Consider the following 288,358-nt stretch of genomic DNA (forward strand, 5'->3'; position numbering starts at 1 on the left):
ACGGTGCTAGGGTCGGAGCCCTGGTACCTTGGCTAGGTGGCAGACGGTGGTCTCCGTCAGCAGGAGATGGGAAGATGGCTCGGCAGATCCGAGAAGGACCGGAGAAGGGTTGGAGCCCACCGGTACCAACACCGGAGACCCAACCGGAAACCGTGCACAGAGGAGTTACTCGGACCCTGAAGCCAGGACCGAAACCAGCGGCCTAGCTAATTAACCGATTGAGGGCAGGATTATAGGTCCTGTCCCAAAGTAAAGCAGGCTTTACACGCTACGATATTCCTAGCAATCTCGTTAGCGATCCTGAACAATAAGACACGCCCTTGTCGCTTTAGCGATATCTTTGTATCGCTCATTGGTCGTGACGGAACAGTCACACTAAACAATCGCACTGACGTCATCTCATTGTGTAGCGATATGTTAATATCGCTGTTGGTTGTGTGTTTGGTGTCACACAGCATGTGTTCGAGCGCTTGCACCATCGTTAGAGGCGTATTATCCAAGCTTTGTCTACTCCCTGACCTGGGTTCCTAACGCCCCCACTACGCCCATTCGTGCTTAATGATATTGCCTTATCTACTTGCTACTTGCGTGATTGGTCCGCAAACATATAAATGATTGCATATGCGTAACTGTGGTGTGTTTACTTTTGCTTCTGACAAGGTAGTTGTTTCGCATGTGTGAATATTCTTTTGGTTTTTGTAATAGGTGTTGTAGTAATTTTAGTTTTGCATTTTTCTGTAACATATTTTAACATATATGTGTGTTTTGGTCTTCAGTCCTTAATGGATAGTCTGATTCTTGCCCTTTTTTTGTTTTTTGTTTTTTTTAAACCAAAAAAACTACGCCAAAAACAACAATTTAACGAAAAAAAAAATGTAATTCACCATTAAGATTGTATTTTATGTAATTCACTAATGAATGACATGTTTACATATGAAAACAGGATTAACACAAGGTGAAAAAAATACAGTATGTTATAAAGAAATTTTATACAATTTTTGGTTACGTTCACCAATAAAACACAAACCAAAGGGCACAAACTATATTATATAGACACATATAAAATTATATATTATGTTGCTGTCATGAGCGGAGGAGGGGACGCTGCGCTCACCCACTGCTCGGGTCTGGCTGCTGCTGCTACTGCTCGGTGGTGGCTCGAGCGGTGGGCCGGATCCCGGGGTCTCGAGCGGCGTTCCTCGCCCGTGAGTGAAAGGGGGAATTGGTGTGTGGTTTGGGGGGATATTGTCCGTGAAGCCACCCACGGTTGTGGTGAGGTTGTGACACCACCGTTGCTCTGGACGGGTATCCCGGGAGCGATGACAGGGAGCAGCTTGGATGTTGGTTCTCCCCTCCGTGGGTAGGGGGATTGGTTGTCCCAGGGCCCGGTGAGGGGGGTAGGGATGACAGGCGGGTTACGGGGCCTGGTGAGGTGCAGGGTCGCGGGGGCAGCGCTGTGCCGCACGGCACGGTGGTACTCACTCAGCCAGTAATTCACACAGAGTCTCTGGTCAAACTAACAGCTGGATGGACGGGTCCCACAGGCAGCTGCGGTTGTTCTCCTCCCGGCAGGTTGATGGTGACTGCCTTTCCCTGCACCTGTGTTGTGTTTACGGTTCCAATGGTTTCCCACCGGTAACCCGCTCCCCAGCTTGGATGGATGCTGAGGGAGCCCCTTTTGCCCGCAGTCTCTGGGAACTGTAGCCTTGGCGGTGACTGTGTTTCCCTCTAAGGTGTGAGCTGTTGCCTTCAATCGGGTCTTGGCTGCTGGGAAACCCCGGAGGTTCCCTTCGCTAACGGATTTGACCGGTTTTACGGTGACTCCTAGCCTTGTCGGGGTCCGTAGGCCCTGCCGGATGGTGCTGGCTTCTCTTCACTCCCCGATCCGGTACCAGCGGGCCACCACCCATCCCCGGTCCGTACGGTTCACTCAAATCAGCTTCTCCTGCAAACGGTCACCACTGTCTGCCAACCTTGCTGGGTGCCCGGGCCACACACCCGGACACGGTCAGTCTCCTCTCCTACCACTTCACTCTCTAAAACTCCACTCCAAACTGATCCCTTTTCCCGCCTCCAGGACTGTGAACTCCTCGGTGGGCAGGACCAACCACCTGGCCCACCCCCTGGTGTAGACATCAGCCCCTGGCGGAAGGCAACAAGGATTTATGTTTGACTTCGGTGTGCCTAGCCGGGGTGTGGGGTGTGTTGGTGTAGTACCTGTGACGACCTGGCTTGTCCAGGGCACCACATTGCCATGCAACAGCCCCTTGACCATTAAAATACTCTTTGCATGTATCACAATTTGTATGGATATCATGGCGGAGTCTTCCTGGGATGGGTATATGATTTAATGAATCGAGGTGGGTTTCATTAGTCCTCCACTCACCAGGTTGAATTTCACCTGTCCGAGTGTTGACCGTGTCATCATAGCCTGCTGGTGTGTATTGCAGTGCATCCTTTTTCCGTAGAAAGTTATGCAATACGCATCAGGCTAAGATGACACGGTCAATGGACTCCAATTTTAAATTTATAGCTGTATGAAATACCCTAAAGTTACTTGCCAATATTCCAAAAGCATTTTCCACTACTTGCCTAGCCCGGGATAGGCGGTAATTGAACACTATTTTTTCAGCATTTAAATGCAGTTGCGGATATGGCCTTAACAGATGATTTTGGAGGGGAAACGCCTCATCAGCTAAAAAAACAAAATTTAAATTTTCACAAGTTTGTGCATTAGTGGGCAAACCCAATTGATTCCTGGCCAAACGTCTCCCAAACTCAGTAAAATCTAGTGCACCACCGTCAGACACACGGCCATTAATGCCCACATCTACATAAAGGAAGTCATAACTGACATTAACTACAGCCAACAAAATAATACTATAAAAACTTTATAGTTATAAAAATAAGACCCACTGTTGTGGGGTTGCGTAATGCGAACATATTTATCATCAACTGCCCCTCTGCAATTTGGGAATTGCCATTGGCTCTCGAAATCTTTGGCTATTTCAAGCCATTCTGCTTGAGTAGATGGAAATGGCATAAATTCTCTGAGACACTCAATTATGGCCTGGCAGGTCTCTGGAATAAGACTGCTTAATAATGACCTAGAAATAGCGGCAGAATATTGTAGGTCTGTGAGAGACCATCCGGTGGCTAGATATCGTAATGTTAAGCCAAGTCTTTCATCCACTGTCACTGCTGGACGCATCACTGTGTCCTGTCTCTGAATATAGGGTGTTACACGGTGGAGGAGAAATTGGAAAGATGCCTCAGACATTCGCAGGTAGTTGCGGAAATCCTGAGGGTTACTGTGGCGCCCCTGAGGCTTCCGTCGCCACAGAAGATATTGCACCTCAGCCAGAGGTATGGAGCTGCTGGCACACAGTCGACACTGTCTTCAGCCTTTAAAAGGACCACTTTGGATTCTGCAGCAGGAACATCATCTCATAGAACAAAACTACCCTGTCTCTATACCTGTTTCTATGACTTACACAGTCGCTAACAGGTAATGCTAAATATCTTCAGCCCTTAGAAGGACTAGTATTAGTTGGCTGGAAAAACGCTGTACCGCACACAGTACAGTCTCCCTACACCGGCAGCTCAGGAATAAATGCGTGCACACAAAATGGTGGCTGCCTTATATAGCCCCAATGACACTGTGCGGCCAAGCCAATCACAGTAACACCACAACAAAGATGGCTGCGGCGTTACTGTGAGTGCAAGCAACATCAGATGTGTTTATTGGCTGGAAAAAGGCGCCAGGAAGTCCAGAAATGAAAATTAAAGCACCGAAGCGAATACTATATTAGCCGTCGGATAGCGAATACATCGAATAACTCATTATCCGTCGGATACCGAATAGTGGCGAATACAGTCGCTCATCCCTACTTATAATCTGACTTTAAGTTCATCCATTGGTTTCATAAATTACTCTTTTGAAAGCTGAAACCCTCCCAAATTTGGTTTAGGTTATAAAATAAAGTTGCTGCAAAGCTGAAATATTGATCATTTAATTAACACAGAAAGGTTAGATTTTGGCAAGGCAAAAGTTTTCTCGCCCACAGAAAGTAATGTGAAATTCAAACAAATAATTAACTTCTAATACAAAGATATGTTTCATAACATTGGTTAATGAAGGTGTGGTGCTATTAGAGCCATATTTAATATTTTGTGTGACTTCCATGAGCTTAAAGGACTGCATCCATGCGGTTCAACAATGATTCATACAATTTATTGATGAAGTCATCAGGAATAGCAAAGAGTGCAGTCTTACATGCCTCCCAGATGATGGTTTTGTCTTCCAAGCTTCCTCTTTCATCCTTCCCAAACATGCTCAATGATGTTCATGTCTGGTGACTGGGCTGGCCAGTCCTTGAGCACCTTGATCATTTTTGCAAGGAGGAACCTTGTTGTAGAGATGGATATATGAGATGGAGCACCATCCTGCTGCAGAATTTGACCCCTTTTATGATTGGGAATATAAGAGGTAGCTAATACTTCTTGAAATTTTAGGCTATTGATATTGCCTTCCACCTTGCAAATGTTTTGCACACCCCCATACTGAATGTAACCCCAGACCATGATCTTTCCACCACCAAACTTAACTGTTTTCTGGATCCATACGGGCTCCAGTAGGTCTCCTGCAGTATTTGTGGCGGCTGTGGTGTAATTCAACTGATGATTCATCAGAGAAATCCACCTTTTGCCACTTTTCCAGCGTCCATCTGTTTAGCAAGCTGTGGAATTTGGCAAATGCCACACGTTTTTTTAATTGCCTTTTGTTTTGTGCTGGCTTCTGGGCACTAATTCGACCATGGAGGCCATTTCGAAACAAAATCCTACAAACTGTAATAGTTGACACAGGGACTTGAGGTGACCAGGCCTGTTGGAGCTCTGCTGCAGTGGAAGAGGGGCTGGCTTTGGATTTTCTAACCAACAAACGTTCCTCCTGAGCAGTTGTCTTGCGGGGTCTGCCGGACCTTAGCTTGTCAAAAACATCTCCAGTCTCTTCCAATTTTTTTTTAACTCTTTGTACTTGACGCTGAGACACATTAAAAGGTGCCAGCCACCTCTGCAGTGGATCTGGTCTTCAGCCTCTTGATAATCAAGGCTTTGGTCGCAGGGTGGATTTTTTGTAAGTTGTCAGAGGTCAAGTTGCAGTTCAACTGAAGGTCTGGGGTGCTGGGTTTCTTTTTATACACACCCACTAATTAACCGATTATTTAGTGAGCACAGGTGAGGATGTAAACTACGATTGGGTGCATTATATGACAAGGCGACTAAACTTTTGTCTTTCCAAAATCTGACCTTTCTGTGTTCATTAAATGATCAATATTTCAGCTTTGCAACAACTTTATTTTCATAACCTAAACCAAATTTGGGAGGGTTTTAGCTTTCAAAAGAGTAATTTATGAAACCAATGGATGAATTTAAAATCTGGTTATAAGCTTTTGTCAGGGACTGTACCTGCTTCCCTCTTCTCTGTCGTATGTGTATAACTGGCGGTTGTTCCTGGTGGATTCCCACGTGACAGTTGGCTCTCTTCCCACCTAGGCTGCAGGCTCTACACGTGTTGTGTGGGGCTTCCTGCTCTCCAGCCTAGGGGGCACGCGCGCACACTTCCTCATCTTCTATAAGGAGATATACGCACCGTACAAAGGTGTCCCAAGTCTATTGCTGGGAGGCACCAGCTATTTAAGGCTCCTCACCCTGATAGGAGGGGCAGAGCATTTTGTATGTGTCTTTGTATACTGCTATGTGATTACTGAAGGGCTGGTGTTTTCTGTTCCTGAGTCCAGTATACTAGCAATCCCCTTGGACTCCAGCCTGGTCCTGTGTCCTGTATTTGTGTTACTGCCATGTGATGTATCCTGATTTCCTGCTGTGTGATGTACCCTTATATCTTGCTGTGTGTTGTACCCTGATATCCTGCTGTGTGATGTACTAAAAGCCCTGCTGTGTTACCTGTTTCCTGCTGTGTGATGTACCCGAAGTTTTTCCATGTCCTGTGAATAAAGTTGTGTTTTATGTAACCTGAAGTCTGGATGTACTTCCTGTGCCTGCACTGCTCTGTTGCAGTCCGTGCCTGCTGTATCCGATGTATGATGACCTTTGCTTGATGTCTGGAGCCTTATCCGATGTCCATGACCTATGCCTGAGGTCCTACTCCTGGTGTCTCATGCCTGATGTCTGCTGGTGCTTGCCCTGCTCGTTCCTGTTCACGTCCCTGCTCTGTGTCTCTGCTTCCCCAGTCCGGCTGTCACCCTAACCCTATCCCGGTCGCCTGCCCTGCGAGTGGCACCTAGCGTCCCCCCTTGCAGCGGGCACTTAGTCAAGCCCCTCCCTCTGCTAAAGGGTAAGTCCAGCCTCCCCCTGTGGCCCAGTGGGTCCACTCTACTCTTGGACACTCGCCACCTTCCTGGATCCGCTGGCGGTGAGATCGTGACAATCCCTAACTTCATGGTTACTCCTGACACACTGTCACATTCCTGCCCCTTACCAGTACTACTCTGATACCCCTCTCCCACCAGGAAAGGACAGGGCAGGAGTGTGATGGAAAACAGATAAAGACAGAAAACAAGGGAAATCCAAAACTCTGAAACACACACACACAGGAGTAGACCATGAGAGACTCATGAGCAAGGCAAGAGCAGGAAGGTAACAACAAAAATGCAACAAGGGATAACTCCATAACCACATTGAGCAAAAAGTATAACAACCATCAGATAATGTTGCTCACAACACCTCACCAGACCAGCTAAGAAACTATAGCTGATATAGAAGGAAGTATCTAGCCAGCATACTTAAGGCCCCGTCACACTAAGCAACATCGCTAGCAACATCGCTGCTAACGAACAACTTTTGTGACGTAACAGCGATGTTGCTAGTGATGTCGCTGTGTGTGACATCCAGTAACAACCTGGCCCCTGCTGTGAGGTCGTTGGTTGTTGCTGAATGTCCTGGGCCATTTTTTAGTTGTTGCTGTCCCGCTGTGAAGCACACATCGCTGTGTGTGACAGCGACAGAGCAAGAACTAAATGTGCAGGCAGCAGGAGCCGGCTTCTGCGGAGGCTGGTAACCACAGTAAACATCGGGTAACCAAGAAGCCCTGTCCTTGGTTACCTGATATTTACCTTTGTTACCAGCCTCCGCCGCTCTCACTGTCAGTGCCGGCTCCTGCTCTGTGCACATGTAGCTGCAGGACACAATCGGGTTAATTAACCCGATGTGTGCTGTAGCTAGGAGAGCAGGGAAGCGCTGTGCGCTGCTCCCTGCACATGTAGCTGCAGTACACATCGGGTAATTAACCCCATGTGTACTGTAGCTAGGAGAGCAGGGAGCCAGCGCTAAGCATTGTGCGCTGCTCCCTGCTCTGTGCACATTTAGCTGCAGTACACATCGGGTAATTAACCCGATGTGTGCTGTAGCTAGGAGAGCAGGGAGCCAGCGCTAAGCATTGTGCGCTGCTCCCTGCTCTGTGCACATGGAGCTGCAGCACACATCGGGTAATTAACCCGATGTGTGCTGTAACTAGGAGAGCAGGGAGCCAGCGCTCAGTGTGCGCTGCTCTCTGCACGTGTAGCTCCGTGCGCTGGTAACCAAGGTAAATATCGGGTTGGTTACCCGATATTTACCTTAGTTACCAAGCGCAGCATCTTCCACGCGGCGCTGGGGGCTGCTCACTGGTTGCTGGTGAGCTCACCAGCAACTCGTGTAGCGATTGCTCCAGCGATCCCTGCCAGGTCAGGTTGCTGGTGGGATCGCTGGAGCGTCGCAGTGTGACATCTCACCAGCAACCTCCTAGCAACTTACCAGCGATCCCTATCGTTGTTGGGATCGCTGGTAAGTTGCTTAGTGTGACTGGACCTTTAGGAGGGGAGCAGATGTAAATGGCTCTCCCACAGCATGTGATCAAAGATAGCAGAGATTAACTCTTGCAAGCCTGCCTATGAATTACCATTCTGCAGGCCGACACTCTAGTTTGCCTGCGTTGATCACAGACACTAGAGAAGTTATTGGGCGGAGTGTCAGAATCTGTAGTCTGAACAGAACCTGCCACCATGACAGTCGGCGAAGTTTGTATAAATCTCTGTGTGACATAGCATCAAGATTGGGTGTTGTCTAAATTTTGTAATTTTTCCTGAAGGTATAGAAAACGGAACAGAACTAGTTTGAAGGAATTCAGCAAGATCCATAATTTACGATTTTGTTATTCCCAATTTACATTTCCTTTTTAGCTAATGTACCAAGACATTCACCTTTTCTTTTGTGGTTGTAATAAACTTGTAGGATTCAGACAAGCCTCGTACACAGACTGCTACTGGCTGTGTATTCTTGCCTCCGATGTATCACTATTAAATTGGACCAACATTGGCCGATCCGGAGATGCCTTTTATCTCATCCCAAATTAGCTCTCCCAGGAAAGGGGTTTACACGACAATCTCTCCACAGGGATTTAGATCCAGGCTCATTGCTGGCTACTTTAGAACTCTCTAGCGCTTTGTTTTAATTTATTTCTTTGTGCTTCTTGAAGTATGTTTGAGGTCATTATCCTGCAGGAAATACCCATGACCACTGGGCACTACATTATGACCCAAAATCCTTTGGTAATCTTCAGATTTCATGATGCCCTACACACAGTCAAGGCACCCAGTGCCAAAGGCTGCAAAACAACCCAAAAAAATCTCTGAACCTTCACCATATTTGATTATAGGTACTGTGTTCTTTTCTTTCTAGGCCTCATTCTGTTTTCTGTAAACAGTAGAATGATGTGCTTTACCAAAAAGCTTTATCTTGGTCTCATCTATCCATAAGATGCTTTCCCAGGATTTTGACTTGCATACATTTTGTCTTTCACACCATAGGCGCTCCCAGCCTAGGGGCGCCGACACTCATGCCCGCTAACCTCCTTTGAACCCACAACCTCCCTCCAGGCTCGCAGTCCTCGGGTGTCCTCTGGTGTTCTGTTAATGCCTTCCATCCCTGTGTGTTAGTGGCACCGACGTTCACTTTCTGCTGCTTCCTCCTGCTCCATGCTGCCTGTCCTCTGGCTCCCGACGCCCACTAGCGCCGCATGGCTCTCTCAGGATTACGCTTAGGGCAAAGCCGTGCTGCTCTCCCTTTTCTTAAAGAGCCAGCGTGATCTAACCCGATAGTACCTCTCAGCCGCCCACAGTAAAGCACAGTGTATACAGTATAAGACATCCTGCCCCATTGGGAGGTGCCTGTTCAACGTGTCCACATCGCTAGTCTGCCCATGCTAGTTGTCAGGTCCCTGTTCTCTTAGCCGCACTGTGTTTTGTCCAGTGACTTTATTCTTTTTCTGTCTAGTACTATCAGTGAACCCGCTTGTGTCCTCCAGATCCTGCAAGCATCCTCCCACCTGCCTGTGTCCACCAGAACCAATCTGCACCAGTCCGCACCATCTTCTGCCCCATCTGCTCTGGCTCCTTGTCTTTGTCCTGTGGTGCCAGCTGCCGAGACACTGAGATCTCCCAGGGCTGCCATCTGGTGGTTACCTATCAGTGTTCTGTCTGCTTCCACCTCCTGTGGTTGTAGTGAAGTCTTGGTAGTCACTCAGATCTATTCCTTTGGGTCACTGAACCACATCTTGGCTCAGTAGACCCACTTCCTTCTTGCCAGTTTTGAACAGGCCATGGATTCCGTTGGCTCGAATGCTGCCCAACTTGCTGGAATAGGAGGAGCAGGAGCTTGTCCACCAACGTGAGACACAGACTCGAATGCTGGCCTTTATGACACTGGTGGACACGCACCTGAACATCCTGCAAGCTGCAATCCCGCCTGCCCCCGTTAAGGTCGCAGTACCAGACCCAGTGATCAATTCCACCACTTCTTCCTCACCACTTCACCTCTGATGAAGCCAAAGTAGCCTTACTTAGGTCCCACCTACACTGTGTGCAGAATTATTAGGCAAATGAGTATTTTGATCACATGATACTTTTTATACATGGCTTGAGAGCCAACTACCAATTAAGTAGATCAGGTGATGTGTATCTCTGTAATGTGGAGGGGTGTGGTGTAATGACATCAACACCCTACATAAGGTGTGCTTAATTATTAGGCAACTTCCTTTCCTTTGGCAAAATGGGTCAGAAGAGAGATTTGACGGGCTCTGAAAAGTCCAAAATTGTGAGATGTCTTGCAGAGAGATACAGCAGTCTTGAAATTGCCAAACGTTTGAAGCATGATCACCGAACAATCAAGCGTTTCATGGCAAATAGCCAACAGGGTCGCAAGAAGCGTGTTGGGCAAAAAGAGGCGCAAAATAACTGCCCATGAATTGAGGAAAATCAAGCGTGCAGCTGCCAAGATGCCATTTGCCACCAGTTTGGCCATATTTCAGACCTGCAACGTTACTGGAGTATCAAAAAGCACAAGGTGTGCCATACTCAGGGACATGGTCAAGGTAAGGAAGGCTGAAAAACGACCACCTTTGAACATGAAACATAAGATAAAGCGTGAAGACTGGGCCAACAAATATCTTAAGACTGTTTTTTCAAAGGTTTTATGGACTAATGAAATGAGAGTGACTCTTGATGGGCCAGAGCCTACATCAGTAAAGCGCAAAGAGCTCCACTCCGACTCAGACGCCAGCAAGGTGGAGGTGGGGTACTGGTATGGGCTGGTATCATCAAAGATAAACTTGTGGGACCTTTTCGGGTTGAGGATGGAGTGAAGCTCAACTCCCAGACCTACTGCCAGTTTCTGGAATACAACTTCTTCAAGCAGTGGTACAGGAAGAAGTCGGTATCGTTCAAGAAAAACATGATTTTCGTGCAGGACAGTGCTCAATCACATGCATCCAACTACTCCACAGAGTGGCTGGCCAATAAAGGTCTAAAAGATGAAAAAATAATGACATGGCCCCCTTGTTTGCCTGATCTGAACCCCATAGAGAACCTGCAGTCCCTCATAAAATGTGAGATATACACGGAGGGAAAAACAGTACACCTCTTGGAACAGTGTCTGGGAGGCTGTGGTGACTGCTGCATGCAAAGTTGATCGTATACAGATCAAGCAACTGACAGACTCTATGGATGGTAGGCTGTTGAGTGTCATCATAAAGAAAGGTGGCTATACTGGTCACTAATTTTTGTGGGTTTTGTTTCTGCATGTTAGAAATGTTTATTTCTAAATTTTGTGCAGATATATTGGTTTATATGGTGAAAATAAACAAGTGAGATGGGAATATATTTGTTTTTTATTAAGTTGCCTAATAATTCTGAACAGTAATAGTTACCTGCTCAAACCGATAACCTCCTAAGATAACCAAATCTAAAAAAACCCTCTCCAACTTCCGAAAATATTAAGCTTTGATATTTATGAGTCTTTTGGGTTGATTGAGAACATAGTTGTTGATCAGTAATAAAAAAAATCCTCTAAAATACAACTTCCTAATAATTCTGCACACAGTGTAGTCATTAAGACGATGCTGAAGTTGGTTTCTTATTGGGCCACTTTCTTATTTGGCTATTATTTATTTTCTGTTTAAGGGTTTCTCAACAAAAATAAAACATCCCAAAGTATAAAATACCATGCAGTCATTTGCCCTGTATATTCCTTGTTTCTCCGAAGACACTGTCTTATATTTGTTTGCCCTGAAAAAAGAACTAGGTCTTATTTTCAGGGGGTGTCTTATTCTCGAGGAGACATGGTTTGGGGTAAGTTTACCCCCCCCACAAAAAGCAGAACCCCCCCTTCCCAGGATCAACATACTTACCAGTCCCGGGCGTCTGTGTGGCTCCCAAATCTCCCAGCACGTCGCCCTCCCCTGCATCTGGCCGACACACATACATCAGATCACACACACACACACACACACACACACACACACACACCAGATAGCATACACTCATATAGACAGACAGACAGACACACACACACACACACACACACACACACACACACACATCAGATTCCATATCATTCTCCTCCCTGGGTTCTCTGTGCTGCTCGCCATCCTCCCCTACATCTGGCCGACACACATACATCAGAAGACACTAAAAAATCCGATCGCATACTCACGAAATCGCACATACCGGTATAATCACGTGTACACACTCACCACGTACTTCCGGCCATGTGATGCAGGTCCTGGAAGATCCACGTCCTTACGCGCGCCGAGAAGCAAGCGATATCGCTGGATGTGGGGAGTATGTGTATGCGATCTGTAGTGTGCGTGTGTGTGTGTGTGTGTGTGTGTGTGTGTGTGGGTGTGTGTGTGTTCGTTCCACTGCAGGACCTTGATGCGCTCCCCTGCTCCTGGTTGGCGTCTGGTAAGTATGATCGTGGGGTCTTTTCTCATCTGGGGGTGCCTGCTGTCTATAATGAAGTGTCCTGCAGGATTCTTTAATTTTTTTACCACTGCATGGACACCGCGACTAGGTCTTATTTTCGGGGGATGTCTTATATTTAAGCCTCCTTGAAAAATCCTGCTACGTCTTATTTTTGGGGAAGGTCCTATTTTTGGGGAAACACGGTAATACCATGCAGTCATGTGCCCTGTTGTAAATACACTTAAACACCTAAAAAAATTATGACTGACAAAAAAATGGGCGTCAAAGTTGGCACTGAGGTATGTTATTTAAGGGGTTAAATGGCTTTGGGCCACTGATCTCAAACTACATTTACATACCTAGTGATGCCCCACATCCAATTCATGCTACTCCAGCCTAGCCCAAACGGGTTCTGGTCGTCAAAACTGGCATCAAAGGGGGCAGAAACCCAATTTTCAAATATTTGAATAAATAACAGGTGTTTTTGTGGGAATAAATGGCTTTGGGCCACTGATATCTGACCATAAATACATAGCTAGTAATGCGCCTCATCAAAGTCAAGTCACTTTAGCCTGGCCCAAATGGGTTCTGGGTGTCAAAACTGGCATCAAATTGGGCAATTTGCCAATTTTCACAGATTTGAATAAATAACAGGTGTTTTTAAGGGGTTATATAGCTTTGGACCACTGATATCTCACACTACAGTTACAGAACTAGTGATGCCCTGTATCAAATTTCTGTCACTTCAGCCTGGCCCAAAAGCTCCCCAAAGGCTATGTTCATACAGGACGTCTTTGCAGCATTTTTTTCCTGACCAAAACCTAATCTTGTGGCAGAATGTCTCCTGGGAGCCATCTGCGGTTTTGGTGCGGTTTTTGTGGCATTTTTACAGCATTTTTTTATGTGATGTCAAGACCAGCAAGAGTTTAACAGTACCCGAGTGCTGGGCCAGGGGCGAAGATTGACCTAGTGGGGTGTGCCTACGATGACTTAGTCGCCACGACACAGCCAGAGAACTAAATATTCTTACAGAGAGAAATATAAGAAAAGCTAATCTGCCTCGGAGCAATCCCCAAAGATATAGAATAGATAGCCCCCCACATGAAAAGACTATAGTGATATAGGAAAACAGAATACATAGCTAGAAAACAAATTCAGCAAAGATGAGGTCCAAACTATCTGTATAGAAAAGGATAGGAAAGAGCACTGTCTTCAGCCGTAAAAATCCTAATAAATCTCAGCACGCCTGATATGGAAAAGCCCTGAATCCACACAGGCTCTTCCCCACTAAATCAGTACTCTGGTGTTACTGGGATCCAAAAAACACTAAAATGGATGAGGGACTGAATTTAATAGAAACCATGACAAAACACAAGACATAGCAAAACATGGAGCTAGGTATACAGACACTCCCAGCAGGGAATGATCCAACTCCACCAAGAACTCCACACAGGCAAAATCAGGAATCATTAGTATCAAAACAGAAAAAACTACAAGAAAGTGCAAACAATAAGCAGAGGTACAAAGACCAACTTATCTGAGAGGAGTTGTGATAGAGAGAAGGCCTGGTTGCAGAATGTCCTTAGCACACAGGAGATACATTGAGCACCGGCAAGGAACAGGAGAAAACTACTCAGTTATATAGGCCTACGCTGAATGACCTGATTGCCAGTCCTCCACAGGTGTCTGGCTCCCATTCAACAAGCCAACTGCACTGCCAGCACTGACCACAAGAGGGAACCCCAAACTGGAAAATGTATTCATAACAGTCCAGTGTGAACATATCCATATGTGTCTTTTTGGATAGTGTATGTAAACTTCTGGTTTCAACTGTATTTGTAAAAAGCCCATAATCCTCTTGCAGTTGTGATAATGCCTTAAATGTGTTTTTGAGTAAACTATGATTGTGCTTGTACGCCATGGAGGTTGAATGCATTACTTTTTGTTTTCTTTGGAATAATAGGACCTGCTGATTCCAGGTCTTTCTGTAGGTCTCTGTAGGTGGTCCTTGGATCTTGGACAATTCTTCTGATAATTCTGTTCACTCCTCTGTCAGAAATTTTTCAATGAGTCGGTTGGGACTGGTTTATGGTTCTTTCCACTTCTGGCTTATGGCCACAATAGTAATCACTGGAACTTTCAGTATTTTTGAAAATGTTCAGTAAACATTGCCATTTTGCAATAATAAGGTTGTGAAGTTCTTGAGACAGCTCACTGATTTTACTCATCACGAGAAGTTTCTTGTGTGGTACCTTGGTAATGAAACACCTTTTTATAGGCCATCAGTTGAACAAAAAAAAACAACAAAAATTGTATGAAAAATACCCTGAATAATAATAAATAAAATGCAAGTGCTTAATAACAGGGTACTTATTATATACATTTTTGCAAAAAGGTAAGAAGCCATCCCACCTCATCAAGGTGTACCCATCTGGAATGGTCCCTAACCAGCTAAAGTTAAAAACATTTTCTATACCTGACTTGTGTCATGTCAAAACTCCAATGTGAATAGTGGCAAGTGGTCACCTGGGTCCTAGATTACCGTATTTTTCGGACCATAAGACGCACTTTTTTCCCTCCAAATTTTGGAGGAAAGTGGGGGGTGCGTCTTATGGTCTGAATAGTGTATTATATGTGGATCATATGGGGCTTGAGGGGCAAAGGGACGGCGCTGAGAGTGGACATGGGACATGGGGAGCAGACACCGCGTTATTTACGGTAGTTCCTGCTCTGTAATAGCTGGCACACATGGTCTCTCCGCAGCCGCCGGCATCCAGCAGCTGCTGGGGAGATGTCCACTTGCTATTACAGAGCAGGATCAGCGCTGGCGGCGGTAGCGGGAGCGGTGCTGGCGGCGGTATCAGGAGCAGTGCTGGCGGCGGGAGCGGTGATGGCGGTGTCTAGTGTATTATCACCACTCTGGTGCCGAAATGACTGCCGATGCACGTTACCTGTGCTCAGTACGGTGGACAGCCTCCTCCTCCAGGACAGCACAGCCCTCCCTCCTCCCCACTGGCCCTGCCTCTTCATCACTGTTACCGTACTTCCTGGTTTCTGATGCGGCGACAGGGCCAGGCTTAATGTAAATCATTATCATAGCTGGAGTCTGCTCCGGTAAGAGGTTAACCGTTACAGTACAATAAAGTATAAGTACCCCCTCCCCCTAATAAAGTACCGTACATTATAGTAAAAATCACATTACTGTGCTGAACTAGAACTCCAAGCATGCCATACAGGACATGCTTGGAGTTATAGTTCTGCTTATAGGCAAGAAGATATTGTAATAATAAACAACTTGACATGAATAGAACCCCCATAGCAGTGTCAGCAGCAGATCCCCCATAACAGCGTCAGCAGCAGATCCTCCCATAACAGCGTCAGCAGCAGATCCCCCATAACAGTGTCAGCAACAGATCACCATAGAAGTGTCAGCAGCAGATCCCCTATAACAGCATCAGCAGCAGATCCCCCCCATAACAGTATCATTCGGGATAGTAGTGATGAGGAGTTCTTGGGATTTCCCTGATAATTAGAGGAATTTCTGGACTTAAAGCTCAAAGTCAGAAATAATGGTTGTCAATGCTGCTGTTGAGTTGTTTACAGTTACATTAGTGAAATATTACAGTGTTATTTAGGTTATTAAATATTTTCCCACATTTTTTGCGTCAAAATTTTTTTTCCCTATTTTACAATTCTAAAACCTGGGTGCGTCTTATAGTCCGAAAAATACGGTAAATACACAGCGCAGTGGGAAGCAATTTAATTGTTCAGCCTCAGTAAAGGGGGGGCTGCGCCCCTAACTTAGACTAAAGCAAGAGAACAAACAAAAAACTTTTTTTTTTTTTGTTACAGCCCAGTTTTTTGTTTGTTCTCTTGCTTTAATGCAAGTTAGAGGCGCAGCCCTCCCTTTACGGAGGCTGAACAAATAATTTGCTTCCCACTGCGCTGTGTATTTAATCTGGGACCCAGGTGACCACTTGCCACTATTTACATTGGAGTTTTGACATGACACAAGTCAGGTATAGAAAATGTTTTAACCAACTTAGTTGGTTAGGGACCGTCCCAAATGGGTAGATGGGTTGACGAGGTGGGATAGCTTCTTACCTTTTTGCAAAAATGTATATAATAAGTACCCTGTGATTAAGCACTTGCATTTTATTTATTACTAGCTGTACTACCCGGCTTTGCCCGTGTTAATAACTGCTGTTAACAAAATAGAATGTATTAACATTCCCGGGATAGAATGTATAAATAGAATGTATTAACGCCCGGGATAGTAACTGTCTCTCTGTTTCTTTCCCATTCTCTGTCTGTCTCCCCTTCTGTATATATCTCTCTGTCTCTCTCTCTCTTTGTCTGTCTGTCTCCCTGTCTGTCTCTGACTGTCTGTCTCTTTCTCCGTTTGTCTCAATCTCTTTCCCTGTCTGTCTATCTATCTCTGTCACTTTCCCTGTCTGTCTCTTTCCCTCTCTTTCCCTGTCTGTCTCTTTCCCTGTCAGTCTGTCTCTTTGTTTGTCTCTTGGTGTCTGTCTCTTACCCTGTCTATGTCGGTTTCTTACCCTGTCTGTGTCTGCCTCTTTCCCTGGCTGCATTGTGACACGCACGCCAACATTCCATATAAGGGCGTGGCTGTGCATTCTTCTAAAGTTCTGACTGCACTTTGGCTCCAAGCTCCATTCGCTTTAATGGAGGCAGGTTTTTTGGCGAATAACTGTAAAGCGCGGGGTTAAAATGTCCCCGCAAAACATAGCTTATGACGCTTTCGGGGTCCAGAAGTGTGAGTGTGCAAAATTTTGTGGCTGTAGCTGCGACGGTGCAGATGCAAATCCCGGACATATATATACACACACACACACACACACACAGCTTTATATAGTAGATTATTCAGGATATTTTTCATACAATTTTTCTGTTTTTTTCCTGTCTAGAGGCTGCCATTTACATGCTTGTAATGTTGCATTGGTTACTGATTTTTTTTATTACAGCTCAGTTTTTTGTTTTTCATCAGTTGAACCAGTTGACATATTTCAATAAATAGCAAGATTGCTTTCTAATAAATGATAGATTTCAGCTGGTGTCATGGCTTTTTGCGCCTCTCTTTCTTCATATGTTCAATACTTTTTCCCGGTGTCATTTCTCATTACTACACAACACTAAATTTATGAACAGCTATACTTTGATTTATTTGCATGTGTAGATTGGATGGGTTATTAAATTCACGTCAGCAGCCCCATTAGAAATATATCTACTCAGAAAATATATACATATATTTGTGTGTATCTAATATATAAGGCTGAATGTGTGTATGTGTGTGTGTATGTATGTATGTGTGTATGTCCGGGATTGGCATCTGCACTGTCGCAGCTACAGCCACAAAATATTGCACACTCACACTTCTGGACCCCGAAAGCATCATAGGCTATGCTTTGCGGGGAAAAAGAGACAAAGAGACAGACCGACAGGGAAAGAGACAGACAGGGAAAGAGGGAAAGAGAGAGACAGGTTAAGAGACAGACACAGACGGAGACAGACACAGAGAAACAGACAGACACAGAGAAACAGACAGACAAAGAGACAGACACAGACAAAGAGACAGACACAGACAAAGAGACAGACACAGACAAAGAGACAGAGACAGACAGGGAAAGAGACAGACAGGGAAAGAGACAGACAGGGAAAGAGACAGACAGGGAAAGAGACAGACAGGGAAAGAGACAGACAGGGAAAGAGACAGACAGGGAAAGAGACAGACAGGGAAAGAGACAGATAGGGAAAGAGAGGGAAAAAGACAGACAGGGAAAGTGACAGATAGATAGACAGACAAGGAAAGAGATAGATAGACAGGGAAAGAGATTGAGACAGACGGAGAAAGACAGAGACAGTCAGACAAAGAGATAGATATATACAGAGGGGGATACAGACAGAGAATGGGAAAGAAACAGAGATACAGTTACTATCCCGGGCGTTAATACATTCTATTTATACATTCTATCCCGGGAATGTTAATACATTCTATTTTGTTAACGGCAGTTATTAACCCGGGCGAAGCCGGGTAGTACAGCTAGTATATTTATATAATATACACACACACACACACACACACACACACACACACACACACACTACATATACACCATATTTTTCGTTTATAAGACACACCCCAAATCCAGAGGGGAAAAAAAAAAAAAAAAAAGGTAAGGGGGGGGGGGGTCGGTCATAAAAACCGGTGGTGTCATACTGGCAGTGGGCAGCAGCAGTGGTGGAGCGGGGTCAGAGGAGGCAAAGGCGGCGGTGGAGTTGGGCGACGCTGCAGGCGGTGTGGCGGATGTCCCAGATGCTTGCTGTGGGCGCAGTGAGACAGGCAGGCAACTTCCTAAAACTATCGATGGTGCGGGCTTCAATTAAATGGCACCCGGATTCGGCACGTGCGCAGATGGAGCTCTCAGCGCACACGCCAACTTCGTTAGCCATTTTCCCCAAGTCTGCTGCTGGAAGATGAATGGGCCGGAGGAGGCGTGTGCACAGTGCCGTCTCCGGGCACCATAATTTGAAGTCCGCACCACCAACATTTTCAGGTTGGCACCCGTGGCCCACAGCATTGCTCCTGCTACCACTCTCCACGATCCCTGGTAACCAAAATTTGGATTATAAGACGCATCCCATATTTTCATCCCAATCTGAAAAATATGGTATATGGTGTGTGTGTGTGTGTGTATATATGTGTGTATACACACACACACACACACACACACACACACACACACACCCCCAAAAGTGTTGCCACCCTTTAAATTGTTACAAAATGTGTAATTGCAATAATTTTCTGGGAGAAGTATTCATTTTCCGGAACAATTTTAATGGTGCCAACACTTTTGGTCATCACTGTATATATTATACACATACACACCTTCTGTGTATGTATATACACAATTATACATATTTCTACCTATATATGGAAATTTCTGCATGAAATCTGCTTTTTGTGAAAATACCCTAAGTTTAGTAAGAGAAAAGCCCACCATAAGAGAAAATGTAAGCTTTGACCCATCAAAATATGTATTACAAAATTAATGGAAACATTTTTCTTTAATTAAGAAACAAAACGTGATTGTTACATATTAAAAAGAGCTTTTCAGTTAATAAATTATCACCTATCTAATGGACTGATAACTGATAGGTAGCTTTTGTCTCCATTAGTTCAGCCGACTTTGATTGGAGCAGTAGTCATATATAAACGGTGCTGCTTATTCCAATAGGGGACAAGAAATCCTCGTTCAAGCAATTAGTGGGGACCCTAGAGATCAGGTCCCCATAGGGTGCTTCATTCATGAAATTGCTGTTTCTCCTGCCTCCTTCCTTTTGCTACCTATTCCCCCTCACCATGACAGAAATCCGCTGACTTATACAAGGTGCTTGTTATATTGCTATAAAATGTAAAATTTTGAATGGAAATCTTTAATTATGCTTGGATAGAACACATTTTTTTGTATTGGATATAGAATATAATGCAAATGAAAAAGAAAGGCAAAGCTGGTGACAAGTGACAAAATGAAAGAGATTAAAATCTAATTTTCAAATTTCATCTACATTTACAGGTTCCATATAGCATTCCAGCAATTCTTCATGTAACACAATTTTACTATAGTGCAACAATCAAATAGTAGTCTATGGTTTCAAATAAATAAAATGACACATTAAAATGCTTACAACACAAGTATAATGCAGAATTAAAAGGAATTTATGCCTGTTATGAAACTGGCAGTGCTGAGATATTAGGTCTCCTCATAATTCATTCACTCTTCATATATAACTTAAATTTAATTTTAATGGGGTACTTCCACATAGGAAAGTGAGCAGTCAGCAGTCCAGTGACATTATTGCTGAAGATATTTACAGGCTCACTTGTGCAAGCGGTAGCTATTGCGCATCTGTTAGATGAAAGCTTATCTGCCACCAGGATTTTGCTACCATAGTTGAGAGCAGCATAATGTAAGAGACCCTGATTCCAGTGATGTGTCACGTACCTAGCTGCTTACTGACATTTTGATAAAATCACTGTTATTTCCATGTTGAGCTCTGTATATCCCTGTCCACACTATTGATCAGCAGCTTTCTATATACACTGTAGAAGGCAGAAAGCTGCCAATAAGTGGTGGCAGGATTATACAAAGCAGGCAATATCCTGGACTACCTGGCAGCACGCCAAGTAGTTCTCTAGTGATAACCTCCTATTGATAAAACTGTGATTTTATCAAAACTACACTAAGCAGCGCAATAAGTAAAACATCTGATCGTATCAGGCTCTCTGTCTCTACATACTACTCTTAGATTAGGTGGCAAAAACCTGATTACAGACTCCCTTAAAGCCTCCAATATCTGCAGATGTGAAGTCACTGACCCTGGTTGCGCCATTAAAAGGAACCTGTCACGTCTGAAAATGCTATTTACCTGCAAACAGGGGGTTAATTTGTAAGTAGTGTTACAATGCTGCCTGAACACCTCACTGAAAGTGTGGCTACTGGGACAAAATTTACTTATTTCCTGTTGGGAGCTGCTGGCTTTCAGTCATGGTGGCGTGCATTGAACAGTTAGTCACTGCTCACTATACTTTGAGCGGTAGCTTTAAACACGCCCAAGGACTTTGATTGAAAGCTCGATCAGGACAGCTGTGAGTAGTGACTGTAACTGCTCTGTGCACACCCCTATGACTGAAAGCCAGCATCTTCTGGGAGGAAATAAGTTAATTTTATTCCAGTAACCGCACTTCCAGTAAGGCAGTCCGGCATTATTGTAATTACTTACCTTATATCTGCAGGTAGTGTTTTTTTGAGGTGACAGGTTACCTTTAAGGTAAATGAAGAATTGCTAATTTTCTAGAAGTCTTAAAAGCAACACTGCCAGTTATCCTTAAAACAGTCACTTTAAATTACAATAAATCTGGCAGTAAAAGTCCAGGAGGTTTAGGCTCGACACAATTAATCCAGAAATTCGCACAGCTTGCATGATACTGGTGGCCCCCATAGGAAAGCTTAAAATGATCAGTTTCGGAATTAAATGCCTGTAGAAACAAAAGCACAAAATAAATAAGTAATGAAAACGGTAAACAGACCCACAGAAAAACATTTCTAAACCACGGATGACATAAAAACGTAAAATAATTAGGTCATATGATTATATAGACCCTTTACAGGAATGTAGCATCATAAAGTAACCCTGTTTAAAGAAACACTCCCACAATTTTTGGGGGGTTATTTAATATACAGTAAAGGCTGTTATAAATACTTTGAAGACAAATGATCTAAAAAAAAAATATAAAAAAATAAAATAAATCAGAAATTTGTAGGAAAAATAATCAATCTTCTGGGGACCGTAACGTTTTTCTTTTCCTGGGGTCTGGAGCGATGTGATGCCGACAGACAAATTGAACATCAAGAGGAATCCAGAACTCACATCCTATAGATTTTTGATACGTCTGAATATGGGGACAGTGAAGCCAGCGCTGATTGGGCGCAGGGCTTGCATGATGCATCACAGGAGTCCCGGGAGAGGGAGTGCAAACACTGCTGGAACAGTGCCAGCATCAGAGTTGAGTACAACTGTTTGTTTTTTTAACAAGGGCAAACACTCTGACTCAGAACGGGTTGTCCGAGTAGTAGTAGTAGACAACTCCGTTAAGTTCATGGATGTCTTAAACTGGACTAATCTGTGGGCTATCATTTTTTAAAGAGGTTAATGCGGGGGCGCATGCGCAGCGCTTGATGGAGGCAGAGGTTTCTCAGTGAGCTCCGTTCCCCAGCCACTGCAGCGTCCACCCCCCAGAACCGCACCGGGAACCAAACCGGAGCGCCAAGAAGCAGACACGCTAGAGATGCCCCGGGTAAAGAAGGGGACCCTGAAAGTACAGCAGTCACGCACAATTCCACAACTCTTGGGAGCGCAGGTCAGTCCAGAAACAACTAAGATGGCGCCGGTCACCTCCTCCTCGGCTAGCGTGGCAGCGGGAGCTGACATGAATGACAGCGCGTCTGACCCTGCAATCCGCACAGCTTGTCTCCAGGCCTCAGATGAATTGCTGCAGGCAATTAAATCCATGTTTAAAACGGAGCTGGCAGCAGCGCTGACAACTTTCACCACTCCGATACAAGAGATAGCCCACAGGGCTGCTGCCCTACAGCAGAAAGGAGATGATGCAGCCGAAGCCTTAGAGGAGGACAGATCTTGCATTATGGAGCACAACAACAGATTAGAAATGCTGGAACTAAAATGCGAGGACCTCGAAAAACGCCTGAGAAGGGGGAACATCAGGATCAGAGGAAAGCCAGAATCCTGCAGTAACCTTAAAGAAATGGCCATTGGGCTCTTTAGAGCGCTCCTGCCACAAATAGATCCTTCACAGCTTGACATTATCAGGATTCACAGAGCCCTTAACAGACCGCCACAAGAAGCTATTCCAGGGACATTATCCTTAAACTAAGGCAAGAGGACTCAAGGGACCTTATCCTCTCGGCAGCAACAAACAACCCGTCCCTATCAAGAGTACCAAGCTCTGTATCACTGTTTGCGGACATTAGCCCGGCCACCTTGATGCAACGGAGGGAGCTGAGGGGGGTCACCATGGCCCTAACCAAAGCCAATGTGAAATACAAGTGGGATTTCCCATTCGCTTTCCTGTTTAATTATAAAGGATCCCACTATGTTGTTCGCTCACTGGAAGAGGGCCTGGATGCATTGAAAAGAGTAAACATTTCTACAGTCCCGGATGCTCCGTTGCCACAGAGGAGAAGGCGGGTACAAGAGTGGCAACAAGTCTGTAGAAATCGCGCTCAGCGGGGAGGAAGATAGAGGTCCCCCCATAGAGACTCAAGGAGAGCAAGTATAAATGTTTATCCAGATTAACAATTTTGTAGGTTTTCATATAGGCTTTGCAGGTGGACTTTATGGCTGGGAATGCAGCATGTTGCCCATTCTTGGTGGATTACTCACGGAACATCAGTTATGATAATCTACTACATAACCGTTTCTAGGGTTTTATGTTATATATGTTTCTGCGTTTCTGGCTTTTTGTTTAAAGTTCAGTTACTATCAGGTCACACTTTAACTCATAAGACACACTTCTGAGTGTCGGGGTAACAATGCACTTCATGTCAGGAGTAGGGAGGCATCAGCATATGCAGGTATCACACATGGCATTTAGGGTTCTCGCTCATAATGTAAGAAACTTTAACAGCCCCCAAAAACAAAGAAAGGCCTTGATAAGACTACGCACGCCACAAACCTGACATTCTATTATTACAGGAGACTCATTTCTTCATCTCCTCACAGCCCAAATATCTTCACTCACAATATAGCAAATTCTATATGTTGACTAACACAAAAAAAGAGGGTCCTTGATTTGTATACACAACTCATTTCCGTTCCAGGTCTTAGACTCATTCACGGATGGGGAGGAGCGCTTCGTAGCAGTAAGGGGAACTATATACTCTAAAACAGTATGTTTACTTAGTAGCTACGCGCCACCTACGGCTCAGCTACAAACTCTTAGAGCTATATCTAGATACCTTTCCAATATAGATTATGACTCACTAATCTGGGGTGGCGACATGAATCTAGTACTGAATTTGACCTTAGACAGTTCCTCGCCAAAGAGAATGGAAATCTCAAAAAAGCAGACAGGCGATATCTCAAAAGCAGACAGGCGATCTCTCAACGCGATACTGAAAAAACACATCTTAGCTGACACTTGGAGAGAGAGAATCAAACGGCACCACTCGTGGCTACACATACTTCTTGAACATCCATCGCTCATACTCCAGAATTGACTATATATTTACAAATTATGAAACTATGCCAGCCTTGCTATACTCCAGGCACATACCTTCAGCATGGTTGGACCACGATTGTGTTCTGGCCGCCTTTGGACTCGGGTTTGAATCAGCTAGAGTATATAGATGGCGACTTAATGAGTCTTTACTGGCCAACCAGGGAGTGAGGGAACAAGTGGAGAAAGATCTAGAGTCTTACTTCTCCACGAATCACACGCCAGAGACCTCTGAAGGGAATCTTTGGCTGGTTCACAAAAAATTACTCGCACTCTCATCAAAATAGCCTCAAAAGAAAAAAAAAAAGAGATGGGACAGATGAACAGAGGAAACTAGAAAGTACCTTGATGAAATTGGAATTGGCCAACCAATCACACCCAACTTTACACCTCCTGAAACGGGTAGTAGACACAAAAACTCAGCTACAGACCCTATTAACAACTGCTACTGAACGGGCCTTAAAATGAACGCAAGCTACTTACTATAAATTATCTAACAAAATAGATAAGCTCCTGGCAAGGAAACTAAGAGCAAGAGAAAGAATAAATTCGGTCTACACAATAAATGACACCCATGGGGTCAAACAACATACCCAGATAGAGTATACCATATATTCCATAATTACTACCAAACTCTATATACACAACCATCGTCTCCTATCATAGGCGCAATCGACGAATTTTTAAATTCTATCTCCCTACCATCCTTTATGCCCAACTTTTCTGCCACTCTTCAAACAAAGGTGACGGAGGAGGAACTAGATGAGGTGGTCAAAAAATTAAAACCCCATAAAGCATCAGGCCCTGAAGGACTGTCGGCTGCATACTACAAAAAATTTTCCCACATATTAAAACCCCACTACTTGAACTTATGCAACGCCATTATAGAGGGTAAAACAGTACCTCCAGAATTTTTATTGGCCCACATCACGGTTATCCCAAAACCAAAAAAAGACTGTCTACAGGTAAAGAACTATCGGCCCATTTCACTCTTAAATGTAGATTTGAAGATATTCACATTGATTTTGACAAACAGAATTAATAGAGGTCTGCAGGTTCTCATCCACCCTGACCAGGTGGCTTCATTCCGACCCGACAAGCACCACACAACATACGAAAAAACCTCAACATCATCCAACATGCTAATAAATCCAAATCTCCATTACTCCTTTTAGCCTTAGACATAGGAAAGGCCTTTGACTCACTTATTTGCCCATACCTATTCAGGGTCATGAACAAAATGGGGTTCTCAAATAATTTTATCCGCTCTATTCAAATTTTGTACGATACCCCTAAGGCCTATCTAAAGTTACCCACAACTAATCCACAACCGATCTGTATCAAGAGAGGAACTAGACAAGGGTGCCCACTGTCGCCAGCGCTATTCGCAATAGCTATGGAAACACTCGCAAAAGCCATTAGAGAACGTCCAGAGATAATGGGATACAAGATTGGGGCAGAAACTTATAAGCCAAGCCTGTTTGCAGATGATCTCTTATTAACAGTCACATCCCCCACTCCCCAATCTCATGTCACTCCTACATCGCTTTGAGGCCCTTTCTGGCCTCAGGGTTAATGTAGAGAAACAGAGGCACTCTTCGTAAACACCCCAAACAATACTCAAAACAACGTCCTCTCTAACTTCAAGTTCCAAAAACAAACACATTATATCTCATATTTGGGTATCAACTTAACTAACCACAAATCTTCTCTAGCCAAATGGAATCTCTTCCCTCTAATACAGGAAATGATACAAGATTTTAATAAATGGTCACACCCTACCATCTCATTTTTGGGCAGAACCCATGCTGTTAAAATGACCACACTACCAAGATTTTTTATATCTGTTCCGGGCGCTACCTATATTCTTTCCTCAAAGCATGGTTAAAAAGTTCATCGGGAAATTTCTAAATTTATTTGGAACGGCAAAAAAGAAAAGGATTGCCCAACAAACCTTATTTCGGCACAGGAAATGGGGTGGAATTTCCCTCCCTAACTTTTCTTTATACTACAAAGCAGCCATACTAGCTCAAATAACAACAGCCGAGATGGGTAACAAATCACCTAGATGGGTCACACTCGAAAACACACTGCTAGCACCCTACACACTAAGTGGCCTAATATGGATGACTGGCCCACTGCCCCTTAAATTGGTAGAATTAGCACCATTTTCATATACAATTATTGCACTTTGGAGATCTAACAGGTTTCAATTTAAACTACAGTCGAAGCCTTCCCTCCTATTAAACCTCTTCAATAATCCCATGTTTATTCCAGGGGTGGATTCTAGAGACTTCTGTTGGTGGAAACAAAGAGGGGTCTCCAAGCTAAGACATCTGACTTCTTTATATTCTCTTTACTCTAAGGTTGAATTCATAGAACGGATTGAACCTCCACGGGGTGAAAACTTTAGAATTGAACAGGTTATTCATTTTGTCAGTTCCTTACTGGGAGAGCGAAGGTCTCTAGCCTCGACAGCCTTTAAAAAAGGATGCATCTTCGACCCAGGAGGGAAGGGCACCATTTCTATGATATAACACACAATGAATAGACCCGTTCTTGATCTTAAACTGAAGGTAATGGACCAGTGGGAGGAGGATCTAGGTTTTTCCATGCCCCTGGAACAGTGGAACAAATGTTATGTGGACCTCACTCGGGGAAGCAATCAGGTCTCCCTCTCTGAGACATCCATAAAAATCTTTCATAGGTCCTACTATGTTCCAACTACCCTTAATACAATTCACCCTCAGACCTCAGAACGTTGCTTTCGGGGTTGTGGACAGAAAGGGGACATGCCTCACATCTGGTGGACCTGCCCAATAGTTTCTAATCTATGGAAGGAAGTGGGATCCATTATTCACAATTTATGTGATAGTCAAAACATAAATTCCCTGGAGGTCCTGCTTTTCAATAATAAACCAACCAGGGCAAAAAAACATTGTCATAGATTGATAAGCTTCATCACTTTAGCCACCAAGATACTGTATATATTGCCAGTCAATGGAAATCCCCCACTCTTTCTGTTTCCGCAGTTATACAAAAAGTCCATAACATTATGTTATTCGAAAAAATTGAGGCAATTAGGTCTGACACTGTGGAACTGTTCCATAGGGTGTGGGACCCATGGGTACAGTCTCAAATGCCACCTTCTATAACCAACACCATCTCTATATCCCTGTGACATGCAGTGTACCGTAGTAGATCCACTAGGCACACTATGTATGATGAGTTGCCCGACAAATCGAAGTGTATGGATTTGATGGTAGTGACACCAGTTTTTCTTAAGTTAATTATGATTTGTTATTAGTTCTTTTTTCTTTACTCTGTTCACAGGCGATAGCTCTTCTAAGAAGAAGATCTTAAAAGATTATACTATATGCAGGGTTATACAGAATAATACTTGCATTTCAGGACTTATGATATATAATTTATATATCAGATCTCATTGGCGACACTTTATGACCAAATATGGAGTCAATACGATCGAGGTAAAGAGAACGAAGTGGGGGATAAGTGGAACAATAAATTTGAAGTTAATGGTCTACAAGAAAAAATACTCAAGGGATGGTTAACTGTGAGAAAAGTTGTGGTTAACGAAAAATGGCGAGAGATGCAATTCAAACTAATGCACAATGCTATATACGCCTTTGACCTTCCGTACACAAACTCCCCAGCACACTAAGTAGCTGCCCCAAATGCCACCTCCACAAAGCAAACATGAAACACTGCCTATGAGAATGCCCGGTGATAGCAAAACTTTGGGGGGATACAATCAAACAGATAGACAAGACTTGGGGAATCAAAATCCCAAAAGATCCGATTCTCTGTTTATTCCATGCCACAAGTCGAGAGGTGAGAGAGGGAAGAATAGTTATTCATTCCAAAAGCAGTACACGCGTTAATACTATCAGTTAAAAAATGGATTTTGAGACACTGGCTTACAAAACAAGCACCAGATATTACAGAAGTGTTAGATACCATGAAAATGTTGATACTGATGGATCAATTAGAAGCAGAAGATAGCAAAGAGAAACGCACGTCTAGTTTTTTAAAAAAATGCAAAACATTTATAGAAAAAAAACTACTCTCAAAGAGAGATTTATAATTTAATGCAACGTTTCAAAGATACAGCCTGGTATAGCTGGGGAGAGCTAGATGGCTCATTGGGGAGATTGCGGATAGAGAGGTAAAACAAGGAACCCTTATGTTATGGTTATTTCTATATTAATTTATTATTGTTTTCAATGTACAACTTGAAAATGCCAACATGTTTAGTGTTGCAACAGAAAAAAAAAGATTTAAAATGGATGAGAATTGTTAAAAAGCTAACAGAGAATGTTTTCATTTCTGTAAATATTTTGTTGACAACTCATCCAAAAAATATGTTTAAAAAAAATAAAAAAATAAGGAAATAAGCATATTTACTATCAGTGCATCTGTAAAAGTCTAATCCATTAAAACATAAAATGAATTCACTCAAATGGAAAAAGCTGTAAAGAGAAAAAAAATACGACATTTGCATCTTTTTGGTCACCTCAAAATAAAAAATGCAATAGAAGGCGAATAAAAAGTTGTAAGAGACCCAAGATGGCATCAATAAAAACCTCAGTTTGGAAGTCTACAATCAGGTCTTCACTTCATACAGTTCCATCAAATTCAATAAAATCATTACTATTCTCAGGAAAAAAAAAAAGCTTCTTATTTTTTTTACACCGCAAAAACACTGCACAAGTGTTTGGTAACACTTTTATCCTACTGACCAGAAAAATCAGGTGACCAGATCAATTTTATTCCAATTTTATTCCAGCCACTAAAAAAAAAAAAGGGCTGGAATTTCAGGATCATCATTCATTAAATCAATCATTATCACTTGTTTTATTTTTCTCTTTTTTCAGTATTTGTATGGTACGTTGTATGCTGTTGAAAACTACAACTTTCTCGTAGAAAACAAGAGCTCATACAGCTGTGTTGATGGAAAAATTAATACGTTATGGCTCTTAAAAGGATAGCAAAAAATAAAAGAGCACCAATTAAAAATTAAATTGGTGGGAGGGGAACATACAGTGATGAAAATAAGTATTTCATACACTGCCGAGTTTTCAAGTTGTCCCACCTACTAAGAATAGAGCGATCTGTAATTTTTATGGTAGGAACACGTCAACTGTGACAGATAAAATCCCCCCCAAATATCCAGAAAATCGTATATGATTTTTAAATAATTAATTAGCATTTTATTGCATGAAATAAGTATTTGATCACCTACAGTACAAACCAGCAAGATTTCTGGCTTTCACAGATCTGCTACTTTTTCTTTAAAAAACCCTTCTGCTCTGCACTCATTACCTGTATTAATTTCACCCGTTTGAACTCGTTACCTGTATAAAAGACACCTGTCCACATACTCAGTTACAAACCAAACTCTCCACCATGGCCAAGACCAAAGAACTGTCTAAGGACACCAGGGACAAAATTGTATACAGCTATAGTACAAAATGCAAGAAGCTTGGTGAGAAGGCAACAACTGTTGGCACAATTATAAGAAAATGGAACAAAGACAAGATGACTGTCAATCTTACTCAGTCTGGAGCTCCATTGCAAGATCTCGCCTCGTGTGGGGTAAAAGATGATTCTGAGAAAGGTCAGGAATCAACCCAGAACTACACGAGAGGACCTGGACAATGACCTGAATAGAGCTTGGACCACAGTCTCAAAGATTACACAGTAACTATGCTGTCATGGATTAAAATCCTGCAGGGCACGCCAGCACATGTCCAGGCCTGTTTGAAGTTTTCCAATGATCATCTAGATGATCCAGAGGAGGCATGTGGTCAGATGAGACCAAAATAGACCTTTATGGTATTAACTCTACTTGCCGTGTTTGGAGGAAAAAGATGACCACAACCTCAAGAACACCATCCCAACCGTGAAGCATAAGGGTGAAAACATCATACTTTAGGGGTGCTTTTCTGCAAAGGGGACAGGACAGCTGCACTCTATTGAAGGGAGGATGGATAAGGTCATGTCTATCGCAGAATTTTGACCTCCCTCCCTCAGTAAGAACATTGAAGATGGGTCATGGCTGGGTTTTCCAGCATGATAATGACCCAAAACACACAGTCAGGGCAACTAAAAATTTGCTCCGTATTTCAATGTCCTGGAGTGGCCTAGGCAGTCTACAGAACTGAACACAATAGAAAATTTTTGAAGGGAGCAGAGACTCCATGTTGCCCAGTGACAGCCCAGAAAAATGAAAGATCTGGTGAGGATCTGTATGGAGCAGTGGGCCAAAATCCCTGCTGTAGTGTGTGCAAACTTGGTCATGAACTACAGGAAACGTCTGACCTCTGTAATTGCAAACAAAGGTTTCTGTACAAAATATTAAGTTCTGTTTTTCTTTTGTTTTAAATACTTATTTTACGCAATAAAATGTAAATTAATTATTAAAATTATACCATGTGATTTTCAGGATTTTTTAGCGGGGGATTCTGGTCTGTCACAGTTGAAGTGTACCTACGAATCAAATACTTATTTTCCTAACTGTACAGTCATAGCTGAAAGTGTTGGTACCCTTGAAATTGTTTCAGAAAATGGAGTATTTCTCCCAGAATATTACTGCAATTACATGTTTTGTTAAACACCATTATGGTGTAAAAAAAAGATAAAAATAAGCAAATTGGACATAATTTCACAAAAATCCCCAAAAATGTGAAGACAAAATTGTTTTACAAAATTGTGGGAAACGTTGTTTCAAGCATGTGATGCTCATTAAAACACACCTGTGGGCAATATGAAAACCCCACCTGAAATCAGATAAAAAGGGGAGACGTTGACTCAATCTTTGCATTGTGTGTCTGTGCGCCAGACTAAGCATGGAGAACAGAAAGCGAAGACAATTGAGAACTAGAAAAACAAAATTGTTGAATAATATCAACAATCTCAAGATTACAAGTCCATCTGCAGAGACCTTGATGTTCCTTTCTCCACGGTGCAAAACATACATCAAGAAGTTTACAACTCATAGTACTGTAGCTAATCTCCCTTGACGTGGATAGCAAAGAAAAATTGATAAACTGTTGCAACACAGGATAGTCTGCATGATGGATAAGCAGCCCCAATGAAGTTCCAAAGAAATTTAGGCTCACCTGCATCAGTGTCAGCGTGAACTATCCATCGACATTTGAATGAAATGAAACGCTATGGCAGGAGACCCAGCAGGATCCCACAGCTGACAGACATAAAAATGCTAGACTGCAGTTTACCAAAATGTAAAAAAGCCAAAATACTTTTGTGAAAGCGTCTTGTGGACAGAGGAGACCAACAAAAAGCTTTTTGGTAAAGCATATCATTCTACTGTTTACCGAAAACAGAATGAGGTCTACAAAGAAAAGAACACAAGACCTACAGTCAGTATGGTGGAGGTTCAAAGATGTTTTGGGGTTGTTTTGCTGCCTCTGGCACTGGGTGCCTTGACTGTGTGCAAGGCATTGTGAAATCAGAAGATTACCAAAAGATTTTCAGTTGCAATACAGTGACTACTGTCAGAAAGCTGGGTTTGCGTCCCACTGTAGGTCATGGGTCATCCAGCAGGATAATGACCCCAAACATACTTCAAAAAGCACCCAGAAATGGATGGAAACAAAGCGCTGGAGAGTTCTGCAGTGGACAGCAATGAGTCTGGATCTAAATCCCATTGAACACATGTGGAGAGATCTTAAAATTCCTGTTGGGAGAAGGCATCCCTTCAAATATGCAAGACCATGTGAAGTTTGTAAGAGAAGAGTAGTCCAAAATGCCAGTTCAGAGGTGTAAGAAGCTTGTTGAAGGTTATAGGAAGCGATTGACTGCAGTTACTTAGTCCAAAGGGTGTGCAACCAAATATTAAGTTGAGGGTGCTAACAATTTTGTCAGGCCCATTTTTGGAGTTTTGTGTGAAATTATGTCCAATTTGCTTTTTGCCTCTGTTTCTGTGTTGTTCCAATACACACATAGGAAGAAAAAAAAGTGTGTATAACAAAACATGTATAATTGCATTAATGTTCTGGGAGAAATACTTCATTTTCTAAAACAATTTCAAGGGTGTCAACATTTTTGCCCATGACTACATGTGTATGTTCCTATCCTATAATAAAAAAAAAATAAACATAAAAAAAAGAAGGATAAAATAGAATCTGTTATTAGTTATAGCATGTTAAAACTGGACACATTATGTTACCTTGGCTGCAGAGCTAAGTAAAACTTTTCTTTCAATTATTTTTTAAATTTCTTACCTCTATTTCAGAGATTAGCTTGTAAAGTTCAGATTGTAGTCTTCACTAAGCCCCACTGGGGGTTACTAGAGATTCTTCTCTGGGGGTGTGTACTTTGGTCAATCTTAAGTAGGGAACGGGGGCGTGACCTGGACGGCAATGTGAAGAGACATGTTTGTGGAGCTCTCCTGCAAACTCCCTTGATAAATCCCTGAATACCGCTGTTATCACTGCCTCAGCCGGCTGTCAGGAAGATAAGGTGGTGAGGACTTATCTGGGGTGAGTCTGGTGGATGCAGAGTGCCATGGTCCGTCGCAGGCAAAAAGATAATGGAGGCGGGAAAGTCCCCAGCTCTCAAGATGGTGCCATGATAAGGCAGGAAGCTGAGAAGGTTAATGCAGCCTGTCAGGAGAGGATGCAAATCGCTGCAAGGCTGGAGAAATTTGCCTGGACTTCAGAGAAATCACATCAGCATATAGATAACAGAGGTGAGATAGGAGAGGAGGGAGAAGACAACGCCAGCTCTGATGAGATGGGGGATGGTGAACAGCAGCAAGATAATACAGGAGAAGTAGAGGAAGCACATAGTGCAGAGGCTCCAGAAAACCCCACTTTAAAAGGACGTTTTTGCAGTGGTGTCTTTTTGTAAAGAAGCTCTGACTACCCTGACAAAGCAAGTTAAGGGATTACAGGCAGAGGTTGCTGACATTAAGAAAGACCTCAAGAAAGCAGATCTGAGAACAACGGCTGTAGAGGAGAGAGTGGGGATAACAGAGGATCATATTACAAAACTACAAAAGTCTGAAAAAACATTTGCACAGCAGATAGCTGAAATCATGGCAAAAAATGATGATTTAGAGAACCGCTCTAGAAAAAAGAACATCCGAATTGTCGGCATCCCTGAGAAAGCGGAAGGAAGAAACCCCACTGAATATGTAGAGGACTGGCTCAGGGGGAAAATGGGTGCTAATGTCTTATCCAAGCTCTATGCCGTGGAACATGCACACAGAGTCCCGATGCAGCCACAACCAGCAGGCAGGGGCCCTCGCACTATGCTAGCCAAGCTCCTCAACTACAGAGACAGGGACACTATACTGCGAAAGGCAAGAGACATGGAGGATCTTATGATTGACGGCCAGAGAATTTCCATATACCCGGACTACTCCATTTCTGTTCAAAAGCTACGTATGACTTTTACAGGAGTAAAGAGGCGCCTGCGAGAGATGGGGGTGCAATACTCAATGATGTTCCCGGCAAAGCTAAGAGTGATGGCGTTGGAGCGGGTGCACTTTTTTACAACTCCGGCGGAAGCCATGCAGTGGTTGGACGCAAACGAAAAGCGGATCCGTTTGAAGGAATGAGCTGACTGTCTGAATCTGCAGTGTGTTGGAGAGGGCCGGCTGAGGCTCTACGACATCCTTAGGAGCTTACAGGGGACCCTTCTTGTTTTTTCTTTTTTTTTTCTCCCCTTTTTTTTTTTTTTTTTTCCCTCCTTCCCTTTGGGATTGAGGTAGTATGCAGGAGGAATGCGAAGGGTTTGATGTGAGCTTCGCAGGACATGGGGACTGCCTAATTAGGCGCGGTGGTGGTATTTACAATTTGAGATTCCAGTTTAATTACTGTTCGCCATTTTACTGTTATATTGGTTGAGTGGAATATGATTATACATAGAAAGGGTGGGAGTGGAGAATTGTTGGAAAAGGGACGAGTTTTAAAATGCGTCTAAGAGGGGAAGGCGAGGGAGGTAGGGGGGAATTTAGTAGGGATTATGGACCAGGTTTGGAAAACCCGATGCTTCACGGGAGTACTCGAAAACAGGAAGTGGTGGGGAGTAGGAGGGGAGGGGAGCAGGGGGGGAGGGGGGAAAGGGGTAGGGTAGAGGCAGCATGGGGAGATACTACAAGGTTTGATGGTTTTACTGGGTGGGATAATGGGGGATAGAATTAAGGTGTTGAGTTGGAATATTAGAGGGTTATCAGATAGGTCTAGGAGAGCGGCAATAATTAAATATGTTCAAGACCAGAACCCGTCAGTAATATGTCTACTAGAAACGCATCTAACAAAGGAGACAACACATGTTTTAAATAGGAGATGGGTGCAGAAGGCCTATTACTCCACCTTTTCCAACTATGCAAGGGGTGTATCACTGCTGATCCATAACTCTGTGCAATATGAAGAGATAGAAGTGTATGTGGATAAAGAGGGACAGTGTGTGGCCGTCAAGTGTAAAATATTTGGCAGACTCATGTGTATAGCTGCAATATATATACCACCTCCATATAAGTGCACCAAACTAAGGGAGATAAGGGAGTTCTCTGAGAAGGGGGGAGTAATCCCTTTTTTACTGGTGGGGGACTTCAATAATGTGATAGATCTGTACTGGGATAGGAGTAGTAGACCTCCAGGTATCCAAGATAGTTGTATGACTTCGTTTGGCACTCTTATTGGGGAACTTGGAATGGTGGATGCCTGGCGAGTGAGGAATGGGAGGGTATCCTGCTTCTCTTGTTATTCGGCTTCGCATAACACTCTGTCCCGCATTGACATGGCTCTAGCTAGTGATCTGATGGATGCAATGATAAGCGACGTGCAATATCTGACAAGAGTGATTTCAGATCATAGCCCAATTCTAGTGTCCATACGACGGGGGACCCTGACAGGGGGAAGGAGGGGAGAGTGGAAGCTTCATCCAGCATGGATCCGTCATATTAATATGGGGAATATAGAACGGGATCTTGGGGATTTCTTTATCCACAACGAGGGTAGCACTGGTCCCATGATGGTATGGGATGCGATGAAGGCATACCTCAGGGGGCTCCTGTTCAGGGATATCTGTAAACGTAAAACACAGACGAGGCAGGATGAGAAAAATAGCCTGGAGGCCTTAGATAAGGCAGAGCTGGAAGCAATCCGGAGTACTACTACGGACGCGAAGCAAAATCTTAGGCAGGCGCATGAACAGGTTAATAAGATGCTTTTGGAGAAGGCGGTAAGGAAGCAGGCATTCCAAAAATTGCATTTTTATGAGGAGGGGGAAAAAGTTGGTCATCTATTATCGGTCATAGCTGCAGCTCAAAGGAGTAGCTCATTTGTGCATGGTATGGACACGGTGGAGGGGACACAGGTCACTGAGGTTGAGGAGATCCTTGGGGTCTTTAAAGATTTCTATCGCACGCTATATTCTTCTAGCGGAGAGATAAGGGTGGAAGAGGTGGACTCATTTCTTGAGCGAGGTGAGCTTCCGGTGCCGTCTGTGGCGGATAGAGATAAACTGGAGTCACCTATTACTATTGATGGACTGGAGGGCGCTCTGCATGGCATGAGCAATGACAAGGCACCGGGAGCAGATGGGCTACCAGTTGAAATTTATAAACAGTTAGAAGAAATCCTATTACCCAAACTATTGAAAGTCTTTGAGGTGGCGGAGGGGGAAGGTGTATTGCCTGAATCTATGAGAGAAGCAATAATAGTAGTAATTCCTAAGGAGGATAAAAATCCGAGGCTTCCAGACTCATATAGACCCATCTCGTTATTAACAGCGGACGTGAAGCTTCTGGCTAAGGTGTTGTCAAACCGGCTGACTGGAGTTATATCTAACCTAATCCATATGGACCAATCAGGGTTCATGGCCAATAGGTCGACAGCTGCTAATATCAGGAGATTGTACCTTAATCTACAGTTGCCGCCTGACAACCCTGGCCAGAGGGTGATCGCTTCGCTAGATGCCCAGAAAGCGTTCGATAGTGTTGAGTGGGGGTATCTGTGGAAATGTTGCAGCATATGGGTTTTGGCCCACGGTTTGTAAAGTGGGTGCAGCTGTTGTATAATAGGCCTACTGCTAAAGTTAGAGTTAACGGTATGACCTCCTCAGCGTTTGAGTTGCACCGGGGAACGAGGCAGGGCTGCCCACTATCGCCGCTCCTATTTGCTATTGCAATAGAGCCTCTGGCGGCGGCCATTAGGAAAACAAAGGAGATCCATGGATTTAAGTATGGGCATTTAGAGGAGAAAATAGCTCTTTATGCTGACGATTTATTACTTTTCTTGGGGGATCCATCAGCCTCATTGGATCATGCCATGCAGATAATAGAGAAATTTGGAGAAGTTTCGGGACTGACCATTAATTGGTCTAAAATCGAGCCTCTTTAAAGTGGATGGGGAAGTAGCCTGGACAAATGAGGATACTGGGGCTAACAAATTGAAGAATGTGGACGAATTTAAATATCTAGGTATCCAGATATCTCTGCCAGTAGAAAAATACATACAGGTGAACTTATGGCCTCTCCTTAAAAAATTGAGAGCCAAGGTGGATGCCTGGAACAAGCTACATTTGTCAGTTGTTGGAAGGGTTAATTTGCTAAAGATGGTAGTAATGCCTAAACTCCTATACATACTGCACAATGCCCCTGTTTGTATTTCAAGGAAAAGATTTAAAGGGATAAACTCGCTGTTTAGGGACCTGGTGTGGGGTAAAAAGCAGCCTAGGGTGCGATTAGAGACTTTACAAAGGCCGAAAGATGAGGGGGGTCTAGCAATCCCAAATCCGGAATTGTATTATATAGCGGCGCAATGTCAACACCTCAGGGGTTGGTCTGATCGAGAGAAAGATGGGGGCATTAAAGAAGTACTGGAATACATAGTGGGTAGAAGTCCATTGGTAATGGGACTAGAGGATGGTGCGGTGGGGCTCCTGGGTAGAACGTCTCCTACAATGGCACTTATAAACAAGACCTGGGATAGGCTGAAAAGGGTGAGAGGGGTGACCCGGTTAACTAAGTTTACACCTATCTGGGATAACAGTAATCTCCCGGAGATTCAGAAAATGGGGAATATTGAGGAGTGGAGACGCAAGGGTGTAGTATACATGCATCAGATATTGGACGGAGGAATTGTGAAATCGTTCCCGCAGTTACAGAGTGAGTTTCAGTTACCGGCGTCCGGCTGGCTCCACTACAGACAATTAAAACATGCGATTGCAGCCCAAGCGGCTAAACAAAGTGTGGCCATACAGACTGACCTGGTACTGGCGTATGTGTGTAAGGGCGGAGGAAGCACTAAAGGGATCATTTCTGGCACCTATAAAGATATACTACATACCTTTCTTTTAGACTACCCAATTAAAACTAAATCTAAATGGGAGGAGGAAGTTGGGCCGATAACGGAGGAGGTGTGGGAGAGTATCTTAGAGTATGTCCCTAAACTTTCCATGAGCGAACCGGCCAGACTATCTCACCTATACGTGATTCACCGGGTATATAGGTCTCCTTTACTGATGTTTAAAATGGGGTTGAGAAGGAATTCGGAGTGTCCAAGGTGTCAGGGATCTGACGCAGGTATTTTTCACATGATGTGGTCTTGTCCGAGACTGGTCTCCTTTTGGACTAAGGTTATCCACAAGATAGGAAGAACATATGTGTGTGTCCTCCCCAGGGAACCAGTGATATGCCTATTGGGATATGTTGAGGAGCTTGGGGTGGAAAATACTATGAAAATTGTCATTGCTAGGCTGCTGTATGCGGCAAGAAAGCTAATCGCCAGGTCCTGGATTAAAAAAGACCCCCCGACCAGGGGAGAGTACATTAAAAGGGTGAAATGTATTCTTCAGCTGGAACGGGGAGTGTATGAAAGAAGGGGGAATGTTAAAATGTTTGAGAAGCTATGGTCTCCTTGGCAATGCGAATAAGACGAGTGATGGACCAATAAACTGGTCTGGGACCGGGATGGCCGTCTGAGACCTCTGATGTGTGTGTTCTGTTTTGTTGGTGTTACTAGTTGTTCCTCCTGCACAACGGGATGGTTGCTATACTACAGTTGGAGGGTATTATAAGTGTGTACTATATGGGATGTAGTATCGGGGAGAAGTGTTGCTGCCGGGGTGGGGGAGGGGGGCGGGAGGGGGAGTTAAAGGGGTAATAGATGTGATAAATTTAATTTGGATGCCGATTTGTTATTCTGTTGTATGTATTCTGTTTTAACAAAAAAGTATCTGATTTAAAAAAAAAATCTTAAGTAGGGAACAGGTGGTATCATGCAGGGGATAAGAACAAGCCATGATATCCGCAGCTACTGTATAGTACAGATCACAACCAAGTGACAAAGTGTAACTTCAAACACTTCCAGATCTCCTCTCATGGCAGTCAGTCTGAGGAGAGGGTGAATACAGCAGAAGTTTTATTACAAACACATCTGTAACTGCAGCTATTCTCTCATAGCTCTGCTTCTCCCTCTAACTGCTCTGAGAGGAGATCTGGAAGTGCTTATAATCACAATCTGCTTCGCTATATTCTTCCTCTCCCCCAAAACTAACTGCTATGAGAAGAGATCTGGAAGAGTTTAAATTACACAGCTCTATTCTATACTACATAATAACTGCAAAGATCAGGGCTGAGAGCAAGACATATTCTTTATTTTTTTTTTCTCCTGCATGGTGCTACTTTTTAGGATTGTACCCCACATGACAATCACAGTACAAACGCCCAGAGGCAAATCTCTGCTAACACCAAATTAAGCTTGTCATAAATTATAACCTAAATTTTATAAAATAATCTCAGCAACAGAGAGGAGAAATTAAAATGAAAGCTACATTTTTTCCGTTCTGCAGCCAATATTCCATGATGTGGCAAAATTAACATGCACAAAATGGTGAAAGGTCTTTTTTTATGGCTAAAAACACACAAACAATTTTGGAGCCAGAAGTGGATTCAGCAGGAGGAGAAGAACAAGTACTTTGAATTCATTCCTGGCTTTGGTCCACTATACTGCATACAATGCTCAATACTTTTTTAATAATTACAATGTGTATAAGCAACATACCTTGCTTCGAGAGTCAACATTTAGCAAACACACACCACATGCTAATTCTTGAGCGTTTTTTATTCCTGGTCGTAGCATACAAGAAGCAAAATCCAAAGCACTTTCATCTGGCTGGAGCAAAAATACAAAACAGGCAGAACTTATTTACAAGAATGATTAAAAAAATCCCGAGGGAACATCTGCGTAAGATGAAAGTCTATATGGCCTCTTAATAGATGTGATGCATCTTGGACAGCTCGCACACCACAAATGAAGGTCTATACCAGATATGAGCTGGCATAGATAACACCTATACATTAATGACAATTTATGGTGTAAATGATAGTAAATCTGCCAGGGACCACATTCTGTCGCTAAGCCCTGCGTACTTTTTAGGAAAGTGCCAAGAGCAATGAAGATATGAGCAAAATTCTAATTTTTTCTGCACATGTGTAGCTTGAACAAAATCTTAACTTGAAACAGAAAACCTGTTTTCAGGATTTCCTTAGTATTGCCCTGGTGTTGGAATCATCACCTGTGCACGAAATTAAATTATCCCCTGTGCAATATGAAGGAAATCCTAAAAACATGATCTGTTGGTGGGCCTTGAAGACATGAGTTGGGGAACACTGCTCTAACTAACCTGCTGAAACAATTCAATAGGTTATATAATTACAGAGATACTTAAGAGTAGATTTCAGACAGAAACAACTGCATCTTCTAGTCAGCGTCTCTGGCTGTGAGAAACAGTTTCTGACCTCGAGTAGGAGACACTTCTCAACATTGAAATTGTAACACCAAGAAGGAAAACCTGTGTAATTATGGAAATCACAAAACAGGTAGACATCTTAATGATATATAAACAATGGGAAAAAAAATGTAAACAATTTTCAGAACATCTCGGTTTATTCAGTAGAATGTATCCCTTGGTTGCTACCAATGAGGTTATTACCGTTTGTCTGAAGAGGATTTGTGTGCTCAGCAAGCAGAATATTCAAGATCCACTGATAGCAGCCCTTTTTGCAATTGGCAACCAATGATGTACTAGATGTGCTTGATGGGAGACTAGTTCTTAGATGCTGCAGGCCTTGTTTAGGCTACAAATGCTGCTCACAACAGCAGAACAAACATGCAGCCTGACATTGGCATGTTGAAAAATGCCACTTGGGACATATGGCTATGGGCCAGAAAATATAGCATATACTATTCTTGAATATAGCATAACAAACAGTAAATGAATGAATGTATAAATAGAAATGTAAAATAAAACAATAGTAAATGAGAATACAGTACCATGCACAACCTAACCATAGACAGATATGAAAATAAGAGCATAGAATTAATGCAGGCAAGTTCTGTCTGTATCAGGACAAACTCATTTATGGTTTGGCAAGAGGCAACTGGGGAGTAGAAATGTAGTGGCTTTAGGTTATTTAGTTGACACCCAGTTTCCTGTTTGGTTTCCATTCTGAGATATTATAAAAGTGTTTTAACTTTTTGTCTGTCTTTTTTGATGAACCAATAAAGCAGTTTGTAACATGGTGAATGGCACAATATATTTTACTAACTTATTATATTATTTCCACTGCAGAATTTGCTGCATGCATAATACATCATTTTCATGCCTACATAATACTTATGTTTCACATATGTTGAGAAACTTTGCAACTGATTTAACTCTTTGAACATCTGTAGAATGGGCTGAAATCTGCAGCAGAAAAAACCCCAATGTTCTCTCATAGAAAAATATTCTAAGGATGAACTCCCACGTCCATGAAACACTGTCCATGTGCGGACTGGCCGCAGGTCTCACAGGCATATATGAAACGATTGCGTTTAAGTCACGAGACCTATGGCTAGTCTGTGCATCATGAACTGTACAAGGACAATGCTTTTCTGAATTTGACCGGAAATGTAAAAAAGATAGAATCAATAATTGTATTCCTAGAGGCACTACCAGTAACGTCCACATTTTATTGTTGATTCTTTTTTATTGCAGATTAAGGATGGTCCAGACAAGACATGGCTGTAAGACCTTGTTCACAAGACAATGATGATGTCAGGATTTAGGAATGGATCCTTGGTAGGTCTGAGCGGACCTGGACTGTAAAAGTCCGGATTCGCGTGGTTTCAAAGATGCCCTGGTGCCAGACCCGGGATTCCGGGTGTAGGATCCGGATTCGGCACTGGGGAAATTAAAGGAAAAATAAAGAAAACAAGAATTAAGCGAACATTTCATAATTGCGGAGAATCAGTGTCATGGCGGCAAACTGCTTCCGGGTCGTGCATTCACTTCCTGTACTGCGCAATAGGCTTATCGCATACAAAGTTTTCCGTGCTTTCTCCGCCCACCGGCCGTCCTGTTGTCTGTGATTGGTTGCAGTCAGATGCGCCTACAGCATGTGACAGCATCTGCCTGCAATCACTGCTCATCGCAGCTCAGTCATTGTCTGCACTCACAGCCGGCGGTCGTTCTCTATGGCTGCTCGCTGTGAGATGTAGTAGAGCTGAAAGCGGCGTGGGCCCTCATGTGGATTATGCTGGACCTGTAGGAGTGTGTTGGGGGTTAATAAAGTGATGAAAGATGAGTTTTTGTATTTTTTTCTAAATAAAAGGATTTGTTTGTACTTATTTACTTTAATTTACAGGTTAGTGATGCAGGTATCTCAGACGCCTGTGGCATCACAACCTAGGGTTTAGTAGCAGCTGTGCGCTGTTATTAACCCCTGCTATTACCCCGATTGCCACCGCACCTGGGCAATTCGGGAACAGCCGGTAAAGCATCGGGATTGTCCCATCTAATGGATGCGGCATACCAGGTGGCTGCGGGCTGAGAATACTAGCCCCCAGCTAGCTTTATCTTGTCTGGGTATCAAAATTAGGGGGCACCACATGTTTTTAAATGACTTATTTCAATTAAAAAAAAAAAAAAAAAGCTGCATGCAATTTCTCTTAGGCCGGAGTCACATTTGTGAGGGACTTGCGCGAGTCTCATGTTGCATCACCCAGCACAGCCGCACACTATCCTAACAGGAGCGGGCCGCATGTGTTTCTATGTACATGCACACTCATGTTCAGAGAGTGGCAGGCCGGGTGCTGTCATGCTAGACTCGTATGAGTCACTCATCGCATCATATCACCCGAGACAGCCACACACTCTTCTGACAGGAGCGGGCCACGTGTTTCTATGTACATGCACGCTCAGCATACTGACCTGTAGACACTTGCACTGCTTTCTCCGCCCCCCGGCCGTCCTGGAGCCTGTGATTACTTGCAGTCAGCTGACACTCAGGGTTGGGGTGCGTCTAACTGCAACCAATTATACGCACTGGTGGGCGAGCAAAGCAGTGAATAGTCAATTGTTGGCTCCGGAAGGGAAAGCGTGACCTGGAAGGAGTGTGCCGCCATGACACAGCCTCGGTGAGTACAGCGCGCGTGCTCCTAACCCCCTATCCCTTACACCAACATTTTTAATTTCCGGATTCTGGTCCCCATAGACTTATATGGGTACCGGATTCCGGAGCGGATCAGGGTTTTTTTTTTGTTTTTTTTAATTGAGCAGGTCCCGGTTTTTTGGGAGTTTGAGCAGCTCTAATCCTTAGCAAAATTTACTCAGCTCCTCTAGCAATTCATGTGAATGGGATATTTTAAGGAAAATACACTGAGATATTAAATGCACTATATATTTAATAGAATGTTCATTTTAGATGCAGATTACCTGAATTACAATGGGGATAAACTGCGTAGATATATTTGTGTCACAGATTATCTATAAAAAAAGAAAAACATATCCACGGTAAATTTGAATTTGCCTACACCTTAACTATTTCGGGTACTTATTTCTAGCCATGCAACTTTTTTCCTCACTGCAGGAGAAAAAAATGCTGTGGAGCAGTATAAAATTCTCAGCAGCGGTCATGTGGCAATTATCTGTAGCACTAGATCTACTTACGAGCAAAACGTGACCTAAAAATGTGTAGGTTATGTCACTCCTAATACATAGACAATACAAAGGAACTTACCATTAGGGAGGCTAGTGACATAAATCCTATCAGGTTGTTCCATAGTTTGTCTATGTCCTTCAATAAGAATTGCAACTTCTCACTGCATACTGCTGTGGATTTTATACCCAATTCCACTCGCTTGGTTACTCTATACACCTCAATCACACCTGTGAAGCAAACAGCGATATGGGTAAACTGTTCTGCTAGACCAACATCATCATGATTTTAAACTATTGTTCAACCACTCACCTCTTCAGACAGTTTTTGGCTTCTGATGGGGAGTAGAGATGAGTGAACATTTGGAGGTTTTGTTCACTGGCATCAAACAAACCTAACCTCCACATGTCCAAACCTTGCCCGAGGAGGTTCGGAATCAGTTTGAGTCTCCGCCCTCATACAGCGAGCCATAAGCAGATAATTTCTAGGGGGGCTTTTTCAAAAAGTTTTTTTTTGTTAAACACTACATCTGATCATGCTGTTACCACTAGAGCGTGCTGTTCAAACATTGCAAGCAGCTCGCACAAAGCTGAGCACCAAGCGTAGCTGAGCACAGCGCTGCTTGTGTAAGTTAAGTTCGCAAGTAAAGTAACCAAACTTCGAACCCGAGCCTTGTTTTTTTTTAGTTGGTGTTCGGTTCGAAAACCAAATCTCTGGTTTGCTCATCTCTAATGGGGGGCTGTTAAGTTTTTCTTCCCTGCCCTTTGGGAGGCATAATTTTATTTCAATGTTGATGTCTTTTTTTTTTCTGTGGGCAGATCAAAGTACTGTAATGAGCAGGTATGAAAAAAGGTCAAAGGTCGCCCGCGCATGCGCACTACAGCACTTTGATCTCCCTCAGCCGGGCACATCTAAATGTGCCTGCGCAGGAACGGAATGGAGGCCTTTCTGTGAATGAAGCATGACGTGTCATACATACAGGGCTGGGCAAGAGGACGACAACCGCACAAGATGGAGGAGGCGCTGGACCAAGAGCAGCGACACCAATCGGACCAGACCACCCTCTAGGTGAGTATTATAAAGCTGTTTTTTACATTCTACAGAGCAGCCTGGGCTCTTATATACAGCATTCTGGAATGTTGTATATAAAGGGCTCACTGGTAGTTGCTACAACTCATAAGGGTAAAAACCTGGTGACATGTTCCCTTTAATACGTGTTCATGTCCACCTCCAGGTAGCTGAAAACTAACCCATGGTTCCTGTATTTTGATAAATATAGAAAAATTCTCAATTTTCGAAATTAAATTGAATTTTAATGTTCTTAATGTCATACCACAAAATTAGTTAAAGGGATCCGGTCAGGTGTAATATGCACCCAGAACCAGAAGCAGTTCTGGGTGCATATTGCTAATACCTGCCTGACCGTCACTGTATACACTAGTATGGATAAAGAGATCTTTAGAAAAAGTATTTCTAAAGATCTTATATCATATGCTAATGAGTGCAGCGACTAGTCGCTAGGGCGTTATTTCCCCCGCAGCATGCCCACAGGTGCGTACTGACATGCTATTCAATTCAGCATCACCGGCGGTGACACGCGTACCTCAGTTCACTGTGACTGTGCTTCTGAATGCCGGGCACTGCCAGTCATGGCATGACTGGTATCAGGCATGACAAGAAGTGCCGAGACATTCAGCTCAGCGTTCACAGGTACGTATTGAATAGCATGTTAACACGCCCCTGTGGGCGTACTGACTGCTAAGAGGGCGGACTAGTTGGGTGATATGATGTCCTAGGTACCAGTCCCTTTGCTCATTAGCATATGATATAAGGATCTTTAGAAATACTTTTTCTAAAGATTTCTTTATGTATGCTAGTGTATACAGGGACGATTAGGCAGGGACTAGCAATTATGCACCCAGAACTGCTCATGGTTCTGGGTGCATATGGCACCTGACAGGTTCCCTTTAATAAATTAAATTTACCACGTCTATTTATCAGCATGATAGCTTTTCTGATAATTAAAAACTTTAGGCTATTAAAAAAAGGACCACATAATTTGTTTCACAATTTCTCCTGAGTACTCCAATACCACATATATGTAGTTGGAAACCTCTTTTCCGACATAGAGCAAAGCCCAGAAGGAAAAAAGAAGGCCATATTGTATTACAGGTTTTGCTGGAATGGTTTGCAGATGCCATGTTAGTTTAGCAGATTCCTTTATATGCAAGAAGAGCAGAACCCTTCATAATTGATGCCTATTTTACAAACTATACCTCTCAATTAATTCATCTAAGGGTACAGTGAGCATATTGGCACCTCACATAATTTTATACCTATGGGTGGTGAAGATAAAAGAATTCCTTTTTACCACTAAAATGTTGTTTTAGCCCCAGATCTTACATTTTTCCAAAAGGGAAACAGGTAAATATGACCACATCATATGTTGCACATATTCTACTGAATATGCCTGTAGAGTACTGTTTGAGCATGTGGCAGGGTTCGGGAGGTAAGAAGTGCTATTTGACTTTTGGAGTGCAGATTTAATTGGAGTGCCGAAAATTTGGCAATATTTGCAAAGACCCTGAAAGCTACAACAGCAGAAACCCCTAAAGTGACCCCATTTTCGAAATTATACCCCTCTATGAATTCATGTATAAGTGTAGTGATGGTTTTAACTTCATGGATATTTTCTACAAACAAACACGCAATGGATGTTGCAGAGTGAAAATTGCAAATATGCCCAGCTTGTACTTTTGGAGATGTGCATTTAGTAAATTGTTAAGTGGGTTCTCATTGCTACAGTAATACTGTAATATTAAATAGACACTGCAGTTTAAGGCTATGTGCGCACGTTGCGTACAAGCCCTGCAGAAATTTCTGCAGCGATCTGAAGAGCACATGTGCGCTTTAGATCGCTGCAGAAATGTCCGTAGTGAGCGCCGATTCCATGCGCTCTGCCTGCAGCTCCTGCCATAGACAGAGCAGGAGCTGCCGGCAAAGCGCAGGAAAGAAGTGACATGTCACTTCTTTTTGCGCAGCGCTTCGGCAGTAGCCGAAGCGCTGCGCTCTTAAACGCCACGTGCGCACGGCCCCTGCACAGTCTCCATAGACTGTGCAGGGGACGCAGGACGCATGCAGTTACGCTGCGCTACAAAGCGCAGCGTAACTGCATGTTTTTACGCGACGTGCGCACATAGCCTAAGAACACTTTGGGGCCCAGACAGGATGAAGGCATTTGTATTCAGGAGCGCAGATTTCCCTGGATTTTTTTTACATTTATTTCTTTAGAACGGTGGATGAAAGCCAGGTTGCTTTTCCAGAGCCTTTATGCTACTAGTAATGTAGAACCACTTATATTTCTATTGACAGATGACAGCCCTGAGAGGGGACTTGTTTTATGTAGGTTGAGTTGAAGCTTTTATTAGTAGAATTTAGTGACACTTAACATTATGGTGCACTTTTAAGGCTTGGTTTATATTTTTACTGTGCTCTAAATTGGGGGGTTCCATCTAAAACTCTCAAAACACGAGGTTCAGATGGAACCCCTAACAGATTAATTCAATACCATATTACCTATAGGTGGCCTCTCAAATTCATGAATAGATTCCAATCAAACAATTACAACCTATAAAAATTCAGGAATCATAGATTATGATATTCAAAGTAGAAATTTACTTATACAAAGTGCCAGTGCAAACAATAAAATTTCATTATACATAGTATAACATATATTGGGAAGGATGTAACACCACAACACAAAGGGTGGCACACTACTTGCAGATGCTATAACAGGTTAAATATGTAGTAGAGCTGGCCAGTGATGATCACATATAGCAAAATAGATATGTCAGATATCTTAACAGGTGATTAAGCAGTCGATATCTAACCTTTACATATAATTACATGAAAACGTACATCAAACACTTGCAGGGTACTTTATATATAGAGTCTACTGCTCCTAAATGTTACATCTGCCCCATAAGTGTTAGTATTCCATAAATGTAACCACCTAAATACCTGTGGCCATTAATGAATCGGATAAGTCCTGTGCAGCACTGCAGAATGTGCCACCCCAACCTCCTTATTAATTAGATTAATTCAATAAAATGAGGCAGGAACTGTTACGGTGGACTACATCTGGCCTTTTTTATGGTGGTGTCCATTTTTTTTTCGGAGGTGCACAAAATGGTGGTGGACTGAACTTTTGAGCATAGTTAAAAGATGACTAAAAAGATGAACATTACCGGATCACAGGCCAGATGGACTAAAAAGCAACCCCATCTGCCTCATTATAGTGAATGCTAACTAAAGAATATATGTCTGGAACACCAATGGTATGAACATGGTGAAAGACTTAAACACATAACTATACAATAGGATAAAGAGTTGCACACAAGTCACAATGTATAGGAGAATAATGAAAAGCAAAACTGCTATGGGAATACTAGACTGAAAAATACAATGAACTATCTGAAAAAGTGAAAAAACATGAAAAATGAAATATACATAACTGCTATGAATAGAAATATAAGAGATGTTTAGCCATTGTATTGATCAATGCAAAAGAGCCCCAAAACCAACGCCAAGGTAATCTCTATTTTTGGGGTCCCCAGCCTATAAGGTAACCTCACCTGCAGTTAAAAAACTTGCTTTGTATGGGAAGCAAAGGACCAAGCTATATATGTGAAAAGAAACAAATGGCTGTGGGCGGGGCAGGGTTCTCAGACAAAAAGTGCATACTAACTAAAGAATGTACGTCTGGAACACCAATGGTGTGAACATGCTGCAAGACTCAAAAAACATAACTATACAATAGAATAGAGTTGCACACAAGTCACAATGTATACGCATTGATCAATACAATGGCTAAACATCTCTTATATTCCTATTATTCATAGCAGTTATGCATATTCAATTTTTCATGTTTTTTCACTTTTTCAGATAGTTCATTGTATTTTTCAGTCTAGTATTCCCATAGCAGTTTTGCTCTTCATCATTCCCATATACATTGTGACTTGTGTGCAACTCTTTATCCTATTGTATCATTATAGTGAATGTTCCATCAAAGTTTTGTCTGAATCTTGTTCTTCAGAAATTTAGATAGAAACCCCTATTACTCTTCATAAGGCAAAGATAACTACGAACCGAGCTTTACAGTGATCTTTGAGAGAAAGAATCGACAAATCAACAATAGTTAAAAAATTGTTTACATGTACTTTTTATGGCATGCACCGTGTGGTATAAATGAGAAGACGGCTTTATTCTTAGGCTCAGTACGATTACAGTGATACCAGATTTATATATTTTTTTAGGTTTTGACATCATGTACTAAAAATATGCTTTTTTTTTCAAACTTTTTTTTATTGCCATATTTTGAGAATTACAATCTGTCTAAAGATAGAGTTGAGCTGAAGTTTATATTTCTATATTGGTGTACAAAAGATTCTTTGATTGCTGTCTAATGCAATTTTTAGGACGCAAAAAGTACAAAAAAAACCTCGATTTTTTTTTACGCTATTTACTATATGGTAATAAGATCATGTTATTCTTCAAGTCAGTACGATTACAGTGATATCACTTTATGTACGTGTTTTTTTATATATATATATATTTTGTGGCTATTGAACACAGTTTTTCTATTGACTGCTTATTTTTTGCAGGAGGAGCTAGCATTTTTAATTTACATACAACTTTTTGATTGCATTTAATTCCATATTTGCTCACTGGTATGATGAAAAAACAAAACAGTTTGTATCATTTTTTTTAACCCCTTAACGACCCATGACGTACTGGGTACGTCAAGGATCGTGTGCCGGTAAGCCCCGCCCCCTGCCGGCGGCGGCGATCCGCGCACATAACAGCTGTTATCAGCAGCTGACATGTGTGCCTGCTAGCCTTCCACCCGCGGCCATTAACCCTTTACATTTCGCTGCCAAAATCTGGCAGCGATATGTATATGGGCGCCGCCATGACAGTCACTTACCCCACCCCCTCCGGAAGTCACGTGACATGATCATGTGACTTTCGGTGGTTGCCATGGTAGCACAGGGTCATGTGATGACGCCTGTAGCTAACATGAGTCACTTCCACAGCTACAGAGCTGAGAACTGCAGATTTGCTGCTTTACTTTCAATGCCGGCTGTATTCTGGCATTGAAAGTAAAGCAGCAAATCTGCAGTTCTCAGCTCTGTAGCTGAGATCTGCAGATAGTGCAGAGCGATCGGATTGCTGATTGCTATAGCCCCCTAGGGGGACTAGTAAAATAAAAAAAAAAGTAAACAAAAAAAGTTTTAAAAAATTAAAAAAAAAAAAAAAACCTAAAAGTTCAAATCACCCCCCTTTCACCCCATTGAAAATTAAAGGGTTAAAAAAATAAAAAATACACACATATTTGGTATCGCCGCGTTCAGAAATGCCCGATCTATCAAAATATAAAATCAATGAATCTGATCAGTAAACGGCGTAGTGGCAAAAAAATTCCAAACGCCAAAATTACGTTTTTTGGTCGCCGCAAATTTTGCGCAAAATCCAATAACACGCGATCAAAACGTAGCATCTGCGCAAAAATGGTACCATTAAAAACGTCAGGTCGAGACGCAAAAAATAAGCTATCACTGAGCCTCAGATCCCGAAAAATGAGAACGCTACGAGTTTTGGAAAATGGCGCAAAACGTGCGCCACTTTTTTTGGACAAGCTTGTGAATTTTTTTTAACCCCTTAGATACAAGTAAACCTATAGATGTTTGGTGTCTACAAACTCGCACTGACCTGAGGCATCACATGGATACCTCAGTTTTACCATATAGTGAACACAGTGAATAAAATATCCCAAAAACTATTGTGCCATCACACTTTTTTTGCAATTTTTCCGCACTTGGAATTTTTTTGCCGTTTTCCAGTACACTATATGGTAAAACTTATGTTTCATTTAAAAGTACAACTCGTCCCGCAAAAAACAAGCCCTCATATGGCAAGATTGATGGAAAAATAAAAAAGTTACGCCTCTCGGAAGAAGGGGAGCAAAAAAAAAAAAAAAAACCGCAAAAATGGAAAGTGCCCAGGGGCTGCAGAGGTTAATGGTGTTCATTAGTAGGGATTAAATAGTGTGGCAATTTATCAGAAGCTGTGGTACAAAATATGTGTTTTTACATAAAAATATGTATTTATTGGCATTTTTTTCTTTTGTATTTAAACTTTTTAAAAAACTTTTTTCTACTTTTTTTTTTTATTTATTTAGTACCTCTATGGGATTCATGTACTGAAATGCAGTAGACCCGACAGTCTTACTATCGCAAGAAGATTGTACTTGGCAGACCTGGAGCTCATTATTAACCCTTCTGTTGTAATGACCATTATCAGCTAATCACAGGGGTGCAGATTGTTTGAAAGAGGGAGCTCCCTCTGTCTCACAACCTTACAGATGCTACAGTCGCTATTAACCCCTTCACGACCATGGACGGATATATCCGTCATGGAGCGTGTCCCGTTATGCCCCGCCCCCTGCCGCGGGCAGGCGGCGGCGGTCGGCACACATATCAGCTGTTTTCAACAGCTGACATGTGTGCCTGCTAGCCGCGGGTGGAATCTCTTCCACCCGTGGCCATTAACCCTTTAAATCTTGCTGCCAAAGTCTGGCAGCAAGATCTAAATGCGCATGGCCATGTTTTTTACTTACCGCCGCCCCCACCGGAAGTCACGTGCGTGATCACGTGACTATCAGTGGTTGCCATCGTAGCACAGGGTCATGTGATGATGCCTGCAGCTATGATGTTTCACTTTCGTTTTCCCTCGGCCGAGAGCAGAGGGAAAAAGAAAGTGAGCGTATCTGCTGCTTACAGCTGTATAGCTGTGATCAGCAGATAGATAATAGCGATCGGATTGCTAATCGCTATAGCCCCCTAGGGGGACTAGTAAAATAAAATAAAAAAAAAGTAAAAAGTTTTAAAAAATAAAAAAAAAACAAAAAACCTAAAAGTTCAAATCACTCACCTTTCCCCCCATTGAAAATTAAAGGGTTAAAAAATAAATAAATATACACATATTTGGTATCGCCGCGTTCAGAAATGCCCGATCTATCAACATATAAAATCAATTAATCTGATTGGTAAACGGCGTAGTGGCAAAAAAATTCCTAACGCCAAAATTGCGTTTTTTGGTCGCCGCAAGTTTTACGCAAAATGCAATAACAGGCGATCAAAAGGTACCATTTTTGCGCAGATGCTACGATTAGAAACGTCAGCTCGAGACGCAAAAAATAAGCCATCACTGAGCCATAGATCCCAAAAAATAAGAACGCTACGTGTTTCGGAAAATGGTGCAAAACGTGCGCCACTTTTATTTGACAAACTTGTGAATTTTTTTTAACCCCTTAGATACAAGTTTCATTTAAAAGTACAACTTGCCCCGCAAAAAACAAGCCCTCATATGGCAAGATTGACGGAAAAATAAAAAAAGTTATGGCTCTCGGAAGAAGGGGAGCAAAAAACAAAAACGCAAAAACGGAAAGTGTCCCGGGGCTGAAGGGGTTAATCGAGACATTCAAAGGCGTTAAAATCCAGAGGAAGTGCTTGCACCGCCCTTTGCAGTTATAGCAGAAGCTTGGCTATCAATTTGCCAATTCAGAGAGCTCACTACATACCTTGACTGACAACCTGCTCTGCAGCATGTGTGTGTGCGCAAGATGTCAAACTGTCGGGAATTGATCACAACACGCTCATTCTGTAGTGAGTGCTGAGTGTAGCAGCTATCTAGTAGAATATAACTTAAATTTTTTCTCTAGCTGCTGTTCCAGTAAGTCATTTTACCATGACTTCCACTATATCTGCAGGTAAATAGTGGTGTTAGGAGTTGACCGGTTCCCTTTAATTCAGGAACACCTACACTTTGTAAATCTGGCTATCAAGTGGTACACTATAAACCTGAGTCGACCAATTCAATTTTTTTGTTAAAGGGAAGGTGTCGTAAAAAAATATTTTTTTTTCAATAACTGAAAAAAATTAAAGTATTAATGTTTTATTGTTATGTTTAAATAATATTTGTTTTTAATTGAGAAAAATATAAAAAAAAAAAAATTAAGAGTTTGATATTTTCCACTCAAACACTAGGGGGAGCAGCTGCTGAAATCCTGCTGTAGAAATACTGTAGAACTAGCTCACATTACAACTGCAGTAAAAGTGGGTGGAATCTGCTCTCCTGTGTGTGATGTCACGCCTCCCCCTCCCGTTCTGGGTGTTTCCAAAAAGATAAAGGAAGATGAAGTTTAGGATCACAGTGCAGAGCCATTTTGTTGGTGGCCGCAAAGTGATTCTAATGTCTAAAGTGTCACTAAGTTCTCCACTGTATTCCTGCACCCCGCTGTTTCCCAATGCCCCGCTGACCGTATCCCAATGCCCAGTGTTGTGAATATCATCAGAGATGGTGCTGTTCCCGGGAGTGTTTCTGGGCTCCCTCTCGTGGCTAGTGCTGGTAAGGAGTCTGATTCTGTATCTGTCGCACAGAAAGGTGTTGGAGATGATTGCTGTTTCAGGAAGCCTATGGAGTCCAGCCTGGGGGGATATAGGAAGGCAGTCTCTGTCTAACCTTTGCCGGTGATAACTGTTTCTGCTACATGTTAAGATGTCCTGAATTTTTCCTCCAGCCTTTAAGCTTTTGCCTTTTCCTGTAGGTTATGTTTTGCCTTTATTCAGCGCCTTTTTGGATATTCAAGGAATGATTTCTACAGCGTTTTTTCGTTCCTTTGCATCGGTTTTGTTTCCATGTCATCCTGAGTCTACAGCTATGCCTGATAAGTATTTTGTGCTCTAAAGCTGGTGTCACACATAACGACGACGACAACGACGTCGCTGCTACGTCACCATTTTCTGTGACGTTGCAGCGACGTCCCGTCGCTGTCGCTGTGTGTGACATCCAGCAACGACCTGGCCCCTGCTGTGAGGTCGCCGGTCGTTGCTGAATGTCCAGCTTCATTTTTTGGTCGTCACTCTCCCGCTGTGACACACACATCGCTGTGTGTGACAGCGAGAGAGCGACGAAATGAAGCGATCAGGAGCCGGCACTGGCAGCTGCGGTAAGCTGTAACCAGCGTAAACATCGGGTAACCAAGGGAAGACCTTTCCCTGGTTACCCGATGTTTACGCTGGTTACCAGCCTCCGCTCTTGCTGCCAGCGCCGGCTCCTGCACTGTGACATGTGGCTGCAGTATGCATCGGGTAATTAACCCGATGCATACTGTAGCAAGGAGAGCAAGGAGCCAGCGCTAAGCAGTGCGCGCGGCTCCCTGCTCTCTGCACTGTGACATGTAGCTGCAGCACACATCGGGTTAATTAACCCGATGTGTGCTGCAGGAGAGCAAGGAGCCAGCGCTAAGCGCGGCTCCCTGCTCTCTGAACTGTGACATGTAGCTGCAGCACACATCGGGTTAATTAACCCGATGTGTGCTGCAGGAGAGCAAGGAGCCAGCGCTAAGCGCGGCTCCCTGCTCTCTGAACATGTAGCACAGCGACCTTATGATCGCTGCTTCTGCTGTGTTTGACAGCTAAGCAGCGATCATAACAGCGACTTACAAGGTCGCTGTTACGTCACCGAAAATGGTGACGTAACAGCGACGTCGTTGTCGCTGTCGTTTAGTGTGACACCAGCTTTAGTCTTGGCTTGGTTAAAGGCTGAATTTGCACTGAAGGGCGTTGCTGCTTAATCTATGTCTTTTTTTCTAGATCAGTGTTTCTTGTTTCTTGCAAGTGAATAAGTGCTCGTCCTGCACTATTTTTGGAGGACTATTTATTCCCAGCAAGAAAGGGAGTTTTTACTCCCTGTTTGATAAGGAGTTTTGTATTTTTGTATCTCATGTGTTTTTGTAGTTAAGATCTTTTCTATTATATTTGCCTTTTTGTATTTAAATGTATTTGCACAAGAGTTCCTAATATAGTGGGAACTGAAAAATAAGGAGCGCTGATAGTGTAATACCAACAGATCAGTGAGGTAGATCAGGAAAAATACACTCACCTGAAAAGGTTGTGAGATAGTTACAACCACTGATAGAGCATAGGATGAAGGCGTCTGCTGCAGCCCCACAAGGATGTGCATACAAATCAGAGTGAAGAGGGGGTTAATGCCGCGCATCAGCCAAAATGAAGATGTAGCACGTTGATGTTATAAACGTATTCTTTTATTCCATCGGTCTACGCGTTTCGAGGATACACCTCTTCTTCAGGACCAGTGCATCAACATAGTATCAATACTGATACTATGTTGATGCACTGGTTCTGAAGAAGAGGTGTATCCTCGAAACGCGTAGACCGATGGAATAAAAGAATACGTTTATAACATCAACGTGCTACATCTTCATTTTGGCTGATGCGCGGCATTAACCCCCTCTTCACTCTGATTAATATAGTGGGAGGAAGATTGTGTTATCCTTTAGGGAATTTTTGATTATCAGGTTTTGGTATTCAGGGTTTTTACTGGCTCCAACCAGCAATCTATCCTATACTTTTGTATCTAGCTAGTAGGGCCTCACTTTGCTTAATTCTATATCTACCATCTGTGTGTTGTCTTTTCTTACATCACTGTCCTTATATGTTGGGGGCTTTTGACTTTCCTTTACAGCTGCTCTCAGTCAAGTCAGGATTCCTCATTCCATCTTTGGAGGTTAGTTAGTTCTCCGGCGGTTCCAAGCGTCTAGGTTTGTTAGGAACGCTCCACCGCTACTTCTAGTTGTGTTTGTGTAGCCAGTGGATTGCAGGCAGCTAAGTTTCCAACTACTCTTGTATACTATCTTCTACCACTTTTTATGGGATTTTTGCAAGATCTTTTGTGGTCTTCTGACCATAACAGCCCCGCTGACCGTTTTCCAATACCCAGCTGACTGTTTCACAATGCCCCGCTGACCGTTTCCCAATGCCTCATTGTATCCCGCGCCCCCCTCTGCTGTGCTGCCGGCTGGGATCGGAGGTCCGAGGTGACATGTGGCAAGGAGGGGTGATCAGTAGTGCAGTGCCGCTCAGGCTGCAGATCATCGCTCCCAGCCGCATGCACTCACCTCAGACCTGCGCCCTTGGCAACCTGTCCTGTCAGCGATCACAGTACATAGCAGCGAGCAGCGGAGGCCCGGGGTGACCACACGTGGGGAGGGGGGGGGAGCGGTGGGGGGTGAGCAGAGTGGGAAGGGGGGGTGAGCGGCAGAGTTGGAAGCAACACGCCAGGATCAGTTATGGTGCAATCGCCGCTGCCCGGCACCGGTACTCACCCCATCCATCCCAGCGGGTGACAGGGGGAAAGTGGAGCACACAGCATATGATGTGAGCTCCACAGAGATGGCGCTGATATCCTCCCTCTGCTGTGATCTGGACAGCCCAGGGGCGTGTCCAGATGACAGCAGACGCCGTTTCTGTGTTAAGTATAGGGTCGCAGTTTGACAACGGTCTTCTATGCAGAGGGGCTGCCATAAAAGAGGTAACTGTCGTTATTCACAGCAAATCAAAGATGGCAGCCCCCAGTGCTTCAGTAAAACTAGAAAATTACAATTAAATAAAAACAAAATAAACAGCGAATTTAATTTTGGATTAAAAATACTTGATTTCATAATCACTATTATTAATACAAAAATAAAAAAAAACGCGACACCTTACCTTTAAGACAGGGGTGGCGAACCTCCGGCCCGCGGGCAATATGCAACCCATGATGATCTTTCCTGTGGCCCGTGATGATCTTTCCTGCGGACCCAGGGACAGCAGTGCTCAGTCGGCAGCCGTGTCTTGCTGGCTGCTGGCCCTTTAAACCTCGCACACAATACACGCCCACCAACCTGGAAGGAGCCCATACATTCTAGGCTAAACCATGTATACACTGGGGGACATACTTTGTGGGAGTTGTAAGCCTGCAATGTGCTCTGCTCTCGTCCCCCAGAAGAGGAGCAGCTGCCCCAACATCCCTCAGGTTTGTGCCCCCAGGCCTGTCTGAGCCCCTTCAGCCTCCCAGGGCAGTGTGCGTTCCTCTCCAGCCTCCCCAGGCCTCTGTGCGCTCCTCTCCAGACTCTCCAGGCCTCTGTGCGCTCCTCTCCAGGCTCCCCAGGCCTCTGTGCGCTCCTCTCCAGGCTCCCCAGGCCTCTGTGCGCTCCTCTCCAGGCTCCCCAGGCCTCTGTGCGCGCCTCTCCAGCCTCCCCAGGCCTCTGTGCACGCCTCTCCAGCCTCCCCAGGCCTCTGTGCACGCCTCTCCAGCCTCCCCAGGCCTCTGTGCACGCCTCTCCAGCCTCCCCAGGCCTCTGTGCGCTCCTCTACAGCCTCCCCAGGCCTCTGTGCGCTCCTCTCCAGCCTCCCCAGGGCTGTGTGCGCTCCTCTCCAGCCTCCCCAGGGCTGTGTGTGAGCCCATCCAGCATCCACAGGCATGTGTGTGACCCATCAGCCTCTCCTGGGCTCAGTGTGCCCCTCCAGTCTGCCCAGGGCTCTCTGTGCCTCTCCAGCCTCCCTAGGGCTGTGTGTGCCACTCCAGCCTCCACAGGCCTGTGTGTGTAAGACCTTTAAGCCTCCGCAGGGCTTGGTGTGCTCCTCCAGTCTCCCCAGGCCTGTGTGTGCCCCTGCAGCCTCCCCAGGGCTGTGTATGTTCCTGCAGCCCCTAGTGTCTCCTGTGATGTATATGCCCTCAGCAGTCCCAGCCAACACAAACCTTAGTAAAGCAGTTGTGAAAAGCAACAAGATCAATATCACCTAATATCACGGTTGCACTAAAAACAAGATGCTCCAGCCACCACAGTGAGTTAATTGTTTGACTAAATATAGTAGGGTAATTTGCAAGTTGATAATTCTGCGTGGCCCCCGAATGATGGTACAAATTTTCAAATAGCCCTAGACAGAAAAAAGGTTCCTCATCTCTGCTTTAAGAGGTAGCAACACTTCCCCATATTACTCCAAATTGTCTATCCACTTGATGATGAAAGGAATCAATACAGTTCTTATAATCCATAATTTGCCAATGTTATTATTACTTGCTATAGGTTAGCCATGTACCAGCTTTATTAAAAGTTATCTTTTGCTTCAATTAAAAGAAATCAAGGCTGAGCCTGCAGATATGGTTAGAACATTCTGTAAGACGTAGTACTATACATAAGATATTCTAACAGAAATGAGACACCTCCAAAGTCTCCTTTGCAGAAATTATCCTTGAGAACTAATTTTTATGTTTTCACCTGAACTGATAAAGTATTTGGTCTGGGCGTGCGTGTAAACGTCATAGCTGTGGGCCAGAATTGTGAATTCAATAGTGCACCCTTTAGCAACACATTGGATCTCTCCCTCATATTCATAGGTATCCAGTATATGACTTTTATATCTTATCATTGTAACTTTTATTCTAAATACATTTTCCTTATATTCCTTTTATAATAGTGGTAAGAATTTTCATAAGCGACCCATAAACCATACCTAACAGATATTCCATTCCATGAGCAGACTGGATAACTTCAGTACAAACAGAGGAACTGCTGATTCCATTCAGAGCATCATTAGCTTTCTTAATGACCTAAGAAATGACAAACAGAATCACGAGTTTAGTGCCGTACATATGTGGCTGTAAGGCAAGAGCAACACAGTATTAATTAGTGGACCTTTTCAGCAGAAAATATGCCATCATGTAGAACACATATCCATCCAATGTTAAAAAATAAAATTACTGCACATAATTCAAATCAGAAATTATTTTCTACACTTTGCAATTCCCTTGACAGCCTGTAAGCAAGATATAGGCAGCGGATTAGGGCAAGTACATTCTAGTCTCATTACCACTGTTCTCCAGCTGAGGAAAAAAAGGAATAGAAACCAGAGATAACTTTTTTTTTTTTTTTTTTCCAAATAAAGATGTTAGAAACTTAAAAGTAAGATTACAGCACACGTTTAGCGTCCCCAACTAACAAAGAACGTTGGACAAAAGAAAACTGAAGAAAATGTTTTTCTACCTATGCAAACGATGGTATAGTGCACTGATATGCCATCACTTCCTGACCTTGCTTTTTGGGATGAGGGGACCTTGTATATTATAGACCAAGGGTGCATAAAAAAAGCTAAACTGTCATACTTAAAAGCTCTCAAGGGAGCAATAAAATGTAAAAGGATATAAACATCTAAGAGATGTTTGGCAAATGTATGACAAAGTACTGTATATGCCATAACTATATGCACGCCAGTTTCACCAGCAGGGCCAAGACATACCGTATTTTTTGCTTTATAAGACGCACCGGAATATAAGACGCACCCCAAACTTAGACATAAAAAAAAGGTAAAAAAAAGAAAAAAATGGGGTCCATCTTATGCTCCGGTGTTCTCTTACCGGAGGGGGGCAGCAGTGGTGGTGAAGCGGGGTCACAGGAGGCACAGGTTGTGCTGGCAGGCGCGGCGGGTCAGTGGCAGCGGGGTCCGTGGTTGCAGGTGCTGTGGCGTCTGTGGTTGCAGGCGCGGTGGCGTCCGCGGTGGCAGGAGCCGTGGGGTCCGTGGTGGCGGCAGCAGCCGTGGTGGGTGAGCCGTGCAGCAGGCCGGTGCAGTGAGTGTCCGCGGTCCCGGTTCAGTGGTGGCAGCGGCGGCGGCTCAGTGGTGGGAGCGGCGGCGACGGCTCAGTGGTGGCAGCGGCAGGGACTGCTCAGTGGTGGAGTGTGTCCGCGGTCCCGGCTCAGTGGTGGCAGCGGCGGCGACGGCTCAGTGGTGGGAGCGGCGGCGACGGCTCAGTGGTCGAGTGTGTCCGCGGTCCCGGCTCAGTGGTGGCAGCGGTGGCGACGGCTCAGTGGTGGGAGCGGCGGCGACGGCTCAGTGGTGGCAGCGGCAGGGACTGCTCAGTGGTGGAGTGTGTCCGCGGTCCCGGTTCAGTGGTGTCAGCGACGGCTCAGTGGTGGGAGCGGCGGCGACTGGTCAGTGGTGGGAGCGGCAGGGAGTGCTCAGTGGTGGAGTGTGTCCGCGGTCCCGATTCAAGTAATGGCGCCCGGAGCGACGCATGCGCAGATGGAGCTCTCATCCAAGAGCTCCACCGGCACCATCATTTGAAAGTGGGACCGCGGACAACTGGTAACATGCTGCACAGCCGCCCGCACCGCATGCACAGAGTGGCAGCCAACAGGCTGCCCGCCCACCCTGCGTACAAGCCGTCGGGTACCTGTGCTTGCGTGCGGTGGCAGCCGGGTACCCATGGCTGTGTGCGGGCGGCAGCTGGGTGACTGTGTGAGGGCGGCAGCCGGGTGCCTGTGTGAAAGCGGCACCCGACTGCCGCTCGCACACAGCACCCGGCTGCCGCCGCATGCAAGCACGGGTACCCGGCTTCCGACCCCACACAGCACCCGCTGCCGCCCGCACACAGCCACGGGTACCCGGCTGCCACCGCACGCAAGCACAGGTACCCGGCCGCTTGCATGCAGCCACAGGCACCCGGCCGCCCAATCGCCTCAGACAGGACCCCCCCCCTCCCGGTACCGCTTTATAAAGACGCACCCCCCATTTTCCTCCCAAATTTTTGGGAGGAAAAGTGCGTCTTATAAAGTGAAAAATACGGGTATGCACATCTGGCCACCTCATATATCCCTTTCTGAAGTGCCAAACAACGGTCGAGGGAACCTGCTGTACAGATGTTCTGTATAGTAGAACCCATTTCTTTCTGACATGGACACTACATGTCAGTGTGCTACATAAAATTGACATGTAATACACCCAAAAAAGTATTTCAACCTCGCCTATTTAGTATATGGCAGGAAAGCACAACCTGTGGCCTAGGTTTAGGTGACACCTAAACCCAGGCCACAGGTTGTGCTTTCCTGCCATATACTAAATAAAAGTATGCAATGTCAATTACCTGCACCTTTGCCTTCTACAGTTTTATTATATTCCTCTGGAAACAGAAAGAAGCAGAGGTTTAAATTTTAACCCCACCTGGGGGTACAACTACAATGGGGTTGCAGTCACATCCCTGACAAAGCCAATACTGTTAAAGACCCATGATAGTTTAGGGCTCACAAGGAAGTTTTGCTTTGGGGCCCATTGCTTCAAGTTCAGTCACTGTCCTCACTTTTTTTCCCTGTAATAAATGAACATACAGCTCTGGCAAAAATTAAGAAACCACTTCAAAATTTTCAGTTTTTCTGATTTTTCTCTTTATAGGTATATTTTTGAGTAAAATGTAAATTCTGTTATTCTATAAACTACTGACAACATGTCTCTGAATTTCCAAGCAATAAATTCTGTATTTATTTTCTGAAAATGAGAAATAGTTAAAATAACAAAAAAAATAATTGCATTGCTTTCAGATCTCAAAAAATGCAAAGAAAAGTTCATAATCATTGAGAAACAACGATACTAATGTTTTAACTCAGGAAGAGTTCAGAAATCAATATTTTGTGGAATAACCATGATTTTTAATCACAGCTTACATGCGTCTTGGCATGCTTTCCACCAGTCTTTCACACAGCTTTTGGGTGACCTTATGCCACTCATGGTGCAAAATTTAAGCAGTTCTTTGTTTGATGGCTTGTGACTATCCATCTTCTTCTTTATTACATTCCAGAGGTTTTCAATGGAGTTTAGGTCTGGAGTTTGGGCTGGCCATGACAGTGACCTACAAAATGAATGGCAAATGGCAGTTGGGGTGAAGTGCACGGTAAGAACAGTTTGTAACAGGCTCCTAGAGACAGGGCTCAAGTCATGTAAAGCTAGAAAAAAGCCTTTCATCAATGAGAAACAAAAGGAGAGCCAGGCTGAAGTTTTCCAAAGACCATAAGGATTGGACCAGAGGACTGGAGTAAGGTAATCTTCTGTGATGAGTCTAATTTTCAGCTTTGCCCAACACCTGGTCTAATGGGTAGACTGAGACCTGGAGGGGCATACAAGCCACAGTGTCTTGTACCCACTGTGAAATTTGGTGGAGGATCGGTGATGATCTGGGGATGCTTCAGCAAGGCTGGAATTGGAGTGTGCCGCCATGACACACTCTCTGTGAGTACACCAAGCGCACTCCTATCCCCTATCCTTTCCACCAACTATTTTAATCTCCGGATTCTGGTCCCCATAGACTTATATGCTTACATTTTGCACCCGGAGTGGCAACAGGTCACCCAAAAGCAGTGTGAAAGACTGGTGGAAAGCATGCCAAGGCGCATGAAAGCTGTGATTAAAAATCATGGTTATTCCACAAAATATTGATTTCTGAACTCTTCCGGAGTTAAAACATTATTAGTATTGTTTCTAAATGGTTATGAACTTTGCATTATTTGAGGTCTGACAGCAATGCATTTTTTTTTTATTTTGACCATTTCTCATTATCAGAAAATAAATACAAAATTTATTGCTTGGAAATTCGGAGATATGTTGTCAGTAGTTTATAGAATAAAAGATCAATTTAAATTTACATTTTACTCAAAACTATACCGATAAAGAGAAAAATGGTCTCTTAATTTTTGCCAGAGCTGTATATTTTTTTTTATTTTCTTCAACTGTGCTTTAATGTCATTAGTTATTTTTGTATGGCTAAATTTGTCATAACTAGGGCTGAGCGGACCTGGACTGTTATAAGGATGGTCCAGACAAGACATGGCTGTAAGACCTTTTTCACAAGACCATGATGATGTCAGGATTTAGGAATGGATCCTTGGTAGGGCTGAGTGGACCCGGACTGTAAAAGTCCGGGTCCGCGCGGTTTCAAAGGATGCCAGGTGTACGATCCGGATTCGGCACTGGGGAAATTAAAGGAAAAATAAATAAAAAAAAAAAAAATTATGCGACCATTTCATACTTACGGAGACTCGGTGTCATGGCGGCAAACTGCTTCTGGGTCACTCATTCACTTCCTGTACTGCGCATTAGGCTTATCGCATACACACAGCCTTGTGTGCTTTCTCCAGCCACTGCCCGTCCTGTCGTCTATGATTGGTTGCAATCAGACGCGCCCCCAGCCTGTGATAGTGTCTGCCTGGAGTCATTGTTCAGCGCGGCTCAGTCATTGTCTACATTCACAGCTGGCGGTTGTCTTTTATGGCTGTGAGATGTTGTTCTGTCCCCACTTAAGAGGCGATTGAAGGCAGATAGTTGGGTAGAGGTGTGAGGAGTCTTACCTTCGTTTCCACTAGATGAGGCAGACATGACCAGAGCGCTCCAGGGTGGATGGGTTCAAATGAACACACACTGAGGTGAAGCAGCGGTGGTCTATTTTTTCCTCTATGAACAAAAACGTGCAGCAGTACAGTGATCAAGTGGCTGTAACTGTGGTAGTCTTGTTATGATTGTCCTAGAGCTTTTACTGGTCAAAAACCTTGCTTTCTGAAGCCCAAGGGAGAAATAGATGTGCTCCTTAAAAATGCACCGACTAAAAGTGAAACTAAGATCGAGGCAGGATGTGAGGTCACATGTAGGGCTGAAAAGACTCCCCCACAGGCTGGACTAAAAAGAACCAGGGGAAAAGAAGGGCCTAACTAGTAGATGGCAGCAAAGGACAAGCATGAAAAACATACATTGAATAACATTAATTAAATAACAGTGGATATGATCATTAAAGATTTTAAAGAAAATAGGTAGGAACAGCACAGATGTAGCAGAATTGGAAGTGGGTGGGACCTCGTGTGGATTACGTCGGACCTGGAGGGGTGTGTTGGGGGTTAATAAAGTGGTGAAAGAGCATGTGTTTTTGTATTTTATTCCAAATAAAAGGATTTTTTTCTTTGTTTGTACTTATTTACTTTCATTTACAGGTTAGTGATGCAGGTATCATAGAGGCCTGTGCCATCATAACCTAGGGTTTAGTAGCAGCTGGGCGCTATTATTAACCCCTGCTACTACCTTGATTGCCACCACACCAGGGCAATGGGAAGAGCCGGCAAAGCACCGGGATTTACATCTAATGGATGTGGGAATACCGGGCGGCTGCGGGCTGAGAATACCAGCCCCCGGCTGGCTTCATCTTGGCTGGGTATCAAAACGTCAGTTTTTTTTTTTATTTTAATTACTTAATAATTATAATAATAAAAAAAAAAAAAGCCACATTCAGTTTCTCTTAGGCCGGAATCACACTTGCGAGGGACTCGCGCGAGTCTCACATCACATCACCTGGCACAGCGGCACACTCTCTCTCCGAACAGGAGCGGGTCGGCCGTTGTGTTTCTATGTAACTGCACGCTCATGTTTGGAGAGCGGCAGGCCGTATCAAGTGATGTCATGCCAGATTCGCAGGAGTCTCGCATCGCATCACCTGGCACAGCCCAACACTCTTCTGACAGGAGCGGTTAGGCAGCATGTGTTTCTATGTACCTGCAAGCTCCTGTAAGGAGAGTGTACGGCTGCCGGGTGATGTCATGCTAGACTCGCACGAGTCTCGCATTGCATCACTCGGCACAGCCGCACACTCTCCTGACAGGAGAGCGTTAGCAATATTTGTTTGTATGTACCTGCACGCTCCTGTCAGGACAGTGTGCAGCTGCCGGGTGATGTGATTCGACTGCCTCGCATGTGTGACTCTGGGCTTATTTTGATACACAGCACAGATAAAGCCCGACAGCTGGGGGATGCAGCCATAGGCTTTATCTGTGCTGGTATCAGAATACGGGGACACTGCAATGATTGTTTCATTTATTAATTTATTTTTATAGCATCATACTGACCAGCAGACATTTGCAATGTTTTCCCCGCCCACCAGCCGTCATGGTGCCTGTGATTGGTTGCAGTCAGTTGACACGGTGCCACTCAGAATGGGGGCGCATCTAACTGCAACCAATTACACGTGCTGGTGGGCGGGCAAAGCCGTGAATACTTAATTGTCGGCTCTGGACGTGAAAGCGTGACCCGGAAGGAGTGTGCCGCCATGACACACTCTCTGTGAGTACACCAAGCGCACTCCTATCTCCTATCCTTTCCACCAACTATTTTAATCTCCGGATTCTGGTCCCCATAGACTTATATGGGTACCGGATTCCGGACCGGATCAGGTTTTTTTTTTTTTTTTGTTTTTTTTTTAATTTAGCAGGTCCAGGTTTTTTGCAAGTTCGACCAACTCTAGTCTTAACCTTTTAGTAGAACAAACACCTCTTTAATAGATCTGAAAATTATATAAAATAAATAAACCTGGACAAGCAGTTATAAAGTTATCTGAATGTTGCTTCTCCGTATTTACAGATCTGCGCTGTGATCATTTGTATCACTGTTACCCTCGACTTATATTGTACAATCTAATCAAGGTAAAGCCAGCTTTACACCTTACAATTAGGTATGCGATCTCGTATGCGATGTGACACGCCCAGGTCGCATATGCGATTGAATGAGATTGCACGTAGGTCGTTCATTTGCTGTCACACGTGCGTTAGTAGTCTATGTTAAATTGATCAATTTTGTGTGCGATCCTTTAGATCATGTGTTCTGTGACGTATGCATTGGGCACCCTTTTTTTTTTTTTATTTATTGACTTGCCAAGCGTGTGTAATGTGTAGGGATGCGTTTTTACTATGTCATCTGCCATTCAGCTCTGCTACATGGCCGCTGACAGCAGACACAGACAGCCATGTAGCAGAGCTGAATGGCAGATGACAGCAGACACAGACAGAGCCGCACTGTCAGAATGAACTCGGGTGAACATCAAAATAATTTTGATGGTAAAAAAAATGTCAGGCCTTATTTTGAGTTTTGTTCTTTTTTTTTACATTTTATCACTTTCTTGTAACTAATAGTGTTACAATTAGCACTATATAGAAATTTTGGCCAACATCTTTTAGTAATGTTCCCCATCTTGTTGTAATGTGCCCATCCTTGTTCCCTTGTAGTAGTGTGCCCCATCCTAGTCCCCATCCTACAGTAATGTGCTCATCCTAGCCCTCATCCTACAGTAATGTACTGATCCTTGTCCCCATCCTATAGTAATGTTTCTTATCCTTGTCCCCATTTTGTAGTAATGTGCCCCATCCTTGTCCCCATCTTGTATTAATGTGTCTCATCCTTATCCCCATCCTATAGTAATATCCCCAACCTATAGTAATGTGCCCATCCTGTAGTAATGTTTCCATCCTTGTCCCCATCTTATAGTAATGTTTTCCCATCCTTTTTCCCCTTGTAGCAATCTCCCTATCCTGTAGTATTGTCCCCATCCTATAGTACTGTCCCCATCCTATAGTAATGTCCCCATCCTATAGTAATGTCCCCATCCTATAGTAATGTCCCCATCCTATAGTGATGTCCCCAGCCTTATCCCTATCCTATACTAATGCTTCCCATCCTTGTCCCCTTGGAATAATGCCCCTATCCTGTAGTACTGTCCCCATCCTATAGTAATGTCCCCATAATAGTAATGCCCCCAGCCTTATCCGTATCCTATAGTAATGTTTCTCATCCTTGTCCCCTTGTAGTAATGTCCCTATCCTGTAGTACTGTGCCCCATCCTAGTCCCCATCCTATAGTAATGTCCCCAGCCTTGTCCCCATTCTATAGTAATATCCCTATCCAATAGTATTGTGCCCATCCTATCGTTATGTGCCCACCTTGTCCCCATTCTATAGTAATGTGCCCACCTCGTACCCATCCTGTAGTAATGGGTCGGGGGGGGGCAGTGGCGGCGGCTGAAAGGGGGCAGTGGTTATAACTTACCGATCGCTCCCCTCAGCTTCCACAGACACCAGAGTGAAGGTGAGGGGAGCGGTCTCCGGCCCCAGATCCAAGGTGATTGGAGAGATCGGTCACCAGGCCGGTCTCACCAATCAGAGCTGGCGGTGGGTGAAACAGCGATCACCCAGCTCCAGCCAATGATCAATGTTACAGCTGCACTGATCATGGCTGGATTTCAATGTTTCAGCCATTTTCAATGGTTGAAACATTAAAGTGGCTGTGATTGGCTGAGCGGCATTCGTCAGCCAATGACAGCCTCCGTAGGTCCGGGGAGGAGACACCACCCCTCCTGAGGTCAGGCAAAGGTCCCCTCCTCATCAAACCTAAGGTATTTGCACAGCGATTGCACCTACCGGGGCCGTGATTTCGCCATGACTTACTGGGTCCTTAAGTACCAGGGAGCCATGACGTACCTAGTACGTCATAGGTCGCTAAGGGTTAATGTGCTGTCCTTCACATACACATAAAAAAAAGCACACCATTCTTCTCACCTGTCCCGCGTTCCCTTGGCTGCCTCATCTCGGCTTCGTGCGGCCCCCAGGCCCATGCCCCTGTTCACTATCGCGGCATGTGCCGGCAAAACATTCATCTGACATAATGCGCAGACAGTGGCTGCGGCCCCTGCTCCGGCCGCTGTAGCAAACAGAGGCACGGGCCTGGGGGCCGCACGAAGCAGCCTGAGGGGTCGCATGCGGACCGCGTGTTTGAGACCTCTGAATTATACCAATAAAAGATAAACCCTCACTAGAGGTTAAGCAAAGCAAGTGTAATACAAAGCTCTATCTGCATCCATGCTTTACCATCCCAAACCGAGCTAGTGTACGTCTGCAGATGGAACAATATTACTCAAAGTAAGACCATGTTAGTACGTAACTCGGCAGCTCAGTAGACTAGCCATCTGTCCTATTCAGTGGCAGTTCCTTGAATGAGTAGCGATCCAAATAAGCAAAAGTGGCAGAGGGTTACATAAGATGAAAAAAAAACAAACAAACAAAAAAAAAAACATCGATCCATGAAGTTCAACTTTCCTCCACCAGTCATATATGACCTATCGCTAGATTATTCATAACACACAATACAATTAGTTATAAGAAAAGCATCCAGCCCTTTTTTAAAAACAAAAAACAACAAATAAATGCAGCAGCACTATGTGCCAAAATGTATGCAAACATTTAATATATGAAATTAATACTGTATTATCACTGCTACAGTGGCATGTAAAGGTTTGCGCACCCCTGGTCAAAATTACTGTCATTGTGAACAGTTAAGCAAGTTGAAGATGAAATGATCTCTAAAAGGCATAAAGTTAAGATGACACATTTCCTTTGTATTTTAGGCAAAGGGAAACCCTTGGAGATTTGTTAACGCATAACTTTGACCAAAGTTTCAGACCTTAATTAGTCTGTTAGGCTACTTTCACACATCAGTTTTGTTCCATCAGGCACAATCCGGAAAAAAACGGATAAAACGGATCCGGTGCTGGATCCGTTTTAGCCCCATTAATTTGTATTAGCCCCGGATTGTGCTGGATGGCATTGCGTTGCATCCGGCTTTTGCCGGACCCGGCGTAATTGGCTAATGTGGTGGTCGGATGGAACGTCTCTTGTAACTTTTTTTGTCTCAGTCTTGCCGGATCCGGCGCCGTACAGATTTTCTTTTTTTTTTTTTATAATGGAAGCCGGATTAGTTGTTATCCGTCATATGCCGGAAACCGGCGCCGGTTTCCGTCTTTTGTTTCTGGGCATGCCCAGATGTTGTGTAAATAGTCTCTCTCTCTCTCTCCCTGTCGATCAGTCTCTCTCTGTCGGTCGGTCTCTCCCTCCCTTCTTTATACTCACCGATCACAGGCGCGGCGCTGCACAGCTGTCACACTGCTCTGGCGGCTTCTCTTTTGAAAATGCCGGCCGCTCATTATTCCATCTCGTTTTACCTGCTTTCCCCGCCCACCGGCGCCTATGATTGGTTGCAGTCAGACACGCCCCTACGCTGAGTGACAGCTGTCTCACTGCACCAATCACAGCTGACGTGGGCGGGTCTATATAGTGCAATAAAATAAATAATTAATTATAAAAAAAAACGACGGGCAGTCCTTCCCACCCGCCTCCCCAATTTTGATATAGCCAAGGTGAAGCCACACGGCTGATGGCTGCTATTCTCAGGGTGGGATAAAAATATCAGCCAACAGCCGCCTGGAATTGCCGCATCCAATAGATGCGACAGTCCCGGGACTCTACCCGGCTCATCCCGAATTGCCCTGGAGCAGTGGCAATCGAGGTAATAAGGAGTTCATGGCAGCCCATAGCTGCCACTAAGTCCTAGGTTAATCATGGCAGGCGTCTGAGACACCCCCAATGGTTAACCTGTAAGTGAAAGTAAATTAACACACACACACACACACACACACACACCGAAAAACCGTCTATTTGAAATAAAAGACAAAAAACACCCTCATTCACCACTTTATTAACCCCTCAAATACACCTCCAGGTCCGACGTAATCCACACAAGGTCCTGCTTTCAGCTCTGCTACATGAAGCTGACAGGAGCAGCCGTAGAACACCGCCGCTCCTGTGAGCTCCACGCAGCAACCGAAGTGAGTCGCGCTGTCAGTGGGAATGTCACTCAGGTAATGCCGGTGTGTGCGGTGATGATAGGCATGATAGGGGTGGTAGTGCCTGGGTGTGTGCGGTGATAAGGATGGTAGTGTCTGGGTGTGTGCAGAGATGATGGGGGCGGTAGTGCCGGGATGTTTGCGATGATGATGGGGGCGGTAGTGCCGGGTTGTGTGCGGTGATGATGGGGGAGGTAATGCCGGGGTGTGTGCGAGAGTGGTAGTGCCTGGGTGTGTGCGGGATTGATGGGGGCGGTAGTGCCTGGGTGTGTGCGGGGATGATGGGTGCAGAAGTACCTGGGTGTGTGCGGGGATGATGGGTTCGGTAGTGCCGGGGTGTGCGGGGATGATGGGTTCGGTAGTGCCGGTGTGTGCGGGGATGATGGGGGCGGTACTGCCGATCGTGTGGTGATGATGGGGGCGGTAACTACTGGTGTGTGCGGTGATGATGGGATCTCTCTCTCTTGGCATGAAAAAAGCAAAAAAAAAAAAAAAGCCGAATCCGTTTTTTGCTGGATCCGTCGCATCAGTTTTTACACAATCTGCGACGGATCCGTTGCATCGGGCACAAGCCGGATTGTGCCTGATGCCAAAAAACTGATGTGTGAAAGTAGCCTTAAACTAAGAACCGCATGTTCAGTTTTATAAATTGTTCAGTGGTGGCACTAGATCAACTAATGATTTTTGGATGTGCAGACCATGTCTTTTTTCCACACCTACGTCGCACTGCATGGTCTGTCCCCTCTGCTTTTGTCTTACTTGGATCAGCACTCCTCCCATTTAACCCAGGCATTCCTAATTAGCAGGAGACTGCAAGAGGGGTTCCACCAATTTTTGCTCTCAGTTCACAGTCTGAGAGCTTGTGGAACGGGAGTGTTCCAGCTCCTTTCACTAGGTGTGTGGCGGCCATTGTTGCTGTGGTTTTGTACCTGTGAGGCAGTGTGGCCTCAGCCTTACAACATAGGTGCTGTGGGGCACCAGACTGCCTGCTCTGCTGGTGCAATGTGGCTGTGACAGTGGTTGGTGCATGGCACCACACCTTTAATACTATTAAAAGTTAGGGACCCACAGAGGTTCGCTGTGACATGGCCATGGAATTCACACAGTCTGATCAGAATGTTAAACTAAGAAACTCATTTTCAGTTTCATACATTTTTCTTTAGTGGCACTAGATTAACTGATCTTTTTTTTTTTTTTTTTTTTTTTTTTTACAGGGCAGTTAGGATCCAGCACTAATTTAAGACAGTATTATGCCTCATTCATGTCAGCATTTTTGAATCAGTGTTGTATGCCGAAGCCAGAAGTGGAAGAAACACTACACTACATTACAGAGAAAAAACTAAATTGAAGGATTGCCGCATGTTCCGTGTTTCAGAGACTCCTGGTTTTGGCATATACAGTATTCGGCCCCCTTGAATTTTTCAACCTGCTCCCACATTTCAGGCTTCAAACATAAAAGATAAAAATTTTAAATTTTATGGTGAAGAATCAACAAGTGGGACACAATTGTGAAGGTGAACGATATTTATTGCTTATTTTAAATTTTTGTAAAAAATAAAAAACTGAAAATTGGGGCGTGCAATATTATTTGGCCCCTTTAAGTTAATACTCTGTAGGTCCACATTTGCTGCGATTAAAGCTACAAGTCGCTTGGGGTATGTGTCTATCAGTTTTGCACATCGAGAGACTGAAATTCTTGCCCATTCTTCCTTTGCAAACAGCTTGAGCTGAGTGAGGATGGATGGAGAGCGTTTGTGAACAGCAGTTTTCAGCTCTTTCCACAGATTCTTGATTGGATTCAGGTCTGGACTATGACTTGGCCATTCTAACACCTGGATACGTTTATCTGTGATCCATCCAATGTAGATATTGCTTTATGTTTGGGATCATTGTCTTGTTGGAAGAAAAATCTCCGTCCCAGTCTCAGGTCATTTGTAGACTCCAACAGGTTTTCTTCAAGAATGGTCCTGTATTTGGCTACATCTATCTTCCCATCACTTTTAACCATCTTCCCTGTCCCTGCTGAAACAAAGCAGGCCCAAACCATAAGGCTATGTGCGCACAGTGCGTTTTTCGCGGCGTTTTTGCGCGTTTTTCGGGTGCGTTGTTGGCCTCAAAACTGCAGGACTTTGCTTCCCCAGCAAAGTCTATGAGTTTTCATTTTCGCTGTCCGCACACATCTGTTTTTTTACCTGCGTTTTTGAGTTACAAAAAAAAAAATGGACATGTCAGTTCTTTCCTGCGTTTTCCGCCCATGCAATGCATTTGAAAAACGCAGCAAAACGCAGAGATCAAAAACGCAGCAAAACGCAGCCAAAAACGCACCAAATCGCGGCAAAAATGCATGCGTTTTTTGATGCGTTTTTTCGACGCAGGTGCGTTTGTGCATTTTTAGCGGCCAAAAACGCACAAAAACGCAGCGTCAAAAAGACGCAGTGTGTGAACCTAGCCTAATGCTGCTACCACTATGTTTGACAGTGGGGATGGTGTGTTATGGGTGATGAGCTGTGTTGCTTTTACACCAAACATATCGTTTGGCATTGTACCCAAATAGTTTGATTTTGGTTTCATCTGACCAGAGCACCTTCTTCCACATGTTTGATGTGTCTCCCAGGTGGCTTGTGGCAAACTGTAAAAGACTCTTTATGGATATCTTTGAGAAATGGCTTTCTTCTTGCCACTCTTCCATAAAGGCCAGATTTGTGCAGTGTACGACTGATTGTTGTCCTATGGAAAGACTCTCCCACCTCAACTGTAGATCTCTGCAGTTCATCCAGAATGATCATGGGCCTCTTGGCTGCATCTTTGATCAGTCTTCTCCTTGTTTGAGATGAAATTTTTGAGGGACGGCCAGGTCTTGGTAGATTTGCAGTGGTATGATACTCCTTCCATTTCAATATGATCACTTGCACAGTGCTTCTTAGGATGTTTAAAGTTTTGGAAATCTTTTTGCAACCAAATCCGGCTTTAAACATCTCCACAACAGTATCACGGACCTGCCTGTTGTGTTCCTTGGTCTTCATGATGCTTTCTGTGCTTTAAATAGAACACTGAGACTATCACAGAGCAGGTGCATTTATATGGAGACTTGATTACACACAGGTAGCTTATATTTATCATCATCAGTCATTTAGGACAACATTGGATCATTCAGAGATCGTCAATTAACTTCTGGAGTGAGTTTGCTGCACTGAGAGTAAGGCTATGTGCCCACGGGAGATTAAACCTGCAGATTTATCTGGGAAAATCCGCAGATTTTCTGTATTTTCCAGATAACTCCGCAGGTTTCAGCATGTACACACACACCCCATGTTATCCTATGGGACATGGGGAGTGCGGTGTCCATGTTACAGAGATGTGCGGCTGCGGAACATGCTGTGGATGTCCCGCAGCCGCACGTAATTGCAGGTCAATTATTTCTGCTGAATTACCTGCGGAAATCCCGGCCCTCCACTATGGAGATAGAGGCCGGGACTTCCGCAGGTAAGCCGCACAAATGCCCGTAGGTTTACTGCACCTATTTTGCTGTACTACCGCAGGTAAAAATAGCTGCGGATTCTGGCGAGCAGCTGCGGGAAACCTGCAGACATACCAGCGGATATATCCGCAGGTACAAACTCCCGTGGGCACATAACCTAAAGGGGCCGAATAATATTGCACGTCCCACTTTTCAGTTATTTTTTACAAAAATGTAAAATAAGCAATAACTATTGTTCACCTTCACAATTGTGTCCCACTAGTTGATTCTTCACCATAACATTACAATTTTTTATCTTTATGTTTGAAGCCTGAAATGTGGGAAAAATTCAAGGGGGTCAGCCAGTCATACTTTTGCAAGGCACTGTAAATGCTGATCAAAAATATTGATGTGTGAATGAGCCCTTAGGCGGCTCATAAGAGAAGTGCTCAGTCAAATATGGAAGGTGCGGTAGTGTCGGGGTGTGTGCAGTGATGATGGGTTCGGTAGTGCCGGGGTGTGTGCAGTGATGGGTTCGGTAGTGCCGGTGTGTGCGGGGATGATGGAGGCGGTATTGCCGATCGTGTGGCGATGATGGGGGCGGTAACTACTGGTGTGTGCGGTGATGATGGGATCTCGCTCTCTTGGCATGAAAAAGCAAAAAAAAAAAAAAAAAAAAAAGCCGAATCCGTTTTTTGCTGGATCCGTCGCATCAGTTTTTACACAATCTGCGACGGATCCGTTGCATCGGGCACAAGCCGGATTGTGCCTGATGCCAAAAAACTGATGTGTGAAAGTAGCCTTAAACTAAGAACCGCATGTTCAGTTTTATAAATTGTTCAGTGGTGGCACTAGATCAACTAATGATTTTTGGATGTGCAGACCATGTCTTTTTTCCACACCTACGTCGCACTGCATGGTCTGTCCCCTCTGCTTTTGTCTTACTTGGATCAGCACTCCTCCCATTTAACCCAGGCGTTTCTAATTAGCAGGAGACTGCAAGAGGGGTTCCACCAATTTTTGCTCTCAGTTCACAGTCTGAGAGCTTGTGGAACGGGAGTGTTCCAGCTCCTTTCACTAGGTGTGTGGCGGCCATTGTTGCTGTGGTTTTGTACCTGTGAGGCAGTGTGGCCTCAGCCTTACAACATAGGTGCTGTGGGGCACCAGACTGCCTGCTCTGCTGGTGCAATGTGGCTGTGACAGTGGTTGGTGCATGGCACCACACCTTTAATACTATTAAAAGTTCACCATAACATTACAATTTTTTATCTTTATGTTTGAAGCCTGAAATGTGGGAAAAAAAGGGGGTCAGCCAGTCATACTTTTGCAAGGCACTGTAAATGCTGATCAAAAATATTGATGTGTGAATGAGCCCTTAGGCTGATAGGAGAAGTGCTCAGTCAAATATGGAAGTAGTCACCACCCCTAATGGTATACTGCAAAAAAAATGACAAGCACCGCCAAACAGAATAAAGCAAATATAAATAGGTGCAAGCTGCTGTAACTGCATAATATGCAAACAAAAAGGATACATCAGCACTGTGTATGCATGCAAACATCAAATATATGAAATTTAGGCTGTATTACTGCTATGTAGCACATACTTCGTGCATAAATTGGTCATGAGAGCCCACCAGCCATGACAGGAAAAATACTTTTATTTGATGGGATCCTAAACCTGATTATTAGTAAACATGCCTCTCCTGGGCTAAAAAGAATAAAGCAAATATGAACAGGTGCAAGCAGCTATGAATGCATAATATAAAAACAAAAAAATACAGCAACACTCAGGTTTTTTTTTTTGTAAGTTTGTATATTTATTGCCGAATTTCATCCTCATCTCGCTCAGCTATTTAGCTGATTTATTAAAAACAAATTAGTAAATTTCTCTAATGATGCACATAACATGGTGTCAGTCATGTGACAGATCTTGGTGAAATAGAAAATGATTGAAGTGCATCTGAACATAGAAAACAACATACTTACTTGTAGCGCACTTTCTAAGCAGCGCTGCCATTCATAGGCATATCTTTCACTCTCCTAATAAAATGAAAGAATTGTTAGATATGCTAGAAAAGATAACATGCAGTATGTTTTCCATGTTAATTTTGCTTGCACCTTCTAATAGGTTTGTATAGGATAATATATAATTTATATAGTATTGTGAAAAAAATCTATTATTGCAAATTACAGTGTAGTACATTTAATCAGCATTTCAGTGTAAAATTCTGAGACCATTTAGATTATAAATTGTTGCATTTATTATGAAGCAACTAGGTTGTCCAACCAAGAATCTAATAAATCTAAAACCTCAGTAAAAAAAGTAAACAGTCTCTGTAATTAGATGACTCCTTGGACCCTCCTTGGATCCAGCACAGCTCCACAGTAGATCCCTGGTGTTAGTCCAGTCAAAATAAGGTTTGACCCGGAACAAATTCCAAGAAAGCGTTATGATTTTTTTTTTATTACTATTATATGTGGGGAACAACATATTAAAAGTTTTTCCAAAAATTGATCACCACAAAAGGTCCTAACTATGACGTCATAAGACGATGACAGCCATCACACTAAAAATAACGAATATTTCCCTATTTCAAAGCTGTAGCTGTAGGTTACAGAAGAGTTTGCATTTTTTTATACTATATATTTTCATATAACAAAGTTTTATACTAACTACATGAACAGGCGAGGTCATGACGACATCAATGACGTCATGACATACATGTACATTTCTAGAAATTATAGAATGAATACACAGTGCATTTTAAGACCTACTTCATCACTAAATAACCGTGTCAGGTCAATAGTCACTATTTTCATCATCAGACACTGCTTCCTCACTCATATTGTCACAATGCCCTTCTTGACATGGTCCGCATACCCGTGAACAGGTAAGTCTGTGTCTTTTGCAAGTGCACCAAAGTGTACTACAACCATGAGAATAATTGCAGTGAATTATTTTCAGAAGTGTTTCTGGCGCGGGTGAAGTATCCATCATCACTGGAACTAGACTGTTGTTCTGCAATTCCCATCCCCATTCAGTAGTGTCCATGGCCTCTCCATTGTCCATCCAAAGCATCACTTGGAGGTAACGCCGAAGGGCATGATACTTCGTTGCAGAGGAGGTTGGTGGCAGTTGTTCAGGTGTAAAAGATTTTGACTGAACCAACTTTTTTGCAGAGAGTAGAATAACTCATTGCCGACAGATTGTCTCCAGGTTTGCTCCCGAACAATGCCACCATCGCTTTACACCCAGCATCATCAATCTCAGCTATGTTTTTCTTAGATGTGGAAAACATTTTAGCACAGCTATTTAAGACAGAGTCTCCCTTCAAAACCTTGTGTAGACCGAGTTTTTTTCCGATTTTAAAAACCTCGGAAGTGGTTTTGCAACCCGTGAATGCATGCAGGAACACAACACTGTTTCCCAGGAACTTCTTCATAACCTTAATGTCGTATACTGTTGCAGGACTCCCTTTATCCGAGTAGAAATAAAGCTTGTTGCCATCGCTGGTTGACGCGTGATGAAGTAACAACACCAAAAGATCTGTATCTTCGCCAATGAGACTAGTACTTTTGTTGGATGACATTGACACTGCTGACTTAACAATCTCCACATCTGCATCCCCCTCTGATTGTATTACGTAGCAACCTCTGTCATTCATGCGCTGTGAAACGAGATTGATAAGAGACTGTTTTTTCTCCACATTCGAAAGGAAGTCCTCCTTTTTCCCGACAAATTTCGTTCCTTCAGCAATGTTCACTTTGTTACTTGTTTGATTTTTGCGCCGTCGCTGATGGGTAATGTCCTTAGTGTTTGGTCCTGCAATATAACCATCAAATACTATCGTAGCCTTACCGTAGTGCTTTACTGTGAAAGATGCATAGTTTTCAGCGATTGAACAATATGTCTTTCATTCTGACCACTTCAGTCGATGGAGAAGAGAACCTCCGTCAAGAACATAATGTTCCACTTCTGGAACATCCTTGAGTACTGCGCCATCTGAACTCTGTTCTTTTATAGCAGTCATCAGTTGTACTTTGTTTGGTTTGCGTAAGAGATGTTTTGCCTCAAAGAGGGATGGTGGGTATGGTGAAAGTTCATAGGCCATCACCTCATCAAGTGAAAGATCAGCAGTTTGAGACACCACAAGAAACCTTTGGAACAAAAGAGCGGGGTCTATTGTTTTGTCCTTCGCAACGTCAATTGCCTCACTGGATGTCAGGGTCTTGGCTTTCATTGACCGCTTGTACTTAACTGAAAACAGTGATTGACCCTCCATTGTTGCCACTATTTCTCTGCCAATGGTGAACAGGTTATGGACATTCACATCCTTATTTGCATTGACACCGATGATAATGTTGCGAAGAGACACTTCATCAGAGAAAGGTGAAAAGGTCTCGAATTTATCTGCAATTTTCTCCAGGTCTACACAATCTCTTCTCGTCCGTGACGTTATTGCCTCCTTGTGTTGTTCACTGGTGACAAAGCTCTGGCGAGTGAAACCCTACATTGCATCACTGTAGGAAGAGGACACTGGCACAGACAGAGTCCACAAGGCCCTCTGATGTTCGGACATTCCACTTCCTCTGGTAAAAGAAATATGATTGTAAAAGAAATATGATAGACACTGAAAGGGGAGTCGCCTTTAACATTTTACAGCTTTTGCGGCCATATTCTTTGACGTCGCATTTGGACACTTTGTGGTAACCCTATCTTGGTAAACTTTTAGTATCTTTTTCCCTACATGTAATACTACCAAAAAAAAAAATAACAATAAAACGCTTTCTTGGAATTTGTTAAGGGTAAAGTGTTTTTTTCGTATTTTGACTGGACTAGGTCTGTAAGCATTGCAAACGGTGGCTGCAGAACTGATATCACATTGGTGGTGTTACAGCCAGTCGATGAGCTCTGGCACTTCAAGTGGCTGGTGCCGTCTAATCAGACGGCGCCCTGTAGCTCAGTTATTGGCTTCAGTGTTGTGGATGTGACGTCAGCACGGCAGGCAATAACAAACACCGAAAGTAGCACTGGAGACTCAGCACTGGACCCGAGGAGGAGGAGTAAACTACAGTTTTTGTTTTTTTTTAGCAAATTGTGCCTGCAGAGAAGTTTTCGGAGACCAGAAAATTCTTTGGTGCCTACCCACTTTTCCACAGTAAATAAAATTCTAAAAAAAAAAAAAGCAAACAAAAAACAAAACCATACAGCATATTACCATGGTAAATATGCAACAGAAAATGCCAAATACTTTTATATGACTAAGTGCATGCTCTACTTCATAATCATTACCTCTACTTCTCCTGTAAGATCTTTGTACTTGTCTCTGATGACAGGTAAAGAAGGTTTCTCAGTAACCGTATGAGAACGGTCTCTAAATGGTGGCTCCATAGATGGCATAATTCGATTTATTTCCTTATCTCCAAGGCTGTGGCTCCTTTTATGAGATCCTGTACAGAGATGTCAGAAAAATGAAGGCACAACGGAGTGTAAGCTAACAATTTGTCAAAAATAAGATACTCTTATACCAACAATTTTCACACAGAAGATTAAAAAATATACAGTACTATGATTAATGCTATTACAGGCTGTCCAGCTTGAAAAAGTTATGTAATTGGGTGTACAGTGCAAAAGAAAGAAACTTAAAAGACCATTTACATTACATGATAATCGTGAACAAGCGTTGCTAAAAATAATTATCTTGCCATGTAACCAGGCCGATGATCATCCAATGAAATAGCAAAACGCTGGTTCATTGGTGAAATTATCTTTTGTGCAACACAAAAGAGCACTGTTCTTGGCGGTGCGTCGTTCTGTGTAAACGGAGAACTCTGGCAGTGTATGCAGTGAGTGATCTAATATACATCACTTAGTGTGATGTGGTTGAAACCATGTGCTTCAATTGTAGAAGCCATGCAGAAGAAAAAAAATAAATACATTAATACAGCAGAAATGTGTTTATGTGGTTGGGTTGTGTGCCAAACTATCATCCAGAAATTGCAAGACGTATAGCACCCAAAAAAAACTGGGATGCACAAAACATGCTCAATTCCAAATGCCAAAAAGCAATGTACAAACTGTATAGTCAAATCAAGTAATATTGCTCATCAATTCTTCCAAGCAGATATTTTAGGATCTTTGAGGAGCTTTTATTTCACACCAAATGTGGAATTTGATATCAAGTAATACTAAATGAAAACACTTCTACAAATAGCACACACAACTAAGTAAAAACAGAGCTACAAGTATTAATCCTACTTACCTTGAGCACAAAGATCCAAAGTTTCAAGCTCTGTCTTAATCATTTCTTCACTTGATTTAACTTTTCCTTGAGAAGTGGCCAATAGAAAGTCAATTTTACTTATTTTGGGTTTTTCACTTTGGAATTCCCCAAAATCATCATTACTTCGAAGTTCTGCAGCAATAATATGGTCTGATATGGTTATGGTGTCGATACTATGTCCCAGTGAAGAAATATTGAGACCACGTAACGTGTCATCATTTGCTTTATCACGTCCTCTGGAGCTTACATCAGGCAAGCTTTCTTCTGAAGCCTGCATGTCATTAGAAAAGGTAGTTACCTTTGATATAGTTGTCATAGTCAGATTTTCAGTACTTCCAAAGGAGGTTTCCTTTTTTGCAAACAAAGCTGTAGTAGAGCCTGCACCGTGGTCAGGGCTGAAAAAAAAGTCAGGCTGTTTTTGGATTGCGTGTACGTTGTCCTTCTCTGACCAGTCAGAAATTGTCAAACTGCTTAGTAGGGAGCAATTGTTTTCATTCGAGCCTTTAAAATCATCTACATGCAAAATGACAAAAAAGAACCAATATGTAGGAAACTGCTAACATAAAAATAACGCTAAAACGTAGGGTAGAAATCACAACTTACATCTACAAAGTAAATATATTTTTGTACCTTAATCATGTTTCTTCCATCACTTGGTATGTAGGAATACGCTAATTTTACAAGGTTCCAGCCAGATTACAAGAGTGAATCACAGAAAAATAAAGGTGTTTGAAGGCATAGGCTTAAATTTTCAACACCAAGATAAACTTTCTATGCAAACATAAGTTGCACTATTATCTTTGCGCTTCCATACTCCATCAAGATTTCCTGGTTTATTGCCTGCACAGAGAATGTTCTGCTGACTTGCTTGTTTGATTATTTAGTCCCGGTCAATGGTGCGGAAACCACATTTTTACAGTTTCTAGGTGCATTACATTATATCCAATATATGCAAATGAGTTATGCATGTTTCTTGCTACAAAGTAAAAATGGCTTCAAAAATAGAAGTATGAATAGTTTATTTTATCAGTTAACGAACTAGAAAATGATACAAGCAAAGGCAGATACTTATCCATAATGCCATACCATCATTGAGGTGTCTGATTTCATTCAAATATATTCTTCAGCAGGACACTGACCCCAAACATACAGCCAATGTCTTTAAGAACTATCTTTAGTGGAAAGAAGAACAAGTAGTCCTGGAACTGATGATATAAGTGAAGTCAACATCAATGAGTCTGTCTGGGATTACATAAAGAGACAAAAGGATTTCCACAAGCCTAAATCCAAAGATCTGTGGTTATATCTCAAAGATGTGTGAAACAACCTCTCTGCCAAGTTCCTTCAAAAACTGTGTGCACGCGTACCTAGAAGAATTGACGCTTTGATGTGGTTTTGAAAGTAAAAAGGTGGTCACATCAAATATTGATTTGATTTAAATATCTCTTATTTTTCATTCACTTTGCTTTTGGTTGACTGATAAAAACTAATTAATGAAAAAGGGTATAAAATTCCAAAGCACTAACAGGCAGACAGTTGCTTCCTACCTGTCTGATGTGCTTTGCCAACACAGAGTGCTCCTACTGAGATTCAGCTGCTTCCGCTGACGTCGCTGGACAGTTGACAACAGGAGTCGGCTGTCAATCAGTATGACGCTGGCTGTTCCATCCCATCTACAGAACAGAGAGGAAAAAAAGCCTCCATTCTGTAGACGAAGCCACTGTTTCGCTGGCAAGAGCAGCCTGTCACTGCTTTGTGCTGGTGAAAAATGGCGCTGGGCACAACAAGCATGTAGGTAGCAACTGTCTGTTATTGCGTAGGGACATTTAAAAAAAATAAATAAATAAATAAAAACTGGATATACCCTGTAAAGGGAAGCGGTCAGGTCTCTCTATGCCCTCAAACCTAGCAACATTGTAATCCGTATGCCCAAATTCCCTTCCTAAGCATTCCTGTGTAACGCTATTCACTAATATGAATGTTTAAAAAAAGACTTATAAAGCTCACTGTCCCTATGCTAATTAGACCTGTGACTAGTCCAAGTGACATTAGTTCCCCTGATTAGTTGGACCTTTTCCAGGTTATCACGCCACTGTAGGCATGATAACAGGATTTCCACGAGCTGGCATCAGCTCCTGGAAATCTCACGCACGCGCGTGGCTCATTTCGGCTGCGTCAGTGCGCCTGACTAGGCGTACACTTCCTGAGCTTCATTAGGCCCACTGCGCATGATCAGAAGTTCAGAATACGTATACATGAACCATTTTGTGAACTTCTGGTAATGTGCAGTGTGCCTAATGAAGCGGAGAAGCGTCCATCCTGCTTCTGCGGCGCACGGACATGGTCAAAATGAGCAACACGCAAGTGTGAGATGTTCATGAGCCACTGGTTTTGCTGCCACTTAAGAATCATTATCACATGCACAGGGGAGTGATTCCATGGAAAGAGGGCCAACTAGTCTGGGGAACCAACGCCCCTGTGACTACTCACATGACTAATTAATATAGGGACATCAAGGTTCATACACTACAGTTCAAAAGTTTGGGGTCACCCAGACAATTTTGTCTTTTTCATGAAAAACCATACTTTTATTTATCAAATGAGTTGCATAATTAATAGAAAATATAGTTCAGACATTGACTAGGTTAGAAATAATGATTTTTACTTGAAATAATAATATTCTCCTTCAAACTTTGCTTTCGACAAAGAATCCCTTTGCAGCAATTCCAGCTTTGCAGACCTTTGGCATTCTAGCTGTTAATTTGCTGAGGTAATCTGGAGATATTTCATCACATGGTTCCAGAAGCCTCTCCCACAAGTTGTATTGGCTTGATGGGCACTTTTTGCGTACCATATGGTCAAGCTGCTCCCACAACAGCTCAATAGGGTTGAGATCTGGTGATTGGGCTGGCCACTCCATTACAGATAGAATACCAGCTGCCTGCTTCTTCCCTAAATAGTTCATGCATAATTTGGTATTGTGCTTTGGGTCACTGTCCGGTTGTAGGATGAAATTGGCTCCAATCAAATGCTGTCCACAGGGTATGGCATGGCGTTGCAAAATGGAGTGATAGCCTTCCTTATTCAAAATCCCTTTTACCTTGTACAAATCGCCCACTTTACCAGCACCAAAGCAACCCCAAACCATCACATTACCTCCACCATGCTTGACAGATGGTGTCAGGGAATCTTCCAGCATCTTTTCAGTTATTCTGCGTCTCACAAATGTTCTTCTGTGAGATCCAAACACCTGAAACCTTGATTCGTCTATCCATAACACTTTTTTCCAATCTTCCTCTGTCCAATTTCGGTGTTCTTTTGCCCATATTAATCTTTTCCTTTTATTATTCAGTCTCAGATATGGCTTTTTCTTTGCCACTCTGCCCTGAAGGCCAGCATCCTGGAGTTGCCCCTTCACTGTAGACGTTGACACTGTAGTTTGGCGGGTACTATTTAATGAAGCTGCCAGTTGAGGACCTGTGAGGTGTTGATTTCTCAAACTAGAGACTCTAATGTATTTGTCTTGTTGATCAGTTGTGCAGCGGGGCCTCCCACTTCTCTTTCTATTCTGGTTAGAGCCTGTTTGTGCTCTCCTCTGAAGGGAATAGTACACACCATTGTAGGAAATCTTCAGTTTCTTGGCAAGTTCTCGCATGGAATATCCTTCATTTCTAATAATAAGAATAGATTGTAGAGTTTCACATGAAAGTTCTTTTTTTTTTTTCTGGACATTTTGACAGTTTAATGGAACCAACAAATGTAATGCTCCAGATTCTCAACTAGCTCAAAAGGAAGGTCAGTTTTATAGCTTCTGTTATCAGCAAAACTGTTTTCAGCTGTGCTAACATGCTTCCACAATGGTTTTCAATGGATTTCTAAACATCCATTACCCTTCTAACATAGTTAGCAAACACAATGTACCATTAGAACACTGGAGTGGTGGTTGTTGGAAATGGACCTCTATGTACCTATGCAGATATTGCATTAAAAACCAGACGTTTGCAGCTAGAATAGTTATTTATCACATTTACAATGTAATAGAGTGTATTTCTGTTTTATTTAATATTAGCTTCATTGAAAAAAGAAAAAAAAAGAAAAAAGGAAATATCTAAGTGACCTTAAACTTTTTAACTGTAGTGTAAGTATTTTTAAAAATTATTTTTCTGAAAAGAGTTATACAGAGCTGGTTAGGGAGGGAATTTGGGTTACAATGGCATAGGCGACCTGACCGGTTCCCTTTAAAACGTATATTTTCTAAACCATTTTTACTTTGCAGTATTTTTTTCAAACTTTTGCACAGTACTGTAAAAGCAACCTGGGCTTCCATAATACCACAGCAGTGCCACAGGCTGATCGTCTCCATGCCATTCCGCATTCATGCAGTAATATATGCAAAAGGAGCCCCTACCAAGTATTGAGTGCATTTACTGTACATACTTTTCAGTAGGCGCCAACATTCCTGAGATTGAAATCATTTCTTCAGTTGGTATTATATAATATTCTAATTTTCAAAGATAATGACTTTTGGGTTTTCATTGGCCGTAAACCATAATCCTCAACATTAACCGAAATAAACACTTGATATAAATCACTCTATTTGTAATGACTCTATATAATAAATGTGTTTCTCTTTTTGTATTGACTTAATTAAATAAATTAACTTTTTGATGATATTCTAATTGATTGAGATACACTTGTAGGGTTCATCTGAGAGTTAATAGTGTTACAATGCTGTCTAACCACCTTATTGAAAGGACAACTCCCTTTCAATCATGAGGGAATGCACGGAGTGGCTACAGTTATAACTCACAGGACTGTGAGCGGCACAATAACCCTATACCAGTAGGTTAATAGCGGTTGGGGATAGGACAGGTTCTCCTCAAGAAAAGCTGCACATGGGTAAGCTGTTTTAATTTGAGGCGGCTGATGGAAAGGTTGGGTCACATGTCCTTTCAATAACAGCCATTTTTGAGACAGGAGTGTTGTTAAGGCTCTGGGTAAGTTTACCCTAACAAGCAGGCAATGTTTCATAAAAAGACAACCTATAAAACATATATTAGGAAGTGCCAGAATATTGTGTCTCCTACACATGTGATAGAAAACAGGACAACAACACCTGTGACTCTTTCCTGACAGCTCACTGTCTTGCAGATCCCATATCTGAAGCAACAATCCTGTAATGTAGCAGAAGGTCAGATCCCCAGCTATTGCATTTATTATTGCTTCAGTCTTCTCCTTTACCATACAATGAGTGCTGTGCTGTGAACAGAAGCATTTGGCAACACCGATGGGTGTCTCCCCAGCCAATAAATCTGTTGGGTCTTAGCAGTCTGTAACTTCTTCATATAGCCAGAACTCCTGTTACCTCTGACAGATCAGACAGAACACTGTTCCTGGCTGCATTTGCTCTCTACGCGCGCTCATACCCTTCTTTCAGACGATATGTGGGGGGAAAAAAAGCATCCAAGTCTTCAGGTAAGGCAAACCACCCTGGCTGTGCATCCTCTCTCCCTCACCTTCAAGGTTCCTCAAGGCTCAGTTTTGGGTCCCCTCCTCTTCTCTCTATACACTGCCCCTATTGGACAAACCATCAGCAGATTTGGTTTCCAGTATCACCTCTATGCTGATGACACCCAATTATACACATCATCTCCAAACATCACCCCCGCTCTATTACGAAATAAGAAGGATTGTCTGGCTGCTGTCTCTCAAAGCATGTCCTCCCTCTATCTGAAACTAAACTGAATCTCTCCAAAACTGAGTTTCTTGTGTTTCCCCCCTCTACTAACCAACTTACACCAGACATCTCAATTACCTTCGATGATTTAATCATTACTCCCAAGCGGCATGCTCTCTGTCTTGGGGTTATATTTGACTCAGAACTTTCCTTCATTCCCCATACACAGTCACTCACTTGCTCGTGTCACCTGCATCTTAAAAACATCGCCAGAATCCTACCATTTCTCACCTTGGAAACTGCAAAAACCCTTACTGTTGCACTTATTCATTCTCGTCTGGACTATTGCAACTCTTTACTGATCGGTCTCCCTCTGACCAAACTTTCTCCTCTCCAATCCAGTTTGAATGCAGCAGCCAGGGTCATTTTCCTGTCCAGCCGCTTCACTGATGCCTCCACCTTGTGCCAGTCACTACACTGGCTACCTATCAGCTACAGAATACAATGCAAACTCATATCGCTCACCCACAAAGCTCTGCACAGTTCTGCATCACCCTATATCTCATCCCTCATGTCTGTCTATTATCCTACCCGCCCCCTCATTTCCGCAAATGATCTAAGACTAACATCCTCCTTAATCCGAACCTGACACCACCATCTCAAAGACTGTTCATGAGCTGCGCCAGTTTTCTGGAATGCACTACCCCAAAGAATGCGACTAATATCCAGCCCTCAGGTTTTTAAGCGTGCATTAAAAACACAAGCTAATCATCATAACTTACCAACCTAAGTCTCCCCTGTCCAGCTTTCTAAATGCTATTCATAATAATCTTCCTCCTATTTCTGTCCTCACATCCTCCATACAACCAGTAGCATGTAAGCGTACCTAAAAGGTTACTGTCTAATGACCGACTCAATCGTCTTTATATGAAATCAATAAATTATCATAACAGTGGCTGGATTGGATACTGCAAGTGTGCTTTACCTTTTGTATCCCCCTCTTTCCCCATAGATTGTAAGCTTTCGAGCAGGGCCCTCATTCCTACTGTAGCTGCTAAACTGTGACCTATTTTGTTTTGTTTTAGTCTGTACAAGCCCCCACCTGATTGTAAAGTGCTGCGGAATATGATGGCGCTATAAAAATAAAACTTTATTATTATTATTATAGGGAGAAAACAAACAACGCAGCTTGCAAAATAGGGAGAGAAAGATCACCGACTGGGTATAGAAAGTATAGCAGCCATGGCAAAATCTATAAGGTGGGGGGGAACGAAAACATGTCCCCCAGCAATCCTTGTTGGCACAAAGGACAAGAGATCCATCATGCGCTGTAAAAAGAGAAAGTAGTAAAAGGATAACACTTCAAAAGGAGTTTGTCAAGCCAGCACCATCATGAAAACAGAGTCCAGAACCTGGACGTATTACTGGGAGACAGACCAACATGGAGGTAGTCTGAAACTAGGAGCAGGTTACAAAATACATATTGGGGTCTGAAAATAAATATATGGAGCCTGCAGCTTAAAACCTATCCTGAGGTAACCAAGATCTGTAAAAGCTAGTTTTTCGATTTCTAAAAAGGTGTCAACAGCATTTACATGAAATAAAATTAGAATCCAAACTTTCCTTCCAACGCACAGATAATGCCCTGCTGACAATTTACATATAGAAAATATAAAATGAAGGAATTGATAGAATATATAGAATATACATCTGATGACCTAGGACATCAATTTTTCAGTATTTTGTTTACAATCTAATAATCACATCCAGAGACCATGCTAGAATCTAGATGGAACAGTATTTGATAAGATAATATGAATATACAGTTAGGTCCACAAGTATTAGACAGCAACTGAATCTTCGTGATTTGGGCTATACATGCTATTTTTTTTTTTTTATTTCAAATGAAACACCTGGAGATGCAATTGAAGTGTAGACTTTCCGGTTTAATTAAAAAAAAGTTGCACAAAAATATCCTGTGAAACGTTTCAAAATTGCAACAATTTTTCTATAAAGCCTCTTCCTTTCTGAGACTCAAACTGGACAAATTAACGTTACTATAAATAAAATTTTCATGTTTAACCTCTTAACGACCGTGGGCAGTAATATTACATCCTAGCGGTCATAGTTTTACTGCTCGCGGTCTGCTGCCGGCAGCTTGCAGCGATCAGCCTACATCTCAGCTGATTTTTACAGCTGAGATTTGTACCTGCCAGGCACGAGCAGAATCCTTATCTGCCCATGCCGTTTAACCCCTTAAATGGCACTGTCAATATGTGACAGCGCCATTATAATGGCATCAGTGGTAAACATTTACTCACCAGCCGATACTTGAAGTCACGTGAGGTGATGATGTGACTTCCGGTGGTTGTCATGGTAGCACAGGGTCATGTGATGACTCCTGTAGCTCACATGACTCACTTTCAGTTGGTGACAGGAAATGAGTATATCTGCTGTTTACAGCTGTATAGCTGTGATCAGCAGATATGGAAGACCGATCAGACAGCTGATCCATATAGCCCCTTAGGGGGACTAGTAAAATTGAAAAAAAAAGTTAAAAAAAGTCTTAAAAAATGTAAAAAAAAAAATCTAAAAAAAAGTTTAAATCCCCCCCCCCCTTTCGCCCCATTGAAAATGAAAGGGTTAAAAAAATATACATACATTTGGTATCGCCGTGTTCAGAAATACCCGGTCAAAATATAAAATCAATCAATCTGATCGGTAAACGGCGTAGCGCCAAAAAAAATCCAAATGTCAAAATTACGTTTTTTGGTCACCACAAATATTGCATTTTGCGCAACAACAGGCGATCAAAACGTAGCATCTGCGCAAAAATGGTAGTGTTAAAAATGGCAGCTTGAGACGCAAAAAATAGGGCGTCACTGAGCCATATATCCCAAAAAATGAGAACGCAACGGGTCACGGAATATGGCGTAAAATGTGCGCCCCTTTTTTTGGACAAACTTCAGATTTTTTTTTAACCCCTTAGATAAAAGTAAACCTATACATGTTTGCTGTCTACAAACTCGCACTGACATCAGGCATCACACCCACAAAATCAGTTTTACGATATAGTGAACATAGTGAATTAAAATAGCTCAAAAACAAAAGTGCTATCGCACTTATTTTGCAATTTTTCCGCATTTAGAATTTTTTGGCCGTTTTCCAGTACACTATATGGTAAAACGTACGGTTTACTTTCAAGTACAGCTCGTTCCGCAAAAAATGAGCCCTCACATGACCATATTGACTGAAAACTAAAGTGACGTCTCTAGGAAGAAGAATGGCAAAAAAAAAACAAAACAGAAAGCAAAAAAAAAAAAAAAAAAAAAAAAAAAAAAAATCGGCCAGTCGTGAAGGGGTTAATATTTTGTAAAGATTCAATTGCAGCCAATGTCTGCCTGAAATCTGGAGGCTATGAACTACACTAAACGGTGAGTTTCGTCCCTTGTGATGCTTTGCCAGGCCTTACTGCAACTCACTTCAATTGTTGCATTATTGTCGGACTGTCTGCCTTAAGCATATGAAATTCATGCACAATGGGGTTAAAATTTGGTGATTTGCCTTAACAAAAAACCTCCTGTGTTTCTTTCGCAGTATGTTTTAGGTCATTGCCCATCTCTACTGTAAAGAGCTGTCTAATCAATCTTGCTACATTTGGTTGAATCTGAAAAGCAAGTATAGCCCTGTATGCTTCAGAACACATCCAGCTGCTTCTATCTTTAGTCACATTACCAATAAACACTAATGACCCAGAGCAATTGGAAGCCATGCATGCCCATGCAATCACATTGCTTTCGCCATGTTTTACAGGATATGCGGTGTGCTTTGGATCATGATCCATTCCAAACCTTCTCCATATGTTTTCCTTCTCATGATTCTGGTACAGAGTTTCATCTGTCCATAGAACACTTTTCCAGAACTGGGCTGCCTTCTTTAGATGTTTTTTTTCACGTCTAATCAGGCCTATTTTTAGGGCTGATTAATGGTTTGTACCTTGTGATGAACCCTCTGTATTTGCGCTTATGAAATCTTCACTTTATCGTAGACTTAGATACTGCAATATCTACTTCATGGAGAGTGTTCTTCACTTGGCTGGATATTGTAAAGGGGTTTTTCTTCACCGTGGAAAGGATATTGTGATAATCCACCACTTTTGTCTTACGTGGAAGACCTATCCTTCTTGTGTTCCCTAGGTGGTCACCAGTAAGATATTGTTTTGCAGAATAAACTAAACCAAACTGTTGATTTGGCCAGTGCTAATTTCTACTATCACTCTGATGGTTTTGTTTTTTTTGTTTCCTTTTTACAGCCTAGTTTCACCTTGACGGCATGTTGTGGGTTTACAGCAACAGCTTATACGTGCAAATGCCACACCTGGAATCAGCTCATGACCTGTTACTTGTGTAATTGGTTATAGAGTAACAAGGAAATAGCACATTAAAGAGCTTTTGAGATATTTTTCCAATTACCTTTGGTCACTGGAAAAAGAGGCAGCTACATATTAAAGAGCAATAATTCCTAAACCGTTAATCAAATTGGGATGAGAATTCCCTCCAATTAAAGCTGAGAATATGCACTTTAAGCCCATATTGATTGTATTCCAACAGCGCCCCCCCAAGCAAGGACGCGAAAGGAAGGAAGGGAGAAAGAGCACATGACAGAGAGGGGCAAGAAGGGCGCAAAGGGGAGGGCGCCCAACCCCAGAGCAAGACACCAGGGAGGAGAGCCGGAAGACTGACTGGCTGGCAGCGGCCCCCCGCCGGAAGGAAGCGCATAACCCCACAGAACCCGCAAGACGGGATGTAAACAGGGCGCCCAGGGCAGAAAATGTCACCCGGAGGGGACCGCCGAGAGACCCAAAACCCTTCCGACAGGAGAACAGCAGAACAGAGGACAACGGAAGACAGCAGAGGAGGAGGGAGGAAGGGAGGGCAGGAAGAGCATCCACAGCCGACCACAAGGTTGGGTGTGGACTGGCGGCCACAGCGCAGTAAGGACGGGAAGGCAGCAATGCCCCGACAAAAAAACACACCGGCAAGGGGAGTCCCGAGACGCGGGGGGAAGGAAGGGACTCCGGGACAGAAGGGCAGGCCCGGACGGAAGAACCTAGGGGCGCCCGAACAAGCACGGCCCCCAGGAGAGAGAACCAGGGACGGCAGGGCCAGAGGGGAGCAGCATGGAACACCAGAAGCGAAGCAAGAAGCCCAAGGCGCCAGGCCTCGCGCAAGGCCAGGGAGGCGCAAGGCGGCAGAGGCGGAAGACCAGAACACAGGCCCCCGCGGTCCAAAGGCCAAGAGGCACAGAGGCCAAGAGGCCCCGAGGCCAAGAGGCTCAGAGGCCAAGAGGCACAGACGCACAGAGGGCCAGAGGCACAGAGGGCCAGAGGCACAGAGGGCCAGAGGCACAGAGGGCCAGAGGCACAGAAGCCCAGAGGCACAGAAGCCCAGAGGCACAGAAGCCCAGAGACACATAAGACTAGAGGCACAGAAGCCTAGAGGCACAGAAGTCCAGAGGCCCAGACGGCCAGAGACTAAGAGGCCCAGAGGCTCAGAGGCCCAGAGGCCCAGCAGCAGGAGACGCAGAGGCCAAGAGACACAGAGGCCAAGAGGCACAGAGGCCAAGAGGCACAGAGGCCAAGAGGCACAGAGGCCAAGAGGCACAGAGGGCAGAAGGCACAGAGGGCAGAAGGCACAGAGGGCAGAAGGCCAGGAAACACAGAGGGCAGGAGGCCAGGAAACACAGAGGGCAGGAGGCCAGGAAACACAGAGGGCAGGAGACCCAGAGGCCCGAGGCCAGGAGGCACAGAAACAGGAGGCCAGGAGGCACAGAGGCACAGGGCCCGGAGGCCCAAGGCCGGGAGGTCCAGAGGCCAGGAAGCCACAGAGGGCAAGAAGCCACAGAGGAAACAATGGCCAGGAGGTCCAGAGACCAGGAAGGCCGGAGGCCAGGAGGCAAGGAAGCACAGAGGCCAGGCGGCCCGGAAGCACAGAGCGCAGGAAGCACAAGACCTGGAAGCCCAGAGGCCGGAGACACGAGACCAGGAGGCAACAGAGGCACGCGGCCAGGAAGCACAAGGCACAGAGGCCCGAGGCCAGGAGGCCCCGAGGTCAGGAGGCACCAAGGCCAGGAGGGAGAGAAACCCGAGGCCAGGAGGTAGAGAGGCCCGAGGCCAGGCGGCAGAGCGGCCAGAGGCCAGGAGGCACAGAGGCCCAAGGCCAGGCGGCACAGAGGCCCGAGGCCAGGAGGCACAGAGGCCCGAGGCCAGGAGACACAGAGGCCCGACGCCAGAAGGCACAGAGGCCCGAGGCCAGAAGGCACAGAGGCCCGAGGCCCGGAGGCACAGAGGCCCGAGGCCAGGAGGCACAGAGGCCCAAAGGCCAGGAGGCACAGAGGCCCAAAGGCCAGGAGGCACAGAGGCCCAAGGCCAGGAGGCACAGAGGACCCAGGCCCGGAGGGACAGACTGACAGAGGCACGAGTCCAGGAAGCACAAGGCCAGGAAGCACAAGGCCAAGAAGCACGAGGCCAGGAAGCACGAGGCCAGGAAGCACGAGGCCAAGAAGCACGAGGCCAAGAAGCACGAGGCCAAGAAGCACGAGGCCAGGAGGCACAGAGGACCGAGGCCCCGAAGCACAGAAGCCCGGAGGTACCGAGGTCAAGCGGCACAGAGGCCAAGCGGCACAGAAGGCAAGCGGCACAGAGGGCAAGCGGCACAAAGGCCAAGCGGCACAGAGGCCAAGCGGCACAGAGGCCAAGCGGCACAGAGGCCAACAGGCACAGCGGTCAACAGGCACAGAGGTCAACAGGGACAGCGGCCAACCGGCACAGCGGCCAACAGGCACAGCGGCCAACAGGCACAGAGGCCACAGAAGCTCGGAGGCCCAGAGGCCACAGCAGCAAGGAGGCCCAGGAGGCCACAGAAGTCAGGAGGCCCCGGAGGCCCCAGAAGCCAGGAGGCCCAGGAGGCCACAGAAGCCAGGAGGCCCAGGAGGTCACCGAAGCCAGGAGGCCAGAGGCCACAGAAGCCCCGAGGCCACAGAAGCCAAGAGGCCCAGAGGGCACAGAAGCCAAGAGGCCCCGAAGCCACAGAAGCCAAGAGGCCACAGAAGCCAAGAGGCCCCGAAGTCACAGAAGCCAGGAGACCACCGAAGCCAGGGGTCCGGAGGCCACAGAAACCAAGAGGCCCGAAGGCCACAGAAGCCAAGAGGCCCGGAGGCCACAGAAGGCAAGCGGCCCGGATGCCACAGAGGCCAGGAGTCCACAGAGGCCAGGAGTCCACAGAGGCCAGGAGTCCACAGAAGCCAGGAGGACACAGAAGCCAGGAGGACACAGAAGCCAGGAGGACACAGAAGCCAGGAGGACACAGAAGCCAGGAGGACACAGAAGCCAGGAGGACACAGAAGCCAGGAGGACACAGAAGCCAGGAGGACACAGAAGCCAGGAGGACACAGAGGCCAGGAGGACACAGAGGCCAGGAGGACACAGAGGCCAGGAGGCCACAGAGGCCACAGAAGACCACAGAGGTCACAGGAGGTCACAGAGGTCAAGAGGCCACAAAGGCCAGAAGTCCACATAGGCCAGGAGGCCACAGAGGCCAGGCGGCCACAGGGGCCAGCACAGGGGCCAGGAGGCCACAGGGGCCAGGTTCCACAGGGGCCAGGAGGCCACAGGGGCCCAGGAGCTCAGAGGCAGGAGGCACAGAGGCCACCGAGCACAGACCAAGAGGGCACCCCGGCTCACACCCCAGGGCAGACACCAACCGGACGCCGGCCACAGCACAGCAGGAGGGACGCCGACGGCAGAGGGACCGACCTAGAAGGGGAGCAACCCCGGACAGAAGGGCAGGGGGAAGGGCTGGCAGAGATCCATAGCCGAGCCCCCCCTGAACCGCAGAAGCAGGAGCACAGCTCTCGGGCCACCGACGTGGAGACAGATCGCGGACGCGGCAGGCCCAGGACACCCCTTCCCACGTGCACACGCCGTGCAGCGGTGAAGACGCAGGCACGCGTCAGGGAGAGGCTCCGGCCCGACCGCCATAGACTCACCAGCACCGCAGCGTCCGGCCAGGATGGAGGGGACCACGGGCTTCACCAGGAACCTTCCCGGCCGCTCCCCCGGAAGTGCTCCTGCATACTGCCGGGTCACTGCAGCAGGGAAGCGTGCACTTTCGATGCGGCAGGGCCCCCCCCCGCCGCGCACACGATCCGGTAGAAGCACACCCTGCTGCAGGCGTCATTACCCTGGAGGCAAAGCCAGACCAGGAGAAAGAGGACGAGGTGCACCGGAGGACGGAGTCCACGAGGGGAGCTCCACCGTCCGTGCTTCCGGATCCAGAGCTCCGCCGTTCCCTTGGAGACCGCACGGACTCAACAGGACCCAGGTACTGTAGGTTCCGATCCCAGCAGGACAGGAAACCAACTGATGAGGGAGGGGGACCGCCCCTTTTTATCTGTAGGTTTCCTGTCCTGAAGGGGGCGGATCCCTCTCTCGTGGGTGCTGTCGTGACGAAAGGAAAACATACACTGTCGAAGAAAAGGAAAAAGAACGTCGTTTACTGAAGGAGATGACAATTGGAGAGACGTATTAGAATAGTTTTTGGTACGGACAATGTCTCATTTAATCATCAAATATTATACTCAGAAACTGTGCTATATATTTAGAGTGGGACATGAAGATTACAACAAATATTTATAGATTTATTTAGTTCGCCATTTTCTTCCATTTCTGTTACTTTTAACAGACAGAACAGTGTAATCTACTTTTCTATTACATACATGGTGAAAATTGTTGGTACCCCTCGTTTTATGGAAAAAAAAAAATCCACGATGGTCACAGAAATAACTTGAATCAAACAAAAGTAATAAAAAAAAATCTATGAAAATGAACAAATGAAAGTCAGACATTGCTTTTCAGCTTCCACAGAATTAAAAAAAAAAAAAAATTAAATAACTAATTAATTAATTAAAACTCATGAAAGAGGCCTGAACAGAAATGATGGTACCCAGAAAAAAATGTGACAAAAGGGACGTGTGTATAACGTAATCATCTCATTTTCTAAATCGGTCAGTCATGATGCTTTTAAAGTAAAGTAGTCATGACACCATTAGAAACAGAGCAGCACACACAGAGATGGGTACAAAAATGGATACACACCTGTATCCATGACACTTACAGATATATCTAAGTGCAGGAGAAATTCTATATACACTACTGTAAAATAAAAAAAAGGAGTGATCAAAAGGCACCAAAAGCAGAGATAAAAAAATAATTTCTATTTTCAAAATTCATAATAAAAAATGGTAAAGGAGCCACACAAATTTTGTCCTAGTCATGGTTTTTTTATACATATATTCACCGGAGATCAAAATTAGAGAACACACAATTTCCTAAATGTTAAGGTCATTGTGTAGTCCTATGTGATTATATAGTCTGACATGAGTAATCTAGCAGTATTTTAAGCTTATTTCATAAATTGAATTTATTCTAAAAGCAGATAATACAAATGTAAATGACATAAATGAAAAAGAACACTGAAAAATTATGGAACACTTTCAGATACCTGCAAATTATTGGTCTTAATCTGGCACCTGGTGCTAATTTCCTTAATTATCTGACAAACCCTATTTAACTGGCAGCCTAAAGGTACCGTCACACTAAGCGACGCTCCAGCGATCCCACCAGCAACCTGACCTGGCAGGGATCGCTGGAGCATCGCTACACAGGTTGCTGGTGAGCTGTCACACAGGCAGATCTCACCAGCAACCAGTGACCAGCCCCCAGCCAGCAGCGGCGCGTGGAAGCGATGCTGCGCTTGGTAACTAAGGTAAATATCGGGTAACCAACCCGATATTTACCTTGGTTACCAGCGCACACCGCTTAGCGCTGGCTCCCTGCACTCGTAGCCAGAGTACACATCGGGTTAATTACCCGATGTGTAGTCTGGCTAGGAGTGCAGGGAGCAGAGAGCCGGCACTGACAGCGTGAGAGCGGCGGACGCTGGTAACGAAGGTAAATATCGGGTAACCAAGGAAAGGGCTTCTTGGTTACCCGATGTTTACCATGGTTACCAATGTCCGCAGAAGCCGGCTCCCTGCTCACTGCACATTTAGTTGTTGCTCTCTCGCTGTCACACACAGCAAGGTGTACTTCACAGCGGGAGAGCAACAACTAAAAAATGGTCCAGGACATTCAGCAACAACCAGCGACCTCACAGCAGGGGCCAGGTTGTTGCTGGATGTCACACACAGCAACATCGCTAGCAACATCGCTGTTGCGTCACAAAGGTCGTGCCTCAGCAGCGATGTTGCTAGCGATGTTGCTTAGTGAGACGTGGCCTTAACTTTCCAGCTTGCACTGACTTTGCAAAAATGGTGTGCTGTTCCAAAGTGACTGAAACCCTCCGGCATCAAGTTATCCAGATGAAGGCCAAAGTGGTGACCCAATCAGCCATAGCAAGAGAAGTTGGTTGATCCAAGTCTGTGATTTCAAGAATATTGCACCTTTACAACATAAACTCTTTCAAAGTGTCTCAAGAAGGCTGGTCGCCCTCAAAAAACAAATGCAAGAGAGGACAGGATAACGTGGAAAAGCTCCATGGGTAATCATTTCAACACTGCAGCTGGGAATTGCTCGCCAGTTCAGCACCGAACAGGGCAAGGATCTGTCTCGTTATACTGTGTCACGATGTTTAAAAGCATTTGGACTGAAAGCACACTCTGCAGTGACAAACCCTCTCAGCAGAAAGAATCAAAAGGCTTTAGACTCACCTTTGGTGGGGAGCATGTTGTATGGACAGAGGAGAAGTGGTCCACAGTTCATTTTAGTGATGAAAGCAAATTTACATTGTGTTCGTCAACAAACTGAGGAAAGACTGAACTCAAAGTGTGTTAAGAAGTGAGTGAAAGCTGGTGGAGCAAGTGTCATGGTTGGAAAAGGTTTCTGCAGCAGGAGCTGGACCTCTCATACAGCTACATGCCAGAGTAAATGCAAGTGTGTATCAGAACTTTTTTCAAACAACATGTGGTTCCTTACTTGCGTGTGTTACTTAACCAGCCAGCAATTTTCATGCAGGACAATGTCCTCTGTCACACAGCAAAACAGGTAAAGCAGTTTCTTGAAAAAGAAAACATTGAAACAATGAAATAGCCAGCCCTGAGTCCTGATCTAAACCCAATAGAAAAGCTCTGGAAAATTCCTGGTGACAAAGTTATGGCCAAGAAACCCACAACAAAGAACTGTGGAAGAGATTGGAAGAAGAGTGGACCAAAATCACACCAAAGCAGTATGAGAGACTAGAGATGTCCTGTGGTCGCAGATGTGCTGAAGTTATTGAAAGCAAAGTCCTGTACACTTTGTACACTTCCCACTGATTGGTGACTGTAATTACCTTCAGAAAATTTACTTAGAATCGTTCTCTGTACCACAGTCATTGCTGTTCTCTAATTGTGATCTTCACATTTTGGGCAAAATGAAGGGTTTATCGTGATAAACTTTGGATTTTTTGTAAAACACTGTTCTAGTGGCATGGTGTACCCCTTACAAAAAAAAATGTTGATCAATATAGATTACATTGTTTCTGAAAAAAGCAAGTGAATCATACATGGTTCGCTAATATGTATAAATAAATATATGTATAAATAATGTATGTGTATATATCTCAATCTCTCTCAAACCTTCCACAAGCTTAGATCGTCATTACTTCTATTATTACATTGGGTGGAAATAAGCAGCAAACAGGATGGAACCACTGGTGCATGGACTACCTACTGTTTACACAACTGCTAACTTAATTTCCAGTATTAAAATTTGATTTTTCGGTCGCCATTCTCTAACTGCTGGTCATAAAAAGTAAGTATTAAAATTGGTTGTCTGGGCAAAACGGAAAAAAAAAAAAAGAAAAAAAACGTTCCTCAGGGGCTTGGATCAGTAAAAAATAAGTAACCGATATCCACCTACCTGCATGCAGGTGGCTCCAGCGCAGATCTCTCCATGGTCAAAGGAGAGGTCACCATTCCATTAGCAGCAGGACCACTGTAGTCTATTATTGCTTGAAACAGTCACGTGACTTGACATCCGATAACTACAAGTAAGTGACTTGAACAGCAAGCTATCATTTTTCTTATATTTTCTTTTTACAGATCCAAGCCCCTGGGAAACTATGATCATACTACTATACTACAATCATGTACTATCTTGGCTGGCTACAAAAAAAATGTTTTTGCAGCCTAGGAAGGAATATTGAAAAACAGGAACACTAAATATATAGAGGCTCATGCACACTTCCGTATTACAGAGCTTTATGGACTGTTATTAACGTGTGACAAATGCATATAACATAGTCATGCATAATTTTTTTCTCGATAAGTACTGATGATTGGAATGTGTTCAGCTAAAAGGTCTCAAGTGTCAGGACATCATGAAGCCATCACCTTCATGACTTTCCTCAACTTCTTCCCACATATACAAAGACTGTGTGCACACATTGTGGTGAAACTGGCATATTTGCAAAGCCATAGTATAAAGCATGGCATTATAGCAACATATGAGCACAGCCTAAAAGTCGCAGAAAGACTGAAGAAGAAAAAAAAAAAGAAAAAGAAAAAACAGCAAAACACATCAGGTAACTTAACATCTATAGCAATTTATTTATGAGCCAAAAATAAATACACATGAGAACTGAATTCAGAAATGGAGTCAGCAAGGGAACCAAAGCTCCTCCAATACAATACTGTTAGGTTATAGCAACTGTTGTGACTGGATGGACATAAATTCACCCGCTTCCACTTTCAGAACAGAATATAGAGATAAAAAAATTCCAACAATTTAGGAAAGCTACACATGGGTATTAAAATCTCTCCCCTCAAACAGTAGTATTATGAATAAAAGTGCATCAATGCTCTCACGTTTTAGAAGGATAGGGACAAGGAAACAGTTCTGTCTCGCTAACAGAAGAAAACACAAACACATTATTAAGAACATCATGATTACTCCTTAAATAAATACAGAAATACAAAACAGAAGAATTGCATTCCCAGCATTAAGAGAACCTTTGAACAGATGTTTCATTACAGGGCAAGAAATGTAAAAATAGTTCATGGCAAATCATAGTTTACTCATACATAATCCAAACAAAGCTAAGGAAACAAAGAATGGCACACAAATGTATGGTGAAAAAACACAACACCACATTAAAGGGCGAAGAACTGCCAAATAAACAAAATATGGAGATGCAGGGAAATGAGCGCATGCACAGAAGGCACATAATTCACCACTGGCATGCCAGTTAGTTCTGGGCATCCTATTTATCTGCAGTGAATGGGATAAGGAAAGGAAGCATCTGCCAGACAACTATAGCACTGATTATCTTGTATGGAACAAAAGTATCTCACAGGTGAAAACCCAACCTGCTGATTCCATGTGGATTCTAGAGAGAGAACCATTGTTGGTGAACGACACTGAAAAGGTGGATGTATGATTTTTGGGGGGAGGTAATGACCACTAGGACTAATACTACTTAGAAGAACAAAGGCACTGCTGAAGCCCCTTCACTGAAGACCAACAGAGCACTACTGTTCTATGCAGCCATGTCTGGAAATGCCCCTCACCTTTCATTTGAAAGGGAATGTGCTGCATTAATAGACAACACAATGTTGGATACTGTAGTGAAGAGCAACTAAATGCTATCTGGACTCTCAAAAAGAAATATCTGCCTACTAATAATGCACTAAAGATGTAATAATAAGGGCTCTGTGAAAGATACATTGCAAACCTTAATGACAAACTACTGGAATTTCTACATCTAGCAGTTGTGATCCAACCCTACTAACGCCGATCACTCAAAATATCCATGTGATAGAGAAGAAAACATGCACAAGGTAATGGAAAAGGGAAACATACACCCTAAGCAACTTCTGCACTGCAACTTTTACATTGCATAATGACTAATAAAGTAAAATTCCTTTTTTTCTTATATTAAATATCTACATTTTAATCAATAGATAATATAGATAATAAGTTCCACAACTGGAGGAGTTAAGAAAAAAATAAAGTTCCTATGCTGAGATAATCTTATATAGGCCCCCTGCTATCTACTGTGTAATGGTCGTATCTGACCGCACAGCAACATGGTCTGATCATACAACATCTCATGGGAAGGGAGGAAGCAAAAAAGGTTATACAGAAAGGACAGAATGGGATTGCAGCTGCTGTGTAACGCCAGTGTAGGGGCAGCGAGCGGGGTTAGTGGACCCACCGGACCAAAGCAGGGACCCAGACTTACCCCTTAGTGAGAGGTGCTTAACTAAGCACCTACCGCAAGGTGGACGTGAGGTAACACTCCCAAGGCAGCTGACCAGGACTGTGGCAGCTGACCCCCAGGACAGGAGACGGACTCAGGTATAGGCACAGGTGCAGGCAGGTAAATGTGGGATGGTTGAGGCAAACAGGCAGGCGGGTACGGACAAGTATGGTGGGCATGGCAGGGACAGATAGGTAAGGGAAGGCGGGAAAAGGGATAACTGGACCTGACAACTAGCTAGCAGACTGGCAGCCAAACTAACTGAGGATGTTGCGTAGGAACGGCCACGAATGGGACGGTGCCTTAAATACATAGTGTCTCTTAGTTATAGGCTAAGAGGCATTTCCTGGAAATCGTGTGCTGGCCCTTTAAGAGGAGGTACCCACTATTTTTAATAATTTATTTTAAAATCTCTCTTTATTCATATACATTAAAAAATCCCAAACCAAGACAAACAAACAATAATTATTTATATAGTGAAGATAAAGAAGATCACTTTGTTTGAGACAATTGAGAGGTAGAGGATAGAAGACCTTCAATACTTCAAAATGGATGTTAATGCTCAAGGGGTACAGGTAAAAAAATGCCCATGTCCTTAATCTTCCCCTAACATGGTCTATCCCTGCCTGTCAATGGAGCACATCCTTACTTAGCCGATGCCCCCATTCCTCGGCGGCTCTCCCTTGTAAATCCCTTCTCTCACCCTCTCAAACAATACTTAGAAAAGTCTCTCTAGTGAAGAGAACCACCAATGTCCCTGGCACCCAGTTATATACAAGAAAAATACAAATTTTCAATAATTTCCAATAAGGGCTATCCCTCCACAATCTCTCTCCTGCCTGGCAATGGAGCACACCCTTATTTTTACGGTGCCCCCATTCCTCGGCGGCTAGCCCCTAAAGAAGCCCTATAATCCTGGATACTAATTACCAGGTATCAATCAAAAAAAGGGACCTTTTTCAAAGTTTATAGGAATAATACTTTGCACTTATCTGAAAATCCTGTATCAAAAAGGTGCCTAGAGAACATCCAAATTTTCATGTCATGAATTCCTTAGGATCTCATTTCATCTCTCATCTCATCTCAACGCGTTTCACTCCATATAATTGACCAACGGAGCTCATCAGGAGATTTTTCATTTTTCAAAATGGCATAATAGACTTTAGATGTTGTGATCTCCAAGGATCAGAGCGGTGTGCCGCTTTGAAAAATGTCCCTTTTTTTTATTGATACCTGGTAATTAGTATCCAGGATTATAGGGCTTCTTTAGGGCTAGCCGCCGAGGAATGGGGGCACCGTAAAAATAAGGGTGTGCTCCATTGCCAGGCAGGAGAGAGATTGTGGAGGGATAGCCCTTATTGGAAATTGCCAGGGACATAGAAAAGTCTCTCTAGTGATGAGAACCACCTAAGTATTGTTTGAGAGGGAGAGAGAAGAGATTTACAAGGGAGAGCCGCCGAGGAATGGGGGCATCAGCTAAGTAAGGATGTGCTCCATTGACAGGCAGTCATAGACCTCGTTAGGGGAAGATTAAGGACATGGGCATTTTTTTACCTGTACCCCTTGAGCATTAACATCCATTTTGAAGTATTGAAGGTCTTCTATCCTCTACCTCTCAATTGTCTCAAACAAAGTGATCTAGACACCTTCTTTATGTTCACTATATAAATAATTATTGTTTCTTTGTCTTGGTTTGGGATTTTTTAGTGTATATGAATAAAGAGATAGATTTTAAGATAAATTATTAAAAATAGTGGGTATTTTCTAACACAACGTTGAGATCGTATACCAGTCCAAAAATTTTGTTCTGAGTTTTTCCTTTAAGAGGAGGGCCAGTGCGCGCGTGTGTGCCTTAAGCACACTCCTGGGAGACCTGAGCTGTGTGCACAGGCCCCGGGAGGAGGAGGAAGCAGGAGCATACATGGACGGCTGCAGGGCAGCAGGGGAGGAAGCAACCCGGCTGGGTCTGAGTAAGCGCTACATGCTGCTTACTGTTAAATTTCTCCGCCTATTTTTAAATGTTTTACCGCATAGAAACAAGCATCTGTGATCCATTGTAGCCATGTCTGTAAACTCTTGTTTCCTCCCCTGCTCAGGAGCTGCAATATGTTCAGACCGTGTTCCTGCATGGTCAGACATACCCATTACACAGTACATAGTAGGAGTCACATTTATAATATCTCAGGACAGGAACAATTATTTTTTTATTTATTTATTTATTTTTTAACCCCTTCAGCCCCCGGGCACTTTCCGTTTTTGCGTTTTTGATTTTTGCTCCCCTTCTTCCGAGAGGCGTAACTTTTTTATTTTTCCATCAATCTTGCCATATTAGGGCTTGTTTTTTGCGGGACGAGTTGTACTTTTAAATGAAACCATAAGTTTTACCATATAGTGTACTGGAAAACGGCAAAAAAATTCCAAGTGCGGAAAAATTGCAAAAAGGGTGATCGTACAATAGTTTTTGGGATATTTTATTCACTGTGTTCACTATATGGTAAAACTGAGATATCTATGTGATGCCTCAGGTCAGTGCGAGTTTGTAGACACCAAACATGTATAGGTTTACTTGCATCTAAAAGGTTAGAAAAAATTCACAAACTTGTCCAAAAAACGTAGCGTTCTCATTTTTCAGGATCTGAGGCTCACTGATGGCTTAGTTTTTTGCGTCTCGACCTGACGTTTTTAACGGTACCATTTTTGCGCAGATGCTACATTTTGATCGCCTGTTATTGCATTTTGCGGCGACCAAAAAACTTAATTTTGGCGTTTGGAATTTTTTTGCCGCTACGCCGTTTACTGATCAGATTCATTGATTTTATATTTTGATAGATCGGGCATTTCTGAACGTGGCGATACCAAATGTGTATATTTTGTATTTTTTTAACCCTTTAATTTTCAATGGGGTGAAAGGGGGGTGATTTGAACTTTTAGGTTTTTTTTTATTTTTTAAAACTTTTTTTTACTTTTTTTTTATTTTACTAGTTCCCCTAGGGGGCTATAGCGATCAGCAATCCGATCGCTCTGCACTATCTGCAAATCTCAGCTACAGAGCTGAGAACTGCAGATTTGCTGCTTTACTTTCAATGCCGGCTGTATTCCGGCATTGAGAAGAAGTGAGTCATGTTAGCTACAGGCGTCATCACATGACCCTGTGCTACCATGGCAACCACCGAAAGTCACGTGATCATGTCACGTGACTTCTGGCGGGGGCGGGGTAAGTGACTGTCATGGCGGCGCCCATATACATATCGCTGCCAGATTTTGGCAGCGAAATGTAAGGGGTTAATGGCCGCGGGTGGAAGCGATTCAACCGGCTGCTAGCAGGCACACATGTCAGCTGTTGTTAAAAGCTGATATGTGCGCGGATCGCGGCCGCCTGCCGGCGGCAGGGGGCGGGGCTTACCGGCACACGATCCATGACGTACCCAGTACGTCATGGGTCGTTAAGGGGTTAAACAAATCCAAAAGGAACTTATTATTATTGCAAAATGTATTGATTAAAATGCACTCTTTGCTCTTTGGACAACCCCTTTACTATTCATTTTTAATACTGTATGCTTGGGAGAAAGGGGGAATCTTTTCCTCTACTTGCAAGATGGAATCTGCAACATATTTGTTACTTGTCTGTAACGTAGAAGGACAACTGTAAAGGGGTATTCCGAAGATGTATATTGAGGAGTGCACTTCTCCCTGGCTTCGTTGGGGTTGGTGCACTCCTGAAGCATGACAGTTCAGTACAGCGGCATGGTTGTACCGCTGGTTCGAAATTAGTGTTACTTACAAGGTGCCAGAAGAGGCAGCTTTGCTTTTGGAGCATAGGAAAAATGCAAGGGGACTGAAGCTGGCCAGATCAAGCAACTCAGCCAACTTCAGAGTGGTGCCAGCAGGCTCTAAAGCAGTGATGGATAACTTTTTGAGTTCAGGGTGTCAAAATTCGTAAAAAAAAAAAACAAAACGAACATAACTCAGATGGTGTGTCCATTCTAGACAAATCCATAATTTTATGAGATTTGTAGCTCTAGTAACAGTTATAATTTTAATATATGTACTGTATTTATTACTAAAGCAAAAACAAAATTCTTTACCTTGTTTAGTTACTTTTTTTTTTGTTGGTGAATGTGATTGGCTAAGGCTATGTGCACACAGTTCGTTTTTCGCAGCGTTTTTGCGCGTTTTTCGGGTGCGTTTTTGGCCTCAAAACTGCATGACTTTGCTTCCCCAGCAAAGTCTATGAGTTTATTTTTTTTTTAAGCTGCGTTTTTGAGCTTAAAAAAAAAAAAATGGACATGTCAATTCTTTCCTGCGTTTTTCTGCGTTTTCCCCCCATGCAATGCATTGGAAAAACGCAGAAAAACGCAGAGATCAAAAACGCAGCAAAACGCAGCCAAAAACGCACCAAATCGCGGTAAAAACCGCATGCATTTTTTGCCGCGGGTGCGTTTTTAGCGGCCAAAAACGCAGCATCAAAAAAACGCAGTGTGTGCACATAGCCTAAGGGGTGCTTCACACATAGCGAGATCGCTACCGAAATCGCTGCTACGTCACGGTTTTGGTGACGCAACAGTGACCTCATTAGCGATCTCGCTGTGTGTGACACTGAGCAGCGATCTGGCCCCTGCTGTGAGATCGCTGCTCGTTAAACACAGCCCTGGTTCGTTTTCTTCAAAGGCGCTCTCCCGCTGTGACGCACACATCGCTGTGTGTGACAGCGAGAGAGCGTCGAAATGAAGCGAGCAGGGAGCAGGAGCCGGCATCTGGCAGCTGCGGTAAGCTGTAACCAAGATAAACATCGGGTAACCAAGGGAAGCCCTTTCCCTGGTTACCCGATATTTACCTTCGTTACCAGCCTCCGCCGCTCTCGCTGCCAGTGCCGGCTCCCTGCTCTCTGCACATGTAGCTGCAGTACACATCAGGTAACTAACCCAATGTGTACTGTAGCTAGGAGTGCAGGGAGCCAGCGCTAAGCAGTGTGCGCGGCTCCCTGCTCTCTGCACATGTAGCTGCAGTACACATCGGGTTAATTAACCCGATGTGTACTGTAGCTATGAGAGCAAGGAGCCAGCGCTACGCAGTGTGCGCGGCTCCCTGCACATGTAGCTGCAGTACACATCGGGTTAATTAACCCGATGTGTACTGTAGCTAGGAGAGCAAGGAGCCAGCGCTAAGCAGTGTGCGCGGCTCCCTGCTCTCTGCACATGTAGCGACGTTATGATCGCTGCTGCGTCGCTGTGTTTGACAGCTAAGCAGCGATCATAACAGCGACTTACAAGGTCGCTATTACGTCACAGAAAATGGTGACGTAACAGCGACGTCGTGGTTGCTGTCGCTATGTGTGAACCCAGCCTAAGTCTTCAATTGCAGGTTGATATTTCAACACTTCAAGCCCAAGTAAGCCCCCTCCCCCCAGCAGTCATTATCTCTTCTACCCCCAGTCATTATCTCCTCTCTCCCTATCTTCACCTCAGCAGTCATCTCCTCTCCTCCTCCCCCAGCAGTCATTATCTCCTTTCCTCCCCATCAGTCATTATTTCCTCTTTCTTCCTCCCCAGGCCCCCCCCAATAAAATTTTTATAACATTTCCTGAGTGCTCCTGAACCAGATTCCGACTGGCAAATGCAGTGCTCTATGTGCTGATGTGTGGACTTACTACAGCAGACCCATTGGCTCAATGTCATGCCGCCCGGGACCCGCCTCCAATGCCGCCTGTCTTCATGCTCCACTCCGGAGGGTTAGAAAGAGGCGTGTTATGTACTCTGTGGTACATAAGCACGCCTTTCTCAGCACATCGATTAAAAAGGCACCGCACTCAATAGTTAATCAGCGACAGCCACAAACTGATTTAGAAGACAAGCCGCGTTCACTAGTGATTTAACTAGAACTGCATGTGCTGCCACCCCTTCCCCTGCAGGTTGGTCATTTTGGAACAGTTTAGGGCCACACATGCAGTTTTAGTTAAATCACCGGCGGCCGAGGCTTGTCTTATAGATTGGGATGTGGCCGCCTGCCCCTGCCGCGCGTGTGAGAAAAAATGGCTTAGAGTATCACCTCTGACATGCGTGTCATAGATTGGTCATCACCGCTCTAAAGCATAAAGCGTGCTCACATTGCACGCTCCTAGGAAAATGACAGACTGAAAGGTGGCTGACAACCTAAGCAACAAGCTGTACAGGATAAGATTAAAATCCCTATGTTCTTCAGAACAGAGATAATTTTTAATAAGGGATAAATTGCAAATATTTTTACAAACACTTTGCAACTGTACCAATTTCTGAAATTGAGACAACCCCTTAAAAGACACCTTTACACACAGACGTTCTAGCGATCCCACCAGCGATTCCGACCTGGCCGGGATCGCTGGAAAGTCGCTGGTGAGCTGTCAAACAGGCAGATCTGGCCAACGACGCAGCAGCGATACGGACCTGCAGAACGACCTCGCTGATCGTTGGGGACGTGTCACACAGCAGGGGACGCTATAGCACGCTGGGTTCTAAGTCGCTAACGATGTCGTTGTAACGGTGTAAAACACACCGATGCATGTTGCGCAGCGGGAAACAAAGGACCAAAAAAATGGTCCTGAAAGATTTGTAGCAATCAGCAACCTCACAGCAGGGGCAGGTCGCTGATGCGTGTCACACACTGCAATGTCGCTGGGGAGGTCGCTATTACGTCACAAAACCGGTGACGTTACAGCGATATCGCTAGCGAACTTTGCAGTGTGTAAAATAAAGGGGCCTTAAGGGTTCTTATCAAAAATGTTTTGTTTTCTTTTGTATACTCCTAGACAGATACACAAACAAAAACACAAAGAACAATGTGGGTACCAGCTTTGTGTATGCAAAAAGGTCACACTTTTCTAAGGCTAAGTTCATTTGTCCAGTTATCACATGTTTGAAACAGATTCAGCAGCAATCAGTTACCTTAGAACAGGAGTGGGGAACCTCCGGCCCTTTTCTGCGGACCCCACGCAGATTCCCAGGGACTGCAGTGTTGGGGAAGTAGCCGCATCTTGCTGGCTGCTGGCCCTTTAAAACCCCGCACAGCTTGTTCAATGCAGAACGCTGCAATTCCTATACAGAAGGACTACGTCCCCCACGCTGGCACTGGCTAGCGTGAGGACGTTCTGTGTAGGCAAAATTGGCACGGGTTAGGCGCGAGGTGTGCTCTAGTCCATCAGAAGAAGAGCGATTGCCTCATCATCTCACAGGTCCTACTGTGCCCGCAGCGGTCCCCGATCGCAGCAGCGCTCTCTGTCCCCGGACTTCAGCAGCAATCTCTGTGCCTCCAGCCTCCTCCAGGTCTTTTTGTCTGCCTCCAGCCCTCTCCAGGTCTGTCTGTGCTCCCCCAGCTAGGTCTATGCCTCCAGAAATGTTTGTGCCCCCCAGCTATGTCTGTGCACCGCAGTGATTTATATACCCCCAGTGATGTCTGTGCCGAGGAGTGATGTTTGTATCCCCAGTGATGTCTATGCCCCGCTGCTTCTGTAGTGATGTATAAACCTCCCAGCCGTCCACTGCAATGTTTATGCCCCCCAGCTATGTTTGTGCTCCCCAACAATGATTTATATACCACCAGTGATATATGTACCCCCCCCAGTGATGTCTATGCAAACAGCCATGTCTATGCCCCGCAACTTTGCTAATGATTTATATTCCTCCCAGCCCTCTGCAGTGATGCATTTGTCTTCAGCATCTCCTTTTATGTCTATGCCCCTAATCTCCCTAGTCATGTCTATGTCCCCCAGCCTCCCCAGTGAGCTATATTTCTCTCAACCCTTCCCTAAGATGTATATGCCCCCATCCCCTCCTGTGATGTATATACAGCAGTCACAGCCAACTGAAACCTGGAAAAGCAGTTGTGAGAAGCAACAAGATCAATATCACTTAACATCACAGCCGTACCAAAGAGTAGAAGCTCCAGCCGCCACAGTGAGTTAATTGTTTGACCAAATATACAGTGGAACCTCGCTTAACGAGAATTTCGCTTAACAAGCAAAGCTTTCTGTAAATTTGTAACCCGCTTTACGAGAAAGCTTTGCTGGACGAGCAAAATCCTCACCGCACACACTTCCGGTTTCGTACATCCACCGCGCTCTAACCCGCACTTGCAGTCCACACAAACACACACATGTACGCACAAACACACACGCATGCACACACATACAGTATTATGCTCACCTTACCTTCCGTTCTGTTCCACCGCCGGCCTCATGGTTCTTGCAATTCCCGGGTACATCGCGACGTCCTCACGGCGAACTACAAGTACCATGAGGCCGGCGGTGGAGCGGAAGGTAAGGTGAGCATATATGTGTACCTTCCGTTTCATCGCCGGCCTCCTGGGTCCTGTAGTGCGCCGCTCAGCTCCACTCCAGGCATCGGCCTCCATAGCGACGAAGCAGGAACTTCCTGATTCCTGTCACCGCTACTCAAAGGCAGCGCGCTGGCCAATCAGAGGCAAGTGGCTCTGCCTTTGACCTCAGCGCTCTGGCAGAGAAAGTTCCGCCCTCGTCGTTATGGTTACCCGATACACAGCCTGCACCGGAGAACAGCAAGTACCAGGAGACCGGCGATGGAATGGAAGGTAAGGTGAGCATATAATATGTGCGTATGCGTGCTTGTGAGTTTGTGTGAATGTGTGCGAGTTTGTGCATGTGTGGAATGATAGAATAGGGGACACGGATGGGACATTTAACAAGTTGTGGAACGAATTATCTGCATTGCAATGATTTGCTATGGGAAATCTTGCTCTGCTGAACGAGTTACTTGATTAACAAGCACAGTCCCAGAACGGATTGTTCTCGTTAAGCAAGGTTCCACTGTATTAGGGTAATTTTCAAGTTGATCATTTTGTGTGGCCCCCGAAGTGTGGTAGAAATTTCCAAATGGCCCCCGGCAGAAAAGAGGTTTCCCACCCCTGCCTTAGAAGGACAATAAAGACATGCAGAACATTTTAACACTGAAGTCTATGATATGAATCCGTTAAATAGCTATCCATTTTTCTTTCATTTGAAACGGATCCATTTTTTGCTTACTGGATTAGTGTCACGCTGGTCTTTTTCCAGCGAGATTCGTCCTCATTTAAACGGACGTTTTTTCCTTTTAGCATCTGAGGGGTTAATGCTTCTTCTGCAAGTTTGGTTGGAGGCATTCCCTCAGGTGTTCTAATTTACTAATTTATATATATATATATTAATTAGTCCAGTGTTCATTCAGGTACACTTGCACTGACGAGCAAAAGGGTAAGGGTTCTGAATTTTTGACTTTCACGCTCCATATCTCACCATCCACCACAGCTATGGAGTGTGAGATTCTTGTCATGTCACAACATTGTTACTGTTTTGCTTCTGGTGGTGGAAAAAGCTTTTTCTTCTTGTATACTACAGATTACAACCCGTTCTCAAATTCCTTAACATCTTAGGCTATGTGCGCATGTTGCGTATTTACATGCAGTTACGCTGCGATCTGTACCGCAGCGTAACTGCATGCGTCCTGCATCCCCAGCATAATCTATGAAGAATATGCAGGAGCCGTGCGCACGTGGCGTCTTAGAGCGCAGCGCTTCGGGTGCTGCCCGAAGTGCACATTCTAAGAAGTGACATGTCACTTCTTTCCTGCGCTCTGCATGCAGTCCCCACTCTGTCTATGGGAGGGGCTGCAGTCAGAGCGCATGGAATCGGCTTTTTTTTTCTCTTCATTACGGACTCTTTCTGCAGCAATTTGAAGCGCACGTGTGCTGTTCAAATTGCTGCAGAAATTTCTGCAGTGACAGTACGCAACGTGCCCACATAGCCTTAGTGTGTTATTAAGTTGATTCCCGAGGTCACTGGTTTCAATCAAGAAGCAGCCATGCAGAAGATTCCCCAAAAGAGAAACCGTATCATCCAGCTCAACAATAGTCTTCTCTCAGCCAAGATAATTGCCAAACTGCATGATGCGAGTGCCATGACAATTGTAAGAATATGAAATGAAGTCCATCCATCTATCCATTCAATAGCCAAGAGGTGGACGTGCAGGCAAAATATCGAAGTCAACAAGTCAGCTCATCACAAGGTCTAATCAGTTCTGACACAACCAACAGCAGTGGAGGTGGCTCGTATGCTTCATAATAGTGACCACAAATGTCCATGCAAACACCATGTAACACAAGTTATACAAGTCTGGAATGGTGGCCTGAAAGAAGATGAAGAAGCCTCAACTTCAATATCGTCATAAGAAGCAACGTAAAGAGTTTGCAAAAAAAAAATAAATTAAAAAAAAAAAAAATAGACAGTAAAAGATTGAAAATGGGTGATTTCGAGCGATGAGATGAAAATGAATATACTAGGCTCTGATGGGTGCAAATGGGTCTGGAAGAAACAAGGGAAGTAGGGGCTAACATATTGGAAAAAAATGTAAGGAACTGTCAAGTTCGGTTGAGGAAGCCTGATGACATGGGGTTGTTTCACACCTAAAGGCATTGGATACTTGACCAATATTGATGGAGGTCTCAATGCTGAGCTACATGTGCGTATCCTACAAGACGAGTTACTATGTACACTCTAGTACAAGGGGTATAAAAAGGATGACCGTGTGGACAATGACCTGAAGCATACAACTAGACCGGCAAAGAAATGGTTCAATGACAATTAAGTAGAGATGTTGGATTGACCCCCACATTTCCCAGACCTCAACCAAATTGAATACTTGTGTGTAGAGTTGAAGAAAAAGCTGTATACATACCCAAGTTAGTAGACCAGTATGCACCAACATTGGAAGCATGTAAAAGAGACCTGGAATAAGATTTCGGTCGAGACATGCTTGAATCTGATGAAGAACATGCCCAGAAGGATTCAGGCAGTGTTGAAAGCCAAAAGGTGGATTTACAAAATAATAACAAGAATCTGAATAACTAATCATATGCTAAATAGTTTTAAGTGAAGTTTATGTATGAGCTAGCCAAAATGATTAACAGTTAGACCACCTTAATTTTATGGACAAAGCTGTAGAGTGGATCGTGAGATATGGAGTCTGAAAGTCAAAAGTTCAAAACATTGTTACCCTTTTGCTCATCTGTGTATCTACACCCAAACATATTTTTCTGACACAGCCCTTTTTTTATTAATAATTATTATTTCATGGACAGTATTTTAATCAAAACAAAGAATTAGCTAATGGAGTACTTCAGGTGCTACCATCATCTTTTGCGCCATTGATTTAGCACTGGTTAAAAGGGACCCTGTTATGTACAGAAATGACAGTTAACTTCAGATATACGGTTAATCTACAGATAGCCAGACTTAAAAACATGTCTACCTGCTTTCCTAGAGCAGCACCTACAAGGAGAAAATAGTCGTAGCTCGGTTTGGGGATTCGATCAGGTGACCTGTTGTTGCGTGGTCAGTTCCTGCTGGGCTATTGTCTTTTCTTCCCTGTCCAAATGCTGTTCCTATTGCCTTTGTTCACTCTTCTCCCCAGGTGTTTCTCATTTTCCCATTTTGTTTTGCCCTTTCCACAATCTGTGTTGGGTTATACATGTTCACCTATTACTGCACTTCCTTGCTGGCTATATCTCTGAGTGGACTTGTGTATAGAAGTTCCAGCCCTTCAGCTTATAAGTTTACCCTTGGGTTAACACTAATGATGAGCAAGCACTACCATGCTTGGTACTTGTTAAGAGCAGTTGAATTCTTGAATGAGTGCGACTCGAGTACCCACAAAAATGACAGCATCCCCCATTGACTTCCATTATACTTGGGTGCTCGAGACGCTCTTAATGCGTACCAAGCACATGAGCATGGTAGTACTCGCTCTTCACTAGTAACCACCAGTTGAGTTCCGGCTGTGAATCTGTTTATTTTCCTTCCTGCACACCTATTTCTTTCACCTTATATGAAGGTGTTTTAATTTTATCACTCTGGGTGGTTGTCTTCCTGCACACCTTCCACTTCTCATGTAGGCAGTGTTGCTACCTGATCTGAGAGCAGCATGATGTAGGCAAGGAGATTCTGAATCCAATGATCTAATCACTCAGATTACTGGGTGCAGCCATTCTGCATTTTTAGCTTTAGTCATGTAGCAAAGTCAACAGAGCTGTCCCCGCCCACACCAGGCTCTCTATAGAGATACACTGTACATTGACAGTGAGGTGTCAATCAGAAGAGGGGGGCGTGTCGAAGAACAATGGCATTAACACTAGAACTACTGGACTCGTGACACCTATATAGAAATACATGGTGCAAAGTAGTCAAAATGACTACCTCAGTAGTTCTAGTGTTAAAATGTTAGTCACAACAATGATAAGGGTCCTAATGCTAAAACAAGCATCCTGGCTTCAGCTTACATAGCAAAAGCCTGGTGACTGATTCCATTTAAAGAGGTATGAGAAACCCCTCTATGGCCTTTTAGGGAGTCAGGCTCTAGGTGGTGTTTTTAGTTGTGCACCTAGGATCGTTCTAATCTATATAGGGACAAGTTGGGTGCGTGCGAGTCTTTTCCCTGTAGTAGGTCTTCCCCTTTTCAGTTACCTGCATGTGAGAATGTTTATGTTCATTACAAAAATTACGTTTTTTGTAATGAACCAATAGTATATTCAATGAGTTCAACATGAGGTTTGCAACATAGTGAATCAAAAGAATTATACTACATTTGTAATTGGAGGTATTTGCTAATATAATTATCATTGCACCTTCTACATATTGGAATAGGATTTTGGAGATGGGAATACCCCTTAAAGCCTCTTAATGGCAAGATACTGTTGATCAAATGTTAGGTGTCGTCTTGGTCTAATGTTGTCAAAATGTGAATAGCATGATGGAGGAAGACTGTTTAAATACCAATTCTAATTGAACCCCTAAAATTCTTGGGCAATTCATGGATCAAACACCTGTTGTGTATTTTGCCATTAAAGTGAACCAGATTTGTCCCATATAAACTGCAACCACCACCAGTAAGCCCTTATATACAGCATTCTAGAATACTGTATATTAGTGCCTCAGCCGATTTTTAGAACATAAAAGGACCCTTTTATTATACTCACCTGCGGGTTGGTCCGGTTCAATGGGCGTCACTGGTCTTGATCCAAGGCCTCCTCTTTTCATGCGATTGCGGTCCTTCTTCCCCGCTTTGTGCAGATGATGCCTTCCTACACGTTCTTATTTTTTTTGCCCTGAAAAAAGCACTAGGTCTTATTTTCATGGGGTGACTTATTTCGAGGAGACATGGTTTGGGTTAAGTTTACCCCCCACAAAAAGCAGATCCCTCCCTTCCCAGGATCATCATACTTACCATCCCCAGGCGTCTGTGTGGCTCTCAGATTTCCCAGCACGTCGCCCTCCTCTGCGTCTGGCCGACACACATACATCAGAACACACACACACATCAGATAGCATACACACACACACACACACACACACACACACACACACACACACCAGATTCCATATCATTCCTCCCTTTGCTCTCTGTGCTGCACGCCTCCCCTGCATCTGGCTGAAACCCATACATCAGAACACACACACATCAGATTCCACATCAATCACCCCTGTGAGGTGGTCGCTCCAGGCAGCTGTGCTGCACGCCATCCTTCCTTGCGTCTGGCCGACATTCACACAACAGACAGCATACACACACACTCACGATATCGCACATACCTGTACAATCGCGTGCACACACTCACAACATCCGGAGATACCACGTGCTTCCGGTCATGTGATCCTCCCGCAGGTCCTGGAAGATCCACTGCACAGTGTTGCAAGTCCTTACACTCGCTGAGAAGCAAGCAGTATCGCTGGATGTGGTGAGATTGTGTGTGCGATCTGTAGTGTGTGATCTGATGTGTGTGTGTGTGTGTGTGTGATCTGATGTGTGTGTGTGTGTGTGTGTGTGTGTGTGTGTTCCGCCGCAGGACCTTGATGCACTCACCTGCTCCCAGTCGGCGTCTGGTGAGTATGACTGCGAGGTCTTCTTTCTTCTGGGGGTGTTCGCTGTCTATAATGAAGTGTCCTGCAGTGTTTTTAACTTTTTTACTGCTGCATGGACACTTCACTATTGACCTCGGGTAGGTCTTATTTTCGGGGGGAGGTCTTATTTTTGGGGAAACACGGTATGTCATCCACATGGTGTCCTCCATCACACTCCTCTCTGCTCTACTGTGGGTAGATCGAAGAACTGTAATGTGCAGGAGAGGGGATAAGTTAACAAAATATGCCTGCGCATATGCATTACAATACTTTGACCTGCCCTTAGCAAGACAGAGAGAAGTGCGTGTGTGTAAGAGAGCAATGGAGGACACTGTGTTAATGACGTATGACACATCATCCATATGAAGCAAGAAGGAGGAAGGTGATAAGAAAGGAGGTGCCAGATCAAGACCAGCGACGTCCATCGGACTGGACCGTGTATAATAAAAAGCTTTTTTTTATGTTATACAGTGCACTTTGGACACTTGCACCCAGTATTTTATAATGCTGTATATAAGGGCTTACTGGTGGTGGGACACATCCGGTGAAAGGTTTCCCTTTAAGCTCCTTTTTAGAGAACAGCAAGTTGGGCAAAATGTACTGGAACATTGAACAGTTGGACAACTGCGTTTAAAAGTTTACAGGTCACAATAAGTTAACCTGAAAAGGTTAGAATGCATTTTAGGATCATCCTGAAATTGCACAAAAAAGCCAAATATCCCTAACTTTTTGTGAGCATTAAGCAAAGATTGAGCATCTGTGAGGAGGAATAACAGCCAGACGAATAAGTGCTCACTCAGTAGCTATCTAAGGTGTATGGCCACCTTAAGATGTAACAACTACGTGATTTAATATCAAGAAAAAATACCCTTTGGCATTTGAGTAAAAACACATTTACTATATCTATTACCAATACAAAAAAAATAAAAATATGTTCACAATGAATGCCAGGAGGGGGGGGGGAAAAAAAAAAAAAAAAAAAAAAAAGATCTTTTAGGGTTTGTCCATCATCTCTGACCATCACTCTGAGCTGGTCAGTAGTATAGACGAGCGAACCTTTGGCGGTTTGGTTTACTGGCAGTAATCGAGCCGAACCTCCACTGGTTTGACCTTTACAGAGCCTGGTTTGAAATCACAGACTGGCAGTTTGAATCTCAGCCCACATACAGCCAGCTATAAGCAAATCACTTCCGGAGGAGGGGGGGGCAGGTTTTTAAAATTTTTTATTTTTTTTGTTGCACACTACATTAGATCACACTGTTGTTACCCCCAGTGCGAGATGATCAAACTCTGAAAAAGGCTCGCACTGGCTGGAACACCAAGCATAGGTGAGCACAGTAATGCTCGCGAAAGGTAAAGCCTCCGAACTCTATATTTTTTTTTAAGTCAGTGTTCGGTTCGAAAACCGAACCTCGTGTTCGCTCATCTCCAATCAGTAGCGTCTAGTGTTGAGCGGACCCAGACTGTAAACGTCCGGATCCGCGCGGTTTCAGCGCTATCCCCGGGCCGGACCCGGGATTCCGGCTGCACGATCCGGAATCGGCAATTAATAAAAATGAAAAAAAAAAAAACAATAAATAAATGAGCGTTTCATCAGGGCTGTGGAGTCGGAGTCGTAGCTCATTTTGGTGGAGTTGGAGTCGGAATAAAATGCACCGACTCTGAAAATATATAATAAATTGGGGACAGTAGTGAAATACAGAATGTGCTGAATATTTTACTAAATAATAACATTTAGTATAATGCTTATATTTAAGTGAAAATTGTATTGTAGTACAATGTGAACATTAGACATTTAATTATTTTACAATAATCAAGATATTTAGATAGAACATAAAATATATTTATTGGAATACAACTTTAGAACACAAAAAACTAATAAATTGTAAATATGTAATACAATATGTAATATGTTATATACCGTATTTTTCGGATTATAAGACGCACTTTTCCTCCCAGAAATGTGGGAGGAAAGTGAGGGGTGCGTCTTAAAATCTGAATGTAGCTTACCGGGGGGGTGGTGATTGAGAGAGGTCACAGGAGGCAAGCACTCTGTGCAGGGGCTGGCGGAGTTGTTGTGGTCGGCGGCGGCCTGCGGAGCTAAGTCTGCGGTGTCCGGCGGAGCTGATGTGTGCGGTGGCAGCCGGCGGAGCTGATGTGTGCGGCGGCCGGCGGAGCTAATGTCTGCGGCGGCCAACGGAGCGGACGTGTGCAGCGGCGGCCGGCGGAGCTGACGTGTGCGGCGGCCGGCAGAGCTGATGTGTGCGGCGGCCGACGGAGCTGATGTGTGCGGCGGCCGACGGAGCTGATGTGTGCGGCGGTGGCCGGCGGAGCTGATGTGTGCGGCGGTGGCCGGCGGAGCTGATGTGTGCGGCGGCCGGTGGAGCTGATGTTTGCGGCGGCCGGCGGAGCTAATGTCTGCGGCGGCCGGCGGAGCTGATGGCTGCGGCGGCAGCCAGCAGAGCTAATGTGTGCAGCGACGGCCAGCGGAGCTGATGTGTGCGGTGGGCGGCGGAGCTACTGTGTGCGGCGGCAGCCGCCGAGGTACAGGTAAGGACTTCAAATAATGGTGCCCAGAATCCGCGCATGCGCAGATGGAACTCTTGGCTCAAGAGCTCCATCTGCGCATGCGCTGTCTCTGGGCGCCATTTGTTTGAAGCACGTCTTCAGAATAACCCTTGCCTCGCCGCCCCCCTCACAGAACAGAGCATGCAGAAAGCAGAACCAGCACAGGGCAGAGCAGAGCCAAGCCTGCACGGAGCAAGGCAGAACCAGCATGGGGCAGAGCCAGCACGGGGCACAGCAGAACCAGCATGGAGAAGAGGCAGGACAGAACAGAGCAGAGCCAGCGTGGAGCAGAACCTGCAGCCCCAGCACAGCGGTAAGTCACCACTGGATTATAAAACAGACCCCATTTTTTTTTTTTACCTATTTTTTCCTCTGAATTTGGGGTGCGTCTTATAATCCGGTGCGTCTTATAAAACGAAAAATACGGTATATACATTATATATATACATACACACAAACACACACACACAAGATATATATGTAATCTACTGTATATTACATAGTGTATTACATATTTACAATTTATTACAGTTTGTGTTCTAAAGTTGTATTCCAATAAATATATTTTATGCTCTATCCAAATATCTTGATTATTGTATCATAAAAATTATTAAATGTCTGATGTTCACATACACATGTTCATGTATTACAATACATTTTTCACCTAACTATAAGCAATATATGTAGGAGTCGGAGTCGGTGCAAGAGAAATTGAGGAGTCGGAGTCGAAGGTTTGGTTTACCGACTCCACAGCCCTGCGTTTCATACTTACTGAGACTCATGGTGGCACACAGCTTCCGGGTCGCGCTTTCACTTCCTGTGCTGTGCACGCAAATCACACAGCTTTGTGTTTTCCCCACCCACCGGCCGTCCTCTCATCTGTGATTGGTTCCTGGCTGACGTGCCCCCCCCAGCCTGTGACAGCTCTGCCGTGCAGTCATCGCTTATTGCAGTCAGTAATAGGCTGCACTCAGAGCAGGCAGCCGTGCTCTATGGCTGCTAACTCTGACATGTAGCAGAGCTGGATGTGTCTTCGCTGGATCTCGTGTGGATTACGCCAGAGCTGCAGGGTGTTAGGGTAATAAAGTGGTGAAGGAGGAGGCTGCGTTTGTACTTTATTCCAAATAAATGATTTCTCTGTGTCTTGTTTATTTACTGTAATTTACAGGTTTGTGATGCGGGTGTCTCACAGACGCCCGTGCGATCCCAAACCTAGGGTTTAGTAGCAGCTGTGTGCTGTTATTAACCCCTGCTATTACCTTGATTGCCACCACACCAGGGCAATCAAGATGAGCCGATATCGCCCCGGAATGGCCAAATCTAATAGATGCGGCTATACCGAGCTGTTGCTGGCTGAGGATATTCCAGCCCCCAGCCGGCGTTAACATGGAATTGGGGGGGGGGGGGACGCACGTCGTTTTTTTTTTTTTTTTTTTAAATGATTTATTTAAAATTTAAAAAAAAAGCAAAAAACGCATGCGGTTTATCTTTGGCAGCAGTCACAGCGAGGGACTCCCACAAGTGTGACATCGCAGCACAGCCGCACACACTTCTGACAGGAGCGTGCATGTTTCTAGGTACATGCATGCTCATGTTCAGACAGTGGCAGGCTGTGCCGTGTGATGTCATGTCAGACCCGCACGAGTCTGACTTTGCATCAATCGCACACGTCTGAGGGCTCTTGTACACTTGCGTACCGCTTCCAATGCGACAGCATCGGAAGCGATATGCAAATGACCCTCTGCTGCGGGTGTCAGCCGAGGGTCATGCGACTGTGATGCGATCACATCACAGGAGCGGAGAAGAGGGGGAGCACTTTCTCCCCATCTCCTCCGCTGTCTGTCTCCGCGTGCACCGGTGCGATTTTACACTGGTGCGATCCCATTGCATGACACAGGGCTTACGCTGGCAGTACAGCGGAGCAGAGTGTCCCTGCTACTGTGGGGAGCGAGCCGGCACTGAGGAGGGGAGGGGCTGGAGCTGTGGAGGAGACAATGTCACAGCCCAGCCTGTCACAGCCGCTCAGTTAGTGTCTACCCTCAGAGCTGGCAGCCGTTCTCTACGCGGCTGCTAGCTGTAACATGTAGCATAGTCTGATGTGTCGCCGTGGGACGTATGGATTACGCCGGAGCTTGCAGGGTGTTGGGGTAATAAAGTGGTGAACGAGGACGCGTTTGTACTTTATTGCAAATAAAGGATTTTTCTCTGTGTGTTTATTTCCATTCTTTTGCAGGTTTGTGATGCGGGTATCTCACAGATGCCCGTGCGATCACAAACCTATTACCCCGACTGGCACCGTATCACGCCTCCGGGAAGAGCTGGTAATGTACCGGTATTGCCGCATGTAATACATTCGGCAATACTGGGCGGCTACGGGCTGAAATACCAGCCCCCAGCCGACATTACCATGGGTGGGGATGAAAATTAGGGGGGACCAGAAGTCGGGTTTTTTAACCCTTTCACGACCGGCCGATTTTTCGCTTTCCGTTTTTTTTTTTCGCCATTCTTTTTCTGAGAGACGTAACTTTTTTATTTTTCAGTCAATATGGTCATGTGAGGGCTCATTTTTTGCGGAACGAGCTGTACTTTTAAATGAAACCATCAGTTTTACCATATTGTGTACTAGAAAATGGCAAAAAAATTCCAAATGCTGAAAAATTGCAAAAAAAGTGCGATAGCACTATGGTTTTTGAGATATTTTATTCACTGTGTTCACTATATGGTAAAACTGATGTGTGGGTGTGATGCCTCAGGTCAGTGCGAGTTCGTAGACACCAAACATGTATAGGTTTACTTTTATATAAGGGGTTAAAAAAAATCGGAAGTTTGTCCGAAAAAAGTGGCGCACGTTTTACGCCATATTCCGTGACCCGTAGCGTTCTCATTTTTCGGGATCTTAGGCTCAATGACGGCTTATTTTTTGCGTCTCGAGCTGACGTTTTTAACGGTACCATTTTTGCGCAGATGCTACGTTTTGATCGCCTCTTATTGCATTTTGCGCAAAAGTTGTGGCGACAAAAAAACGTCGTTTTGGCGTTTGGAATTTTTTTGCCGCTACGCCGTTTACCGATCAGATTAATTGATTTTATATTTTGATAGATCGGGCGTTTCTGAACGCGGCGATACCAAATGTGTGTATATTTTTTATTTTTTTAACCCTTTAATTTTCAATGGGGCGAATGGGGGGTGATTTGAACTTTTAGGTTTTTTTGTTTTTTTTTTAATTTTTTAAAACTTATTTTTTTACTTTTTTTTTTTATTTTACTAGTCCCCCTAGGGGGCTATTGCGATCAGCATTCCGATCGCTCTGCAGTATCTGCTGATCACAGCTGGAAGGCTGTAAACAGCAGATACGCTGTCTTTCTCTTTTGCTGTGCCCCGGGCACAGCGAAAGTGAAACCAATTCATGTGTAGTACAGGAGTCATCACATGACCCTGTGCTACCATGACAACTATCGGGAGTCACGTGATCGCGTCACGTGACTTCCGGTTTCGGCGGTAAGTAAAACTTTACCGCGATTGCGCTTATAATGGCGCTGTCATGTATTGACAGCGCCATTATAAGGGGTTAATCGGCACGAGCAGATAACGATTCTGCTCGTGCCTAGCAGGCACACATCTCAGCTGTGAAAATCAGCTGAGATGTGTGCCGATCGCGGCATGCTGCCGCCGGAGGACCGCGGGCAGTAAGATTATGTCATTTAGGACGTAATTTTACGGCCCGCGGTCGTTAAGGGGTTAAGTATTTAATTTAAAAAAAAAAAAGGGCCGGAATCACACTTGCGACGGACACACTGCTTTCCCCGCCCACCGGCCGTCCTGCCGCCTGTGATTGGTTGCAGTTAGCTGACACGCTGACACTCAGGGTGGGGGCGTGTCTAGCTGCAACCAACACGCGCCGGTGGGCGGGGAAAACAATGAATATTGAATTGTCGGCTCCGGAAGGTAACAACGTGACCCGAAAGGAGTGTGCCGCCATGACAGCGCCTCGGTGAGTTTGCTGCGCTCGCTCCTAGCCCCCTAGCCCCTCCACAAACGTTTTTAACCTCCGGATTACGGCCCCCCTTGACTTATATGGGCACCGGATTCCGGAGCGGATCGGACTCTTTTTTTTAAATCTGGCAGTGATCCGCCGGTACCGGATTATTGGCCGTCCGATCAACTCTAGTAGTGTCACATTTGAAAACCAGCTGCAACTTTGCTTATCTTTTTAAAGCTACTCATACACAAGTCAGACAAAAATGGCAAATCCTACCATTGTGTCCAAACGTCTTTTGAAAATTATAATCAAATTATCGTATGATCTTGATGCATGAAAGGGACAGCTATCAGCAAAATGTGATTTCAGGTTATTGTTTTTCTGCGCACGTATGGCTTGATTAAATTGTAGCCACTTGTTTGCCATTTTGCACAAATCCACTACACTATTTTCCTTTTCCCCTCACCCATGACAACACCACGTGAGAGAGGGATCCGCCCAGCAAGGACAGAAACCCTTCTGACATAAAAGGGTGGTACCTCTCCCCCTCTTCAGTTGGTTTCCTGTCCTTGATGGGAGACCTCATTCTGTGCGCGGTACAGAAGGAAACTATGGGCCAGAAGAGGCCTAAACTCACCCAACCCCATGCAGTAACCGGAAGAATAGGGTGGATTCTGTGGCGCCGTTCTTTGGGGTCGGAAGCGCCGTCCACCAACCCTCTTGGGACCTGGTGTCTGTGAAGGTGGCACAGACCGTCCGGTGGAGGTCTCGAGGCCGGCGCACCATCCTCCCCCCCTACCGCTCATCAGCGTCCTCTTTGCGGCCTGCTGGGCAAGCCTTCCGGGTGCAGGCGCGCTATGTGACGTGCATCCGGAGCATCCTGGGAGTTATGGGCGTGCTCGCGTGACGTCACAGGAGTGCGCCAGAAGGCAGGGCTGCAAACATGGCGGCGCCCATGCAATTTTACTGGCGGTGGCCCGGAATGGCGATTCACCAGGAAATCACCAGCCATCACCTGGGCCCTCATTGACAAGGGAGATGAGCCATTTGGGACCGGAGGAAGGGGGCTATAGCCTTTAAAAGACCTCTGGCAGGAGACACTTTTGAGCTTGCTGATATCTGCATTCTTACCATGGATGAAGACAAGCAACAGCGCTCCCCGACACGTCAGCATGGACGTAAGGATGGCAGTCTGTCCAGTTATCCAAGTCGTCCCAGCTGTGGCAGCCAAATGTCGAGGCCTTCCCACGGCTCTACCAGGAAGGTGAATAAGCCGACGCGGCCTCCAGATCCGGTACCCTTTGCTCTATTGGGTTGGTAAGTGATCTTCGAGAATGTCACTGTTATTAATGGGTCCCTTGTGGTTTTTCCTGTAAAAAACACACTAGGTTGCACCCAAAAAAGCCACCTGTAAGCGGAAGAACAGGGAATGCCCACTGTGTCAGGCACTGCTTGCGGAACACTGGCAGAAAAAAAAAACTATGTGCAGAATGTATACGCAGCACAATAGCTGAAGAGTCCCCGGGGGTTTCTGCTGAAATCAGATCGGTCATCCGCTCTGAAATACAGGATTCTTTAAAAGACTATCCTGAGAAAAAAAAAAGTAAAATAGTGTATTCAGATTCCAGATCCTCCTTCTCATCCAGCCTTAAGTCTTGCTCAAATTCCTCATCATCTGACAGTGACATGGGGGGCAGACCATGTTTTCCGGTTGAGAATATGGAAAAACTGGTCAAAGCAATACGGTCCACAATAGACCTCAAAGATGAGAAGACCCCAAGATCTCTTGAGGATGTGATATTTGGTGGGTTAGAGGAGAAAAGAAAGATTTCCTTTCCTATAAACGCTAAGGTGGAATTGCTCATTAAAAAAGAATGGAATCGTCCTGATATAGCAGGAGCTCTCCCCTCCTCTTCTAAAAGAAAAGTATCCATTTGACGATAAAGATTCTGTTCCATGGGAGAAAGCACCAAAAATAGATGCGGCAGTGGCCAAATCTTCCAAAGCTTGGGGTTTCCCCTTGGAGGATTCAGGGATGTTAAAGGATCCCCTGGATAAAAAATGCCGACGGCTATCTAAAACATGTATGGGAGTCAGAAGTGGGCAGTTTGAAACTCGCTATTGCCGGTACCTGTGTGGCACACGCATTGATCGTTTGGCTTCAGCAAATTGAAGACCAACTCAAAGACAAAACATCTCGTGATCAGATCCGGTCAAACCTGCCACTGATACAGGGTGCAGCGACATTCCTAGCAGACAATCCGCAGACAATTAGGTTGGGAGCCAGATCTGCAGGCTTGTCCAATGCTGCAAGGGGGGCGCTATGATTAACAGGCTGTCCAGTGGACTAATGTGGGCGTCACACGAGAATCTATCGTTGTTATCTATGTCGTTGGGGGTCACGGTTTTCGTGACGCACATCCGGCATAGTTTACGATGTCGTCCCGTGTGACACCTACGAGCAACGCAGAACGTTCACAAATCGTGTATCGTTGACACGTCGCTTATTTTTAAAAACTCGTTTATTTTTCTTTGCGCCGGTTGTTCATCGTACCCGGGCAGCTCACATCGCTCCAAGGTGACACCCCGGGAACGATGAACACAGCTTACCTGCATCCAGCGGCTCACGCCGGCTATGCGGAAGGGAGGAGGTGGGCGGGATGTTTACGTCCCACTCATCTCCGCCCCTCCGCTTCTAATGGCCGGCCGCTGTGTGACGTTGCTGTGACGCCAAACGTCCCACCCCCTTCAGGAAGTGGATGTTCGCCGCTCACAGCGACGTCGCTCAGCGGTTAAGTATGTGTGACGGCGGTTTAACGACTTTGTGCGCCACGGACAACTAATTGCCCGTGACGCACAAACGATGGGGGCGGGTACGATCGCACGATAGATCGTATCGTGTGACGCCCGCATAACAATCCAAACATAAGCTATGTGCAATGCCATGTGATGGTCAGCTCCTTTTTGGCAAGCAGTTGGAGGAAGCCTTGGAAAACGTGGCAGATAGGAAGAAATCCTTCCCTAGGTTTTCATCAAGCTCCCACCTTCCTTTCGGAAGAGAAAAGTTTACAAGGGAAAACCTCCTGATAATCGAAAGTGGGAACACAAATCCAGAAGGGAATCTGGATTCATGTTCAGTGGCTCCGCCACTTCCACAAGAAAGCCATCCCATTACGCCAGGCCGCAGGTGAGAGGACGTTTTTTTCATTTTCTAACCGACTGGGAAAGCATCTCCTCAAATACATACGTTCTGAATATTATCAGAGAGGGTCTAAAAATACAATATACACTCTTTGACATCGGTACATTCTAAACGCCTCTTCGGAGGTCACGGGAAGAACAACAAGCTCTGGAATCAGATCATAGGACTGATAGGCAAACAAGTCCTTGGAGAGGTTGCCCTTAAAGAACAAGGGAAGGGGTTTTACTCCCCTCTCTTTCTGGTAAAAAACAAACAAAAAACGGATGGCTCGTTCAGGACTATCATATATCTGAAGAAACTGAACAAATACATCCAGAGCCATCCCTTCAAGATGGATTCTGTACAGTCAGCCATCAAATTGTTGCATCACAACTGCTACATGGTGGTAGTAGACCTCAAAAGATGCCTACTACCACGTTCCTATTCATTCAGATCAAAAATATTTAAGGGTAGCTCTGTCCATCCAGAACAAGATCTGTCATTTCCAATTCACATATACGAAGGAAAGCTGTGGAAAATAAAGCGCAATAGGGTCTTACCCTTATAGGCACAGGGCACAGGGGGTGGGGAGCAATAATACTCACCAACTGTAGTTGTGAAAGTCACAACTACTGTAATCGCATGTAGAAATGGTTCCAGGCAGCGGCAACCCAAGTGGCTGATAACAGAGAGAATTGTAGAGAAGGGTTTCTATACCGCGCCAATGATCACAAGTCTGGATGTCAGATTAATGTGGCTTTATTGCAGCATAGGTCTACGCGTTTCAGGAGCTCAGCCCCCTTCCTCAGGACCATAGAAAAGACAACATCAAATCTACCGCAGTAGACACATGTATACATTAAATAGGCCAAGTGAAGTCAGAGTACCGCCCCGTATAGAAAAAACGGGCGGGAAAGGGTGCATCGTGATCAGTGCATGATGCAATACAGGAAACACATAGTGAAAGAAAAGCCAATAAAGCCTGCATATATGCATTTGCTGGGCGTCTGATAATGATGCCGGAGATGATTTTCGCCTTCTGACAGGTCCGACTGTATAGATGTGTATGCTGGACTTCTGGCGATCAGGTCAGTAGATGGTGGACGCCTCTATCCTTCTGTTCTATTGCTCATTGAGTCTTTGTGCTATGTGGCAATTGGCGCATGCGCGCTCCCCTTTTTTCCCACGGGTATGAACTCTTTTCACCCCGCTCATCTGACACTCGCTGCTCGTGCAGCTGCCATGGGGTTTTTTCCCACGGTATGAACGCCTTTGAACTCTTACTCTTGATGAGAGTCGGGAGCGGTTTCATGTACCCTCTGTGATACCCACACGGCGTTGAGATTTTTCCTGTGCACGAACACTTTTATACTATCATACATATATAGGGATTTACTGACTTTTGCACTTTCTTCTTCACGCCCGTCCAGGTGTATGGTTTTAGCCTTTACTATCCATGTAACACTATTGTCACCATGGATTACTTGAGTCTATGTACACTTTTCAGTCCTGGGTGGATATGGATGATGATTGCACACCTGTCATCGGGTGTTTTGTTGGTGCGTTCTTCACACGGCTTGTATTATCACATTTCCTGTGGAACAGCGGGCTTGAGCCCCCGCAATTTGGATCCATACTCACTCATGGTCTTATACTCATCTCCCGGCTTGAGTTCTAGGCTCTCTCTGGATAGCATTATTCTATGGATTTAGTACATACTACTGTAAGATCCCGATCTAAAGGAGTTATGGAGTATATATATCTGCTTGTACATTTTATTTATTATTTTTCGTGTCTTTACAGATAAGTGTATCAGGTTGATTTTTCAAAGTTTACTTTAATTATTATGTTTTGTCAGTAATTAGGTTACCGGTATTGAACAGAGGTTTATGCTTTTTTCTTTCACTCTGTGTTTCCTGTATTGCGTCATGCACTGATCACGATGCACCCTTTCCCGCCCGTTTTTTCTATACGGGGCGGTACTCTGACGTCACTTGGCCTATTTAATGTATACATGTGTCTACTGCGGTAGATTTGATGTTGTCTTTTCTATGGTCCTGAGGAAGGGGGCTGAGCTCCTGAAACGCGTAGACCTATGCTGCAATAAAGCCACATTAATCTGACATCCAGACTTGTGATCATTGGCGCGGTATAGAACCCCTTCTCTACAATTCTCTCTATTTCCAATTCACAGCACTTCCATTCGGAATTTCCTTTGCTCCAAGAATTTTTACAAAAATAGTGCCGGAGATGACCACCTTCTTGAGACTCCAAAATCTGCTTCTCGTTCCCTACCTGGAAGACTTTCAGGTCATCGGCAACTCGCGTCAACATTGTGTAGAACAGGTACAGAGCCTCCAGGTAGTCCTGAAGGACCTGGGCTGGATCATGAACATGGCCTAGTCTCAGCTAGAACCAGCTACAGTTCAATTATTCCTGGGCATGCTGTTGGATTCAGAACGCCAGGTATGTTGTTTACCAGAGAACAAAATCCTAAAGATGTCGAAGCTTGCCCTATATGCCATACGCCATTCCAGGATGTCCCTCAGGAGGGCCATGGCCATTTTAGGGTCCATGACGTCCTGCTTTCTAGCGGTGCCCTGGAGCCAGCTCCACTCAAAGGGTCTTCAGTGGGAAATCCTCTCTGCCCAAAGAAAATTAGAAGGATATTTAGAAGGGTTAATAGTTCTATCCTTGGAAACAAGGAATTCCATTTGGTGGTGGACATCCAAGGAACATCTTTCCACAGGAATCCCAAAGCTGCCGCCTCAGGCACAAAAGATAGTCAGCACAGGTGCCAGCCAGCTGGGGTGGGGTGCACACTTTGACGTGCAGATATCGCAGGGGTCCTGGTCGATCTGGGAAGTGGTACAACCCTCCAACCTCAGAGAGCTTTTGGCAGTAGAGGTGTTGAAAGACTTTTTTCCTGTCCTTCAGGGGCATCATGTCCGATTACTATCAGGCAATCAGTCCATGGTGGCTTATATAAATCACCAGGGGGTCACGAAATCTCAGTCTCTGATGACCGCATCTTACAAGCTCTTCCAGTGAGCGGAACAGCACTTCCACTTCCTCTCGGCTCTTCACAGAAAAGGTCTTTCAAATACAACAGCAGATTTCTTGACTAGTCACGAGCTGAAGCAGGGAAAATGGCGTCTGAATCCAAAAATCTTTCAGCGCATTGTAGTTCTGTGGGGGAAGCCTCACATAGATCTTTTCACCATTCGATCAAACAGACAGGTAGCCAAGTTCTGCTCCCTAAACCCTGCAGAACATCCATGGACTTTCCAACTGGCTTACGCCTTCCCTCCGATTGTCCTGCTACTGTCCGTTTTACGGAAAATCAGGGAAGATCAGGCGAGAGTTCTTCTCATTGCTCCTTTTTGGCCCAAAAAGCCTTGGTTCTCTCTCCTGAGGTCTATGTCACTTACAGATCCCTGGGTCCTTCCAGAGATTCCAGATCTCCTAGTGCAGGGTCCAGTGTTCCATGCACAACAAAAAGGGCTTCAATCTGATAGCGTGGAACTTGAAAGGTGGTTACAAACACGTCGGGGATTCTCCTCAGCACTTGTTTCTACATTACTAAAAAGCAGAAAACCTGTCACCACTAGGATTTATAGTAGGATTTGGAAAAAAATTCCTTGCCCTTTCAGATACTCCTTTAGATGCAGGGATTCCCATCACATCTATTCTAGAATTTCTGCAGAAGGGCTTTGAATTAGGACTAGCAGTCAACACCTTAAAAGTTAAAGTTTCGGCTTTAGGGTCCCTGTAGGATTATGACCTTGAGGGACATAGGTGGATTAGTAGATTCATGAAAGCATGCAGTAGATCTAGACCTGTAGTCATTTCAAAAGTTCCTCCCTGGGATTTAAATTTGGTGCTGGAAGCCCTCACAGGTCATCCCTTTGAGCCTATTGATGCGGTATCCCTTAAATTGCTAACCCTGAAGACAGTATTATTAGTGGCCTTGACATCTGCCCATAGAGTCAGTGATCTCCAAGCACTCTCGATAGTTCCTCCATATCTTCAAGTGCTTGACGATAGGATAATTCTGCGAACTGATCCAGCCTACCTCCCTAATGTTGCTTCTCCCTTTCATAGATCTCAAGAGATAATTCTGCCCTCATTTTGCGCTGCTACAAAACCCCCAGACGAACGCAAGTGCCACACATTAGATGTCAGGCGGGCTTTGTTACAGTATATGTCAGCAAAAGAGCAGTTAAGAAAAACAAAATCTTTGTTTATAGCCTATCAGGGTAATAGGAAAGGGTTAGGAGTGACTAAAAGCACTCTCTCTAGGTGGATCAAGTAAGCTATTGTCTTAGCTTATTCTGCTAGTGGTGCTGCTGCCCCTGATGACATTCGGGCTCACTCCACCCGAGCGATGTTGACTTCCTGGACAGAGAAGGCACAGGTATCTCTTGACCAAATCTGAAGGGCTACTACTTGGTCCTCACAATCTACTTTTTTCAAACATTACCGGCTGGACCTACCCTCCTCGGCTGATCTTTCCTTTGGTCGAAGGGGTCTTTAGGCTGTGGTCCTTCCCATAGCCATAAAGTTCTCTGTAATTCTCTCACGTGTTGCTGTCATGAGTGAGGGGAAAACACCAAGGTTACTCACCGGTAGCCGTTTTTTCCAGAACCAATGACAGCACCCATATAATCCCACCCCCCCTTCGCTCTTCTTTCAACCGTTGGTGTGCACTATTATGGTGTGTGTGCGTGTGCATTAGTTGGTGACGGAGTTAAGTTACTAACGATTGTTGAAGGTCCTCTCATTCTCGGAAAACAACTGAAGAGGGGGAGAGGTACCGCCCTTTTATTTCAGAATGGTTTGCTGTCCTTGCTGGGCAGATCCCTCTCTCAGTGGTGCTGTCATGGGTTCTGGAAAAACGGCTACCGGTGAGTAACCTTGGTGTTTTTTTCTCTCTCTGATTTTTAAACTCTCCTCCAATTTAGTCGGGCATGTACATGGTGCATAGATCATTTGATGTTCAACTGACTGGTGTACTCCGACTGATGTTAATCCTACGTGTATAGCTTCAGAGGGGAATTAGTTTATTCTTTTATGTTGCATAGAATACAATTCCTTCACATATTTTCCAAACTAGTAGTCAGCAGTGAGAATTAATTCACTGAGGCACTTTTGCATTATAAATCAATGAAATGGTGACAAGATGTTGTGTGACTTTTTGGCTTTAAAGAATATAAGCTTCAATGCTCATATAGCCTCAACACAAAAGTATGAAACTAGAGGTAATCTAGAATGCATTAGAGACAGAAAATGTATCCACAACAAATTTCTAAAAACACACTTAGCACAGCAATTTGGGGGAAGGGAAAAGCATCTCAGCCAAAGGCACTATGGTTGTAGTAAGATAAATGGAAAAAACACCAAAAAGAATTCACATGGCAGCGTTTTACAAAAAGGATAGGGGGAAAAAAAAAAAAAAAAAAGATTGTTAAAAAAAAACCAACAAAAATTGTAACAGACAATGGGGTGGAAATAGTTTTCAAAGTGCAAGGGTGAACCCACAAGAAGCAAAAACAGAAAAATGGATAACAACATTTTACTTCCAAGAAAACATTATTACTCAAATTAAACACAAAAAGGCAGTATTAGTAACTAAAATATGGACTCATTCTGTCTAAAATTGGGGCTTCCAGATGTTTTCGGTTTATTCGTCAATTTGAAAGTTTTAAAAAATGTCAACATTATTTTGCAAATTTATTTCATTTTACCCCAGAATAATTTATGTACATCTGAAACTTTTGTGCAAATTTTGTGACATTTTAGTGGAAAGTTGCAATAAACGAAAATAAGTTGGAGACAAATAACAGCATTTTTTAATATTTTGCACAAAATTCATGAACCACGTCATTTTCATGAATTTGATGCAAAAAACAAGGCATATCACGAGAATAGTGCCATACAAAAGCACCCTGACAAATGAGGAATTGAGCCTTTTGTGTCTTCGTAAAATATTCCAAATTTACTAATGTCAGGCTATAGTTTTTGGCAAAAAAAAAAAATCTTTCTAAAAGGAAGCAAACTAAAAGATAGTCTCAAGGTGCACTAAATTTGTCATACAGCAGAAGTCCATATGACTTATTTAGGTATTAAAAGGGGTGGTTCACTACTCAGCATTAATGGCCAAATCGATGTAAAGCTCATAGGGAAAGCTTTTCTCAAATATCTTGTTCAGCCAATTCTGCCTCTGAGTGGCGCTATTGCGGTCCACTCATCCCCACCAAGTGATCCCTGGTCTCTGTGACCTCTGAGATCCAGTAATGTCATGTCAACTTCCAGTTGATCCGACATCACCGAGGGAAGCCCCAGTCTCTCTGAGTGACTAGGCTGTGGGCAGAGTTTTACTGCTCGTCACAGCCCAGCATCTTGTGCACTGTCTTCTTTGCTGCAGAGTGTCGCATGCAGGAGCGATGCTGGGCTGTGACGAGTGGTGAACCTCCACCCACAGACCAGTCACTCACGGAGACTGGGGCACGCCTCGGTGATGTTGGGTCAACTGGAAGTTCAAGTGACATCTCCGGATCTGGTGTCATGTGATGGGGATGAGTGGACCACAATAGTGGCGCTCAGAGGCTGAATTTACTACACAAGGTATTTGAGAAAAGCCTTCTCTATGAGCTTTACATCAATGTGGCCATTAATTCTGAGTAGTGGACCACCTATTTAAGGCCCTGATTCATCAAAATTGGCAATTTTCTCAACGGTCTTGAAAAAGGGTTATGGAGGAGTCAGATGGTTCCCAATTCATAAAATGGTGCTTACCTCTTCATGAATCAGGAGAATCTGACGAGCGCTGTAGCCCTCTATGCACTATGCTAGTAATCTTATAGCAATTCATGACAGGTGTAATATTTCTGGCTTAAGAAATGCCACAGCTCGTCATGAATTAGATGAGTTGTGGTGTAAAGTCCTCTGCCGCGCCCCAGCTGCATCCATTTTGGCATAGCTGGGAGAAACTAGTGTGAAAACTCCAAGTCGAATTGTGGCAGAATTGTTTTCATGATGGAGTTTTGTACACCAGACTAGATTAACAGTGTGCTGGAATAAGATGCACAAAATTCTTTAAGAGTTGCACGTTAGTTGGTATAGCTTTCAACATTAAACAGTTTAATGTAAAAACTACTTGATAATATTGGGCCTAAAAATGCCCATTAAAAGAAGGAATACTGCTAAAACTGCTAAACCTGTGGTTAGTGTGGTTTCAAGCCTTACCAAAATCAACAAATTTGTTTTTTTTGTTCTAAAATTGGATTTAATGTCACTGCTCACACATGGCAGATTCATGGTCTCATTTGTTATTTCATAGGTCACTGAGCTAATGAATTAAAAATATTTAAAATAGAGATTCCATTAACGCCCAGTCACACACAACGACTTACCAGCGATCCAGACAACGATACGACCCGATAAGGATCGCTGGTAAGTCGCTGGGAGGTCGCTGGTGAGATGTCACACAGTCAGACCTTACCAACGACGCAGTAACGATGAGCGACATGTATAACGATCTCAGCGGGCGTTGGGACCCTGTTAGGAGGTCGTTGGTAGGCGTCAAACACAGAGATGCATCCTGCCCAGCAGGACATCGCCTTTGAAGAAAATGGTCCGGACCATTCGGCAACGACTAGCGATCTCACAGCAGGGGCCTGATCGCTGGTAGGTGTCACACATAAGATCGCTGGCGAGATCGTTGCTACGTCACAGAAACTGTGACTCAGCAACGATCTCGTTAGCGATCTCGTTGTGTGTAACGGGGCCTTTAGGCTCAGTGGATGCAGCACTGCCTCTCCAAAATTCCACTCGTCTTTGTTAATTGTTAACGTTACTACTGCAGCCATCAACAGCGCTGAAGCAAATCACTAAACTCAGCAAATGGCTAAGTGGAAGCAAAGCTCAGTCTGAAACATTTTTAGGCTACAAACAGAATAAGTCCTTTAAGTATAGCTCAAAATCAACCAGAAAATCAAAAAGCAACATCTGCAGTTAATTCATTACATGAGAAAATGATTTCAAAATGGATTATAAATGTAAGGCTATGTTCTAGTGATATTTGTTTTTACAGTAAAAAGAAAAACAAAAAAAATATAGATTTAAAAGTACGATAAACGTGTATAAACTGCAGGCATTTCTCATACTCCTCTTTAACAATGTAATTTTTTCAGGATATGTTTGCAAATATTTTTGGAGGTAAAAAAAACCCCAACAAAAAACAAAAACAAAAAGCATGAAAGAAGCTGGTATGAAAATAACCAGATATTGTTAGCATGTCAATCAAAGTTAATTTTCCATATACTAAGCAAGGCTGGAAGCCAATAATAGTTTCAATAAGGAGCCCTGTAGAAGTGCAACTTGAAGCTGAACTAATGAAGTTTCCTTTTAGGAAGGTTAGTCCCTGAGAACCGACCAACCCCTCATTACCTTACCCAACACAATAGGACAGTTCTTTCTGTTATTGCTTCACAAGCGAGGAATAGATTACAGAAAATATAGTCATGCACACAAATAGCCAAGCATATGGAAACAAACTCATGAGTGGCTACAGGGTACAGCAAGACTCAATCACTTTAGTATTTCCCGATAGCGGATCTAAACACTGTAGGTGATCAGAGTTAAGCATTGACTTTATTCAGAGAGCCTAATCATATTGAAAAACACATGCTGTCAGTGTAAGGCCTTATTCACACATTTAATTCCTAGTGCACTGCATTTGGGTTCATATGTCTCCTAGTATAAAAAGTATAATGGAAAAGTTTACCATTTGTTTTTTTTAAACCTACTCCTGGTTTTGGTTGGAAAATACTGATGAAACATAAGGGCTTATTCAGACATCTGTTTTCACAGGATAGAGGCGTTTTATCGGTATTTTTTCAAGGATAGAAGTCATGCCCACTACAATCTATGATGCAGCTCTAATGTACGTCTTTTTGTGTCCATAAAAAAAAAAAATAAAAAAAAAAATCAGAGACATTTCCATTGTTGATCAGTCTTGGATCATACAAGTTTATGGGTCCATCAAAAATCACGGACAACAAATGGATAGCACGTGTGTGCGGTCCATGAATAACATTGATGGTAAAAACTGACACTGACCAAACATGGATGAAAATCGGATTCAAAACAATGATGAACAATGGTCCATTTTTTATTCTTTTTTAAGTACACGAAAAATGACAGACATCTAAATGAGTTCTAGCAGTAATCCCCAAGATCCCAGTTTGGTGATAAGATTTCTATGGGACATTCAGTGCTCTAAGCACATCATTATAGTACCCCTTTATTTAGGCCCACTGTCATCTATATAGGCACAGACTGATACTGTTGAAATGGGAGTCTGGTCTACCTAAATATATTACTATTGAATCTTTCTTCATCATCGGCTAAGTATTCAAGATGCTGTGTGGCAGTTAATTAAGTTCAGGTAGGAAGTTGTTAGGACGACATAACTCACACTAGTTACCATATCACACAGTCTGAAAGGAGTTTACTATACCTCTCGTGTTTCAAGGATTATGTAAAAATAAATAATTGAAAATAAGTTATTTACAGTAAATTATCCTTCAATAAAGATAATAAATAATGTACCGGTAAATGCTAGGGCAATAATTAAACACAACATGCAAATAAATAGAAATAACTATTGTGGTATATAATACTGTGCACAAATATGTTGCGTTTCACATATTCAGAACTGAGAAAATAACACTGCAAGAAGATCACAAATATCAAGTACTCTCCAAGATTATCTACACCTACCTCATCTTTACCAAAGTAATCTAACCAATTCCTCACCTGCCGCGGGTGGATGTTGACCACTAACTGTTGGCAAATCCAGAGAACTATCAGACATAACATGCTTCAATTCCCCGCCCATATCTGACAGCTTCATGTCAAACTGGATGGAAAGTGCATCTTCTGAGTCATCTTTACCAAAGCTGCTACCACCGATAGAAGGAAGATCCAGCGACTTAATAGACAAAGAGTCCTCTTTGGCTTGTTTTAGAGCAACAAACTTATCCACAAAGGTCTTTTCTGCATTGTCTGAAGTGGTGAATTTGTCATACTGGAACGTGAAGTCATTATTTTTTGGAACCTTTGTTGAATCTTTCGTTTCATCGAAAGTCAATGAACTTTCCAAAGAAAGTTGATCAAATAATTCGTATTTATTGAATGAAGTTGAAGACGTGGGTTGAACGGTTTGCAGAACGGCAGCAGGAGGTGTTTGTTCAGCGGTGCTGGTTTCCAGTTTAAATACGTTATATTTGTCATCCCGGTTTTGCTCAACAGAACTGGTATTACTGGTCATAAAATCAGCAAAGTCATTCTGTCCAGCAACAGATGTAGAGCTGGTGGATGGCCCAAAGAGCGTAAAGTCTCCAAAGTCATCAAGCAGCGAGGAACTTTTAGAAGATGCAGTGACAAATGATGAAGATGGAAACAATGGTGATGGAGATGGTAATGTAAGTGGAGCTACAGGCAATGGTACAGGCTTGGCTAAATGAAATGTCTTGGGAAAGCTATTATTGGTTACCGCAGAAGAGAACGAATCAAGATCAGAGGGTGGTTTTATTAGTATTGGAGATTTCTGTTGAGGACCAGTTGGGAATGTAAGTGATGACTGAGTTTCTCTTAACGGCGTGTCTAGTGGAGATATGCTGTCTGCAGTCTTAAAATCTGTGAAACCATCATCAGGTCCAGATTTGAAGTCTGTAAAGCCATCTCCTATAGAAGGGGAAAATGTAAGAGTGAGAGTGGTTATGTTATACAAGTAACACTTTGTGTAGATTCATTTGCTATTCTCAGTAACAGGCAAGTAGATGAAAATTAATTCAACTTATGGATGACATTTGTAAAGTGTCAGTGTGGAATTTGATATGTGGTGCAATATGCCTTTTCTGACTGTTGGTATTGATGATGGATCTGCAGCCATGTCTACAAATGTTATTTTATGTGCATGTTTTCAGTTTTTAAGGAAACCGTCATACCAATTTCCATGTTTTGAAACAGCAATTCCAAAGTGTATTGACTTAGTGTGATCCTTAATCCTTTCTAACTTTTCTTCCATTGTTGCCTTCAGGTCAAAAAACTACATTTGTAAGTCCATGCAAATGATTTCCTGCACCAAAATTACCTGTAAAGTTGCTGTTGGCTCCCATGTTGCTTTTCACGCTGAGGGTTTTAAATACTGCATATTTATCAGTTACAGTAGAAGTGTTTGCCGCTGTTCCAGACACAGGAATTAGTGGAGTGGGAGCACTAGGAAGAAAAAAAAAAGAAAATTAATAAAATGCTATTCATTACTACAACCTAATCTATAGGAAAGAGCGTGCCACATTTAAAGGGAATATGTCACCAGGTTTTTGCTACCTATTCTGAAAGGAGCACAACAGAAAACTGTTGACAGACTTTAATATCAATAAATAATTATTTAAAAAAACTTAATTAGTCTGCAAAGTAAAGGCATACACAAACTGAAGCCGTAGAAACCTATTAGTCAAATAAGTAACTTTAACCTTGCTCCTCTTTCTGTTTTGCCTATTCGTTAAACATTTTTACTTTTCTATTTATTCTTTAGAGCAGGCATGTGGAGATGCAGCATTACTGTACCACATAGCTCCTCTCTGATAGTATGGTACCACCTCCCCTAAGCCGGACACAAGAAGTGTGTGCTCCAACATAATTCAGAAGAACGGTTGGGTACAGGAGCTCCTATACAGTATCCTTTCAGCTAGCCAAGTAAATTGAACGTCATTTTGCTTAATCAGCATGTCTTCTGACAAGCAAACTAGATGCTAACAATTAGGGTATGTGCCCACGATCAGGACTGACTGCATCCTGGACGTAGCGGGTCCTGACCTGCAGGGCCGCGAGTCTCCTCCGCAAGAGACTGCAGCTGCTCGCACCTACGATCAGGGTTCAGTGCGCTGCGGTCTCTCAATTGTGCTCTCCCTATGGAGGACGCATGCGAATCCGCAGCAAACAATTGACATGCTGCGGCTTGGAAAGACGCTCCACAAGTCAGTGCTTGCTGTGGAAAAAACAAGCACAGTGGGCACGGGATTTCTAGAAAATCACATCCACTATGCGTTTTGGACGCAGCGAAAACATGCTACATCCAAAACGCTGCAAACACTGATCGTGGGCACGCACTCTTAGGAGACAGCCTGCTAGCCAAAGCAGAGTACAGTGCATAAAATAGGAAACACAACAGAGAAAATAGAAAGTAGGCACATATGTGTCATGCGCTCACAATTACATGCAGAATGACCTCAAAGTATTTTTTCTGTCCAATAAATATTAAGTACGATAAATAATAGTGGCAGTGAATTGGCAGAAAGCAGAATGGCAGGGAGTGCTTTAACAACTGAAAATTAGTAGTGGTGCCTTTGGTTGGAGACCCTATCAAATTTTCCAAGTGTCAAGGAAACTTTGGCAAGACTTTCTGGAACCGATTTCGGGCACTGGATGGCAGGATTGTTCCCTCTCCTTGCCATTGAAGTCTGGTCCGTCTCCATTTTAATTTCTTATACATACTCATCTCATTTCCTCACAAACACATTGCATTTACCAACTGCTCAATCTGCCCCTTTCATATCATTCCATTTTTTTTTGTTCCAGAATTTGGACTGTAAATATAATGACATGAAGTAAAATTTTTATGCTGAAACAAACATTTTTACAAAGAATGTTTTTTTTTCTCTATACATAAGTATAGGCAGGCCTAACCAACAAGCAGGATTTTCATATATAAAGTAAAGCCAGTGCTATACTGGCGCTAGGATGATGAACGTAAACATACCTTTTGTTCTGAGATTGGATGTTTTATTTCAGAAATATGTGCCAATAAAGCTCCAGGAAAAAAACTGCTATTTGATTGACAGGTGCAACAGGAAGGGCATATGGGGGTCGGGTCTAGCTATCTATTCCCGCCCTTCTGTCTTCCTGAGCCAGAATTAACGTCTGACGTCAACACGCGGAGGAAGGTCAGGCAGGCAGACAGGGGCAGGAATAGATAGCAAGACCTGACCCACATACTCCTGCCTCTGTTGCACCTACCAATCAAATAACAATGCATTGCTGTAACTTTACTTGCACATATTTCTAAAATCCTGCTGATTGGTTCCCTTTAACTGACCATGTTATGCTCCAATATAGCAAATAAAGTTTTTGTTGGCTGATCTTACAACTTAAGGCCTCCTTGACACATCTGTGATAAAAACGTCCACGGTGCAGTAAATATGCATGAGCTTAATGAGCGGTCCTGGATAGCAGCGCCAAAGACAGCAGGGCTGGAGACAGGCGAGAATAGAAAATAATTTGATTTCAAAGACAAGTGTTTTCTGCGGTACGTGTTACACTGATCACATCAGTGTGTGGTTCGTGCGACACCCGTGCTGCTGGAGAAAAACGGATATGTCGCCGTGTGGAGCACGGCTGTGAGAAAACAGGCATGTGTGTGTGAAGACCCATTGATTTTAATGGGTCTGCGTATGTCCGTGTCTCTGGTACACATGAAAATGAACGTCATACGTAATGGAATCACGAACGTGTGAAGGGGGCCTCACATTGTGGAATTTTCCGTTGTCCATAGTCCTTTAAAGGGGTTTTCTGGTTTCAAAAACTCCCCTTCACAATTGTGTTTTCTTTTAAAAAAATAAAAATATCCTTTAACTACCATTCACCGTTAGCCAACGTCAATTCTCCGCCTATGCTCCTGAAGCCGGTTATTGTCTGACATCACATCGACAGCACTGCAGGTAATATTGGAGTTCAGTGACTGAGCAGCTTATGTCATCAACTCGGGTAGAGCCACTGAGCTCAACTGTCTTCAGCGCTGCAGACAATAACAGACAATGGGAACAGCAGCAGAACCTCAGCGCTAGATGTGGGACGTGCAGTAGAGCACAGTTTGTTGTCTTTTTAAAACAAATCACAGCCAGGAGACTATTTTGGCAAATCCCATCCTGACATTGGACGTACTCGTGCTTCTAATATCATGTCCCAGTCTTTTATGCGGGATTTCTTTTGATCTGGAGAATCATAGTATTAGGTAATTTTTACTGCACAGTAAATGCCGTTAAAACAAAACCTAACTCATTCTACAACTGCATTTTTTGTGCAATTTTACTGCACTTGGAATCCCCCCCCCCACATTTGCAAATTCACTAAATGGTAAAATGAATGCTTTAACTGAAAACTACAACTTGTTCAGCAAAACCAAGCCTGCACACGTCTATGTAGATAGAAAAATAAAAAGTTATGAATCTTGCTAAAAGGGGAACTCACTTGGTTGGGCAGGTGCTAATGACCGATATGAATAATATAAATACAGAAGAAAATATTAGTAGTATAATAGTATTTTAAGATTTAATTCAGTTGACTAAAGTTTATCAAATAATATCACAAACAACACAAAATTGTTCGCAGAAGCTTTACTAGTGACATCTAAAAAAACCACAACTGCATAAAGAATGTGAACTGGTGATCAAATATGGTAGTGTAGAAAATTGTAAATTATAGGTGATGTAGGCAATACAAGCCACTGAGCCCACTGATTAGATTCAGAGATCACATGCACTGTAGTTGAGACATCACTTCTGCAGCACTTAACGCAAAGACCAATGGCGGAGATTCATCGCTGGACCTGCGCAGTGTAGTGGCCCGGTCCAGATTGTGTCTGTTTCTTTAAGTACATTTACTGATATGTAATATTATGTTATATCTTATAAGTAAAGCATTTCTCATTTGCTGTGTTCTAGCACCATCTACTGGTGAAAACTGTAAGAATCTGAAGTGTGCATTGGGTGTTTTCCTATTGGCCAGTTCTTGGTCACATGGCTTAATAGGTGGAGCTATTCTCCAGCCTCTGTCTGGAAAGAACTGGAATGTTCTGGTTCTGGCTGAGTCTCCTCTGAGGGAAGACATTATGTGGAGTTTCTCTTCACCACAAGACTCCTGCTGGGCCCGAGGCCTAGAATTTCACCATTTACTGATTTTTACAGCCAATATACTGAAGGCTTCCTATCCTGAATCCTCACTGGCCAGATATACATCTCTTCAGACAGTAGGGCATACTGAGTATATACCAGACCCTACTGCACGCAGATTGGGGAAGTTTGAGGGTCTCCCGCCCCACTGCAATATTAGTGGCTTGCATGCCATTGTCCACGCACCAGCCGTCCGGTCCCCGTAGCGCGCTGGGCAACTTTCTACATTTGCTTACAAGTACTGCACACGTGTGTGAACTAGCAGTGAAATCAACCCCAGGACTCCAGGTCTGTACAATCTTATTACTGCATCATATCTACCCTCTAAGCTCAAGAGACTCTGAACCTGCTAAAAGCATACCAGAACTAAATCTGAAACAAATCGTGCTCTTAAAAGCTCCAGAACCCTAATTGCACTTCAGCATTCAACTCCAAGCTGTATTTGCCGTGGCCTACCCACAAAAGACTGAAACATACAGTATATTCCGTGTTGTTTTCCTTTGTTCCCGCCGTATTAAAGCAACTGTTATCCCCAAGACCGTGTCTGTAGACTGTCCATCAGCTGTGGATACTGTGTGGGGGTGGATAGCAGGGAACATAAGGGCCTGGTAGACCACCCAGGGAACACGGCCCCTGCAACCTCGTGCCAGAACAGCAAATGTGACATAGAGAACATTTGAGGTCCTCTGTCCCTGGGCCCTGGGACCTGCGCAGGGTTGAGAAATTCTGACTATGATTTCTATCTATGGCAATCTAAATAAATCTATTGAAAACAGAAAACCCCTTTAAAGTGAATGTCCACTTTTAACATCATGTAATTGCTATGTTCTCAGGTCCAAGTTTTCCATATACACAGAATTTAAAAATAATAATGTCCTGGCAGTCTCCAAAGGACATCTAACCATCACTTTATCTGCACTTTGGTATTATGTTGAGGACTTCAAAATTATATCAATAATGGAAATGGCAAGGATTTAAAACTAGGACTTCTTACCTGCTATAAGAAGAGGTGGATTTTGCACTATTACTCTGGAAATCAGAGAAAGAATCGTCAATGGATCCAGATTTTGAAGCATCTTGAAAGTCTTGGAAATCATCATCATCAGTTTTAAAAAGCTACATAAGCAACAATAAAGACACTCGTGAGTTAGCTCCTTTTGGATCCTATGTTCATAATCCCAACCTTTTTAATTTATTGTAATACAAAACAGATTCCTAAATACTGTCTAATTCTCAAAAGCTTACCTCCCACAGATGTAAGAGCCTGAGCATTGCTGAATACAAAAAATTTCTGCTGGGAAAATGTGGGCTCAGCTCCTGTGCCCGCATCAAAGACAGGGAACCGACATTAGATGTACCAGTACATCCAACATCAGTAAGAGGTTAAAAGTCCTTTAACTCAAGCCTGAAGTCTCTGAAGAAATAACTATTGTATCAGACTCTAGTATTTCAGTGTTTTTATAACAAAAAAAACTGAAATTAATTATTGGAAAGCGGTTTCTTGCTAAAATTTGTATTCTTACACTCCATTCTTCATACCAAAAGTAACATAAGTGCCTACGTAACATAGGTGCCTACCGGTTGAGTGAACGATGATGGCATGGTGTGCTGTGCGGCACCACTTATAGCAGTTGACGTACTCTTCATTGTAACTGTTGGCTGGCTAACTTCAAGAGGCTTAGTTACAGAAGGCCTTGATGGGGTAACATGTAGTTGATCCACAGAACTTGGAAAAGTTGCTGGAAAGCTACTTAAAGTTGGTATAGGTGCAGATGTAAACTGACTCAGCACATCCATATTCTTGGTACAGTCTCCTCTTTGCTGTGTAAAAATAAGTAATATATTAAAGTTTAATAATCACATCTAGTAAATCGGATTAAAGAGTTTGTTTTGGACTTTTTATATTTATTTTATGTGTATTATGTAGCAGAAGGGAAATATGATAAAATCTGATTTACTCAATCTCCACAGATCCAGTGATTCCTGTGTGTTCAGCTTTTATGCTTTGTGTAGATGACACAAGACGCTGAGCCTAGTGATTGGTTTTAGTGGTGATGTATGCTGAAATCATGATGTAACCACTGCAGCCTGTAAACAACGGCCAAGGGCAATGGCAGAGAGTCATCGCTGGACCTTCGGAGAGTGACTGATTATTTTTCCCTAGCACTAGCTACTGTGAGTAAAAACATTAAAAATGGAGAAGTGACTGTCCACCTTAAACCGAGTGTTATGTTCTCAGCTGATTCATTTATTAACACATCAACGAGACCTCTAGGTTCCCCACATAAACAAATGAGAAAAATAATATTCTGGCAGACTTAAAAGAGTACCTATGCACCAGCTCAATGGCTGCTAGCAGTGAGAAGATACGGATAAATGTTACCTGTGTAATGCCAATCATAGCAAGAACAATATAGAGTTCTTCTTTTGTAAGTTTCCCAGGAGTTGTCTTATTTGCCATTGCCCAAATCTGCCCTAAAGTTTCTCGAGGAAGACCAGAGGATAGGAGAATTGGATACAACTTGGTTGTGTCTATTCCTGATGTGGAAAGTGTGGACTCTAAAATACTTCTGTAAAGATCTATTGGGGGAGAGAAAAAGAGGCAACCTTATCTAATAAATTTCTATAGTACAATCATTAAGAGGTTTTTTTGCTATTTTTTTTCAAAACCTGATTTATTAAAGGATACAACAAAATAAATGTTACAAGCATAAAAAAAAAACAATCATATCATCAATGCATAAATGATAATGTATAATCAGCAATAATGAATACAATATAATACGATATATATAGATATGAATACAGAGCATTGACAAAGGTATCTGTCGAGAGCCAAAAAACAGTTTGTGATCTCTTATTCTGTGGAATCTAATAAAGGTAACCATTATAGGCCTATTGTTGAGAGAGCAGGTATAACAGATATATGGGGCCTTGAGTGATCCCCGGATATAAGGGGCCTTGTTAGCAATGGGTATTTTGTAATACGCATTCTTGGGTGAGGGAACTGGTGTGTCATTATGTGTCAATTAGAGAAATCTATAAAATGCTTTATGGGTGACATTATATGTAATATGGATTTGATTAAAAGGCAATAACATTTTATTTTCAAAGATTCTGCCTACTGTTATATTATGTGGTTTTCAAAATACTGCATCGTGCAGATTTTTAAACGCAGGATCTCAGGGTTATCACATAACTGGGTTTCTCCCATCTAGTCAGGAAAGTTTAAAATATGCTTATTTTCTCTGGAAATATGTATTCCCATATAACAAACATTGTGGTGGTTTGTATTACCATTCTAGTATTGCCCAAACAGAATTCCCTAAAAATTGTATTAGTTGGGTCTCAGCTTGTCCCGGCTTATGATATTGATGATCGGTCAGTTGGGGGTTGACAAAAGCCATCCCCACCTATTAGCAATGTAAACAGTGTAAGGAGCAGAGCAGAACACTGCCTGTTGCTGAAGAAAACTGCAGCTCTGCTTTATTACAAGGAAAGGTCAGCAATATGATAAGCCTGGAATAGGTGACTGCATAGAGAACTAATGGAAAAATAGGTCAATTTGTCAATTACATAAAAAAAAGGAATAATTTCAGAAAACGAAAAAGGTAGCAAAGAGAAAATATATTTTTATACTAAAAGAAGAAATAGACTTTAAAAATGGAAATACCTGGTACAAGACTGTCATTGTAAATCCAAGAAGGCAGCATTGGCTCAATGGCATCCGGTTTTGGAAACATTGTAACATTAACTAATTTAATAAGAAAAAAAAACAAAACACCCAATTAATGTTTATGTACAGGTTGTAAATTTGAAGAGATTTCAATATATACTTCATACTTCTGTTTGCCACAAAAAAACAAAACAAAACCAAAAACACATTAATAGGACTGGAACAGATTTTTCATACAAGCTTGCTGTGTATGAACAAATGCATAGACACCAATCTCTTGAGATCAAAGTTAAGGCAATACAGTGGAGAAAATAAGTATTTGATACCCTGCCGATTTTGAACGTTTTCCCAACTACAAAGAACGGAGAGGTCTGTAATTTTTATTGTGGGTACACTTCAACTGTGACAGACAGAATCCCTCCCGCCCCCTATATATAAAAAAAAAAAAAAATCCAGAAAAATCACACTGTATGATTCTTAAATAATTAAGTTGCATTTTATTGCATGAAAAAAAGTATTTGATCACCTACCAACCAGCAACAATTCTTGCTCTTAAAGAAAAAAACAACAACAGGTCTGTAAGAAGCCCTCCTACTCTGCACTTAGCTGTATTAATTGCACCTGTTTGAACTTGTTACCTGTATAAAAGACACCTGTCCACACAATCAATCACACTCCAAACTCTCCACCATGGCCAAACTGTCTAAGGACACTAGCGACAAAATTGTAGACCTGCACAAGACTGGAATGGGCTACAGGACAAAAGGGAAGCTGATTGGTGAGAAGGCAACAACTGTTGGCGCAATTATTAGAAAAATGGTAGAAACACAAAATGACTGTCAATCTTGCTCGGTCTGGGGCTCCATGCAAGATCTCACCTCGTGTGGTAAGGAGGATTCTGAATAAGGTCAGGAAACAGCCCAGCCAACAACCTCCTTGCCTCAGTAACAGCATTGAAGATGGCTCATGGCAGGGTCATTCAGCATGACAATGACCTGAAACTCACAGCCAGGGCAACTAAGGAGTGGCTCCATAAGAAGCATTTCAAGGTCCTGGAGTGGCCTAACCAGTCTCCAGACCTGAACGCAATAGACATTTTTTGGAGGGAGTTGAAACTCAATGTTGCCCAGCGACAGCCCTGAAAGATCTTGAAAAGATCTGTATGGAGGAGAGGACAAAACTTGGTCCAGAACTACAGGAAACATCTGACCTCTGTAATTGCAAACCAAGGTTTCTGTACAAAATATTAAGTTATGTTTTTCTATTATTTCAGGTAATAAAATGCAAATTAATTATTTAAAAATCATACAATGTGATTCTCTGGACTTTTTTTATTCTGTCTGGCACAGTTGAAGTTTTCCTAATAATTATAAAAATATAAAAATAATGAATAATTCAAATTACAGACCTCTCCATTCTTTGTAGGTGGGAAAAGTTTCGAAATCGGCAGTGTATGAAATACTTGTTTTCCTCACTGTATCTAATTCTGAATTCTACTTAAAGAGCTATTCTCAGGTTTGAAAGTTATGGATAGGGAATAATGTTCTTATCACTGAGCCTCCAACTACAGTGGCCTCAGGTGTTCACGAGAACACAGACTCTGTAGAACCCTGGAGTAGAGGTTGCTCATGTGCCCTTTATGATATGCTAATGACATGCAGGGACTAGTCACAACGGCGTTAGTTTCTGAGCTCATTCTGCCCGCTTAGCATGTTAGAATGCCCACAGAGGTATGCTAACATGCTATTCAGCCCACTGCCTAGTGTCATCAGCAGTGACGCGTGTACCTGTGTCTGTTGTCACTACATCACAATGCCAGGCAGTGTGCATGCTCAGACGTTCCTGGCACTTCCGGTCATGAGCACTAGAACTCTCTGAAGCCAGGACGAGTACACCAAACTTCATAGTGCACATGACTGGAAGTGCCAGGGATGTCTGACCATGCGTACTGCCCGGTGTTCTGAGGCGATGACAACGGACACAGGTACACGCGTCACCACTGATGACGCTAGGCAGTGGGCATTGAATATCATGTTAGCACGTGGGCTTAGCTTGTTAGCACGCCCACATGCTAAGAGGGCAGAATGAGCACAGGAACTAACGCCCCTTGCGACTAATCCCTGCGTGTCATTAGCATATTATATAAGATGGTTAGAAATACATAAAGAGATCTTTAGAATAAGAATGCTACTAGATGCAGGGACAGTTAGTCAGAGATTAGCAATATGCAGCCAGATCTGCACGTGGTTCTGGGTTCATAATGCACCAGACAGGATCCCTTTAAGCATCAGCCCATGCTTTGCTGATCTCTGTATTAAAAATTGCTCCATAGATGTGAACATAAAAACTCATTGGGGGGATTTATTAAAACTTGTGGAAGATAAAAGTGGAACAGTTACCGTACAAAAAAAAAAAAAAAACAACAACACACAAAATTTCTCCTATTACAAGTCTTGATAAATCTACCCAATATACTACAGAGGTGGCCACCCTGCACCTCCACTGGACACAGTTTTGTCTGATATGTGGATACGCCTGGTATACAGGGGAGAAGACAGTGCCCTATAGTAAGTCTTTGTCATCTGCATAAGGCCAGATTTAGTTTTCTCTGTAATTATATTACCTGGTTTCAAGGCATGCAATACAGGAGGTGGGTGCATTTTTGCATCTCTGGAAAATCCATCCAAATTTCCTCTAATGGCTTCCATGGCATCATCTCTACATTTTTCAGCGGTCTAGATAAATACAATTTAATTTGAATAATAGGTTTTACTGACAAAAATTTATATTCATAGCGACATCTTGCTCATGTTTGCAGTACTAATGAGAATTTTCAACATATTTCTTTCTTTCACTCCATTGCGCCAAGTACAAGTTTTTCTTGAGGTGCAAAGTACTTACAGAATCAGCACTGACTAAGGTTTCTCTGCTCCTTTAGAGCTGCTCTTCAGTGCAATTGGATGACAATTAAAGGGAAGTAGCTGAAATGGAAGAGATCTCTCCTAAGAAGGGAATTTTGTTTACTTACCGTAAATTCCTTTTCTTCTAGCTCCAATTGGGAGACCCAGACAGTGGGTGTATAGCTACTGCCTCTGGAGGCCGCACAAAGAACTACACTTAAAAGTGTAAGGCCCCTCCCCTTCTGGCTATACACCCTCCCGTAGGAGTACGGATTCCTCAGTTTTAGTACCAAAGCAAGAAGGAGGAAAGCCAATAACAGTTTCAAAAACAAATTCAATCCGATAACAAGATCGGAGAACTTAAGAAACAACATGAACAACATGTGCACCCGAAAAACGAAACCCTAAGAACAAATAGGGCGGGTGCTGGGTCTCCCAATTGGAGCTAGAAGAAAAGGAATTTACGGTAAGTAAACAAAATTCCCTTCTTCTTTTTCGCTCCTAATTGGGAGACCCAGACAGTGGGACGTCCAAAAGCAGTCCCTGGGTGGGTAAAAAGATACCACATGAACGGGCTGTCAGACAGCCTCTTCCTACAGGTGGGCCACCGCCGCCTGAAGGACCTGTCTACCTAGGCTGGCATCTGCCGAAGCGTAGGTATGCACTTGATAGTGTTTGGTAAACGTGTGCAGACTCGACCAGGTAGCCGCCTGGCACACTTGCTGAGCCGTAGCCTGATGCCGCAATGCCCAGGACGCACCCACGGCTCTGGTAGAATGGGCCTTCAGTCCAGATGGAATCGGAAGCCCAGCAGAACGGTATGTGTGAAGAATTGGTTCCTTGATCCACCGCGCCAGGGTGGATTTGGAAGCTTGCGATCCCTTATGCTGCCCAGCGACTAGGACAAAGAGCGCATCAGAACGGCGTAGAGACGCCGTGCGAGAAATGTAAATCCTGAGTGCTCTCACCAGGTCCAACAGATGTAAACCCTTTTCAAATTGGTGAACTGGATGCGGACACAAAGATGGCAAAGTGATATCCTGATTGAGATGAAAGGAAGAAACCACCTTGGGAGAAAACTCTGGAATTGGACGCAGTACTACCTTGTCTTGGTGAAACACCAGGAAGGGAGATTTGCAAGATAACGCCGCTAGCTCGGACACTCTTCGAAGAGACGTGACCGCCACAAGAAAAACTACCTTTTGTGAAAGCCGAGAAAGGGGAACCTCTTTCAAAGGCTCGAAAGGCGGCTTCTGGAGAGCAATGAGAACCTTGTTCAGATCCCAGGGTTCCAATGGCCGTCTGTAAGGAGGAACGATATGACAAACTCCTTGGAGAAACGTGCGTACTTTAGAAAGCCGTGCCAAGCGCTTCTGAAAGAATACGGATAGCGCGGAGACTTGACCCTTAAGAGAGCTAAGCGACAAACCTTTTTCCAACCCAGACTGCAGTAAGGAAAGAAAAATTGGCAATGCAAATGGCCAGGGAGAAAACCCTTGAGCCAAGCACCACGCTAAGAATATCTTCCACGTCCTGTGATAGATCTTAGCTGAGGATGGTTTTCTAGCCTGTCTCATTGTGGCAACAACTTCATGAGATAAACCTGAGGCCGCTAGGATCCAGGACTCAATGGCCACACAGTCAGGTTCAGGGCCGCAGAATTCAGATGGAAAAACGGCCCTTGAGACAGCAAATCTGGACGGTCTGGTAGTGCCCACGGATGGCCTACCGTGAGGTGCCACAGATCCGGGTACCACGACCTCCTTGGCCAGTCTGGAGCGACGAGAATGGCGCGGCGGCAGTCGGACCTGATTTTGCGGAGCACTCTGGGCAACAATGCCAGAGGTGGGAACACATACGGTAGCCGGAACTGCGACCAATCTTGAACTAAGGCGTCTGCCGCCAGAGCTCGGTGATCGTGAGACCGTGCCATGAAAACCGGGACTTTGTTGTTGTGCCGTGACGCCATCAGATCGACGTCCGGCATCCCCCAGCGGCGACAGATCTCCTGAAACACGTCCGGGTGAAGGGACCATTCCCCTGCGTCCATGCCCTGGCGACTGAGAAAGTCTGCTTCCCAGTTTTCTACGCCTGGGATGTGGACTGCGGATATGGTGGATGCCGTGTCTTCCACCCACGTCAGAATCCGCCGGACTTCCTGGAAGGCTTGCCGACTGCGTGTTCCCCCTTGGTGGTTGATGTATGCCACCGCTGTGGAGTTGTCCGACTGAATTCGGATCTGTTTGCCTTCCAGCCACTGTTGGAAGGCTCGCAGGGCAAGATAGATTGCTCTGATTTCCAGAACATTGATCTGCAGGGTGGACTCTTCCTGAGTCCACGTCCCCTGAGCCCTGTGGTGGAGAAACACCGCTCCCCACCCTGATAGGCTCGCATCCGTCGTGACCACTGCCCAGGACGGGGGAAGGAACGACTTTCCCTGTGACAATGAGGTGGGGAGAAGCCACCAACGCAGAGAGTCCTTGGCAGTCTGAGAGAGGGAGACAGTCCTGTCGAGGGACGTCGATTTCCCATCCCATTGGCGTAGAATGTCCCATTGTAGAGGGCGCAGATGAAACTGCGCGAACGGGACTGCCTCCATTGCTGCTACCATCTTTCCTAGGAAATGCATGAGGCGCCTCAGCGAGTGCGACTGGCTCTGAAGGAGAGATTGCACTCCAGTCCGTAGCGAGCACTGCTTGTCCAGTGGAAGCTTCACTATCGCTGAGAGAGTATGAAACTCCATGCCAAGATAAGTCAGAGATTGGGTCGGGGTTAGATGAGACTTTGGAAAGTTGATAATCCACCCGAAACTCTGGAGAGTGTCTAGTGCCACCTTCAGACTGTGTTGGCATGCCTCTTGAGAGGGTGCCTTTATAAGCAGGTCGTCTAGATACGGGATGACCGAGTGACCCTGCGAGTGCAGAACAGCTACTACTGCTGCCATGACTTTGGTGAAGACCCGGGGGGCTGTTGCCAGACCGAAAGGTAACGCTACGAACTGCAGGTGTTCGTCGTGTATGACGAAGCGTAGGAAACGCTGATGCTCTGGTGCAATCGGCACGTGGAGATACGCATCTTTGATATCTATTGATGCTAGAAAATCTCCTTGAGACATTGAGGCTATGACGGAGCGTAGGGATTCCATCCGGAACCTCCTGACTTTTACGTGTCTGTTGAGCAACTTTAGATCCAGGACGGGTCGATACGATCCGTCCTTTTTTGGGACCACAAACAGATTGGAGTAAAAACCGTGACCTTGTTCCTGAAGAGGGACGGAGGTCACCACTCCTTCCGCCTTTAGAGCGGCCACCGCCTGCAACAGAGCATCGGCTCGGTCTGGTGGTGGAGAAGTTCTGAAGAAACGAGTTGGCGGACGAGAACTGAACTCTATCCTGTACCCGTGAGACAGAATATCCCTCACCCAACGGTCTTTGACGCGTGACAGCCAAATGTCGCCAAAGTGGGAAAGCCTCCCACCGACCGCGGGTGTGGGAATCGGAGACCGCAAGTCAGGAGGACGCCGTCTTGGCAACGGTTCCTCCGGCTGTCCCGGAGTTGGCTGACGCCACTGCCGTGCGGCTTGTAGCGTCAAGAACAGCATTAATCGCGTACGACGCGAATGCCGCCATTTGCGAGGTCAATGGTGCTACCTGCGGGGCAAATGCACGTGTGACTGAGTCGACTTGCGCAAGCCCGGCTGAGATAGCTTGGAGTGCCCATACGGCCGCAAAAGAAGGCGCTAATGACGCTCCAATCGCTTCATAGATGGATTTCAGCCAGAGCTCCATCTGCCTGTCAGTGGCATCTTTAAGTGCCGCTCCATCTTCAACTGCAACCAAGGATCTAGCTGCAAGCCTGGAAATTGGAGGATCCACTTTTGGACACTGGGTCCAACCCTTGACCACCTCAGGGGGAAAAGGATAGCGTGTATCTTTAAGCCGTTTAGAAAAACGCCTTTCAGGATAAGCGTGGGGTTTCTGGATTGCGTCTCTAAAGTCAGCGTGGTCCAGAAAAGTGCTTAATGTACGCTTAGGGTATCTGAAATGGATTCTCTCGTGCTGCGAAGCTGACTCCTCTACAAGAGGAGCTGGTGGGGAAATATTTAACATCTTATTGATGTTAAATATAAGATCATTAACTATGGCGTCACCATCTGGTGTATCTAGATTGAGAGCGGTCCCAGGATCAGAATCCTGGTCAGTTACGTCCGCCTCATCACCCATAGATTCATCTCGCTGGGATCCTGACCATTGAGATGAATGTGAAGGCCCGTCATAGCGAGCCCGCTTAGGCTGCCCTGGGCCATCGTCCGAGTCAGAGTCTTCACCCTGAGGTGTATATGCCCGTCCCGGAGCTTGGAGGTAATTCAGCTGAGGGGGACCAGGGGGCAATGATTGCACAGTGTCCGTGGCCTGAAGTACAGGCCTAGCTCGCAATGTGTCAAGAATTTGTGACATAGTGAGAGACATTCTGTCAGCAAAAGCTGCAAACTCAGTTCCTGTCACTTGGACAGCATTCACAGGTGGTACACCCTGGGTCACGTCCAGCAGAGGCCCCGGCTGTGCAAGCGCCGCAGGGGCCGAGCACTGCACACAATGGGGGTCCGTGGAGCCTGCCGGTAGAAAAGTCCCACATGCGGTGCAGGAAGCATATAATGTCTGTGCCTTGGCACCCTTGCGTTTTACGGACGACATGCTGCTGGCTCTCTGCAATGTGAGAGAGTCTATAGCCAAAGGGCGACCAGCGCTATGTAATACCAAGTATTTGTAAAAACAAACTACTAAGAATACTACTGGCACAAGAGGGGGTGAGCCCTGAGGGCTGCTTACCGCCCGCTGAATAGCGGGTAAGAGGCGAAGAATTCCTTGTCTGGGTCTCCCCGGCTCCCCTCTGCAGCTCAGCGTGTCAGCAGGAATGGCTGCCGGCGTCTGTGGAGAGGGGCGGTCCGTGGGAGTTCCCAAACAAAAGTGCGGGAAACAGTGTCCCTCTGTGCCGATTGTGAGGGCTGGAGTATGTAAAAACGACTCCAGCCCTCGGCGCTGATGCACTGGCCAGCGTCCCGCCCCTCTCCTGACTGGCAGGTCTGGGGGCGGGAACGAACGGAAGCAGGCCGCAAAAGCCGGGGACTCGAGTTATCAGCGCGGCCGCCGTAAAAGCGCGGGCCGCGCTGAAGTCCCCGGCGCACCACAAGTGCCAGCCGCGCCGCAGTCCCAGCGGCCGGCGCGACCGATTCCCAGAAGTGTGCCTGCTTCAGCGAAGCTGAATGAGGCCATGGCACAAGCGCCGCAGCGCTGATGTCCCCCGGCGCACTACAACACCCAGCATGCTGCGGTGTGAGCGCCAAATGCACGGGGACACAGAGTACCTTGAGGAAGCAGGGCCATGTCCCTGATGTACTCCGCTCCATCCAGCATCTTCTCCAGGGGCTGTAGATGGAGCACGGTCTCAGTGCCTGGAGACCAGTAAATCCCACTTCACCCAGAGCCCTGTAAAAAGGGATGGGGAAGGAATCAGCATGTGGGCTCCTGCCGCCGTACCCGCAATGGGTACCTCAACCTTACAAACACCTCCGACATACAGTGGGGTGAGAAGGGAGCATGCTGGGAGCCCTGTATGGGCCCTCTTTTCTTCCATCCGACATAGTCAGCAGCTGCTGCTGACTAAAAACAATGGAGCTATGCGTGCGTGTCTGACCTCCTGCGCACAAAGCTAAAACTGAGGAATCCGTACTCCTACGGGAGGGTGTATAGCCAGAAGGGGAGGGGCCTTACACTTTTAAGTGTAGTTCTTTGTGCGGCCTCCAGAGGCAGTAGCTATACACCCACTGTCTGGGTCTCCCAATTAGGAGCGAAAAAGAAAAGGGGTTTGGACTGCCTGATTTATTATTTTTTAACAACCATATACTCAACCATATACTCACTTCCCATACCGGCGTGTGACAGTGCTATGCCACTAAGCCCTGCAGCTAATGAATGGCCGCTAAGGGCTGCTGGGCCATCACCGTTTGTACGAAGTCAAACCTTCAAACGAACCTCAGAAGAGTAAAACTAATAAAAGCACAGCTGACTGCAGAGTTTAGCTGGCATCATTTAATGCAAGCCTCCTGAGACCCAGCACAACATCGTTGGTATAGGAGGTAACTATGTAGTGTATTTTGCTTTTATTTTACAAGGAGGACCATTTCATTTAAAAAGGGGTTTATCCAAGTAGTGGACAACTCCCCCTGCATTATGGAACCAATGCCACCACTTTTATAAAGTAGTTGGAAATGTGAACGCAGAAAGCCTGACGGGCAGGTTTATACCAAATTTATGAATAGCTACTTTTTAAAGCCACAATGTTACAATTCTCTTCCAGAAAGAAATGATTTGACAGACATCTCTAGACAGAAGTGTTGTATAAGTGTTATCAAACACCATGCAACATTTTGATATATTTGATGCAACAAAAAACAATGCAAACTCCAAACTTGAAAAATTCCACTCATTGTAACCGGCGCCCATTATTATATGCAATTAAGGCGGGCTTTGACCACTACGACATTGCAGCTGCGATGTCGGTGGGGTCAAATCGAAAGTGACACACATCCGGCGTCCCTGTCGATGTCGTAGTGTGTAAATCCTTTTACATATGATTAACGAGCGAAAAAGCGTCGTTATCGTATCATCGGTGTAGGGTCCGACATATCCATAATGTCGCTGCAGCGACAGGTACGATGTTGTTCCTCGTTCCTGCGGCAGCACACATCGCTGTGTGTGAAGCCGCAGGAGCGAGAAACATCACCTTACCTGCGTCCCGGCTGCAATACGGAAGGAAGGAGGTGGGCAAGATGTTTACGTCCCGCTCATCTCCGCCCCTCCGCTCCTATTGGCCACCTGCCGTGTGACGTCGCTGTGACGCTGCACGACCCGCCCCCTTAGGAAGGAGGTGGTTCGCCGGCTAGAGCGACGTCGCAGGGCAGGTGAGTGCATGTGAAGCTGCAGTAGCGATAATGTTCGCTACGGCAGCAATCACAAGATATCGTACCTGCGACGGGGGCGGGACTATCGCTGCAGCGTCGGTAACATATTGTTACCGATGTCGCAGTGTGCAAAGCCCGCCTAAGGCTCTATTCACATCTCCCCTGGTCTTTGCCGCAGTGGGCTGCACTCCAACACTTCATGGAGGCTACTATTATATGATATAATATAAGTTCCACAATTGGATGTGATTAAAAAAACTGTTCCAGTGCTGAGATAATCTTATATATGTGCCACTGCTATGTACTGTGTAATGGATGTGTCTGACAGTACAGGGACATGGTCTGATTATTCCACATCTCCTGGGCAGAGGAGGAAGTAAAAAAATTATACAAAGAGTAAAAGAACAGGATCGCAAATTAATTTTTCTTTGAGGTAAAATGTTTTACTCACAAAAATAATCAGTTATGATCCTGTGCTGTAATGTCTTTATACTCTTTGCTTCCTCCCCTGCCCAGGAAATGTGGTACGATAAGACCATGTCCCTGTAAGGTCAGACACAGCCATTACACAGCACATAGAAGGGACACTTCTATAAGATTATCTCAGCACAGGGGAAAAAAATGTAAACACATCGAATTGTGGAATTTATTATTATTCCAAGATCTATTGATTAAAATTAAACATTAAAATGAACTTTGTGGGAAACCCCTTTAAACACTGGCACATGGAACACATCAATGAAAGCTTGTTTTTTCACAGATTAGGCTATGTGCGCACGTTGCGTTCTGCCATGACAAATATTCTGCAGTGATTTGGCAGTGCATGTGCGCTTCAAATCGCTGCAGAAACACTGCGTAATGGATGCAGTATGTCTGCATAATAGATGCTGATTTCATGCGCTCGGGATGCTGCCTCTACCATAGACAAAGTGGGAGCTGCATCTAAAGCGCACCAAATAAGTGACATGTTGCTTTTTTGAGCGCAGCGATTTGGATCAAAATTTCAGCATCCTAATCGCTGCGCTCTCAAACACAATGTACGCATGGATTATGCACAATCTTCATAGATTGTGCTGGGGACGCATGCGTTTACACTGCAGTGCAATATGCAGCGTAAACCCATGAAATTACGCAACGTACGCACACAGCCTTATAGTGTACAGGACTATTGAGGACTGTTTTTGCTGAAAACGGTCTGCAAAAGAAACAAAGTAAGATTCTACCCTGATCCATTTAGTGATCACAAGTCATATAAATGAGAAGGAAACAAATATGGACAGCACACTAATAAAGGCAGCTGCGTGCTGTCCTATGACTGTCTGCTTCAAAAAGCTAAAGGAATATCCATCTCAATTTTTTTTTTTTAAATACAAGAATAACTAATGACCCACATATGGCAAAAACAGACACTCAGACTAAAATGGACTTTCTACTACTTCACAGTTAAGAGCTGTGGAGAGGATATTCCAGGGCTTATACAACGAATAATCTAAAATCTTACTTTGGGCTTCACACTGCTTAGCAATCGCAACTTCTGCTTCTGTTCTTCAAATTGTCGTCGCTTTCTTTCTTCTTCTAACATTTTTTGCTGCTGCTCAAAGCGTTTTCTTAAACAAGGGGAGAAAAAAAAAAATTACTGACGGGGACGAAAAAAAAAAAAGGCACTTAGCCAAATCTGCACACTAAGGCCTAAGCCACACGGCGAGAAAATCGGTGCGAGTGGAGTGGGATAAAACATCGCATTCCACTCGGACCAATTCTAGCCTGTGTGTCAGCGCACATGAGCGATTATTTTCTCAGCCCTAATCGGACCGAGAAAACAATTCCAGCATGCTGCGATTGTAATGCGAGACTCTTTTCTCTCGCACCCATTCAAGTGTATGGGGCGAGAGAAAAATCGCACTGTACTCGCGGTACACCAGTGTACCGCGCGTGCAGAGCGAGAATGCCAATAGCCGGCTACGGAGGAGAGAAATCCCTCCCTCCTCTCCTCCGTGCCTGCCCACCTGTCCGCAGCGCTGGCCCTCCCATCCCGAGAGCCGGCCCGCCCCCCGCAGCTGAAGTCCGCTCGCACAGTCGAACCGCAGTCGCAGGGATACTAGCATGACACTCGGCTCCTGCTGTGCTGCCAGCGCGAGCCGAGTGTCATGCGAGCATCGCAGTAGTCCCCGTGTGGCCCTGGCCAAACCTTTTCACTTTATTGACTAGGACAGCTTTTTCTCATCTACATCTCATTGACTTGGAGATTTTTTTCCATTATAGATTGTACTCTCTGTTAGTAGTTAATCCAGGTCCAAAATGTTTTATGTTTATGACAACAATCTGATTTCTGACAAAAGTTAGTTTCTTTAAATTTGATTTTTTTATGCCATTCTAGGAGATAGTCATACCATCCAAAATAGATAAGTAACATTAACCATGTGTGCAGTTTATGCCAGCATTATTTTTGAAAAATCTCTTTATTTTGTTACAATATTAGAAAGATTAAAAAACTTTAAAGAAATTTTTACATTTTTTACAACAAAATTTACAAAGCCTATTTTTTTAGGGTCCATTTCATGTTTAAAGTGACTGAGGGCCTGTGTGTCAGCATACCCTCAAGCAATATGCCATTTTAAAAATTGCACCCCTCAAAAGAATTCACAATCCGCATTCGGCAAGATTGTTAACCCTTAGGCTACTTTCACACATCCGTTTTTTGCTATGCGGCACAATACGGCACTCTACAGAAAAACCGCAACCGTTTTTTTTGCCGCCGGTTGCGTGTTTTTTTTTTGCATAGACTTACATTAGTGCCGTATTGTGCCGCATGGGCTTGCGGTCGGTCCGTTTTTTTGCCGCATGCGGCAGATTTAGCCGATGACGCGGCCGGATGGAACGTTGCCTGCAATGTTTTTTGCTCCGGCAAAAAAAAACGCATCGCGCCGCATCTGGCCGCTGCGGCGCATTTTTCAATGCATGCCTATGGACGTCGGATACGGCGCGATGCGGGAAAAAACGCATCCGGCCACCGCATGCGGTTTCTTCCACTGCGCATGCTCAGTAGCGTGCCGCAACCGGAAAAAAACGGACGGGCCGCATGTAAAAACTTATGCAAAGGATGCGGTGTTTTCGCCGCATCTGTTGCATAGGTTTCACAGCCGGATTGAGCCGCACGGCTCAAACCGGATGTGTGAAAGTAGCGTTACATGTGTCACAGAAACTAACAAAAGGGAAATATAAAATAATTAAAAAAATATTTTTCCACTAAAGTGTTGCTTTACACAATTTTTTTCCCATGTTCACAACAGATAACAGAATAAAAAGACATTAAAGGCTGCTAAGCTATTCTACCAAACAAGATAATATCCCATACGTCTTTGGAAACTACTAACTAAACACAAGTCAGGACTCAGAAAGGAAGGGGTGTCTTGGATTAAAACTTTGTCTGGAATTTGATTGTGGACACAATGTTGCGTTTACAGAACCCCTGAGGTGTTAACCAGCCCCATAGAAGGGACCTCATTTTAGAAACTACACTCCTCAAGGTATACGTCTAGGGTTGTGATAGATGTGAAAACAAAAAACATTATGATTTTTCAATAAAATGTTGCAATATCCCTTTTTAATTTTCACAATGGGCGAGAATATTGACATCACAATTGAGGAAAGATTCTGGATCCCGTGTTTTGGAAATTCAGACAGAAATCATGATGTAAGTGCTTTTGAGATGAGTTTCCCAAATTACAACATGCTGCACGGCACTTTCCTCCACAAGCTACTAGCAGGAATCCTTTACTATTCAACTCTTGTTCTAATCAACATAATTATAGCAGTGACTTCCAAATGGAAAACATCACTTCCAAAGGAAGCAGAGACCTCTGTAGTGGCCTGTGCTGAATCAGCAAGGGGATTGGAAGAGGCGTATGCCAGCGTTTATTAATTTTGATCAACAGCTTAAAAAAATTAAATCATTTTCTGTCAGACAACCCCTATAACTGTATATATTTAAGTTTTTTACATTTTTATTGTTTAAAGCACCACTCAAATGTTTCTCTTTTCTTAGCGCTGGAGTGGTGCTTGTGTGCAGAATTATTAGGCAAGCTGTATTTTAGAGGACTTTTTTTTTTATTATTGATCAACAACTTTGTTCTCAATCAACCCAAAAGACTCATACATATCAAAGCTTAAATATTTTTGGAAGCTGGAGTGTTTTTTTTAGATTTGGCTATCTTAGGAGGATATCTGTTTTTGAAGGTAACTATTACTGTGCAGAATTGTTAGGTAACTTAATAAAAACCAAATATATTCCCATCTCACTTGTTTATTTTCACCAGGTAAACCAATATAACTGCACACAATTTAGAAATAACCATTTTTGACATGCAAAAAGAAAACCCCAAAAAATTAGTGACCAATATAGCCACCTTTCTTTATTATGACACTCAATAGCCTACCATCCATAGATTCTGTCAGTTGCTTGATCTGTTTACGATCAGCATTGCGTGCAGCAGCCACCACAGCCTCCCAGACATTGTTCCGGGAGGTGTACTGTTTTCCCTCCCTGTGAATCTCACATTTTATGAGGGACCACAGGTTCTCTATGGGGTTCAAATCAGGTGATCAAGGGGGTTATGTCATTATTGTTTCATCTTTCAGACCTTTACTGGCCAGCCACGCCAGTAGTTGGATACATGTGATGGAGCATTGACCTGCATGAAAATCATGTTTTTCTTGATGATACCGACTTCTTCCTGTACCACTGCTTGAAGAAGTGGTCTTCCAGAAACTGGCAGTAAGTCTGGGAGTTGAGCTTCACTCCATCCTCAACTTGAAAAGGTCCTACAAGTTCATGTTTGATGATACCAGCCCATACCAGTACCCCACCTCCACCTAGCTGGCGTCCATCTGGCCCATCAAGAGTCACTCTCATTTCATCAGTCCATAAAACCTTTGAAAAATCAGTCTTAAGATATTTCTTGGCCCAGTCTTGACGTTTTATTTTATGTTTCTTGTTCAAAGGTGGTCGTTTTTCAGCCTTCCTTACCTTGGCCATGTCCCTGAGAATGGCACACCTTGTGCTTTTTGATACTCCAGTAACGCTGCAACTCTGAAATACGGCCAAACTGGTGGCAAATGGAATCTTGGCAGCTTCACGCTTGATTTTCCTCAATTAATGGGCAGCTATTTTGTGCCTTTTTTGCCCAACACGCTTCTTGCCACCCTGTTAGCTATTTTCCATGAAACGCTTGATTGTTCGGTGATCACGCTTCAAAAGTTTGGCTTTTTCAAGACTGCTGCATCCCTCTGCAAGACATCTCACAATTTTGGACTTTTCAGAACCCGTTAAATCTCTCTTCTGACCCATTTTGCCAAAGGAAAGGAAGTTGCCTAATAACTAAGCACAACTTATATAGGGTGTTGATGTCAGTACACCACACCCCTCCTCATTAGAGATGCACCTCACCTGATTTACTTAATTGGTAGTTGTCCTACTCCAAGCTGTATAGGCTTGAAAGCCAATATGTATAAAAAGTATCATGTGATCAAAATACTCATTTTCCTAATAATTCTGCACACAGTGTATAATCAAAGGTCCCTGTGCCCCATCTAATACGCACAGTCTGTCATTTTCACCTTTTATCGGTGCCACTCTGATGGGTGTCAGGCAATTTTTGAGCTGCCCCAGTGTTTGATGGAGCGAAACGGAGGTAATTTTTCCATACAAGTCTATGAGAGCCTTGTTCTGGCTCTCATAAACTTGCATTAAGAGATTGTAACATAACTTCTGATTTCCGGCCAGTTAGAAGTTGCTGTCACAAGATGGCGTTGTGGGAAAGGTGAAAATGCTGGAGGGTAAGTATAAGAAAAGTAGCAGGGATATTGGATTAAAAAGGACCTCTCCAGTGGTGAAAAATACATAGACGCTGGAGTGGGGCGTTAAATTATCATGTGAAGATATTTTGTGACCATATTCATGTTGCACAAGAAGAAATTCTAGGATTCGGGTGCATGTTTTATAAAACAAACTTACTGTTGCTCTTCAACAAATTGCTTCTGCATGTCAGGAGTGTAGGCTGGACCTGGAGGTGCCATTCTGATAAATCCGGCCTGTCCCACAAACGTCATAGCAGTAGGCTGCATTGGACCCATCGTTAATCCACCCTGGTAGAAATTTACATTTGTTTTACTTCAAAAGATATCATTTCATACTGAAACACAGAATTTACAAAAATCAAAGTAGCAGTTTTAATCTTTTACAGTTTTTTCCAGAGAAATAAATTTAGATGTCTGCTAAGTTCTCTATCTACTCTTTTGTCCCATTTGTATTCTTATTTTATTTCTGCTGTTCCCCAAAGTAATCCATTTCACATCCACCATCCAGAGATATGGACCTTTTTTATTTAGTGCTGATTTTATGATTTTTCGGAAGGAGGCGTTGCTCAAAGGATTCTGAGGAGGCATGTCTTTGGGCTGCTTTGCATTATTTTCTTGTGAGCGACACCCCATTGTAAAGACCCCCAAAACACAGTACTAAATATAAAAGCCCACGTTTCTGGAACCATAGGACGGATTTAAAAAACACAAAATACAGAATACTTAGGGGAGCAGCAAAAATAAAAAAAAAAATACACTTATCGCATTAGATGAGCAGTAATTTACAGTAGCCTTCTCAATTATTGATTCGATAACAGACAGGGAGCGCCCCTTTTATTTCTCGCATCAGGTCCTAGGAAGGAGTCCATATGTATGTAGGGAGTTAAGGACATATTATATATCTATCCACAGACAGACATGAGGGCACTAGATTGCGGGGTGAGATGGGTTATCATGGCAGCCGAGGTATGATTGAAGATGACAGCCATGGGGTCCTCTTACTCTTATGGAGCTAAACCGCAAGTTCTGCTTCATAGAACAGGATGATTTTTCCTATGAACGTCAATACTGTGGTTTTGCAGTATATAGTACAAGAGCTTAAAAGCAAATTCAAGCTTCCTAAAGGGATTATTATACAGGTTCTCTCTCTCTATATATTATATATATATATATATATATATATATATATATATATATATATATATATATATATATATATATATATATATATATATATATATATATATATATATATATATAGACATACATACATACACATATACATATTCCAATTACAACCTTTTAGTCCCCCCACTGTTATCAATAGAGGGGAAAACACATTTGGTATCCCCACATCTGTAGAAGTTCAATCTGGCAAAATAGAAAATTAATATACTTGTTTGGTAAACACAGTGAAATGATGAAAAAAATGAAAAAAAAAACCTCCAGGACTGCATTAGGAGGGGAATGGACATGGGTCACCTCACCTCTCTAAGAAATGCAATAGAAAGTGATCAAAATGCAAGACCTGCCCCAAATTGTTATAAATAAAAACATCTACTCACCGTAATATGGATACAATGTTAATATAGGCAAACATAATTAACAAAACATAGGCACCGGGCACCATATAAGATGACCCCAATGCCGTACACCTTCTAAAGGCCAAAAGTAAGAGTGGCTTTCACAATCTATGCATTGCCTATAAAGATACATTTATACATAAGAAAACCAAATTTACCTGCATAGCCATGGCTGCTTGGGAAATCTGAGGGTTGTATCCAACGGCCATCATATTTTGCACATTTGGTTGCATTACTGGTACCATAGGAAAACGAGCCGATTGCTGTTGCATTGGCATCAAACCTACAGTAAAGCAAAGACCATCATCAAAAGTGTAAAGGGAGAGAGAGAGAAATTCATTCTGACCTTAGCACGTTATCACTGAGCCACACAGGTCAAGGCTTCAATAAAGTGAGATAGAAAAAAAAATCCAAATCTCCAGCATCCAAAGTCCATGTTCATTCCAATTTATTTAGAGCGTGTGAAAGACACCAGCCACCAGACAAACTACTGCTATGGTCTTATTCATGGTATGTACTCGTAATACCATGAATGAGACAATAGCAGTAGCTGGTGTCTTTCACACGCTCTAAATAAATTGGCATGAACATGCACTTAGCATGCTGGAGATTTGGATTTCTTTTTATCCAAAGTATAGGCTGATAACTTGTGGGTCTGAAAGCAGGGACCTGCACAAAAGAATGGGCCACTGAAATATCTTGGTATAATGGGAAGTGGTAGTGCAATCAAGCAACTATTCCAACTATTGTCTATGGGACTGCTGGATACCATATGCTGGGGTTAATCATATCATGAATGGAGTAGCAGATCCCATGTGAGGCCACCACTCCACTCTGGAGGAGCATGTCGAGTTCTCAAGTTAGAATAGCCCCTTCAATTAACTTTTTTTTGCATAGTTGAAAATCTATATCTACACAAAGGCTTGTCTTTCGACACTCTTTTTAGTGAGTCAATTTGGTTTTGTTTTTTTTAAGATTTCAGCTTAGGTTAGGTTTGGAAGAGGTCAAAAATTGTAGATTTGAGTGGTCAGTAAGCTTTTCTCATAAAACCTGCTCAGAATGAAATTGTGGGGCCAGTAAGTACTATATTTTATGCAAGCTCTAAAAGACAAAATGCTAAAAAATAAATATTGATGACAAAAAGTTTCCGTGAGGAACATGCTATTTGCCACCAGTTTGGCCATATTTCAGAGCTGCAACGATACTGGAGTATCAAAAAGCACAAGGTGTGCCATACTCAGGGACATGGCCAAGGTAAGGAAGGCTGAAAAACAACCACCTTTGAACAAGAAACATAAAATAAAACGTCAAGACTGGGCCAAGAAATATCTTAAGACTGATTTTTCAAAGCTTTTATGGACTGATGAAATGAGAGTGACTCTTGATGGGCCCGATGGATGGGCCAGAGGCTGGATCAGTAAAAGGCAGAGAGCTCCACTCCGACTCAGACGCCAGCAAGGTGGAGGTGAAGTCTTGGTATGGGCTGGTATCATCAAAGATGAACTTGTGGGACCTTTTCAGGTTGAGGATGGAGTGAAACTTAAGTCCCAGACCTACTGCCAGTTTCTAGCAGACAACATCTTCAAGCAGTGGTACAGGAAGAAGTCGGTATCGTTCAAGAAAAACATGATTTTCATGCAGGACAATGCTCTTTCGCATGCATCCAACTACTCCACAGAGTGGCTGGCCAGTAAAGGTCTAAAAGATGAAAAAATAATGACATGACCCCCTTGTTCACCTGATCTGAACCCCATAGAGAACCTGTGGTCCCTCATAAAATATGAGATCTACAGGGAGGGAAAACAGTACACCTCTCGGAACAGTGTCTGGGAGACTGTGGTGGCTGCTGCATGCAATGCTGATCGTAAACAGATCAAGCAACTGACAGAATCTATGGATGATAGGCTGTTGAGTGTCATAATAAAGAAAGATGGCTATATTGGTCACTAATTTTTTTGTGATTTTGTTTTTGCATGTCAGAAATGTTTATTTCTAAATTTTGTGCAGATATATTGGTTTACCTGGTAAAAGTAAACAAGTGAGATGGGAATATATTTGGTTTTTATTAAGTTGCCTAATAATTCTGCACAGTAATAGTTACCTGCACAAACAGATATCCTCCTAAAATAGCCAAATCTAAAAAAAAAAAAAAAAAAAAAAACCACTCCAACTTCCAAAATAAAGCTTTGGGTTGATTGAGAACATAGTTGTTGATCAATAATAATAAAAAAGCCTCTAAAATACAACTTGCCCAATAATTCTGCAAAATTATTTAGCTCCCTTGAATTTTTCAACCTTTTCCCACATTTCAGGCTTCAAACAAAGATAAAAATGTTAATGTTATGGTGAAAAATCAACAAGTGGGACACAATTGTGAAGTTGAAAGAAATGTATTGCTTATTTTAAACTTTTTAGAAAAATAAATAACTGAAAAGTGGAGCGTGCAATATTATTCGTCCTATTTAAGTTAATACTTTGTAGCGCCACCTTTTGCTGTGATTACAGCTGCAAGTCACTTGGGGTATGTGTCTATCAGTTTTGCACATCAAGAGACTGAAATTCTTGCCCATTCTTCCTTTGCAAACAGCTCGAGCTGAGTGAGGTTGGATGGAGAGCGTTTGTGAACAGCAGTTTTCAGCTCTTTCCACAGATTCTCGATTGGATTGAGGTCTGGATTTTGACTTGGCCATTCTAACACCTGGATACATTTATTTGTGAATCATTCCATGGATTTTGCTTTATGTTTGGGATCATTGTCTTGTTGAAAGACAAATCTCTGTCCCAGTCTCAGGTCTTTTGCAGACTCCAACAGGTTTTCTTCAAGAATGATCCTGTATTTGGCTCCATCCATCTTCCCATCAATTTAAACCATCTTCCCTGTCCCTGCTGAAGAAAAGCAGGCCCAAACCATGATGCTGCCACCACCATATTTGACAGTGGGGATGTGTGTTCAGGGTGATGAGTGGCGTTGCTTTTACGCCAAACATATCGTTTCTCATTGTGCCCAAATAGTTCGATTTTGGTTTCATCTGACCAGAGCACCTTCTTCCACAAGTGTGGTGTGTCTCCCAGGTGGCTTGTGGCACAATTTAAATTACACTTTTTATGGATTTCTTTGAGAAATGTCTTTCTCCTTGCCACTCTTCCCTAAAGGCCAGATTTGTGCAATGTACGACTGGTTGTGGTCCTATGGACAGACTCCCACCTCAGCTGTAGATCTCTGCAGTTCATCCAGAGTGATCATGGGCCTCTTGGCTGCATCTCTGACCAGTCTTCTTGTTGGAGATGAAAGTTTGGATGGACGGCCAGGTCTTGGTAGATTTGCAGTGGTATGATACTCCTTCCATTTCAATATGATTGCTTGCACAGTGCTCCTTGGGATGTTTAAAGTTTTGGAAATCTATTTGTAACCAAATCTGGCTTTAAACTTCTCAACAACAGTATCACGGTCCTGCTTGTTGTGTTCCTTGGTCTTCATGATGCTCTCTGTGCTTTAGGCCCCTTTCACACGTCAGTGATTCTGGTACGTTTGTGCTTTTTTTTTAAACGCACCAGAATCACTGACATACGCAGACCCATTCTAATGAATGGGTCTGCTCACACGTCAGTGATTTTTCACTGCACGTGTCTCCGTGCAGCGTACCTGCGTGTGCGTGATTGCTGCACGGAGACATGTCCATTTTTTTCTGGCATCACTGATGTTCCACGGACCACGCAGTGTTGTGGTCCGTGAAACACGTGCCAGAAAAAAACGTGCATTCAAAATAATAAACATTTTAACTCACCCGGCGTCCAGCGATGTCCTCTGCAGCCCGTTCTCCCTGCTGCTTCTAAGCCGGCTGATTACTGTCGCGCATCTTAATGATGCACGACACAGCCGACCCGGAAACAGCTGCTGCGGGGGTCACCGCCGGCCGGATGCTGCACCGCGGGAGCGATCAGCACCATGGAGAGCGGGAGCGGGCACAGGTGAGTTGATTGCTAAGTGCAATCACGGGCCACGGAGAACGGAGCCCGGATTGCACTTAGACAACCCACGTGTGCCGTGATTCACGGCACACGCAGGGACATGTGCGTGTTTTACACGCCAGTGAAAAATGTCACTGTTTTTCACTGACGTGTGAAACAGGCCTTAAACAGAACACTGAGACTATCACAGAGCAGGTGCGTTTATACAGAGACTTCATTACACACAGGTGGCTTATATTGTCATCATCAGTGATTTAGGACAACATTGGATCATTCAGAGATCCTCAATGAATTTCTGGAGTGAGTTTGCTGCACTGAAAGTAAAGGGGCTGAATAATATTGCACGCCCCAATTTTCAGTTTATTCTTTTTTACAAATGTTTAAAATAAGCAATACATTTCGTTCAACTTCACAATTGTGTCCCACTTGCTGTTGATTCTTCACCATAACATTAACATTTTTATCTTTAATGTCTGAAGCCTGAAATGTGGGAAAAGGTTGAAAAATTCAATGGGGCCGAACACTTTTGGAAGGCACTGTATATCCCTTTTACACATGCCCAATGAACCTCACAGGACACAACCAGTAGCAAATACAGATAATTTTACAAACCTTGAGATGGTCCAATTCCAGTAGCCAGTGGAAACACAAAGCTGTAAAAATAAAGACAGTACTCAGTAAGGCATAGGCTTAGAAGTTCCCAAAACAGCTCCTGATGTGAAAAACCTTAGGCTATGTGTCCACGGGAGAATGTAGCTGCGGATTTTTCTGCATCAAAATCTGCAGCTTTCCCGCAAAATCCGCACCTTTTCAAAGGTGCGGATTTGCCGCGGATTTTTTTTTTCCCCAATTTTAAAGCCAAAATCCGATGAAAATCCGCAACAATAATTGACATGTTGCAGATTTTTCCGGATCAAAATCCGCACGAAATCCGCAGCGGAAAAATCCCCAGCGTGGGCACAGCATTTCCAAAATGCCATAGAAATGGCTGGGAAGTGCCTGAGCTGCAGATTGTCGGGAAATACGCGACTTTTCCGCGAGAAATCCGCTGCAAAATCCGCGCATTTTCCGCAGCATGGGCACCTATCCTAAAAAAGATTTATGGCAGAAACGTTTCCAGGCTTTGCAGCATAGGATTATTTACTGTACTGTAAGGGTACATGCCCACGATCAGGGTTTGCAGAGTTCTGGATGCAGCGAGTTTCAGCTGCATGCAGAACGGTGAGAAGTATAGTACAAGCATAGTGGATGGGATTTCCAGAAATCTCATACCCACTGTGTGTGTGCGGCTCACAGCGAAAACTGGCCTGTTGTGTGGCTTTCCTAGCAGCAAGCATTTCAATTTTTTGCTGCGGAGTCGCAAGTGTCCACCGTAGGGAAAACACAAGTGAGAGACCGCAGCGCACTGAACCCTGATCATGGGCACTGGCGGCTGTGGAGGAGACACGCGGCCCCGCAGGTTAGGAACTGCCGCGTCCAGATCGTGGGCACGTACTCTTAGTCTATGTGCCCACGTTGCGTATTTGCATGCAGTTACGCTGCGTATTGGCACTGCAGCATAACTGCATGCGTCCTGCGTCCCCAGCACAATCTATGAAGATTGTGCAAATTCCATCCCCACGTTGCGTTTTAGAACGCAGCGTATCGGCTGCTGCGAAGGCGCTGCGTTCTAAAAAGCAACATGTCACTTCTCTTGTGCGTTTTAGTTGCAATGTCGGTCTCTCTCTCAGTCTGTCAGTCTCTCTGTCTCCCTGTTGGTTGGTCTCTCTCTCTCTGTCAGTCTATCCCTCTCCTCCCTCTCTCATACTCACCGATCACTGACCGAACTCCGGCACGGCGCTGCATGGCTATCACACTGTGGCGGCTTCTCCAGCTTTTAAAAATGCCGGCCCCTCATTATTCCATCTCGTATTCACTGCTTCCCCCGCGCCTATGATTGGTTGCAGTCAGACACGCCTCGACGCTGAGTGACAGCTGTCTCACTGCAACCAATCACAGCCGCCGGTGGTCTATGTAGTGCAGTAAAATAAATACATAAATAATTAAAAAAAAAAAAAACGGCGTGCGGTCCCCCCCCCCTCCCCCATTTTTGATACTAGCCAAGATAAAGCCACACGGCTTTAGGCTGGTATTCTCAGGATGGGGAGCCCCACGTTATGGGAAGCCCCCAAGCCTAAAAATATCAGCCAGCAGCCGCCCGGAATTGCCACATCCATTAGATGCGACAGTCCCGGGACTCTACCCATCTCATCCAGAATTGCCCTGGTGCGGTGGCAATCTGGGTAATAAGGAGTTAATGGCAGCCCATAGCTGTCACTAAGTCCTACGTTAATCATTGCACGCGTCTATGAGACACCCCCAATGATTAACCTGTAAGTGAAAGTAAATAAACACATACACCCAAAAAAATCCTTTATTTGAAATAAGAAACAAAAAAACACCCTCTTTCACCACTTTATTAAAATCCCCAAACACCCCTCCAGGTCCGGCGTAATCCTCACAAGGTACCACAACGCATCCAGTTCTGCTACATGAAGCTGACAGGAGCGGCCGTAGAACACCGCCGCTCCTGTCAGCTCCACGCAGAAACTGAAGTGAGCCGCACTGTTAGCGGAGACGTCACTCAGGTTACCCGCGGCCAGCTCGAGTCCTCCACCCGAGACCGGTGGCCGCGGGTAACCTGAGTGCGGCACCAATGATCGCACGGCTCACTTCAGTCACTCAGGAGATTTGCGGTCACCGGTGAGTCCTTCACCGGTGATCGCAAATCAAGCCGCGGCACACGCACAGAGCCGCGCGATCACAATGAAGTCGGGTGAAGTTCATCAGAGTTCATTCTGGTCGCGCGGCACTGTCTCGCAGCCAGCCGTGCTGTTTTTGACAAAGCGGTCCCACTCGGCTCTGCTGCAAGTCTATGGCGATGCAGCAGAGCCGAGTGGGACCGCACTGACAAAAATGTGCAGCAAAACCTGCTTTTTGTAAACAGCTTTCAAGGCATGTGCCCACGTTGCTTTTTTTTCTTGCTTCTATAAATCAATAAAAGCAAGGAAAAAGCATCCAGGCAAAGACTGCTGTGCACACGTTGCTTCTTTTTTCCTTGCAGTTTTTGTTGCTGACAAAAAGAAGCATGTCATTTTTTCTGTTGTTTCCACTAACTGACTTCAATGGAGTCAGTGAAAAACACAGGGAAAAAAAAAAACATACATGTAATGCACACAGGGTTTTTTTTGTGTGCTTTTTTACGTCACTCGGGTTCCCTGCAGCCCCTTCCTCATCTTGCGATCTTTACCCAGGGACCTTGCTGCAGGCTCCGGGGACAACACAAGCTGAATAGAGTTCGTGCCGGTGGATCACCGGGGTTTCCTGCAGATCCGCCGGCATAAACTCGGTTCACCTTGTGACGTTTGTGACATGACTGGGGTTCCGTGCACGTAGGCCACATAGCCAGTGTCGGCAGACATTTTCTCATCTCAGTTTTTATTGCGGGACCTTGCTGCAGGGAACTCCGGTGACATAGCTGCCCTGGTCTGGTGGTCTGGGAGGCGATCCGTACCTCGGTAACCCGGGATCGTCATGGTGACGACTCAGGTGACAGCATTACAGGGACCCGATCACCAGGGAGAGGTAAGCGATTCCTCTCCCTGCCTCTTCAATGCTGCGATCGCATTGAGCACAGCATTAAGAGAGTTAAACAGCCGGGAGCGGCACGGGCACCACTCTGAGAAGAGAGCCCCGAGTCCCAGCTGTAAGGCTCTGGGGTGATCGCGGGGTTACAGTGCCTAAATCCCCGCGGTCGCCATGATTAAAAAAAACGCATGTAAAAAAGCATTCGAAAAACGCGCAAATGGAATCTTAAATGCACATTTTTTAAGCTGCTTTTTTTCTGCCAAAACATGAATTTTTATGTACAGATTTTCTGCACATAAAAACACAACATGGGCACATAGCCTTACTACAAATAAAGCAAGTTTTCTGTGTAGAAAAAAAAAACGTGTGAACATAGCCTAAGGTTGTCGTGAAAGACTATTCCTAGGAACGCACGTTGCAAAGTAATCTTGCAGTACAATGTGGCTGCTGATAACCCAATGAGCTAACAAAATGCTTGTTTGTCATGTGAAATAATCTTTTGGGCTGCACAAAAGATCATCAGCCTATGTGCACTAAACGATCTATTAGAAATTGATCAGTACACATTGTTGAGTGCGGTCAGTCTGGTGATCGTGACCACCAAACAAAGAGTTGATCAGTTAGCGTTTGGTACTGCAGGTGGTAAGATGTAAGCACGCCTTATCTGTGCTGAAGAGGAGTATTTATGTAAAGTTACAGTCCAGTTGAACGCTAGATAAACATAAATAATAAAAGGTTTATTATAATCATGACCTATCCTTAGGACTAGTTATCAATATCAGGGTACTTTCACACTTGCGTTCAGCGCAGTCCGTTACTATGGAGAATAGCGCAGTCCGTTAACGCACTGCGCTATTCTCCATAGACTTGTATGGACGACGCACTGTAACGCAAGTGTCAGCGTTGCATCTGCTGGAAGACGTCATTATTTTGACGCAGCATCGGGCGGAATGAACGCAGCATGTAACTTTTTTTCAGCGGCGGAAACCTTTGTATTTCACTGCGCATGCTCATTTTTTTTTTTTTTTTAAATCACAGAAACTTTACTTTGTTTCTCGGGGGCCGAACGTTCAGCTGAGCGCCCCCAGCCGCCGGCATGTGAGAGCTCTCAGCTGAGCGTCCCCGGCTATTGAGAGTGCTCAGCTGAGCGCCCAGCAGCCGGCATGCGAGAGTGCTCAGCTGAGCGCCCGGCCGCCGGGTGATCAGCTGATCGATCACAATAGTCTGCTGCCAGTAAAACTGTATAAAGAAGAAGAAAAAAAAAAAAAGCTTGTAGCGTGTAAAGCGGCCTTTAGTTTCTTCCATAAATTTTCTGTTGGATTCAGGTCAGGTTATAGGGTGGGCCATTCTCTAAACCAGGAGTGGGGAACGTTTTTTCTGCCGGGGGCCATTTGAAATTTCTGCCAACCTTCGGAGGCCGCACAAAATTATCAATGTGAAAATGATCTGACTATATTTAGTCAAACAATTAACTCACCCCTATTGTGGTGGTTGGAGCTGGTTCTGTTTGGTGCGGCTGTGATGTTCGGTGATATTTATGCTGTTCCACAACTGCTTTTCCAGATTTGTCTCGGTCTGGAGCGCAGTCCACTCTTTGTGATAATGAGATTGGTAGACCATATACATCACATAACACACACAGGGACTGGTGTATATATCACAGGAAACACATACATGACTGAAGGGGCTGTTAGCATATCCATCAAATAGGAGATGCTGGAACTGCTGTATATACACATCACATAGGAGACGCTGTGACTGCTGTAAATACATCACAGGAGACACCTACATCACAGGAGACACTGGGGGCACATACATCACATGCCCCTCCTGTGATGAATGTGCTTCCAGCTCCTCCTGTAATGTATATGTGCCCAGCTCCTTCTGTGAGGTATATGCCCCCAGCCCTTCCTGTGAGGTATATGCCCCCAGCCCTTCCTGTGAGGTATATGCCCCCAGCCCTTCCTGTGATATATATGGCTCCAACATCTCTAATGTGCTGTATATGCCCCCAGCATCATACACATCACAGGAAACGCTGGGGGCATATACATGATAGGAGGGGCTGGGGAACAGACATTAATAGGTCACTGGGAGGCATAAGCATTGCAGGGTGGCACAGAGAGCACAGGCATTACTAGGGGGGCACAGACATCACTAGGGGGGCACAGACAGTACTGGGCAGCCACAGGCATCATTAGGAGGCACATACATCACTGGGGGGGCACGCACATCACTAGGCGGGCACAGACCGTACTGTGCAGCCTCAAGCACCACTGGGGGGGGGGGGGTAGGGAGGGTTCAGGCATCCCCGAGGGAGGGGTCACAGGCATCCCCGAGGGAGGGGGCCACAGGCATCCCCGAGGGAGGGGGCCACAGGCATCCCCGAGGGAGGGGGGCACAGGCATCACCGAAGGGGGGGGGGGCACAGGCATCACCGAAGGGGGGGGGCACAGGCATCACTAAGGGGTACACAGCACTGGGGGCTGCACACAGCACTGGAGGGAGAACGCTGCACTGGAGAAGGGGCGGAGAGCAGGCACACGGCGCTTGAAAGCGGGAGGCACACGGAGCTGGAAAACGGGAGGCACCTCCCCCACCCACCTGCCCGTCATCACACATTCAACTGTAGAGTTGAATAAAAGAATAAAATTATGAAAGAGGGAACAATCCTCTCACTTCTAAATCATTCTCTCTCTCAACATTTGAAGCTTTGAAAGCTCGGCGCAGTGGGCGCGATGACATCACTTCAATGTGCCGAGCAGTAAAGACAGAGCTTCAGAACACTCACTGTCGACACCAGAGCAGTGGGTAAACAAGGAGAGGAGAGTATTTATTTTTTCAAATCATTGAGTACACTGTGATGGCCATAATACTATATGGAGGATTATGCAAAGTGCACTATACTATAAATGGAGGACTATGGGATTCATTACATTATATTGAGGACTATGGGATACATTATACTATACGGAGGCCTATGAGGTGCATTGTACTACAAAGAGGACTATGGGGTGCATTGTACTATATGGAGAACTATTTGGGACCATTATAATATTTGCAGGACTATGTTTAGGCAATTATACTATTTGGAGGGCTATGTGTGAGGCCATTATACTATTTGGAGGGCTATGTGTGAGGCCATTATACTATTTGGAGGGCTATGTGTGAGGCACTATAATATTTGAAGGGCTATGTGGGGGCAATTATACTTTATGCAAACTAGGCCCATTATTCCTGATAGAAAGGCTGTGTGTGTGTGTGTGTGTGTGTGTGTGTGTGTGTCTATTATGCTTTGGTAGGGTCACCGTACTTTGCTGGAGGAGTTGAGGCACGTAGAGTCATCATACCGTGCGTGTGGAAGGTACAGTGGGGGAATTCACTGAAGAGGTATTATGCAGTGATTGTGGGACACTTTTGTTTGCATGATACTTAGCCCCTTCACGACCGGCCGATTTTGCACTTTCCATTATTTATTTTTTTTACCTTCTTCAGAGAGACGTAACTTTTTTTATTTTTCAGTCAACATGGTCATGTGAGGGCTCGATTTTGGGCTCGAATAGGGAAAATATTTTTCTTACAATTTCATTTTATTGAAAACTAATTAAAAAACATAGTGCAGCAAGTTATAAACACGCGGTTGACGCGTTTCAGAAGTTAGACTTCCTTAATGATAACAATGGTTATGATTAAGGAAGTCTAACTTCTGAAACGCTTCAACCGCGTGTTTATAACTTGCTACACTATGTGTTTTTTAATTAGTTTTCAATAAAATGGAATTTTAAGAAAAAAATATTTTCCCTATGAAGAAGTTGCTGCTGGATATTTTTTTCTTTTTGCTGCAATTACGTTTGAGCCTCCCTTATTCCATGCACCGTCTGACCTTCTCTACAAGATGAATTTACCAGCATAATATCATACGGTGAGCTGTATTTTTTCTTTTTTTACTTGTGTCCATCCAGGCCTGTATGCAGGAGTTTTTTGCCCCCCAAAAAAATTCTGTGGGCTTCGCCATGTTTTTGTATGCTAGCCAGGTACAGCAGGCAGCTATAGGCTGCCCCCAACCCCCAGCTGCCTATTTGTACCTGGCTGGGAACCAAAAATATAGGGAAGCCCTTTTTTTTTTTTTTTTTTAATTATTTCATGAATTTCTGAAGCTTTCTGGGCACCCCTGCTGCGAATTGCAGTCTGCAGCCACCCCAGAAAATGGGGCTTTCATAGAAGCGCCATCTTCTGGCGCTGTATCCAACTCTTCCAGCTGCCCTGGTGATGGGTGGCTCGCTGGGTAATAATGGGGTTAGGGCTAGCTGTATATTATCAACTGGCCCGAAGCCCGAAATTCATGGTGTTATGCCATTAGACATGGCCATCATGAATTTCTAGTACAGAAAAAAAAAAAAAAACACACCACACAGAAAAATATTTTTATTAGAAATAAAACACAACACAATTAGTGACTCCATCTTTATTGAAATAAAGAACCCCCCACCGCAGTAATCCGGGGTCAAGGATCCCGCGCCGTCCAATCCGGATCCAATATCATCTGATCAGTTTGCTGGAAGGCAAAGCGATCAGATGATGTGTAAGGGTCAAGGACCTGAATCACATGACACAGCAGCTGATTGTATAAACAGCTTTTATACAATCAGCTAATGCATCAGTGCAAAAAAACCCCAAAAAAAACCACGACTACACACTTCTGTGCAGACTCCTGTCCGACAGCATCAGCTGATCGTTTAGGCGGCAGGGCGGTAAAAAGCTGGCCTCACCGCTCGACTTTCAGTGTCAGCTGATGCCGTCAGGTGACCGCATCAGCTGATCATCGCCAGGTCTGAGAGCGAGCGAGAGAACAAAGAAAGAAAGAAAGAAAGAAAGAAAGAAAGAAAGAAAGAGAGATATGCAGCCTCATTGGTGTGTCCCGCGGCTCACAGCTGATGTCCGGCTCCTCCCCTCAGTGCATAATTAAATTAAATTATGATTATAAATAAACATTATAATTTAAAATTGAAAATAAATTAAAATTCTTTACCGGGGCGGCCGGGACTTGAACTCGTGAAGTAATGCTTCTTAGGCAGTAGCTCTAACCATTGAGCCACTGGCTCTAATGAGAAACATAGGAAGATTTGGTTATCTTGACGTCTGCATCAGGGGCGTAACTACCGCGGTTGCAGCGGTCGCCATTGCGACCGGGCCCGGGAGGCGAGGGGCCCGGCGGCCGCCAGGCAGATCAGCAGCTAGCTCCTTTCAGTGAGAGAGGAGATGCGCTGATCTGTCACAGACCACGCGGCCGCTATATGACCTGCTGCCGCCGCCAACACCAGGCCCCCCTGCCTGGTGTCAGCGGCTGTGGCGGCTCCCCCATCACCGCGCACAGTAATAATGAAGCATAGCACGGCTGGTGCCGCGCTATGCATAATCATTCTCCCCCTGTGCCTGCGCGGTGACGTCACTCCCGTGCGACTGCTGTGCTGAGTGCACAGAGCGCAGGACGGGAGGATGCCGACCGGAGCACCGGGAGAACGAGGAGAGGGGAGAACGAGCAGCGGTGGAAGAGGAAAGCGGTGAGGACAGAGCAGCGGCTGGGGAACGAGGAGAGAGGTGAGGACAGCAGCGGTGGAAGGAAGAGAGAGGGTGAGTACTTGTTGTTGGTTTTTTTTCAATATAAATTAGTGAGTACACGGTGGCCAGAGGCTTGGGAAGGCTGCATTATACCTGGAGGTCTGGAGAGGCTGCATTATACCTGGAGGCCTGGAGAGGCTGCATTATACCTGGAGGCCTGGAGAGGCTGCATTATACCTGGAGGCCTGGAGAGGCTGCATTATACCTGGAGGCTGCATTATACATGGAGGCCTGGGGAGGCTCCATTATACATGGAGGCCTGGGGAGGCTGCATTATACATGGAGGCCTGGGGAGGCTGCATTATACATGGAGGCCTGGGGAGGCTGCATTACACATGGAGGCCTGGGGAGGCTGCATTATACATGGAGGCCTGGGGAGGCTGGCTGCTATATTAAACATGGAGGCCTGGAGAGGCTGGCTGCTATATTATACATGGAGGCCTGGGGAGGCTGGCTGCTATATTATACATGGAGGCCTGGGGAGGCTGGCTGCTATATTATACATGGAGAGGCTGGCTGCTATATTATACCTGGAGAGGCTGGCTGCTATATTATACATGGGGGCCTGGAGAGGCTGGCTGCTATTTTATACATGGACGCCTGGGGAGGCTGGCTGTATTATTATACATGGAGGCCTGGAGAGGCTGGCTGCATTATTATACATGGAGGACTGGGGAGGCTGGCTGCATTATTATACATGGAGGCCTGAAGAGGCTGGCTGCTACATTATACATGGAGGCCTGGAGAGGCTGGCTGCTAGATCATACATGGAGGCCTGGAGAGGCTGGCTGCTACATTATACATGGAGGCCTGGAGAGGCTGGCTGCTACATTATACATGGAGGCCTGGAGAGGCTGGCTGCTACATTATACATGGAGGCCTGGAGAGGCTGGCTGCTACATTATACATGGAGGCCTGGAGAGGCTGGCTGCATTATTATACATGGAGGACTGGTGAGGCTGGCTGCATTATTATATATGGAGGTCTGGGGGGGCTGGCTGCATTATTATATATGGAAGTCTGGGGGGGCTGCATAATACCAAATTAAGGACACCTTATACATGGAATATAGGGGTGCATTATGCATGGAGGAGTATGGGGCTGTATAATACAATATGACGTTTTATGGGGTTGCGTTATAATACATATAGGACTATGGGGGCTATACTATAATATATGGAGGACTATGGAGCCTACCTTATACATGGACTATGGGGGTGCATTATAAAACATTGGGGACTATGTGGTGCAGTAAAATATATGGAGTACTATGGGGTGATTTATAATATATGGAGAACTATGAGAAATTCATTATAATAATTGGAGGGCTATGAGGGCTGCTTTATACATGGAGGACTATAGGGCTGCATTATAATATATGGAGGACTATGTGGTGCAGTATAATATAATTCACCCCATAGTTCTGCATATAATACATGGAGAACTAATGCATGATAATAATTGAAGGGCTGCTTTATACATGGAGGATTATGGGGGTGCATTATAATATATGGAGGACTATGTGGTGCAGTATAACATATGGAGGACTATGGGGTGAATTATAATGCATTGAGAAACTGGGAAATGCATTATAATACATGGAGGACTATGGAAGTGTATTCTAATATATGAAGGGTTATGTGGGACCCTTTATACTATATGGAAGGCAATGTTGGGGCCATTATTGTATTTGGAGAACTATATACAAGGGGGGACAAAGATACAATCAGGAGTTGGGAACATTTTATGCTGAGGGAAAAAGGCTCTTTCCCTCAGCACCTAGCTTTCCCATACTCTGCTATACATCTTTTCTCAGCACCCAGCTTTCCCATGCTCTGATATGGGAAAGCTGGGTGCTGAGGGAAAGATGTATAGCAGAGCATAGGGAAGCTGGGTGCCGAGAGCAAGATGGATATCAGAACATAGGAAAGCTGGGTGCTGATAGAGGGATTTCAGATCATGGGAAATCTGGGTGCTGTGGGTAAGAGCCAAGTGTCAGCATCATTATCCTGTACCCTGAGTGTCAGTGTCATTATCCCGTACCCGAAGTGTCAGTGTACGTGGAGGGGGGGGGGGGCCCAGGTCTGAACTTTGCACCGGGGCCCATCAAACTCTAGTTACGCCACTGGTCTCCACTGCAGAATGAAGTCTCTGGTGACAGCGCGGCTCACTTCAGGTGCTGCGTGGAGAGGACACAAAGCGCTCGTGTTCTACGGTGTTTCCTGTCATCTTCATGTAGCAGAGCTGACAGTGTCGTGTGGATTACTTCGGACCTGGATTGTTGTTTGGGGATTAATAAAGAGGTAAATGAGGTGTTTTGTCGTCTTTTATTCCAAATAAAGGATTTTTCGTTGTGTGTGTTTCTTTACTTTCACTTCCAGGTTAATTATGGAAGGTGTCTCGGGGAGACGCTTGTCATGATTAACCCCTTATTACCCGGATTGTCACCGCACCAGGGCAATTCGGGATGAGCCGGGTAGAGTCCCGGGACTGCCGCATCTAATGGATGCGGCAATTCTGCGCGGCTGCTAGCTGATATTGTTAGGGTGGTGGGCTGCCCATAACGTGGCGCTCCCCATCCTGACAATACCAGCCTCCAGCCGTGTGCCTTTATCCTGGCCGGTATCAAAATTGGGGGGAACCGCATTTTTTTTTTTTAATTTATTTATTTTACTGCACGATATAGACCTGCCCGTCGGGGGCTGTGATTGGTTGCAGTGAGACAGCTGTCACTCATCGTGGGGGCGTGTCTGACTGCAACCAATCATGGGCGCCGGTGGGCGGGGAAGGCATGGAATACCTGATTAAATAATGAAGCGGCAGCCATTTTCAAAAGAAGAAAAGCCGCCGGAGATTTGTGACTGCCGTGCAGCACCGCACCAGTGATCGGCGAGTAGGAAAGAGAGAGGGATTGTGCTGGGGACGCAGGACGCATGCATACGCAACGTGCGCGCATACGCAACGTGCGCACATACTTACTGTGAAAAGCCACGCTTTTGGTGATCGAACCATTCTCGAACGTAACTCGAACTGCCGAATGTTTAGCCCCAAAATAACTCGAACATGAAATTGGCAAACCTCGAACCTCGCTCATCTCTAGTCTTCAGATGACATCAGGGTACCATGGCAATGATTGGCACCCGCAATTATTAAATCGCAGAGAGGGGGTGTTCATGCCATAGAGAGGTTTTTAACCTTGTTTAACTTCTTAAATACCGCTGTCACGTTTGACAGCAGCATTGAAGGGTTTAATCAGCCCTGATCGATTCTTAAACCAGTCAGGGTTGATGCATGCGGGTGTCAGCTGTCATATACAGCTGTTACCAGCAGGATTTTCACCCGCGGGGCGGCAATATTCTTTTAATCCTCAGCGTCATTAAAATGTGGCACTGAGGAACAAGGCCTCTGAATGACCGCTGTTAAAAAGGTGTATCGGCTGTCATTAAGAGGTGAAATGTGTGGGTATGTAGTGTATTAATATATTCAGCTAATGCTCTCCGATATCCAGCACCGTTCTGTTCTGCTTCTCAGTGAAGTCACAGTAATTCTGGCTAGCCAACTCACTCCAGGCTTTATGTGTGAGCCGGAAGTATCTAAGTATATATTTAAAATGTAAGTCTATGGATCCTCGTTCTGACTCTCCATAGACTTACATTGCAAAATCGACTTCCACGTCACACTGTGCGCAGGATGACCCGGAGAGCCTGAAGAGTGGTGACATCACAGAGAAGAGTAGCAAAATGGCTCTGTACACCAGAGAGAGCAGTGTAGGTGAATATATTAATACACCCAAACTTCCTACATATATCTATTATACATACATACACATTTAAAAGGGACTGTCAGGACGCTTTTGCTATGTAATCTCATTCCAGTATGCTGTAAGAGTTAACATGCAGTTTACAGCCAGCCATCTCTTATCTCAAAGTGTGTTTTTGTTTACCTGCAATGTTAGTTTAACCCCCTTAGCTTTATCATTAGTGGGTCTGAGGAGCTGACCCTTAGTCCGCCTCCACCTCCTATTGTGATTAGCAGCTTCTGTTTATGGAAATGTACACTGAAAGCCTGATGTGGGCAGGGATAGCTCCCAGAGTTTTGCTACATGTTAGGCCTCTTTCACACGCTTGTGAAAAAACATGCACGTTTTTCACAGACGTGTCAGAGGTGCGTTATGCCCTCCGTGAGCCGTGTTTATAGCCTACGTGTGTTATCTGTGTGTTATCCATGATAACACACGGAAAACGGGAACTTTCTGCTCACCTGTCCCTTGCGTCGCTGTCTGTGGTGCTGATCTTCGGTCTCCGGTCCCACCGACTCCCCGCTGCTGCTGCTTCCGGCCGCAGTGAAGTGAATATTCAATGAGCATAATGAGCGGCGGTCGGAAGCAAGTAACAGCAGGGGCAGATACAGGAGGGCTGGAGAAGGGGAGTAAAGGTTTTTTTTTTTATTTTCTCAAACACGTGTGTTTTGTCCGGCGCGTGTCACACGATCGTTTGCGTTCCGTGTGACACCCATGATGCTGGAGAAAAATGGACATGTTGACATGTGGACCACACGTACGCATGTATGCTCCACACGTACACACGGTCAATGGCAGAACACGCACGTGAACGCAGACCCATTGATTTTAATGGGTCTACGTGTGCCTGTGTCTCCGGTACGTGAAGAAAAGGACCAAACACGTACCGGAGACAAGGACGTGTGAAAGAGGCCTACAAAATATATTTCACTGTGTCAGAATGGCTGCAGCCAGGAATCTAAGTGATAGATCCTTAGATTCAGAATCTTTATGACTACATTACTTTATGCCTACATTATTCTGCTCTCAGATGAGGTAGCAAAAACCTGCTGACAGATTCCCTTTAATGAATAAAAAAAAAATACTTAATGGGAGAGATTCTTTAAAGGTCACTTTACAAACAGCGACATCTTTAGCGATGTCACTGGTGAAAGCACCCGCCCCCGTTGGTTGTGTGTCACGAGCAAATCGCTGCCCGTGGCGCACAACATCATTAGTCCCCGTCACACGTACTTACCTACCTAGCGACGTCGCTGTGGCCGGCGAACCTCCTCCATTCTAAGGGGGCGGTTTGTTCCTGCGTCACTGCGGCGTCACTAAGCGGCTGCCCAATAGAAGCGAAAGGGCGGAGATGAGCGGCCGGAACATCCCGCCCACCTCCTTCCTTCCTCATTGCTGGCTGCCACAGGTATGATGTTGTTCCTCGTTCCTGCGGTGTCACACGTAGCGATGTGTGCTGCCGCAGGAACGACAAACAACCTGTGTCCTGCAACAGCAACGATATTTGAGATTAGAACGACGTGTCAACGATATGGTAGGTAATTTTGATCGTTAGCGGTCGTTCGCGCGTTTCGCATGCAACGACATCGCTAATGAGGCCGGATGTGCGTCACGAATTCCGTGACCCCAGCAACATCTCGTTAGCGATGTCGTTGCGTGTAAAGCCCCCTTAAGTTTAGAGTGAGCAACCATTTAAGCCAAGAAAATAAAGTTTCACTTATATTTTTCTGACAAAATTTAAAATTATTCTGCTCAGTTTATAACACTCTATATATACCTGTAACAAAACAGGTTAATTCCGCATTCTCTCATGATGTGATGACTGTGCTATTACACAGCAATAAATAAGCTACAGAAATCAGATCATTGCTGTAGCTGGAAATTGAAAGATTTTTATTTCTCTGAGGGCTAAAAAAATAAATAAATAATCGAATACTAAATCAAGGAGCTAATTGCAGCAGTGCATCTAAAGCTAGTCATACACCAGCTAACTAACTAGCAGTTATATTCATTATTCCTAGAAAAGCAGCCTGCTAGGCACTCAGAGCACACGTGAGCCGAGATGAGCAGGCCTGAACAGTAAAGTTTGGTGCTCGTACCAAACTCAGACTTTTAAAAAAATAAATAAATCAATGTTAAAGTTTGGAGTTCTGGTGGCTTAGGTATGCTGACAACTCAAATGAGCATCGCTGTGCTCTGGTGTGCTCGGCCCAGTGCGAGCTGCAAGCAGCGTTTGAATGGCTCGCACTAGAGGCAAAAACAGTGTAATCAGATGTGGTGTGTGCAAAAAAAAAAAAAAAAGTGAAAAACACCTTGCCCACCTAACCCCGTAAGTGTTGTTTATGGCTGACTATAGGTGGGCTTAACTGCTCAATCAGTGATTTCCAATAGGGTTCAGCTCAAGTCTGGGTCCCAAACTGAACTTTAGGCTGGTTTCAGACGTCGGTGTTTCAGGTACATGTGACATACGTTTTTAAACACGGATGCCACATGTACCCATGTTATTATTTTCTGTTACTCACATGGCCGTGTTTTCACACGGCTCGTGTGACCTCTCATGACCCCGCACGCACACACGCAGGCATTTCCGTTTTTTCTCCGGCAGTACGGGTGTCACACAGATCGCACACTGATGTGATCCGTGTGACAGTGTGCCACATACCGGAGAAAACTCGGGTCTTTTTAATAAAAATATTTTCTATATTTACCTGTATCTAGCGATTCTGTCTTCAGCTCTGCTGCCTCCCGCTCATTATACTCACTGAATATTCACTGCACTGAGGAGCTGGAAGCCGGAGCAGCGCGGGGGACTTCAGTGCCAGGGACCACATCGCTGGGTGAGTATACAGCAGTTTTTGTGTCTGTGTGTGTGTGTTCAGTGTATATACATGCATGTGCGCTATGTGTGTGTATGTGCTCGGTGTATCCATGTGTGTCTGCTATGTGTGTATACGTGCTCAGTGTGTGTCTGTCTGTGTTGAGAACCTGGAAGCCGCAGTATAGCGGGGACAGCATCGGGGACTCATCTCAGTTCCCAATGAACTCTGATGAACCCGTGAAGCTGTATCGCGGATGTCGCGGGGGTCATCAGGATGTCAGAGTTCATTGGGAACTCCGATGACCTCCTGGATGTCACTGTGCTTGCAGAATACTTAGGCTATGTGCGCACTAGGCTTTTTTTCACGCTGCGTTTTTATGTGCGTTTTTGTCTAAAAAACGCACCCGCGGCTAAAAAAACGCGGCAAAAACGCATGTGTTTTTGACGCGATTTGGTGCGTTTTTTGCTGCGTTTTTGCTCACTGCGTTTTTAATCAGTGCACAATGCCATTAAAGATTGTTGATGAAAAAAAAAAAAAAAAGTCTGATGTCATTTCCTTCTTCAAAATGTTCATTGTATGCAGGAGAGCAGACAGCTGCAGAACTAGTGTATGCAGGAGAGCAGACAGCAGCTGCAGAACTACAAGGCTCAGCATCCTCCATCCAGGACTGTATGCAGTTTTTTGCCCAAAAAGAAAAAAAAAATGACATGGGCTTCGCCATATTGTTGTATGCTAGCCGGGTACAGCAGGCAGGTACGGGCTGCCCCCAACCCCCAGCTGCCTATTTGTACCCGGCTGGGAACCAAAAATATAGGGAAGCCCTTTTTTTTAAAATTATTTCATGAATTTCATGAAATAATTTTAAAAAAAAATGACGTGAGCTTCGCCCAATTTTTGAGTCCAGCCGGGTACAACTAGGCAGCTGGGGATTGGAATCCACAGTGCAGGGTGCCCATGCTTTCTGGGCACCCCCGCTGTGAATTGCAGTCCCGCAGCCACCCCAGAAAATGGCGCTTTCATAGAAGCGCCATCTTCTGGCGCTGTATCCAACTCTTCTAGCTGCCCTGGTGACGGGTGGCTAGCTAGGTAATAATGGAGTTAGGGCTAGCTGTATATTATCAGCTAGCCCTAAGCCCGAAATTCATGGTGTCACGCCAATATTAGACATGGCCACCATGAATTTCTAGTAATGATAAAAAAAAAACACAACACAGAGAAAAATATTTTTATTAGAAATAAAACACAACACAATTAGTGACTCCATCTTTATTGAAATAAACCCCCCTCCGCAGTAATCCTGGGTCAGGGTCCCGCGCCGTCCAATCAGGATCCAATATCATCTGATCGGTTTGCTGGAAGGCAAAGCGATCAGATGATATGTCAGGATCAAGTGCCTGAATCGCATCACACATCAGCTGATTGTATAAAAGCCGATTATACAATCAGCTGATGCATCAGTAGAAAAAAAAAAAAAAAAATAATACTCACTTATGTGCTGTGGTGATTACCGGCAGCTCCTGGAGCGATCGATTGGACAGGAGTCTGATCCTATACGATCGCTGCCGGAGCTGCCGGTAATCAGCTGATGAAGTCCCCTGACGGCAGGATCAGCTGATAGCCGGCCGAAAAAGCCGGCGAGACTACGATCAGCTGATGCGTCAGGTGACTGCATCAGGTGATCAGCGCCAGGTCCTGCAAGCAAGGTCCTGCCCCGGGGAGACTGCACACAGCCAGAGCGGCGGGACCGGGAGGTGATGGGAGCGGGCATGGCACCGGGACCCTGCGGACAGGTGAGTATATGACGAAGGGAATTTTGTTACTTACCGTAAATTCCTTTTCTTCTAGCTCTTATTGGGAGACCCAGACGATTGGGGTATAGCTACTGCCCTCTGGAGGCCACACAAAGCACTACATTAAAAGTGCAAGGCCCCTCCCCCTCTGGCTATACCCCCCCGTGGTATCACGGGTTCTCCAGTTTTAGTGCCAAAGCAAGAAGGAGGAAGCCAATAACTGGTTTAAACAAATTAACTCCGAATAACATCGGAGAACTGAAAAACCGTTCAACATGAACAACATGTGTACCCGCAAACAACAAAAAAACATCCCGAAGGACAACAGGGCGGGTGCTGGGTCTCCCAATAAGAGCTAGAAGAAAAGGAATTTACGGTAAGTAACAAAATTCCCTTCTTCTTCAGCGCTCTATTGGGAGACCCAGACGATTGGGACGTCCAAAAGCTGTCCCTGGGTGGGTAAATAAATACCTCATGTTAGAGCTGCAAAACAGCCCTCCCCTACGGGGGTGTCACTGCCGCCTGCAGGACTCTTCTACCTAAGCTGGCATCCGCCGAAGCATAGGTATGCACCTGATAATGCTTGGTGAAAGTGTGCAGACTGGACCAGGTAGCTGCCTGGCACACCTGTTGAGCCGAAGCCTGGTGACGTAATGCCCAGGACGCACCCACGGCTCTGGTGGAGTGGGCTTTTAGCCCTGAAGGAACCGGAAGCCCCGCAGAACGGTAGGCCTCTAGAATTGGTTCTTTGATCCATCGAGCCAGGGTGGCTTTAGAAGCCTGCAACCCCTTGCGCGGACCAGCGACAAGGACGAAAAGTGCATCGGCACGGCGTATGGGCGCCGTGCGGGAAATGTAGATTCTGAGTGCTCTCACCAGATCTAGCAAACGTAAGGCCTTTTCATACCGGTGAACCGGATGAGGGCAAAAAGAAGGCAAGGAAATATCCTGATTAAGATGAAAAGAGGATACGACCTTAGGGAGAAACTCCGGAATGGGGCGCAGCACAACCTTGTCCTGGTGGAACACCAGGAAGGGAGCCTTAGATGACAGAGCTGCCAGCTCAGACACTCGCCGAAGCGATGTGATTGCAACAAGAAACGCCACTTTCTGCGACAGCCGAGAAAAGGAAACTTCCTTCAGAGGCTCGAAGGGCGGCTTCTGGAGAGCAACTAGTACCCTGTTCAGATCCCATGGATCTAACGGTCGCTTGTACGGGGGCACAATATGACAGACCCCCTGCAGGAACGTGCGCACCTTAGGAAGACGTGCTAGACGCTTCTGAAAAAACACGGATAGTGCCGAAACTTGCCCTTTAAGGGAGCTGAGCGACAAGCCCTTTTCTAACCCCGATTGCAGGAAGGAAAGAAACTTGGGCAATGCAAATGGCCAGGGAGACACTCCCTGAGCAGAGCACCAGGACAAGAAAATCTTCCACGTTCTGTGGTAGATCTTAGCCGAATTCGACTTTCTAGCTTGTCTCATTGTGGCAATGACTCCCTGAGATAATCCAGCAGATGCTAGGATCCAGGACTCAATGGCCACACAGTCAGGTTCAGGGCCGCAGAATTCTGATGGAAAAACGGCCCTTGGGACAGTAAGTCTGGTCGGTCTGGCAGTGACCACGGTCGACCGATCGTGAGATGCCACAGATCCGGATACCACGACCTCCTCGGCCAGTCTGGAGCGACGAGTATGACGCGGCTGCACTCGGATCTGATCTTGCGTAGCACTCTGGGCAAGAGCGCCAGAGGCGGAAACACGTATGGGAGCTGAAACTGCGACCAATCTTGAACCAAGGCGTCTGCCGCCAGAGCTCTTTGATCGCGCGACCTCGCCATGAATGCCGGGACCTTGTTGTTGTGCCGGGATGCCATTAGGTCGACGTCCGGCACTCCCCAGCGGCGACAGATTTCCTGAAACACGTCCGGGTGAAGGGACCATTCCCCTGCGTCCATGCCCTGGCGACTGAGGAAGTCTGCTTCCCAGTTTTCTACGCCTGGGATGTGAACCGCGGATATGGTGGATGCTCTGTCCTCCACCCACATTAGAATGCGCCGGACTTCTTGGAAGGCTTGCCGACTGCGCGTCCCTCCTTGGTGGTTGATGTATGCCACCGCTGTGGAGTTGTCCGATTGGATTCGGATCTGCTTTCCTTCCAGCCACTGTTGGAAGGCCAGTAGAGCAAGATACACTGCTCTGATCTCCAGAACATTGATCTGAAGGGTGGACTCCTGCGGAGTCCACGTCCCCTGAGCCCTGTGGTGGAGAAATACTGCTCCCCACCCTGACAGACTCGCATCTGTCGTGACTACTGCCCAGGATGGAGGCAGGAAGGATCTTCCCTGAGACAATGATGTGGGAAGGAGCCACCATTGTAGAGAGTCTTTGGCCGTCTGGGAAAGCGAGACTTTCCTGTCCAGGGACGTTGACTTCCCGTCCCATTGGCGGAGAATGTCCCATTGAAGTGGGCGCAGATGAAACTGCGCAAAGGGAACTGCTTCCATGGCTGCCACCATCTTCCCTAGGAAATGCATGAGGCGCCGCAAGGGATGCAACTGGCCCTGCAGGAGAGATTGCACCCCTGTCTGTAGTGACCGCTGCTTGTCCAGCGGAAGCTTCACTATCGCTGCTAGAGTATGAAACTCCATGCCAAGATACGTTAGTGACTGAGTCGGTGATAGGATCGACTTTGGAAAGTTGATGATCCATCCGAAAGACTGTAGAGTCTCCAGCGTAGCATTCAGGCTGAGTTGGCATGCCTCCTGAGAGGGAGCTTTGACCAATAAGTCGTCTAGGTAAGGAATCACCGAGTGTCCCTGAGAGTGCAAGACTGCTACCACCGCCGCCATGACCTTGGTGAAGACCCGTGGGGCTGTCGCCAGACCAAATGGAAGAGCTACGAACTGAAAATGGCCGTCTCCTATCACAAAACGTAGAAAACGTTGATGTTCTGTAGCAATTGGCACGTGGAGATAAGCATCTTTGATGTCTATTGAGGCAAGGAAGTCTCCTCTGGACATTGAGGCAATGACAGAGCGGAGGGTTTCCATCCGGAACCTCCTGGCGTGCACATGTTTGTTGAGCCGTTTTAGGTCCAGAACAGGACGGAACGAGCCGTCCTTTTTTGGAACCACAAAGAGATTGGAGTAAAACCCTTGCCCTTGTTCCTGAGGAGGGACTGGGATAACCACTCCTTCCGCTTTTAGGGAATCCACCGCCTGCAGCAGAGCATCTGCTTGGTCTGGACGTGGGGAGGTTCTGAAGAACCGAGCTGGAGGACGAGAATTGAACTCGATTCTGTACCCGCGAGACAAAATGTCCGTCACCCACCGGTCTTTGACCTGTGACATCCAAATGCCGGAAAAGCGGGAGAGCCTGCCCCCGACCGGCGATGCGGAGGGGGGGGGCTGGAAGTCATGAGGTAGCCGCTTTGGAAGCGGTACCTCCATTTGCTTTCTTGGGGCGTGTGTGAGTCCGCCACGAATCTGAGTTTCTTTGCGTCCTCTGAGTCCCTTTGGACGAGGTAAATGGTGTCTTGCCCGAACCTCGAAAGGACTGAAACCTCTGCTGCCACTTTTTCTGCTGAGGTTTGGGTGTTCTGGGTTGTGGTAAAGAGGAGTCTTTACCCTTGGACTGCTTAATGATGTCAGCCAATGGCTCGCCAAACAGTCTCTCTCTAGACAAAGGCAAACTGGTTAAACATTTTTTGGAACCAGCATCTGCTTTCCAGTCCTTTAACCACAAGGCTCTGCGCAAAACTACCGAATTGGCGGACGCCATTGAGGTGCGACTGGTAGATTCTAGGACCGCATTGATAGCGTAAGACGCAAACGCCGACATCTGCGTGGTAAGGTGCGCCACTTGCGGCACTGCTGGATGCATGATAGCATCCACTTTTGCTAAGCCAGCTGAAATAGCCTGGAGTGCCCATACGGCTGCGAATGCCGGAGCAAACGACGCGCCTATAGCTTCATAGACAGATTTTAACCAAAGGTCCATCTGTCTGTCATTGGCATCTTTAAGTGAAGCGCCATCCTCCACTGCAACTATGGATCTAGCTGCAAGTTTGGAAATCGGGGGGTCTACCTTTGGACACTGTGTCCAGCGCTTGACCACCTCAGGGGGGAAAGGGAAACGCGTATCTTTAGATCGTTTAGAGAAACGCCTTTCTGGGTGAGCGTCGTGCTTCTGGATTGATTCTCTGAAGTCAGAGTGATCTAACAAAGCACTCAATTTACGCTTGGGATAAAGGAAACGAAACTTTTCCTGCTCCGCAGCCGCCTCTTCTGCTGAAGGGGCTGGGGGAGAAATATCCAACAGCCTATTGATGGCTGAGATAAGGTCGTCTACCATGGCATCCCCATCCGGGGTATCCAGGTTGAGAGGGGTTCCAGGAGTGGATTCCTGATCACTCTCATCAGACACATCACAGGGAGACTGATTGCGCTGAGACCCTGAGCAGTGTGAAGACGTCGAGGGTCTTTCCCAGCGAGCTCGCTTAGGGTGGCTGGGGCCATCATCTGAGTCATAATCCTCGGCCTGTGAAGCCGGGGACCCCCCTGTGGGCTGGATACATTCCAAGTAAGGGGGACCTGAGGACAGAGGCCTCGCCGTGCCCAGAGACTGAGCCCCATGCATAGATTGCAAGGTCTCAAGGATTTTTGCCATAGATACAGACATATTATCTGCAAAAACTGCAAAGTCCGTCCCTGTCACCGGGGCAGAACTTACAAGCGTCTCAGCCTGGGTCGCTACCTCTCCTGACTCCGGCTGGCGAAGCAGCACCGGGTCGGAGCATTGCACACAATGGGGGTCATCAGAGCCTGCTGGTAGATTAGCCCCACATGCAGCACACGCAGTATACACAGCCCTTTTTGCCTTGGCCGCCTTGCGTTTTGAGGATGACATGTTGCTGCTTCCACAGAGCGATCTGGGATATGCAGCCAGAAGCGCACCTCACAGTGCAAGAAATACAATATCTATATATCTGTACCCAGTACACTGATACACAGTGAGGCACTAGAGGGACCAGCACAGAAAAATCGCTTACCGCCCGCTTAAAAAGCGGGTGTGTGGTCGCCAGATAGCCCCTAGTCCAGGTCTCCCAGAGCCTTGCGTCCTTCCTCCAGCCAGGCATGCATGTAATGGCTGCCGGCGTCTCGAGAGAGGAAGGGGGGCGGGCCCTGGGCGTTCCTGGCCAAGAGCGGGAAGCCTGCTTCCCTCTGTGCCAAGTGAGAGGGCTGGAGCATGTAAATCAGGCTCCAGCCCTCGTCGCTGCTTGCGAACAGCGTCTCTCCCCTACCCTGAATGACAGGGTGGGGGCGGGAACGAAACGGAGCTGCCGGCGTCCTAGGCCCAAAAAGCCGGGGACTAAAGTTATAACCGCCGCCGCCGTAAAAGCGCGGACGGCGGATCCCCGGCGCACCACAAGTCACAGCAGCGCCGCCCGGTCCAGAGGGGGTCGGCGCTGCGTTCCCAAACACAAACAATCCCCCAGTAATCTGTAGGGATACCAACTCCACGTTGCGGTCCCCGGCGCACTATAACACCCAGCCAGCCCGGAGTGTGTCTGTGCCTGCCGGGGACACAGAGTACCTGTAAGATGCAGGGCCCTGTCCCTGATCGTACTCCTGCTCCGAATCCATCAGGTTCTAATGGGTCTGTGGATGGAGCCCGGCATCAGAGCTGAGAGGCCGGCAGGATCCCACTTCCACAGAGCCCTACCAGGGGATGTGGAAGGAAAACAGCATGTCAGGCTCCAGCCCTGTACCAGCAATAGGTACCTCAACCTTACAACACCATCCAGGGGTGAGAAGGGAGCATGCTGGGGACACTATAAGTGTCCTCTTTTCTTCCATCCGAAACAGTCAGCAGCTACTGCTGACTAAAATCTGTGGAGCTATGCATGGAATGTCTGACCTCCTTCGCACACAAAGCTAAAACTGGAGAACCCGTGATACCACGGGGGGGTATAGCCAGAGGGGGAGGGGCCTTGCACTTTTAATGTAGTGCTTTGTGTGGCCTCCAGAGGGCAGTAGCTATACCCCAATCGTCTGGGTCTCCCAATAGAGCGCTGAAGAAATTTTTTTTTTTCTACTGTTCACTTTGGTTTTCGCCGCTGCCTCCACCTCCCGCCCAGACATGGCGCCGCACGGAGCTGACATGCACAGGACGGGAGATGGAAGCGGCGGTGACGGTACCGGGAGGATTCATGCTTCTGTGTTTACCAACAGAAGGAATCCTCTTCCTGTACACGTCACTGTAGTGCCCACCCCTTGCGTGTATAGCTGCGTTTTTAGTCATAGAAACGCGGCTATATGCGTTATTCATTGCGTTTTTAACATCTCATTGAATTCAATGAGTGAAAAACGCAGTGGAAAACGCAGAAATAATTGACATGCTGCGTTTTTGTGGTCACCACAAAAACGCAGCTAAAAAAAAACGCTGTGTGAGGACAGCACTTCTGAAAACCCATTGACATTGCTGGGGAAGCAATGTCACTGCGTTTTCAGCACAAAAACGCGGTAAAAAACGCCGCTAAAAACGCGGCAAAAACGCCTAGTGCGCACATAGCCTTACCTGTCCCCGCGATGCTGTCCTCGGCGGTGCTGTACCCAGCGCTGCTCTGGCTTCCAGGTCCTGAGTGTGGTGAATAATCGATAAATATAATGAGCGGCAGCAGCTTGTACAGCTTGTCTAATTCATGACAAGCTGTGATGTTCCATACGGCAAACATCTAACTCCACGACTGGAGTGAGATTTCTGGCATAGTGCATGGAGGTGCATGCCTCTCGTCAGACGCTCTAGATTAATTTGTGCACCTCTTTATGAAGAAGGAGCGTTTTACCCAAAAATGAAATCTTGATTGTTATAGCTAAATAGGAAAGGGTTCTTTACAGTTAGAGCAGTCAGACTGTAGAATGCCCTACCACAAAAGGTAGTAGAGGCAGATACTATAACAGCTTTTAAAAAAGGGCTAGATGATTTCCTCAGTACACAAAACATTGTTGGTTATAAATGACTTAGTGACTAAATGTAGAACTGGTGGAGGAAGGTTGAACTAGATGGACCTAGGTCTTTTTTCAACCTAAGTAACTATGTAACTATGTATGTAACTATGAAGCTTCGTTTTAATACTGATTTTTATTTACTAAAATAAAAAAAAAAAAACCCGAGAAGAATCACTATATGGGCTAAATTATGAAGACACCTACACATTACTCCTTGAGGAGCTTTTATGACATCCTATTTTATATCCTTAAGCATTAAAGGGAACCTAAGAGCTGATACATTATGCCCGAATCACAATGCCAGTCAGGTATGATCTGAAGTCCTGCAGAAAAACACACCTTAGGCTACTTTCACACTTGCGTTTAACGGCATCCGTAGCATTGTGTTGTGTGGCACATGCAACGGATGCGTTGCATATAGTGGCACAACGGATGCTACGGATCGTACAAAATAACGCAATCCGTTATACGTTTTTTTCCTTCACTTTACACATCTGGGCTTGCGCAGTTGTGTAAAGACGGATAAGTTAATGGAATCCACCACCATAGGCGTCAATTATAAAAACAACGGACGCCAACAGATTCCTACAGGTTGCATTTTTTTTGACACTCCGCCAAGCGCAGAAAAACACTACATGCAGCGTTCCATCCGCCCGGCGCTCACTGGCGGTCAGCGACAAAACAACTGATGCACCGCGGGGAGGATGCAACGGAAGATCATCTGTTGCTATCCGTAGCTAATAGAAGTCTATGAGGAATAAAACGGTTTCCTGCAACTGTTACCGTAATTCCTCAAGGCTGCGGATAGCAACGGAAGCCGTCCAACGCAAGTGTGAAAATAGGAATTACTACCTACCGGTAATGATGTTTCCAGGATCCATCATGACAGCACCACAGGAGTTGCTTCCTCCGCCCTCTACAGGGACAGGAACACAAGAGGTTAAAAACCCCTCCCAACCTCTCCAGTGACTTTCCAAGTACCACACCAGGATGGGTATAACACCACGTTTATTCATGCTTGAGCTACATACAATGTAAATGCACACGCAGTAGAAACAAAGGGAGGGAAATAAGGGTGCTGACATGATGGATCCTGGAAACATCATTACCGGTAGGTAGTAATTCCTATTTTCCAGGACCACATGACAGCACCACAGGAGAATACCAAATTAATTTATCCTTAGGGGAGGGGAACTACTGCCTGGAGCACCTTCCTACCGAACGAGGTCTGGTGGGAGGACAGAATATCCAACTTGTAGTGTCTACAAAAAGTGTTGGGACCTGACCAAGTGGCAGTTTTGCAAATCTGGTCTAAAGAAGCTCCAGCCCTTTCTGCCCATGTGGTAGATAGTGATCTAGTGGAGTGGGCTCTAAGGTGATCTGGCGGGGTCTTACCCGCCAATTGATAGGTTGAGGATATTGTGGATCTAACCCATCGAGACAGGACAGCCTTAGATGCCGATTTGCCTCGATATTTTCCCCTAAACTGAAGGAATAAGGTGGAGTCCAATCTCCAGTTCCGGGTGGCCTCCAAATAGCTCAGTACTGTCCGCTTCACATCCAAGGAATGCAGACGCTGTTCCTTTTGGTTCGTGTAGTTGTGGCAAAAGGATGGCAAAACAACTTCTTGTTCTAGGGTAGCAGAGGAGACCACCTTGGGGCGAAATGTCGGATCAAGTTTCAGCACAATCCTGTCATCCAGGACCTGAAGATACGGCTCCCTGATAGACAAAGCCTGTAATTCACCAATCCGCTTAGCCGTGGTGATGGCCACTAAAAACACCATCTTGAAGGACAAATGTTCCATCGAAATGGTAGACAAGGGCTCAAAGGGAGAATCACAAAGGCCATTGAGCACCAAGGTCAGATCCCAGGGAGGCACTGTGGCCCGAATTGTAGGGCGAAGGCGCTGAATCCCCTTCACGAATATGGCAATCCAGGGATTGGACGTTAGTGGCATGTCAAAGAAGACGCTGAGCGCTGATATTTGGACCTTCAAAGTGCTAGGCGTAAGACCCTTGCGGAACCCCAGTTGCAGGAAATCCAAGATTTTCGGAACATTAGGCCGAGAACTGTCAGCAGGTTCTTCACCCAAAAAGGAGCAGCATTTCTTCCAGATTTTCCCGTAGATGGTTCGGGTAATCTGCGTACGACTTGCCTGGAGTGTAGAGATGACATCAAGCGACAAGCCTTTCCGTCTCAGGAACCGCCCTTCAAGATCCAGGCCGACAGCTGAAGGTGAGCCAGGCCCGGGTGAAGCACTGGACCCTGGCTGAGGAGATCGCCCGTCAGGGGAAGGAGAACCGGATCTGCAACCGACAGGTTTCTGAGTAAAGAGAACCAGCTCCGTTTGGGCCAAAACGGGGCTATGAGAATCACATGGGCGCCGTCCTGTTGAATCTTCCGGAGTACCCTGGTGAGCAACGGCAGGGGTGTAAAGGCGTACACCAGTCTCATGGACAGAGGCTGGGCCATGGCGTCGATCGCAGCCGGAGCATCCCGGGCATTCAGAGAGAAGAAGATTTGTAGTTTGGTATTGGTCCTGGACGCGAACAAATCTACCTGGGGCGTTCCCCATCTTTTGACCAGATCCTGATATACACTGTCCTTCAGCTCCCATTCCGAGGGGTCGATCGTGCGCCTGATCAGGAAGTCCATGAGATGGTTGTCCGAGCCCCTGAGATGGATAGCTGAGATGGAGAGAACCGTGCGTTCCGCCAACTGAAAGATCCTGCAGGGGTGGGTGGCGAGAGCCCCCCTGATGACGAAGGAATGCCACCGCCGTAACATTGTCCGAGAGGATCCGAACATGGCGACCGTGGAACAAGGGAGGAGCCGCCTGTAGAGTCTGCCAGACCGCTTGCAGCTCCCTGAAATTGGACGACTGGGTTGACACCTCCAGGGGCCACCTGCCTTGAAAGTAAAGGGAGTCCACATAGGCGCCCCAGCCCGTCTGACTGGCATCGGTAGTGAGCGTGACGGATGGCGAACAGTCCCACAGAACGCCCAATTGAAGATTTTTCCTGCACATCTACCATCTGAGACTTTGAATGACCTGAGGGGGTCAGGGAAATCTTGCAATGGAGGGACCAGCGGGACCCCACAGTGTAAGACAGGATCAGCTTTTGGAGTGGCCTGGAGTGAAATTGACTCCAGCGAACACATTGGATGCAGGAAGTCATCATGCCCAGGATGCTCATGGCCTCTCTGACGGAGAACTGGTTCTTTTGGCCGAAGGTCCAGATTTTCGACCTGATGTCGACTACTTTTTGAGATGGCAAAAAGGATGTTCGCGCATCGGAATCCAGAAGAATGCACAGAAACCCCTTTCTCGTCTCCGCCCTGAGATTGGACTTCTGATCGTTTATGATCCAGCCGAGGGACGTCAGCAGAGTCAAGGTGGTGGCGATCGTCCTGGAGAGCTCCTCCGGGGAATCCGCCAACAGCAGAAGGTCATCCAAGTAAGGGACGATGGACACGTTGGATCTTCACAGGTGCGCCACAACTTCCGTCGTTATCTTCGTGAACACCCTGGGAGCAGAAGAGAGACCGAATGGAAGGCACCGGAACTGGAAATGATACATTACTCCGTCCCTCTCTAACGCAAACCTCAGGTATTTCTGGTAGTGTGGGTGAATGGCTATGTGGTAGTATGCGTTTTTCAGATCTACCGTGGCCATGACGGAATGGGTGTTGAGAAGAGGGATGGTGGATTTTATTGATTCCATCCGGAATCTTTTGTACCAGACTCACCGATTGAGGGGCTTTAAATTTATGATCGTCCGGAATTCTTCGGTCGGTTTGGGAACAGAGAATAGGGAAGAATAGTGGCCCTGGAACTGTTCTGAGAACGGAACTGGGAGGACTGCTCCGGTGTGAAGTAAGGTATCCATATCCGACCATAGGTGGTTGGCAAGGGACTGCGACTGCGGTTTCGTCAGGAGGAATCTGGTTGGGGGGGTCCCTGAAAATTCTATCCGTAGACCTTCCCCCACCACTTAAAGGACCCATGGATTGGAGGTTATCTGTTGCCAGCTTCCCAAAAACTGGCTGAGCCTCCCCCCGATAATGGCGTCAAGATCTATCCTGTTTCCTGCGGGGTTCGAAGTGGGGTTGTCTATCTGGGCCGCCCCTATGGAAACCCCACCTGCCCGTCTTACCCCTACCGCTATAGTCCTGCCTAGCGGGCCGAAACCTCCGGGAGGGAAGGGAACGTGGGGGTCTAACCTCCGGGAAACTGCCCTTTTTATCTTTTTCATCTAGAGCAGGACCGAACACCCGGGCACCGGAAAAGTGGAGGGAGCACAGCTTATTTTTGGACGCTCCGTCACCAGACCAGGTTTTCAACCATATGGCCCTGCGGGCAGAATTAGTAAGGGCCTCATTCCTGGCAGAAAACCGCACAGACTCAGCGGAAGCATCTGCCATGAATCCTGTCTCTAGGGACGTTATCCCGAACCTGAGTTTCCAGGTCTGATAACCAACGGGACATAGACCGAGCCACGGAAGTAGCAGCAATGTTGGCCTTAATGGTGGCTGCAGAAGCCTCCCAAGCTTTTTTAAGAAGGCCATCAGCCTTCCTATCCATGGGGTCCCGGAGACCCGAGGAGTCCTCAAATGGAATTGACGTCTTCCGTGCGACTTTTGCCACGGGAACATCAATTTTGGGAACATCCTCCCATTCCTTGATGTCGTCGGGTTCAAACGGCAGTCTGGCTTTAAAGTCCCTGGGAACAAGCAATCTTTTCTCCGCCTCCTCCCACTCGGCCAGGATCATTGCACGCACATGGTGATTTCCTGGAAAGACCCTGTGGCGCTGAGACCTGAGCCCCCCAAACATTTCATCCTGTATGGTCCGTGGCTTTTCCGTATCCTCCACCATCATAGTTCTCCGTACGGCACGGAGTAACTCATCCGTGTCGCCTGCGGAAAATAAGTAACGACGCTCTTCCTCAGGCAAGGGACCCAGGACCTCATTTTCCCCTGGGGAGTCGGAGTTCCTGGACATCTTATCTTCCTCTGAGGACTCTAACAGATGGCGTGGACGTTTTTGTGCAGGAGGCGCCGGGGGCTCTGGTGGGGGGACGTGACTTGCAACGACAGCCTGAACCTCCTCCCGTACCATGGACCTCATGTCCGACAGGAGGGTAGTCTGCTCTTCAGAGATCAATTTTGTAATACAGGTCTCGCAGAGCTTCTTAACACAGGTGTCAGGGAGTTTAAAATCACACACCGCACAACGTTTAACTTTAGCGGTACATTTCTTTTTGGGGATGGTGCCAGAACCCACAGAAGAACCTCCACCCTGCAAAAAAGAACAAGGCTCAGACAAGTCTCCTGGCTACAGGGCAATGAAACCCTGAAGGACTGACACTTACAGAGACCTGGGCATCCTTAGGGGTTTTAGTCTCGGATTCCTTTTCAGCCATCACAGGCAGTGCTGGAGTGCAGCCTAACGAAAAACAATGTACCACCCCCCTACCCTTCCAGGTTTTTATTACCTGAGTGAAGGGCCCAGGTAGCAGTCCGAGTCCCGTTTCGAAATTCGCGCCAATTTTCCGGGGCCATACTAACCCGGAAACCGGAAGTGCGGCGCATGCGCTGGCGTTCTCCACGCTGTGCCCGGAAGTCTCGCGTGGCTGGAGGCAGGAGGCCGAGAGCCCTCCCCTCGGAGGGAAGCGGCAGGCGCCAGGAGCTGCAGCTCGACCGGCGCGGCTGAGGGACCCCGTGCAGCGAGGTGTCGGCCTGGGGCGTCTTGACAGGCCGGAAGGAGAGAGACCGGAGCCCCCCCCTCGATCCACCTGGACCCCGTACATCCCGGTAAGTTCCTACATCCGTCCTGTACAGGGACAGGAAAAACACTGGAGAGGTTGGGAGGGGGAGGGGTTTTTAACCTCTTGTGTTCCTGTCCCTGTAGAGGGCGGAGGAAGCAACTCCTGTGGTGCTCTCATGTGGTCCTGGAAAGTACCCTTAAAAGCAGCAGGGTACCGAGCTGTGATGAAGACTAGCTGAACAGGCGGGTCCCTGGAGGCTTCTCTCTACCCACTGCCTGGGATTGAAAGGTCTCTGCCTACATGTGTTTATACAGAGAGCTCTAATACCCCAAGGCAACTGGGCTTGGTTCCCAGCAGCTTTTAGGTCTTGTTCCCACCAGGGCTGTGGAGTCGGTAAGCCAAACCTTCGACTCCGACTCAGACTCCGACTCCTCAAATTCTCTTGCACCGACTCCGACTCCGACTCCGACTCCGACTCCTACATATATTGCTTATAGTTAGGTGAAAAATTTATTGTAGTACATGAATATGTGTATGTGAACATCAGACATTTAATAATTTTTATGATACAATAATCAAGATATTTGGATAGAACATAAAATATATTTATTGGAATACAACTTTAAAACACAAACTGTAATAAATTGTAAATATGTAATACACTATGTAATATACAGTAGATTACATATATATCTTGTGTGTGTATATACACTATACTATAGATACTATATACTATATACTATATACTATAGATATATATATATATATATATATATATATATATATATTACATATTTACAATGTATTAGTTTTTTGTGTTCTAAAGTTGTATTCCAATAAATATATTTATGTTCTATCCAATTATCTTGATTATTGTATCATAAAAACAATTAAATGTCTGATGTTCACATTGTACTACAATAAATTTTTCACTTAAATATAAGCATTATACTAAATATTATTTAGTAAAATATTCAGCACATTCTGCATTGCACTCCTGTCCCCAATTTATTATATATTTTAGGAGTCGGAGTCGGTGCATTTTATACCGACTCCGACTCCACCAAAATGAGCTCCGACTCCGACTCCACGACTCCGACTCCGACTCCACAGCCCTGGTTCCCACTTGCGTATAACATGAACTATTGCATGGCATTTGGACCTAGTTTATTCAATGAGTCAGTGCTGATCTGTAATTTTTTTGTCAGCTGCAAGTGGCTTGAAGAAAAAAAAAATTGCAGCATGCTGCGTATGGCATGTACAGTGTATCGGTTAAGATTCACCAATGTAAGTCTGTGTGCGAGAAACACCCCCCCCCCAAAAAAAAAAAAAAAAAACAGGCAACACATGGCAAGTCCGCATGATAAATCACACATTAGCCTACCACTCACATGACGTATGGGATACCAAATGGAGTTAACTTGTATTTTTCTGGATGGGAATGAGACCAATGTTTTTTATACTCAAGTGTGAGTGAACCCTTAAAGCATGTTTTTCTCTGAAACAACTGAGGGTCTCAGTCAGAGATCCTTGGCTAGTCTAAGGGACGGAGGGATTTGTCTCCCTCTCTCCTCTGTTGCCAGCTATTGCCACTCTCGTCCTGCACTCGTGGTACACTGGTGTAATGCGAGTGCAGTGTGATTTTTCTCTCGCCCCATAGACTTGAATGGGTGCGAGAGAAAACAGGATCGCATTCAACTCGCAGCATGCTGCGATTGTTTTCTCGGTTTGATTATGGCTGAGAAAATAAATCGCTCATGTGTGCTGACACACGGGCTAATATTGGTCCGAGTGGAATGCAATTTTTTATCGCACTCCACTCGCACCGATTTTCATGCCGTGTGGTTTAGGCCTAATACACACAGTCCATGTAAAATGACGGACAAGTGATCACACCATGTCAGAAAAAATACAGATGCCAGACATTCATGCAACATCGATATCTGCAAGAGGTGTTAAGTTGGGGTCACACATAGCGACACAGCAGCGATCACGACCAGCAATCTGACCTTATCAGGATCGCTGCCGCGTCGTTACATGGTCGCTGGTGAGCTGTCAAACAGGCAGATCTCACCAGCGACCAGTGACCAGCCCCCAGCCAGCAGCGACGCGTGGAAGCGATGCTGCGCTTGGTAACTAAGGTAAATATCGGGTAACCAAGGAAAGCACTTCTCTTGGTTACCCGATATTTACCTTAGTTACTAGCGTCCGCTACTCTCACGCTGCCAGTGCCAGCTCCCTGTTCCCTGCACTCCTAGCCACAGTACACATCGGGTTAATTACCCGATGTGTACTCCAGCTACGTGTGCAGGGAGCAGGGAGCCGGCACTGGCAGCGTGAGAGCACACCGCTTAGCGCTGGCTCCCTGCACTCCTAGCCAATGTACACATCGGGTTAATTACCCGATGTGTAATCCAGGTTGTGTAATCCAGGTAATCCAAGGCCAGGTCGTTGCTGGATGTCACACACAGCGTGATGTCACAGAAAATGGTGACGTAGCAGCGACATCGTTGTCGTCGTCGCTGTGTGTGACACCACCTTTAGACAGACTGGCCTGTCTGGGGGCTGGATTTTATATACCTGTGGCAGCAGAACTGAATGATAAGCCAGAATTCAATGATTTGGAGGCATTTCCCCACTGTTTGTCCTGATGCAGCATTTCTATTCTCACCACCCTATAATACTTGACTACAGAAGAGAGTTGTCAATAATAGGTGGAATGGACAGAAAGGGAAGCTCTTATGGAACATATCCAACTACTAATATAATGATATAAAGAGAAAATAGGGCAAAATTTAGATATGACCTAAGACACACAGCGAGAAAAATGGAGCGAGTGGAATGCGATTAAAAAAATTAAAAAAAAACGCATTCCACTCAGACCAATATTACTCTATGGGACAGCTCCCATGGGTGATTATTTTCTCAGCCCTAATTGAACCGAGAAAACAGTCGCAGCATACTGCGAGTGTAATGCGAGCTTGTTTCACTCGCACCTATGAAAGTCTATGGGGCGAGAGAAACATCGCACTGCACTCGCGTTACACTGGGGTTGTGACGCCCTGGCAAAACCAGGAAGTCACAGATAGGCCCCCACATAACACCCTTCCCTCACTTAGGAAACACACAGCCGACCTGAAACCCAATTCACCCCCCCTTAGGGAAAGATGGACACACCAGTGGGCGGGACCAGGTGGTTGGACACGCCCACCCAGGGGTTTTGACAGCCCGGGGCGGAAAAACAAGCAGTTTCTGTAGTTCAAGTGGAGAGGAGTGTGGGCTGGAGCTAGGTGTAGCTCCAGCAGAGAAAGTTCAAGTTGAACGATGCCAGGGTTGGAGCCCTGGTTCCTTTGGCTAGGTGGCAGACGGTGGTCTCCATCAGCAGAAAAACGGGAAAACAGCTCAGCAGATCCGAGGTGGACCGGGACAGGGTTGTAGCCCGCCGGTACCGACCCGGGGAACCAACCCGGAAACCGTAGCACAAAAAGGGGGTACTCGAACTTTGAAGCCAGGACCGGAAACCAGCGGCTTGGTTAATTAACAGATTGAGGCCAGGATTATAGGTCCTGTCCCACCCAAAGTCCCTCATAGAAGACAACAGCTCACCGACAGGGATAGGAGGTCACCGCCAGGGCCCATAGATCCCACGGGCTAGCGTCTGCGGGCATGACTCCTTAGGCCACATCCAGCCGGGAGCGGACCCCTGAGTTCCAGACCAGGCAGTCCACCATACACAAAGTCAGTGCAGAGGAAAAGGACAGAGATCACCAGCCCGGGTTGGGGACCTGAATGCAACCGGCCGTGGCGGCCGGCCACCAGCACCTTGGTTTACCAAAGACTCGTGTGGTTCATTTACTGTGAGTAACCAAAATATTCCCCTGCTGTCGCCATACCCTGCACAAAGACACTGGGTCTCGGGGCCACCATCCCTACCCACGGAGGGGTTAACATCCAGCTGCCACTACATCTCCCCCGGGTGCCCCACAACAGCAGCGGTGGTGTCCCACCTCACCACACACCGTGGGTGGCGTCACAAACTTAATACGGCCTAGCCCGTACATCTACATCCCCCCTTTTATTCGGCGTGTCCGTGAGACCCCTGGGTCCGGAGACCCTCGAGCCACCCCCTTAGGAGGCCCGGATCCGAGCAGTGACGGCTGCTGGCGCGGGGCGGCACAGTGTAATGTGAGTGCAGTGCAAAAATCGCAATAGCCGGCAACGGAGGAGAGAGAGGGAGATAAATCCCTCCCTCCCCTCCTCAGTGCTGGCCCTCCCCTCCTCTGCAGCTGTTGTCTGATTGCACGATTAAGAGTGGCAGTGAGACTGTAGGAGGTTTGAGGGGTGGAGTCTGGGCGGAGTCCCAAGGGGGCCCGAAACTTTTGCCAGTATAGGGCCCTGAAATTCCTAGTGGCGGCCCTGTCCTCTCTGCCTGCAGTGTTTGGACTCTCACCATTGCATTCTGTGCGCAGACAGTGTCACCCAGGAGCGGGGGCCATAGATCATGTCAGCCTCCCGTCTGTCACACTGCTCCGTGTAGGGTCAGCACAACATCATGCAGCTGCAGAGCCCCGTGTGGCATGAGCGCTTCACAAGTTCTTGAGCGTAAATACCAAATAAAATTGTTGGGGGTTTTTGTTTTTTTTTTTTAAAGAATTGTCAAAACTGACTTGTGAATTTCCCAAATGCACATTAATCTCTTTATTTTTTTTACTTTGCAAAATTGTGTGGAGCAAAAAAAAAAAAATGCAGTGTGTGAATAAAGCCTTAGGAGTTAAGAAAGTGTATTATAAAACTATTGATTATACACCAAACAGCCTTCGCTAAGCTAACTAATGCAGCGCTCTACTTTGTGCTTTCACATTATTAGCAGTATTGTAAGAGAACAAAACTTTACTTATTTACAAAGAGTGAACAGAAACACTACGGTATCACTTACCAAACAATCAACACTGGATCGCAACCCCCTGTATCTGCAACAATGCGTGCGATCTGAAGCCACATAGGCTCCATTACATGGAAATCTACCAAGTATAATACAAAGCAAAGACCAATAAGTCACAAAATGTACTAGTGACGTTTTGAAGAAACAAAGATGTTATTGGATTGCATGGCTGAGTTAAAAAAAAAAAAAAGAAATTATAAATAAAATGGCTGTTTAAGAAAATGACGACAACGTTACAAAGCCAAAACCCCTATCACACATCTCTGGTTCCCAGCGCAGCAGAGGAGGTCACTTGCTCAATATATAATTAAAGACAAGGAAACAACTGTCTGAGCAGCTCTCCATCTATGGTTACTACCAACACGTGTACTGAAGCCATATCTTTACTAGGACCAGACATATATTTACTAAAATCCTTAAATCCAGTTGGATTCCAAGTCCTTTGTTTCCATGGAAAGCCACTTCCGACAGCGCACAAGCCATTCAGGAAGCCTGCATGCTTGGCCCAGGTGAATGTACCCTAAGAAGCTGTATCGGGAGCACTAATAATATTCAATGGGCAATGCCTAATAAACAGACTCGTCAGTGGACAGGCACTGGATCTGCAGCTCAGCAAGGATAAAAAGAGAAGGTGATGGATATTTAGTGCAGATTACACTATATAACAACCTGTATGTTGTATAGTGAGTAGGAAAACACCTGTCAGTCATCTGGAGCAGGGAGAGGTCGGCCGGGGGCGTCCTCCAGCCACCACCGGTCGGCCGGGGGCGTCCTCCAGCCACCACCGGTCGGCCGGGGGCGTCCTCCAGCCACCACCGGTCGGCCGGGGGCGTCCTCCAGCCACCACCGGTCGGCCGGGGGCGTCCTCCAGCCACCACCGGTCGGCCGGGGGCGTCCTCCAGCCACCACCGGTCGGCCGGGGGCGTCCTCCAGCCACCACCGGTCGGCCGGGGGCGTCCTCCAGCCACCACCGGTCGGCCGGGGGCGTCCTCCAGCCACCACCGGTCGGCCGGGGGCGTCCTCCAGCCACCACCGGTCGGCCGGGGGCGTCCTCCAGCCACCACCGGTCGGCCGGGGGCGTCCTCCAGCCACCACCGGTCAGCCGGGGGCGTCCTCCAGCCACCACCGGTCGGCCGGGGGCGTCCTCCAGCCACCACCGGTCGGCCGGGGGCGTCCTCCAGCCACTACCGGTCGGCCGGGGGCGTCCTCCACCCACTACCGGTCGGCCGGGGGCGTCCTCCACCCACTACCGGTCGGCCGGGGGCGTCCTCCACCCACCACCGGTTGACTCAGACACATCACCCTGGCAGGTTTCTCTGAATCACAAGAGGATGTCAGCTTGCGTGCAGGCAGACTCTGATTCCTACTGCCCATGGTTCAGACAACATGGATATGACGACATGTACAAAAATAATTGCAAGAAATAAATAAAAAATGATTTACTGACATCACGTTAGTAAGGTCAAAGCATCATGTAGTGGTGACACTGACAGGTGTCAGGCAGGCACATGACAGCTGTCACATCATTTCTTTGTCATTTAACCCTTGGTGACTTGTCTTTTTCACCTTTTTACACTTTTCATTTTAAAATTACTTTGAAAATTGCATTCAAATCAATGGGATAGCAGATGCAGAAAGCACAAAGGCCAGGGGATCAGAGACATATGCCCCATAGGTGTTTGTGTAAGAGCCCCCAGTGCCAGTCTAGGAAGAAGGCATGGAAGCTGACGCTTTTCTGTGCGACGCTTTGTATTTCCGGAGAAGAAATGTCGCAGTGACCTCTCCCCTCACACATACACTGATTGCCAGTGCCACCAGCTGTGCACTCACCTGCCGCTGCCCGTCCCCCCGGCTCCCGGTCGCATCGCCATCTTTCCGTGCTGTAAATAGACACCAATACCACTTCCGGCAACAAAGAAAGAGTCACTTCCGGTCTCGTCTAGGACGGCGCAGCAAGTTTTGTGAGGGAGTGAGCTGGTGTGTGAGAATGGCGCTGAATTCGCCGTCTGTGCGACGGGCAGCCGCAGTGGTGTAGGTCACCACTTCCGACCAGCAGGTTTTACTATGGACGTGTAGTGATGTAACCCGCTGCCTCCATACCACTCACGGGAGCCCCTGCCCCACGCCGGGGGTCCCTGCCCTCCTTCCCCCCATGCCAGGGGTCCCTGCCCCCATGCCACACACCTTACAATGTATCCATTTACACCCTTCACTACATTTGCTGTACAAAGGCTTTCTTGCTTTATGCTTTCAGCCATCTGTAGATTGAGTCTTCCCATTCGCTTAGGCTTTTTTCCAATAATAATGAAATAATCATCCTTAAGCTACTTTCACACTTGCGTTCAGCGGAGTCCGTCACTATGGAGAATAGCGCAGTCCGTTAACGCACTGCGCTATTCTCCATAGACTTGTATGGATGACGCACTGTAATGCAAGTGTCAGTGTTGCATCCGCCAGACGACGCAGCGTCGTTATTTTGACGCTGCGTCGGGCGGAAGGAACGCAGCATGTAACGTTTTTTTGAGCAGCGGAATCCTTTGGATTTCACTGCGCATGCTCTCTCTGGCTCCCTCCACCCGTAACCAGGGTACACATCGGGTAACCAAGGAACCCTGGTTACGTGTGCCGGGAGCCTGACACTTCCCCGCTCGGCTCCCCTCCCTCCCTCCCTCACACACAAAACACACACACACACTCTCACCTGTCCCCCAGCGATGCAGTCCCCGCGGCACTGACGTCCTCAGCCATGGCCCCGCTCGGCTCCACCCACTTCGCACTCGCCCCCCCCCCCCCCCCGCACACATTGTCGGCGAACCGAACGATCGGCTGATCACCACCATCACAACCGTGGGTGGCGTCACGGACAATATCCCTAAACCAAACTACCCCCTTTCACTCAGGGGCGAGGAGCGCCGCTCGAGTCCCCGGGAACCGGCGCACCGCTCGAGCCACCACCGAGCAGCAGCATCAGCCGGACCTGAGCAGTGGGTGAGCGCAGCGTCCCCTCCCCGCCCGCGACATATGGATCTCTTCTATCCCTATTTAATCTATTTATAGCATCTATGTCTCTTGGAGGCAACTGAGAACCATTCAGTGAGGGAACCACATCGTTCCTTTCCATCTCCTAAAAATCTACCTTTGTCCACAACATAGTATTTCAGGTAGTTTGCTCTTCTTATACATGTCCTCCAATTTATATTTTTTATATTTTATTTTTCATTTTTTGCCATTTATTCACATTTCCTATCATGTGATAGTCTGTCCATTATAGTGATGTAAACATCTGTGCTGATCTCTATTTAGGCGGGCTTTGCACACTACCACATCGCAGGTGCGATGTCGGTGGGGTCAAATTGAAAATGACGTACTTCCGGCATCGCATGCGACATCGTAGTGTGTAAAGGCTCGATGATACGATTAACAAGCGCAAAAGCGTCGTAATCGTAGCAGCGTCGGCGTAATCCATAATTACGCTGACGCGACGGTCCGATGTTGTTCCTCGCTCCTGCGGCAGCACACATCGCTGTGTGTGAAGTCGCAGGAGCGAGGAACACCTCCTACCGGCGTCACCGCGGCTTCCGTAGAATATACGGAAAGAAGGAGGTGGGCGGGATGTTTACATCCGCTCATCTCCGCCCCTCCGCTCCGATTGGCCGCCTGCCGTGTGACGTCGCAGTGACGCCGCACGACCCGCCACCTTAACAAGGAGGCGGGTCGCCGGCCAGAGCGACAGTCGCAGGGCAGGTGAGTGCATGTGAAGCTGGCGTAGCGATAATTTTTTCTACGCCAGCTATCACAATATATCGTACCTGCGACGGGGGCGGGGACTATCGCGTGCGACATCGCAGCATCGGCTTGCGATGTCGCAACGTGCAAAGCCCGCCTTAGTATCAACCACAATTATATATCGTTTCCAGTTCTGGATAAAGACCTCTGCTACCTTTTCTACTACCATTCTCAAGTGCATAAGGTATAGATATAGTTATACATTCATATCCCTGATGTAGAAAAGAGAAAAAATGAACTGTTACTTCATGCCTATATTCTTGTGATTTGTCATATGATACTTATTCGTTCTATTCTCTACATAGGATCTCATACTTGTCCTTCTTTTACCTATTGGCGAAGTCCATATGCAATACAACAAATACCTTCCCATTGTCCATATAGGTGGGTGCGTGCTTGCTGTACTTACCTTTTGTTTTGATACAAATATGCACTTTTTTCCTTTAGATAGGTTACCGGTATGATTAATTCCTTTTTGCACACATCTCCAAAACGCATATATGTTTATTATGTGCAGTGCAAGATGGTCCATTGATCTACTGTAACAGCCAGTTGCGATGCGTTTTGTATGTAATATCATATTCTTAATGCCATACTATGTACTAATTTGGTATTTTGTACTTTCTGCATTTCTTTATGATCTTAGATAACTTTGTCCTTGATAAAGACCTAAGTTATATGGTCGAAACGTTGGATGATTTATCACTTATCCTTTGCACAAATAAATATATCAGCATTCAAAGAATTTTTCTCCATGCTATCAATTATTTCAGTGTGCCAGAGCTATTTCTGTTTGATTGATTCTTACTTTTTTCTGGGCACCTACTATATATACACAGTGAGCCAGACATATTCGCTCTCAATAGCCATGTGACCAGTCTGGTGTGAATGTTGTACAGACATTGGCTTACAGACTGGTCACATCACTGGTTACAGCAGGGTATGTTTTCACAATTTTTTCCTTGGTTTCTCTTTGTCTCATGGCCAGTGTGAACATGGTCTCACAAGTACCATGCATACCATCTCATATTCCGCCTCACTTTTTTGTTTTTATGTAGTTTTTTTGTATTCAGTACAAACAGGGAGTGGCCCCCTTCTCAGCGAGCTGGACATTTCATTCTGTGAATCCCCCTGTGTGTGTCCTGTTGAGACCCGGTCGCTCTCAGCCCTTAGCCACATTGAGGCCTATTTTAGACCCATGGTAAGGTTTTAATATTAGAGAGTGTAGGTACTATCCCAACTGGGTACACCTTGGCGTTTGGTGGGATAGCTTTATGCTTTTTTTGATCAAAAACAGTGTTTACTAAGTACCCTATGTTTATATGCACTATGCTTTTATTTAGTTACAGCAGGGTATGTTTTCACAATTTTTTCCTTGGTTTCTCTTTGTCTCATGGCCAGTGTGAACATGGTCTCACAAGTTCCATGTATACCATCTCATATTCCGGCTCACTTTTTAGTTTTTATGACAATGACGTCATCGAAGGTCTTGTTAACTGAACTTTGATTGTCACTGTGCGAGTGTCGCATCGGCATCACCCGCTACGGTCATACACTCTCCTGATAGGAGCCGTCAGCTGCATGTATTTCCATTCAGCTGAGGCGCTCGTGTCCGGAGAGTGTCAGTCCATGCAGGGTGATGCCAATGCAGGACTGCACGAGTCATACGCAAGTGGAACTCCGGCCTCAGTGTCAGCCTGCTTCTCACTCTGTATAGGCACTGTCCAGGGGCGGGCTGGCCCAGGGGGTAGGCGGGCCGCCCTCCCAACCGCTGTACAGGGCCGGCCGCCTGCTACATAATGTCATTATTACATATATATGGCCACGTGAAGTGAACTGCGCGCGGCCGTGTCTACGGCGCATTACGGACAAAACTGGCCGTAAATGGTTAAAAGATTAACCCTCCTTAAAGATTTAACCTTAAAAGATTTAACCCTCCTTAAAGAGTTAAAAGATATTTTAATGTAGCTTTAATTTCTGAGGAATGCCCAATTCCTGTATTTTCATTATGCGTGACATCTTGACATCTTCATTAACAATAGTATCAATATTGCATAACCACCTTTTATCTCGGTATCTAATATCCATGAGAGGTCAACAGAAGAAACAGAAAACAAGATCAGAAATCCTATGACAGAAAAACTAAAATAAAGGCTTTACTCATAGATAGTCAAACCAATAAGGGTGCGAGTATAGGAGCCAATCAAAGAATTGCAAATAAAAAGTACATTTTATTTCAACATTAAAAAGAGCAAAAATAAATAATAAAAGAAGAGGTCAGTCATATCAGACCCTGATGGTTGTATAATGCATATACAAAAAAAGTGTAAATATATATGTGATACACAACAAATCACTATCAATAGTAATGGCTTACTGGGAAAAACAAACATTAGTTCAACCAATTATCCACAAGATGGCGGTAATTTCTAGAATTTATCTAGATCCACAGATATGAGACACAGTTTAGAATAGTATTGCTGCATGGACACATGCTAGTAAAAACTATAAATGTTCTTAATGTGGAGAAAGTCCAAGAAAATGAAATAAAGATGACACAGTGGTACGCAATGGTCATCCATGAAGAGGTGATGTAATAGGTGGTAAATATCAGAATCCTAACACATGGTAACGGCATAAAAATATGCTAGAAAACATGAAAAAACGCTGATCTACCAAGTAGATAAAAAAAAAAATCCTAGGTGTATGTGAAGCACCCCAGGACTTTGGGGTACTTGGCTCCGGGCTGTATATTACTAGGAAAGTTCACTGGGTGGCCGTTGCCTGGTTCTGTGACCATGAGGGTCACTTAAAAGGGGTTATGTACAAGGGAATAAATAAAATAAAATGTTTTTCATGACGTCACTTGCGGTATGTGGCTATATGGGGAAGCTGCCGCTGCAAAGTCAATCACTGCTGGGGTTGGTGGTATTGGGCAGCTTAGGTTTGATGGTTTGTCTGCAAGGTGAGCTAGGCCCCAGGGGAGGATGATGGTGGTTGTAGTATATTGGTGGAGACGTGTAGGAAGAATTCAGACAACACAGGGGCTGCGGTTTAACTTATGCTTTACTCACTGTTTTGGAGTTGCTGCTACCCGGTTTGTGCTGGTCTTTACCAATCTGGTATTCCCTTTGTTCCTGTGCCGGTGTAGTGAACTGGTGAGCTTTACTTACATGCCCCCTGTAGTCTGTAGTAGTTGGTGGGTCCCCGTGGCTTGGAACATTTTTGGGATCCCCTCCTGTTGTTTCCATCTTGGCCTATACGGCAGGCAGCTTGAACCTTTCTTGGGTCTGACCTATGTCACTGTTCCCAGGTTCCCTCTCTGCTGCTGTGCCCCGGACACTAATGTCGGTAAGGTCCTTGATGGTCCCCTCACCAGGCAGGTCTTTATCAGGTGAGACTGAAGTGTCTTCCTGAACTAGGGCCCTGTGCCCCGTTGGTGCTCAGTCCCGTGAATACTGGTACGTATTCTCCCAACGACTGTACTCTTTTACTCAACAAGTCACTTCACACGTGCTGACTGACTGTCTGCTTCTCCCCTCTCCCTCCTCAGACTGTCACTTCCTGTCTGTCTGCGTGAAACTGCTCTGACCAGCCCCTCCTCCTCCCATGTTTCTGACTAGTGGATTGGATGTGTCCCAGCAAATAGTTGACCATCCGTCAGGTCCATCTCTAGCCTATCACCCAGTCTGGGGAAAAGGGCGTGGTTTGTGTGTGTGTTGTGTTAGTTACCAGCACTTGTCTTCCAGGAATCCAGGGTTAGATGTAGTACCCTGTGGCACCTGACACTTGGGGCGCCACATTCCCCCTTGGTAAATCCCAGCACGTCCTCGGACTGCAACGTAAACAGCAAATTATCACATTTTTAAATTTGCATAAAACTTTTAAAACTTTCTTCCCATGCAAGGGAGGCACTTTTCTTAAATGTTTCTATAAATTGAAACATTTTTACATGAGGCACCTTTTCTGATACCCATAACCTGGTGTCTCTGGGAGGTATGTCGCCGGTTGCTATGACTACTGTGTCTCAGCTGCCTCTGCCGCAGACCCTTCATGCGACCTTTCCTCTCCCTAAAACTTTGTTGCAAAATAATGGTCCTCTTCGAAAGACTTTGTTGTAGAATAAGGATCCTCTTCAAAAGACTTTCTGCAATATTACTCTGGTAATGTGCACAACTGGTGCAACTATTTACATGGCAAGTTTTTGCCACTACCAGTCCAGTAGCTGGTGGTCTATTTTTATCAAACATTAGGAAAACCATATCAACACTATATCAACAGAGACGTCTCTGAAGTGTAAATACGTCACATAACCATGTACATTTTATAACCATTCTTACTTTCTATGGTTACACTACTATTTACAATTTATGTACATAAGGATACCTGATTATACTCTTTCATTTTGACACTTAAGGGTGCTTTACACGCTGCGACATCGCTACCGATATATCGTCGGGTTAGTGACGCACATCTGATGCCGGTAACGACATCACCGCGTGTGACACCAAGGAGCAACGATCGATTGCAAAATTGTTCAAAAATGGTGATCGTTGACACGTCACTCCTTTCCTTAATATTGCTGCTGCCACAGGTATGATGTTGTTCGTCGTTCCTGCAGCACCACACATCGCTATGTGTAACACCGCAGGAACGACGAACATCTCCTTACCTGTGTCCACCGGCAATACGGAAGGAAGGAAGTGGGCGGGATGTTACGTCCCGCTCATCTCTGACCCTCCGCTTCTACTGGACGGCCGCTTAGTGACGTCGCAGTGACGTCGTTATGACTCCGAACGCACCTCCCCCTTGAAGGAGGGATTGTTCGGCGGTCACAGCGACGTTGCTGCAAAGGTATATGCGTGTGACGCTGCCGTAGCGATAATGTTCGCTACAGCAGTGAGCACCACATATCGCACCAACGACGGGGGCGGGTGCTATCGCACGCGACATCGCTAACAATCGGTAGCGATGGCGCAGCGTGTAAAGCACCCTTTACTCTCTGTATTTGAGTGGGGGATGACCTAAGTTGCTATGACTTGACCTACGTAACTCAAGTGTCTCAGCTTGTCCCTGTTGTACTCTGGGGTCTGTACCCTGGGTAGACCTATGTGTGCTAGGTAGACTGGTTAATTGTCTGTGACTCCTTAGTCACTCTGCAGGATTGACAGGTTCACCGATTGCAGGCTCCTCTGGTTCTGCTACAATAGGTGGTTCTTCTGGAACTTGAACTGGTTCTTCTCTTCTTTCCTGCTCTTCTGCTGGTTGTGGGAAAGTAAGTACTGGTACTATGATGGCTCCATTGTACTGAGGCCAATTTTCAGGAAAATCTCAAGTACTGTTGTATCACCTTCTTTCTCTTTTCTTGTACTTGAGGTGTACAGGGAATTTTTTCTTTGGATTTCAACTGTTCTGGACATTTCTTTAAATGATCTCTTGAGACTGTTGCTGATGTTTTTCAATCATCTTTAGTGATCAAGCAAGTCTTCTTGTTATCAAAATTAGAGGATACAGTACAGTAGAGTACAGTGTAAGGTTCTGCTTCTCACTGATCATCAAGTTTATGAACTCTTCGTTTTCTTTTGAGAACTATTTCTCCAAGTGTTAAGGCAACAGCTTGTGCAGTTTTGTTGTAGTCATTTTCTTGTTTTTCTCTTCTTTGGTTTAAACCTCTTTCTACACATTCTTGTACTCTTCTGTATTGTGCTTGATGATTAGAGTCCCAATCAGCATCAGGTGAATTGATTTCAGGAACGACAATTCCCATTTCCAAGTCAACTGGTAATCTTCCAGGTCTTGCTCGCATGAGATATGCTGGTGTACAGTTGGTGGAACTCACAGGAATGTTGTTGTACATGTCCACTAAGGTAACTTTTCAAGCCACATGTTTCTTTCTTCCAATGGTAAAGTTTACAACAGGTCAATGACTACCTGGTTCATCATCTCACACATGCTGTTAGTCATGCCGATGATAAGGTGTGGTATGAATTTTCTTACATTCATATAAGTTGCAGAACTCTTGGAATACTTCAGCTTCAAATGCAGGATCTTGATCTGTTAATACCTGTTCTGGGTATCCGTGTGGTCTGCAAAAGTAGGCTTGAAAGGCTCTTGCTGCTGTTTGAGCTGTCAAATCTTTTATTGGAACTACCACTAGGAATCTAGAATAGTGGTCCACCATTGTAAGAGCATATGTGTAGCCTTGCCTACTGGGTGTTAACTTCACATTGTCCAGGGCTATAAGTTCCAATGGTTTTTTGGTGATGATTGGTTGCAGCGGTGCCCCCAGGGAGCGCCACTGCTGCCACGTACACCGCTCATTCTGTGCTCCCTGGGCTAATTCTGCAGCTGCTCTTTCACCCTCCATACTTGACTTACTGTCCAATCACCACTGTGACTGCCCACTGCAAAATGTGAAAATCCTTGCTTCCACTTCTCTGATTTGGTCGTCCTATGTGACCCGCGCAGTCTTGCTTTTGCACATGACACAACTACCTTGAAAAAGGTGTAAAAGCCGAAACGTTGGGGTGTTGCTCTAGTCGAGGTCCACTTTTTGCAGTCTGTTAAAATAAAGTAACTTGCATTCATATTTTTGTCCTCCATTTTTATTGTGCGTGCTGGGGATATACAGTTAGGTCCAGAAATATTTGGACAATGACACAATTTTCGCGAGTTGGGCTCTGCATGCCACCACATTGGATTTGAAATGAAACCTCTACAACAGAATTCAAGTGCAGATTGTAACGTTTAATTTGAAGGTTTGAACAAAAATATCTGATAGAAATTGTAGGAATTGTACACATTTCTTTACAAACACTCCACATTTTAGGAGGTCAAAAGTAATTGGACAAATAAACCAAACCCAAACAAAATATTTTTATTTTCAATATTTTGTTGCGAATCCTTTGGAGGCAATCACTGCCTTAAGTCTGGAACCCATGGACATCACTAAACGCTGGGTTTCCTCCTTCTTAATGCTTTGCCAGGCCTTTACAGCTGCAGCCTCCAGGTCTTGCTTGTTTGTGGGTCTTTCCGTCTTAAGTCTGGATTTGAGCAAGTGAAATGCATGCTCAATTGGGTTAAGATCTGGTGATTGACTTGGCCATTGCAGAATGTTCCACTTTTTAGCACTCATGAACTCCTGGGTAGCTTTGGCTGTATGCTTGGGGTCATTGTCCATCTGTACTATGAAGCGCTGTCCGATCAACTTTGCGGCATTTGGCTGAATCTGGGCTGAAAGTATATCCCGGTACACTTCAGAATTCATGCGGCTACTCTTGTCTGCTGTTATGTCATCAAAAAACACAAGTGACCCAGTGCCATTGAAAGCCATGCATGCCCATGCCATCACGTTGCCTCCACCATGTTTTACAGAGGATGTGGTGTGCCTTGGATCATGTGCCGTTCCCTTTCTTCTCCAAACTTTTTTCTTCCCATCATTCTGGTACAGGTTGATGTTTGTCTCATCTGTCCATAGAATACTTTTCCACAACTGAGCTGGCTTCATGAGGTGTTTTTCAGCAAATTTAACTCTGGCCTGTCTATTTTTGGAATTGATGAATGGTTTGCATCTAGATGTGAACCCTTTGTATTTACTTTCATGGAGTCTTCTCTTTACTGTTGACTTAGAGACAGATACACCTACTTCACTGAGAGTGTTCTGGACTTCAGTTGATGTTGTGAACGGGTTCTTCTTCACCAAAGAAAGTATGCGGCGATCATCCACCACTGTTGTCATCCGTGGACGCCCAGGCCTTTTTGAGTTCCCAAGCTCACCAGTCAATTCCTTTTTTCTCCGAATGTACTCGACTGTTGATTTTGCTACTCCAAGCATGTCTGCTATCTCTTTGATGGATTTTTTCTTTTTTTTCAGCCTCAGGATGTTCTGCTTCACCTCAATTGAGAGTTCCTTAGACCGCATGTTGTCTGGTCACAGCAACAGCTTCCAAATGCAAAACCACACACCTGTAATCAACCCCAGACCTTTTAACTACTTCATTGATTACAGGTTAACGAGGGAGATGCCTTCAGAGTTAATTGCAGCCCTTAGAGTCCCTTGTCCAATTACTTTTGGTCCCTTGAAAAAGAGGAGGCTATGCATTACAGAGCTATGATTCCTAAACCCTTTCTCCGATTTGGATGTGAAAACTCTCATATTGCAGCTGGGAGTGTGCACTTTCAGCCCATATTATATATATAATTGTATTTCTGAACATGTTTTTGTAAACAGCTAAAATAACAAAACTTGTGTCACTGTCCAAATATTTCTGGCCCTGACTGTATAGATATATTAAGCGATTTTTTTTTTTTTTTTCCCCCTCAAGCACGAGTACTAGCAGTGAGCCTGAAATTCTCTTATTCCCTCTGTACTGACCACATGCCCGAGATACTGGACCTTTGATTTCAGCAACTGGCATTTTGATGGCTTTAGCTTCATTCCATATTTGGACAATGTGTAACGCCTACCTAGATCCACAGACTCAGATGGGCTGTAATGGACAGGCTTGAGGGAAGCCACTCACCAAGCAGGACCCCAAAAACCCTGAAACCCTTTAACCCCTATACAGGGATTTGGAATTACACAGGGCCCTGGAGATCAGTACCTGTGGAAGGCTGCAGTCCGAGAGAGTAGTCGTCAGGCAGGGTCAAACCAGGAATTGCAGAACAGGAACAGAATCAACAGGCAAGGACGTAATCAGAAAACAAGCAGTGGTCAAATCCGGATCGGGCAGCGAGGTACATAAACGGCAGGCAGGAGATGTAGTCAGGAAACAAGCACACAGGAATCACTATACAAATAACACAGGAACCAGAAATAGAACTATCTCTGGCAGTGGTCAGATGACAGGAGGGGGAATAAGAAGGGTGTGGTGTCTTCCCCTTGGCTGCAGGTGAATGATGGTAATTTCAGCTGGAAGACACACGCCACCTACAGTCAGCTAGTGGTACTGCAGGTTCCAGGGAAACCCAGCCTAGTGGATGAGCTGAGCCTGAGCTCAGTAGAGCCACGGGCACCAACTCCTCTCCCATCACCAGCACTATCCATGGCGGGAACACGGCATCACCTGGTGATTGGAGCAGAAGTTGCAGGAGCGGACTCCGGTGGGGTCATGACACAATGCTTAAAATACCTCTGCCAGATGTTTCAGGTGTTCCTCATAGGTTTTTGAATACACGATAACATCAGCCAGGTAGAGCAGCACGGTCTGAAAGTTGCGGTGTCCCAAGCAGCACTTCATCAGTCTTTGGAATGTTCCAGGTGCACTGCAGAGTCCAAATGGCACGCTGTTGAACTCACACAGGCCCATTGGTGTTGCAAATGCAGTCTTCTCCCGGTCTTCTTCTGCTACGGAGACCTTGCCAATACCCACTAGTGAGATCTAAGGTAGAAAAGTACCGGTAGTTAGCAGCTTTCAGTGCAGCTAGTGACTGCTCTAAGCGGGGTAATGGGTAAGCATCTTTATGTGTTATGCGATTTATCTGCCTATAATCTACATACGTCCTCATTGTGCCATCCTTCTTTCTGACTAGGAACAGTGGAGCTGCCCAGCGGCTACGACTGTCTTGGATAGCCCCAGCCTCCTTTATGTTCCTCAACATTTCCTTGGCACACTGATAGTGAGCAGGTGGTATAGGCCGATATCTCTCTTTTTATTTGGGGGGGATCGTCTCCTGTGGGTATATGGTGTTGTACCCCATTTATCCTACCAAAATCTAATGGATGCTTACTGAAAACCTGCTCATACTCTTATGCTACTCGATAAACTCCTTGTTTTTGATGTAAAGTAGTGGAATCAGTGCCTACATGTAGTTTATGACACCAATCCTCTAACTGTTCTGGGGAGCTGTTGTCCTCTGCTGGTTCTGATGAGGTCAGAGGTTCCACTGCCTGGATGGAGTCATTGGCAACAGTAAACAGTTTGGCAATGGTGGCATACCTGGGCAATTTAGTTTCCTCTCCCCCACAATTCAACACTCGTACAGGGACTCTTCCCTTGCGTACATCCACTACCCCCTGGGCCGTCAGGACTGTAGACCAGTTTTCTGAGTATATGGGCTCCACTACTGCTTGGTAATCTTGCCCTTTGAGGCCTATCACCACCCGACACCATATCATCCTTTCACTTCTTGGGGGTATTACAATAGGACCAAAGTCTATCACCCGTACATTACCAATTTCTCCACCAGATAGGTTGACCCGTTGCCTCTGCAGGAGGGCTCTGATTTATTTTTGCAGGACCCTCTGCTGCCTGACGCCGGCTGTTTCAGCAATCGATTGGAGTAAACAACACTTCTCCCAGAAAATTTTCAATGATATTGGTACCCAAAATCAATTGTGGATTTTTCTAATCAGCGTCAGTTTCAACTACAATCAATCCTTGGCCCTTTAGCTCCACCCTCCCCACTTTTATGGTTACCTCTTTGAACCCTGAGTCACTGGTAATCCATTAAAAGCATAAATGGTGAGGCCTGAGTCAGAACAGGTGAGCTCAGTATCAGACCAGAATCTTTTGTAGAGTACATACGGGATGGTTGTTACCTGTGAGCCGGTGTCCAACAATGGACATGTGGGAATGCCGTCCAGAGTGATGGATAGAACTGGTCGTCCTCCCACATACCTGTCATGCCAATCAGATGGGCCTTGTCGTTTTATTCCTGGGGGTTGGCCCTTGGTCCCAGGGATTGCTGGTTTAAAGGACACGCTCTTGCAATATGGCCTGCCTTGTTGTAACGACAGCAGATGGGTTGTCCAGATGAGTCATAGCGATCAGTGGTTCTTCCTCGAGGTGACGGGATCCTTCTTCCTCGCATCCACGGGACGTCCTCAGGGCTGTCGGCTAGCTGGATTTTCTCCAATGACTTGGGTTCTGGCTTGAGCTGCATCGATTTTAGGATCCTGGCCACGTCCTTGCTTAGCTGTTGCACTTGGGAACACAGGTCATCAGAAGCACCAGGTGTCTCAGCCTGTCTGTTAGTCTCCATAATGGTTGAAGAAGAGGGTTCCACTCTCAGAGGTGAGGTATTGGCTTGCCATGACTGAGGGGCAGGATCTGTGATTGCCGGGGGCTGCAGTGATTTTATTGACCGGTCCTTTAAAACAGCAAAGTCTACATCTGGATGCTCCAGAGCACACAGGCGCAGTTGTTTACAGTCCTCAAATGATTGCAACCCCTGCAGGAACTGTTCAATCATCATTTTGTTTCCTTCTTGGGCATTGATGGGATCTACATGCTTCAAGGTCTGCAGTGCTGCTTGAAGTCTAAGAGCATATGGTCTCTTATACTGTCCTGTGGCCTCTGTCTGCAATTGTAAAATCCCATTCTCAGCTCTGCCTCTGTACGGGTTTCAAAAGCAATTTTCAACTTTTCAAAGATGGTGTTCACTGATTCCCATTCATCATCTGACCACTTATCTACTTCCAGCTCTGCGGCACCTGTTAACTGTCCCAGCACAACAGACGCTCTTTCTTTACCGGTCATTGCATACATGTCTAATACAGTGCATATTTTCTTTTGAACCCGATTAACGCATCTGGTTTGCCATCATAGTGGGGCAGCCACGCCGCTCCCGGAACATACGGCAGGGTGATCGGCATGATCGGTGCTACCGCTCTGGGCGCTGCCACTTCCATACCCGGACCAGGCCCCGCAGCATCCCAGTTGCCTTGCGCCTCCATTTTCTTCCACCTTGGTTTTTTCTTACCACTCTCTCGCGGGACTGGAGCACTTCGGGAGCTTCCGGGTCAGGTCACTACCCCTTCCGCCTGGTCTGGATAGGGTCGTGGGCAGAGCTTGTTTTCGCGTCCTTTTAACCACCATCCTCTGTGTGGCGCAGTTGTTTTTGGTCACACAAAATGGCGAGCAAATCCACAAGTTCAATCACAAAACACAGTCCATAAAGTGCACGTCACCCGGTGTTACCGGGTCTAGTCCAATCCTGTTCGTGATGCCAAAATGCTGACGCACTCCAGGGCTTTGGGGTACTCAGGTCCGGGCTGTATATTACTGGGAAAGTCCACTGGGTGGCCATTGCCCGTTTCCGTGACCAGGGGGTCGCTTAAAAGGGGTTATGTACAAGGGAATAAATAAAATGTTTTTCGTGACGCCACTTGCGGTATGCGGCTATATGGGAAGCCGGCGCTGCAAAGTCTCTCACTGCTGGTGCTGGTGGTATTGGGCAGCTTAGGTGTGATGGCTTGCCGCAAGTAGAGCTAGGCCCAAGGGGAGGATGATGGTGGTGGTTGTAGTATATTGGTGCAGACGTTTAGGAAGAATTCAGACAACACAGGGGCTGCAGTTTAACTTGTGCTTTACTTATTGTTTTGGAGTTGCTGCTACCCGGTTTGTGCTGGTCTTTATCAATCCGGTATTCCCTTTGTTCCAGTGCCGATGTAGTAAACTGGTGAGCTTTACTTCCAGCACTTGTGCCGCCCTTGCGACAGCCGATGGGCTGCTCGGACCCGGATCCACAGTGGTTCGAGGTGTCTTCGGATCTGAGGCGGGGTCGCGCAGCTACCTTGGAAATAAAAGGGGGGATTGTTTGGGTGGTGAATGGGATAATGTTCGTGACGCCACCCATGTTGTGTGGTAACGTGAGGGACCACCGCTGCCGATTTGGGGGGGCCCGGGGACGATGGTGTGTGGCAGCTCGAGATGTTAACCCCTCCGTGGGCAGGGGGAGTGATGTCCTGGGATCCGGTCATGGATAGAGTGGGGAACCCGTCGGGTGAAAAGGGATATCGGATACTCACACAGTCCAAAGTCACTGACGCTGACACCAGGTAAACCAAACTCTTGAGTATCCTGCTCTCTTTGGGCGAGTACGCTGGGTCCGTGCCCCTTTGGTGTTGCAGGTTGGTCTGAAGCCTTGTCCCTTGGCACTGTGTGTCCTACGACGTGTGGATTCCTCTCACATGAAGCGATTCGGGTCCCGCTCACCTGCGTGGCTAGCAGGGTGAGCTTGCTCTCAGGGTTCATGCTTGGGATTTTGTGGACGGTTGTGGGAAGTCCTATCCCCCTCGTTGCGCTAGTACCCCGATTCTGGAGTGGGTGGGGAACGATTTCTGAAGATTCCGTTCCCATCAGATAAATTACTGGGCTACGTGAAGCTTCTTCCCAGCTTAGGGTCCGCGTACCCCGTCGTACCCTGGTCCCTGCCCAGTTTTAGCACAAGGCAGCTGGCCTGCTCTCTGTAGCAGCACCGTGCCCCCTGTCACTACCCTTTGCGACCGGGGTTCCAGCTCCTTCTGGCCAGACCAACGTCTGGCACCTGAGACGGGTACAGGAGACCAGTTCCACAGCGTGACTGTCCTGTCACCGCTGCTCTCTGCTCAACTACTGCTCTATAACTGACATCTCTGCCCTCCCTCTTCCATCCCTCCATCGGGGTGTCCCTATTCCCCCCAGGCTGCCCAATGGGTGTTTGGTGGGTGTGGTGCAGAGTGTTCCTCAGGATTTGTGTACACCTGTTGGTAGCAACACCAAATTGACAGGACCCGTAACCAAAGAGGAGCGGGTACCATGCAGAAGGGCAGATTTCACGGCACCCTTGTGACGGCCTGATAGGCCAGGGCGTCACATTCCCCCTTGGTTAAACGTAGCTCGTCAGCGAGCTACAAAACACCAAGCATTTATTTTTGTTTTTAAGGAAAGAAAAGGGTTAACAAACATTTATTTTGAACAGGTTCATCCCACATTAGGGAGGTACTTTCTTTAACCGTTACTAACTTTTTACTTTTGAGTTAGTCTGCCACAGGGGACGCCACCAGTTTTGATGGCAGCGGGGACCCAACCTTCCACGTTGCGGTTCCTCCCTGCAACAGTCCAGTCCCAACGTCCCGGGTCCCAACAACCCTCCACCCAAACAACCTGGTTCCCCTGGAAACCTAAATGGGTCCTTGGGCCAGGTTAAGGTCTTGGGGTAGGTCAGACAACTCTGGTAGGCACAACGGGTGCAGTCTTTTTACAAGACCCTGGGGAACTGGTAGCCAATGACAGCCGCCGGCACGACCCACTCATTCACCACAGTGCACCATTTCACGTCGAGGGCATACCAGCCCCTCTCGCCCCAGTGCCGGGTGTAGCTGACCATCTCCCCAGGCTGAAGGTTGCGGCCAGGGTGATCTTTCGGGAGGTGTTGTTCCACATATCTTCTGGGAACAAACACCGCGTCGGCCAGACAAGCTTCTGACAAGAAACCCCACCTTTTTTTGGTATCATAGCTGTGCACCATGCCTCTTCTTTTCGGGTCTTGGGTACGGAATGTAGATTTCCTTAGATGATCTTTCTCTTGCTGGGTGCAGGCAATTATTTCTTGCTGCCATTGCTCTGCCTGGGTAATCGTCGGTTTCAAGGGTTGTTGTGGTTGTTCCCAGCAGGAGGCGTCGGCGTCCGGCCTCAGCTCCCTGACTGGCTCTGGCTTTGAAGGTACTATTGCGGCCCCAACAGCCGTCGGGATACCGCGAGGTAGTGGAACCGGAGACCGAGAGGTTCTACTCCCGCCACTGAAAGTAGTGGGCATGACTGCTTCAGACAAGCTTCTGACAAGAAACCCCACCCCTTTTCGGGATCATAGCTGTGCACCATGCCTCTTCTTTTCGGGTCTTGGGTACGGAATGTAGATTTCCTTAGATGATCTTTCTCTTGCTGGGTGCAGGCAATTATTTCTTGCTGCCATTGCTCTGCCTGGGTAATCGTCGGTTTCAAGGGTTGTTGTGGTTGTTCCCAGCAGGAGGCGTCGGCGTCCGGCCTCAGCTCCCTGACTGGCTCTGGCTTTGAAGGTACTATTGCGGCCCCAACAGCCGTCGGGATACCGCAAGGTAGTGGAACCGGAGACCGAGAGGTTCTACTCCCGCCACTGAAAGTAGTGGGCACGACTGCTCCGCAGGCGGGGTGGCAGGGCCCGGGTGCTCTGCCTCTAAGGACGGGCCCGGTGATGCGGACGGGTCTGGTCTGGCCGGGGTCCGGACGACCGCCGTCATTGTCGGGATGACGATGGACCTTGGGGCTGTTGCTGGAGATTCATAAAAACAAACTGCAGGTTCCGCTGCCGGGATGGATAGTGGCAACTCGGCGTGCGCTGAGGACGGGGTAGGTGACAATCGAGTGGTTGCCACAAGCGGGGGCGGACTGGATCCTTCAGACGCCATGACAGAATTAGGGTAATCAATAGGGACTGGGTAATCGCTCACGCTTTCTTCACGTGGGATTTCTATCTCACGGGCTCGCACCGCCACTGCCAGACTCCTCATCTCTTCCCACCAGTGGTTTAGTATGAACAGGAACTGCGTCCGCATTCTCCTGCACAGCTGCTTGGTCTCTTCTTCAATCCAGGTAGCGGTCCCGGGAACAACACGTTTCGGTGACCAGCTCCGCTCCGCCATCTTGCCTCTGCGTTGTCCAGGAACATTATGGCAGAGTCCTGGCTTCCCGGCTTCTCTTCCGCTTTCGCTACATTCAGGCACGCCTCCTCGGTTTTCTCCCAGCACTCCTTCGCGCGCTGTGGCCCTCTGGGAACTTCCGGTTCCTGTTTGAGGCTGAAGACAAAGGGCGGGGCTTCGGCTTCACACCCGTTTCCAAGAAGATGGTGTTTTTAGCATGACAACAGCAGAAAAATGGCGGGCGTCGAAGAAAACGGGATTTTGCACTGCGATTTTCACTTCTCAAGGCGCACGTCACCCAGGTTAGTGGGTCCTGCTCGCATCTTGTTTGTGAAGCCAAGTTTTCTTAAGGTGTGCCGACCCCGCGACAGCCGACGGGCTGCTCGGACCCGGATCCATAGTGGCTCGAGGGGTCTCCGGATCTGAGGCGGGGTCGCTCGGCTACCTCGGAAATAAAAGGGGGGATTTGTCTGGTTGGTGAATGGGATAATGTTCGTGACGCCAACCACAGTGTGTGGTAACGTGAAGGACCACCGCTGCCGTTTGGGGGGGAAAAGCCCGGGGACGATGGTGTGTGGCAGCTCGAGATGTTAACCCCTCCGTGGGCAGGGGGAGTGATGTCCTGGGATCCGGTGATGGATGGAGTGGGGAACCCGTCGGGTGAAAAGGGATATCGGATACTCACACAGTCCAAAGTCACTGACGCTCACACCAGGTAAACCAAACTCTTGAGTATCCTGCTCTCTTTGGGCGAGTACGCTGGGTCCGTGCCTCTTTGGTGTTGCAGGTTGGTCTGAAGCCTTGTCCCTTGGCATTGTGTGTCCTACATGTGGATCCCTCTCACATGAAGCGATTCGGGTCCCGCTCACCTGCGTGGCTAGCAGGGTGAGTTTGCTCTCAGGGAACATGCTTGGGATTTTCTGGACGGTTGTGGGAAGTCCTATCCCCCTCGTTGCGCTAGTACCCCGATTCTGGAGAGGGTGGGGAACGGTTCCTGAAGATTCCGTTCCCGTCGGGTAAATTACTGGGCTGCGTGAAGCTTCTTCCCAACCTAGAGTCCGCGTACCCTGTCGTACCCTGGTCCCTGCCCAATTGTAGCATAAGGCAGCCAGCCTGCTCTCTGTAACAGCACCGTGCCCCCTGTCACTACCCCCTGGTTCTGGGGTTCCAGCTCCTTCTGGCCAGACCAACGTCTGGCACCTGAGACGGGTACAGGAGACCAGCTCCACAGCGTGACCTGTCCTGTCGCTGCTGCTCACTGCTCAACTACTACTCTACAACTGACATCTCTGCCCTCCCTCTTCCATCCCTCCATCTGGGTGTCCCTATTCCCCTCAGGCTGCCCAATGGGTGTTTGGTGGGTGTGGTGCAGAGTGTTCCTCAGGATTTGTGCACACCTGTTGGTAGCAACACCAAATTGACAGGACCTGTAACCAAGGAGGAGCGGGTACCATGCAGAAGGGCAGATTGCACGGCACCCTTGTGACGACCTGATAGGCCAGGGCGTCACACACCCTGTAGTCTGTAGTAGTTGGTGGGTCGGCATGGCTTGGAGCGTTTTTGGGGTCCCGTCCTGTTGTTTCCGTCTAAGCCGGTATGGCAGGCAGCTTGAACCTCTCTTGGGTCTGACCTTGTCACTGTTCCCAGGTTCCCTCTCTGCTGCTGTGCCCTGGACACTAATGTCGATAAGGTCCTTGATGGTCCCCTCACTGGGCAGGTCTTTATCAGGTGAGCCTGAAGCATCTTCCTGAACTAGGGCCCTGTGCCCCGTCGGTGCTCAGTCCTGTGAGTACTGGTACATAGTCTCCCAGCGACTGTACTCTTTTTTTACTCAACAAGTCACTTCATACGTGCTGACTGACTGTCTGCTTCTCCCCTGTCCCTCCTCAGACTGTCACTTCCTGTCTGTCTGTGTGAAACTGCATTGACCAGCCCCTCCTCCTCCCAGATTTCTGACTAGTGGATTGGATGCGTCCCAGCAAATAGGTGACCACCCGTCAGGTCCATCTCTAGCCTATAATCCAGTCTGGGGAAAAGGACGTGGTTTGTGTGAGTGTGTTATGTTAGTTACCAGCACTGGTCTTCCAGGAATCCGGGGTTAGATGTAGTACCCTATGGCACCTGACACTCAGGGGTGCCACATCTGAAGCACCAAGAAACAAGACAGAAGATCAGAGAGAGGATCCTGACAAGAGAGGCCTAGAATGAAATACAAGGTGCCTCAAGGTGCAAACAACCTATGGGTCTGAAGGTCCCTGTAGTGCGTTTCACATGCTGCTTCTTCCTGGGGATGATTAGCAGGGTGTAAGTGAGGTTTTTGTTACACTTTGTTTAGGAACTTATATACTTTATATAGTTTATTTCACAGACTATATATTACTGTTTATGCCCTACATATATGCAATATACCTCAGTGTATTTTATATTTAATGCTTTATCAATGTTCAGGAGACTATCACTGTATATCTAATGCTGCTGGGCTATTGAATATACTGTCCATATCTCCTGCCGCGATGTTTCACTCCTGTCCAACCCACCCAACGGTTGCCGTGGTGACACGTCTTGTGGGTCTTGCCGCTCTCCACCCATGCCATGACGTGTTTGATATGGGTGGATAGCGATGACGTCAGATGCCGAACCCAGTCACCCCAGAAGTGGATGCGGGAGGGATAAGCACAGATATCATAGTGGCAATTAGTAAGGACTTAATTAAACACTTCACTTACACCCTGCTAATCATCCCCCAAGGAAGATATTTCCTATATCAGCAGTTTTTTTCATGTTTTCTAGCATATTTTTATGCCATTACAATGTGTTAGGATTCTGATATTTACCACCTATTACATCACCACTCCATGGATGACCATTACTTACCACTGTGTCATCTTTATTTCATTTTCTCAGACTTTCTTCACATTAAAGGCCCTGTCACACACAGAGATAAATCTGCGGCAGATCTGTGGTTGCAGTGAAATTGTGGACAATCAGTGCCAGGTTTGTGCTGTGTACAAATGGAACAATATGTCCATGATTTCACTGCAACCACAGATCTGCCAGAGATTTATCTCTGTGTGTGACGGGGCCTTAAGAACATTTATAGTTTTTAGTAGCATGTGTTCATGCAGCAATATTTTTCTAAACTGTCTCTCTTATCTGTGGCTCTAGATAATCCTACATATTACTGCCATCTGGTGGATAATTGGTTGAACTAATGTTTGCTTTTCCCAGTGAGCCATTACTATTGATAGTGATTTCTTGTGTGTCACGTATACTTACACATTTTGTACAAGCATTATACAACCCTCAGGGTCTGATATGAATGACCTGTTATTTTATTATTAAGTTTTGCTGTTTTTAATTTTGAAATAAGATGTACTTTTTGGAATTCTTTGTTTGGCTCCTATTCTCACACCCTTATAGGTTTGTCTATTTATGAGTAGAGCCTTTATTTTGGTTTTGGCTGATATAGGAGTTTCAATATAAATAGTGTAATTAACTCTTGCTGAACTGGATATGGTCACACAGATGTAGAGTCAGTGTAATAATGTCCAAAGATTGAGGACTGAACCGACAACTGCAAATGTGTGTGCCAAATATACAAGATAGCAACAAGCAAAATAATGTAAAAAAAAATAATAGATGATACCAAAATTGCTCCGATATATTCACATTTCATAATATACTCACATACACTTCTTACTTTATTATTTTATTTAATTTTGGTTTGTATCCATATATACAGGGTGTATTTATATATTTTCCAATATTTCTTGGTCTGATATATAATTTTTAAATACACTTTCATTAATTCTCTTTGTTTCATCTTTTTGTGTGATCACCTTTTTATTTGCGTTTTCACTTTCTTTTGCCCAGTAGGCCCATTATACACACTGTGACCTCCCAATTGTACACTTACATTTGCATAAGTTTAGGCGTTATAAGACATCCTTGTGGAGGACTCAACATGGTACGTTACATACCTTTATTTCAGAGATACACAATAACCACATGGATTTGATGTTCTGATGGTTCACATGTGTGGGTAATGCTCAGCAGGTCCTCTGTTTCTCTACATGCAAGGACCTTTGTGACAGGACGGTCATGTGACGTGGGTGTTTGTGGGTGGGCGAATCCACACTTTCGTGCATGTGTCACCAGACATCAGGACTAGAGATGAACAGGATTGGCGGATCCCTGTTATCTTTTTTTTTTAAATCCGGTTCCGGTCCAGAATCCAGTCCCCATATAAATCTATGGGGATCAGAAACCAGAGCTTAAAATTGTTGGTACAAAGGATAGGGTGATAGGAGCGTATGCAGTGTACTTACCGAGGATCTGTCATAGTGGTACGCTGCTTCCAGGTCGCACATTTACTTCCAGAGCAGCTAATTAACCTTCATTGAATATGCACTGCTTTCCCGCCCACCGGCACCTGTGTCAGCTGACTGCTTCTAATCATGGGCGCTATGCTCATCTATATCATAGGCCAGGGTCACACTGCCGTATGGCATCCGATGTGAGAGCATCGGATGCAATATGCTAATGAACCTCGGGTCAGGCTCTGCTGCAAGCATGAGCCGAGTGTCATGTGACTGTGATCTGATCCTGCGATCGGATCACAGCTGCGGAGGAGAGAGAAAGATTAATCCCCCATCTCCTCCATTGTCAGTCTGTGCGTATATCGCACTTCACTTGTTTGTCATCCTAGTGTAATCCGATGTTTCTCTTGCTCGCATAGACTTGTATGGGTGCGAGGGATAGGAGACTCACAGACAATCGTAGCCTGCTGCGATTTTTTTCCTCAGTCCGATTAGGGCTGAGGGAAAACCTTGCAGTTGGGGCCAAGTGCAATGCGAGATTTTCTCGCATTGCACTTGTACGAGTTATACACCAGTGTGACTCTACCCATACAAGAAAAAATAAAAAAATAAAAAAATTGGCGTCGTGTCCCCCCATATTATCATACCCAGCACAGGCTGCAGCCCCCGATCCTGTGCCTTTCTTGGCTGTGTATCAAAATAAGAGGAACCGCATTTAGCTTTTTTTAAAAAAACTATTTAAATAAATAATTTTAAAAAACAGCATGCGGTCCTCCCCAATTTTGATACCCAGCCAAGATGAAGCCCGACAGCTAGGGGCTGGTAGTCTCAGACTGGGGAGGGCCATGGTTATTGGCCACCCCCCCCAGCCTAAAAATAGCAACCTGCAGCCACCCAGGATTGTCGCAACCATTAGAAGTGACAAGCCCAGCATTTTACCCAGCTCTTGCCAATTGTCCTGGTGCAGTGGCAATCAGGGTAATAAGGAGTTAATGGCAGCCAAAGCAGCCACTAAATCCTAGATTATTAATGGCAGGCATCTATGACACCCCACAATCACTAATCTGTAAGTGAAAGTAAATAAACACAAACACCGAAAAAATCTTTTATTTGGAATAAAATACAAAAAACACCGTCTTTCACCACCTTATTAACCCCCTAAACACCCCTGCAGGTACGACGTAATCCAAACGATGTCCCACGACGATTCAGACAATGACTGAGCAGCGATGAGTGATGATGTCACTAAGGTTATTTTCGGTCACAGGTGGGAACCTCCATCTGTGACCGCAAATCACCTGTGTGACTTCATTGCTCATCTTGGCTCAGTCTCTGTCTGCACTCACAGTGAGCAGTCATGCTTTATGGCCACGCACTGTGACTGAGATTTAGCAGAGCTGAATCGCTGTGGGACCTCATGTGAATTACGTCGGACATGCAGGGGTGTTTAAGGGGTTAATAAAGTGATGAAAGCGTGTGTTTTTTGTATTTTATTCCAAATAAAGAATTTTTCTCGGTGTTTGTATTTCTTTCTTTCTACTTATAAGATTAGTGACGGGGGAGTCTCATAGGCCCCTTTCCATCACTAATTTTGGGCTTGATGACAGTTGTGGGCTGTTATTAATTCCTCATTACCCCGATTGCCACTACACCAGGGCAATCAGGAAAAGCTGGGTAAAGCACTGAGCTTGTCACATCTGGATGCAACAATCGGGCAGCTGCAGGTTGCTATTTTTAAGTTGGGGGGTGGCCTAAAAACCATAGGCCTCCCCAGTCTGAAAATGCCAGCTCTCAGCTGTCGGGTTTAATCATGGCTGGGTATCAAAATTGGAGGGACCGCGTGTCAGTTTTTAAAAATTATTTATTTAAACATATATTTAAAAAAAAACAAAAAAAATGCGGTTCCTCTTATTTTGATACACAGCCAAGATAAACGCAGGGCTGGGGGCTGCAGCCTGTAGCCATGGACTTTATCTGTGCTGGGTATTATAATATCGGGGGCCCTATGCCAATTATTTTATTTATTTTTACACCATGATACTGACCCGCAGACAGCGGCTGTGACTGGTTGCAGGTAGATGCTGTCATACAGGCTAGGGGTGCATCTGACTGCAACCAATCACAGATGTCAGGTCGGCCGGTGGGAGGGGAAAACAGGGAATGCAGTGCATATGGTTGAGCAATGATCAGCGGCACAAGAAGTGAAGGAGAGGCTGCAGGAGCAGTGTGCAGCTGCGCGGGAGCAGTGTACAGCCACAACTGAGCCTTGGTAAGTAGGAAGTGCTCGCTTCATTCTTATTTTCTTTATTTTTCCTTTTTTTTTTTATTTTTGAATGCTGGATCCGGATCAAACACCCGGGCATCTTTGAAACCACGCGGATCCGGACATTTAGAGTCCTGGTCCGCCCATCACTAATCAGGACTCCTTCCCATTTACCCCTACTATGATTCTGAACCACCACCTTGTATGATGACATCATCCCCTGACGAAGGCATGCCAAACCATACGTCGGGGTGGAGCTGCACACATGAGGTTGGCTGTCATCATGTAATACCTTTTTACCTTCTCAGTGCTATACATATTCCAGCAATTTTGGTGTCATCTATTATTTTGTTTTTACATTATTTTGCTTGCCGCTATCTTGTGTCTTTGGCACATACATTTGCAATTGTCGGTTCCATCATCACTGCACATGCATCAGTCTTTGGACATAATTGCACCGACTTTTCATCTGTGTGACCATATCCAGTTCAGCAAGAGTTAATGCATGTAATTAGACCATTTATATTAAAGGGAATCTTTCACCAGGTTTTTGCTACTCCATCTGAGAGCAGCATAATGTATAGGTAGATAATCAAAACTACACTAAGCAGCCCAGGAAGTGACACATAACTGGAATCTGAATTTATCCCCCTACATCAGGGTGGGGAAACCTTTTACTGCCAGGGGCTATTTGGAATTTTCTACCGACCTTTGGGAGCCGCACAAAATTATCAACTTGAAAATTACTCGGCTATATTTGGTCAAACATTTAATTATCTCACCCCTATTTTAGTGGCTGGAGCTGCTTCTCTTTGGTGCAGCTGTGATATTAGGTGATATTGATCATGTTGTTTCTCACAACTGGTTTTCCAGGTTTGTCTCAGTCTGGAGAGGGTGTGGTCATTCACGTCACACGAGACGCTGGGGTGCATAAATTGCAGGAGTTGCTGGGGCATACACATCAGAGGAGGGGTTGAGGCATATATGTGACGCCCCTGGACTATTCATGTCATCACAGGGTACTGCACAAACTGCCCTACCCGTGCAGTATTCAACCCCACCATGGTTCTGGATCTCTATTCTACAGTACTGCCTCCATCAGCATTCACAAATCCTACATACATCTTGCACCACACCTGTCAGGCACACCAGTGGGCTACTTAAGCAGGAATAAGGCTGCCCACCTAGGGGTCAGACAGGGAGGTGGGAGGTGTCAAGAGAGTCAAGTAGGAACCCTCCAGCTGTAAGGACCTCTGAGGAAGCTGGTGGGGCAACCAAAGCATGGCAAGCCCTCTGGCCCCCCCGTTCAAGTGGGGTAAGGAACAAGAAGATTCCTTTGAGCAGATGAAGTCAGCTCTGATGGGGCAGGAGATACTTGCATATTCTGACTATGGTCTCCCGTTTATACTGTACACGGATGCCAGCAATGTAGGATTAGGTGCGGTCCTGTCTCAGGTGCAGAAGGTCAAAGAGAAGGTAATCACGAATTATGATTTCACCATAAAATAGAGGGCTGGCCATAAGAACACCAATGTGGATGCACTATCCAGAATGCTCCATTTGTCTGATGATGGTAAGGACAAGGATGACTTGGAGGAGATAGAATTGCCTGCCTTCCATCGGCCCTCTAGCGTAGAACGGCCCCGGTCCCATAGCAATCAGCAGGAGGGAACCTTTAATCCATTACTCCATCACGGTTGGCAAGAAGCCCAGGATGGTGATCCTGCAATCAGGCTGATCAAAGCACTGTTAGTCCAAGCTCTCTCCCGTCTTGAACCAGGTACTCCAGAAGAAGCTAAGAAGCTGTGGCAGGACAGGAGTTGACTGTATCTCCATCAAGGCAAGTTATGCAGACGTCTTACCAATCCCAAGACGCACGAAAGAATATGCCAGATAGTGATACCTAAAGCGTATGTCCCGGTGGTCCTGGAGGCGTACCACGACAGAGCATTGCACTTTCGATGGAAGAAGTTGGAGATGTTGCTGAGAAGTCGCTTCTACTGGATCGGGATGAGAGATACCATAGAAACCTGGTGCAGGAACAGTGGTCCTTGTGCATTGAGGAGGCAAGATGGCACCAGTCAGCAAGCACAACTCCAACCAATAGGCACCAAACAGCCCCTGGAGATTGTAGCTTTGGATCACGTCAAGCTAACCCCAAGCAGGAGTAGATACATCTATGCACTCACGATGGTGGATATCACTACTCCCGATTCCAGGTGGTAGTACATGTGAAAGATTTAACTGCCAGCACAGCGTCAAAGGCATTCCAATCACACTTCTGCAGGCCGCATGGGTATCCTGATCAAGTCCTCACCGATCAAGGTCCAGCGTTTGAGGCTGAAATCTTCAAGGAATTCTGCAGTCTGTACGGGTGTAAGAAGATACGCACTACACCTTACCATGCTCAGACAAATGGGATGTGCGAGAAGATGAACCACTTGGTAATCAATCTGTTGAAGACTCTTCCACTTGAGGAGCGAAACCAGTGGCCCGAAAAACTGCCAGATCTCGTTGACATCTACAATAACATTCCTATAGGATCCACCAAATGTGCACCCGCTTACCTGATGAGAGCCAGACCTAGGAGACTCCCAGTGGACTTAGAGATGGAGGTCGAACTGCCTGAAACTTACTCGTCCAAGGCGGATTGGGACTCAGGTCGCCCGATCCAGTATAAGCAGATTTAGAAGTATGTTGAAGAAAATTTGAATCAGAATAGAGAAAAGCAAGAAAGGAACTTCAACAAGCATGCAAAATCTACCACTTTCTCACCGGGTGAGATGGTACTGAATAGGAAAAGAAAGCTGCACAAATTGGACGACCAATGGGAGAGGGAACCTTATGTGGTTCAACCATACAACTTTGACAACCAAAAGACTACTGTCTCCCGGGACCACTTGAAGAAGTGTCCAGAGCCCTTAAGACTTGCAGATGAACCCCAGCCCCAACCTCCGGGGGTGGAAAGAAAGAAGAGGATGATCTGTACCATTCTAGGAGACTTCCTAGAAGATTGGCCCATGCAAAATGGAGCAGTGATAGTTCCTGTGTTAACATTCCCACAACCAATTTTGGAAGAACCAAAACAGGAAAGGCTCACTGACAATGCACCCACTCCCGCACCTAGAGTAGTACCTGTACCCTTACCACGCACACGTAGAGTCCTACCAGCCACACCTGCCACTGAGAGAGAGGAACCTGTAGGAATCATTGCCACATCACAGGTGGAAGATGAGGGTTCAGAATTGAGAAGGTCGACCCGGGTTAACTTTGGTCAGCCCCTATTGAGATATAGAGAGTGATGGTAGCGGTACCAGGCTATCTAGAGTTAAAAATGTTAGAAATCTGTGTTTTGTTTTATTGTTTTTATTAGTTTGTTATTTTTCTTGAAGAATGATAAGTAATGTTTACAGTATATGAAAAATTATGATTACTGGGTTTTAATCAACTGAGTACCTCACCTAATTGAAAAAGTTTATATAATGTTTGCACCTTGTGCATGGACTCCGTTTCTTTTCTATATAGATTTCAGTAGTAAAAATGAACCATGGCTGAGGGTCTGGTTGCGACCAGCACGGGATTTGTGCTCATTGTAAATAAGTTGTACCTCCTGTGCCTACCAGAGTCGTCCTTTTTAAATCCTGGACTTTAACCCTGTCACGGACCCCAAGTAGGAATGCAGTGGGTCAGATTTGTTTGGGTGGCGGGTTAATGGGATCCGGGACATTGGAACTGGACTGTTGTAGGAAGGGGCTGCAATGGAGCAGGTTGAGCCCCCGCTACCAATACAACCGGTAGCATTCCATAGTTTATAAAAAGATGAACTCTAGGAGTTTGACAAAACGTTTACGTAAATGTGCCTCCCTTATGTGGGATGAAAACCAAAACTGTTAATAAAAATGTGATCTCTTTTTATTTTTTGCAGTTAAAAAAATAAATAAATAAACCTCTGGATATCCTGTAGCTTGGGGACAAGCTACGTTTAACCAAGGGGGAATATGACGTCCTTGGACTATGCAGGTCGTCACAGGGTACTGCACAAACTGCCCTACCTGTGCAGTATTTGTGACGCCCTGGCCGGGCCAGGTAGTCACAAATGGGGCTCCACCTTACACCCTTTCCTCACAGGTAACACACAGTCAACCTTAAAACCCTAGTCACCTGGAAAGAGCTTGATAGATACACAAGGGGGCGGAACCAGGCCGTTGGAAGACGCCCACCTAGGAGTTTTAGACAGCCCGGGGCGGGGAAAAGTCAGTGCAGCTCAAACAGTTGAGTTTGAGAGTTCAGTGAGAGTGGAGGTCAGGCCTGTGTCTGAGGCCTGAAGCAAACTGACAGGTACCAGGGTAGGAGCCCTGGTGCCTTTGCCTAGGGGGCAGACAGTGGTGTTGTGAATGTTAGTTATGTTTTGGCTACTGGGAGGCTCCCTCTGGTGGCCAGGAATGGTTTGGACTTGGACCAGGTGTGTTGTGCAATGGGCGTTTCCTTTGCTAACTCTCTGCTTATTTAAATCCTGGTCTGATAGCAGGCCTTGCCGGATGTCAGTTGTTCTTTGTTTCACCAGCCTGCCTCATTCTGCTCCACACCACATCTACCCCAGATAAGTGCTTGCTCTTTATTTATTGTTTGGTTCTTTTGTTCTTATCTGGGTTTGTCATTTGCTGTGGTTGTTTTCAGTTTATTTGCATGGAGGGATTTCCCCCCTCAGTTGCTTGGCTGGGGAACTCCCTGCAGTTCTGTTTGGAGTATAGCTCCTTTCGGTCCATGTGTTTGTGGCTTGTTGAATTTGTAATGATTCTTGTTTTATGTTCATTAGTATGACAAGAGCACCTGGTATAGGACGGAGTTCAGATCGTGTGATCTGAGGGCCTTTTTGTACTATCAGGAATTTGGAATTTTGCAGGGTTTTACTCTGGCCACCATCAGTCCCTTTCCTGTCCTTTCCTATGTTAGTCAGTGGGGGCCTCACATTTTGCAAATCCTGTCATCTATCTAGTGTTTTTCCTATATCACCGCAGTCTTTGAATGTGGGGGGCTTGCTATTCTTGTCTATTTTCTGAGGCAGAGAGTTATTCATCTTTCCTTCCTTTAGGATAGCTAGTTCTCCGGCTGGGTTTGCGGTGCACAGGATGTTAGTTCACCCCTCGGCTACTTCTATTGTTGATGGTTAGTAAGGGGATGGCGGCCAGATTAGTTGCCAATGCTCTTGTCACCTTTTACCAATGATTTGTGGTGGTCTTCCATAGTTCCAGATCATAACAGTACATCCGGCCAACAGATTTAAAGGGTGCTCTTAAGAAGGAAGAAGAAAAAAAAAAAAGAAAAAAAAAGAGTCTGCTGAGAAAAATTTTTTTTTTGTGTATTTCCTCTTCTTCTTTGGGTTCCGTGGAAGATTTTTTTTTCTAGCATGGATGAATTGGGTGAGCGTGTTGCTCATCTTGATGCTAAGGTTCGTCATATAGAGTCTTATCTTGCACAGACTCCCCTTGCAGAGCCTAAGATCCCCGTTCCTGACTTTTTTTCGGGAGATAGGTCGAGATTTTTGAGCTTTAAAAATAATTGTAAATTATTTTTTGACCTGCGCCCTAAGTCCTCAGGGAATCCCGTACAGCAGGTTAAGATTGTCATCTCCTTACTGCGTGGTGACCCTCAGGACTGGGCCTTCTCTTTAGCGTCTGATGATCCGATTCTCAGTGATGTGGACTCCTTTTTTCAGGCCTTGGGTTTATTATATGACAAACCCAATATTGTGGACCAAGCAGAAAAGGTCTTGTTGTCCTTAACTCAGGGTTTGGATTCTGCAGAAACGTTTTGTCAGAAATTTCGAAAGTGGGCGGTCCTTACCAAATGGAATGATGATGCGCTTGCGGCTCTTTTTCGGAAGGGTGTTGCTGATTCTGTGAAGGATGTAATGGTGGGATTCCCCGTCCCTTCTGGTCTTGATGCCTCTATGACCTTGGCCATTCAGATTGATAGGCGATTACGTGAGCGCAGGAAGATACCTGCTGGTGTTGTGCCTGTGGAACAGCCTTTGGAGCCTATGGAGTGTGATAGGGTCCTTTCTAATGCTAGTCGGCAGGGGTTCAGACGGAAGAATAGACTGTGCTTCTATTGTGGAGACGCTTCTCATAACATCTGTCTGCCCTAAACGTGAAAGGAGATTGGCTACTTCTGTTACTGTGGGTTCTTTGCAACCAAAGTTTCTTTTGTCTGTCACACTGATTTGCTCATTGTCTTCCTTTTCTGCATTTGCCTTTGTGGACTCAGGGGCAGCGCTCAATTTGATGGATTTTGGGTTTGCTAGGGATTGTGGTTTCCCCATGGTTCCTTTGCAAACTCCTATTCCTTTAAGGGGCATTGATGCTACCCCTTTGGCAGAACATAGACCCCAATTTTGGACCCAGGTGCCTATGAGAGTTGCACCAGCGCATCAGGAAACTTGTACATTTTTAGTATTGCATAATCTACAGGATACCTTGGTACTGGGATTTCCGTGGTTGCAGACCCATAATCCAGTTCTTGACTGGAGATCCTTGTCGGTAGCTAGTTGGGGTTGTCAAGGTGTGCATCAGGACCTTTCCGTGTCGTCCACATCTGCTCAGGCAGTTGATGTTCCGGCCTTCCTGTCTGATTTCCGTGATGTATTTCATGACCAGGAATCTGATTCTCTGCCCCCACATCGGGACTGTAACTGTGCCATTGAGTTGGTGCTCGGTTGTAAATTTCCCAAGGGGCGGATTTTCAACTTGTCTGTGCCCGAACATGATGCCATGCGGTCATACATCAGGGAATCATTGGAGAAGGGGCATATTCAGCCCTCATCTTCTCCTTTGGGTGCCGGCTTCTTCTTTGTTGCTAAGAAAGATGGGTTGTTGAGGCCTTGTATTGATTACCGTCTTCTTAACCCCTTCACGACCGCGGGCAGTAAAATTACGTCCTATTTTAACGTGACTTAATGACCAGGGACGTAATTTTACTGCCTAAAGTTCATTTGATTGCCGTGGCCATAGCAACGGCTTTCAAATGATGTCCCCTGCTGTTTCTTACAGCAGGGGACTTTTGCTTGACCCCAGGGGGGTGGCATCGCCAACCCCCATCGACGATCGATGTGATTGGCTGTTCAAATCTGAACCGCCAACCACATCATTCGCACTGATTTCGGCAAAAATAATGCCCGAATTAGTGCAATACTATGAGATCCTGCTATGAGATGCCGTAGCAGGTACAGCAGATCATAGGTGGATCTCAAACATGCCGCCCCCAGCCCCTGCAGCACTGATTGGAGCGATCGTGCTATGACGCGCAATCGCTCCAATCAGTGTGCAGTGGGGCGGTCTGATCTGCAGGTGGCCGCCCTCCCCAGGCCTGTGCTGGTCTGGGGAGCCTCCCCCAACATGTCTGCAGCGTGGAGTGGCTGGTACTTGTGGTACCACGCCACCGCTGCTGCCGCTAATGTCACCGCTTCTGCGCCTCCTCCAGGTGAGTATTCCACTCCCCTTGCAGCCCATGCGCGCTCCCGTTATGGCCCCTGCGCGCTCCCGTTATGGCCCCTGCCCGTGCCCCCCGCGGTCTGCCCCCCCACGCCCCGATCTGCCCCCCGACATCCCGATCTGCTCCCCCTGCGATCTGCCTGCCTCCTCTGTCATCTCTATTCTGCTTCCTTCCTTCCTTCTTTGCTTCTCCGGTATCCCCCTCTGCTCTCACGCCCCCCCTCTGCTCTCCCGCGCCCCCCTCTGCTCTCCCCCTCCCCTCTCCCCTTGACGTCATCTTACCTGCCTTCACCGGGTCGTCCGATTTCTTCACTGGCCCGATCACATCTGCCTCCATCTCTGGGTCCTTCCTGGGTCTTCTGTTGATCTGTCCAACGTCCTGCCTGCGGCTCCTGTACAGCTGTCTATCTTGCTTGCCTTCTGTTCCTCCTGCTACTCCTCTGGGTACTGTGAGTATAACTTTTTTTTTTTTTTCCCCCTGTATCCTGTCCATTTTTACACCTCATCTGTCCGTGCGTCCCGCCGAGCACTGATCACAGATGCAGATAACGGATCTGCATCCGTGGTCAATTTTTGGCGTGACTTTTTTTTTTCCGTATCCCCAACGCGTTTTGTATCACATCTGTTCGTGCGTCCCGCCGAGCGCTGATCAGGGATGCAGATAACGGATCTGCATCCCTGCTCAATTTTTGGCGTGACTTTTTTCCGTATCCGCAACGCTTTTTGTATCGCATCTGTCCGTGCGTCCCGCCGAGCGCTGATCAGGGATGCACATAACGGATCTGCATCCCTGCTCAATTTTTGGAGTGACTGTTTTCCGTATCCGCGACGCTTTTTGTGTCGCATCTGTCCGTGCGTCCCGCCGAGCGCTGATCAGGGATGCACATAACGGATCGGCATCCCTGCTCAATTTTTGGCGTGACTTTTTCTTTTTTTCCGTATCACCGACGCTTTTTGTATCCCATCCGAATGTGCGTCCTGCAGCGGTCGATCAGTGCACCGCGTCTGTATGTTTGAAAAGTCAAATGGCGTTCGTTCTCTTCTGAGCCCCACCATGCGCCCAAACAATTTATTTCCACCACATATGAGGTATCTGCGTACTCAGGAAAAATTGCACAATACGTTTTATGGTGCAGTTTTTCCTGATACCCTTGTAAAAAAAAAAAAGCTACCTGGTTGATGCAAAAATTTTGTGGTAAAAAAAAAAAATATTTCATGGTTCAACGTTATCAACTTCTGTGGAGCTCCTGGGGGTGCAAGGGGCTCACCAAACATCTAGATAATTTCCTTGAGGGGATGGGGTCACTTGTGAGGGAGCTCCACTGTTTAGGCACCATAGGCGGTCTCCAAACATGACATGGCGTCCGCTAATGATTCCAACCAATTTTGCTGTCAAATGGTGCGCTTTCTCTTCTGAGCTCTGCCATGCGCCCAAACAATTACTTTCCACCACATATGAGGTATTGTCGTACTCAGGAGAAATTGCACAATACGTTTTATGGTACATTTTTTCCTGATACCCTTGTGAAAAAAAAGCTACATGGTTCAAGTAACAGTTTTGTGGTGAAAAAAAAAAAATTGTATTCATGGCTCAACATTATCAACTTGTGTGGAGCCCCTTGGGGCTCACTAAACATCTAGATAAATTCCTTGAGGCGTCTAGTTTCCAAAATGGGGTCCCTTGTGGGGGAGCTCCATTGTTTAGGCACCTCAGGGGGTCTCCAAATGCAACATTACGTCAGCTAATGATTCCAACCAATTTTGCTGTCAAATGGTGCTTTTTCTCTTCTGAGCCCCGCCATGCACACAAACAAGTACTTTCCACCACATATGAGGTATCTGCGTGCTCAGGAGAAAATGCACAATACATTTTATGGTGCATTTTTTACTGATACCCTTGTGGAAAAAAAAGCTACCTAGTTGAAGCAACAGTTTTGTGGTAAAAAAAATGTGTTTCTTTTCACGGCTCAACGTTATAAACTTCTGTGAAGCCCCCAGGGGTTCAAAGTGCTCACCAAACATCTAGAAAAATTATTTGAGGGCTATAGTTTCCAAAATGGGGTCACTTGTGGGGGAGCTCCATTGTTTAGGCACCTCAGAAGGTCTTCAAACCCAACATGGTGTCCGCTAATGAGTGCAGCTAATTTTGCAGTCAAAAATTCAAATGGCGCTCCTTGCCTTCCAAGCCCTGCCGTGTGCCCAAACATTTGATTTCCACCACATATGGGGTATCTGCGTACTCAGGAGAAAATGCACAATACATTTTATGGTGCATTTTTTCCGGATACCCTTGTGAAAAAAAAAGCTACGACTTCTCTAAAATCCCTGCAGCGGTTTTTGGGGTTTGCTAATTTTTACCGTAAATTTATAGCCAATTTTTCTGCCATTGTCAAGCCTCTGACAGATTTGACAAAGAAGGGAGCTGATGCTGAGCATTGGACCCCAGAGGCAATTGTGGCCTTCCAGGAGCTTAAAAGGCGATTCACTTCTGCCCCAGTCCTGCAGTAACCTGATGTGTCTTGCCCATTTCAAGTTGAGATCGATGCTTCAGAGATCGGAGCAGGTGCTGTTCTGTCTCAACGAGATGCTACTTCGGGTAAACTTAAGCCCTGTGCCTTTTTCTCTCGGAAGTTTGCTCCTTCTGAACGGAATTATGATGTGGGGAACCGGGAATTATTGGCTATGAAGTGGGCTTTTGAAGAGTGGAGGCATTGGTTGGAGGGGGCTAGGCATCAAGTTGTGGTGCTTACGGACCACAAGAATCTCATCTATCTGGAATCGGCCAAGAGTTTGAATCCTCGGCAGGCCAGGTGGGCTTTGTTTTTTACCCGGTCTAATTTTGTGGTCTCTTTTTTGCCGGGCACCAAGAATGTTAAGGCCGATGCCCTTTCCAGGAGTTTCTGCGCTGACTCTTTGGAGGTTGTCGAACCATCTACTATCCTGAATGATGGTGTAGTTTTCTCGGCTATTTCGCCTGATCTGCGGTTGGTACTGGCGGAATTTCAGGGGGATAAACCTGAGAGATTTCCTACCGGGAAACTGTTTGTCCCGGACCAATGGAGAGACCGAGTTGTCTCTGAGGTTCATTGCTCTGTTTTGGTGGGTCATCCTGGCATTTTTGGTACTCGGGATCTTGTGAGACGCTCTTTTTGGTGGTCTTCCCTGTCCTGGGATTTCCGTCGTTTTGTGCAGTCGTGTGGAGTTTGTTCTAGGTTCAAGCCCTGTTGTTGACGTTCTAGTGGGCTATTATTGCCTTTGCCGGTACCTAAGAAACCTTGGACACACATTTCTATGGATTTTATTTCAGAGCTTCCCGTCTCTCAGAAAATGACTGTGATTTGGGTGATCTGTGACAGATTCTCCAAGATGGTCCACTTGGTTCCCCTATCTAAGTTGCCGTATTCATCAGAGTTGGTGCCTTTGTTTTTCCAACATGTTGTTCGTTTGCATGGTATTCCCGAAAACATTGTTTCTGACAGAGGGGGGCAATTTGTATCCAGGTTTTGGAGGATTTTTTGCTCCAAATTGCGTGTTCAGCTGTCTTTCTCCTCGGTGTTTCATCCTCAGACCAACGGTCAGACTGAAAGGGCTAACCAGACCCTGGAGACCTATTTACGGTGTTTTGTTTCTGCGGATCAGGACGACTGGGTTTCGTTTTTGCCTTTGGCTGAATTTGCCCTTAACAATAGAGCTAGCTCTACCACATTGGTGTCCCCCTTTTTCTGCAATTTTAGGTATCACCCTAGGTTCCTCTCAGGGCAGCTTGAGGCGTCTGACTGTCCAGGGGTGGATTCGGTGGTCAACAGAATGCGGCAGATTTGGGGGCAGGTAGTGGATAAATTGTTTCAGTCCCAAGAAACTGCCCAAAAGTTTGCCAACCGGCTAAGGACTGTTGGTCCCCGGTTTAAAGTAGGGGACATGGTGTGGTTGTCCTCTAAAAATATTCCTATGAGAGTTCCATCTTCTAAATTTAAGCCCATATTTATTGGACCTTATAAGATCTCAGAAATCATCAACCCTGTATCTTTCCGTTTGACTTTGCCTGCGTCATTTAAGATTCACAATGTCTTCCATAAGTCCTTGTTGAAGAAACATGTGGAGCCAACAGTTCCTGCAGCAGCGCCTCCTGACCCTGTTTTTGTACAAGGGGATCTGGAGTATGAGGTTGAAAAAATTCTGGATTCCCGTCGCAGTAGGCATCAGCTTCAATACCTTGTGAAATGGAAGAGTTATGGGCAGGAGGATAACTCTTGGGTTGTGGCTTCTGACATTCATGCGGACAGGTTGGTTCGCGCCTTCCATCATGCTCATCCCTAGCGACCCGGTGGCGTTGGTGAGGGTTCGGTGACCCCTCCTCAAGTGGGGGGGTACTGTTGTGAATGTTAGTTATGTTTTGGCTGCTGGGAGGCTCCCTCTGGTGGCCAGGAATGGTTTGGACTTGGACCAGGTGTGTTGTGCAATGGGCGTTTCCTTTGCTAACTCTCTGCTTATTTAAATCCTGGTCTGATAGCAAGTCTTGCCGGATGTCAGTTGTTCTTTGTTTCACCAGCCTGCTTCATTCTGCTCCACACCACATCTACCCCAGGTAAGTGCTTGCTCTTTATTTATTGTTTGGTTCTTTTGCTCTTATCTGGGTTTGTCATTTGCTGTGGTTGTTTTCAGTTTATTTGCATGCAGGGATTTTTCCCCCTCAGTTGCTTGGCTGGGGAACTCCCTGCAGTTCTGTTTGGAGTATAGCTCTTTTGGGTCCATGTGTTTGTGGCTTGTTGAATTTGTAATGATTCTTGTTTTCTGTTCATTGGTATGACAAGAGCACCTGGTATAGGACGGAGTTCAGATCGTGTGATCTGAGGGCCTTTTTGTACTATCAGGAATTTGGAATTTTGCAGGGTTTTACTCTGGCCACCATCAGTCCCTTTCCTGTCCTTTCCTATGTTAGTCAGTGGGGGCCTCACCTTTTGCTAATCCTGTCATCTAGTTGTGTATTGTGTTTTTCCTATATCACCGCAGTCTTTGAATGTGGGGGGCTTGCTATTCTTGTCTATTTTCTGAGGCAGAGAGTTATTCATTTTTCCTTCCTTTAGGATAGCTAGTTCTCCGGCTGAGTTTGCGGTGCACAGGATGTTAGTTCACCCCTCGGCTACTTCTAGTGTTGATGGTTAGTAAGGGGATGGCGGCCAGATTAGTTGCCAATGCTCTTGTCACCTTTTACCAATGATTTGTGGTGGTCTTCCATGGTTCCGGATCATAACACGGTGGTCTCCGTCTGCAGGAGCCGGGAAGACAGCTCAGTGGAACCGAGGTGGACTGGGACAGGGTAGTGGCCCGCCGGTACCGACCCGGGGAACCGACTCGTAAACCGGCGCACACAGGGGGGTACTCAGACCCTGAAGCTAGGTCCAGAAACGACTGGGACTAGCAATTAACTGATTGCGGCCAGGACTAGAGGTCCTGTCCCACCCAAAGTCCCGACTGAAGGCAACAGCCCACCGAGGGGGATAACAGGCCACCGCCACGGCTCAGAGATACCACGGGCCAGCGTCTGCGGGCAAACGTCTCCTTATGCGACACTTAGCTGGGAGCGGACTCCTGAAGTTGCAAGCACAGGCAGTCCACCATTCCAAAATAGGTGTAGGAGAAAGACAGAGACCACCAGCTGGGTGGGGGAACCCGAACGCAGCCGGCTGCGGGCACCGACCACCATCACCTTGGTTTACCAGAGACTCGTGTGTTTTCTAATAGTGAGTACTCTAGCACCCTGCGGTCGCCCATCTCCCTGCATCGCCAAACCCCAACGGGTTCCGGGGCCACCATCCCTGCCCACGGAGGGGTTAACAACTTGCTGCACAACATCTCTCCTGGGTGCCCCGTAACTGCAGCGGTGGTGTCCAATATTACCACATACCGTGGGTGGCGTCATGAAGTCCGTACAGCTCAGCCCGTACATATATGTCCTACATCCACCATCCTATCACTCCCCCTTTTCATTTGAAGTGACCGCGAGACCCCCGGGACCAGAGACCCTCGAGCCACCCATAGAAGGACCAGATCCGAGCAGCTCGGCTGCCGAGAGTGGGGCGGTACATATTCAACCCCCCATGGTTCTGGGTCTCTATCCTACAGTACTGCCTCCATCAGCATTCACAAATCCTACATACATCTTCCACCACACTTGTCAGGCACACCAGTGGGCTGATTAAGCAGGAATAAGGCCGCCCACCTAGGGGTCAGACAGGGAGGTAGGAGGTGTCAAGAGAGTCGAGTAGAAACCCTCGAGCTGTGAGGAGCTCTGAGGAAGCTGGGAGTTGGAGCTCCCAGGGGAGAAGTAAACTAGATCGCAGACGGTGGTCTGAACCTAGAGAAGTCGGACCCCCGGTCGCAGGGGATTGAGGCTAGGTGCCTGGGATCCATCAAGGAGAACGGTCACCAGCCTGGTCCTATCACCGGTTTGGGACCGAAGGCATGACGGGGTACACGGAGCTTAGGTCGGGGAGAAGCTTCAGGCAACCCGGCAATTAACATGCGGAGAACGGGGCCTTGATGGACTGCTCCCACCAGGTCAGAGATCGGGGGCACTAGCACAACGAGGGGGATAGGGCTTTCCTAGCAAGCGGCCCACTGAAATCCCAAGCTCCTGAAAGCAGGCTCCTCCACTTAGCCACAGTGGGGAGCGGTTCCCGGACAGCTCCAAGCTACCGGACCACAATGGACAATCTAAAACTTAGTGCCAGGAGGCAGGTTATGGACCACCGGCAGTATTGTGGGGGACGGGATCCGGACGAGCTCCCCTCAAGAGGCAACGGCGTTCAGAGACTTGGTTTACCCTGTTGTCAGGGTCTGCTTCATTGCTGAGTGAGTACCTGACTGAACCCTGCACTGCGTCCCCGCATCTCCCACCAGAGTCCCGGGGCCTACCTCTACCCGTGGAGGGCAATGACACCAATCTGCCCCACTCCATCACCCCGGGTACTCCTAACGGCAGCGGCGGTACTCCCAATTACCGCACACCATGGGTGGCGTCACGAACTACACCAAATCCCCTGTAAATACTCCCTTTTCATTTGAATGTGGCCCCTAAGCCCCCGGGTCTGGAGACCCTCAAGCCACGAACGGTCACCACCCCCTGGATCCGAGCGGTTCGATCCACTGCTGGGGCGGCACATATATATCACAGGAGAGGCTGTGGGAATATACATTACAGATGGGTCACATACATCACAGGAGAGGATTGTGATATGCCCATGGGGTCAGGGTTTACTCATCAGCGGGCCATGGTGCTTCTCTTGGGACGCCGCGGTGGCCTTGCCCGTTTCCGTGACACCAGGTGTCAATCAAAGGCTGGGGATGGGGATGATGGGGGTAGTTGTTCATGACACCACCTGTGGTGCATGTCCAATATTTGCCGCCGCTGCGGGACTTCTCTGCTGGGGCGGATGACAATGCAGCTCGGATGGTTCAGCTCTCCATAGGCAGAGCTATTGCCCCAGGGAGGATGGTGATGGTAGTGGTCTATAGTGTTGTAACGTTGGCGTGCAGGACTGAGGACACCGGTAATAACTGGACAACACAGGGCTGTAGTTTCCTTTACCGTTACTGGTTAGTTCTTGTTGTAGGCCCAGGAGTCCGGTCCAAAGATGACGGTGATCCGGTCAGCCTGGGAGCAGTGAGAAGATTCACACCATCGAGTGGTTGGAAGCCTTCCTGGTAGCGCTTTAGCGTACGGGTCTCTGTAACTTGGAGCCCTACAGTGACCCTTTTCCAAGTTGTCTTTGTCTGTCCTTCCCTTATGGCGGGCAGCGAGAGCTTGTCGGGGGCACCGTATGCTTAGCTGCTGTCCTGGGCTCTATCATGCTGCTGCACCTTCGGGCTTTCTTTGGGCCAGGGAATGTGAAATCGCCTGCCCTCTGGGCTTCACTGATAGGGCTTAAGCACCCACACAGCCTATGGCCCCGGTGCCTTGTTCCTGCGCTAGGTCCTGAGAGGGCTATATCACACATCTCTCCTCAGCGACCACATGCACTGCTCTCCTAAACTGTTCTGTTAAGGTCCAGTCACACTAAACAACTTACCAGCGATCCCAACAACGATAGGGATCGCTGGTAAGTTGCTAGGAGGTTGCTGTTGAGATGTCACACTGCGACGCTCCAGCGATCCCACCAGCAACCTGACCTGGCAGGGATCGCTGGAGCGTCGCTACACGAGTTGCTGGTGAGCTCACCAGCAACCAGTGACCAGCCCCCAGCGCCGCGTGGAAGATGCTGCGCTTGGTAACTAAGGTAAATATCGGGTAACCAACCCGATATTTACCTTGGATACCAGCGCACGCAGCTACACGTGCAGAGAGCAGGGAGCAGCGCACACTGAGCGCTGGCTCCCTGCTCTCCTAGTTACAGCACACATCGGGTTAATTAACCCGATGTGTCCTGCAGCTACATGTGCACAGAGCAGGGAGCAGCGCACACCGCTTAGCGCTGGCTCCCTGCTCTCCTAGCTACAGCACACATCGGGTTAATTAACCCGATGTGTCCTGCAGCTACATGTGCAGAGAGCAGGGAGCAGCGCACACCGCTTAGCGCTGGCTCCTTGCTCTCCTAGCTACAGCACACATCGGGTTAATTAACCCGATGTGTCCTGCAGCTACATGTGCACAGAGCAGGAGCCGGCACTGGCAGTGAGAGCGGAGGAGGATGGTAACAAAGGTAAATATCGGGTAACCAAGGACAGGGCTTCTTGGTTACCCGATGTTTACTGTGGTTACCAGCCTCCGCAGAAGCCGGCTCCTGCTGCCTACACATTTAGTTGTTGCTGTCTCGCTGTCACACACAGCGATCTGTGCTTCACAGCGGGACAGCAACAACTAAAAAATGGCCCAGGACATTCAGCAACAACCAACGACCTCACAGCAGGGGCCAGGTTGTTGCTGGATGTCACACACAGCGACATCACTAGCAACATCGCTGCTACGTCACAAAAGTTGTTCGTTAGCAGCGATGTTGCTAGCGATGTTGCTTAGTGTGACGGGGCCTTTAGTTTCACTCTTTGTGTGTGCTTGTGTGTGTTCTAATCCCTCCCCCGACAAGAATGCACAGGGAAGCTCTTCCTAATAGATATGAGCGATGTTTGAGGTTCGCCAATTTCATGTTTGAGTGATTTTGGGGGGTGCTCGAGATCGAACTCGAGCTTTTTGCTAAAAGCTCAACAGTTTGAGTTACGTTCGATAACGGTTCGATCACCATAAACATGGCTTTTCACAGTAAGGCTATGTGCATATGTTGCTATCAGCATGCGTCCTGCGTCCCAAGCATAATCCCTCTCCCTTTCCTACTCACCGATCACGGGCGCCTCGCTCCACGTCTGTCACAAATCTGCGGTGTCTTTTCCTCTTTAGAAAATGGCTTTATTAGTCAATTAGTTATTCCGTGCTTTCCCCGCCCATCGGCGCCTATGATTGGTTGCAGTCAGACACGTCCCCAAGCTGAGTGACAGCTGTCTCACTGCAACCAATCACAGCCACCGGCGGGCGGATCTATATCGTGCAGTAAAATAAATAAAAAAAAAATAAAAAAATGCAGTTTCCCCCATATTTGATACCAGCCAGGATAAAGCCACACGGTTGGAGGCTGGTATTGTCAGGATGGAGAGCGCCACGGTATAGGGAGCCCTCCTGCCTAACAATATCACCCAGCAGCAGGCGGGAATAGCCGCATCCATTAGATGTGACTGTCCCGGGGGACTCTACCCAGCTCATCCCGAATTGCCCTGGTGCGGTGGCAATCGGGGTAATAATGAGTTTAATCATGCCAGGCGTCTCCCCGAGATACCGTCCATGATTAAACTTAAAGTGAAAGTAAAGAAACACACACACCGAAAAATCCTTTATTCGGAATAAAAGACAAAAAATCACCCTCTTTCACCTCTTTATTAACCCACAAATACCCCTCGAGGTCCGACGTAATCCACATGACACTGTCAGCTCTGCTACAGAAGACGAGTGCTCTGATCAGCTCCACGTAGCAATCGCGCGGTCAGCAGAGACATCAGCAATGCAGAAGTCAACATTACTAAATCCGCCTAACTTTAACATTAGAAGCAGTAGACTAGTGAATAGAGCGCTTGCATAAGAAGCATGAGGTTGTGAGTTCTAGTTCCGGTAAAGAATTTTTATTTTTTTTATTTTTAAATTATAATTATTATCTATTTATAAAGGGAAAGTAAATAAACACACACCGCGAAAAATCCTTTATTTGTAATAAAAGACAAAAAAACACCCTGTTTCTGCATTTTATTAAAATCCTCCAATACTCCTCCAGGTCCGACGTAATCCACACGAAACTGTCAGCTTTAATTTTAATTATATTTATAATATATTTATAATTATAATTTAATTATGCACTGAGGGCAGGAGCCCGACATCAGCTGTGAGCTCTCTCTCTCGCTCTCTCTCTCCTTTCTCTCTCTCCTTTCCCTCTCTCTTTCTCTTCTTTCTCTCCTTTCTTTCTCTCCTTTCTCTCGCTCTCCTTTCTTTATCTTCTTTCTTTTCTTTCTCTCTCTTTTTTCTTTCTCTCTTTCTCTCTCTTCTTTCTCTCTTTCTCTCTCTCTCCTCTCTCTCTTTTCTCTCCTCTCTCCTCTCTCTTTTCTCTCTCTTTTCTCTATCTTCTCTCTCTCTTCTTACTTTCTCTCTCTCTTTCTCAGACCTGGCGATGATCAGCTGATGCGGTCACCTAACGGGATCAGCTGACACTATAAGTCGAGCGGTGTGGCCGGCTTTTTACCGCCCGGTCGGCTAAACTATCAGCTGATGCTGTCGGACAGGAGTCTGCACTGAAGTGTGTAGTTTTTTTTTTGTTTCTTTTTTGCACTGATGCATCAGCTGATTGTACAAAAGCCGTTTATACAATCAGTTGCTGTGTCATGTGATTCAGGCCCTTGAACCTGACACATCATCTCATCGCTTTGCCTTCCAGCAAACCGATCAGATGATATTGGATCCGGATTGGACGGTGCGGGACCCTTGACCCAGGATTACTGCGGAGGGGGGTTCTTTATTTCAATAAAGATGGAGTCACTAATTGTGTTGTGTTTTATTTATAATAAAAATATTTTTCTGTGTGTTGTGTTTTTTTTTTATCGGTACTAGAAATTCATGGTGGCCATGTCTAATAATGGCGTGACACCATGAATTTTCGGGCTTAGGGCCAGTTGATAATATACAGCTATCCCCAACTCCATTATTAACCAGCGAGCCACCCGTCACCAGGGCAGCTGGAAGAGTTGGATACAGCACCAGAAGATGGCGCTTCTATGAAAGCGCCCTTTTCTGGGGTGGCTGCGGACTGCAATTCACAGCAGAGGGGCCCAGAAAGCTCAGGCCAACCTGTGCTGTGGATTCCAATCCTCAGCTGCCTAGTTGTACCGGGCTGGACACAAAAATATGGCGAAGCCCACGTCATTTGTTTTTTAATTATTTCATGAAATTCATGAAATAATTAATAAAAAAAGGGCTTCCCTATATTTTTGGTTCCAAGCTGGGTACAAATAGGCAGCTATGGGTTGGGGGCAGCCCGTAGCTGCCTGCTGTACCTGGCTAGCATACAAAAACATGGCGAAGCCCACATTATTTTTTGTGGGGCAAAAAACTCCTGCATACATTCCTGGATGGAGTATGCTGAGCCTTGTAGTTCTGCAGCTGCTGTCTGTCTGTATGGAGGAGAGCAGACAGCAGCTGCAGAACGACAAGGCTCAGCATGCTCCATTCACTAGTGTATGCAGGAGAGCAGACAGCAGCTGCAGAACTACAAGACTCAGCATACTCCATCCAAGACTGTATGCAGGATTTTTTGCCCAATAAAAAAATGACATGAGCTTCGCCATATTTTTGTATGCTAGGCAGGTATAGCAGGCAGGTACGGCTGCCCCCAACCCCCAGCTGCCTATTTGTACCCGGCTGGGAAATACAAATATAGGGAAGCCCTTTTTTAAATATTTCTTGAATTTCATGAAATAATTAAAAAAAAAAAAATCGACATTAGCTTCGCCATATTTTTGTGTCCAGCCAGGTACAACTAGGCAGCTGGGGATTGGAATCTTCAGCACAGGTTAGCCCGAGCTTTCTGGGTACCTCTGCTGCGAATTGCAATCCGCAGCCGCCCCAGAAAATGGCGCTTCCATAGAAGCGCCATCATCTGGCGCTGTATACAACTCTTCCAAAAGCCCTGGAGCCGGGTGGCTTGCTGGGTAATTATGAGTTAATACTAGCTTTGTTTTACTAGCTAGTATTAAGTCAGAGATTCTTAATGTCAGGCAAGCTCGACCCAGCCATTAAGAATCTCCAATAAAGGGTTAAAAAAAAAGACTACACAGAGAAAAAATACTTTAATAGAAATAAATACACAGACACACTTAGAGACTCCATGTTTATTACCCCCTCCTATCCCTCCACGATCCTGCTCTTCTGTCTTCTTTCTCCTTCAACCCATGCAGCTCTGCTACATCAGCAACACTGGATGGGAGAAAGACGCTGCTGTTCCCGTGCACTCTTTTCACTCCGTGAGTGACCAGAAGTTGCTGCCTGTAAACGGTGACGTCACCGCTGACAGGCGCGTTGCTATAGCAATGCTGATCACCGTTATTGACTGGCTGTGGCAGCCGGTGAATAACGGAACGGGGAAGCAGAACGGGGAGTCAATCGTGTGCCAGAGCATGCCGCCGGTACACGGAGATACACAAACGATCACCGCGTACTGGAGAGATGCACTGACAGGTCCTAGCATGACGTCAAAGACATGTGACCAGTCTGTAGCCATTGAGATAATAGACACGTGACTGGTCACATGGCTATTTTGACGTCACAATAGGTCCTATGCTGGTGCTGGTTACCGGGAGGACGCAACAATTACGGAAGGAAAAGCGGCGGGAGACAGAGTGCAGGACGCATCGCGGGGACAGTAAGTGTTATGGCAATGTTTATTAACTGTATGTGTACATTTATAATGTGTTTTTATGTGTTTATGTTTGCCTCCCATTGGTTTCAATGGGGTTCGAGAGGTTCGTCGAACGGCTCGCCGAACCGAACTCGAACGCGGCCTCCGTTCAACGAACCGAGTCGAACTCGAGCCTCTAGAGCAGGGTTCCACAACTCGTCCTCGAGGGCCGCCAACAGTGCATATTTTCAGGATTTCCTTAGCATTGCATGGGTGTTGGACACATCCACTGTGCAGGTGATTAAATTATCACATGTGCAATACTAAGGAAATCCTGAAAACATGCACTGTTGGCGGCCCTCGAGGACTGGAGTTAGGGAACCATGCTCTAGAGGTTCGCTCATCTCTACTCCCTGAGAGCTCCCCCTTCTGGCCTGAGTTAGGAAGTGTTGTATGTAGACTTACCTGGCATGGAGATTATTAAACCAAAGAAGGAAATAGAAATCCATTATCAAATAGCCATAAATAAAGCAAAACTCATCAAACTACATAGTTTACATATATTGAGTTTGCATAATTATCAATAATACATATACCAAAAATCATGAATATTAGGAATCATTATTAATTTATTCACATGATTATAAAAATTGCAAAGATTTTATTAATGCCAGAACACACAAATGAATAAAACAAATTGCTAATAACACACAAGAAAAAGGTGGTGCAGTGTGGTCATCATTAAATTCAAATCAAAAGAAAGTGGTCTGTTCATATACAAATTATTGAACTATGAAAAAAGTCTTGCCGGTATCTACGATAATAAAGTATGTTTATAAAGCCCCAATCTCGGTTAAATGTCAGTACAATATAAAGTGTCAGTGCAATATATTCAATACTTAAAAACTTTGTTCCAGTATAAATATGTTCATATAAACCTCAAATCACAATTAAAGTGCCAGTGCACTGTAAAGTGTCAATACATTACAATATATTTGGGGTTTAATGACATCAATAACCCACAGTAAGGCACACCACTTTACCACTGTGAGGAGGTTGAATTGCATAATGACACATGGATCACCATAAGGGGAGTACCCCATTAAAATATAACTTTTAATATTTTCATTGAAAGGTCAAGTGACCATAAAACACACATAAATGGTAAAATATAGGGTATATACTGATAATAACCAGGTGGGAGGTATAGAAATAGAAAAAGAAAAACACTGGCCCTAATTGGCCCTATAGTGTCTCTCCCCACCTGGCAATGGAGGGTATGACGTCCTAGGGTTGTGACGCCCCCATTCAAGGACGGGAAGCTCTCACTGACCCTATTAAACCCTAACAAAAACACCAAGTACAAATTAGACAATAATCCCCATTGCAATGCAGTAGTGGTAAAAAAGGGGTACGTATCTGATTTGTGGTTCAGACGCACTCTCCCAGTCCCAGTCCCAGTCCGGGAACCTAACCTAAATGTCACTATCTGGGTTAAAAACATCCATATCTGGGCAAAATGCCACTATTTGGACTACAAACCTCCATGTATGACCTGGCTGTGTTCATAACCATTATAGCAGGAGCCTAGCTGCCCATACATGAAGGTTTGTAGTCCAAAGAGTGGCATTTTGCCCAGATACGGATGTTTTTAACCCAGATAGTGGCATTTAAGTTAGGTTCCCGGATTACAGAGATATACCTTGCCGTTGGTTTCCGGGCTTACATGCATTGGCCAATACATAAACTAAATATCTATCTTTTGCAGTAATGCAGTGCCATATTTTCCCTTGTACATTTTTGGCTTTTTCAGTGTGCGACTGTATACATCACAGGAGAGGCTGAGGCATATACCCAGCAGGCCATAGGTGAGGCATTCAGGTTTCAGACGCAGTCATGTCCAACCCCACCAGCTCAGCCATAGGACAAGGACCAGAGAGGAGATACGACCGAAGCAGTAAATGGATGCTACAGGATCTGTGCCAGATGCGAAAGATTGACTACAGGAACGCTGACACTCGGTCGGACTTCATCCGGAAATTAGTCTATAGGGATGCCCAGAATGATGCAGAGGACGATGAGTATCCCACCGCTGCCACTATTTGTGGAGACACGGGGCTCAGTGGGTGCTCTTGTCTGCTGGCCCAGCCGCCTTTAGGAAGACAGCGTGGCTCAGGGCTCATCCCAACTGAACTCACGACCTCCTCAACCATGGGCGGAACACTACTCAGACAACACAGGGTGAGGGAATCACAATATTAAGGCTTTATTGGATCCCCAAAATATTAACGGCACATAACCAGCAAAACACACAAATGTAACAGGCAACAGAGTCTCACCCTTCCGCTGGCTCACCAGGGATTTAGAATGTCCATGCCTCAGAGGTTCCAGGGCTATTTACTCCAATCCAGCAGCACCCGCTTTTGGCGGGCACCCACCGAGACTGGAATAACGCCAGATTTAGGAAGCTAGCTGAGGTCTGCAAAGTCTGTAGCCAGGTGACCAAATTGTCCCAACCTGGGTTTCTTCCTTAAGTAGTCTCTGGTATGATGATATAATCCTGGCAGCCAGAGTCAAAATTCCTAGACTGTGGTTATGGTCTCCAACCGGAATCGGACTTCCTAGGTTGAAGACTTGTAGTCAAGTGATCCTCTAGTCGGAGCCAAAGTCCCTAGACCGAGTCCACAAGGTATCCTGGTTTTTATCCTCTAGCCAGCTCCCAAGAGCTTAGACTGGATCAAGCACATCCATCAACCTCTGGTGACTTAAAGAAATCCCTTTTATGGCCATAACCTTCCCTTAGGATAAACTGTGCCCTTATCGGATTGGTTGTACAAGGTTGCTTCTCATATTGGATGAATTTCAAGCTGCATGGATAATGTTCATTTAAATGATGTGGATAGAAAGACTGAGGATATCTACATGTAGTCTGGAACGCACAGACTAGACAATGGCTACTAAGGTAATTTACATTAGATTAGCAATACACAACTACATTACAATGATTACTCCGAAGGGTCTGGTCCCAAACAATAGTTTAGCAAACATGAGTTAACACACAGAAGAACAATACGTCTGGCTGAATTTTAAGAAACTTTAACCCATGCTAGGCACTGAGTGTCCATGTCGTCACATACATCACAGGAGACTCTGGGGCATATACATTGCAAGAGAGGCTGGGGGGCATATACATTACTGGAGTGGCTGGGGCATATACATCACAGGAGGGGCTGTGGCATATACATTACAGGAGATGTTGTGGCATATACATTACAGGAGGGTCTGGGGGCATATATCTTACAGGAGGGACTGGAGGCATATACATTACAGGAGACCCTGGAGGCATATACATTACAGGAGACTTTAGGGGCATATACATCACATCAGTTGCTGGAGAATATACATTACAGGAGGGGCTTGGCACACACATCACTGGGGGTGCACATATAGCACTGGGAGAGCACGGTCAGCACTGACAGTGGCACGGAGAGCACTGGCGGTGGCACGGACAGCACTGGTGGCGGCATGGACAGTACTGGGGGCGGCACAGACAGCACGAGGTGGCAGCCTGGACAGCACTGGGGGGACACGGTCAGGAATGGGAGACATGGGCAGAACTGGGGGGCATAGACTACAGTGATGGGTACACAGCACTTGGGGTACAGAGCACTGGGGGCACAGACAGCACAACGGGGGGCACGGACAGGATTAGAGGACATGGAAAGCACTGACCGTGCCATGGACCGCACTGGTGGTGGCACAGACAGTATTATATGGTGTGGACAGGACTGTGGGGTACGGACAGGACTGGGGGAGTCTAGACATCACCAGGGGGGCACAGACAGCAGTATGTGTTACACAGCACTGAGTGTGTACACAGAACTTGGGGGAACACAGCACTGGGGGTTGGCACACAGTACTAGGGGGTACACACAGTACTAGGGCGTACACACAGTACAAGTGGGTACACAGCACTGGGGGGCAGCACTGGGTTGCAGACTCACAGTACTGGGGGGGGGAGGAGACACACAGCACAGGTCCGGGAGGCACGTACAGCAGGGAGGCCGGTAATGCTGCTGCTTCTCTTCATCTGTGACGGGAGCACAGTGCGTCTCGAGGTAAGCCCTGGCACAGACCGGCGTGAGGATGTTACAGTATGCGCATGCATATCCGTGCATCACACATTGGGATTTAAAGCATGCCTGCCATCCGAATACTGTGATGCCCGGGAATGTGTCCAGGGGCCGCAGAAAAAGTAATCGCGGGTGGGAGGTTCCCCACCCCTGCCCTACATTATGCTGCTCTCAGATTAGGTGACAAAATCCTGGTGACAGATTCCCTTTAAGTTTATTATGATCCATGTGTATACATATATTGTGAAAACTACTTTTCATTGTTACTATTGCTGGTATACACGGCTGTTGATTGTACTAATTCTTGTCCATCTATTTATTATCATTTATAATCCATTATTTTTTTATTTTGCAAAGCATGATATTCTATATTCAGCATTTACTTGTAGTCATACATCAATCACTACTTATTAGGATGCAACCTACCTTACACACTATGTTCACATTGAGTTATACCCCTCATTGTCTGTTCTGCTGTACTTCTCTTTGGAAGGACATTGGCTAATATCTAATACAGCTTGATGCAATTATTAGGGATGGGCGAGTGTTAAAAATAGGATTTGACGTATATTATGCTTAGCCAGTATATTAACGATTGAAGAGAAATAGGTGCAAACCATATATGGGTTTATTCAATAAAGGTTAAAAATGATTACAGAAAAATAATGTTTGTCTTTTAGTTATAATTGAGTTAAGAGAGAAAAAGATAGAGAAAAGAGTCCATTGTCTTACATAGCTGTGATGTCATAGCAAGCCGTCTTCCCTCTGGTTCATCTGGTTCATCTGGTTGAGAATGGTTGGACATTCTACCCTTTGTTAACTGTGGTCCAGCTTAAATACAATTCAAACCCCTCCCTCTGATTCTCCTTGTGTCTTTACATGGTTTTGAAACATGCTTTCAAGACCCAATTCTCATTTTTAGCATTGCATTATGTCATTTTCAAGTGGTCCTAAAACTGCAGAGGCAGCGTCATGCGCAGTACAGATTTCTAAAACCAACCACTTGACCCCCTGACCTAGAATGTATAGAACTCTTTGAGGCTTGTTGACCTTAGACCTTAATGTAAAGGCCCAGTCACACTAAACAACTTACCAGCGATCCCAACAACGATCCAACCTGATAGGGATCGCTGGTAAGTTGCTAGGAGGTTGCTGGTGAGACCTGGCAGGGATCGCTGGAGCGTGGCTACACAAGTTGCTGGTGAGCTCACCAGCAACCAGTGACCAGCCCCCAGCGCCGCGTGGAAGCGATGCTGCGCTTGGTAACTAAGGTAAATATCGGGTAACCAACCCGATATTTACCTTGGTTACCAGCGCACACCGCTTAGCGCTGGCTCCCTGCTCTCCTAGCTACAGTACACATGGGGTTAATTACCCAATGTGTACTGCAGCTACATGTGCAGAGAGCAGGGAGCCGCGCACACTGCTTAGCGCTGGCTCCCTGCTCTCCTAGCTACAGTACACATGGGGTTAATTACCCGATGTGTACTGCAGGAGCCGGCACTGACAGCTGAGAGCGGCGGACGCTGGTAACGAAGGTAAATATCGGGTAACCAAGGTAAGGGCTTCTTGGTTACCCGATGTTTACTGTGGTTACCAGAGTCTGCAGAAGCCGGCTCCTGCTGCCTGCACATTCAGTTGTTGCTCTGTCGCTGTCATACACAGCGATGTGTGCTTCACAGCGGGAGAGCAACAACTAAAAAATGGCCCAGGACATTCAGCAACAACCATCGACCTCACAGCAGGGGCCGGGTTGTTGCTGGATGTCACACACAGCAACATCACTAGCAACATCGCTGTTACATCACAAAAGTTGTTCGTTAGCAGCGATGTTGCTAACGATGTTGCTAGCGATGTTGTTTAGTGTGACTGGGCCTTAACACTTAGATGGGACTCAATGCTAATTTCAGATCTTTGCTCAAATACCAGATAGAAAAATAGCACTGAGCTGTCAGCTTTGATATACCTTGTCAGATGTTTTGGTCAATGAAATCTCCAACACACTTTTGTCCCCAGCTAAGGCCTGTGACTTATACATACATTTTATGAATGCACGTAATTAAGTTTATGAATCAAATCTCCATAAACTCACTTATTTACAATCCCCCCTTTTTGAAGATTTGAGGAATCCCCGGGAAACCCTAACTCAATCATCATCATTCGTATCACATGCATTCTAGTTGAAGATTCTAGACCAATATCTAACTTGATAAACTAACCTGAAACTTTCTGTCAAAAAGTCATCTTACGATTTAACATTCCTCTAAGAATGTTATCCTCCTTCTTAATTTCTATTTTTATATTCTTATATATCTTCTGAATTCTACGCATCACAAAAACTTGATAAGTAATGCACATCAAAACTAATAAAAATATGATTATAGTGGGGTTAAGTAAAACATTTCCCACCACAGTCTGGACTGATGACTGAGACCAGGTATGTACTGACTTCCCAAAACTTTTCCACCAAGTTCTATCTGACATTGCAGTAAATTTGTGTTCAATATCATTCAACTCACCTTGTTCATGCCTGAATATAATTTCTGCTTCCTTTAACTGTTTTGTTAAAAAATCTAACAAACCCTTACCTTTCTTTATTTCACTTGTCCACATATCCCAAGGGAAATCATTAATTTGTGATAAATTGAATTGTATGGGAAATGCCGTTAAGTTTCTCTTTCCTATAGAAGTGATATTAAAACTTCCTTCCTTCTTTGAAAGAGATCTCACATGTCCTTCTATACAATACAAACCCATAGGTAACTTTGTCTTATGTACACAAGTAGAATAGAAAGCAGAAACCGTTTCTGTCTCAGACATGACCTGGAAACAAATCTTATTTGGACTTACTGGAGTCACCAGATGATGTATTGTCTTTACAGCCTCTATTCTGGCATGACAAGAGGAATGATTATGGAAACAAGATTGATAGAGCACATTATCCTGTCTAGGTAAACACATCACCTTAGAAACAAAATGTAAACATGAAGAAATGTCTAATTGTTCAGTGTTCACTCCATCAAATGCAAAATCTGTGTAATGCAGTTGATAGAACACTTGTGTGTTACTCACAGGTATACCCAAAACTGTTACAGGAACAATAGTTCCTTCTCTTCCGATCACTGGGATTAGTGATGTGCCAACACAAATGTTTCGCTCACATCCTAACCACTTATTTACCCACAAATCCGTATGATTCAATGCAAAATTAAACTCTGCAGGTAAATTTCGCAATATTCCCAGTGGAGTAATTCCACTCTGTAAAGACTGAGCAATCATTTTTAGATTGGTGGAATACTCAATCTGAATCTACAGGCACGCTTTAGCTACTTGTGTTTCTTTCGTACTTTCCACAAGCGCTAGTGTAGCATCCTGTAGATGTGACATGGAAGACCCTAGTACAGTAGCTGTATTCATAACCATCTTTTCAAGAAGTTGATTCAAACTTTTCTGAATCTTTACTCCTTTTCCTCCAATGAAACCAATATTATCCAAATCTGACTTAGGTGTCTGTATATTCATGGCATTAGTCAGACTTCCCACTGTCCCTATTCCTCCCAGAATTCCTTCTAACACTCCTCTCTTACTTCTAGTCTGAGTTGTTCTTCTCCCAAACCATTGTTCTATCCCCATCTCCATGTTAGTGAGATGTGATTTTTCATTTGAGATGTGATTGACACTGAGGAAACCTGGTAGAGATTTTCCAATGAGACATATTGAAAGTCCATACCATTGTCATAAATTCTCCATCCCTTAATAAGGACTTAGACTGAAATTGATTAATTTGGAAAGGAGTAGATGGCATGAATCTTGTGTTTGTGCATGCATTATCTGCTGTTGACCAAATATTCACACTAACGTCTTTACATTGTCTGTAATAAGTCCTTGTTACAACGCAACACTGGTAAATTCCAGAGTCCTTGGAAGATGGATTTTCTATGGAAAAAATGAAGTTATCATCCATCCATTTGATATTACCAATCTGACCTCTGTGAATGACATTAGTTGGACTGTTTAAAAAACTTCACAAAAATGATGAATTTTTTTGGTCCATGTCAACAGAGACTCAGAAGGCAATTTCAACCGTGTGTTACATTTCAACATTATGGGAAATGTATTTTCTTTATTATGTACTGTCTGTGGTGAAACCCTTATTTCTGGAACTATAGTATTAGTAACGGTAAACACTACAGATACCTGAACTTGTACAGGTTCCCGTGTTATCTGGAAATTCCATGTTTTTACCCAATCTTTATGTCCTTCTGTAATGGAGAGTAATGAAGGATCCAGAATTTTCCCAAAAACCTGAGTTTTTAATAAAATTTCTGTTTTGGATCTTCCAAACTTTCCCCTAGCAATCATGTCATTTGTAATATCACCGGACCATACAGCAGGTTCATCACCTCTGATCTCTATGTTCCAGTATAGTACATCTCTAGGAGAACATTCCCATGTACCTGTTTTATTATTGTGTACATATTCTCCTTGTAATTGTGTGAATTTAGTTTTAGGTCCTGCAATAGCATGTAATATTATGTCTGTGTCGTGTATGAAATGTAATTCAATGCAACATTTTGTTCCATATCCCATGCAGATATTTCCTGTTATCTCCACAGAATCATCCGTGATGTTCTCTGTCAGTAAGTTCAGTGTCTCTGATCCTCTCAGTCTTCGTGAATGTTAAATCTCTCTGGTCCGCTCATTCACATCATTGGTGATTGTTCCTTGATGTAACATGTCTTCCTTGTAGACAATGACTGAAATAAAGCAAAGCAGCAGGAAAGTAGTTCCCATCACATAGAAGCTTGTCTTGAGCTTGAGAAAATGTTCTTTTTCCGGAAGGCTTGATGTCATCTTTCCTTCAAAGTCTTTAGGTTCCTTATTCCAGTTCTTATCGGAAACCATTTCTTCCTGGAAAGAAATGCAGTATCATTATTTTGTCACAAATAATTTGCATTGATCAATGTGAACCCACACTTTTTGCTTCCTGCGGGTATTTTTTACCACATTTGATGCTCGTTGCATGAGAATCATGACTTGTCCCATAGTCTCAAGGACTTCAAACGGACCTTCCCAATTACACTCCCATGGACCACTCTTGCAAAAGGTTTTAATCATCACTAGAGCACCTTTCTTAAATTTGGACTCATAGGGTGGCTCCATTTTCTGCATTCCGAAAATGGAGCCACCCTATGAGTCCAAATTTAAGAAATCTGCGGCATGCGATGCCGCATATGGCAGAATCGCTTTCAGGTTCTCCTGTAGCGATCTCAACCTTTGGGACCTTGAGATGGCATCTTTTTGCGGAGTGGATAAAAATGGCTCATGTGGAAACCACAATGGCATTTTCCTTCCCGTCATCAACTCAAACGGAGTGAATTGAGTTGTAGAAGAGATTGAACCTCTTATACTCATGAGTATGAAGGGTATCTTGTCAACCCAGGTGTTACTTTTATCCAAAAGCATCTTTGCAATTCTGGATTTGATTGTTCTATTCATTCTTTCCACAATTCCCGCAGATTGTGGATGATAGGGCACATGAAATTGTTGTCGTGCCCCTTAAATAGCACAGGAAGTTTGCATGATTTTACCTGTGAAATGGCTTCCTCGATCGGAGGTAATCATCCTTGGGATCCCCCAAGTACAAAAGACATGTTGTACCAATTCCCTTGCTGTGGACAAAGCATCATCTTTCCTAACAGGTAATATTTCTACCCATTTTGAGAACACGTCTACCACAATTAATGCATACCTGAGACCATGTTTACCTGAGGGTAAAGGACCAATGTAGTCTATTTGGAGTGTAGCCCATGGACCATCTGAAGGTGCGATTCGTAGAAGTGGTGGCTTCTGTCCTTTAGGTCTTGGGTTTATTTGGGCACAAATGAGACATGATAGTACAACACTTTGAACTGTTTCGTCCATTTTTTCCCAATAAAATTTCTCCTTGAGAATGACTAACAATTTCTGTTGGCCCAAGTGACCTAAACTCTCATGGTTATATCGAGTGAATTCTACCTGTAGATGTTTTGGTACAACGGGACGCAATTCTCCATTTGAATTGTGACACAAAACCCCATTTTCACAGATAAAAGGAGGCTTTGGATCATCCTGCGAAGTAACAAGAGAAGGATCTTTTCTCTGTTCTTCTGCAAATGAAGGTATGTACGTATCTGTTCTTTGAATCGCTGAAATCTCAGAAGGTTCAGAGTCAAACACTTCCTCTCCAGTCAGGGCAGCTTCTTTGGCTAGAGCATCTGCGGTTGCATTTCCAACAGATAACTCATCATCAGATTTTTTATGTGCAGCGACTTTCACTATAGCAAACCTATTTGGGGCCCTTGATGCTATTTCAAAAATTGTTTTTAGAGTGTCGCTGTGCACCAAGGTCTTGTTGGAAGAATCCACATAACCTCTTCTCTCCCAGACAGGCAGATAATCAGTTAGGGACCTGAGAACATAGGAGCTATCACTATAAATTACCATTGGAGTCTGGTCATCAGCTTCATTCAGCTGTAGGACCATTCTTACCGCTTCTATCTCTGCCCTTTGAGCTGAGAAATGACTTGGTAATTTGTGTTTCACCACTTGTCCTCGCTTGGAATAGAAAATTCCTTATCCTGTGTAATAATGTCCTTCCAGAAAAAATCTAGAACCGTCTACAAACACAGGTTCATCTGCGTCTTCCGACTGTCATCTGAAGAGAGATGGACTTGGTTCTTGGAACGTTTGTAGGCAATCATGGGTTTGTCCTTCATATTGCATCAATTGCGGAAGAACATATTTGGCCTTATAATCTACCTCAATTTGATTTGGAGACAATGAGAGCAACCAATGGGCAAATCTCTGATGTGACACACCTGGGATGTTTTTCTTAAAGAGAAGCTTCAGTTTACTATGTGGCGTTTGGAGAATAACCTTTTGGAACCCGATTATGTGTTGGGTTATTTTTATCGCAAAATACACTCCCACCAGGTGTCTTGCGCACACCTCAAATCCCCTCTCAACAGGTGAGAGAAGCTTAGAGAAGTAAGCCAAGATTCTCCATTCCCCCCTTGCAGCTGCAGCAAAACCACAGAGATGCTTGTCTCTGAAGTGTGTGCTTGAAGCGCAAAAGGTGCGTTTTTTTTCTACCATACTTAACGCAGGTGCGTGTTGTAGATCATGTTTCAATTGTGTGAAGGCTTTTTCCTGTTTGACACCCCAGGGACCAAAATAGTCAACATTATCACCTTTTAAAAGATCATACAAAGGTCTGGCTTTGTCAGCAAAATTTTCAATGAAATCCCTTGAATAATTTACAAGTCCTAAAAAATGTCTTAGTGCCTTGTGTGATGTTGGAATTGGAAGGGATGCTATTGCCTCTATTCTGTCCTGTAGGGGTCGCCGTGTACCTAGACTTAGCAGAATTCCTAAGAATCTGACCTCAGTCTGCATCAGCTTGACCTTTTTGATGTTCAGTTTCAATCCTGCATCATGCAGAAGCTCAAACAACTCTGCCAGTAGAGACACGTGAACTCCTCATCTTCTGTACACAACAAGATATCGTCCACATATTGCAATAAACATTCCGGACGAGAAAATTTCGACAAAACGTTTGCTAGCGCCTGATGAAAAATGCTTGGCGACATATGGGCGCCTTGAGGAAGCCTACAACACACGTATTGTTGATCCAGGTGATTAAACGCAAGCCTATACTGACAACTTTTCTCAATCGGTATACTGAAGAAACCATTACTGATATCCAATACTGACAAATACTTTGCCTTTGCATTCAATCTCGACATCATGTCATGTGTATCAGCTACAATCTGTGCAACATTGGGAGTAAACTAATTGAACATTCTCAAATCCAATATCATCCGATAGCTACCATCGCTTTTCAGAACACACCACAACGGATTGTTACAAACAGAATTTGCCTTACGTATGACACCTTACGTATGACAACAATTCCTGAATAATTTTAGACATCGGAGCAACTGACTCTGGAGGCAACTTAAACTGACGCTGTGGAGGCGGATCTCGGCCTTCAATTTTAACAACAACGTCCTTCATAGTTCCTACTTCATTCCTGTACTGAGCCCATAAAGATGGAAACCTTTGTACTATCTCAGTCAATACTTCATCACCACCAGTTTCAGGCCACAAATGATTTGATGACACTACATCGTTCAAACAAATGGTTCCTGTGACGACATGGACTCTCATGGGTTAAAGTTTCTTAAAATTCAGCCAGACAGCATGATAGATTGCTTATAGACGGGGGAGAAGTCCCTCATTGTTTTTACAAGACTCTTGTTGACTCCTTGTAATTGTGTTGGCCACTGAAAGCCAGACGTATTGTTCTCCAGACTTTTCCAGTAACCATTGTATTGTAGTTGTGTATTGCTAATGTGATTACCTTAGTAGCCATTGTTGAGTCTGTGACTTGCAGACTCCATGTATACCCTCAGTCTTTCTGTAGACCTCATTTGGATGAACATTGTCCATGCAGCTTGAGATTCATCCAATGGGAGAGGCGCTCTTGTCCAACCAATCGATGAGGACGCAGTGTATCCAAGTGGAAGGCTGTGGCTATAAAAGGGATTTCTTAAGCCACCAGGTGGTTGTTGATGGATGCTGATGGATCCAGTCTAAGCTCTTTGGAGCTGACTAGAGGATCAGGATATCTTATGGCTTCAATCTAGGGACTCCGGTTCCGGTTGGAGACCATATCCACAGCCTAGGGATTTCGACTCCGGCTGCCAGGATTGTAACATCCTACAGGACTACCTAAGGAGGACACTCAGGTTGGGACAGTTCAGTCACCTGGAACAGAATTTGCAGACCTCAGCCAGCTTCCTAAATCTGGCGCTATTCCTTTCTCGTTGGGTGCCCGCCAAAAGCGGGGTGCTGCTGGATTGGAGTAAGCGGCCCTGGAACCTCTGAGGCAAGGACATTCTAAATCCCTGGTGAGCCAGCGGAAGGGTGAGACTCTGTTGCCTGTTACATTTGTGTGTTTTGCTGGTTATGTGTTATGTGCCGTTAATTGTTTGGGGATCCAATAAAGTCTAATTATTGTGGTTCCCTCACCCTGTGTTGTCTGAGTAGTGTTACGCCCACGGTTAAGGAGGCCGGTGTTCAGTTGGGATGAGCCCTGAGCCACTCTGTCTTTCTAAAGGCGGTGGGTTTTAGTGGACGAGAGCACCCACTGAGCCCCGTGTCTCCACAGTTCCGACATGACTATATTCATTTGGATCAATAACTACCACCTTACAACCATTAGAGTCTTTCCAAATTGTTTTGTTACCCAAATCAATAATCCAGCCATGCTTTTCCATAAAATCAGTGCCAATTATGTTCTCAGTATCCTGACAACACCAGATATCCATTTTTGTTTCCAAAGAACCAGGTATTTCCAAAGAAACATTCTGCGCTAAAGTTACCTTTGTTCCATTTTTTCCACTGAAACCAACAATTGTACATACAGGGGAATCTGGCTTTAAATGTAAATCAACATTTGTGATGCTCAATTGCGCACCTGTATCAAGGAGAAACGTTACTCCCTGGGCTTCAAGATTTACCTTTAAAAATGGTCGACCACAGCTATCCATTGAAACTCAAGTGACAAATTCCAGTGGATGTAGCCTGGGCACCGGCTTCGCTAGTCAGGATGATGGAGAAGGGAGAAGAGCAGCAGGTGTCTTATTCCTTGCATCCAACTCCTTTATGGCCATTTCCCTAATCTGTTTAATCAGTGGTGCATATGGTGACTGGTTATTCCTGTAGTCAGTATAAGTGGGCGTGTATGAAGGTGGAGGTGCTGAAGATGGAGGAGGTGCACTAGATGTGTTTGGCATCAGTCCATTTTCTTTACCCAGCTTTTCCTCAGCTCCTGCCCTTAGGAATTTCTTGCATTCCCACTTCAGGTGACTGGGTAGGCCGCAAAAGTAGCAGTGGATATTACTCTTTCTGTTACCCCCCCCTGAATTCTTGTTCTTAGAATTCAGTATGGGTCTTTTGTTTTTGGTTTGTTTTTCTTGGGATACTGATGTGTCATTTGTCTCCTCTATCATGGCGATTTTTGACTTTACCTGATTTTGCTTCATTCGTCTACGTATTCTATCAATAAATGACGTGGCCTCCTGTAGATTGTCCATCCTAGAAGCAATTTCGAATGAAGCAGGGTCCAAATATTTAAATTTTTTAACAAAGGCCTTGACCATAGAAGTCGGTTCTTGATCAGATCCGATTTCCATTATCATTCTGTTGGCCTGTTCGAATTTCACTAAGAAGATAAATGGATCCTCCTGTATGTGTGTTTTAAGGTTTTTTAACAGTTCCACTGTTTGGGTGCACTCCCCTGTTGTAAATAAAATTAACTGTCTCAGCCTATCTTCCTTTGTGTCATGGATCAGGTTATCGTGTTTGTCTGTCCTAGGTGTGGCTTGTAACCCTTTTGCCATGTGGGAGGGAAGCCATACCCTAAATATTTTGTTTCTTTGATCGTCCGTCAGAATGAATTTATCTGAGTTCGATTCAAAAATGTCCGCATTATGGAAGGCGTCCATTTTATCATCATATTTGGGTATGTCTTTAATGATTTTCATTAATTGGTCATGGATTTTAATGTTAAGACGGACTGCTTTTTCATGTAACTTCTTTTTACGCAGTTCCTCCTCATTCAGACTCTCGTCAACAGCTGCATCCAGCCATTCCGGGACGTCTGAACCTGAGGCAGGTGATGCTGAGGCATCCCTCTTGTTTTGTCTCATATTGGCAAACACGTATTTAATATCTTTCCGTAATTTTGATATCAAGTCTGCTCTAGTTTCCAACTGATCCTCCAGATGTTCGATATGTTCTGCTAATATCGAACAATTTGGACAATCTGTTGTTTCTGCATCTGCTATGTGTGTGTCTGTTGTATTGGGTGTGTCTGTCACCATGCAGAGGGTGTGTGCTGGTTGTGCGCCACCCACCATGGAATTGTAAGTGTAAACCATACCCAATACATTCTGTATCTTTTTCTGCAACTTTTTCACAGTAAAAAACTTCTTATCTAACTTAGTGTTCTCAATTTCACATTGCCGGTACAGATTTGACCATAATTGAGCATCTGTATGCTTATGATCAAATGTATACTCCACATTACTTTTCCTAGAATAATCATGAATAAAATCCATTTTCTCACCTATATGTATAGAGGCAGATGTCCTGGAATGGCTCCAACCGTCTGTGGGTTGATGGTCCTCTGTGTCCTAGAAGGATTATCCTGGGGATCCCCTGGATCGATGGTCCTGGATTGGGTCCTCAGATGTCCGTCAAGGCACGACCTCCTTGCACCCTTTAACGTCAGTCCTCTTCTAAGGTTCGGTTTGATTTAGACACAGTGTAGTTTTTCCTGCAGTCTTTTGGACAGATACGTTACACTGCACTAACCCCCCCTCCCTTTGTGGACAACAGGTCAGGGAAAACTCAAGAGAGAGAGAGAAAAAAAAGTCCCGTAGCAAGAAGTAGTGTGAAAAATCACTACACACAGGAAAAACAGCTGTGCCTCTCAATCATTCATTGGCTAATATCTAATACAGCTTGATGCAATTATTAGGGATGGGCGAGTGTTAAAAATAGGATTTGACGTATATTATGCTTAGCCAGTATATTAACGATTGAAGAGAAATAGGTGCAAACCATATATGGGTTTATTCAATAAAGGTTAAAAATGATTACAGAAAAATAATGTTTGGCTTTTAGTTAGAATTGAGTTAAGAAAGAAAAAGATAGAGAAAAGAGTCCATTGTCTTACATAGCTGTGATGTCATAGCAAGCCGTCTTCCCTCTGGTTCATCTGGTTCATCTGGTTGAGAATGGTTGGACATTCTACCCTCTGTTAACTGTGGTCCAGCTTAAATATAATTCAAACCCCTCCCTCTGATTCTCCTTGTGTCTTTACATGGTTTTGAAACATGCTTTCAAGACCCAATTCTCATTTTTAGCATTGCATTATGTCATTTTCAAGTGGTCCTAAAACTGCAGAGGCAGTGTCATGCGCAGTACAGATTTCTAAAAGCAACCACTTGACCCCTTGACCTAGAATGTATAGAACTCTTTGAGGCTTGTTGACCTTAAGCTGGGTTCACACTAAGCGACAGCGACAACGACGTCGCTGTTACATCACCATTTTCTGTGACGTAACAGCGACCTTGTAAGTCGCTGTTATGATCGCTGCTTAGCTGTCAAACACAGCAGAAGCAGCGATCATAACGTCGCTGTGCTACATGTGCAGAGAGCAGGGAGCCGCGCTTAGCGCTGGCTCCTTGCTCTCCTAGGTACAGTACACATCGGGTTAATTAACCCGATGTGTACTGCAGCTACATGTCACAGTGCAGAGAGCAGGGAGCCGTGCACACTGCTTAGCGCTGGCTCCTTGCTCTCCTTGCAACAGTATACATCGGGTTAATTACCCGATGTGTACTGCAGCCACATGTGCACAGAGCAGGAGCCGGCACTAGCAGCAAGGGCGGAGGCTGGTAACGAAGGTAAATATCGGGTAACCAGGGAAAGGCCTTCCCTTGGTTACCCGATGTTTACGCTGGTTACAGCTTACCGCAGCTGCCAGACGCCGGCTCCTGCTCCCTGCTCATTTCATTTCGTCGCTCTCTCGCTGTCACACACAGCGATGTGTGTGTCACAGCGGGAGAGTGACGACTAGAGTTGAGCGCGGTTCGTGGTTCGAGGTTCTCCAGTTCTAGGCTCGAGTGATTTTGGGGCCTGTTCTAGATCGAACTAGAACTCGAGCTTTTTGCAAAAGCTCGATAGTTCTAGAAACGTTCGAGAACGGTTCTAGCAGCAAAAAAACAGCTAATTCCTAGCTTGGTTTCCGCTGTAATAGTGTAAGTCACTCTGTGAATCACACTATTATGACATTTCAGTGTATAGTGTGCGTGAACAGCGCCTTCAGATCACTGCTGTTTCTATAATCGCCATTTTTTTTTTTTCCTTGTCTTCCTTCCCTAAGCGCGCGTGTGTAGTGGGGCGGGCCAGCATGTCAGCCAATCCCAGACACACACACAGCTAAGTGGACTTTTAGCCAGAGAAGCAACGGCATGTGTGATAGGATGTCCATGTCACATGTCCCTGCATTATAAAACCGGACATTTTCCTCCAGGACGCCATTATCTCTTCTGCGTCTTTGGTGTCAGACATCACTGTCGCAGCTCCGTCCTCCTGAGTCCTATCGCCGATACAGCTGTATGCGCTCCATACACAGCGTTAGACAGCTTAGGGAGAGCACTTTCTATCAGTCCTTTTAAGGGCTCAAACCGGTAGGGTCAGAGCCATAGGTGACAGGTCCTGAAAACAGAGACAGCGTCTGTGTAGCCAAGGTCAGGGATTTCGTCGCTGCATTTCCCCATTAGGAGGGAATAGAAAGGCAGGCTTCCATTCCTCTACCCAGAGCCCCACAATCCTGGCACTGTACCCTCCTGTCCTCTGCACACTCCAACTCTTTTTAACTAAGCCATTATGCTAGCAAACAGTCAGTGTACCTAGTGGCATCCTAAACGTGGCTATTGGACTTTTGTGTAGTCACAGTAGTGCAAAGATATTTGCAGCACGTCTGCCTGCATTGCACACTCCAACTCTTTTTAACTAAGCCATTATACTAGCAAACAGTCAGTGTACCTAGTGGCATCCTAAACGTGGCTATTGTACTTTTGTCTAGTCACACTATTGTAAAGATATTTGCAGCACGTCTGCCTGCATTGCACACTCCAACTCTTTTTAAGTAAGCCATTATACTAGCAAACAGTCAGTGTACCTAGTGGCATCCTAAACGTGGCTATTGGACTTTTGTCTAGTCACACTAGTGCAAATCTATGTGCAGCACCTCTGCCTGACACCCTCCTGCTCTGTTTTTAATAAGCTATAATGATAGCAAAAAATACTGCCATTTAGTGGCATCATAGAACTGGCTGTTGTATTCCATTAGTGCCCCACTGGTGCCAAGCTATTTCTAGCACCTCTGCATGACACCCTCCTGCTCTGTTTTTAATAAGCTATAATGATAGCAAAAAATACTGCCATTTAGTGGCATCATAGAACTGGCTGTTGTATTCAATTAGTGCCCCACTGGTGACAAGCTATTTATAGCACCTCTACATGACACCCTCATGCACATTTTGCTACGCTAATGTTATAGCAAACTCATGGAATTCATTGCTGCATTTGATAATTCGGAGGGATAGAAAGTCAGGCTTCCTTTAGCTTTTCCTTCTGTTCATAGACAGCATCTCCAAGAGCAATTTCCCCTCCACGTCTAAGTGTGGAGAGGCAGCTAGTGCGCATGCGTGTGCCGATTTACCCCAGCTGCAGCCTAATTACAGTGTTTCGCCTAGTGAGTATGCTCAGCCTGACTGTGCTATTCCTGACGCTAAGTCTTCATTTCGGGATACAGCGCATGCTCCCACACTAAGTGTGAAAAGCCTCTTTGCACAGGTGCTTGCATTCCGTGCCGGGTCTAAGTCCTGTTTTGTGCCTAGACACCATGCTAAAGCTGATAGTCTTTTTTCAGAGACTATATTTCATGCTACTGAGCATGCTCAGGCACTTACTGCATCAGAGACTAGGTCCGGTAATGAACTCTTTGGCCCTGCCCCTGATGTGGGGGTCCCATATAGACCACAGGGCATCAGGTGTCCTCCCAAATGGCTTGCAGAGGCCCACCCCTATGACTTGTCACCGCATTATTGATGGTCAGACGATGACTGGTGAGGTGTTTGGGTCATGGCAGCCATGAGGTCATCATTGAAGTTGCGGTTCCAAATAGGACGCTAGTTATGCCACTCATGACGTGTCACTCTACTTTTGTCTCCAGGAGGTGCATTGTGGTTCACCCTGGTTTGGGGCGGACCCAGGTTATAAAAGGGGCTGGAGCCAACAAGGAGGTGCGCAGTCTTCTATTATGCTCCGAAAGAGCACACCTCCATGTGTTCAACCCATTGCGGCTTTAGGCCAGAGGTAGGCAAGGATAGGGTGTCGATGCAGGCCACCACCACAGTTGGTAACGCAGAACGGTTAAGACCAGCTCCTGTCGTACCAGTCCTGCTTGTGCAGCCCAGTGGCATTAACAGGCCTGCTGCTGCTGATGCGCCTGCTGTCCACAGGTGTGCCCCTACGCACACGGTCAGCGTACTCAATGGCCCCTGTGTTGTTAACAGGGAGTTCCTGGGCTGGGTGGGCATGTGGACCCTGTGACGCTAACAGGGCTCCCAGTCTCCAGATCCGAATGGCGTCTAACTCGGTTCAGGCTACTATTAGTTTCATAGCCACACAGCTCTGTATCCTCCACCAAACCTTCCAGTTGCCAACCTCTCCTTTTCCAACTGGGAGCACGGTGGACACTGACTGCTGATGGGGATATATACCTTTCTCTTTCTTTTCTTATTAATTTTCGTTATATAGCGGTAACATAGTATATACCACTTTATCCAAATCTGCCAGTCCCACTGTAACAGATGGTGTTTCTTCAGCAAATGTTACTGTTGCTTAACCACCAACTACACGGACCAAAACTTTTTTCCCCTTTCCAACACACCTGTTCCCCTTTCCACCAGCATCTGTCCTTTTTCAACTCATTTTGGTATATGACCAAAAGTGCAACTCTGCAGGGACACCGTACTCCACGCCATCTCAGCACAGCAGCCAGCCCTCGGTCCCTCAGATGTGGACAAGTAAAAGACCATTTCCTCCTATCCATGACAAAGCGTTGAGATTCACTCTGTGCAGCACTGGTGTTTAGTGGAAAAGTAGATCTAAGATTGCGTACCACATTCTGCAGATACTCCTGTATACGTGCGTCCATTTCTATGGCAGGAATTATTTTGCCAAATTTTGTCTTGTACCGGGGATCTAACAGTGTGGCAACCCAGTATTCTGGATTACTTTGAATTCGTACAATCCGAGGGTCATGTTGTAGGTAGTGCAGCAAGAAGGCGCTCATGTGTCTTGTGCATCCAGGAGGACCAAATCCTTGGTGTGTTGGTGGCAGAGAGGTGAGAATCGTGCCTCCTTCCTCTGCCCTCTCCCCACAACCTCGCACAACCGAAATGTGAGCAAGCTCTCACTCATCTGCTGAGTCTTACATGCCCATCGCCAGTTCGTCCTCCATTTCTTCATGGGCTCCTGCACCTTCCTCAACACTTTCTGCTGATACTATGCGCCCTTGTTAATCCCTCTCCCTCACCATGACTGCCGCATAGGTGCCGCTGACCATCTGGACCTCGTAGATCTTGTTTTCCCTTCCGCATATGACTCCTCCTGTACTTCCTCCCCTTCCTCTTGTCCCAACACCTGACTCCGAATAATAATTACAGTGTGCTCCATCATGTAGATGACCAGAATTGTCACGCTGAGAATGACATTGCCAGTGCTAAACATCTTCGTCGACATTTGTAAACTGTGTAGCAGGGTGCATAGGTCCTTGATCTGACACCACTCCAGCAGCGTGATCTGCACCACCTCTGGATCAAGTTATCCCAGGCTATATGTCATAACGTATTGCAGCAGGGTTCGGCGGTGCTGCCACAAACGCTGCAACATGTGCAGATTCAAATTCCTGCGTGTGGGCACATCGCATTTCAGGCGTTTAACCACCAGACCTAAAGACTTCTGTAGCGACGAAAGTTGTTGAGCTGCTGTGTGCGCACGATGGAAGTGAGCACATAGCGAGCGTGCACGCTGCACAAGGCCATGTAGGCCGTGATGGTGTTTTAAAAATTGCTGGAGAATTAGGTTCAACACGTGAGCCATACAAGGCACGTGTGTCACATTGCCCTGACGATGGCCCGCAGCCAGGTTTCCATCATTGCCGCACACGGCTGTTAAGTCACCAACGGAGTCCGCTCCGTCAATTTGTACTCCGGTCGCCAGGTGACAACGTGTTCCTTTCATGAATAGTGCTGATGATGGGAGAGGAGTCGATGCCAGCGGCGCAGGTGGACGCAGGTTATGCTCACCCACTGGGCTGCATTACCTTGACAGATGCAGAATCTCTGGCTGAATGTAGCTGGTGGGTATCTCACAGATGAAATACCATCATTCAGCTACAACCAATGGGAAGACACCACACCCTTTTTTATGCCCATCCTGTCTGCAGACCACTGCCAGACATAGCTCTGCTTTTACCCCCAGTTCAGTTTTATGATTTTGAGTGCTTGTTACCTGACTACTTTTCCTGCTTGCTGTTTATGTACCTTGTTGGCCGATCTGCATTTCACCTCTGCTTGTTTTCTGATTAAGTCCTGGCCGTCCCATTCTGTTCCTGTTCCTCAATTAATGTTTTGACCCTGCCTGACTACTATTCTCTGGAACTGCAGCCTTCCACAGGTATTAATCACCTTGGGCCATGTGCAATTCCTAATCCCTGTATAGGGGTTAAAGGGTTTCAGGGTTCTAGGCGTCCTGCTTGGTGAGTGGCTTCCCTCTAGCCTATCATTTACAGCCCATCTGAGTGTGTGGATCAAGGAAGGCGTTACACCGTGCTCTCTGCAGAAGGCCATGTGGGCCAGGATAGTGCTTTAAAAATTGCTGGACAACCAGGTTCAACACGTGAACCACACAAGGCACGTGTGTCACATTATCACAGCGAAGGGCCGCACCCATGTTTGCATCATTGTCGCACCCGGCCTTCCCTGGCTGCTGGTTGAGTGGAGACAACCATTGATGAAACTTGGTCTCCAGAGCTAACCGTCCACAACTTCTCAGCGGTGTGACTCACATTTCCCATACATTTCAAAGTAAAACTTTGACCGCCTGATGGCATTGAGCTCTGCTGCCAGCATAGTAAGGAGGTGTGTGGTAGTCCTTGTGCGCAGTTACAAGGAAGGGTGGCCTGACCACACAGGGTTTGCGCCAAGGTGGAGGACCCACACGAGGTTGAAGAGGCAGAAGCAGTGTATTAACTTCTACATACAGAAGAAGGATTGAAACAACTCGTGGGGACGGCAAGACTTGTACAGCAGACCCTTCTCCATCTCTCCCCACAGTAACCCATTGCCCAGTCAGCGACATGTAACGCCCCTGTCCATGCTTACTGGGCCAATTATCTGTGGTGAAAAGCACCCTGTCACACAGAGTTTCTCAAGGAATCAGTGATGTGTAGTGCGACATGCTGGTGTAGCGCGTGCACGCCTTTGTTGGAGAAGGAGTGGCGCCTGGGCATCGGCTCTTGGGGCACTGCGATGGGCATAAGGTCTCGAAAATCCTCGGATAAAAAGGTTGGAAAGGCAGCATTTTGGTAGCCAACAGTTTCCAGATGCTGAAAGTCAACCTCTAAGCCATGTCATGCCCTTCTAAAAGCATGTAAAACACTCCAACCACAGTCTCCCTCGTTTCCACTAACTGGGCCACACACACCCCCCTTGACTGGCATCGGTTGAGCCCCCTTTTGAAAAAGAAAAAGATGCTTTGCATGAAGCACTCTCAAAAATACGCGTGCCTTTCCCGTCCCCTGGCTGACCCAGGGGAAGAAAAGTCCTCTGAGAGCCATGATTTGTTCATTTTGGTTCTTTTAGAAACACAGCGAGGGGACTCCAACCACAGTCTCCCTCGTTGCCACTAATTGGGCCACACACACCCCACTTGACTGACATCGGTTGATGACCCTTTTCAAAATGAAAAAGATGCTTTGCATGAAGCACTCTCAAAAATACGCGTGCCTTTCCCGTCCCCTGGCTGACCCAGGGGAATAAAAGTCCTCTGAGAGCCATGACTTGTTCATCTTGGTTCTTTTAGAAACACAGCGAGGGGACTCCAACCACAGTCTCCCTCGTTGCCACTAACTGGGCCACACACACCCCACTTGACTGGCATCGGTTGACCCCCCTTTTGAAAAAGAAAAAGATGCTTTGCATGAAGCACTCTCAAAAATACGCGTGCCTTTCCCGTCCCCTGGCTGACCCAGGGGAATAAAAGTCCTCTGAGAGCCATGACTTGTTCATCTTGGTTCTTTTAGAAACACAGCGAGGGGACTCCAACCACAGTCTCCCTCGTTGCCACTAACTGGGCCACACACACCCCACTTGACTGGCATCGGTTGACCCCCCTTTTGAAAAAGAAAAAGATGCTTTGCATGAAGCACTCTCAAAAATACGCGTGCCTTTCCCGTCCCCTGGCTGACCCAGGGGAAGAAAAGTCCTCTGAGAGCCATGATTTGTTCATTTTGGTTCTTTTAGAAACACAGCAAGGGGACTCCAACCACAGTCTCCCTCGTTGCCACTAATTGGGCCACACACACCCCACTTGACTGACATCAGTTGATGCCCCTTTTCAAAATGAAAAAGATGCTTTGCATGAAGCACTCTCAAAAATACGCGTGCCTTTCCCGTCCCCTGGCTGACCCAGGGGAAGAAAAGTCCTCTGAGAGCCATGACTTGTTCATCTTGGTTCTTTTAGAAACACAGCGAGGGGACTCCAACCACAGTCTCCCTCGTTGCCACTAATTGGGCCACACACACCCCACTTGACTGACATCAGTTGATGCCCCTTTTCAAAATGAAAAAGATGCTTTGCATGAAGCACTCTCAAAAATACGCGTGCCTTTCCCGTCCCCTGGCTGACCCAGGGGAAGAAAAGTCCTCTGAGAGCCATGACTTGTTCATCTTGGTTCTTTTAGAAACACAGCGAGGGGACTCCAACCACAGTCTCCCTCGTTGCCACTAATTGGGCCACACACACCCCACTTGACTGACATCAGTTGATGCCCCTTTTCAAAATGAAAAAGATGCTTTGCATGAAGCACTCTCAAAAATACGCGTGCCTTTCCCGTCCCCTGGCTGACCCAGGGGAAGAAAAGTCCTCTGAGAGCCATGACTTGTTCATCTTGGTTCTTTTAGAAACACAGCGAGGGGACTCCAACCACAGTCTCCCTCGTTGCCACTAATTGGGCCACACACACCCCACTTGACTGACATCAGTTGATGCCCCTTTTCAAAATGAAAAAGATGCTTTGCATGAAGCACTCTCAAAAATACGCGTGCCTTTCCCGTCCCCTGGCTGACCCAGGGGAAGAAAAGTCCTCTGAGAGCCATGACTTGTTCATCTTGGTTCTTTTAGAAACACAGCGAGGGGACTCCAACCACAGTCTCCCTCGTTGCCACTAATTGGGCCACACACACCCCACTTGACTGACATCAGTTGATGCCCCTTTTCAAAATGAAAAAGATGCTTTGCATGAAGCACTCTCAAAAATACGCGTGCCTTTCCCGTCCCCTGGCTGACCCAGGGGAAGAAAAGTCCTCTGAGAGCCATGACTTGTTCATCTTGGTTCTTTTAGAAACACAGCGAGGGGACTCCAACCACAGTCTCCCTCGTTGCCACTAATTGGGCCACACACACCCCACTTGACTGACATCAGTTGATGCCCCTTTTCAAAATGAAAAAGATGCTTTGCATGAAGCACTCTCAAAAATACGTGTGCCTTTCCCGTCCCCTGGCTGACCCAGGGGAAGAAAAGTCCTCTGAGAGCCATGATTTGTTCATTTTGGTACTTTTAGAAACACAGCGAGGGGACTCCAACCACAGTCTCCCTCGTTGCCACTAATTGGGCCACACACACCCCACTTGACTGACATCAGTTGATGCCCCTTTTCAAAATGAAAAAGATGCTTTGCATGAAGCACTCTCAAAAATACGCGTGCCTTTCCCGTCCCCTGGCTGACCCAGGGGAAGAAAAGTCCTCTGAGAACCATGACTTGTTCATCTTGGTTCTTTTAGAAACACAGCGAGGGGACTCCAACCACAGTCTCCCTCGTTGCCACTAACTGGGCCACACACACCCCACTTGACTGGCATCGGTTGACCCCCCTTTTGAAAAAGAAAAAGATGCTTTGCATGAAGCACTCTCAAAAATATGCGTGCTTTCCCGTCCCCTGGCTGACCCAGGGGAAGAAAAGTCCTCTGAGAGCCATGATTTGTTCATTTTGGTTCTTTTAGAAACACAGCGAGGGGACTCCAACCACAGTCTCCCTCGTTGCCACTAATTGGGCCACACACACCCCACTTGACTGACATCAGTTGATGCCCCTTTTCAAAATGAAAAAGATGCTTTGCATGAAGCACTCTCAAAAATACGCGTGCCTTTCGCCTCCCCTGGCTGACCCAGGGGAAGAAAAGTCCTCTGAGAGCCATGTCCACATTGTCAGTGGACAGACACGTGTGCTTATCTGCCAGCAGACCCCCAGCAGCACTGAAGACAGGTTCCGAGAGAACGCTGGCTGCAGGACACGACAAGATCCCCAAGGCGTACGTGGCGAGCTCAGGCAATTTATCCAGATTGGAAGCCTAAAATGAGCAGGGCTCAAGTTGCACAATAATGGAATCGATGTTTCCTTGCATATACTCATATATCTGTGTGTCCTCCTCTTTTTCCTTGTCCAGCTCTTTTGTTTTCGCATGAGTATATGTCCTTGTCACTTTCCCATGTGTTGTGAGTTGTTTGTCACCTTTTGGACACCTTTGAGGGTGTTTGCTAGGTGTTTTTCTGTGTTTGTGATTGCCTGCCATTGTTTCCTATGCAGTTCGAGTTCGGTTCGTCGAACGTTCGACGAGCCGAACTCGAACGGGACCTCCGTTCGGCGAACCGACCTCGAGCCGAACCGGGACCGGTTCGCTCATCTCTAGTGACGACCAAAAAATGAAGCTGGACATTCAGCAACGACCGGCGACCTCACAGCAGGGGCCAGGTCGTTGCTGGATGTCACACACAGCGACAGCGACGGGACGTCGCTGCAACGTCACAGAAAATGGTGACGTAGCAGCGACGTCGTTGTCGTTGTCGCTGTGTGTGACACCAGCTTTAGACCTTAGTGTAACACTTAGAAGGGACTCAATGCTAATTTTAGATCTTTGCTCAAATACCAGATAGAAAAATAGCACTGAGCTGTCAGCTTTGATATACCTTGTCAGATGTTTTGGTTAATGAAATCTCCAACACACTTTTGTCCCCAGCTAAGGCCTGTGACTTATACAAACATTTTACGAATGCACGTAATTAAGTTTATGAATCAAATCTCCATAAACTCACTATTTTACAGCGAGCATGCTTGCCGGTACTCAGTGCTGGTTCCGAGCATCTCAGTACGGGCTCTTTTCCACTTCCCATGTTTTATCGGATCGCACTCGCACAGGAAAATCGCATCGCACTAGCACCAGTTTTAATGAATGGGGCAGTGTCCCATTTCCTTTTATTTCTCGACATGAATCGTGCTCTCGGTGCAATCGCAGCATGCTGCGTTTTGCAGCGAGTCTCAGCTCATGCACCCCCATGCAAGTTTATGGGAGTGTGTGAAACATCGCACTGCACTCGCATGTTATGCGACTGCAGTGCGATATATGCAGAGACAGACAGCGGAGGAGATGGGAGAAAGTGCTCCCTCCCTCTTCTTCGCAGCTGTGATACGATTGCAAGATCGCATCACAGTCGCATGACCCTCAGTTGATGCACACAGCAGAGAGTCATTAGCATATCGCTTCTGATGCTCTCGCATCGGAAGTGGTACGCAAGTGGGAAAAGAGCCCTACTTGAGATACTCGGCAAGCACTGAATACCGGTGAGATGCACATACTCGGCTCCCCCTCTCTGCATGTTGGCGCTCTTTACAGAGTCAGCCCACATGCAGGGATTGGCTGCCACACACACTCCGATCACCTAATTACTGGCACTGCTATTTACAGGCTCCTGCAGGAGCCGCAGGAGTTAACTCCCTGTTTACCAGTGCCGCTATTCATCGGCTCATGCAGGAGTCAGTGAATAGCGGCGCCGCGAGTCAGGTGATCGGAGATCACTGTTGCTATAGTAACCTGTTGTGAATGTCATCCGAGTGTGTGCTGGTGTGGAGTTCCCTCTGGTGGCCAGAAATGGTAATGAAGCTGAGTTTGAACCTGTGATTCAGACAGGTGATGGAATTAATTGGGAATCCAGGAAATCCTATTGCAGATCAGCCTAGTTTATTTAGGAGAGCATTTTGTGCCTGGCGGTGGCCAGTGATAAATGTTCCTGCGTGCTTCTGAAGATGGATGGGAGTTTTTCCTTCTGTTTTTCCCATTTATTTGGTGCCTGAATCTACTCCACATAAGTTTACTGTTTCTGTACTTAATTGCTGGATTTGCACTTCAGAGTGTTTCTGCATATTCCATTTGGTTCTGTGTTTGGTTTCTTGTTTGTGAGGATCTGTCTTTCTGCTTTTGTGAGCAGGGCAGTTCTTCCAGCAAGAAAGGGAGTTTGCTCTCTGTTCGTGTTTGGATTATTTAAACTTTAGAATATTATTTGTTCTGTCATTTTGTTTCTTCCCATTATATCTGCAGTTCTGTTTAAAGTGTCTAGCACAAAAGTACCTGATATAGTGGGGGAGAGTCTGTGTGGTCTCAGTATATTTTATTATCAGGAGATTGGTATTTTTTGCAGGATTTTTTGCTGGCCGCAATCAGTTATCTGTCCTATCCTGTTCTATCTAGTACGTCAGGCCTCACCTTTGCTGATCTATATTTTCTGTGTATTGTGTTTTCTTACATCACCGTTGTTGCATGTTGGGGGCTTGCTATTTCTTTGGGGACTGCTTTGAGGCAAGTTAGGACTCCTCATTTCTATCTTTGAGGTGTAGCAAGTTTTTCTGGCAGTGACGAGGTGTCTAGGTGTGTTAGGAACATCCCACTGCTACTTCTAGTGTTGTCTGATAGATAGGGGGTTGCGCTCAGCTCAGTTTACAACTACTCTTGTGGTTATGTTTTTTTCCTGATTAATGGGATTTTTCGTGATCGTCCACGGTTACCTGATCATAATAGTAACCCACTCGTTAGGTTACTATGGCAACGGTGGCAGCGGTGACGACACCGCTTACCAAACCGCAGTCTCTGCTCACTCATTGAGTGATTAGACAGCACGGGGAGCGAAAGCGTTCTTCCTCCACCCATGCGTTCTGATATAGTAGAGCTGCATTGGTTGAAGAAGACAGAACAAGGAAGACAGAAGACCAGGATAGTGGAGCAGTGTGAGGGAGTAATGGAGTCTCTAAGGGTTATGGTTAGAATACCACCAGAGATCTTGCAAAAATTTAATAAAAAATGGTAGAAGATAATGCACAAGAGTAGTTGGAAACTTAGCTGGCTACAATCCACTGACTACACAAACACAACTAGAAGTAGCGGTGGAGCGTTCCTAACAAAACTAAACACCTCATCACCGCCGTAGAACTAACTAACCTCAGAGATGGAATGAGGAATCCTAACTTGCCTCAGAGCAGCCCCAAAGGAAAGTCAAAGCCCCCAATATATAACGACGGTGATGTAAGAAAAAACAACACACGGATGGTAAATATAGAATTAAGCAAAGCCCTGCTAGCCAGATACGAAACTAAAGGATAGATTGCTGGTTGCAGCCAGTAAAAACCCTGAATAATACCAACACCTGATAATCAAAAATACCCTTAAAAGATCACATGATCTTTGCTTCCACTATATCAGGAACTCTTGTGCAAATACATTTCAATAGAAAATGCAAATATAATAGAAAAGATCTTAACTTCAAAACACATGAGATACAAAAATTACAAAACTCTTGATCAAACAGGGAGTAAAAACTCCCTTTCTTGCTGGGAATAAATAGTAATCCAAAAAGTGCAGAAAGAGCACTTATTCACTTGCAAGAAACAAAAAGGGAATATTGTCAAACACAGATTTAGAAAAAGACATAGATTAAGCAGAAACGCCCTTCAGTGCAAATTCAGCCTCTAACCAAGCCCAGACTAAGAGAGCAAAATACTTATCAGGCATAGCTGCAGACTCAGGATGACATGTAAACAAAACCGATGCAAAGGAACGAAAAACCTCTGTGGAAATCATTCCTGGAATATCCAAAAAGGCGCTGAAAAAAAAGGCAAAACAAAACCTACAGTGAAAGGCAAAAGCCTAAAGGCTGGAGGACAAATTCATAACATCTTAATATGGAGCAGAAACAATTATCACCGGCAAAGGTTAGACAGAGACTGCCTTCCTGAATTCCCATGCTGGACTCCATAGGCTTCCTCAAACAATAATCATCTCCAATACCTGTCTGAGTGACATGCAAAATCAGACTCATTACCAGCACTAGCCACCAGAGGGAGCCCAGAAACACTCCTGGGAACAGCACCATCTCTGATGATATTCACAACACCTAATTGTGTCTGTGTATTTATTTCTAATAAACTATTTTTTCTCTGTGTGGTGTCTTTTTTAACCCTTTATTGGAGATTCTTAATGGCCGGGTCAAACTTGCCCTCACATTAAGAATCTTGAGCTTAATACCAGCTGGTAAAACAAAGCTGGTATTAACCCCTTATTACCCAGCTTTGCCATATTTATGTATGCCAGCCAGGTACAGAAGACAGGTACGGGCTGCCCCCAACCCCCAGCTGCCTATTTTTACCCAGCTGGGAACCAAAAATATAGGGAAGCCCTTTTTTTTTTAAAATGTATTCATGAATTTCATGAAGTAATTAAAAAAACGACATGGGATTCGCCCAATTTTTGTATCCAGCCAGGTACAACTAGTCAGCTAGGGACGGAAATCTACAGTACAGGGTGGCCCAAACTTTCTGCCCCCCCCCCCCGCTGTGAATTGCAGTCCACAGCCACCCCAGAAAATGGCGGATTCATAGAAATTTCATCTTCTGGCGCTGGGTATCCAACTCTTACAGCGGTTCTAGTGCTGGGTGGCTCACTTGGTAATAATGGGGTTAGGGACAGCTGTGTATTATCAGCTGGCCCTAAGCACGAAATTCATGGTGTCACGCCAAGATTGACATGGCCACCATGAATTTCTAGTAAAGATAAAAAAAAACATAACATAGAGAAAAATATTTTTATTAGAAATAAAACACAACCCAATTAGTGACTCCATCTTTATTGAACTAAAGAACATCCCGTCCACCGTAGTCCTGGGTCAAGGTTCCCGCGATGTCAAATTCGGATCCAATATTATCTGATCGGTTTGCCGGAAGGCAAACCGATCAGGTGATATGTCATTTTCAAGGACCTGAATTAGATGACACATCAGCTGATTGTTTAAATGGCTTTTAAACAATCAGCTGATGCATTAGTAGAAAAAAAAAAAACTATACTCAATTCTCTGCAGACTACCGGGACACGTCCGATCGGCTCCAGGACACGCCGGTAAGCAGCTGTTGCTGTCACCTGTCAGCATCATCTGATTGTTTAAACCGGCTGGGCGGTAAAAAGCCGGCTGGCTTTTATGGACAATCTGCTGATTCACCATCTGATTGTTTAAATTCTTGGTGGTAAAAAGCCGGCTTTTCACCGCTGGAGTTAAACGATCAGATGATGCTGTCAGGTGACCTGGAGGTCCTGGAGCAGATCGGACATGTCCCAGGAGTCTGCAGAGAGGTTAGTATGCTATTTTTTTTTTTTGTAATGTTCACTTTTGATTCCGCTTACCAGCTAATTTACAAGCAGAGAGAAGCTGCCGCATATACGCTACTAAGCGAAAGTACATGTCACACATGTCACATGGGAGGAGGAACACAGGATTCTTCCTCTCCCTAATACTCAAACAACATTGTTCACAGCAGTGATCTGGGAGCAGGGTCGGACTGGGGTGTGAGGGGCCTACTAGGGAAATTGCCTCTAGGGGCCCGCACTATGGCTACCATAAACGTTTTTATTACTTGATCATTTTCGGCTTCTCTCAGTATAACATGCGCCTTTTAGCAGACTCTACAGTGCGCAGAAGAGACCTGTCCTCTGCCTGCAGATAGCACAGGATTTCTTGTAGCATCTAATTTCTTGTAGTTAATAATGGAATCTATTATTTACAATCAGTCGCAGTTTTTCTTACACACGGACGTTCACGGACGTTCCTGGTCCTAGGAAAACCACCAAGTTCATCAGCCAAATAATATTCAAAGAGAAGCAGAATGTTATCCATCATCTTCATATGGAAAAGATTACTAAAATGTATCCACCTCTGCCCCCATCTATCTGGGAGATCCCCTATAGAGTCAGTATATGGCGGTGTGCAGCATTACCCTCTATACACTGTTCAATGTGGAGACTCTGGTGAATTCTCTTCTCTTTCCACATTCACACATTACATAACTATCAGGTAATTATCGTCCCCCAGTGTCTGTACTGGATGTGGACAGTCATTCTGTGGGGACAAAGGCCTATAAAAGCCTCTCTATGGTTTCCAAACTAGTCTTACATGTTGGATAAACCCTTTACTACTCCTTTATATTCTGCCAATACTGCTTTATAGGCAGATCATGTTTTTTCTTTTTTACATATACAGTATTTATACTGAGGCCCCTCCCGTACTATCATCACATATAGAGGCCCCTCCTGTAATATCATCACATATAGAGGTTCCCTGAAGAGTAATTACATATAGCCTAAAATACTGTCACTGACACTGGGGGTACAGGATAATGACACTGACACTGGGGTACAGAATAATGACACTGACACTGGGTGTACAGGATAATGACACTGACACTGGGGTACAGGATAATGACACTGGGGTTACAGGATAATGACACTAGGGGTACAGGATAATGACACTGACACTGGGGTACAGGAAAATGACACTGACACGGGGGTACAGGATACTGACACTGGGGTACAGGAAAATGACACTGACACTGGGGTACAGGAAAATGACACTGACACTGGGGTATAGGATAATGACACTAGGGGTACAGGATAATGACACTGACACTGTGGCTACAGGATAATGACACTGCCACTGGGGTACAGGAAAATGACACTGACACTGGGGTACAGGATAATGACACTGACACTGGGGTTACAGGATAATGACACTGACACTGGGGTACAGGATAATGACACTGGGGTACAGGAAAATGACACTGACACGGGGGTACAGGATAATGACACTAGGGGTACAGGATACTGACACTGGGGTACAGGAAAATGACACTGACACTGGGGTACAGGAAAATGACACTGACACTGGGGTATAGGATAATGACACTAGGGGTACAGGATAATGACACTGACACTGTGGCTACAAGATAATGACACTGCCACTGGGGTACAGGAAAATGACACTGACACTGGGGTACAGGATAATGACACTGACACTGGGGTACAGGATAATGACACTGGGGGTACAGGACACTGACACTGGGGTACAGACAAATGACACTGACACTGGGTTACAGGATAATGACACTGGGGGTACAGGATAATGACACTGACACTGGGGGTGCAGGATAATGACACTGGTGGTACAGGATAAATGACACTGACACTGGGGGTGTGGGATAATGACACTGACACTGCGGGTACAGGAAAATTCCACTGACACTGGGGTACAGGATAATGACACTGCGGGTACAGGATAATGACACTGACACTGGGGGTATGGGATAATGACACTGGGGGTACAGGATAATGACACTGACACTGGGGGTACAGGAAAATGACACTGACACTGGGGGTACAGGAAAATGACACTGACACTGGGGTACAGGATAATGACACTGGGGGTACAGGGTAATGACACTGATACTGGGGGTACAGGATAATTACACTGGGGTACAGGATAATGACACTGACACAGGGGGTACAGGATAATGACAATGACACTGGGGTACAGGATAATGACACTGGGGGTACAGGATAATGAAACTGGGGGTACAGGATAATGACACTGACACTGGGGGTACAGGATAATGACACTGGGGGTACAGGATAATGACACTGACACTGAGGGTACAGGATAATGACAATGAAACTGTTGGTACAGGATAATGACACTGACACTGGGGATACAGGAAAATTACACTGACACTGGGATACAGGAAAATTACACTGACACTGGGGTGCAGGATAATGACACTGACACTGGGGTACAGGAAAATGACACACACTGGGGTACAGGATAATGACACTGGGGGTACAGGATACTGACACGGACACTGGGGGTACAGGATAATGACACTCACACTGGGGTACAGGATAATGACACTGGGGTACAGGAAAATGACACTGACACGGGGGTACAGGATAATGACACTGGGGGTACAGGATACTGACACTGGGGTACAGGAAAATGACACTGACACTGGGGTACAGGAAAATGACACTGACACTGTGGCTACAGGATAATGACACTGCCACTGGGGTACAGGATAATGACACTGACACTGTGGCTACAGGATAATGACACTGCCACTGGGGTACAGGAAAATGACACTGACACTGGGGTACAGGATAATGACACTGACACTGGGGGTACAGGATAATGACACTGGGGGTACAGGATAATGACACTGACACTGAGGGTACAGGATAATGACAATGAAACTGTTGGTACAGGATAATGACACTGACACTGGGATACAGGAAAATTACACTGACACTGGGGTGCAGGATAATGACACTGACACTGGGGTACAGGAAAATGACACACACTGGGGTACAGGATAATGACACTGGGGGTACAGGATACTGACACTGACACTGGGGGTACAGGATAATGACACTGACACTGGGGTACAGGATAATGACACTGGGGTACAGGAAAATGACACTGACACGGGGGTACAGGATAATGACACTGGGGGTACAGGATACTGACACTGGGGTACAGGAAAATGACACTGACACTGGGGTACAGGAAAATGACACTGACACTGGGGTATAGGATAATGACACTAGGGGTACAGGATAATGACACTGACACTGTGGCTACAGGATAATGACACTGCCACTGGGGTACAGGAAAATGACACTGACACTGGGGTACAAGATAATGACACTGGGGGTACAGGACACTGACACTGGGGTACAGGAAAATGACACTGACACTGGGGTACAGGAAAATGACACTGACACTGGGGTATAGGATAATGACACTAGGGGTACAGGATAATGACACTGACACTGTGGCTACAGGATAATGACACTGCCACTGGGGTACAGGAAAATGACACTGACACTGGGGTACAGGATAATGACACTGACACTGGGTTACAGGATAATGACACTGGGGGTACAGGATAATGACACTGACACTGGGGGTGCAGGATAATGACACTGGTGGTACAGGATAATGACACTGACACTGGGGGTGTGGGATAATGACACTGACACTGCGGGTACAGGAAAATTCCACTGACACTGGGGTACAGGATAATGACACTGCGGGTACAGGATAATGACACTGACACTGGGGGTATGGGATAATGACACTGACACTGGGGGTACAGGATAATGACACTGATACTGGGGTACAGGAAAATGACACTGACACTGGGGGTACAGGAAAATGACACTGACACTGGGGTACAGGATAATGACACTGGGGGTACAGGGTAATGACACCGACACTGGGGGTACAGGATAATGACACTGATACTGGGGGTACAGGATAATTACACTGGGGTACAGGATAATGACACTGACACAGGGGGTACAGGATAATGACAATGACACTGGGGTACAGGATAATGACACTGGGGGTACAGGATAATGAAACTGGGGGTACAGGATAATGACACTGACACTGGGGGTACAGGATAATGACACTGAGGGTACAGGATAATGACAATGAAACTGGGGGTACAGGATAATGACACTGACACTGGGGATACAGGAAAATTACACTGACACTGGGATACAGGAAAATTACACTGACACTGGGGTGCAGGATAATGACACTGACACTGGGGTACAGGAAAATGACACACACTGGGGTACAGGATAATGACACTGGGGGTACAGGATACTGACACTGGGGGTACAGGATAATGACACTGACACTGGGGGTACAGGATAATGACACTGGTGGTACAGGATAATGACACTGACACTGGGGTACAGGATAATGACACTGGGGGTACAGGATAATGACACTGATACTGGGGGTACAGGATAAAGACACTGACACTGGGGTACAGGAAAATGACACTGACACTGGGGGTACAGGATAATGACACTGACACTGGGGTACAGGATAATGACACTGACACTGGGGGTACAGGATAATGACGCTTGATACTCGGTGTGACGACATGGACACCCAATGCCTAGCATGGGTTAAAGTTTCTTAAAATTCAGCCAGACGTCATTGTTCTTCTGTGTGCTATCTCATGTTTGCTTAGCTATTGTTTCTCCAGACCCTTCCAGTAATCATTGTAATGTAGTTGTGTATTGCTAATGTAATTACCTTATTAGCCATTTTCTAGTCGGTGACTTGCAGACTCCATGTATATATCCTCAGTCTTCCTACCCACATCATTTAAATGAACATTATCCATGCAGCTTGAAATTCATCCAATGGGAGAAGCAATCTTGTCCAACCAATCCGATGAGGACGCAGTGTATCCAAAGGGAAGGCTGTGGCTATAAAAGGGGATTTCTTTAAGTCACCAGGTTGTTGTTGTTGATGGATGTGCATGATCCAGTCTAAGCTCTTAGGAGCTGGCTAGAGGATCAGAACCAGGATACCTTGTGGCTTCACTCTAGGGACTTCGATTCCGATTGGAGACCATATCCACCGTCTAGGGATTTCGACTCCGGCTGCCAGGATTATATCATCATACCAGAGACTACTTAAGGAAGAAATCCAGGTTGGGACAATTTGGTCACCTGGCTACAGACTTTGCAGACCTTACACAGCTTCCTAAATCTGGCGCTATTCCTTTCTCGTTGGGTGCCTGCCGAAAGTGGGGTGCTGCTGGATTGGAGTAAGTGGCCCTGGAAGCTCTGAGGCAAGGACATTCTAATCCCTGGTGAGCCAGCGGAAGGGTGAGACTCTGTTGCCTGTTACATTTGTGTGTTTTGCTGGTTATGTGTTATGTGCCGTTAATATTTTGGGGATCCAATAAAGTCTTATTATTGTGATTCCCTCATCCTGTGTTGTCTGAGTAGTGTTCCGCCCACGGTTAAGGAGGTCGTGCGTTCAGTTGGGATGAGCCCTGAGCCACGCTGTCTTTCTAAAGGCGATTGGCTCAGCAGACGAGAGCACCCACTGAGCCCCGTGTCTCCACAATTGGTGGCAGCAGTGGGATACTACTCAGCCTGGTTTACCCAGGAGAGCTGCAGAGGACTGGTGTTTGCGGACACCGTCCAGGGCTCAACAACCAGGGAGGCACATAAGCATACCCAGCAGGCCATAGGGGAGGCATTCAGGTTTCGGACCCTGCCATGTCCAACACAACCAGCTCAGCCATGGGACAAGGACCAGAGAGGAGATACGACCAAAGCAGTAAATGGATGCTACAGGATCTGTGCCAGATGCTACAGGAACGCTGACACTCGGTTGGACTTGATCCGGAAATTAGTCCGTTGGCATGCCCAGAATGATGCAGAGGACGATGAGGATCCCGCCGATATTGACCCGGAGGATTTAATCTATGTGAGACATCATAGATCTAGTGACAATCGGGAATCAACTTGGTCCAAAATGGCCCAAGCCACAGCATTGTTGACTGCATTGCGGCTTAAATCCTCAAGAGATGAGAGGGCTTGGGTTCTGGAATATGCCGTACTGCTAACACCAGCCACTCGAGAAGGATGGTCCCGCTACCCAGCAGAAGCTGCAGCAAAACAAAGGTCTACAAACAGGGCCTGGGACTTGCCCAATCTATGGCGCTGTTATACATGTGGGTGCCTTGGACATATGGATAAAGATTGCCTCCAAAACCGAGGCCCCAGGCTTCGAGCCCATCTGCCAGCTCAGCCGGTCAAGATCTGTGACATACAGAGCCAGGGACTACGAAACACTGGTTCCTCCATTACCCTGGTAAGCCCAGTTATTGTTTCCCCAGAAGATCATTTACCAGATTCCCAATTATCCATCTCCCTGGCTGAGGGCCAGCGCTCGGACATCCCTCTGGCATGTGTGCAGTTGGACCTAAGGACCGACCAGGGAGAGGTCGAGGTGGAGCTTGTGAACAGCCTCCCCACACCTGGTATTTTGGGGACTAACCAGGAAGCGATCGATGTGGGACTTGTGAACAGCCTCCCCATACCTGTCATTGTGGAGACTGACCAGAGCAAGGCTGATGTGGAGTTTATGGACACCATCCCCACACCAGTTATTTTGGGAAATGACCAGAAAGAGGTTGATGCGAGACTTGTGGACAGCCTCCCCACGCCTGATATTTTGGGGACCAACCAGGAAGCGATCGATGTGGGACTTGTAAACAGCCTCCCCATACCTGTCATTGTGGAGCCTGACCAGAGCAAGGCTGATGTGGAGCTTATGAACAGCATCCCCACCCCTGTTATTTTGGTGTCTGACCAGGAAGAGGTCCATATGGAGCTTATGGACAGCCTCCCCACACCTGTTGTTTCGGGGACTAGCCAGGAGGAAGTTGAAGTGGGGTTCATAGATGGCCCCACCAAGCCTGTTGTTTCGGATACCACCCAGAGGGAAGTGAAAGTGGGGTTTGTGGATTACCTGCTCACACCAGCTATTTTGGAGTATGACCTAGAACAAGGTCTATCCAGTCAGTTTGAAGCAGCCATCACCCACTTCCAAGTCAAGCAGGACCATGATGTAGATCTTTCTAACATCTTTTACAAAGATAATTCACATTTCCAGTCTCCATCATCCACCTCTGAGCCAACAACCGTGAGTAAGCCTAACCAGACTGTGGCTACTGACTGGGGAAAGATTGATAGTAAGAAATGTAGGCAAGCCCAACTCACGGACCCCACCTTAGTGCTTGTCCGCAATATGGCTGCTCAACCTGGGGAAGGTAATTAGGGGGAGGTGTATAGATACGAGCCTCTGATGCTGACCTCACCATTAAAAAGGACAATGCCGTCAAGAGGAGAAGGATGATCGGAAGCCTATCCTGTCTGGCTAATAATAAGAAGGGGGAGGAATGTGACGACATGGACACCCAATGCCTAGCATGGGTTAAAGTTTCTTAAAATTCAGCCAGACGTCATTCTTCTTCTGTTTGCTATCTCATGTTTGCTTAGCTATTGTTTCTCCAGACCCTTCCAGTAATCATTGTAATGTAGTTGTGTATTACTAATGTAATTACCTTATTAGACATGGTCTAGTCGGTGACTTGCAGACCCCATGTAGATATCCTCAGTCTTCCTACCCACATCATTTAAATGAACATTATCCATGCAGCTTGAAATTCATCCAATGGGAGAAGCAATTTTGTCCAACCAATCCGATGAGGACGCAGTGTATCCAAAGGGAAGGCTGTGGCTATAAAAGGGATTTCTTTAAGTCACCAGGTTGTTGTTGTTGATGGATGTGCATGATCCAGTCCAAGCTCTTAGGAGCTGGCTAGAGGATCAGAACCAGGTTACCTTGTGGCTTCAATCTAGGGACTTCGATTCCGATTAGAGACCATATCCACAGTCTAGGGATTTCGACTCTGGCTGCCAGGATTATATCATCATACGAGAGACTACTTAAGGAAGAAACCCAGGTTGGGAGAATTTGGTCACCTGGCTACAGACTTTGCAGACCTCACACAGCTTCCTAAATCTGGTGCTATTCCTTTCTCGGTGGGTGCCCGCCGAAAGCGGGGTGCTGCTTTATTGGAGTAAGTGGCCCTGGAAGCTCTGAGGCAAGGACATTCTAATCCCTGGTGAGCCAGCGGAAGGGTGAGACTCTGTTGCCTGTTACATTTGTGTTTTTGCTGGTTATGTGTTATGTGCCGTTAATATTTTGGGGATCCAATAAAGTCTTAGTATTGTGATTCCCTCACCCTGTGTTGTCTGAGTAGTGTTCCGCCCACGGTTAAGGAGGTCGTGCGTTCAGTTGGGATGAGCCCTGAGCCACGCTGTCTTTCTAAAGGCGGCTGGTTCAGTGGACGAGAGCACCCACTGAGCCCCGTGTCTCCACACTCGGTACAGGATAAGACACTTGGGATACAGGATAATTACTCTGTTCTTTTACTCAGCACCCAGCTTTTCCATGATATTAGAGAATGGGAAAGCTGGGAACTGGGGAGCTGAGGACAAGATCGATATTGGAACATAGAAAGGCTGGGTGATGAGGAAAAGAGCCTCTTTCCCTCAGCTCAGCACCCAGCTTTCCCAATCCCTGCCCATGCTCTGACTGCTGCTATCCCTTTTTCCCTAATCCCTACTGATATATGGTTACTGTGTGGAATTCACACACGTCACACAGCAGGGACTGGTGGACAAACCCTGCACCCCCAAATCACACACCCTGAACCCTCAAATTACACACACCCTGCACCCCCCAAATCACACACACCCTGCACCCCCCAAATCACACACACCCTGCACCCTCAAATCACACACACCCAGCATCCCCAAATCACACACACCCTGCACCCCCAAATCACACACATTCTGCATCCCCAAATTACACACACCCTGCACCCCCAAATCACACACCCTGAACCCTCAAATTACACACACCCTGCACCCCCCAAATCACACACACCCTGCACCCCCCAAATCACACACACCCAGCATCCCCAAATCACACACACCCTGCACCCCCAAATCACACACATTCTGCATCCCCAAATCACACATACCCTGCCACATCTCCTCGGTCTGCTCGGATATCCGGTCCGGCTCTTCACACACGGTTACATGGGCATGAGTCATCACAGGTCCTAGCACTAGATGCAGTTTCTTCCTCTCGGAAGCAGCTTGTGCTTCTCCCCTGCAGTGCTGCTGCTCATAAGCTCTGGTGCACCCCTCCAGGTCAGGACCGCCCCCTCTGCCCCCGTGTAGCTGCTGGAGCTGTCATAATCTGACGGATGCCTGCAGTGCATACAGTGTCATCACCTGCGGCGGCTGCAGTCTAAAGAGCCACAGTCGCAGGTCATTTTAATCCACCCGGCAGGGGCCCCTGCAGGCTGCCGGGGACAGTTAGTGTGGAGTCAAGTCCAGACGCTGTCTGGGAGTCAGAAATGCTTACAGGGGTCTTCCCCATGCTGTTCCCATGTCATTTGAGCACTGTTCTTATACATTTGTGACATTTTTAGGCTTTCTGGAGACCGCCGGGGGTGCCGCCGGAAAAATGCTCAAGTTTCCCATAGGTTAACATTGAGTTCGGTGCTCGGGTCGAGCACCCAAGCATTTCAATAAGCTCGATATGAGCATCGAGCACCCAAGCATTTTACTGCTCGCTCATCCTTAGTAATTATATTGTCCCTTGTAATACAATACAGAGACCATTTGTTGGAAGAATATGGTGTTTTTGAGCAATTCACTAATTTTTATATAACAAATAGCAGCAACCCATCGCACCACGGCAATCAGGATGAGCCGCGTAAAGTTTGTCACATCTAATGGATGCGACGATTCTGGACGGCTGCTATTTTTAGGCTGGGTGGGGGGCCAATAAGCATGGGCCTCCCCAGCCTGAGAATACCAGCTCCCATCTGTCGGCTTTATCATGGCTGGGTATCAAAATTGGATGGAACTGCATGATAATTTTTGAAAATATTTATTTAAATAATTAAAAAAGTGCCAATTGCAGTCCCTCTTATTTTGATACACAGCCAAGATAAGCGCACTGCTGGGGACTGCAGCATGTAGCCGTATGCTTTATCTGTGCTGGGTATCATAAGATGGGGGGGACTCTACGCCAATTTTTTAAATTTATTTTTACACTATAAACAGGCAGACAGCACCTCTGATTCAAAGCAGTCAGACACGCTGTTACACAGGGTGTGGGCGCGTCTGACCGCAACCAATCAGAGATGCAGGGCCTGCAAGTGGGTAGGCAAAGCAGTGCATATACATGAAGGATAAGGAGCGGCCCCGGAATTATCATTACAGCCGTGCTGGAGACTGGTAAGTATAACGTGCCTGCTCCAATCCCCCTATCCCTTCTACTTGTTGGTAAATGCAACAGATGAGGACTTCTTTCTATGTGTGAAGGAGGACGTTATCTAACAGTAGATGGTGATGTTGTGTAAAGTTTCCTTACTCACTGTATTGTAAAAACTCTTTTGTTTTCTTCCTGGTTTTGCTACAGGTTAGGGGCCAAGGCACCCAAACATCCCAAGAATCCCAGGCACCCCAAGAATCCCAGACACCCAAAGATCCCAGGCACCAAAAGATCCCAGGCACCCAAAGATCCCAGGCACCCAAAGATCCCAGGCACCCAAAGAGCCCAGGCACCAAAGAGCCCAGGCACCCAGGACACCAGAAAGCTCAGCAAGACCTTGGTGAATGCAGAAGAATTCTTCAGAACAATTATCTCCAAACAAGTAAGACAAGTTAAAGATAATGAATAGCACAGAGCTAAAACTCACAGTAGCTAAGCTAAACAATGATAACTATCAGTTATGGAAGTTCAAAGTGGAGATGTTATTGTCTAAAGATGATTTATGGGAAGTAATAACTACAGATAGACCCAATGATAATAATCAGACTTGGGATAAGAAAAATAGACAAGCAAGAGCTACTATCAGCGGAAGATTTTCAATTAATCCACATAAGGAATGAGGATACAGCACAGGAAATGTGGGAAGCATTAAGAAAGCTACATGAAAGACCCAGCTTAAATCACAAGTTATTTCTGTTAAGAAAGCTTTACAGCATGAGACGGAGTGCAGACAATGACATGCAGAAGCATATATTCGCTATGATGGAAGTGATATCATAGCTGAGATCAATTGATGAAGATATTAAGGATAGCCATATAATAGCAATATTATTGTGCAGTTTACCGGATTCATACACTGCTTTAATAAATGCACTAGAGACAAAACCTGAAACAGACATTACATTAAGGCTGTTTTACACGCAGCGACATTGCTAGCGATGTCGCTCGTGAAAGCACCCGCCCCGTCATTTGTGCATCATGGGCAAATCGCTGCCCGTGGCGCACAATATTGCTAACACCCATCACATGGACTTGCTTTCCTAGCGACGTCACTGTGGGCAGCGAACAACCTCTTCGTTAAGGGGGGAGGTTTGTGCGCCGTCACAGCGATGTCACACAGCGGTCTACCAATAGAAGCGGAGGGGTGGTGACCAGCCGCATTAAAGACACGCCCACCTCTTTGCCGGAGGACGCAGGTAAGCTGTTGTTCGTCATTCCCGGGGTGTCACACGTAGCGATGTGTGCTGCCTCAGGAACGACGAACAACCTACGTCCACAACGGCCAACAAGATTTTGAAAATTAATGACGTGTCAACGATCAACGATTAGGTGAGTATGTTTGATCGTTAACACTCGCTCTGAGTTGTTATACACAACGATGTCGCTAACGACGCTGGATGTGCGTCATGAATTCCGTGACCCCGACGACATATCGTTAGATATGTCGTTGCATGTAAAGCCCCCTTTAGAGTTTGTGAAGACCAGACTCATAGATGAATATCAAAGAAGAAAAGAGCAAACTATTTTACTGAAAAAGATAGTGGAACTGCTTTTAAAGCTACAGAATCAAAGAGACCCTAGAATAAAAAGACAAGAGAATGAGAGTTTCTTTACTGAACTTGATTTAAATAAAAAGGAAGTCATATATCTTTCAGATGGGAGCAAAATAACTGCGGAAGGTATTGGACAAGGAATGCTAAATTGTTCTAATAAGTTTGGGCATCATTCAAAAATTCTTGTACAGGATGTGTTATATGTTCCAGGATTAGAAGGAGGATTGTTATTTGTAAAACATCTAACAGCTAAAGGACTTACTGTAAAATTCAAAGATGATGAATGTACAATCCTAGCGAGAAATAAGATAATAACCAATGTCAAGGCAGATGAACAATTATATCATCTAGACACATTAAAGGAACAGATGAAGTTGTGTACACATGATCAGAAGAATTGGATTCACATGTGGCATAGACGTCTAGGACACAGACATCCTGGAAGTGTAATGGCGCTACAAAAGAAAGAATTGACAAATGATCTATTGATATCTGATTGCTCAATTACCGTAAGATGTGAATGTTGTATTAAATCTAAAGCTACAATAATATCTATACCTAAAGAAAGTGAGACGAAAAGCACAAGACCACTTGATTTGGTGCATACTGACGTATGTGGACCCATGAAATTGACTACATCAGGAGGCAATAGATATATAGTGACTTTTATAGATGACTATTCAAGATACACAGTCACATACTTGATCAAGAACAAAAGTGACGTTTTCAATAAATTAGTAGACTACGTGACAAAGTCGAGTAACAAGTTTCAGGGGAAGTCAACTGTCATTAGAAGTGATAATGGAGGTGAATTCACAGGACACGAAATAGAAAACTACTTAAGTCAAAATGGTATAGAGCACCAAAAGACTATTCCATAGACACCTGAAAAAATGGAGTAGCAAAAAGAAAAATCAGAACTCTGACAGAAATGAAAGATTGCAAACTACCAGAGAAATATTGGGCTGAAGCAGCAATGACAGCTACTTACCTACAAAACCAACTTTTTTCTAGAAAACTGAAAAAAAACAACCCATATGAACTGTGGCAGGGTAAGAAACCAAGTGTGAATCATTTAAGAGTTTTTGGGTGTAAAGTTTTTGTATTTATTTCAACAGAAAAACGTTCCAAACTTCAAAACAGATCCATATAAAAAAATATTTGTTGGCTATAGTGAAAATTGCAAAGGATATAGAATCCTAGATCCCAAAACAGAGTTATAGTGAGTAACAGTGTGACATTCATTGAGGATCTAAATGAAGACACTATGATTTCACTGGAAACAAAAAATGAGAAAAACAGCATTGATATAGATGAAAGAATATCTGTTCAAAAAGAAGTTGAAATTGAAGAAAAACAGAATACTGAAAGTGAAGAGATACAACTACAGACACAGAACCAAGACGTTCAATAAGAGAAAACAAAGAAAAACGACCAATACGTCTTTCATACAAGGCAAGTACAAGCAAAATTTATGAACCTACCTCTTGGGAAGACATATCTCGACTTCCTGAAGATGAAGCTACCGTATTTTTCGCTTTATAAGACGCACCGGATTATAAGACGCACCCCAAATTTAGACATAAAAAAAGGTAAAAAAAAGAAAAATGGGGTCCGTCTTATACTCCGGTGTTCTCTTACCGGAGGGGGGCAGCAGTGGTGGTGAAGCAGGGTCACAGGAGGCACGGCAGGTCAGTGGCAGCGGGGTCCATGGTTGCATGTGCCGTGGCGTCCGTGGTTGCAGGCGCAGTGGCGTCCGTGGTGGCAGGAGCCGTGGGGTCCGTGGTGGCGGCAGCAGCGGCGGCGGGTGAGCCGTGCAGCAGGCCGGTGCAGTGAGTGTCCGCTGTCCCGGTTCAGTGGTGGCAGTGGCGGCGACTGCTCAGTGGTGGCAGCGGCGGCGACGACTGCTCAGTGGTGGAGCAGACAGATGCGGTGTTTTCCCAGTGTGTCCGCGGTCCCGTTTCAAGTAATGGCGCCTGGAGCGACGCATGCGCAGATGGAGCTCTCATTCAAGGGCTCCATCTGCGCACGCGCTAACTCCCGGAGCAGCGCGTGCACAGATGGAGCTCTCATCCAAGAGCTCCACCGGCGCCATCATTTGAAAGTGGGACCGCGGACAACTGGTAACTTGCTGCACAGCCGCCCGCCCCGCATGCACAGAGTGGCAGCCAGCAGGCTGCCCGCCCACCCTGCGTGCAAGCGGCCGGGTACCTGTGCTTGCGTGCGGTGGCAGCCGGGTACCCGTGGCTGTGTGCGGGCGGCAGCCGGGTGCTGTGTGCGGGCAGTACCTGGGTGCCTGTGCGAGGGCAGCAGCTGGGTGCCTGTGTGAGGGCGGCAGCCGGCTGCCGCCCGCATGGGCACCCGACTGCCGCCCGCACACAGCACCCGGCTGCCGCCCGCACACAGCCATGGGTACCTGGCTGCCACTGCACGCAAGCACAGGTACCCGGCTGCCGACCCCACACAGCACCCGGCTGCCGCCCGCACACAGCCACGGGTACCTGGCTGCCACCGCACGCAAGCACAGGTACCCGGCCGCTTGCATGCAGCCACAGGCACCCGGACACCCGATTGCCTCAGACAGGACCCCCCCAGGTACCGCTATATAAGACGCACCCCCCATTTTCCTCCCAAAT

The 288,358-nt window shown here is 45.6% G+C and overlaps 1 protein-coding gene across 2 annotated transcripts; it reads right to left on the reverse strand.

Moving 5' to 3' along the window:
• Positions 1-19,366: 19,366 nt before the first annotated feature.
• On the reverse strand, positions 19,367-198,952 carry SYNRG (synergin gamma). 2 transcript variants are annotated; one of them, XM_075335854.1, is made up of 20 exons: positions 198,857-198,952; positions 162,256-162,296; positions 157,833-157,957; positions 156,249-156,379; positions 151,737-151,842; positions 142,998-143,109; positions 140,372-140,452; positions 139,082-139,278; positions 138,277-138,519; positions 137,693-137,814; positions 132,843-132,967; positions 131,504-132,433; positions 78,026-78,559; positions 77,056-77,213; positions 73,749-73,802; positions 57,514-57,610; positions 43,178-43,326; positions 42,874-42,924; positions 39,177-39,287; positions 19,367-21,357 (listed from the first exon to the last, which is right to left on the reverse strand). In XM_075335854.1, the coding sequence occupies exons 1-20, from the start codon at positions 198,895-198,897 to the stop codon at positions 21,226-21,228; spliced, it is 3,540 nt and encodes a 1,179-aa protein (XP_075191969.1). In that variant the 5' UTR covers positions 198,898-198,952; the 3' UTR covers positions 19,367-21,225. The 2 variants fall into 2 exon arrangements, with proteins under 2 accessions (XP_075191969.1, XP_075191970.1); XM_075335855.1 differs by lacking the exon at positions 42,874-42,924.
• Between the last annotated feature and the right edge of the window lie 89,406 nt (positions 198,953-288,358).

This window comes from Anomaloglossus baeobatrachus, chromosome 2, assembly GCF_048569485.1.
Source record: "Anomaloglossus baeobatrachus isolate aAnoBae1 chromosome 2, aAnoBae1.hap1, whole genome shotgun sequence".
Classification (NCBI taxonomy): Eukaryota; Metazoa; Chordata; class Amphibia; order Anura; family Aromobatidae; genus Anomaloglossus; species Anomaloglossus baeobatrachus.

What these genes read in the sequence shown, in the direction of transcription:
- SYNRG (XM_075335854.1), bottom strand. Translation starts at nt 198,897, where the DNA reads ATGGCGATGCGACCGGGAGCCGGGGGGACGGGCAGCGGCAG. An exon ending in CAATTTGTTGAAGAGCAACA is followed by an intron (nt 151,843 to 156,248) that starts GTAAGTTTGTTT and finishes CCCTTGTTTAAG; the next exon opens with AAAACGCTTTGAGCAGCAGC. An exon ending in TGGAATGGAATATCTGTTAG is followed by an intron (nt 43,327 to 57,513) that starts GTATGGTTTATG and finishes TTTGCTTCACAG; the next exon opens with GTGTGATTGAGGTGTATAGA.